The sequence below is a fragment of the Amphibalanus amphitrite genome, unplaced genomic scaffold (genome assembly GCF_019059575.1).
Source record: "Amphibalanus amphitrite isolate SeventyFive unplaced genomic scaffold, NRLGWU_Aamphi_draft 000007F_arrow, whole genome shotgun sequence".
NCBI classification, from domain to species: Eukaryota; Metazoa; Arthropoda; class Thecostraca; order Balanomorpha; family Balanidae; genus Amphibalanus; species Amphibalanus amphitrite.
In genome coordinates, this window is record NW_024881503.1 from 1559969 (window position 1) to 1838651 (window position 278683).

General features: G+C 51.1%; 19 protein-coding genes and 3 long non-coding RNA genes across 53 annotated transcripts in view; 10 read left to right on the top strand and 12 right to left on the bottom strand.

The window, feature by feature from the left end:
* The first annotated feature begins 3409 nt into the window (after positions 1-3409).
* Positions 3410-21198, top strand: LOC122378843 (gamma-glutamyl hydrolase A-like). The gene is made up of 10 exons (XM_043360389.1): positions 3410-3468; positions 15400-15551; positions 15771-15978; positions 16237-16432; positions 18862-18988; positions 19282-19426; positions 19663-19786; positions 20005-20209; positions 20550-20689; positions 20818-21198. The coding sequence occupies exons 1-10, from the start codon at positions 3466-3468 to the stop codon at positions 20940-20942; spliced, it is 1425 nt and encodes a 474-aa protein (XP_043216324.1). The 5' UTR covers positions 3410-3465; the 3' UTR covers positions 20943-21198.
* A 4011-nt stretch (positions 21199-25209) lies between these two features.
* On the top strand, positions 25210-59572 carry LOC122378846 (dystrophin-like). Of its 2 annotated transcripts, XM_043360404.1 has the most exons (16): positions 25210-25436; positions 46968-47680; positions 48271-48496; positions 48934-49042; positions 49429-49535; positions 52592-52770; positions 53171-53434; positions 53772-54017; positions 54687-54772; positions 55048-55372; positions 55656-55767; positions 56220-56339; positions 56575-56696; positions 57627-57969; positions 58330-58432; positions 58842-59572. In XM_043360404.1, exons 1-16 carry the CDS (start codon positions 25266-25268, stop codon positions 58916-58918), a joined length of 3303 nt encoding a protein of 1100 aa, XP_043216339.1. In that variant the 5' UTR covers positions 25210-25265; the 3' UTR covers positions 58919-59572. The 2 variants fall into 2 exon arrangements, with proteins under 2 accessions (XP_043216339.1, XP_043216349.1); XM_043360414.1 differs by lacking the exons at positions 25210-25436; positions 46968-47680; positions 48271-48496; positions 48934-49042; positions 49429-49535 and adding an exon at positions 51117-51300.
* LOC122378851 lies at positions 27588-31425 on the bottom strand. Its single transcript, XR_006256088.1, has 2 exons — positions 31274-31425; positions 27588-28921 (listed from the first exon to the last, which is right to left on the bottom strand). It is a non-coding gene; the product is annotated as an uncharacterized LOC122378851 (long non-coding RNA).
* Positions 59573-59845: 273 nt separating the features above from the next.
* Positions 59846-61414, top strand: LOC122378887. Of its 2 annotated transcripts, XR_006256099.1 has the most exons (3): positions 59846-60132; positions 60419-61224; positions 61294-61414. XR_006256099.1 is itself a non-coding variant. In XM_043360522.1 (2 exons), exons 1-2 carry the CDS (start codon positions 60094-60096, stop codon positions 61022-61024), a joined length of 645 nt encoding a protein of 214 aa, XP_043216457.1. In that variant the 5' UTR covers positions 59904-60093; the 3' UTR covers positions 61025-61414. The 2 variants fall into 2 exon arrangements, 1 of the variants encoding a protein (XP_043216457.1); XM_043360522.1 differs by having other exon boundaries at positions 59904-60132; positions 60419-61414.
* LOC122378853 (decapping and exoribonuclease protein-like) lies at positions 60246-76282 on the bottom strand. 9 transcript variants are annotated; one of them, XM_043360486.1, is made up of 9 exons: positions 76210-76282; positions 67378-67468; positions 66222-66773; positions 65602-65703; positions 65351-65472; positions 64977-65114; positions 63185-63272; positions 62698-62830; positions 60246-62190 (listed from the first exon to the last, which is right to left on the bottom strand). In XM_043360486.1, exons 3-9 carry the CDS (start codon positions 66548-66550, stop codon positions 61972-61974), a joined length of 1131 nt encoding a protein of 376 aa, XP_043216421.1. In that variant the 5' UTR covers positions 66551-66773; positions 67378-67468; positions 76210-76282; the 3' UTR covers positions 60246-61971. The 9 variants fall into 9 exon arrangements, with proteins under 9 accessions (XP_043216421.1, XP_043216394.1, XP_043216429.1 ...); XM_043360459.1 differs by lacking the exon at positions 76210-76282 and adding an exon at positions 71912-71928; XM_043360494.1 differs by lacking the exon at positions 76210-76282 and adding an exon at positions 71743-71785.
* Positions 76283-82043: 5761 nt separating this feature from the next.
* On the top strand, positions 82044-118110 carry LOC122378893 (ER membrane protein complex subunit 1-like). 4 transcript variants are annotated; one of them, XM_043360557.1, is made up of 15 exons: positions 82044-82087; positions 82851-82971; positions 90574-90680; positions 90881-91055; positions 91501-91644; positions 92264-92573; positions 95086-95269; positions 95442-95558; positions 97275-97447; positions 113436-113702; positions 114654-114797; positions 115186-115579; positions 115896-116021; positions 116414-116647; positions 117022-118110. In XM_043360557.1, the coding sequence occupies exons 2-15, from the start codon at positions 82886-82888 to the stop codon at positions 117180-117182; spliced, it is 2622 nt and encodes an 873-aa protein (XP_043216492.1). In that variant the 5' UTR covers positions 82044-82087; positions 82851-82885; the 3' UTR covers positions 117183-118110. The 4 variants fall into 4 exon arrangements, with proteins under 4 accessions (XP_043216492.1, XP_043216477.1, XP_043216485.1 ...); XM_043360542.1 differs by having other exon boundaries at positions 82079-82113; XM_043360550.1 differs by having other exon boundaries at positions 82082-82122.
* A 91-nt stretch (positions 118111-118201) lies between these two features.
* Positions 118202-136228, bottom strand: LOC122378918 (S1 RNA-binding domain-containing protein 1-like). 4 transcript variants are annotated; one of them, XM_043360570.1, is made up of 16 exons: positions 136171-136228; positions 131160-131364; positions 130331-130456; positions 129808-129954; positions 129440-129516; positions 128997-129207; positions 128393-128649; positions 127822-128059; positions 127405-127542; positions 126635-126865; positions 126130-126299; positions 120462-120612; positions 119907-120020; positions 119543-119697; positions 118992-119125; positions 118202-118582 (listed from the first exon to the last, which is right to left on the bottom strand). In XM_043360570.1, exons 1-16 carry the CDS (start codon positions 136203-136205, stop codon positions 118413-118415), a joined length of 2559 nt encoding a protein of 852 aa, XP_043216505.1. In that variant the 5' UTR covers positions 136206-136228; the 3' UTR covers positions 118202-118412. The 4 variants fall into 4 exon arrangements, with proteins under 4 accessions (XP_043216505.1, XP_043216515.1, XP_043216535.1 ...); XM_043360580.1 differs by lacking the exon at positions 136171-136228 and adding an exon at positions 135578-135597; XM_043360600.1 differs by lacking the exon at positions 136171-136228 and adding an exon at positions 135519-135524.
* Positions 136229-136604: 376 nt separating this feature from the next.
* On the top strand, positions 136605-146372 carry LOC122378929. Of its 4 annotated transcripts, none has more exons than XM_043360645.1 (5): positions 136605-136668; positions 142286-142864; positions 143642-143865; positions 144134-144328; positions 144654-146372. In XM_043360645.1, the coding sequence occupies exons 2-5, from the start codon at positions 142290-142292 to the stop codon at positions 146048-146050; spliced, it is 2391 nt and encodes a 796-aa protein (XP_043216580.1). In that variant the 5' UTR covers positions 136605-136668; positions 142286-142289; the 3' UTR covers positions 146051-146372. The 4 variants fall into 4 exon arrangements, with proteins under 4 accessions (XP_043216580.1, XP_043216550.1, XP_043216560.1 ...); XM_043360615.1 differs by lacking the exon at positions 136605-136668 and adding an exon at positions 136969-137073; XM_043360625.1 differs by lacking the exon at positions 136605-136668 and adding an exon at positions 138037-138088.
* Positions 146373-146869: 497 nt separating this feature from the next.
* On the bottom strand, positions 146870-148881 carry LOC122378941 (diphosphomevalonate decarboxylase-like). The gene has a single exon (XM_043360658.1). It carries the CDS (start codon positions 148664-148666, stop codon positions 147557-147559), a length of 1110 nt encoding a protein of 369 aa, XP_043216593.1. The 5' UTR covers positions 148667-148881; the 3' UTR covers positions 146870-147556.
* Positions 148882-149001: 120 nt separating this feature from the next.
* LOC122378947 (WD repeat-containing protein 13-like) lies at positions 149002-153317 on the top strand. Its single transcript, XM_043360670.1, has 5 exons — positions 149002-149315; positions 150282-151117; positions 151460-151638; positions 152037-152161; positions 152461-153317. Exons 1-5 carry the CDS (start codon positions 149240-149242, stop codon positions 152658-152660), a joined length of 1416 nt encoding a protein of 471 aa, XP_043216605.1. The 5' UTR covers positions 149002-149239; the 3' UTR covers positions 152661-153317.
* Positions 153318-154246: 929 nt separating this feature from the next.
* LOC122378958 (myosin heavy chain, non-muscle-like) lies at positions 154247-211119 on the bottom strand. Of its 9 annotated transcripts, none has more exons than XM_043360680.1 (36): positions 210564-211103; positions 197724-197880; positions 184727-184851; positions 181808-181828; positions 179851-179868; positions 178454-178546; positions 177964-178126; positions 177442-177585; positions 170669-170775; positions 170206-170313; positions 169670-169822; positions 169158-169328; positions 168498-168662; positions 167855-167969; positions 167377-167530; positions 166859-167043; positions 166276-166471; positions 165926-166052; positions 165476-165589; positions 164914-165180; positions 164355-164639; positions 163891-164052; positions 163318-163527; positions 162812-162959; positions 162311-162428; positions 161889-162010; positions 161223-161455; positions 160730-160915; positions 160227-160421; positions 159481-159855; positions 159043-159260; positions 158436-158649; positions 157881-158044; positions 157256-157492; positions 156092-156139; positions 154247-154944 (listed from the first exon to the last, which is right to left on the bottom strand). In XM_043360680.1, the coding sequence occupies exons 1-36, from the start codon at positions 210909-210911 to the stop codon at positions 154803-154805; spliced, it is 5988 nt and encodes a 1995-aa protein (XP_043216615.1). In that variant the 5' UTR covers positions 210912-211103; the 3' UTR covers positions 154247-154802. The 9 variants fall into 9 exon arrangements, with proteins under 9 accessions (XP_043216615.1, XP_043216663.1, XP_043216680.1 ...); XM_043360728.1 differs by lacking the exon at positions 156092-156139 and adding an exon at positions 156782-156832; XM_043360745.1 differs by lacking the exon at positions 179851-179868 and having other exon boundaries at positions 210564-211119.
* Positions 185870-186641, top strand: LOC122378988. Its single transcript, XM_043360768.1, has 2 exons — positions 185870-186541; positions 186614-186641. Exons 1-2 carry the CDS (start codon positions 185870-185872, stop codon positions 186626-186628), a joined length of 687 nt encoding a protein of 228 aa, XP_043216703.1. The 3' UTR covers positions 186629-186641.
* Positions 211120-218618: 7499 nt separating the features above from the next.
* Positions 218619-221070, bottom strand: LOC122378533 (glutamate receptor ionotropic, kainate 5-like). Its single transcript, XM_043359695.1, has 3 exons — positions 220689-221070; positions 219240-220394; positions 218619-218710 (listed from the first exon to the last, which is right to left on the bottom strand). The coding sequence occupies exons 1-3, from the start codon at positions 221068-221070 to the stop codon at positions 218619-218621; spliced, it is 1629 nt and encodes a 542-aa protein (XP_043215630.1).
* A 659-nt stretch (positions 221071-221729) lies between these two features.
* LOC122379000 lies at positions 221730-226369 on the bottom strand. Its single transcript, XR_006256114.1, has 2 exons — positions 226240-226369; positions 221730-222117 (listed from the first exon to the last, which is right to left on the bottom strand). It is a non-coding gene; the product is annotated as an uncharacterized LOC122379000 (long non-coding RNA).
* A 7841-nt stretch (positions 226370-234210) lies between these two features.
* LOC122378540 lies at positions 234211-236657 on the top strand. The gene is made up of 4 exons (XM_043359722.1): positions 234211-234220; positions 234693-234814; positions 235056-235607; positions 235990-236657. Exons 1-4 carry the CDS (start codon positions 234211-234213, stop codon positions 236155-236157), a joined length of 852 nt encoding a protein of 283 aa, XP_043215657.1. The 3' UTR covers positions 236158-236657.
* A 1072-nt stretch (positions 236658-237729) lies between these two features.
* Positions 237730-241015, top strand: LOC122378996 (rRNA methyltransferase 2, mitochondrial-like). The gene is made up of 2 exons (XM_043360790.1): positions 237730-237798; positions 240449-241015. The coding sequence occupies exon 2, from the start codon at positions 240607-240609 to the stop codon at positions 240913-240915; it is 309 nt and encodes a 102-aa protein (XP_043216725.1). The 5' UTR covers positions 237730-237798; positions 240449-240606; the 3' UTR covers positions 240916-241015.
* Positions 241016-241029: 14 nt separating this feature from the next.
* Positions 241030-245656, bottom strand: LOC122378990 (heparanase-like). The gene is made up of 8 exons (XM_043360781.1): positions 245307-245656; positions 244761-244927; positions 244154-244330; positions 243682-243925; positions 243063-243366; positions 242195-242315; positions 241793-241916; positions 241030-241591 (listed from the first exon to the last, which is right to left on the bottom strand). The coding sequence occupies exons 1-8, from the start codon at positions 245486-245488 to the stop codon at positions 241378-241380; spliced, it is 1533 nt and encodes a 510-aa protein (XP_043216716.1). The 5' UTR covers positions 245489-245656; the 3' UTR covers positions 241030-241377.
* A 323-nt stretch (positions 245657-245979) lies between these two features.
* LOC122379019 (serine hydroxymethyltransferase-like) lies at positions 245980-263087 on the bottom strand. 2 transcript variants are annotated; one of them, XM_043360870.1, is made up of 16 exons: positions 262070-262138; positions 256909-256961; positions 256595-256697; positions 256179-256328; positions 255606-255809; positions 254848-254971; positions 254172-254384; positions 253608-253780; positions 253073-253247; positions 251998-252114; positions 249437-251282; positions 249042-249126; positions 248311-248484; positions 247710-247874; positions 247177-247308; positions 245980-246796 (listed from the first exon to the last, which is right to left on the bottom strand). In XM_043360870.1, exons 3-11 carry the CDS (start codon positions 256691-256693, stop codon positions 251116-251118), a joined length of 1422 nt encoding a protein of 473 aa, XP_043216805.1. In that variant the 5' UTR covers positions 256694-256697; positions 256909-256961; positions 262070-262138; the 3' UTR covers positions 245980-246796; positions 247177-247308; positions 247710-247874; positions 248311-248484; positions 249042-249126; positions 249437-251115. The 2 variants fall into 2 exon arrangements, with proteins under 2 accessions (XP_043216805.1, XP_043216797.1); XM_043360862.1 differs by lacking the exons at positions 256909-256961; positions 262070-262138 and adding an exon at positions 262703-263087.
* On the bottom strand, positions 246641-249561 carry LOC122378542 (phytanoyl-CoA dioxygenase, peroxisomal-like). Its single transcript, XM_043359736.1, has 6 exons — positions 249437-249561; positions 249042-249126; positions 248311-248484; positions 247710-247874; positions 247156-247308; positions 246641-246796 (listed from the first exon to the last, which is right to left on the bottom strand). Exons 1-6 carry the CDS (start codon positions 249559-249561, stop codon positions 246641-246643), a joined length of 858 nt encoding a protein of 285 aa, XP_043215671.1.
* On the bottom strand, positions 257389-263566 carry LOC122379010 (phosphatidylcholine:ceramide cholinephosphotransferase 2-like). 4 transcript variants are annotated; one of them, XM_043360824.1, is made up of 2 exons: positions 263386-263566; positions 257389-260199 (listed from the first exon to the last, which is right to left on the bottom strand). In XM_043360824.1, exons 1-2 carry the CDS (start codon positions 263510-263512, stop codon positions 258884-258886), a joined length of 1443 nt encoding a protein of 480 aa, XP_043216759.1. In that variant the 5' UTR covers positions 263513-263566; the 3' UTR covers positions 257389-258883. The 4 variants fall into 4 exon arrangements, with proteins under 4 accessions (XP_043216759.1, XP_043216787.1, XP_043216770.1 ...); XM_043360852.1 differs by lacking the exon at positions 263386-263566 and adding an exon at positions 262218-262317; XM_043360835.1 differs by lacking the exon at positions 263386-263566 and adding an exon at positions 262138-262190.
* Positions 263365-277301, bottom strand: LOC122379006 (polycomb protein suz12-like). The gene is made up of 15 exons (XM_043360809.1): positions 276724-277301; positions 272419-272465; positions 272122-272217; positions 271714-271798; positions 269525-269616; positions 269036-269124; positions 268716-268801; positions 268102-268343; positions 267618-267822; positions 266955-267178; positions 266508-266696; positions 265999-266109; positions 265515-265636; positions 265016-265168; positions 263365-264605 (listed from the first exon to the last, which is right to left on the bottom strand). Exons 1-15 carry the CDS (start codon positions 276824-276826, stop codon positions 264518-264520), a joined length of 1932 nt encoding a protein of 643 aa, XP_043216744.1. The 5' UTR covers positions 276827-277301; the 3' UTR covers positions 263365-264517.
* A 490-nt stretch (positions 277302-277791) lies between these two features.
* LOC122379028 overlaps positions 277792-278683 on the top strand; it is a 2253-nt gene continuing 1361 nt past the window's right edge. The window contains exons 1-2 of the long non-coding RNA XR_006256117.1: positions 277792-278019; positions 278671-278683. The exon at positions 278671-278683 is cut by the window's right edge and continues 172 nt beyond it. This is a non-coding gene — a long non-coding RNA (uncharacterized LOC122379028). The remainder of the gene's footprint in view (positions 278020-278670) is intronic.

Genomic DNA, 278683 nt, shown 5'->3' on the forward strand with positions numbered 1-278683 from the left:
GTCATCGTAGCGTTAAGAATTTACCGGGGTGGGTGGGACGTATGTCTGTGTGTGGGGGGGGGGGACATTGAGAGGGATGTTCATTGTAGAATGCTGTCCTATCTTCATAGATCGATCATGTAAATATGCGCGCATAGGATAGGGGGTAGCATTCATCGTCTCGGGTTCTCCGGTGGGGAGGGAGGGATGGTATTGTAAAACACTGGCTGATAGACGCAGCTGGCGAGTCGCTGGCAGCGTGGGTTACCACCGGCTCTCGGTCTCCGGCCGCTGGCAGCGGCTGGTGAGCGCCATAAGATGTATGACTGAGCTGACGCATGATTGTGACCGTGTTTAGCGTGTACGCTACTTTTACCGGCTGGACCGCCGCCTAATCACGGCTCCTGGCCGGTGAGGGAGGGATGAACTGTGTGACTTGTGTGCGCTGCCCTACTAGGTTTACCGTTTCGTCTAATGGCGAGGCTGCTGCGGCGGGGCGCTGCTGCTCATCACTTCCCCAGCATTCGGTTCTCCTGGCCGGGTCTATGGGCTTGCTTCGCTGTTCCGTCTGCCGTTTGCAGGGGCCGGCAGAGCGTCTCGATGCCCGTCGTCAGTGTATTTACCCTCGGTCGCCGCCTCTGCCTGTGTGTGTATGTGTGTGGGTGTGAGCCGCCGTCTCTATGTATAGGTACCCGATGGGGCCGAGCCGGTCATCCTCTGCAGGTGACCCGCCGGCCGTCCTACAAAGGAGTGTGTATGTGTGCCCCGCCTGTCTGTCCCGCTGCACCTGTACATTGCTGGCCTTCTGCACAATTTACGTTGGAGAACCGAGACCGGTGTTTGAATGGGAGTGAGGAGGCTAGATGGGTGGGATCGGGGCGGATCGGGATCGTGTGCGATTGACTCCGAACAACACGATCGAACGCCTATGAGAAACCAGCAATATTGGCCGCAGATGAGCGAAACTAGCACACAGTTCTGCATGAACCAGGGCATATTTCAACACCATTTTTACTGCTTCCCGAAGTTGAGTAGAGCAGAGCATGCTGCGGCTAAGTCCGCAGGACAGGGCACGCAGCAGGGCATAGGACATTTTTAGAGGGAAGGGCACAGGACAGAGGGCAAAGAGCAGGACGATGCTCTTCGCTCAGGGTACGGAACAGGTCGGGACAGAGAGCAGGGCACAGGACAGGACAGGGACGCAGTAGGTCAAATCAGCAGGGGCTACGTCCCAAGAAGAGAAGACTGCGTCCCGGGAAATGGGAGGCAGTAAGTGCCTCGAAATATGCCCTGGCATGACCAGTGGTTAGAAAGCGTAGGCACAACGGAAGAAGGTAATGGTTGGCAGCTGCGAAGATCGACATCAGCGACGAGGCCAGCAAACGAACATTCACATATCCCAACGCTAGATGGCGGCACTCTACAACATCCAACGAAACTGGTTTCCGCTCGTACGATATTCCGCGCCCTGCTGGGAGGTGTTTGAAGTGTTTTTCGCGAACATCTCACGTTCCGCCCCGCCGTTTTTGACGTTCCTCATCATATATCTTTTCCACACATGCTGTGAAAATTTCAGACCAAGGTCACTGAGGATCAGGTCACCAGGTCACGTCAAGTGACATCACCTAAAAAAGTTTCAATGCCCGCCATAGCTACACCGAGTGACAAACCGTTTTGAAACCATCTGCAATCGATAAAAGGAACAATACACTAGGTAGGTACAAAATGCGTATCTCGGAATTTTGATATCGGTGACCCAAGGTCTGGTCAATTTTGCGACCTCTCCATTTTAGTCAATTGAAGAAAATTGAAAGCGCCTTTTTTGGACGAACGTCATTCTAAACATTTTCAAACACCGAATTATAAGTAAGCATGACACACTGAAACGGAAAATGGTACCGTGACCCCTCGTTACGTCCTCGAGGTCATCTCAGGTCACGAATGGTATCAAACAGTGTTTCGCTAATAGCTTCTGATTGAGGCATTCTAGAGCGACGAAAACGCCTTAGATGTGTTCAATTTGACGATACGGATCGACTGATATGCAATATGAGCTTTTCCGGCCAGGTCATGACCTTGACCTGAGGTCAAATTTTCAAGCTGACCTTTCAATTCAGAGTCAACCCTATAGTTTATTCGACGCGTCTCAGTAAGAGGAACATGATGCTGGCAAAAGTAATGTAACTCTCCTGAGTCAAAAGTTATTGAAGAAAAGCATTTTTCGTAAAAGCGGCTATTTTTCGAGTATTTGCCCTCTGGAGGCTACACCGTTGGCCTTGAGGTGAAATCTGAGGACACATCTCCGAAAGATGGCTATCGAAATTCGAATGCGTTTTTCCGCGGCGCTGTATTTCTATTGGTTCCCGAAATAAGTGCCGCTGTTTCGAGAAGAAGAAAAAATGTTGAAATAGGCAACATTTTACCTTTGATGGCCTCTGGTGACCTAACCATTGACTTTGACCTAAAAAATGACTGAAGTGTTTTCGTCCTTATTTTGGACGTTCCTTGGAATGCTGCTTATCGCATGTTGCTATACGAGACCCAGGAGCCGAGTTAGAGGGGAGGGGGTGTTCTAGCATCCCCCCGGCAGGGCGTGGAAATCCAGAACCCCAGCGAGGCGCGGGCCGCGGGATAATATAGGCGTAATTGCATGTAGATATCGGTATACGGACCGTAGGAGCTGGCCACAGCCGCCTCCTGCTCTCAGATGGGGTTCGCCCATGACAACATGGGCGAGGGAGGGTTGGCTCGGTTTGGCTCGAGCTCTTTTTGTTGTCCTGCATAATATTCGCGGCGTTATGCGATGTCACACAGTGATGAGTGAGGTACATAAACAAGACATTGGGTCATGTTCCAGTCGTACACACAAGTGTCCATCGGCCGTTATACCGAGCGACAGCAGACATAGCGCTATGAATGACTTTGTTAGGAAGTAGGCAACACTATCACGGCGATCTGTTTCCGTGATAAATATTAAATGTGATTCGTTTGCCCTAAAAGAGTACCTAACTGTCGCCACCGTATCCACACCTCTGCAAAATCTGGCAGTCTGTGCAGTGGACAGGACGGGGCGGGACTCTGACGGGGTGGGATGACGGAAGGGAGGGATCGTGCTGCCGTCCCTGCGATGTATCTAGAGCACAGACCTACCAAGTAGGTACCCATGTCTCCGCTGCCTCTGCAAGTCTCTGCAGCTCTGAGAAGTACCCATGTCTCCGCTGCCTCTGCAAGTCTCTGCAGATCCGTGCAGTGTCCAGTGCAGTCCTACCCGCGCGCTGCAGCGGTGAATGGCCGCAGCTGAGCGGGACCTGTCAGGGGGCTCAGTGGGCGTCTGGAGAGTCGCTCTGCCGCTGGCACTGTCGATTTGTTTGTGTTAGCGGACACGATGAGCGAACCGGAGCTGGACTGCTGGAGACGGTCCGCCAGTGTCCGGCCAGCGGTGACACAGTGCGACGGACCGCCCTCCACCGAGACAGACCGGCAGACATGGTGAGTAGCCGGGACAGACACATGGTGAGTAGCTGGGACAGACATGGTGAGTAGCTGGGGCAGACATGGTGAGTAGCTGGGACAGACACATGGTGAGTAGCTGGGACAGACACATGGTGAGTAGCTGGGACAGACATGGTGAGTAGGCATCACTGGGACAGTAGGACCAGCAGATAATGGTGGGTAACTGCGCTGGGACAGACGGACACTGGACACTGGACAGCCACCCGCACCCACAGAACGGTAGAATGCCGAGTGCGGAGTCATGGAAATTGGAACGGGAGACTAAGGAATTAACAGGCTGAAATCTGGTTAGCCGACACCGGAACGGTGCTTTGTAGGGTCAACAACCGCATGTCAGTCGACAGTCGGGTCGGGTCACTGACCTTTGTCCTTTGGGTTTTGACATGAGTTAACATCTGCACGCGGTCATAAAATGTCACAACCTCGCACGCCCTCCGTGACATATTTTGTCCGCAGGGAAATAAAGTTAGGCCGTAGTAGCCTCCCGAATGCACGGACCCTCTTTGTATTGCACTTTTTTATTCAAAGGAAAGGTCGCCTGAAGTCATGTCGGTCTCGTGACCTCGCTGCTGTCGGTCAACAGGGGAAATAGGGACATGTGTAGGCAGTTATGCAAGTCCGATAGTAGATAGTAAACTAGTGTATTTCTGACCCTGCTGATGCATAATACGGTGTGGGATGTCACTAGGTGATCGGGTTATTCGTCAACAACTCCCTATAAACTAAGCGAGTCGGGAATGTCACCGAAAGACTCGGAAAGACCCGCCAAATCGAATGATTTCCCTACAACTTGATCTTTGAGTAGCCTACAATTTAGGTCGAAACCCTACATAAATTGATTTTTTTCATACAAAAAGTATATTATTTGATGCGCATGATCATTACAAATACGATTAAGCCAAAGTTGCGGGCTGCGGCTCTGCAAACATTTTTTTATGTCTAAACTCTTCATCAAAATTGAACCAATACGATGGGACATTCGATGCCTATGTCCTGAGAGGTCACCGGTTAGCCTGAGATCATAAGATGGAGTAACAGCCGCTGCATTTCGTAACAGCGCATATGCTCGTTTTTTTCACGAAGCTGCTCAACAAGGGTGAAAACGGCGAGAGCTTAATCCGATATTTAGCATACCGTTTATGATAGCGCCTACATGGGAAGAAAGGGTCATACCCGAACACCGATTTCGGCGGTTGTCCTCCCCATCCCCTCCTTCAGTCCCGAGACCGCCACTCGCGACGCCAGTGCAGTCAGCAGTGAAGTTTCCATGCTTGCTGACTTTCACATTTAGGTACAGAAAAGCTGAGTCATCTTCAAAATACCGCTCACTGTCGGAACAAAATAATGACTAATTCATACCATAAGCTGCTGAGCGGTGAGCCAGCGTGCTGGCATGGTGCAGTGGCGGTCTTGTAGCGCAACTGGTACGCATAGGTGAAGGAGATCGCGCCACCGAATACCGATCACCGAAGATCGGTTGTCTATTTTTTTCATTCATTGTAGAGTAATTGTTTGTTATAAAACTCGTTTTCGAAAAGAAACTGTATGATTTAACCCTATTCCTGGCGGGCTCCGCCGGGACAAGAAACTGGCGGGGGGGCCGATTCGCCCCCCCCCCCCCTTCAGATCTCAAAAACTACACATCGCAGCGACAAACGGCAAACGGCGTTTGATAGGTCGTTTAAAGATCTACAACTTCAACATAAACATTTTCAGGTCAGGTCAATATTGAGGTCACCAGAGGTCATCAACGATAAAATGTTTTGGAATTAGTTACCTATATAACTTTTAAACTAAGAAACATAGAGACATAAAACCAATACATTTTTTGTTGCTCTCGCCGAGGCGATGCGAAATAAGTATGTGATGACCTTCACAGGTCAATTTGAAATTTGACCTGAGGTCAAGGTCAGGTCATTCATCAATGAGGTTGTGGGGTATGGTCATGCTGCATACCAAACGACGCGCCTTGACCAGGCGAGCAGTTTGGTACCTTTTACAAGTCTTTAGCACCATCATGTCGTGATTTATTGACAGAAAAACGATTTATGACGTCACATGACCTCAGATGACCTTTGCCGGTGCCCCTGTCAATTAGCGGCACCAGGATCATCACCGATGAGATAATCTTCCATAATACTAAAAGAATTGGGTGGTTTTGACTCGTTTACACGAAGCAGGAGGCGTTTCAATGTTTTCCCATAGGCTTGCAATGTAGAGGTCACGAGTCTGGCCTGACCTCAGGTCACAGATATGAAAATTCTGAGAGATACAAATTGCACATACTGGTACCCTAACTAAAACCTGAAGAGAAGAAATTGATCGGTCAAAAACTCTAGCTCTGGCGTGATTGCAAACTTTTCTGAGGTGGGGTCACCAAACCGCCTCTGGTGACCTGACCTGACCCTGACCCGGCAACTTTTTTTTTGTCAAAATGTGCGCAATGAATGTTTAGAAAAAGTCACCGAGTATGAGCTTTCAGTCTTGCGGCGTTTGGCAATGGCACAAGAAAAACCTGAAGGGGGCCTTAAAGGCCCCCCCCCCCCCCGCCAGGAATAGGGTTAAAAGGGATCGTTACCCCGTACCCTACCCCTCCCACTACGAGTGCCAGCAAACTAAGATAATAGCGTCACGCATTAGCAAATGCGTGACGCCCGTGCGGCCAAGCCTCGCCAAGCCTCGCCCGTGCGGCCAAGGCTGCAGTCTGTCCGGCGATGACGATCGCCCGACGCTGACCCATGTCAGGGGGAGGGGGTATTCCGCAGCCGTGTGTGGCGCGCTGACTTGAATTGCCCGTATGTATATAGAGAGAGTGAGTGTCCTGTGATTAAATCGTTATGTCTGTATTCTAACCCCTGCATGTTTTTGTCCCAACCCGACTCAGACTCTGGACTGTAATCGCCACGCCCCGTGTGGATTGTCCATGATTGTAATACGGGGAGAGCGGGGCAATGGCGGACGGTGGGTAATGCCGGCCACCCATCTCTAGTGAGTACTTTGTCCATCACTAATCAGCTGATGTTGCTTACATTTCAGTTGAGCAGTTGAGCGCCATTCTAGCACGTGGTGCAAGTTTGTCACGGTAGCTCAATTATTTTCATTTTTATAGCGTTCAATGTGTTTTTCGTATCTGATTTTTAATTTTGTTGCATCTATTTGCTGACTGTGAAATGTGTTAACGCATTTTCAGAAGTGCTGCTTTGCAATGACCTTCAATTAAGCCTTTCTTAGGCGACTGCTGGATGTGAGGCGTTTGCGGCGCAATGCCTTTGACTGCTGCCTGCTTTCTTAAAATAAAGCTGACCTCGGGGTAATACCGGACACGTGTCCGGAATGACTCCACGCGGTTTTGTTTGCGACTTCTGTCGTTAAAGCTCAACGTTTCGGGTTGCTGTGTTTACGGCTGTGTTAGTTTGCTTGCTGTGTTTACGGTTGTGTTAGTTTGCTGCTCTGTTGGCGCCGCGCTGTTGCGTTGCAGCGAGTGCAGTGTTGTGTTGCAGTGCAGTGTACTGTTAACTGCTGAATACAGTTGTCGTTTCTTAATTCTCACTTAAATTTCCATCGAAAGAACGGTTTAAGGATGAATGCCAGTGACGATATTTCGACTTTTTGTGCTATTGCACTTAGTGGCCGCAAGGGCTCCGCCACCGGGGGGGACGGGTGGGACATGTCCCCCCCAACCAAAATGTTGGGTGGGACATACTATCTTTTGCCCCCCCCCCCCCAATAATCGGCTCTCCCGCTGGTAGATAAATCGACTATTGTTCCTGACACCGAATACAGAACACAGGTTCAAAGAACCTCCGAAGAAAAAACTGTCGTCGATAACTATATTGTCGCTGTGCTTTTAGTCTTTTTCTGTTATGGGGGCCACGGATTTCAGTTTTTTTTTTGTAGACCATACGGGCGTTTTCGCGTTAGGTACCTATATCAACGTGAGTCTACTGACGAATGTTCGCAATCACACGTCCCATTCCGATGATGAATCCAATAGGTATATCCAGTAGGTAATCCAGTAGGTATATCAGATAAGGATCTCTCAATCAATTAAACGCTCAATACGGAGATTATTCTTTCGGGTAAACGCGTTCGTTCTTTTAGAGGAAACTTCCATCGGTCAAATAAGAATATCGCAGAACTGTAGGATGAGAGAGGCTGTTTGTTTCCAGTGTTTGGGAGGTTAACCCGCGCCCGGCTGGGGGTCCTGGATTTCCACGCCCTGCTGGGGGGGGGGGGGTGTTTGAACACCCCCCTTCTTACTCGGCTCCTGGGCCACGTAGCGATACGCGTATGGCGGCGTTCGAAAGAGCGCCAAAAATAGTGACGAAATCACTTCGGTCACTTTTTTGGTCAGGTCAAAGGTCAGGTCACCAGAGGTCATTGAAGGCAAAATTTCGCCGATTTCCAGGTCGAATGTCGACAATTTCCAGGAAGCCAACGCATAACTCGGGAACCAATAGAGCTACAGCGCCGCGGAAAAGCGCATTCGATAGCCCTATTAACGCCCTTTCTGGATAATTCTCTCAGATTTGACCTAACGTCAACGGTTTTGCCTGCAGGGGGCAAAAACTGCAAAAATAGCCGATTTTTTTTTTCGGAAACAGTTTTTTCTGCAATAACTTTGACCCAGGCCTTGTACGAGCTTACTTTTACCGGCATCGTGTTCCTCTCGTCAAGACGCATCGAATGAACTATAACTTGACCTTGAAAGGTCAACTTGAAAATTTGACCTCAGGTCAAGGTCACGACCTGACCGGAAAGGGTCACGTTGCATATCAGTCGATCCGTACCGTCGAGCTCAACCCGCGCGGGGCTGGGGGGTAAATTTTATCCCCCCTCGCGAATTTTTGCAATATCTCAAAAACGGCGGCGCGCAGCGCCGCCAAACTTTCAGTACCTTTTCTTACATCAATTTGACACGTTCCCTGAAAATTTGAGCGAAATCCGTCGAAATATTTTTGAGAAATTGAAGTTTTAGTGACGTCATGTTCGCCATTTCCGCCTCAAAAACGGCAAAATTTCAAACGCCGCTAACATCTTCATTTTTAAAGGAATCAAGACGTAACAAAAAAGGTTATATGTAATTCTACTTTGTCTATCAAATGGCTATCTCGGTTTTTTGAAAATGTTTGATTTTTGCCCAAATTTTTCCAAGAAACTGACTTTTTTGGGAAAACGATTATAAAATCCAAAATTTTGAGTGTATCAAAAAACCGGAATATATGTCTGAGAAGTGGTCTATGTGCACCTACATACCAATTTTTAGAAGAATCGGTTAAAAAATGTGGGAGTTATTACACATTTTATGACGTCACGACACACAAAAAATTTGAAAAATGATTTTTTTGGAAGTTCTAGACCTCGTACGGAAACAGAAATAGCACCATTCGATTTGCCGTGAAAAACTGCATCAGATAGACACCTTTTTAGGCCTTAACAACCAACTTCAAAATTTGACCTCACTTGACCTGACCTTGACCTGACCTCGACCTGAAATTCATCCAGAGGTGGTCCATATCACTTATTGAGTGTGCCTATTGAATTCTATGAGTAAAATGACCCATACAACATGCGTCGCACATGCCCTTTTCTATATTTTGTTTTTGGTGACCTGACCTGACCTGACCTGACCTTGACCTTGACCTCTGAATGATATTGTATGCAACGAATATTGTCTTGGTAGCCTAAGAACACGTTTTGGGCAATCAGTCTCAGTCCACGACTCCATTCTTCGGCAACTACGGTGCAAGGCCGATACTGTAGGAACTTGCAATTTGTACCCTTGACCTGACCTTGACCTTGACCTCAAACTTTAAATTAAGTACATGTTTTAAGTTGTTCGTGATGAGATCTTTCGATTGGCCTTTGAATTTTCCAAATCGGACCATTAGTTCGGGAGATAACAGGGGGGTAAAATTTACCCCCCCCCAGCCCCGCGCGCGTTCGGCTGGAGACCCCAGCCCCGCGCGGGTTAACACATCTAAGGCGTTTTCACCGCTCTAGCATGCCTCTATCAAAAGTTATTTGCGAAAAACTGTTAGACACCATTCGTGACCTGAGATGATCTCAGGGTCATAAACAGGGGTCACGTGGCCGGCATTACCCCTCGCTTTTTTGCACCTCCATTTTTCACCACATTTTCGCGTAGGCTCTGAATCTGTCATCAGTGATCTGAGATACTAAAACTGGGCGTTATCTGAAAGCCTATTCCTTTGGCTATAACCACAGTCAAAATCACCATAAAATAGCTTCAAATAGCTGAGCTATTGAGCAAAATGCTTATGGTGTCGCCATTGCCCCACTCTCCCCTACATACATACATACAATGCGGCGCTAGATTCTGCCTGTAAGGTAGGCAACCCGCAAGGCCGCAACTGCAGGGTAGGCAACCCGCAAGGCACCCAGCGTCCCACGCTGCTGGTGCGGCGCCGCGGGGCGGTCTTGCGAGACTGTGTCCTAATCCTTTCGGCGTCTGAGCGAGGAAAGGAGCAATGCACGGTCTAGATCAGCCTCTACATTCAGTGAATAGAAATATGATGAAAGGTATGTAAATAAAAACGGCCTCAATCCAGATTATCAGGTGCAAAAAGGCGTACATACGTATTGCTGACTTTAGTCTGACTCTGATCTGATCTGATTAGTTCAGTCGACCAAAAAGTAACCACAGTGTCCCAAAATTTGCCAGTTTGGGTGGGAAATGACATCCAAATGAAAATGGTTTTCCACTCTCACCTCCAATTTTCCAGAGCAATTTTTCACTCCCAATTTTACCAGTAACGAGCATCTGCATGTAATGTGTACCTTTGGTGGTTGGCTTTTAACTTCCTCCATATTTTTTTCAATCCTCTAGCAAAAACAACTCCCAGTTCCCACATCCTGTAGCACTCACATGCAAATTGATGATCCCTGTTTTTGACCCTTTTTCATGAATCTCGAATCTTCCACTCTCAGCCCGCTTTACTGTGAGGAATATCCCCCTCCGACACCCAAGCCAAAATATAATTTTGGGACACTGAGTAACCAGAGCCCCATCTTGGGCCTTCGGCTTCTTTGGGTAGGTATATCGTCAAGTGCAAATAACGAACAATATTCGTTATATAACACGTTCTTAGTTCTTTCGCAACAACCACTGTACTCGTAGCCGTTTCACGGCACTTCGCTACAATCTAGGTACAGTTGCTTTGGGTGGTTTGAAAAATCATTGGCTGTTCGATGTTCAATGCCTACTGCAAGATGGTCAAATGGATTAGCAATATCTACCTATATACCTATGCCTATTGAGGACAAGAGTCTGGTAAATGTTCACCGTTTACATTTATTGAGTAGCTACAAGTCGCGTACACATTAATTAGCCGTTAACGTAAGCCAATAGTGCAATAAATGACATTGAATATGAATAGCTTTGCAATAAATAACAGCGCATAGTGTTATTTAAATATTTATTACACCATGGTACACTTTGGCCGTTTATGTATACCTAGCTAAGTACCTAGGCTGGTCCTCGTCATTGAATGTAAGGTAGTAAGTCGTTAACGTTTATTGCGTATCGATGGGTGCGCACGCTTTAGTCAATTGTTTCATTCCACATCCGTTAACGCTTAGGGGAGAGCGGGGCCAGTTGAACCACTTTTTTGTATATTGACATGCACAGCGAGATCTAGTTGTCTAATCGACAAATGCACAATACCATGATAAAATATACTCTTTTGGCTTTATTTTAAGATATGTGAAGGTATGTTTCAAACATATTTTGCTGCCAAACGCATGCTTATAAAACAGCTCTACGCCCGTTTCAAATGACCCTGATGCAAGGGTCAACTGAACCAGGCCATGGGGTCAATTATCAATATTAAGGCACCTATCCGTAACAATGGGATGTTTTCATCTTTAAGGCCACTTTCTTAACCCTCGCCGGCAGAGGGGGGGGGGGTGATGCAACCCCCCCTAAGGTTTTTCGCGAATAACTCGCGTAAAAAGCGGCCGATCGCGACGAAACTTTCAGTACCCTCGCATTGATCAATTTTACACGTTCCCTGAAAATTTCATGACCCTGACCCCAATGACCTTTGACCTCTGACCTCTTTTCCGTGACCATGTTTGGCCGAAATCGCGATTCGGCGTAGGTCGGCTCGCATTAGCCGCGCGTTTGCAAGCTTTTCGTGGTTTCAAACGTTCAAACATGTGATTTGATGTTGCTCCCATACATAAGGGTGGGTGTCAAGGTCACCTGAAGGTCAGGTCAGGTCATTGACCTTTGGTGACCTTGGGTGACCTCGGTTCACTTTTTCGAGTTTTACATGTTTCTAGGCTAGTTTTTGGAGCTGAATTCGAATTTAGCAACCATTTGAACATTTACGAAGTAGTTTTGGTGCCTTCGTAACATGTTACGAAGCTGTCAGAGGCGGTTGACACGTATTACGAATACCCGTCACAACCCCTACCGGTTGACCTGACCTGACCTGACCCGACCTGGTCTAAATGCTTAAAAACATCATCTCTGATCAAAACTAACACGATATTCGTGATCAGCACCTCGGAAAACCACATAGCAGCCACACTTTACGACTTTCTAACAGGTCCCGATTTTCCCGGTTTTCGGGTCATTGACCTGACCTGGAAGGTCACCCGATGACCTAGGACTTTAAAATTGGGTATCATCGGCTTCCTCTCGTGACGAGCAACACGCTCGTTTTTCCGCGAAGCTCTAGCTCGATCAGGGGCCAAACGCGAGGGGGGGGGGTCTTACCAACCCCCCCCCCCCTTGTGCCGTCGAAGGACGCAAAATGGCCTGTGCCGGCGAGGGTTAAGGAGATATTTTGTACGGTTTACTTTTCCAAATGCTACATTCAATAGGTCGTTGGAAATTTCCAACTAAAAGTGCTAAGTTCCTCATAATAGGTGACATAAAGTAAATAGACTATGGTAAAATGGGCGGATGTGGAAAATGAAGAATATCTCAGGCTATAGTGTGCTTTCAAGCAAAAGGCTGGAGATGAAAGGGTCAAAAATTGAGCTCTATCAAACTGCTATTTCAGTTCAAACCCTCATTTTAAAGGTGGACTATTTCCTTTAATGTTTACAGCCCCTGAACATAACCATTAGGGGAGAGTGGGGCAAAGCGGCCACCCTAACACTTCTCACGATGCCAACGCTTGATTTTTAAACTTGGAAAGATTCTTTCTATACCAATGTGATCCCTATTAAGTTGCCTTTAATTTCAACTGCGTTTTATTTCCAAAGGCGTTCACATATGAAAGATATTGACAAAACTTTAAACCTATGCATATTGGCCACTTTGCCCCATACCCTGGGGCAAAGCGGCCACCGGCGTCTTCTCAAGTCCCGATATGAGAAACAAAATAGTTGCCTCGTGTACGACTAGGGTATTTGATGGTGACAAGGTTAAGCGAGGATGGATGTTTACTTTATCATCTTCCACCTGTAGGTAAACAAAGAAAGGATTTTCATGAAAATAAACATTTAATTGCATTATTTGGTAACTCATGCAACTGAAAAGTGGCAAAGATGAATGCATGACGACACATTTGAATATAAATAATGTTTTTTATCCAGATGGAAGCAACTTATGCCCAATTGGGGGGTGGCCACTTTGCCCCGGCCACTTTGCCCCGCGCATACCGTCCGAGACAAAAATATTCCAGCTTAGCTATTAGTGGGGTAAAAAACATTAAAATTGGTAGAATACATGTACAATACCCATGCAATGCATGGACAAGAACGCTTATAAAAATTCCAAACGGTTATGGAATAACATAACATTTAAAAATTGTAAACATAGTTGGTAACCTGGCAAGAAATGCTTTTCCGTATTTCACAGAACAATGGTGATGGGCCTGAAACCCCGGTCTGGCTCATTCGAACGACCGTGCAGAGAAGTATAATTGGAAACCATGAATTGGAACTGACGCCAGCTATGAAGGGCTAAAACGATGGGTGGCCGCTTTGCCCCGGGTGGCCGCTTTGCCCCACTCTCCCCTACAAAGGTCACTGGGGTCGGTTGAATCGGCCGGTGGCCCTGCTTCAACTGAACCGCAGAGAAGCGTTTCAATTGACCCCATCCGCTCCCGTTATCTCGCACGCGCCGTAAAGCACTTGTCAAACGAGCTGGAGGGACGGCATCATGCTGAATGAGATGCCAAATAAGGTGACATTCCGGAGCCAGGAGTTTTTCTCTCAGCAAACAAAGGTATATGAGATATCACAAAATGCTCACAAAAACGACTTCTCCCAAACGCCCCTCAAAAACACAAAAACAAGTGCCAAATCAAAATTACCGTCCGTTCGCCGCCCAAACGCCGTTGACAAACGAAGTGGTCGAGCGCGCATGCGCAGTGGTGTCGGCAACGCTATCTGTTGCATACTGTTAAAAGTAAAGGCATGTTTCATCTGACCCCGTGTTTCAACTGGCCCCGCTCTCCCCTACTGACGAGCGTATCAATGCATGGATTTTAATTAGCTGTGCTTGGCGCCTAGGGTCATGCTGATGGGTCGTTAACGTACCTAAATAAAGTAAATCGTTAACGGTTCACTGTTAACGGTTAGCATTCATCAAAGCGTCAGGGATAATCAACGCTAATAATTTGTAACGTTTATTGAGTAATATAGTCGCGTTTGCGTACGCGTAAAGCGTTCGTCACACAATGACAACAGTAAAGGTTGGACAAGGAGTCCTAAAAAATGGTGAAAACCTACGTCTAAATAATTTACTCAACCATTCAATGCATCCTTCATTTATCGGGTACGTATATGTGATGTGAAGCTTCTATAAATTCATGGACATTGGACATAAATGCTTAAATAAATACGTATATATTTGGACACTAAGTGCCGAATAACACGATAAGGGTATTACGGATTGGGACCTTTAATCTATTGACCCCCGATCTACTCGACCGCTGAATTTTATTTCAACACATTGATCCTTCTAAAATTTTCCGTACGTACGAATCATGTGGCGTGGACGTCCGTTATTTGTAACAGACTTTCGTTCGTTCAAACGATTCGTTAATAAATAAACGTTGAAGCGAGTAGAAGCTAGGTATGATATCGTTTTGAGTACCTATCCACAAATTCCTCGCAGACTGTGAATTTGTATAAACATAATAGCTGCTCTTATTTTGTAGATAAATATTCCCCAGATTCTATAGCTTTTCTAGTTTAAAGCTATGTCGATAGGGCGTTACAACCAATTGATGCAGTTTGTCCCAGCCGTAGGTTACGTCATCATTAGAGCTACGTTGCGGTAACCACTAGAGATGTCAATCGGATACCAACTTTTTGGTATACCGATACCAAACCGATACCAACTCGGTATTCGCTATTTCAATCCTAATGTGTTTGGTATTTTGTTGGTATCATGAACCCTCGCCAATGTTTAAGAGGCTAAGAAATCGGTAAAAAGTTGGTATTTTCCTCATGTTCCCAAGTTGGTTTGGTTTCGGTATTTCTCCACGGTTTTGGTTGGTATTTGGTTTGGTATCGGTATTCCGATTTTCCATCACTAGTAACCACTAGTGACCCTGCAGGCGGGTTGGACGGGGGTGACGGGGATGTCACGGTCTCTCTACTACATTCTCCGTATGAAGATAAAGGAGTGCGTCTATTTTTGGACCGAAAGTCTGCGGTCAGTCTCTGTAGTATACCTTATTAGTGTTTACATTAGCGTGATTATGTATACCTATGCGGTGTGCAATGTGCATGCAATATGCATGTGTAATGCTGTTTTGATGAGGCAGAAATCCGGACCAGCCCGGACCTCCGGTATCAAATCACACGCCTGATGACGACTGCCACAGCCAGCCCCGGTTCCTATGCGGTTATACACACTGCTCGGGTGTGCGTCTAATGACCATAGTATAAACACGGACCCGTGCCGTTACTCTGCAGGTCCGGCCGCCCGCAGCCACGCGGCTTCTGTTCCTGGCCGCGGCCCTGTTCACTGCCACAAGTGACGTCAGAGTGTCCGCTGACGTCACCAGCGAACTGCTGACGTCGGCTCTGAGGGAGGTCGACGACTTCACACTGCCCGACACTCTCAGGTAGACCAGGGGAGGACCTCGGACCTCGAGGTCTCTGAATGACTCGTGAGACCATCAGCATGCTGCGTTGTTCTGAGTTGTTTTGCTTGTTCGCTGTAAGTCGTAAAAAAGAGATCGTATCTAACAACGATAGAATATGGCTATGCCACAATAGTTTGGCGGGCACTGGTTAATAAACGCTCAAACATACACGTGACCAGCGGACGGCGGTGCCGGCAGGGACGGCGAGCAGAGCCGGCTGACACAGCTCCTGGCCGGGGCCGACTGGCGGTCGCTGGCCGATACCGCAGCACGCGCCAGTCGCAGCCCCCAGGAGGAACCCCCGCCCGAGAGACGGCGCAAGGGTCGCCGGCGCAAGGGAGGCCGGCGGCGCGGCGGCAGGCGGCGCGGCAGGAAGGGGCAGCGCCGCCGACGGCCCACCACGCCGGTAGGACTGCCGGGCGCGAAATTTGTATGGATAGCCTCGCCGGCACATCGACTTCGAACGGTCGCTGTTAACATATTTATATTGAACTAGGTATCGTATTTTATCGAGAGTTTAGATGGAAATGTATGGGATAGGCTCATCTTCCAAAATATTTAGCAACTTGATTTCAACGGCAATTCATAAAAAAGAGACATCTATCGCAACAGATTGAATTATGTAGTTGTAGTTATATCTGAGTACACGTGATTCTTCCCACAGGCCCCTGAGACGAGCACAACGGGACCAAGATACGCCGCCCCTGTCTCTACCACCGTTCCAACAACGACGACTACCACCACCACTACCACTACCACCACCCCCACCACGACAGCAACCACCCCGCCGCCTACGACGACGGCGAAGCCCAACTTCCACATCGCTCCTGCGGGCGCCGTCAACCAGAGACCCGTCGTCGGTGAGTATTGAATGGGTTTAGACATTAGCGTCGCCACGGGGGGGCAAGCGGGGCAGCTTGCCCCCCAACCTCGGACCGGGCACCCCCTGAGATCGATACAGATCCGATGAGATTTTGGAGTCGGGAAAAAATGGGGGTACCTTTCTGAGAATGCCTATGAGGTCAGACTCGGTTGAAGGGTGCAGTTCAGGCCAGAGTCGGAGTCGCAGTCGCCAAAATCTTCACGACGCCGATTCCAGACTCGGGAATGTCAATACTGTGATTCATTCCATGTTCCTAGTTGGTTCTTTATTACATTTTATAGCCGATTTTCATAAGCTTTGAAGTGCTGACACAAAATTTCCGTTCAAAGTGTGACACTAAAGGCCGCCGTCCACTGTGCGGAACGCGTGCGGTCCGTACGGAATTTAACACAGAACCCTATGGGCGCATCCGGTCCGTACGGAAATCGTGTGCGTTCCGTGCGGACCGCATCCGAACGGCAATCAGCTGTAACAAAGTCCAACATGTTGAACTTTTCTGCGGAGAACGCAGGCGGAACGGACGCGGTCAGGTGCAGTCTTCCGTCTTCGAGTTTTCAATTGCAAATTTAAGAAATAATTTCAACTCTTTCAAGATGAAATAAGTAAACAAATTTTCCTTGACATGGCAGCACTATGATATGCTAGTAAATTGCTATGTTTTCTTTTATAATAACTGGTAATTGCTCTTCACAAAGTGTCAGCAAGTGTCCGTGAGCTTTCCGTCTGCGGTCCGGATGCGGTCAGCGTGCGGCGACATTCCTGACGGACTCCGGACGGAATTCCGTCACAGTGGACGGCGGCCTTAAATCTTAACTCTCGTCAAATGTCTGCGACAGACTCAAGTACCGTTCAAGTGCCACAGGGCTCATGAGCTTGCTTTTCACTGTTCAACAGGCTCCGAAGAAGCTCCACTGAGCTCTAAGAAGCCTTCAGAGGGCCCAAACCGGCCTCTGAGAGTCCCACTGGTGTCCATATTCCCTGAGGGCCCCGGCCCATACAGGGATCTTTGAGGACCTTACACATGCGTAGACCTCTGAAGGGCCACACGGATCTTTGAGAATACTTTCGACAATTTCTGAGAACCTTAGGCCTCTGATAGCTCAGCCGAGCTTTTGAGGCGACATATTTTGCACAACTCACGTGTGCCTCTGAGGGTCCCAGCACATGTTTCTTATGTCCCATGTAGAGTCCTTAGGGATTCGACACAGACCTCCAGGGTTCACACTGCTATCTGAGGGCTCCCGGCTCACCCTGGGCCTGGTCTCTTAGCGCCCGCCGCCCACCCTGGCTTCTGGGGGTCCCACCTTGGGCTCGGAAAGCCCTAAAGCACCACATAGGTTTGGGATGACCAACGCCGATCTTCAGGATCCTAAGCAGGCTTCTGAGAGCCCACACTGACCCTGAGTGGCCTAAAATGGCCTGGAAGTCCCAAGCCTGTCGCTAAGGGATCCCTTGCCGCTATGCCGTGCGAAATTTTGGTTCCGTTATCTTTTCTTCGCATTTGCAGCGCTGCCCTACACACGAAAAACGAGAAACTTTTTGTTCACACTCCCGTGTGAACAAAATACCTCCTCTCACTGAAGCAAAGATGAATTAGGTAAGTACTTCCGATCCACACTTCCGACATTCAATCTCCGCCGGAAGCCCAACTTAGCTATCGGCGGCTGGGATGAGCCCTATGCATTTCACGTAGAACCTCTGCGACTGCATGCATGCGTGAATGAAGGTTTCAGCAAGGTGGTTCGATTACTGAGCGTTTTTAACCTTTTTCCTGGGTGATGATCATGAGCGACGAGCGTCTGAACGGGGGCTCTCTAGAGTGCGTCGGCAATCGCAGCTATTGTGATTCTACCGGTCGTGTTTTTGTCCAAAAATTTCAAAATTTTGAATTTTCTGTAAAAAATGACATGTCATAGCTAGAAGGAAAACCTTGTCACCATCGTATTCCTCACACCATTACGCGTGGAATGATATGTAAAATGAATGAGTAACAACTGGAGAAAGGCAAGATTTAACACAAAAGTTGATTTTGCCCCCCCCCCCCAACCGAAAATCTCTAGCGACGCCTATGGGTTTAGACATAAAAAAATGTCGAAGAATGCTTCTGAAAAGACGGCATCGGTAACGATGGGTGCAATCTAGTGTGTACATAAAATGAAAGGTTGTTTGCTGCCTTTCCGCATAGAATTTTGTTGACTGTTTAATTGCTCGGTAACGCATAATTCGTGCCTGATTATGAACGAGATAAACGTTGACGTAAACACCAGCTTAGAAAAAAGACTGATGAGTGCTGTGGCTTTCCTTTCGATTGTCATTCCTAAGTAAGCTGCCGTAGCGTGGCGGGCTCAAGATGATGCCATGACAGTCCTGCTTACCAAACCGCGCTGCTCTCTCTGCTGTCGGCAGGTCTGCTGACTCAGTCGCTGTCCAGGAAGCTGAACTCGCTGGTGGACGACCCTGACCTCAGTAGCTACATCGACTCGTCCTATGTGAAGTTCCTGGAGAGCTCCGGCGCCCGCGTGGTACCCGTCATGTAAGTAAACGCCAAATGTCCATATGAACCGCTTCAGCCGGTGAACTGACCCATCGGTTTAGTCGGCGCAAGGCCAGAGTGCAGACGGAGAATTTAGGTTAAGTATTAGAATTAAACGATTTGAGGGTTAAAGCTAAGCAGTAGAAGCAAATAATTCATTGACGACTTTTCAGCATTTTATTACACTCCCAACATTGTGTGCTTGGGTAAGCAGTCCACGAACAATTCGTACTGTTTATGGTGCCCGTCCATAAGTGAGGACCTTATCTGATGATCCGTTGGACCGCCGACAGGGCGGACCAGTCGAACCACTACTACCGCGAGATGTTCCGCTACCTGAACGGCCTCCTCATACCGGGCGGCGCCTCCAACCTGGAGGACAGCGGGTTCGCCGCCGCCGCCAAGGCCCTCTGGAAGATCACCAACGAATACTCGGACGTAAGAACGGCACGCAATAGCAAAATGACCTGTAGAAATGTCGAAATGCGAAATAGCCGTCACAGATTTCAATATGATGGAAAGAGAGTGAGCGAGCCGGAACAATATCCTTCAGTAACGGAAACATGGCCTTGCAAGAAAGCAAGGAGATTCAGCATTTAAAACTTTATAACTTATGTGTCTACTGGAGGAAACAATACGCTATTTTTCTGGTATCACTTGCTCGTCCTCCACAGGACCACTTCCCGATCCTGGGAATCGGCCAGGGGATGGAGCTGCTGGCCCGCCTGGCGGACCCGAGCGCTTCCTTCCGGGAGTGTCCAGCTACAAATGTGGCCTCTCGGCTGGACATAACGCCAGGTAAGGCGTCGGCAGCGCTGCTCTTTGGGTCCATTGAGGCACTGGAGTCTGGGTGAGTGCTTGCAGAGACGACTTACAAATGCATGCGATCATTTATAAAATGGAGCGTCACGTCGTAGCTTTGCCCCCTTTTCCGAGTGCAGAGTTCGCTCCAGTTCTATACGACTCACTCTCCCCCGATCCCGACCGCCGCGCTGATGTCACACTACCTGCCGCAGCCGGCCGCCGGAGTCGTCTGCTGGGCGGCTCGGAGGACCAGGTGCGGGCCATCCTCAGCTCCCAGCCGGCCACGGTCACCTTCCACGGACGCTGTCTCCGCCCGGGAGCGTTCCGGGCCGGCCAGCTGGGGAGGGAGTTTGATCTGGTGGCCACCAGTCGTGACAGCGCCGGAGCGCCCTTCGTCAGCGTCATCGAGCACGAACGGTGAGCGAAGGAGAGAGAGAGAGAGAGAGAGAGAGAGAGAGAGAGAGAGAGAGAGAGAGAGAGAAAGAGAGAGAGAGGGGGGAGAGAGAGAGGGAGGGAGGGAGAGACGGTCCCGGACGATCCCGAACCTGCATTCAATTGAGGTCCAATTTAATAAAGGTGGTGAAAAATTAAAATCATGCTTCTTTCCGTTCACATGCCAAATTTGTACGCAATAGGCGGGGACTTAAAAGAGATAACTTGAAAGCAGCGGTGCTAAGAGCACCTCTAAAGACCACTTAGTAGAAGTAAACTTAGATGAGTTAAACTGATGTGCTTGCACACCTTTGTTTGTCCGCAGTAAGCCGGTGTTTGGCGTGGCGTTCCAGCCGGAGAAGCCGCAGTTCGAGTGGTCGCGCGAGTCGTCCTCCAGCAGCATCCCGCACACGGCCGAAGCCATCCTCGCCGCTCAGCACATCGGAAACGCATTTATAGGGGAAGGTGAGAAGATTATATGTGGATATAGATATATGTATATAGTCACTAACGTTAGATTAATCGTCGTAATATAGAGCACTGATGATTTTTGTTCGTCGATTGACCTGGAACTTCTCTTTACTTTTCCCCAGTGAGAAAAAGTCGGCACCGTTTTCCGTCGCCGGAGCTGGAGGAGGACTATCTGATCTTCAACTACGAGCCAGAGTTTGTGGGTCGACGGGGAGCCGACTTCACATCCTACTACTTCTTCTTGTAGACGAGCGTCGGACCCTGCCGCCTCTCCAGATTGCAGTGTCATGTGGGCAATGCATCGGTTGCATTATATTTCGAGAAGTAAAGAAGTTTATCAGTCTGTTCAGCGCACTGCTCGCTAGTTTTTTCGTTCAGCACCAATTAACCCGCGCCCGGCTGGGGGTCATGGATTTCCACGCCCTGCTGGGGGGGGGGGGGTGTCTGAACAGTGAACACCCCCCTTCTAACTCGGCTCCTGGGCCACGTAGCGATACGTGGAAGGCGGCGTTCGAAAGAGAGCCAAAAATAATGACGAAATCACTTCTGTCATTTTTTTGGTCAGGTCAAAGGTCAGGTCACCAGAGGTCATTGAAGGCAAAATTTTGCCGATTTCCAGGTCGAATGTCGACAATTTCCAAGAAGCCAACGCATAACTCGGGAACCAATAGAGCTACAGCGCCGCGGAAAAGCGCATTCGATAGCCCTATTAACGTCCTTTCTGAATAATTCTTTCAGATTTGACCTAACGTCAACGGTTTTGCCTGCAGGGGGCAAAAACTGCAAAAATAGCCTATTTTTTTAACAGTTTTTCTGCAATAACTTTTGACCCAAGCCTTGTACGAGCTTACTTTTACCGGCATCGTGTTCCTCTCGTCAAGACGCATCGAATGAACTATAACTTGATCTTGAAAGGTCAACTTGAAAATTTGACCTCAGGTCAAGGTCATGACCTGACCGGAAAGGGTCATGTTGCATATCAGTCGATCCGTATCGTCAAGCTGAACACATCTAAGGCGTTTTCATCGCTCTAGCATGCCTCTATCAAAAGTTATTTGCGAAAAACTGTTAGATACCATTCGTGACCTAAGATGACCTCAGGGGCATAAACAGGGGTCACAGACACCATTTTCATGTTCAGTAAGTCTAAACAACTTGTAATTCAGTGTTTGGAATGTTAATAATGTCATTTGTCCAAAAGAGGCGCATTTCAATTTTCTCCCATTGACTTACCTATAATGGGGAGGTCGCAAAATTGACCTGACCTTAGGTCATCGATATCAAAATTCTGAGATATACATTTTGTACACGCTATTGCTCTTAGCAATCGCTAAAAGTTTCAAAGCGATCGGTCACTCGGTGTAGCTATGGCAGACATTGAAACTTTTTATGAGGTGAGGTCACTTCAAGTGACCTGGTGACCTGACCTTGAATGACCTTGGTCTGCAATTTTCACAACATGTGTAGAATTGATGTATGATAAGGTGTACCAAAAACGGCGGCGCGAAGCGCCGCCGTTTTTGAGATATTCGCGAAAAATCACAAGGGGGGTGTTCAAACACCCCCCAGCAGGGCGCGGGTTAAGCATCAAACATACATTTTATAACCCAAGCGAATGACATTTTATATCAACACTCGAACGTATACCGGATACTCGTATTTTAACCCGCGAGTTGCTGGGGGGGGGGGGCGTTAAACGCCCCCACTTTTTTCGCCGGGCCATAGCATAAAAACGGCGCGCCGCAGGCGCGCCAAATTTTGGTTACCCGTAGGGAATTGATTGGAGTTTATTGTGACAAAGTTTTAAAAAAATCGGTCGGAAAATTTTTGAGATATCGAGGTTTTATGACGTCATGATTTCTGAGTTTTCGACCAAAAACGGCATATGTTCAAAAAATCATATAAAATCACAAAATAGACATACAGACATGCCGTAAACGCCATTAGACTGCCAATACCTTGATCAATCAAATGTCTATCTTCGATTATTGATTATCGTTCCGCATTTTCCATAATCTTGAACTGAATCTTGGCCATTTCTCGTGACTACTTCACGACCATGATACATGCATTTCTTAAATTGAACTTTTTGAGCCAAACACGTACACATATGATAAAATGAATGTCACCATCGTGTTCTACGCCCCAACTTACCTATAAAACATGTGTCACAGGCTGCGAATATCAGTTTTGATTTTCGGGGATATGTGCCTACCCGGTTGACCTGACCTTGACCCTGACCTATGCTTGACTGACCCCTACATGGAGCTGACACTCTTGTAGGCCTTATATGATGGATTGTGCACCGTTTTGACAGAGTTTATGACGAGAGGCGCCCATTGCGAAGTCCTGAAGTCCATGCTACTGAAAGCCCGATTTCAGGTGTTTGACCTGACCTTGACCCGACCTGTGACCTCAAAATTCAACTTTTAAGTACTCATCTGAAGTGTCTCGTCGCGTTCTTTCGTTTGCCGCCTCGTGCGTTTCGCTGCGCCTATTGGTTCTCGAGTTATCGGCTGGGGGCGTTTAACGCCCCCCCCCCCCCCCCCCCAGCAAACGGTGGGTGGCGAAATACCCCAGCAACTGCCGGGTTAAGTACCTAAACTTCAAGATCATCATTTTAATCCTGACTAAAGTTGCTAATCGTTCCGTTGCTGCTATATCAAAATAGCTTGACTATTTTATACCCATCTTGAGTCTTGACTCTTGACCGACAGCGGCGAACTTCCTACCGCCAGCGTGGTGCTATTTGCGTACACAGATGTGCCGCGCTTTGGGATCGTGGCGATAGTTGTGCCAATGTACCATGCAGTGCAGTTGATTTTTTGTTTTTTTGATTGGGCCGAGGAACATCACTTTTTATTATACAGACAAATGCACTTATGCACTGCGTGCGTTACTCCTTATTTACCGATGGATGACAACAGTCCGCTGGATTAACATCGCCTGTTTTTATTGGTGTCGGACGGTTGAGACATGAATCTGCTGTGACACTGCCCGCTTACGTGCATTAGCGCGAATGCGCCGAGATCTGGCGACCTTTACCGTGGCTAGGTTACAGAGCTATGCATGTATGTAAGTTACCTACCTAAGGTAACTATGTCATATGTGCCTTTTGAAAAGGCTGGGCCTCGACTATTCTGCGTGGATTATATGGCACACAAGTCCGCTGTGCCCGCAGAGAGAAACGTTCCAAATGTTTGGGATCCATGCATGCGGTAACCGACGGGAGATGCCGAGCATCAAAATATACAGATATCTTATTACTGAAAGCAATATCTTTACATGCTACGTGCCTTTGTAAATGCGAATTTAAATGAGTTAAACACTGTCGGAGAATTGCTCATTAGAGGAGACGAGACTTCAATCCAGAACAAGTGAAGTCTCAGTCTCAGTCACTAAGCAGTCCTCAAAATAAGTCGCGCGTCCGTCTCTTTTCCACTTTATGGTAATTATCAACAATTCATCGATTTTTCATGCCAGCAATTAGCATCAATCCTGACTAACATATAAATAAATATAAACAATTAGGCTTAGTTACCTGACTCTACACCAACGATCCGAATGGGAACAACACAACTGGAGAGGAGGAGGAGGAGGAGGATGAGGAGGAGGAGGAGGAGGAGGAGGAGGAGGAGGAGGAGGAGCCCAGGAGGAGGAGGAGGAGGAGGAAAGAATGAGGACAGAGGTGGCCGTGGGCTCCACCTCAAGCTCTCAGCAACGAGATCGTCCGAGCAATCGGGTCGTAATCCCCAATGGACTTAAATCATGATTTATAAGGGCCCGTTTCCAAAATCCCGTTCAAATTGAGCATGTCTGCGTTGTCTAACGTCTATTCCTCGCGGAGGAGATGCCCAAAACACGGTAGAGTTGTAATGATATCGAACAAGGAACACCAAGGGCAAGCGTGACCTGCAGTAGTATGCACTATGCACTCAGCACTGTATGCTTAATAGCTAAGTACAGGTCTCGCGAGATTAAGCGGTAGGTTTTGCACTTTTACATTTCCGGTTATATCTCAGAAACTAATCGATCTACGATGAAGCCATTTTACACGATCATGGCCGGCTTGTTACCCAACAAGTCGATCGCATCTTCAACACTTAAAAGCTTAAGACGACGAAGATATAGCCTGAAGTACACTAAATTTTCTAGGTGCAAAACCTACCGCTAAAACCCGCGAGACCTGTACATATCTAGTGGCTGCACTGTACGCATTCTCCTGAAGAGGCGAAATAGCACTGGTCAGCAAGGACTGAGGCCTGAGGCAGCACCTCGACAAACGATGGGTGGGGTGGAATTAGGTGCGCCACCGGGACGGCTAGCGGCACAACGGGTTCTGTTACGGCTGCCATACTACCGTTCAGGGCCACGCCGCCAACAATTACCCGAAACGAGACCGGCGACGAGGCCGCGTGAGATGATTTCAGCCGTAGTTCTCCGTCTACCCGACAGTGGCGCCACCGTCGGCAGCCGTCGAGCCGGCCTTGGCTGTCGCGGGCCGCGGCGGCGCCGGCAGTGACGGACGGTCCGCGGCACGAGGGGCGGCGTGCGAAACGACGGAGCGACGATGCGTCTCGGCGACGACGATTCGAGTGGCGTGAGCTCGGCGTCGAGCGCGTGCGTGAGCGAGCCGACGGCGCGTCGGTCGGCTGCCGACCCGGACTCCGGTTTCAGCGTGTTCGGGGATCGGCTTGACCTGTTTACGGAGATCCTGCAAACGCAGCAGCAACTGCATCAGGTCAGTGATCTCTCTCTGTCTCTGGCTCATTCGCCGGCCGGCCGGTGCCAACCGTGTGGCGGCTTTGTAGGGCGCCTCTGTATTCAACGCCACTACGTACGCGCGTCGGCGTCGCATTCTGCCGTTTGATCGCTGGACTAAACCTGTCCTATTTTTGGGTTGCCCACTGTCCAGTGTTCACACTGGTGCATCCTTGACCCGTTGTATGGTGTGAGACCCGCCGCCGGCGCCGGCCGGCGCTGGATGGGGACCCGGCGCGGGGCGGACCGGGGTGTTTTTATCGCCGGTGACGGAGCGGCGACAAGTGCCGGCGGTGACGGGGTGACCCGCCGCCCTCCCCGGGGTGGCTGGGGAGGCCGCTGCACCACCGCGCCCCGCTCGGCAGGCCGCCCGCCCTTTGCACCGCTGCTGCAGCCGCCGGCTCCGCTCGCGCTGCCGTGTAACGAGCCCGTGCAGATGAGGCCCGAGCGGCGGGGTGCCCGCCGGCGGTCCATGTTGGACGAACGGCCTGACGGGCTGTCGACAGGCCAGGGCGGAGGCTGATGTTAGCAACCGTGTACCGAGTGAAGGCTGATGGAAGGCGAGGATGGCCTGACCTCAGTGACCCTCAGCAATCGGGTGGCGTGAGCCTACGTCTGACCTCGAGGGCTGGTTAGGGCAGACCTCACCAACTGGTCTCACTGAGTCACCCTACGGTCGGACGACGCGTGCTGACTTCACGACCTCACAGACTAGTCGGAAAGCCTGACTTTATGTTCTGACCTCATGAACTGCCCGTAAGGTCTGACCTCACCATATAACCTCACGGACTGATTTCACAACATGATCTCAAACACTGACATTAGTGAAACCATTATTTGGCACGGATCAATCCTCAATCGTGCACCACAGTTAACGGTTCCACGTATTCTCACCAACAAGCCTCACTCGCCCTTTTCTGGCGGCACCTCACGACTCACGAGTGTGGTCTCTTCCCACGGCGGTCCGTCGTGACGTCACGGGCCGTGGGGACGTGGCGTGACGGTGGTGTCACTGTCATACGACACGACTGTCATTGGTTGTCACTGTGACAGGGGTGGTGTACTGTCATTATCAAAGGACGTGTGAAATGGTGGAGTCTCTGTCATATGGTTACTGTATCGATGGGCGCTGCGGAATGATAGTATGTTATTACCAATGTTATACGGGTGTCATTATTTTGCGCCGCTTCACTCATGAAGGTCAATCGTTGTGTTCTCACCGAGCCAAGCGGTAGCGGTGCACGAATGATCCTTACTTTCTGTCGGAAATTAGCGCTTACTTGACATAACCGATGTTTCCTGTTCGGTCGTAGACTGTGGAAAGCCGAAAGCAGGATATATTTAGTAAAGAAGTTCTTTGTAGGGAAGTGTAAAGCTTGCTTCGGTTACCAGCGTAACAAAGGAGTCGTAATGCGCTCATGCTGGTAATGCATGTGTTAGGGCCAAGTAAAGCTGCATATACCACGACACGGTGTATTGTGCTTCCAGCGACCGAAGACCAAGCACGGACACGGCGACCCGCCGACCAGGGAGGCACCGGTTCTGACGTCACACGAAAATATCAGTCGGCTGGTTGTGGCACTGCCCCCTGCCGGCGCGACTGTGCTGCCACCTAGCTAAGCCTAGTCAGCCTAGGACGGGACGGTTTTACTTTTTCTCGTCGAGTGGGGCAGCTTGCGAAGACACTCGGTCGACATAGCTGTGCTGCAACATACCCCAGGTTCGGAGTCTCTCGGACAGCCAATCCTGTTCCATAACCACAGCTAAGTCCCCGCTGACCTTAACCAGGATTGGCCGGACGACGTTGAATCTTCGTAGTTCGAGAGACACCGAACCCGCGGATAGTCTGTCGAAGCCTTGGCGGCTGAAGAAATGCTAGACATATCTCACTTGATTTTGGCGTGGCCAGCCTCACTTCTGTAGTTTTGCTTCACAGCATTCCACGTCCTATTGAGTTTCCGGTTGCGTAGTACACGACCACGTTCAGAAACTTGATGTCTTTTAGATACATCACGCAATGACAAACTTTTGGCAGCATTTACATTTGTTGCCTGCATATTTTGGTGAGGAAAAATCACTATCGCAGTAGTACAATCAAGACATACCACAAAGGATCAGAGCTAAAGCAGCATTATTAATCAAAAGTGTATTGCATTGATCACCAGCATGTTCGTAAAATAAAATACATCACGAATAAAGATGACAACCAAGCCGGACCAGGACACTTATGACAAACATGAACGCTTAAGTGGCAACACAAATGAAAGAGAGAAGATGAATCTGCCCTTCGCAATCGTTAACCTAAAATAAAACTTCAAATATACAACAGACTTCTGTGCATTAAAAGAACATGAATATACTCGCTTTGTCGTCGACACATAATGGGAACATCCTGCCGGCCCAGCCAAACAGCACGCCCGCCTTCGAGTAGGAAATGGCAGCGGCCGCAGAAGTGGCCAACAGATACATTGTTCGTCACGCCACCTGCACTGAAACGTACCAGCTATTTAATCGTGAAATGTAGCTAGCCATCCAAAAATGTTGCACTACACCAGCACTACCGCACAGTTAGCAGATAGGTACGGACCGCAGGTCCTGGTCTCTGTCTCTTCCGAGTACGGTCTCCGGACCGGTCACCAGCGCCACCATCTCCGCGCGGTAGCTATAGCACAACTCTCCGGCCGGGGCCCGCAGTTCCTCGACCTCTTCGTCCAGCCAGACCAGCACGGCTCCCGCCCAGCGCCTGAAGACTCCGCCCTCCACAGATCCGTCCGTCCAAAGCCGGACAGCACACAGGGGCAGGAACGCGAGGTGCAGCGTAGCCACGCTTTCCCTTTCCGCCGCCGTGGCCCCAGCCCGGATCGGGCACACGTCCAACCGGAAGGTGACGCCAGCCGTCTGTTGCCACGGTGGGATTCTCGCTCTCGCCCAGGCCTGGCGGCCTCGCAATCTCCAGCCTCGGGCCGAAGGCAGGCGCGCCGGTGCCGAGGCCTCGGCGGTCGCGCGCAGGGGGTCCCCTGATGGCAGACCCAGCGCCCTCCCCAGCAGCCTGGCAGCCAGCGTCCAGCTTCTCTCCTCCATCGGAGAAAGTCGGGCTTCCGCCATTAGTGCGTGGCACGGTGTTGAGCGCGGACACAGGTGATGATGCGGCCGCCTCCCGCAGTCCTCGCTCCAGGAGATTCACGTGCGAGGGGGCGGCCGCCGGCAGCCACGCGACGGCAGCGTGTTCGAGCGTCCCTCGGACGTAACCGATTGACCACCGTACTAAGGGCACCCTCGTTCAGGCCCCAGCTATTCAACCAGGTCGACGGCGCCGTAGCCGTCAGAACCTGGTGATCACTCGAGCCACGCCACAGAGCTCACGCCTCAAAGCGGTTGGCTCTCCGGTCCTCGGCATCCGGCATCCGCAGTGATTTGGCGTAGCCAGGGCACGTGAGATGCTGGCCTCAGTCATAACCGGAAAGCCTGTAAAAAAAAAACAATATGTGATTGACAAATGGAAATATATTGTATGCATAGAGTTGAGAAATCATGACGCACACTGCATTGTGACAGTAGATAGTTTAGTGTGATTGGCAGAGGAGGGACTTATTGTAATAAAACAATAAACAATTGAGGCATTGATTTGATTTTGTAGGTAGCTACCTACCCTTCTCATATGAATCTGGATGATTTGTACCATTAAGAAAAAGAAAACATAGGCGGCCTAGGATCGGGAAGGGGATGTCCCCACTTTTCAGTTATGCTAAAAATAAAATATTTATTTTTCATTTAAATTCAAAACTAACAGCAAGAAATTGTTCGGCAAGGTGAGATAAGCACGAAACTGCAAAGAATTTGTTCATAGGGGTATTGGGGTTCCCACAAAGTGACATTGAAGTTCTCTGCCCCCCTCCCCCCCACACTTTACGTGAGGTTCCTGCGCCCATGGAAAAAAACACATTGCATTATGTGCATCAACACTTAACCCTTGCACTTAGAGAGAGCCACAAAGCCCACTATAAAGCCCACAAGACACCACCTGAAATCAAAGCATGACAAATGATAGCATGTAGGCACCTGACCTACTATAACCTACTGAACCAAACATACCCCATATATCAATATGTATGTGTAGATAAAGTATGAATGGTAGGTTAATACCAAGGCTGTTTAGTAGGTTGTAGGCATGCTGAAAGGATGAAAGATGGGTATTTGTTCAAAAAATGTCTGATCTACAGTTCATATGAATATGCAACATGGGGTCCAGACTGGAAAAAAATACACGTTAAGCCGAATATGTCCGGCGTAGTGGCGGGATTGCGCCGAAAATTTAAGCGCACGTCCGGCGTAACTTCGCATGCGCCGAATTCAGCGCATGGCGGCGGACGAATTTTTCGGTGCAGGGCGGTCGCATAATTTTTTGGCGAAAACAGTCACCGAATTTATGCGGTACGCTGGTCAATCTAGCAGCAGATTCGCCCCGTGGGCAGCTCTGGAGAGGTTGCGGGACGAGACGTCCCCGCCCCGGTCGTCGCGTGCTCGAACTGGCGAGCCGCCCTGAGTCTACTCAGCGGAGGAACGGCCGCCCAGGTGAGGCCTCAACCTTCGGCGTAGAGATAGGCATGGAAAACCTTGTTGAACGTCGCCAAGCGTCGTTAAGCAATAGCAGTGGGTTCCTGCCCACTGCAGTATCGAGGGGAATGAGAGCGTGGACGATCTGGCAAAACTAGCGGCCGCCCTGCCCTCAAACGCCCGATCGCTGACCAGGGCGGTTCATTGTGCGGCCTCGCATCAGTGGCGCGACAACTGCTCAGAATCACTATTCAAGCCACTCCTCGGGAGCACGCCGCCGCTCCCTCTCCCCGGAGAGGACCGAGAGGATGCCATTTCGGTGCACCAGATGAGGGCGGGCCACCGGGGCAGCTCGCTCCAATACGGCACCGAATCGGCTGTCTCCGCCCCACCGCGTGTCAGCAGTGCCCAGACAAGCGGTGCCCAGCGGCGCTCTGCACCGTGAGCCGAGAAGAGGCTGATGTGCCCGAGCACGTGCTGCTCCGCTGCCGGGCCCTCGCTGGCTCCCACCGAGGTATTGGGTTTACGTGGAAATAAAAACTAATTCGAACGCTCAAACATGGGATAGTGTACAAAGCCCCGAAACACTCTGCCTGGTTGATATAGCCTTGATCAGTATATGTGCACATGTGCTTTATATGAAAAGGGCTTAATTTTCGCACAAATAGGCACCTAATTTTTGGCGCAAATCACTCAGAAATTTCGGCGCAAAATCGCTTGCGCCGAATTTCGGCGCAAGATAGTCTCACGGGCATCCGGCATAGTGTACATCCGGCATAGTGTATGGATGTTTTCCAGTCTGGCATGGGGTTAGGTAAGGTTTGATTTTTGTTTTGTATTTGTATCACATGTAAATATCATATCTGGATTCAGGATGTCAAATAGTGCAAGAATGTACAAAATGTATGCCTGAAAAGTGAATCACTCTTTCTGAACATTTACTAAAAGTGGTAGTTTAGTACGCAAAGGTTAGGCTAGGGTAGATGATGTTTTTTATCTTCACCATAGTTTATCTACACAGTAACCGAGAAACCCTCGTCCAGACATAGCAATAGGTAGGCATGGCAAATCATCAAAAAGTTAATATTTTTCTGCTCATCAGCATTTGACCAAAATAAGGGTTCTAGCATGTCTGGTTATTTCAGGTTATGTTAGGTTATATGAAGGTGAGGTTAAAACTTAAACAAGCTCTAAGACATATATACGGGCTTCATCTGAGATTAATATTGAGCTAGGGGTCTGGGCAAGGGTCTGGGTACCCACCTTCCTGTCAGGCCATGATACTAAAAGTGAAACACCATCCTGCTATCTGAGGCGGCCCAGGAACCAGCTCAAGCAATTACAATGAAAGTCAACAGTCGTGCGGGCATTTTACTGTATGCCTGGCCTATTCAAATGCATTAGCCGGAGGGGTGTGGTAATAACTGGTGTAAGCAAATTGACCACGGTCAAAAATGCATTACCAGTTTGCACTTAAGCCAACATTTTGGGATGGTCTCGTTCCTAAGTCGGCTAAGAGCTTCGGTCCAGAACATAAATTTATCGTTGGCATACAGTAAAATACATACCAAACTCGGCCGGTGATAAATTTTCAAGACCTCAGTCCTTACTGATTTTTGAACTCGGCCTTCGGCCTCGTTCAAAAATCCAGTAAGGACCTCGGTCTTGAAAATTTATTTACACCGGCCTCGTTCAGCATTATATAACACCACTCCTCATTAAAATATATCAAGTAATTAGTTAATGACGATAATCCCGCCACCACAAATCTTATGAAGCGCATCAACATTGACCTTTGATATTCCGAAAAGAAATATCCATAACACTGAACTCTATAATGATCCATATGATTTCAAGCGAACGTGTTCTTACGCAGCTGTGACATAAGCTGCGCATACGAAAAACACCCGCTAGACCAATTGATGGCGAATAAACCTGTTGATGAAGAAATACTTGTCTCCCATTGGTCTGTGAACACAATCTGCAGGAAACGCAGCTTAAACTACAGCTAAATTTTGCAGGAAAATCTGCAGAAAGTAAGAAAAATGCAATTTAAACATATTTAGCCAATGAGTCTGGCCAATCTGTTGATATATTCCGATAGATATTGAGCACGATCAGTCATTTTGAAAGAATTACGGTCCGACTCTCTTTATTTTTAAAGCAATGACGCATAATATGATTATTGAAAAATTGACAAATATATTTTCTTGGAGGGAAAAGTGGGACTAGCGTTAAAGTAAAAATCAAAATTAATACACTGATCGAGACCTCGCTTTCAAAAGTATATATCAGTGCATTTTCGCATCGAATCTCTCTCAATCATGAACAAACTTGGGCAAAAACAGCAAGATTGCCTGTTTTGTCAATTCACACATTTTCATATTTGGGGGCAATTTTAAAGTCGATGGCCAATGTTTTCAAAGCCAACATTAACACAGGAAAAAATACAGCTATTTTTCTTCCAAATTCATTCATTTGTAGAGTCCGACTCTCTCTTGTTTTCTCGCAGTTTCCGTTGTGCTCTGAGAGAAACGATCATGTGTATCATAAGCGTTTGGCTCACTTCAAGACGGCAGAATTTGCACTTGCATTTTCTGCTGTGTGGAAGACCAGAGGGAGTCAGCTAATTTATGACAGAATGTGCTTAAAAAATGACTGGCGAATAATATCTTTTGTCAGTGCCTGACAAATATTTATATTTTAAATCACGCTCTTCAGCTGTCAAGTGAGCTCCAAATGGCCTAAATTGTCAGCTGTTTATCATCCTAGGTCAGCTCAAGGTCACAGACGTCAGCTGAAGAAAGTGGTGACCATTGGCCCTGTGTTGAGCGGACAAACCGGTGTTACCTAGTATTCTATGTACCGTGCCGCCGACTGACCACGCCCGGTCACGGTCGCGCCCTTATATAACCACGGCACAGAGCGCATGCGCGGTGACCGCGCGGCGGTCAGGCGGCTCGCCGGCCGGACGGCCGGGCCGCCGACCCATCCCGTTCCACGGCCCCACACGGCCGGTCCGCGGTCACAATATCCCAACACTCCTCCCCCCATAAAAGAAACGTTTCCACTTGGTCAAGTAACAAAGAAACGCGACACACTACGCGACCGGAATGCGACCGGAAATACAAACTGATTCAGACACTGGTGATGCACATCGAGAGCATCCGAGGCCTAGGATTGAAAACGATCTGGGGGGAGCGACACTCTGCCAGACCTGGTCACATACGCGCCCCGCACAGATGTACCCCCATTCCCCACCTGATCTCGGGCCCGCCGGCAGAGGTAGTACAACGCCAGTGGATCCGGTCCGGTCTCCTCGGACCCCGTCTGCTTCCTGGGACGCGTTTCTGTGGCTGTGTCCAATGCGTCGTCCCTCCGGGTGCTTCCAGACGTTTCCTGTTTGTGGGACTCCCGTTCCACAGCTGGCTTTAGCTGGTTGAAGTGCAGAGCCTTTTCCTTGCCCTTGTCGTCACGGACGAGGTACGTTACTCCTCTCTCTCCTCCGAGGCGGCCGATGATGGTGCCCGGGCCTTTGTAGTACAGTCCCAGTTTCGGCTTCCCGCCGACCGAGACCCTATTATCCCGAATCCATACCCGGTCACCAGCCTCGAACCCTTTTCCGCTCGCGAGCTGGTTGAATCGGGTCGCAGCCTCCGTAGCACTGGCCCGGGTTTTCCTGACAGTCGTCTGATAAGCCTCTGAAATGGCCTTTAGACGCTCTTCAAGGTAGCACCGGATATTTACCGCCCGATCCGGAGGGTTGATGACCGCATCGAGTGGCGTTTTCGGGTGGAATCCGTGCAGCAGAAAGAACGGGGAATATCCGGTGACGCTGTGCACAGAGGTGTTGTAAGCCATGCAGTACGCCTTGATGTCAGCGTCCCAGTTCGTTCCTTGAGGGTCAACGTATTTGGCGACCATGTCCTTGAGTGTTCTCATAAAACGCTCTACCATACCATCACTCTCAGGGTGATAGGGCGTTGTACGCGTTTTCTGGATGCCCAGTCGCTTGCACATGCACTGGAACAATGCAGACTCAAATTGGCCTCCTTGGTCCGAGTGAATCCTGTCTGGCACCCCCATGTCGTAAACCCAATCCAACAGCACCGTGGTTACGGTTTCGGCATCCTGCCGTCTGACTGGGTACACTCGGACGTATTTAGAAAAATAGTCCATGATGACCACTGCATATCGGTTGCCATTCTCCGACACCGGCATCTCAGTAATGTCAATCGCAATTCTGCGGAATGGTTGACTCGTGACCTCCGTCACCAGAGGAGCCCGTTTCTTCGGTGCAGGGCGATGGCGCCGTTGACAAAGGTCACACGTGCTGCAGTACCGACGGATGTCCGCGAACATGCCGGGCCAGAGGAAGCGCTGTCGCACTCTTTCCGTTGTTCGACTCCGTCCCAAGTGTGCGGACGTCGGATGGTCATGGGCGAGCGTCATGATTCTTGATCGCATCGAATCGGGGACCAGGGCCCGGAAGCCCCACTTCGTCCTCATGCCGAGAACGCCCTCCCGCACTTCGAGCTGCGTCCAGCTCCCACGCAGTAGCTCCCACTCGGCGAGAGGGTGATCGGGCGGTGGTTCCCGACTGCCCAGACAGGCGTTCCGCATGACACTGAGGACCTCGTCCTCTTGTTGCGCCGTCTGCAACTCCGATTGTCCTGGTGCTTCAGTGATTAGGTGTCCCGCCTGGTCACCCTTCGCACTAGGTGGCGCAGTAGGCAGTGCGCAGACTTGGTCAAGTTCTGCTGCGCCTCGAGTCTTCCCCACACATTCCTCCTCTCCACCAGAAGCAGGTTCTTGGGCTCTTGTAGCTGCGGTATGCACGGGTGCTTGACCGGCTTCGGCGGGACAAGACTTGCTGCGCTTGCCCGTCCAGATATTGCCGTTGACTGGTCGCTGCCGGGACATCGCATCGGCATTGCCGTGATCACGGCCCGGCCGGACAACCACCCGGAACTGGTAAGAGCTCAGCTCGATGGCCCACCGGCCACGTCTTCCCGTCCCGTCCCGTTCCACATTGATGGACTCCGGTACACCCGTGAGTGGTTTGTGATCGGTCACGACTTCGAATTCTGCTCCAACTGTGTACTGGTTGAATCGCCGGATGGCGTGAACGATGGCCCAGAGTTCTTTATCATATGTTGGCCATCTGCGCTGTTGCTTTGTCAGCACCTTACTGTCGTAGGCGATGACTCTCTCCGTGTCACCCACCCGCTCCGCGAGCACTGAACCGACTGCAGAGTCGGATGCATCCGTGTACAAGACGAATGTACCACGGAACGTAGGGAGGGCTAACACTGGAGGTGCAGTCAGCGCCTGCTTCAGACTCTCAAAAGCTGCTTCAGCTTCCGGCGTCCACGTCAGGTGGTCACCCACCACCTTAGCTTCCCTCAGCGGCTTCGTGAGATCCATGTATTGTGGGACAAAACGGCTGTAATACCCGCACAATCCGAGGAAGCTCTTCATGCCATCTTCCGTCTTCGGTGGAGCCCAGTCGAGTATCTTCTGGATGTTATGTGGGTCCGGTAGGAGTCCCTCCTTTGCGACCCGGTGACCGAGGAACGTAACTTCGCGCTTTGCGAAGCGGCACTTTTCTGGTTTGAGCTTCAGCTTCGCCGACCTCACTCGCTTGAAGACATCACGGAGCGTTGCGATGTGCTCGTCCTCGGATCTGCTTGATATTATGATGTCATCAAGGTAGACTAAACAGCGTTTCGAGTCCAGACCCGCAAGCACCAGTTCCATGAGTCGCTGGAATGTGGCTCCAGCATTTTTGAGACCCATGGCCATCACCCTGAACTGATGGAGTCCTTTGCCCGTGGAGAACGCCGTCTTTTCTCGGTCCTCTGTGGCCAGCGGGACCTGCCAGTAACCGGTCGCCATGTCGAGCGTCGTGTACCACGTCGCCCCCGCTAGGGTATCCAACGCCTCGTCGACCCTCGGCAGAGGATGCGCACATCCGCGAGTTCGGCTGTTGATCGCGCGGAGATCGACGCAGAAGCGGAAACTTCCATCTTTCTTTCTGGCCAGGACGACTGGGGAGCACCAAGGACTTGTACTCTCTTCAATTATTCCATCTTTCATCATCTGCGTCTTCTGCATCTCGACTTGCTCGCGGAGTTTAACTGGTACCCGCCGTGGTCTCTGCTTCACGGGAGCCTCCTCCCCTGTGTCGATGTGGTGTTCGAGCAAATCTGTCTTGCCGATATCACCCGCATACTGACTGAAGATGTCTGCATATTCGCTGAGAATGGTTCTGAGCTTCTCCTTTCCTTCCGCTGAGAAGTCAGATCCGTCCACATCAAGTACTTCTGTCACCGTCGTATTCTGACGCCTTTCTGTTCTGCAGCTCACATCATCAACGTCATCATCATCACTGTCCTCAACGCCTCCGTCTGCAGCCAGGCACAACTTGTACTCGCAGTCCTTCTCCTTTGTAGCATCATAAAATGTCCCTAGGTCACTGCCTCTGAGAACACGGACTTCTTCAGACCCAACATTTGTCAAAATGATCGAGACGCACCCGTCGTCGTCTGCAACGACCAGAGCCCTTGGAGTCAGGAGTCCCTCCCGCTCCGCTACGGTTGATGGCTCGAATATCCCGGCTGCACCCATTTCATCACTCTGCACGCCGTCCACTCTCTCCAGCTTACCAGCTACCACGCACTCTGACCGTGCTGGAATGACGACGTTCGACAGTAATCGCACTCGCGCACGTCTTGGTCGAACCTGCTCCCGGCTCGGCAGGGGAACGCTCATGGTTCCAATCTTGAATGAGCCAGTGTCGTCGTCAATGACCGTGCGATGCATGCACGTGAAGTCGCGACCTAGTATCACGTCGTACACGAGGTCGTCTGCCACGGTCACTACCGGGCATCGGAAGCTGACTCCATCAATGCATAATGAGAGGTTTTCCAACTCACCAACTATCTGGAGGGAGGTACCTCCCGCTCCGATAGCATTGCGCGCGCTCGGGCTGAGCCGGATTGTTCTTAGCGCTGGGTTCCCCTCATAAAATCCTGTTCGCATCATGGTGAAGTCGGCACCAGTGTCCACCAGCGCCCATGTCGGAGCGCCGTGAATGACGACCCGAACGGCCGGCGCCGTGAGTGGGGACGCTTTAGAGAGGACTGGGACCTGTCCCACGGCTCCAGTCCGGTTCAGTTTTCCTGATGCGCACCGGCGCCCCGCCGGGGATCAGCAGCTCTTGTCTCGGAGTGGCCTCCGCCAGTGCCGCCACCCTGGAAGTATTGGCACCCCGCCATCCAGTGGCCCTGCTGCCCACAACATAAGCAGAGCGGCAGCGCGCGCCCATCCCTTGTCGACGGCAATGAAATGGGGCAGTGTCGCTTGAGGTGACCCAATTCTCCACAGCCGAAGCATCTGACGCTAGGTGAACCACGGCTACGCTCGGGGCAGTCTCGCTGAAAATGACCCGGCTGCTCGCAGCGGTAGCACCGGGGAAGTCGGCGAGACTTACTCGCATCAGTTGTCGTCTTCGGCGCCATTGTGATGGCCGATATCGACTCGTGTAGCCCGCGAATATGATCTTCGATGGCTGTGAGCCGGTTGTTGTCCGTCACAGTCTTTTCTGCTTGACCCACGGTTGCTTCACCCTCGACCGGGCGGACCGCCCCGATGACGTCGATCTCATGATTTCGCACTGCCTTGATCGTCTTCCTCGTCTCCTCGAATTCTTTACTAACGCGTACCGCGTCAGTCAGTGTGGATACGTTTTGGCTGATTAACCTCTCTTGCAATTGCGTGTCGCGGAGGCCACAGATGAATCGGCCGCACTGGAATCCCTCCATAGCGCTGTGGTCGCTGGGCAGAGCCGGCTGGGCTAGCCCACTCAGCTCTCTGATCCTGGCTGAGAAGTCTTCAACAGACTCTGAAGGTGATTGGCAAACTCGGTTGAGTTCGGCATGAGCCTGCAACGTGCTTATTTGCCGACCGAACCGACTTTTCAGTGCTTCAACCACCCTGCCGTAGTCCTTCCGTGACTCTTCGGTGAGTGACGCGAATGTGTCCAGTGCGACTCCGTCCAAAAGACCCACCATAGCCGCCAGCCGGTCCCCGGCTTTCATGCTCGCCGTCTGAGCTTCGAATCGGCGGAACCATTTCTGCCACAGTTCCCCCGACTCTCCACTAAATTTCGAGGCTCTTGAAAGGAAAATGGTAGATAAATCCATAGTTTGTTATACTGAACTCTACTGGAGAGAACCTCTCATCACCCAAAGTCTCTACTCACCGGCTCCGTCCACCTTTTCCACCGTGAGCTTGCGTAGGCCGTCACAGAACTCTCAGAGCAATCTTCTTTCTTAAAAACTCATATGCAGCCCATTTACGTTATTGGTCCTACCGACCGCGCCAAAATATGTTAGGGCCCAGGGCTGTCTCATCCCTATCTCCGTAACGTGTCGTGTGCGACCAATGACGTCACGGCATTGCGGCGTTCTGATTGGGCGGCAGCTCTGAATCGCCCGACTGGTGGTCCCCGCTCGACAAGCGCACGTGCGCCGACTAGACATTTGTAGTGGCATTGACGGCAGAAAAAGTGAGGTAATGCAGAGCTCTGAATATACTTGAATAGAGTCTAAGCCGTTAGTAATACGTAAAAACGTCAGATAAGTTTCTTGTTCGTCTTGATTTGAGCTTTTATGTGATATAACTTTTACTTTAGTGTCGAGGTTGGCAGCTATGTGGGAGAGCCCTAAAGTTGGGTCATTTTCCATAGGATTGCATTACAGCCGTCCGACCCTTCGTACCAGTGACGTCACGGAAATCGCTGCTTCGGCCTAATGAGCATACCTTCTATATAGGGCCTTGGTTAGGGCCAAGTAAAGCTGCATATACCACGACACGGTGTATTGTGCTTCCAGCGACCGAAGACCAAGCACGGACACGGCGACCCGCCGACTGACCACGCCCGGTTTTTTTTTTTTTTTTTTTTTTGTTGGGTTAGGCCCTTTCGGTCGACAAGACCATTGCAGAGCCGGAAGGATGATAGGAATTAGGGGGAGACATTGGTCTGGGCAGGCACCCTAGAGAGTCGCCGGGGCTGAGCCCGTCCAAATGGACAGGCCGATCAGCCCCCCAAGCACTCTCTGCACCCGGCTACGGGGTGCAACTCCCTCGGGAGCAGCGGTGCCGCTCCAAGGGAGCAGCCCGCATGAGATAAAGTTGCCTGTCCAGCCCGGAGGGGGGTTGCGGCGTGGAGGAGAAGGATTTCTGATTCCTGAGGATAGAAGCACGGATAGGTGTGACACGCCCGGTCACGGTCGCGCCCTTATATACCTAACCACGGCACAGAGCGCATGCGCGGTGACCGCGCGGCGGTCAGGCGGCTCGCCGGCCGGACGGCCGGGCCGCCGACCCATCCCGTTCCACGGCCCCACACGGCCGGTCCGCGGTCACAATATCCCAACACATGTAAAGTGTGTTTTTTCGAATGATTTGCTGCCGTTTTTACTCTGTCACGGAAGGAACTTAATATGCACGATACGTTTTCCCAATCTCATCACTCCATTTTAGGATATAGTCTCCTTCCTCATTTACAATCGGATCATTTAAATAATTTTATAATTTTGTGGGGTGGTTGCCATGATCTACAATCTGTGCTGAATATGAAACTTGCAACAGCTCTACAAGGCCTTATTTAGCTTTCCGAACAGGCTCCAAGTCGTTCTTCATTGCACATTCCTTCCTCAAACCACAAAGGGGTGTTGACCTTTCTCGGAGTAGCCGGCGGTGCGCCGTCCGACTCCGCCCGCACCTGTTGTATGCTCAGCTCGGCAGCTGCCGTCCCGCCTCTCTCCTCCCTCCCCTCCCCTCCCCACTGACTGGTTCTGCTCCGGTGACCGTGCTTCCGTCCCCCCCCCTCCCCCCGCCCGGCCGGCCGGCGCAGTGGCCAGTCGGGCGGCGCCGCGGGTCACCAAAGCATGGGCAAATCTTGGCCGCTGGGCGCTGGTGTGATGCAATAAGGCGGTCGGTCTCTTGTCGTCCCGGTCCTCTAACATAGCGTGTCGGACAGGTCCCATTTCTCGGAACATACTACACAGCAGCCGCCACATGGGCTTTGCCGACTCGTGATGGAATTTCTCTTTCTCAGCATACGAAGAGAAAGAGACTCACTGTTTTTTTTCAAAATTGTTTCACTCAGATCTGGTAAAAATCAAAGACATTTTTCGCATTGTCATCGGTGAGTTCGTCTCCATCGAAAATGATTTTGGGATTGAATGACTTGCTCTGTTTCTGTTTATTGACCTTGCTAATTAATGTTTAGAAGATATTCAATTCCAACCACTGCAGTGACGGGCGCAGAGGGCTGTACCCAGTGTCCAGTCTCAGAGCCATGACTTCATAACATTACGCTGAAGTCAGATTCCTCTCCTGGCGCTCACTCTGCCCTGTTTTTGGTCAGCGGGTGGGCCGAGCCAGTTAGCAACCAGGCGCCGGGAGCTATGCGGCCTGCCGCCAGGAGCCGGTATAATGACCCGAATCAGAGTGAGGCCCGCCCGACGGCCGGCCGGCAGGGCCTGTCGCGGCCAGACGCGTGCCCAAGCTGTGAGTCAGCGCCGGCAGTCAGCGCTGGCGGTCAGCGGTCAGCGCCGGTGGTCAGCCCTGGCAGTCACCCCGGCGGCTCGCAGCAATGGCGGCCGGCGGTCACACAATGACCCCGAGACCCCGACACAACCGGCGATATGCAGCTGGCAACGTACCCGTGACCGGTGATTTGGTTATTTTGTAATCTCGGCAGACGTTTGAGAAAGTTTGTACGTGTTCGGAGACAAGCAGTCCTCGAAGGTATACATACCTACCTACCCCGCTAGGATGACATCCGCATGGCGCATGCCTAGACGACAGGGGGTCTAAATAGGCTTTTTACAGTTTATATACGGGCCCACGCTGAATGGTGTTAAATGACATGTCGGTTAACAATTTTCCCGTGCTTACCTGAATAAAAAGGTAAAATTTGTCTGAGCGGGATCGGTTCTTACATGAAATGTTATCAGAAAACGAGTGAGTTGCATGCATGCCTACATCGATTATAGCTTCATAACAAGTTTCGAGTCTTGTATCAAGGAAAAGCCGAATAGGAGCTTAATGAAAAGGCGGACGTTCAGCCTTTGGGGCAAGCCTGACGAGCCGAAAGCGGTACATCAAATGGTACTCGTAAAAACAGTGAACATTTTTTTTTTCGTCCAGATCTCATGCCTGATCAACCAGCTGCGGCTCGTAATATGTTTTCGAAGTCTGCAGGGCAGGTCGCTTAACGCTGTTTTATGATTTGTTTTCCCCATTTTTATACATGAAATTATGAATAGACCGTACAAGCATTCTAGACCAAAGTTGCATGCTATCAAGTATCAACCTGCTATCAACAACCATTATCTTAATCCAGCCACTATTATTTATAAACGGCGAGTTCTTATTTTGTGATTAAAAGCTAAACGAACAATTATCTAGGCATTTGTAACTTGCAAAATTTTATTTTATCGAATATCGTTCAATCTCATCATTAAGTTGAAAATTTAGCACTGGTTCGAGGACGTCTTGTTGGACACAAATCCAGTATTGAATAGGCATGCTACGATTTTTAAAATGTTTCCAACGTGGTGATTTATAATTTTATAAATAAAGTGCACAATTATTAATAAACAAACAATCTTCCTAATGGCACTCAACGACGAGAGGCATTTGTTCCTGCAGCAGCTTTGTATGTTTATGTATCTTACTCACACTCTAAATGATGCGACATATGACACAGAACAATATTTTCATTCAGCACCTTCGTCCGCGGTGAACTTCTGAGCATTGAATCATTTAGTTATTTGAACAACTCACGATGAATGTAATCAAATTTGAATGCACAAAGTGCGAAATGTTCCAGCACTAACCCTTTGTGAATGTGTAGTGAAGCCAGTCGGCAACGCCGTGCCTTTGTCATGACTTGAATAGTAACACTAGCAGAGACTTACATATTTACACGGGTAATAAATGTAGCGATGCGTATTCTTAACGAGCTTGGAATAGATAAATGCTTTTAAAATCTATAAGCGGCTCTTGTGGGGCTGGATTTTTGTGCCAACTTATTGAACCTCATTCAGTTCCAAAATTTGTAAAGCAGTTAGTCATTCGGGCAGCTTCGAGACTCACGATGGTCGTGGTGCGGCCAGTAGGGCCTACCTATCGAAGCAGGGTTAGACTATAGCCTAACACCGCAAATGAGTCTCTCTAATTTTCTGCGTGAACTTTAATACGTTTGGATGATGTTTAACATGAAAAATACGGCATTAGCCGTCTGATAATTTCCATAAAGTAAACTTACCCTAAAGCATTTTGAATACTTATACCTGCAATGTGCATAAATGCTAATACAATGTGCATCGACTCTGATTATATCTTATTACTTCATTGTACATACTACTGCTTGAATAACAAACCCCATATCCTGCAAGAGCCGTGCAACCCGTGCAACATTGTAGCTGCCGACTCAGAACAGTGCACTCGTGACCCAGCGACACGCGGAAGTCGCCCGTCATGCCCTTGCCGACATCGTCATGCACGCCGCCTATTTATTCCGAGTTAACTATGTCATCATACGTGACGATGTGGATATTACGGATAAAGACGTATGTTAGCCTTTTTCAGCCAAGGTGATCCGGCGGAGAGGGAGCAATCAGAAATAGGAACTACCGTGTATTGCGGCGCAGCATACAACAGGCGTTAGGTGTGCTGCGGCACAGCATGCATCAGGCGCTAATCGGGTGACATCTATCGATTGAAATCTGAAGTATCATGTGCTGCGGCACAGCATGCATCAGGCGTTAATTGAGTGACATCTATCGGCTGATATTTGCACTATGATGTATTGCGGCACAGCATGCTTCAGGCGTTAATTGAGTTATTATATCGGCTGATATATGCATTATGATGTATTGCGGCGCAGCATGCTTCAGGCGTTAGTTGAGTAATTCTATCGTTTGATATAGGCACAATGATGTATTGCGGCGCAGCACGCCTCAAGCGTTAATTGACTATTGAGCAGCATCTATTGGTTGAAATATGAACTACCATGTGTTGCGGCACATCATCATTCATACATCTGTCAGTTTGAATTGAATATGCGATAGTTTATTTCAATTGAACGAAATTTGTAGTAACATATTGATATTTGATGCGTGATTCCAGGAGATACTGTGGTTGGCTTGTAAAGTTTTTATTCGTCAACTTATCTATATCTATAGTGATCATCCATATCCTGCCCTTTCAAACCTATACCTATAGCCTAACTCAGCGGGATCGGTCACTGTGCCGGCCGGCGGCCGGTGTCACTGACCGCGCTGGCCGGCCGGTCCGGGGATCGAGTCAGACCGGGAATGGCACGTTCTCAGTCTGAGCACACACACACCCCGGCCCGATAGCAGCCGGCCGACACGGCACCTGCCAGTTATCTGTGGCAGGAAGCGGCGCGGAGTACGGCCACCGACCCGACCCGGCCCACCTCCCGACATGACCGCCTTATAGCGGACACGGCCGCATTCTTCCTTCCCCTTCCTGTTGCACGTTTGGTTAATGGTTTCACTCCTTTTATGCTGGTGTGCTCGGCATAGCCTGGTTGCAGTGTGGCTGGAGACGAGTCCAGACTGCCGTGTATATAGAGCTGCGCCATAGTTTGTGTTAATGTTAAATCAAGTGCGTTCAATTAAAATATGTTTGGTTCGGTTTAAAAATTGTGGTATTATTTATTGTGGAGTACCTAAATCAATTTTTCTTTGACTTCAACATACGCATTCATTCCTATCGTATGTTATGATAATCCACGCTGTCTTCACCATCGGCCTACATAAACCACCGCTTGAATTGGATAAACAGACCGACACCATGCTCGTTCACATAACACACACATCTCAAGCGCTCTTGCCTCCGTGATGTCCTAACCAGACCCGCCCCCAGCGAAGTCCCACCGAGCCCAGTGCGGTGGTATGGCGGCCTGCCGCGATCCCGACCCCAGTTCCCACACGGCTGACTCCCCTGCGTCCCCTCCCCTGCCATCGGCTGTGGCGCGCGGTGTGGCTCTGTAGGGCGACTGGGCGCGGCTCCCGTTACAGCCCCGCGCCGCCGCCACGCCGCCGCCACAGAACTGTTTGTTTACACACGGCACGGCTGCGACTGCTGAGGGAAGTGGGGGACCGAACTGAGGACTGAGGTCTCGTGAGGGCATGGAGGGAGTGTACTGAGGACTGGGGAGGGACACAGGGAACTGGGGGACTGGACTCGTGAGGGAGCCGAGGACTGAGGACTTGGGACTGCTGAGGGACTGGACTCGTGAGGAAACCGTGGGACTGGACCGGGCTCCTTAGGGAACCGAAGGACTGAACCATGGACGGACGACTCGTGAGGGAACCAAGGAACTGGACTGATGAGGGAACCAAGGAACTGGACTGATGAGGGAACCAAGGAACTGGACTGATCAGGGAGCCGAGGGACTGGACTGATGAGGGAGCCGAGGGACTGAACTGAGGACTCCTGAGGGTCAGATGGAACTGCGGATATCTGCTGAGGGAGAAGAGGGGAGTGAACGAGGGTAAGTCCAAGGGGAGGATGAAGTTGCAGATTGAATGCTACTGACAAGATTGAACGGTGGGTCGTTTGACAGTCAGCTGGGACAGAAGGGAAAACATCTGAATTTCAGGCTGTAAAGGAGATGACCGTATTCTAAGCGTCTGCGTTATGGCACTAGTAACGGGTGGCCGGCCCCGGCCGGAACGGGGCGGACGAGAGAACCGCCCCCTGTGTTTACCCAACCTTTCATCGTGATGTCATGTGACTAGCGCCATCATTCCACGGTGAGGAGGTGTAGTTACAGCCTCCGCAGCTCCAACAGAGCTCGAGCTGCACTCTGTGCACCCTACATATACAGCTCCATGGTGGGGCGACGTCATATGCAGTCAGCTCCGCAGCTCCAACAGAATCCGAGCTGCACACTGCACAGTGGACGGCCTAGGGACGGTCAGGGGCGCTGTGGGCCCTCGCTCATTGATTCACGATGATGATTGATTTGCGTAAACACTCGATTATTCCGAGTTCTTTTGAATGATTTTTCGCCGGTTAATGACAATACCGATAAACCACTATAGTGGATCAGTGGATGAATTTAAAATGTAAATATTTGAGAGGTGCACAAAAAAGACGTTATTGAAATGAAAATCTGAAATAGCGGGTTGCGGGTGAATGACATGCTTACGAACACTGATATGGAATTAAGATAAGGACTTAATTAATAAGATAAGGACCCTGTTGCATAAACCCGACTTTGGGACTGGATTTCTGGGTGACGCATGATGACCCCTCGCGGGGGCACGGGTGGGCCACACGTGTGCCTTCGCCAACCGCGGCCAATGCCGTATAAAATTAGCCCACTCTGCGGGCGGAGCGGTCGTGTCCCGATCCAAGTGCGGAAATTCCGCACGGAGTTGCGCGCTGCAATGACGAGCGAGAGCGCCGGGTACACGGCAGTTGGGCCACGTGTGCCTGCATATTTGAGAGGCGGGTCACGGTGCAAAGAGGGTGAGGGTGGGAGGGGGCGCAACGACCCAACGACAGGAGGTGCCTGGCGCAGAAGGGACAAACGAGAAGGGGTGCTAGCCAGAGACCTCAGATTGACGTCTGACCGGCGCTGTGCATTGGCCGTTACAGTTGACTGACCGATTATGGGCGTTTTCTTTGACTAGTAAAATAAACTGTATGTAATAGAACAGCTAATAATCCTGCCGATCAGGCTCTCTCTCTCTCTCTCTCTCTCTCTCTCTCTCTCTCTCCCTCTCCCTCTCTCTCTCTCTCTCTCTCTCTCTCTCTCTCTCTCTCTCTCTCTCTCTCTCTCTCTCTCTCTCTCTCTCTCTCTCTCTCTCTTACGCCTAGCTGTCAAGCGGAAGGTGCGCTTCTAATCATACAACCTGGCACCACAGAGCCATTTTCCTTTCAATTGCTAGAGGTAAATGGTGAGACAATGGCAATGAGGAAAGCTGCCGAGAATCCTAAGTGGAGCGATATAGCAGAAATGTGCGGTTCATCGAAATAAACCGTTTGTTATTTTTTAATATCGCCGGCGGTTAACGCTACTTTATTGACTTTTACTCGTATTAATAATGGTTTGCATATCAAAGAAGGTGAATAATAGAAGATGAATATCTAATAAATTGAGGCTAAATACCGTTTAATCCTTGAATTCACGCATCACTTCAAAAAATGCCTGAGCGATATACTCCTGCCCGTCTACTTGATCGCCTTTCGCTGAGACGTGCGTGCGGAATGATTTGTGCAATGGATAACGGTGCGAAATAGAGGTGGCAAAATTTGGACCCGAGGACCCGGTCCAAAGAACCAGTCTGGACCCATATGGGTCCAGACCGGTTCCTGGAAATTTTCTGACGGGTCCTACCATAAACTATACATCTTGCACACTACACATTATTGCAAAATATGAAGTGAATGAAGTGAATGTTTCTTTGCACACAGTAGCTCATGAGTATTATCAGTGGGAAATAGGCTGTTTTACATGATGCAACTAATGATTCCTACAAGCAGTTTGTATTAATTGACTTTTGGGGAACGGGTCCAACTGGTTCCGGTTCCAACTAAGACCGGGTCCGACTGGTTCCAGAAATGTCCAGCCGGGTCTGGTTCGAGTCTAGTTCCCAAAATTTTCATCATTTGCCACTTTTAGTGCGAAATAATTTCCCGCTTGTTGACATCCACAGTATTAGGTATTGGTTTTGGTAGCATCTAGCTTACTAAAACTCTGCAAACGTAAACCATATTGACATGATGTGCCGTGGTTGGATGAGACCCTAAATCGCATAAGTGGATTCATTCGAACCTTCAGTCAGTTGCAAGGAAGTTTCCGATTGTTCTAACATTGTTTTCATTTATGTTTCAGAATCAACAGACAAGCCTAACGACCTTCGAGGCGGAATCGACACAGTTCTTCGATCCCGTGCCTCCAGCTTCTGAAATCATCAGCACTGAACCTCCCCCATCGTCCACCGTTATAAAGCACACCACACCGGAGCCTGCTAAAGAACGCGCCGCCACCCCACCATCAGCTGAAGACCACGTCACCCCATCAGCTGACGAGCCTGTCACCCCGTCAGCTGGCCACCCGGAGCACGGCGTCCCCCACGGCGGCGGTCTCGGCTGGGTCTGGGGCGATGACGAGGAGGCCGCAGACTCGGAATGGGACCGACTGCGGGTGGAGAATTGCGACTCTGACTCGGACAGGGGACGGTCCGATGAGTCGCCCCGGCACCTACCCAGCGACCTGGACCAGCGGCTTCTCGATGACTCCGAGCGGCAGCTGCGTGAGGACTCGCAGAGGCAGCTGTCGAGAAACTCAGAGAGGCAGCTGCGTGATGACTCGGAGAGGCAGCTGTCGAGAGACTCAGAGAGGCAGCTGTCGAGAAACTCAGAGAGGCAGCTGTCGAGAAACTCAGAGAGGCAGCTGTCCAAAGACTCAGAGAGGCAGCTGTCCAAAGTCCCAGAAAGGCAGCTCTCGAGGGACTTGAAGCGGCGGTTGTCGAGGGACTCTGAGGAGCAGCAGGAGAGGGACGGACGGGCGGCGGAGAGTGGCTTCGTTGTGGACGGCAGCACCACGTAAGTGTATAGGGCGGAGGCGGACACAGGCTCTTCATCGATGCCAGGGCTGCGGAGTCGATGGATTTTCGGCGACTCCGACTCCGACTCCGACTCCGGCTTTCAAAAACCAGCTCCGACTCCGACTCCGACTCCGGGCAGAATTGTCGACTCCGACCGACTCCAACTCCCGACTCCGACTCCGCAGACCTAGCAGGGCTGCGGAGTCGACAGATTTTCGGTGACTCCGACTCCGACTCCGGCTCGGGTTTCTAAAATCGACTCCGACTCCGACTCCGACTCCGGTCATAACTGTCGACTCCGACCGACTCCGACTCCGACTCCGACTCCGACTCCGACTCCGCAGCCCTGAATTCGATGCAAAGTCCCAACCGTTTAAATTCATATGTTTCATAATTATTTTGTATCTACTTTTAGCATTGCTTAGCTTGTTATACTAAATTTATCGGTGTTAGCCTTAGAATAAAGGTTTATTCGCCAAATAAATATTCTATCATTTGACTTCAACACAATAATCTGCCGACAACTTCCAAGTTTGTTTTTGGGAACGTCATAATTGCCATGGGTCCTAACAAACTTTCTACCCTCAGGCTGCCAGTGGAGACGTCTACAGAGCTTTCAAACGGGTTCCCAAAGCCGATAAAATCGCCGCTGATCAGCGAACCCGATGGACCCCGAAAACAGCCAGCTGATGTAGGGAAGCCATCGAAAGAGCTGCAGGAGCTCCTGGAATGGATTGAAGAGAAAGAGTCGGAGCTGCGGCAGCTGGAACTGCAGCCGGTGACCGGCAACATACCGAGCCTTCAGAGACAACAGGTAAGATCTGGGAACATATCGTGCGTTCAGAGGTAGTAGGTGGGAACATAAACTATTACCGATCAGAGGCAATGGTTGGGAATATATTAAGCCGGTAGCAGATGGGAACGTACCGAATCTTCACAGGCGGCGGACTTGAGGTGGGTCTAAAGGTGGGATGGGAGTGCGGGGAACAACCCAACCTAAATAGCGGCTTTATTGTCACTTATCGTTTCTGCTTTGATTCTTACGGTTGATATCGGTCAGTGTGTATAAAGAGCACTCTCGTCTATCGCCGTCCTTGAGTGGGTCCTGCGGAGCCGAGGACGGTTTCAAGAAACGTCTGAGCAACCGTCCAGCTCACTAACTCCCCACTCAATAACTCAAGACTCGTCAACTCACGACTCCCCATCTCCTCCACTTACCCCCCCCCCCCCCTCCTCTCTGTGTTCCCTCAGGAGGCGGCCCAGTCGTTCCTGGACCTGGTGCGCAGTCGTGAGGACGCACTCCGGGACGTTGTGGCCGACCAGAGTCTGACCCCCGACCGGCAGGAGCACCGACCTGACGGTATGTATAGCTTTCTCCCATACAGTCCCAGACGGATATCATGCGCCGCATATGGCCCGCTCAATGTTTCTTTTTGCTGTCAAGTGGAGCTGCGCTCAGTTCACACTCGGTGTTTACATAGAGTGATAGTGCCTAACTGTGACTGTGCGTCTGGTCTGAGTGGTCGTTCTGCTAGAGATTCGTGCTGGCGCATTAGGTACGCTCCTCACGGCGGCAACTACTGAGCGATATGCGTCACGGTGCGTGGCGCCGTGCAGTACCTCCGACCGGGGGGCGTAGCCAGGAGTCTACCCGGTGTCACCCGACCCGTGTTACATACACCGACACCCACCGGAAGCAGGCGGTGTGCGGAGCGCACCCGCTGACCGTTCGTGTTGATCGGCCAGGGACGGAGGACGGGCCTGGTCCGACGACGGGAGAGGTGCTACGCCGGTGGCTGCAGCTGCTCGGGGACGCCAGCCGACGACACGCCGATCTCCAGTCCGCCCTGGCGGTGAGTTGGTGGTGAGATGGTGAGCCAATGGTGAGTGAATGAGCCTGCAGAGTCAGAGTGGTGAGATGGTGAGCAGATGAGCTTGTGGCGTAGATGCGGTGAGTTTATGGTCTTGCAGCGAGGCAACGGTGAGGAAACGAGCCTGCAGAGCCAGAGTGGTAGACATATAATGCGCCTGCGGTGCTTCAGTGTTGAGTTATGACTTATGAATCTGTGTTGTGTAAACAGCGACTTTGACTTTATGAGCGTGCAGTGCGCTCTGGCGGTGAAAAGTCAAATCTCTAGTACGCCGTCTTGCCACCAGTTGACGCTAGTTGGTGGTGGCTGCTGATGGCGGCCTCTGACGGCGACTTGTGCCTGGAGTGAGGACCTGAGGTGGGGTAGATTTGACTTTGTGTTCGTTAGCAGCACAGCTGTAGTCATGGAAACGGTCTTTCGACACCTATTGATACTGATTATTGAGTCCTTTCTGTCTCTGATGAGTGCAAATAATTTATATTTACATGGAAAGTTAATATTTTCATTTTATGTCGATAAATTTCATACAGGCGAATTTACCTCGATGGTGTGGGTGGTAAGTCAAAAGCTGGTGGATAGTGAATGGTGATACAATTTGTGATCGACTGTGAGCCGGTGCTCGAATTAGCCCAAAATCTGTCCGTCCTCCTTTCAACCTATAACCCTGAAATGGTCTCAATAGATCCGAGGCATTAGGTACCGAACGGAGACATGATGAGACAGTGGACACATGATGAGACAGCCAAGATAGGATGAGGTTATATAATATATACAAAGCTTGTAGGTTGTCAAGCAAGTTTGGGGGAATTGATGATGTCTGTGCCGTTCATTTGTCGATTGACTGAGGTTCTATTTTTTATGGGTAATGGCACGCTACCACGAGGATCACATATATCACGGTACAACGACTGACTGGATGGACACATATTCCTGACAGGGACTACGTAAAATCTATCGCCCATCCAATAGCAAACTGTGGAATATTCAGAACCATGGATGATTCAGAACGATGCGACCAGTATATTGCATTCGACCTTCACCAAGTCGCTGCCATATAAGGAAAACATGAACTCTGGTACGTAATCCCTTCATTGATGTGCCAGCGCCGGTCGTTCATCTCTCATGTGATTCTGCAGTAAACCCCTCCTCTGCCATGGTTGGAGGAGATCGGGGGGGGGGAGGGATAAGGGACGGAGGAGGTGACGGAGTGTGGCCGTCCCGCCACCCCGTCCCGTCAGTGTTTACATAGAACGACTCGTCTCCACCTTACATTCGTCCGTCAATCCGTGGTATAGCCTAATCGGGCCGTGCAGAGCGTGTTCCGACCGCTTATCCTCTGCCCTCTCGCTGGAACCGAGGCCGTGATTCAGTACAGACTGCAAGGACACGGGGGGGGGGGGGAGGAACCAGTGCACCAGGCTGTATCGGTTTCGCCCTCCCCTCTGCCAGGCCGCTCTCTCTCGGTGAGTTCAGGCCACTCTGTGGTCAGTTTATGAACCCTGGCGCCGCCGTCGCCGCCGCCGCGGGGGGCAGTCGCGGTGTGAGCTGCGAGCGGCTGCAGTCGCGCCGTCGTGTCGCTAGTGCCGCCATGTGGTGCCGCTCGGCGGAGCCGGCCGGTCACCGGCGCCGACTCTCGGTCCCCTGCGAGCCGAGCTGGACGGTGTCGAGGACCCAGCTGCCGCTGTACCGGCCCGCCTCGCCGCGGCTCCAGAGGAGGCGCAGTGTGGACGTGTTCTGGCTGACCGAGGTGGGTTAGATTAGCCAGGGCTGGTCAGGTCAGTAGCTGACCGGGGTGGAGTCAGGTCAGCGGGGCTGGGCCAGGCCAGCAGGGTTGTGTCAACTCAACAAGACTTGGTCAGATCATCAGGTTCGGATCAGGTCCGTGGGGGCTACTAGTAGGTCATTTTTGCGTTGCAGGGTCTGGCCAGCGGGACTGGGTCAGGTCAATGTGGTCAGGTCAGCGGGATTGGGTCAGGTCATCAAAGCCAGATCAGGTTGGCAGGGTTGGGTTAGATCAGCGGGGTCGGGTCAGGTCAGGTCAGCGGGGCTAGATCAGATAAGGAACTGAGCTGACATAGGTGGGCCAAGGTAGTACAGAGGAGTTTGGTCTGGTCGAGCGCATCTGCTTAAATTGTACCTGGATCGGGGCCAGCTGTATGGGGCTAGAGGTCAGATGCTGAAGCTGCATAAGGTCAGGTTAAGTTGTTGACCTGTATGAGGGTCAGCTCATTGGAGTCATGGGTCGGGGCCAGATGTTTGGCTCTCTGATCAGGATTCGGGACAGCTGTTTGAGTTACATATACCTACCTAATTAGTTCAGCATCAATGTGTTTCGTGTCACGGGTCAGCTGTTAAAACTGCTCTTAGGTCGGAGGTCAGCTGTTTTTGGGTCGGAGGTCAGCCTGTTGGGGTCAGCGATCACGCTGTTTGTGTTCTCTGGGAGACGCCCATATCAGAGGCCAGAACCTGTGTGTTGATTCGGGTGCAGTGGCCAGCTGTCTCTGTATAGATAACAGCGGTTACCGCTGCCCCCTGATCCTAGTCCAGAACTCCAGTCAACAGTTGGCCATTGAGTGCCCCTCCAGGCTACCTTTGCACCCATTTGCTGTTGATGCCGTCCAGCTGGCCTGGTCCGTCCACCGGTCTACCAGAACCACCCGTCCCGCACCAGGACCGCTCGTGGTCCAACTGCCCTGGTCCGGTATCAGGATGGTCCGTGAGTCGTGGTGTGTTCCGTAGCTATCGGTAGGCACTGCTGTTCGACATTCAGGCCTATGGTAGCTAATAAGCTGAATTTGTTTCATACAAACAGAAATAAGGCACGTATCATGCGTTAGTTTCACAGGTCATCTGCATCAGGAGTCCGCGATAACGTTGTACTGGATTAATGTTGAAGAACAGACCACGCCGTTGAAATGAGCGGAAAAAGAATCATCTTACATCTTCAGTCGAGAACGTTTGTTGTCCACGAATCGGAAGTTTCGAGCCCTGTCAACTATTTCAGATTTTCAATACCCCACCTTTCTCGTCTGTTGCAGAAGATGCACGTGCTGGAGCGGTGTATGCAGGACGTGGAGCGACGACTCACCGAGCTGGAGCAGGCGCCAAACTCCGGTGACGTCATCGATGACGTCACTGAGGGTACAGACCGCCTGCTGGCCGTTCAGCGCGGCCTGGATGACGTCAACGAACAGGTGGCGCGCCTCACCGAGAACGGGTGAGTGGGAGGGGCCTGGCAGTGATTGCACATTTAGTGCACTAATTTCTGCTGTCTGGTGATGTGTTCGCTATATTCAATTCATATGGTGACATGCCCTCGTCATTTGACCTTAACTCTGACAGTAGCTGAATAGTCACCCGCTCGTCGTCAATGCCCACTATACACTATACAGCGTGATCACTTGTCTTCTAGTGGCGTCGGTATAATTTCAGTGGACTGGTAGTCAGTTCAGAAGCCTGTATTCTGTAACAGCAGATCTGTTTAACAGTGTCAGTATCACTTCGGTGACTTGTGTCAATATCCGTCTGTCCAGTGTCCACTGCTCAGTTATCTGTGTTCGTCAGTACAGCAACCTTACACACTTAGTCCACTGACCGATTCCCCCGTCCTCCCACAGCGCACCCCTCTCCAGTGAACGCCTGGCTCGTCTGTCCACCCTGGCGACCCGCCTCCGTCAGCTGAGCTCCGCCTCGTGCGGCGCCCTGACCGGGTGCGAGCTCGGCCGGTCAGTGGAGCCGCCCTGGGAGAGAGCGGAGACGGCCGAACGGGTGCCCTACTACCTCCACCACGGCGAGAGGCGCACACAGTGGAGCCACCCGCGGCTGGCGCAGCTCACAGCCAGTCTGTCCCAGCTGGACTCGGTCCGGTTCTCTGCCTATAGGTGAGTGGATGTGTAGTGCATAGAGGGCAAGGTGACGCAGTATCGCTGTCGGTATAATCTAGACAATAGCGCTTCCTGTTGCCCCAGGACGACTCGGAAGCTGTGCTGTCTTCACTGGACCCGTCTGCTTCACCGATGCATGTTACTGCCAGTGTTCGTGTGTCATTTACCGTGTGTCAGTATCAGTGTGTTAGCGCCAGTATGTGACGTTGTTCTCAGAACTGCTCTGAAGTTGCGCCGCCTCCAGCGCACCCTCCTGCTCCACCGGCTGTCAGTGTCAGTGTCAGTATCGCTTTCTCAGTGTAGTATTTGTGACCCTGTGTCGGTGTTTCCCCAGGACTGCACTGAAGCTGCGCCGCCTGCAGCGGACCCTCCTGCTCCACCGGCTCCCGCTGGAGGAGGCGGCGCTCGCCTTCCAGACCGAGGCGTGGCGTCTGCCGTGCTCGGGCGTGGCCGCCGTGCCGGACGTACTGGCCGTGCTGACCGAGCTGTACGGCCGGCTACAGCCGCCGCTGTCCGGGGGACAGGCACTGGCGCTGCGCGTCGACCTCTGCCTCAACTGGCTCATCAGCGTCTACGACAGGTCAGTTAAAACACAGATACGACAGGTACGACAGGCCGGGCCAGCGTTTAGCAGTTGTGTATACGATCGTGCGCTCGCAGCAGCGTCTAAGACAGGTCAGCACAAAGTACAAACGCAGCAGTGTGCATTACGGAAGGTCAGCCCAAGCGTAACAGTGTGTGCGATAGATCAGTACGCTTGCGGCAGCGTCTACGACAGGTCAGTACGAACGCAGCACTGTGTACGACAGGTCAGTTCGGCGCTCACAGGAGTGTGTACGACAGGTCAGTTCGCTTTGACCTTCATCAATCCAATCAATCCAATAACCCCAATTCCGACCGCAGTCAGGTCAATACCGAGATGAGGGAAGAGCGTTTACGACTACGGGGACCGAGACGCCTCGTAACGGTGACACGATTTAAAATGTTGACTTGCACTGCACTGGATCTGTTTTTCGTCAATCAGGCATCTGGTGCAGAGCCTAATGCAGCATCTGATTGATGTCACTGTGTGTTTATGCCCACACAGGCGAATGACTAGCAGTATCCCGGTGTACTGAGCTAAGTAGGTTTCAATGTGTACGAATCGCTTGTATCTCTGTTTGTGTACTAAACTAACGTTGCATAGCAAGAGTCATGCACCCACGGACTGGCAATATCCCGTGTTCTGATCTTTCACACCGTCCCACAGTCGCCGGACGGGCAGTATTCCCGTGTACTGTCTGAAGCTGGCCATCATCACGCTGTGCCAGGCGAGACTCGAGGACAAATACCGTTGTACGTATCACAGGCCACAGCCGCACCATAATGCGTCTTAGACTCATTACCTAATGTAACGAAAGTACGTATATCAATCACTCATTACATAATGCGTCTCATGCTCATAAATGTAACGAAAGAAGTACGGGAAGTACGCGAATCTTTGATTATATAACAATTGTTATATAATGATTATGCAGTGCATTTTGTTGACTTATGTGCAAACAGAATCTGCCGTCGCCCACGCCAGCTGATCGTGTCGCCCCCCCCCCCCCCTTCCCTCCGCCGTGCAGACATGTTCCAGCTGTCTGCCGACGGCGGCGGCCAGCTGGACAGCCGGCGGCTGGCGCGGCTGCTGCGCCGGCTGCTGCAGCTGCCCGGCCAGCTGGCCGAGGCGGCTGCGTTCGGCCCGGACCAGGTGGCCGGCTCGGTCAGCAGCTGCCTGGAGTCAGCCGGCGGCGCGGCCGGGCTCACCGAGCTCCAGCTGCTCGACTGGCTGCGCGCCGAGCCGCAGAGCGTCGTCTGGCTGCCGGTGCTGCACCGCGTGGCCGGCGCAGAGACGGCGCGGCATCAGGCGCGCTGCAACGTCTGCAAGGAGTACCCCATCGTCGGCTTCAGGTGGGACCATCCGCTGACCGCCTCCGCTGCTTCCCCGCGTTTACAGCTACGCTGAACGCCACCTCATGCTGGACTGGGACCGGAACTGGGAAACCTGGGGCTAGGGGAAAGAGCGAAAATCCAGGGAAGCCAATCCACTGTCGGATTCGTTTACCGAGTCGCAGTTGACCTCAGCTACCGATCTGTTAGGTACGTGATTCGTTAATCGCTCTGTCACCCCCGGCTGACCTCCATTATCACCCCTGATCGGTTTTCTGACCTCTGGTGTCCGCCTGCGTCACAGGTACCGATGTCTCAAGTGTTTCAACTGGGACATGTGTCAGCAGTGCTTCTTTACCGGCCGGGTCAGCAAAGGTCACAAGCTGAGCCACCCCCTGCACGAGTATTGTACAGAGGTGAGCTCAGGCCATGTGTCCGTTCCGCACTCCGTGAGAAGGGAAGGGAGAATCATCATCATTTGGTCTGAGAAGGGAGGGTTGTGATCACTGATCGTCATTCTCTTGATTCCTCTATATGGATTTAGAGTCTCCCTGCGCTCTTTCTGTCTTGCATAATCTCGGGTGTTGTCTCCTGAAGATCGCAACTTGACTATGTTGCAATCCTCAGTAGCCAACAGATGTCCTGTCTAAACAAAACTTGATACCCACTGTCATTTTGCATGGTTATGTAAGGTTACGTAAGTTGATTTGCTACTACATTCATTCAGTCATATGCTGAACAAAGCCGTCAAGTCAGACCTTTTGCCTCTAACCAAGGGTATGTAAACCCCTCTAACTATTTTAGTAACAATAGTGCATCCCTGATCAGTGACGATCACCTACTGTCCCACGTTCGTTTTCTGTTCCAGAGCTCGTCCAGCGATGGCCTGCGTGACCTTGCTAAGTCGATTCGGAACCGGTTCAAGTCGAAACACCACTTCAGAAAGCACCAGAAGCTCGCCTACCTGCCCGTTCAGCCCAGCACAGAGGTGTGTAGCCCGAGAGAGGATACCATTCTCTGTCCATCTGGTAGCCACGTGTTTGGCCTTTAGGCGTTGTTTCCCATTTCTACCTGATGTGATGTATGATGTGTACTGTGTATGGCATAATGACCTAGGTCCTAGATGTTTGTGTTCGACGGTTTGCTGTGTTATTCAGCATGCCAAGCTGTTATTGACAGGTCCATATCCTGCGTTCCCTGCGCTAACCTCTGTCCCTCACCAGGCGGATACCGACGCTCCCGACTCGACCGACCTGGCTGATACTACCGACACTCTGTCCCCGGACGAGGGAGGCGACCACTCAGAGCTGGCCAATAACTCGAGCGTCTTCTCCAGTCCGGATAGGTCAGTGGTGGGTGACATGGGCGGGGACGGGGTCAGGTCGTTGTCAGGTCATACGGTCAGATGGGTCGGGGCAGGTCATTGTTAGTTCACACGAGTCTTGAGGGAACGGCGTCAGCTCATACGGATTGGGAGAGCCGGGGTCAGGTCGCACGGGTCAGGAGGGCTGGGGTCAGGTCACACAGGTCAGGACGGTCGGGGTTTGACAGGTCAGAGTCGGTCACATGGTTGTCAAATGTCAGGCGTTGGCTCGAGGAAGGTCAACGGGATGAGAGGTCCCACGAGGATGCCAGGTTGTATGAACGATCTTTGGCCAGATCACTTGAACCACATGGGAAACCACACGGGAGTTTGGGAAACCATAACACATGAAAGATGAAAGAACCTCGGCGTTGTCGCGATACTTTGGATCCCGGAATACGTTCTTTGCGAATCCTCACCATAGAAACCAACAACCCCTCCCTCTCTCGCTGTTAATGGTCCGGTACTCATTGAGCATAATCGATGGGCTTTCATGAAGACATTACAGACATCGCCACCACACCCGCGTGTGACCAGTGTGGTGTGATATTAGTCCTCTCCTGTCCGTCGGCCGTAATCGGAGCTCCTTCCCCACTCCAGTGTGGCTGGTGTGAAGTGACGCCTGGCCTGCCATCTGTTGGCCTCTATCTGTACTTGGTGACGCTCGTCCCGCCATCTGTTGGCGGCGATCATAACTCGAAGTTGCGCCGTCTAGCGGTTTACGTGTGAGTCGCGAAGCTTCTCTCTCTTGCCCCGCGGTCGCCGCCGCAGCCGGCCGACGAAGTGGCCGGCTGCCGCCATTTTATAATAAATCCGCTGTCGCTGTTAATGAACCTCTCTCCTTACTCCGGGGATAACTGGCGCATCACCTATTGAACCTATCTGTGACTCCGTGTTGGTGTGTCTCCGCAGTGAGGAGGAGCTACAGATGATCACCCAGTACTGCCTGGGCCTGTGGCCGGCCGGCTCCGACTGTACCGACACAGACGGCGAGTCAGCCGCTCCTGAGGAGCACCTACGAGCCGTGGTGCGCCACCTGGAGCAGGAGCGCAGCGCGCTCCAGGCCGAGTACCGCCGGCTGACGGCCGCCGCGCCGGTAGGAGTCAGCCTGGCCGCCGCCGAGGAGTCCCGGCCCAACACGCCCGATTGGTCCGAGGACGGGGATGATCAGCTGCGCGCGCAGGTGCAGCAGCTCGACAGAGACAACCGACAGCTGGGCCAGCAGCTCAGCCAGCTGCGCCGGCTCATCGAGGGGGTGAGCTCATTACAGGGAGGGGGGACGGAACGAATATAAGCAATCTTGGTTTGAGGTACTCCTCAGATCCTTGACGTCACTTATCTGTTGGGCATTGATGTAGATGTCGAGTTGTCTGTGGCTCATATCTAATTTTTGCCGCTGTCATGCACATTGCACATCTATAAGAATCTTGGTCATGCATAGGCGTTCTTTGTGTTGTAGTGTAGTTCGTAACTGTGTGCTGTGCCGGTCCCATGCACCATGTGATTGCTGTTTCGTGTGCCGTATTGGACTACAGCACATGCCTGTCTGTTGTGCTGTGATGCACATCCCCCTCGAGTGCCGGGACACCTAACACTCACCCTGTCTACCTCGCAGGGTGGCACGAACCTGGCACGCAGCAGCACGCTGCAGACGCGAGCCGTCACCGCCGCGTATCTGTCCAGTGAGGGACCCGAGCAGCAGCCCGCCAGCCCCGCAGGTCAGTGCTGAGCGGGTAGGAGCACATGACGGGGTTACGGGTGTCTGATACATTGGTAGCCACCTTGGAGATTTGAGCCGAGCAGCAGCCTGCCAGCCCGGCAGGTTAGTGATAGTGAGGCAAGGAGCTTTTGGGGCGGGTGTGTGATGTATTGGTGACCGTCAGATTTGACCCGAGCAGTAGCCTGCTATCCCAGCAGCTGCAGTTCAATGGGGGATAATGAGTGGTGAGCGGGCGGACGAGACAGGACAGGAGTGTGGCGGGAGGGTAGTAGTATATATTGCTAAGGAGGCCGATTGGATAGGACCAGTGTCTCCCGTGTTGTAAAGACTGCTAGAACGGGTTGGGCCAAGACGGTAGAGTCCAGGCCAGACTTTACCTCTAACCACTCCCCTCCCCCTGCTTACAGGGCGACTGAGCCGAGCCAAGCGTCTGGCCCTGTCCCTGGCCAGAAGGAACGGTCACACCGTGGAGATAGCGGCGTAACAGAGTCGCCCACCCGACCACATACGTCGCAAGAGCGTCAGTTGAGTGTCGCCGGACCGTCTCTAGACTGCGACTGACGCCGTAGGCTGAAGCGAGGCGGTACACTGTGGTTTTCTGTGTGGTGAGGCGGCCGAGCTGACAATTCTACTGAAGTGCTCCGTCGGGACAAACCAGACAGTGTGGTAACAGTGCTTCGAGTCTTGGCGAGACCCGGTTGGCTTGTGGAAGCAGTTGCATAATGGGCTTCACAGCAGGCCGCAGCCCAGCCAGCCCCCCGGACTAGGGAGAGTTTACCGTATATGCTTTCGGTCGCACGTGTAGTGATAGGAGCGCAATGCAAAGTGTGTTGTTGGGCTTAGACGATGTGCTGTGTAATAGCTGATATAATACCGACCTGGGTACGGGGTGACGCCGCCTGGGCCAACAGAGCTCCGATTAGGGGACCATGTGACTCGGGCGTCGGCGATCGCGGTAGTGGCGACCCAAGCCCCAGGACTCCAGATAGGCCAGCAAAATACCGTGAGTGGCTCTGTGCGTGATGTGCGAGGGACCGTGTGAAGCAAAATATCGTGATCAACGCTGTGCGAATCAATCCATAATGCTTTTCTAGTTACTAGGAATACCTTGATTAATAAATAGGTATTGGAACATTTACGTGCGACTTTTCGACCAGAGATGTTCATGTTTTTCTCACAGACAATGACAATACAAAAACAATGTAATTGTCATTGTCAGTGAGAAAAACAAAATGTCTGACTCTTCTAACAGATGTTCATGAAAGGGAAGGGTAAGAAGGAGTAAGGAGTAAAGACAGCCAGAGTTTTTCGAGATTATCCAGCGCCCAGCGTGGACACAGTAACGAACGAAGAATCTCTGTAACGGAGGAAGCCACGTTACGAAATGTGTGCATTCCAGAAACAAAGCAAACTCACATGATACAGTATTTGCCAACATTTCAACTCAACCCCAGCCAAGATTTCCTACATCAAAGGTGCCTCCGTTACACAAGGCAACATTTCCATTACAAATTTCAACAAACGTGTTGAACATTTTGGAATCAGAGTCAGAAAATTTTGGTCGTCAAAATTTTACATTCTGTAAATTTACAGAGTTGAATAAACGGTCAGAGTTAACGATACCTGCCTTGCATAAGTAAATATGCGAGTTCATTCAACATGACAGACAAATTGCGAAGTAACAGCGACACAAATTGCGTAAGTACAATCTATGGTCAGTGGGCACACTTTGGGAAAATTTGCCATCAGTGCCCCTTTTACCTCACAGGATTGTATGGCATGCTCTCAAGCACTTCCTGGAAAAATTAGGCGTTTTGCACGCATCACGGAAAATCGAATCCAACGATTGTCGCATAATTGTGGAACCCCTTTCCCGTTAACCACCCTGGAACCAGTTTCCTATGACCGTTTCCATTAGGGTACCGCCTCCATGACCGCTGATCACAGGCCATATGACGCTGTGTAATGGCCCGGTGTCTGACAGCACCGTCGTCTGGCCGGGACCGACTCGTGGGAGGACCTGAGCCGCGAGCTGCGCCACTCGCTCAACCGCTTCAGCTCGCCATCCTTCCTGCACTCGCCGCCCAGTCCGCCGGAGCAGGCGCCGCCGTCGCCGCCGCCGCCGCCGCGCCACCAGTCGGCTGTCGTGCTCGGCACGCCCTTCGGCCGAGACATCTGCGTCGGGCCCGACGACACGACCGCCGCGCCGCCGACGCCGCAGCTTCCCAACCCGCCGGCGGAGGCGCCCTGCGGCGGGCCGGAGTACGAGCACGACCGTCCCACCGCGCCGTACGACGCCTGGGACAAGGCGCTGCCCGCTCGGATCGAGGTGCGCTACATCCCCATGTCGCTGCAGTGGTTCCAGGGCCGCTTCCACGACCGGACGCAGATGGTGGGCAGCTTCAAGAAGGACTGCCGCTCGTGGCTGTGGAAGAACCGGCCGGCCGACTTCAAGGCGTTCACCGGCGATGTGGTCGAGTCGGCGACGGTGGTGGAGCTGACGCCGTCGGCCCATCTTCTGCCGTCCATCACCGAGCACCATCCCCCCAGCTATGTCTGTGACGCCGACCTCGATATACCCAGCGAGTGATAGAAAGGCGAGCTGGATATTACAGAGTGAGGAGGCAGGCGAGCTGGATAAAACGGCGAGTGCGATAGTTAGTGGTACCTCAGCAAGTGTCGAGTCGGCGGCCTGCATAGTGGATATCCTAGTGAGACAGCCAGTATCCCGGACAACCCCAGCGCGTCAGTCGGTGACCTGGACATCCTGCCCAGTGAGACACTGAGACAGGTGACTTGGACGTCCACTGCACGCTCATATGCGAGATCCATGTCAGAGGCACGCTAGCTGCTTTTCCTTCTGTCGCATAGAACTTGCTATTCATATTCTTTGTGACTTGTCTGATAACCAATGTATTTCAATCTTGTTATCGTACATCAACGTTGCATTCTTATTTCTTAATGAAGGTTGACTCAATCAGTTTGTAGTTTCATCCCATACATCCGTTATTAAAAAAGCCTACATAGGGTGACCCGAAATTGTTGGCACCCCATCTCCAAATCACAGCCAGTTCAGCCTGAACTGCCGCACTAAACATAGCTAATCCTTCACACGTTTATTACGCCGCTCCGTGATACATTACTCAAACGTAGAAAGCACAAACAGGCGCCCAAGTCAACACGGGCACAGCAACGGAATGGGCACGCCACGGTCTCGACAAACACCGTTGCGCAAGTGATGACACATTGATGGAGTGACGATGATATGATGCACACCCAGTGATGAATGGTAATGATCATGATGATGATGCTGCATATGAAATGGAACGATAACATCGGCAGTAGAAATCACGAAACGCTTCCGTGACAGCCCTTTTCATGTGGATCGATGGACAGAACGCTGAGGCTAACCCCGCCACATACCGTCGAAACATACCGTCAGTTGGGAAGGGCCCGGGACCCCAGTTAGATGCCGCTTGGAACGTGTTCTCAGAGCGCTAGCCATGGTTTCAGCACAAGAACTCAGTCTCAGCGTCCTCAGGTGTCGGGCCCCGGTCTAAACACGTTCTCTGTGTACCAGTCAGGCAGTATTCGGTAGCGCTCTGAGCGTCCCAGCGACTGGCAGGTGACGCGGCGCCGTCTCGGCTCGAACTCAAACCTCCACACCGCCCGCGGGTCGTCCCCAGTCACCTGTTCGGCGGCCCAGGCCAGGAAGGCGGCGGCGAAATTCATACACACCGACGGGGACCAAAAGTCCTGGGGACAGAGCCAGAGGTGGTGCAGCGTTAGAGAAGGACGAGATCGAGGCCGAACGATGAGACCGAAAAGCAGGCCGAGATATACAATATGCGTATGAGAAAGATCCCCCCCCCCCCCTCTGAATCTGTCAATCTCTCAAGAGCAGCACACAAAAATACATATGAACATAAATGGATGCCTAAGCTAGCATCACACGCAAAAAAAAAAACTTGCACGGTAACTACAAAACGACAAACGCGCATATAGCTTTTATCAAACTCCGCCTAGATAGACAAGAGATTTCACCTAGTCGACCACCCAACCACCACCCGTGTCGGCCTACCCACCATATGAACCACCCAAACAAGGCCGTATAAGAGCACGTCCCGACGACTCTGCCGAATGCAGCGGGACTGGGCCCGTTCTGACGGGACCTACGAGTCCCCTCACCTGCTGTTTGGGCAGCTGCTTGGTGAAAGGATCCTCACCTGTTCTTTGGGCAGCTGCTTGGTGCTGGTTCCTCACCTGTTCTTTGGGCAGCTGTTTGGTGGCGTAGGCGTGCAGCCGGTGGACCGTCCCGTCGTCGTCTCTGAATCCGACCACCACCCTCTCGATGCCGACCAGGAACGACTGCGCCCACCACTTGAGCATCTTGAACCTGGCGAACGGACGGTGCAGGGGCAAGGGACGTTAAAAAGGTTACGTCGACCTGATTAGTCTATGCATGACTCGAAAAGCTCAAATGACTCACATGACTCTCGAATAAACGTTTCACGAGCATTGTTGCTCATAGGACCTAATTCTTCTCTCGCGATAAAAGTGTTCGAGTCACCCCTTGAGTTGAATATTCTCTGAACAACACACACGTCGGCTTCAAAACCATTTAAACACGTGACAAACACGTGAAACACGTGAAAGACATCGTCCCTAGCAGCTCTGAACACTACAAAAAAGTGAACGACATAGCCTCTTCCTCTGTCAGCACTCAGTGTGACACATTTGGAGGCCTCACCTCTGGAGTGAGTTGCGCTGCCGGGGAGTCTCCACCTCCCGGGAGGTCTTCAGTTCGACAAACTGAGCCATCGACAGACCGTCACCAGCTGGGGACGGACGGTCGGCATCGTCAGATACACACTGTCAGATAGAAGCTGCATTGTTGCATGCATTACCTCCCCTCGCCCTCGTAACGCACAGACAGGCACAAGTCGCAGCGGACAGACTTTTTATACAGGGTTGGGCAGATAAATTGGGACAAAATACATATTTGCATTTAGAACGCCGTAGCTTAGAAATTTGTAAACATAGGCATTTCAAATTTGGATCACATATTGTCACACCAATTTTACACATTTATCACCAAATATGGTCACCGTGGTCCACCTGCATCAGTCCTTATTGGTGCCTGGACTGGCCGCACGCGCGGCGAGATCTTCCGTCTGAAATGGCTCGTAATTGTAGCCAACTGGCACTGCTGAGGCCCACTACAGTCACATGGAGACGTTCGTTAGACTCACCCGCAAAAACGCCCCAGCAACCGGAACTTGTGTGGGCTGAGGTTTAATGAGGAAGGGGGCATTTTCCCTTGGGTACAGTTTGCGGGATCCTCCGTTTCAGGAGATTTTGTATTTAATTTACTGTATGCCGGGGAGCTGACTCCTCGAAGAGCATCAATCCATGCAGGATGTTGCCTTCTTCCATCTTGTTGATTCAAACTGCCGGAATAATGGTTAGGTACTCTGTAATGGCGAACCCCCTCCCGATTCCGTAAAATAAGGGCGCCCCACGTGACCGTCAGAAGTCACCGAGTGGAATGCCATCACCGATGTCTGCTGCATGCTTTTTGAAACTAAGATCACGTCTTCGGGGCTGGTTGCGATGTTACATGGTGTTTGCGGTTGTTCATATGTTCGGTAATGGGGATACCATCGTCGAAAAAGACCTGCACGTGCTTGCTGGCTTCTCCAAGCCCTTCAAGAGGAAACAATCTTTTTAACGTCACAGCTGCTTCAATATCTATGTTAACAGGTTAATATGCATCAATGCACAAGAGTACATGTTTGAGGTGCTGGTATATCGCTTTCTCATGGCGCGGCTACCTTCGTTGTAAGCTCGCGCCCCTGTTTTCGCAAGGATCCTCTGATTTAACTAAGTTTTGCCTTTTAGCCCCCCTGGAAAACCGGGGGAGCGGCCGGTGTCAATGCAATAGGTATGTAAGGATGAGTGAATATCATCTCTTCCTCCAACGTTTACGTCTGTTCGATACACACCACTTTCAGCCATTTGATGGAGCATAGTTAGAGTATTGGCATGCATGTGCGCGCGGACTAAGGTGATAGTGGCTTGCTTAAGCCCACGTTCTGTGACCAGCCGACTCAAAATTACAACGCAGCCTGCATAACATGGAAAAGTATTCATTAGCCTATATTTATGTTCAAAAATTATCTTAATCGCTAAAAAAATAGTCGTTTTACAGGAAGTTGAAATTTGTCCCAATTTATCTGCCCAACCCTGTAGTCACTGTCAACACCGTTCATAAAGGTAGTCACGACTGACAACATTCATAGACGTTACAAAAAATTGCTTATACTGTGATCTAGGGCATTAGTGATAATGGGCCAGCAAAATCATGAGGCGTTTGACCGAGTGGACTTTCCCTTAGTTGGAACAGCCATGGTGTCTACTAATCCCACGCTCAGGCCACTGTCAGTGACTAAATTCTTATCATCGTCGGAACCCGAACCACGATGTGGACTGCCACCAGTCTACCATCAGTTCAGTCAGCTCACCGCTGTTCAGTCACCCACCTTCCCGGTGTGGGTCCACGCCGTCCACCTCCGCTCCGTACACCACCGAGTGGCGTCCCAGTCGTGAGCGCAGCACGCAGCAGAACTCGGCGCTCTCTACCGCCGGCGTGTGCGGGTCGGGCGCCGCACCGGGGCTGTCTGCCGGAACGGGGGCGAAGCAGTGCACACGGTCCGATCGGGTGGATGAATAGCAACAAAATAATCACGAAAGACTAGAATGATCGGGTGTGGTCGGACACATAGGCCGAATAATAGCTGAAATCGGTAAAATAACAACAAACTAATTTATCAGACAGACTAGAATGACCAGCTCAGGTCGGACACATAGGTCGCTTAGTAGCAAAATTCGGTAAATCGGTGTTGTACTGACTCACCTGACATCATGTACTGCTCAAACTTGTAGCCCCAACTGGACATGGCTTTTTGTCGCGGCGTCTCTCGCTGTCTGTCGGCGATCTTCTGCTCCGTGTCGAACGCACACAGGTAGATGGTGCCCCTGTGGGTGGCCAGAGTGGCGCACAGGTTACACAGCAGGTAACACTATCAGAGATACCGGGGCAGGACAGGGCTATATGTCAACTGCCGGGCGCTGCATTCACACACTGTTGGCCGAGTCACGACTCACCTCCATTTGGTAGCGCAGATGATCCACGGCTCTCGGTTCTCGTACGGAGTCGCCATCAGCTTGGTGATGAGGCCCCGGTAGCAGACAAAGTCGGTCGACAGGCTGAAACATCCAGTGTGTTATGGAGACTGGCACAGACCACCGTAACTTGGGTAACGACAGACGACGGAGGCGGGCGACGGGTGCAAAAAAAAACAGACGTCCGACATTTCAGGAAGGCTAGCGACCTGTGGTCGTATTCACAATCACGGGTTAAGGGCAGGGTTAAGGGCAGGAGTAACGGGCAACGGGTTATTTTTATGGCTGTATTCACAATTGAAGTTTACCTCTGATGGTCGCCCGGCGCCACGCAGACGGCGCCACGCAGGCCAGGTGCCGTCTGCGTGGCGCCGGGCGACCATCAGGGGTAAACCTCGACTGTGAATATGTAGGGCCACAAAAATAACCCGTTACCCGTTACTCCTATCCCTACCCTTAGCCTGTGGTTGTGAATACGGCCACTGAGGTCACGCGCACCTCTAATTGTCATACTGGCCGGAACGTCTTACAACGACTGTCCCTGGTCTGTACACTGGCATTGGCAACAAACGCTTTACGAGGCTAGTAATAATATGGCCCACCTGCTAAATGACGCTTTTCTGTCTTGCAACTTGAATTTTTCTTGATTTTTCAAAATCCACTTCAAAAGATTATCTAATCTTTCATCCAGCTGTGAGTCATCTTTTCTAACTGCTCGGTCCAATAGTAAGTTTAGATCAAAGTGAACATCGACGCTTTGGCCATCATCCAAAGGTCTTTTCAAAGGCCAACTAATATACTTCTTTTGACAGCTGCTGTGGTGAAAGTCTCGCTTCTCATCCAAAGAAAACTCACCAACTTTTGTTGGTTGGCGGAAAAAAGGAAAGTGGCCATCATATTTTTCTCCCGATGTCGGTAGACAGGATTCCATCGCTGTCAATGCGTAACAACTTTCACTATTGAACTTGAATTATTTTCCACACGACAAACTACAAAGAAGCGTTCCTCGCAAAAAATATTCTTGAATAGTAGGTGGCATAACAATGCGATATCATCAATTAATTTACGTTAGATCAACTGTATCTTTTTGTCTTCCACAAATGATTGGCCACTTTCAAGCACCGTTCACATTTCTATCACATTCTATCACACTTCTGAAACACAGAAGAATAAAAGAAATCAAACATCGTTACATCAGATGCACAGCTTCAAGACGCGAATTTGGGCTTCAAAAGGAATAGGGGCTTGACGCCTTTCACTTCAATTAGGAAAAATGAGAGTCAAAATGGTCAACGCTCTCACTACCCTCAGCATTTTTCGAAACATCGAAATCTCTATCATTAACCCTCGCCTGTATGCAGCGCTTCCCAGCGTCTAATTTAGGGGGGGGGGGGGTCGGTTGAACCTCCTGCCGTTCGGCCCCTGATCGAGCTAGAGCTTCGCGGAAAAAAACGAGCGTGTTGCTCGTGACTAGAGATGGCCGATGGTACCCAACTTTTACGTCATAGGTCATTGGTGGACCTTCCAGGTCAGGTCAATGACGCAAAAGTCGGGAAAATCGGGACCTGTTAGAACATCGTAAAGTGAGGTTGCGTTAGAGGTTTTCGGGGTGCTGATCACGAATTTCATTAATCACAGATGATGTCTTCATGCTTTTGGGCCAGGTCGTGTCAGGTCGTGTCAGGTCAATTAGTAGGCGTCCTGCCGGCTATTCATAGTAGGTGTCAACCACCATGCTAGCCTAGGCTACTGACTCACCTAGAGGCGATGCTGGCGTCTGACGGCATCCAAGAAGGCGGCCCAGGCGTCCTCCTTGTGGCGTTCTCGCCACATGAACTCGTCCAGAAAGCTGGGGATCAAGTTGGCGTTAGTGACGTGTCGGTAGCGAAGAAACGCCTTCAGCCGACTGAAGTACCCAGCGATGTGGTTGGCATGGACTCCCTGCTCGGCTCCCAGTTTCTGCGACAGTTTCTGACTGTGCAGTGGTCGAGAACCCCTGGCTGGTGAGACACGTGTAGGTCTCCAGCTTGTCGGTGATGACCGTTGATCCAGGCTGTACGTGTTTAGTGATCTTTGGTATGATGGCTTTGTGCTCACGGTTCGCGATCGAGCACACCAACCCGATCTTTTGCTCCATATCATAGATGCCGAGTATCCAGATCTTCACACTGGACTCGCTCTTGCCTATGGTCAAGGCGGTTTCGTCCACAGCGACGATTTGGCCAGGGCCGCCAAATTTCACATTGTGTGAAATGTGAAATTGTGTGAAGTGTTATCCATGGATGTGCCTCTGAGCACATCCATGGATAACACTTCTCGGCAAGATTGGATCCAGTCAACCATAGTGACGATGGAAGGTGTGTGCATCAGCATTGTGATCGCCTTTAGATTCGCTTCAGCGGCAACGTACAAAAAGGCAAGCTTGAGTATCGTCATTGGATGCAGACGGCTATTCAGGAAGAAACTTGCTGATGTAATGCTGTTCGTTTTTCTGCATCGTCTGCAGCGCCAAGCCTTACAAAATAACGAATCTCTTCCGAAAGGCGATTCCACCATCGGTGTTCTGCAGCATCTCCTCTCCTACCTTTCCTTAGCAACAGGCGGTTATTTCTCAAAAGTTGGAGAAGGTCATCCCCTGTGCAATCCATCCTCACAAGATCTTCAGATGTGGTAATTTGATCCAACTCCATTTCAGCATCACCTGAGGTATCAATGAGGCAGGTGTCACTAACAGTGTTCTGTTGCCTTCACGCAAGTGAAGTGTACTACTGGATTAGGCTCATATGCATTAGGCATTTGTATGACATTAGCCACAATGCTCTGACATGTTGAATACACCACTGATTTTTTTCTCAAAACTTATCTTATCTAACCTAACCAAACCTGACCTTACCCTACTAAAATAGCTGACCTGGCCTGACCTACCTACCTAATTACCTAACTTAGTTTAAAGGGACTATCCCACCTTCTAAAATGTTGTTAAAACCAGTTAAATTGTGCCCGACTTTATTCGCCTCGTGACTCAGAAGTGGCTGACATCTGGTGGCCGTTTCCTGAACTACTATAGGTAGGATCCGGCGGCCGCTCCGCACGCAGACCGGCCGGTCTAATCTTACGAGACCTCGGATTTCGAATACTTTTTCTTTCAAAATTGGAATGCAATGCACATAATTCGACGACAAATTCCTCATAGATCACGAATAATGATTCTCATAGCCCATCATACATCCTTTCACAGTCAAAAGTGCCCTGAACAAAGCGTCCCGTGGCACTTCGTAAGCAGTATTGGTGATCACAACCAATGTTAGGGCGGTAAGGGCGGCCGATAAGGATATTGCAATCCGCCGAAAGAGCAAGGTTCCGGGCACATTGTCTGAACCCTCGCCGTAACGGTTTTCTACGTAGGTAGGTACCGCCCGATGATTTGGAACCGCCCTGAGATCTTAAGAGCATTCATATGCCGGCATAAGACATTCACCTTTTATAGCCCGTCACAGGCCGACGTCGGGCCCTCAGAAATAGGCATGGAGTTCTCGGAAACCTGCATAAGGTCCTCATTGACTACCGTCGGAACTTAAGGATCTGCGATGGGCCCCAAAACGCCACCGTGGAGCCCTCAAAGACCTGTAGATTGTAGCCTTCAGAAACCAGCGTGGACGCTCGGGTGCCGATGTAGAATGATCAGGGATTGGTGCGAGCCAACGGTGAGTTCAGTGCGGGTTCGCTCAACCTTTCAAATGACCTGCTGACCAGTGGGATGGAATGGAACAGACTTACAAAACCAGCTGCTCGAACGGCGCCCCAGAAGGCGAAGGGACATGTTCATTTCACATTGCTTTTTGCTAATGATATCTGCATGTCAGGGCCAAAAGGCAGTAGCTACTAGCCTGAGCACTGAGCAGGGAATGAGGGATGTATTCGGTTCAGAAGGGGCTGATTCTGCTCCCAATGATAGGGGGTTGGATATGTTATCTGTGTAATTCAAACTCAGTTCTGAGTTATCACTTCAGATTCATAAGGCTTCAGAGGGCGGAGCCTTATGACCACTGACACCAAAAATTTGTGACTTTTACCTTCTTCCATTCAGTTATCAGTTACATATGTGAAAGATAAATGGCCCTGGCAATGAAAATAACTTTAAGGGTACCCCATAAGGGTACCCCAGGCTTGTTGAAGGGAAGGTATGAATGAACACCCGAGGACATCAGATTGCTTCCCTCTCCCAGGTAGTATTCTCACACCATTGATCATATGAATTATGATGTTGATATAGTTCAGGAAACAAAAGAGATATATGTGCAAATTCAGGCCACCTGTGAACGTATCATTGATTACAATGCCTCTAATGCCACCAACACTGCACCAACTTCTAAAGCACTGAGCAGAGGTTGTAACTAATAAAGCAGACCATTTGTCAATTCAATGCTGAGCAAGGGGGTGACTGAGGTGAGGTGCAATGAGCTAAATATGTTCTGTGCTCTGCTGGACACATGTGCAGAACACATGTAGCAGAACACATGTAGCATATTGTGCTGCACCACACATGCCAGCAACAGACTTAATTTTAGGTCTAATCTCTTCAGCTACCTCCTTGAAACAAGCAGCCCTCTCAGCAGTGAGCAGCAAGTGGGTTTTGAGGGTTGGCAGCAAGACTCCTCAGTTCCTTCCTCCCAGGGCTGCAGCCTGCTGCTGGAAGCTGCCTCAGAAACCCTAGCATAGTGGAACAGCTGCTGTTAGCAGTGGAATCGGGTTGGCAGCCATCACTTCTGACTTCCGATTTCGGTCAAATGCCACTAGGTTGTAGTCTGAGTCCTGTCTTTTGTACTTGTGTGGTCATGTCATTGTCATACCATGCTATTTCTACAACATGAAAGATTGCATATGCACCTTATTGCCTGAAATATATCCATTCTAATAATGGAAACAAGATCATTTAACGAATTGCCATGCGCCTTTGTAAGCTGCTTCAGACTGAGACTCAAAGTCAAAGGTCATGGCGATTTCTGCAGCCAAATGCTGTATGATATTCACTAGCGATAGCAGGGTAATTTACTCCAAAGGTCAAAAACCCAAAACGTTACATAAAAGGAATCAAAATCGATAATAATCAGCTTCCCCCAACCCCAATTTCCTCTGAAGCTGATACAGAAATACACGTTTACCGGTATTCGTAACTCGTGCGCCACATTCGCTATCCTATCTATATGGTTCTACGGTGCTGCCACCTAGCGAGGTGTCACGAGGCGAATAGATTGGATGACCAGGAACACGGTTCTGGCATTTATTTTTCATTAAACATCTTAGGCTTCCCATATTCCAAACACAAACTTTCAAATATGTGACGTCACAGCCCAAAATTACCTCCTTCCCCAGGCAGTGTCCTGAAATTGATTTTTCGGAGAGTGTGATTGAAGCCGCGAGGACGTCGCTATTTCAAATGGACGTCGATATCGGTGCGGAGCCTAAGCCACTGAAGATCCCTTACCTAAATCTCTTAAAATTAGCGATTTTAACTGGCAATATTGATTAATACCACCTCAAGGCACCTCAATTGATCATATATAGACACAAAGTAATGCCAGTTTACCCCTAGTAAAATACAAAATTCAAGCATTCACCACAAACACCAAAGCAACACTTTGAAGATGTCTAGTTCTTGTCCATGATCATACACAACAGTCAACAACAAATATGCTTCAACAAAAATCAGCCCAAGAGCCAGCGGCTATCACTAAATATTGACGTCATAAGAGGGATATCATATCGAGCAAGAGGACTGATGTAAAAAACAGACGTCCAAACAAAGAGGTGGAAAACAGTTCGGAAAATTAATTTCCATAGCATCCTGTTATGAAATTCAATTAAGAAAACTCCAAGGTGTACGCTGAATTTTTCTTGGCTGGAAAAAAATGTGAAATCATTGTGCACTTTTCAGTTTTTTACCGACGTCGATTAAATGGGAATAACAAGGTCAATCGACGTCCCCAACATTGCGTGCATTTTTAAGCCAAGGACGACATACTTGAATTAATACTGTTGAAATTCAGTAACTTTATTTTAATTCAAACAGATGAACATTAAACTTTTTCCCCAAACACTATCAACATATGCAAAATTAACTACATTTGAAGGGCATGTTCAAGGGGCAGCGCTAGCCCGTTACTGTGACCTTCTGAGGGGAAAAAATAATTAAATATGTTACAGTAATATGATACAAAAGGTATGTTGCGTGCTTATAGATAAATGTCCAAGTAATATATTCGCATAATTAATATTTATCTATACACTGCACAGTTACTAAAACTGAAAAGTGGAAAACGACGTCCTCAGATCCCTCTATTCCGACATCTTTTCTCCTTCATATGGCAGCATTACCTTCACATGGTAAAGGAAAAAACCTATCCATATCCGACGCACAGAAAACGAAAATAAAATAAAACCGCGTTGTTTACTGTTGCGGCAGTTGGCCAGGAAAGGGGAGTTGAGTGTAAGAGTGGGTTTGTGAGGACTTAGGATATATTTATTGTCATTTTGCATAGCCGTGTTTTTAGGCTACAGAGGTGATATTTCTTTTCGATAGTTTGCTTTTGGTGTTCGATATACCTATCGACTTTTATCTCTCAGGGACGTCGTTTGGCTTTCCGGGACGTCACAAAGAGAATCTGTTAGGTGTGGGTTTCCACCCAAATTCACGAAAATCAGGACACTGTCCCCAGGCCACATTACTGTCATCAAGGCCCTAAATACAGGTTGCACGGGACTAATTTCTACTAAACCTACCAGAATATAGTTTCACGGTTGGATATTTAAATAAGTAATCAATCAAAACTTCTTCATTATTATCTCGTAATCATTTACAATCAATTTTATAAATATACTTTTAATTTTCTTACCATTTACGGGCAAAATAACTTTCTAGTATTGGGTCAACATAGTGGTGTAGCAGTAGGAACCATATCTGGCAAAACCCCAATGCCTACATACAGCAGAAAAGCAGCCACCAGGTGTCGCCACAGTCGCCCCACAGATGTCGCGCGCGTCGCTTATCGCCGCACTACCGATTTCCATAAGGACGCATATGTACGGATATGTAAGGGAAAGTCGCCCTTAAGGATTACGCTTACATCCTTTGCTTATAAGGTCGATGTTTGGAAATTGGGAGGGGCTCGGCTATTTTCGACCACGGATATGGCTTTATCACATGATGAGGAACATGCTGATAAGCGTTTAATGTGTCATAACAGCACCCAAGTATTTTTTATCATTTTTCAAAAATAGCCGTTCTGCCGTATCTTTCAGTGCAAGGTGCCGTCGGTCATCCCCGACGTTACGTCACTCCGGGGATTGCCAGATTTTCCTACTAGACTTCGACGCCCCCTGACTGTCATAAAGCTGATTCTTTTTACTCTGTAGGCACCACAACAAAGTTCAGACCAAGTTTTAAGCGACTTTTCAACGAACAAACCCATTTAAATCAGAATGACTAAACGAGGTGACGTCACACTAACGGTCGCTCCATGTTGAAGATATGGCCTTGCGCAAGGCCCATTTTCAAATGAAGGGAACGAATTTCTTCAACACCAAGAGGCCGCGGGGGTTGCAACCTAGATAGATAGTGGTTTCTGAACCTCGCCGCAAACTTGGCTATCTCAACTCAAACCCCATGTTAAAGGTGGGATAGTCCCTTTAATATCGAATTTGCGGTGGCCGACACGAAAATAACACGAGTAGCGAAGTTCGGGATTTTTAGGAGTCGATTGGAGTTCTTTTTAGTTCCATTTCCGTATACGGACTACGGAGAGTCAGTAATTTTGACTCGGAAGATGACGAGTCCCGCCACAATACTCTTGATGTCCGATGACCCCATCGGGAAGGTAGTGAGTAGTGACGCACATGGGAGAGACCGATGACTGATGAGCAAACCCATACTCCTGCGGCGAGCTCCGATACATGGGCTTCCTGGTCAGTGGTCAACCACCCGTAGGGGGGGGGGGCGTTTCGGCCCCCCTAAGATCTCGGAAATTTACCGACCTATTTCCAAAATTCAAACGGCGTTCGATAGCCTCACCGAGAAACCACCTTGTGACCAAATTTCATTGACCTAGGTCAAACTGATGACGTCACAGGTCAGGTCAAAGGTCGGATTTTCACCGTTCACAGGCATTTCAAGAAATGTGTTGTGAAATCGAGTAAATTGGTAAGTTATTGAAAACCATCGATGGTACATTGTTCGTCAAACACATACTTTGCTATCTATGTAGGGTAGCCTGGGGCAAGACGCCCCAGATAATTTATTTTGCTACATAACTTTAGTCCTACATCACCTGCAAGGCCAAATTTGTGCTCAATGCGTTCTTTGGACATTTTACTTTAAATTCCACCCCTCAAATTCATTCACTTATGATCGAACTCCCAGCTATGAAGTGATTTGTGAAGCAACTGCAAATGGGGCATTTTGCCCCAACCCCAGGGCAAAGCGCCCCACGGCCCGGGGCAAGAAGCCCCAGACTCTAGATTAAAGATTAAACATGCTAGTTGACCAAATCTTATATGAGAGGTCCGTTAGACCTTGGGAGGCACGGCACTGAAGTTAGCACCTTCCATCCTATCAGGTGTTCAGCTATGACACTATTGTATGAGCAGGTTTTTCACCTGCCTCATAAGGCCAAATAATAAATTATTGCCATGCAACTGTCAACGAAATACTTTCTTTGCCATCCGGTTGCTGAGAAAACTACACATAAATGCATAGAAACTTACTGTTTGCCAGCTACCGAACATTAGGAAGTAGGTAGTACGAACAACACATGAGGCAAAACGCCCCATGGGGCTTTTTGCCCCGCGACCTACTGGGGCGTTTTACCCCATCACGTAGTTCAGTCAGAAAACAACGCCTTGCACTCAAGCAAGACATAATTTAACACGAACCAACCCGGCATTATAAGCGTTAGATAATAGTTGTTCAAAATACATAAAAGTCGTTAACCTGATGTGGACCATAAAAGAACGCCATGATGCATAACCTGACAACAAAACATAAAAATCACTCCAAAAACACATTTTTGGCTATATCTCCCTAAGGAGTCATCACAATTTCTTTCCAGTCTGGTCATATAATGATCATATAGTGCACGTTTTATAGAAGAGAGAATATTTCCCCAGATCCTTGCCAGTTCAGAGAAACATCGGTGAGGCGTGTTACCTCGGCGGGGCGACTTGCCCCGGTCTACCCTACTATTGCATTATCAAACACTTACTATTGCTATATGTCACAATATGAAAGTGTCGTGTGATAAATGTTTATGGTCCATTTTACATGACAAATGCGATTATGTGGGTCAGGCAGCCTTTGAGGCCAGCTTAGGTCACGTTTTGGAGGTCAGGTCAAGGTTGGGTCAAATTAGGTCAAATTTCAAAGTTGATATTTTTGCATAAAAGGGCTATCGATTCGATGCAGCTCGTCACGGGGAGTCTAATGGTGGTCTTTGTTTTGCCCTAGGTGGTCTAGAATTGCGAAAAATTAAGTTTGAAAATTTGACGTCACCATTTTTGAAGTTTTTTTTTCGCTATAACTTGGCCAAAAAACGAGATATCGATCTGAAATTTGGTATGTAAATAGAAGACGGTGGGTACTATCACATATATTCCGGTTTTTTTCGAAATGCCAAAAACTTTTTGTATTTTTTGGCTAATATATCAAAAAAATGTTTTTTTTTATTTTTTGGGGTCAAAAATCAAAAAATTCAAAAATCCGAGATAGCAGTTTTGTAGCCCTGGCAATTCTACACCTTTTATGTCTTGATCATTTTTCTGTATCTTCAACGCTGTACGCCTGACAGCTCTTCTCGCGAAGGTCTTTTTTCGGTCGAAATTGGCAGAACATGACGTGATTCTGACGTCATTTGTGGCCATCCTATCAAAGCCTCTGGAAAAATTTTGGTCACAATGTGTAAAATTGATGCCCAGAGGGGTCCTCAAAGTTTGGTGGCGATATCTCCAGCCATTTAAGAGATATCGACGGAAAAGGACGGGGGGCCATTTCGCCCCCCCTATGGGGTGCGGGTTAAAGTGACCATCCATCATTTTCATCAAATTGATACCGGCCAGCTCAATCTCGATCTAAAGGGGTGTCCCTCATGTGCCCAAGGTTATGGTGCCCTTATCAAATGCCCTTAGGGAAGTCGCAGAAAGACTACTTATACTTAAACTTATACTTATAAATCACAGAATTTAGAAAGGCCACTTGGCCTCTGGGATCCAGACTTGTCGAGCTGTTTGTCTGTATTGTGTGATGCTTCAGTTGTATGGGTGAGTCATGTGCATGAAGCGTGCCTGGTGACTGTCGAGCCTGGCCTTGAATGAGTCGACTGAAGGCGCATCAACAACAGTCAATGGCAGCAAATTCCAGTCGTGCACGACTCTCACGCCGAACGCGTTTCATCTGACTCTGGAGTTGGTCCTGGACTTGGAAAGCTTGGTAAAACTTCAGTTTTTTACATTAAAGAAACACAATTTTGATGATCATTTCTCCTTCTCGATGGCCAATTACATCAAAAACAGTTTCAAAACACTTAACTTCGCACCACTTACCGAAATATAATAAAGAAATCACCCCACCTTTGATGCGCTAGCCGCTACGCACACACTGCAGAGAGCATATTTACGTCTGGACAACGAGTTGCGTTGGAGAGGCCGGAAATAGTGGCGATTTCAGGACCGCAAGAATGGACCGTCATTGGAATGATTCTTTTTTAAACCGTGCAGTGTTTTCGGCCGAAATTTAATAGTTACTACAAAATATTTTGTAATTACGTTTCCACCAAGAATGAATGCCATCAGGGCTAAATTGTTTCTACTTCTGCATTTTGTCAAAAAGCATATAGTGCTGTTATATTGCAGTTTTAGCGCGTTTGTTACAAAATATGAAGCGAATAAGCGTCAGTGTAATTCATCAGTGCCAGAAGTTAACTTGAGGGGAAGCTATGCTAATTGCTCTTGTCCATCCACTAGAAGTTATTAAATATTTTGCTTTGTGTATTCCAAAAGGAGAGGGAATTTTTTTATTTGTGCCTTCATGTCAGAATTGAAGGTGGATCATTAAATTTTCAAGGCAGTTTACAAACAAGTATTTGGTCTTTCTCGTATGTAAGCAGTGGCTAAGAAGAAAAGGTTGATCAATCCTGAAGTTCAGTCATCGTACATCAACTTCGCAGCAAGATTCCCAAGGACAGAGGATACCTATATTGTATACCTGTCCTGTAAATCAAAGCATTTTTGTGCCTGCAAAGGCCTAAGTTCTTTGTGGTGTGTTCGGAGTGAGGCTATATGGCCGTTTTTGTTGTATGTTTATGTGTAGATTGAATATAACTGTGACCCTGTGCTTGTTTGTATACTTATTATGGTCAAACAGGGAACAGCACATTCACATAAGATACTCACCTAGCACCTAACTCATAGCTGTACCCTGCAGGATCGTACTTGTTCATGTCTCGAGCATTAACAAAGCACTTAAGTAGCTTAGTTATCATTTCCCACATTTTCTGAGCATCTAACATGACATACAGCAGTGCAGAGCAGCTTCAGAGAAGAAACACTTTAAATGCACAGACTCACACCAGCCACCCAATGAGCCAGTTCCTCAGTTGACTGTTTCCCTGGATGCAGCTTGGCAAGGTGAGCTAACTATTGGCAAGTTGAAGGTTAGCAGGTAAAATTGAGTTAGGGTGAGTACCTACCTATAACTGGGTGCTACTGCTATGCAGGTCTTGGGTAGGCTGCAAATATGTGTGATGATTGAGGTTAGGTCAGCTGTCAGGTTATTCAGGTATGCTCATTGCTCAGGTCACATTTTTATGGACACTTGGCAAATTAAAAAACTAACATAGCCTAATCTAAGCTAACCCGACTAAACCTACACAACTGCTGACTATAGGAACTAAGCACCTACCTACTTGTGCCTACATCTCATACCATGTGAAAGTAGAGTTCCTTGGTGGAAGATTACCCTCAGTACTTTTTATCCCAGCCCTGTGAAGAAAACTAATACTTCTAAGCTCTGAGTCACTGCTGGCCATCCACAGGAAGAAACGCTGAGACTGAGAGCTTTGCCATTGTATATTGGACCAACAATCACTATCACGAATGACTATGAACACATTATATGATCACATCGTTGCATGGATTGTCACATTGACAATTTTATAACAATCCATTTTTCAAGAAATACAGTAATGATTAACATCAAAATCAACATAAAGGGATTTAGTGATCCAAGCTTTCTCCTCCAGTAGCAATGGAATGATCGGATGTTTCATTTGCCAGACACTGAGTAGCTGATGCACATTACAATCTGCATAGCATCTAAGCATAGTAAAGCTGCCGAAGTCCATTCATTCTAGATTTTTAACTTGATAGTACTAATTTATCTTGCTGTTGTAAGTTATCATTCAATATTCATACCAATACATCAATATGCGCAGTGCGCTCATCAGTCAGCTCAGCGCGCTCTTCAGTATTGCTCCAAGATCTGCAATAATATAGCTTGTTTTCAGCCAATAAGCTCTTTTAATTTTACTTTTTCTTGCTGATATATGAGCCCGTTTAACTTGCGTTTATCAACCAAAATTTCATAACTTCCAGTTCAACTTGATATTGATATTGCTCAGGAGTCAGGACCTCTGTCAGCCTCCTGGATACTTTGGATTGTATTCAGTCACATGCTTCTTAAATATGATAAGTTATCATTCAATATTCATACCAATACATCAATATGCGCAGTGCGCTCATCAGTCAACATTTTCTGGCATGATCCTGCTCAGCGCGCTCTTCAGTATTGCTCCAAGATCTGCAATATTATAGCTTGTTTCCAGCCAATAAGCTCTTTTAATTTTACTTTTTCTTGCTGATATATGAGCCCGTTTAACTTGCGTTTATCAACCAAAATTTCATAACTTCAAGTTCAACTTGATATTGATATTGCTCAGGAGTCAGGACCTCTGTCAGCCTCCTGGATACTTCGGATTGTATTCAGTCACATGCTTCTTAAATATGATATAAGTCAATCTTAAGGGATTCAAAACATCCAACAAAACGACGTACAAGAGTACGGGAACCGCCAGATAAACTTAAAAAGCGCCTTGGAACAGAGCCAAGTGGTGCTCCTCCATTTGTTTGTTTACAATGATTGTAGTGCTGATGTATTATTAGGACTCTGAAGGTCGGCTTATAAAAAAATGAAACGTTTTTACAAAACTTGTAAGGCAAATAATATTTATCTGAAAGAACTAAAATATTCAAAAGCCAAACACTATGAAATACATGAATCGGAACGAAAAAGTAACCCAAAAATCCAGCCTAATCACCGGCTCCTAAAACTGCAACAAAATCAGCACTTTTCCCCGCAACTCGTTGTCCAGACGTAAATGTGCCTGCAGAGACGCAAAATGGCGACATTGTTTTGCCTCTGATGCGCCAGATATGTAATTTAAAAGAATTGGATGCGACTACTAAATACAATAAGAACTATTTTCATCCTAGGGGACACTGGGAAATCGGGGTTTTTGGGTGGGGGAGGGGGGTTTTAGATTCAAACCAAATCTAACCTAACCTAACCTAACCTAACCTAACCTAACCTAACCTAACCTAACCTAACCTAACCTAACCTAACCTAACCTACCACGTTTCCAGGGGTTTGTGCGCTAGGGACGAAAAGGAGTATATCTTAGGTAAGGGTAAATGGAAAAATGTTAGGTTAAAGAGTTCTGGAATAGGCTCCAGGCCGGCCTTCGGCCGGCCTGGAGACAATTCCAGAACTCTTTAACCTAACATTTTTCCATTTACCCTTACCTAAGATATCCCCTATTTGTGGCCAAGGCCACATCATTGGTTCGCGTCGCTAGCAAACACGTTTCTCAATCACCTTCACCCTAAAACCCCGATTTCCCAGTGTCCCCTAGGAGGAAAATAGTCTATTATCGGCATATTGTATTTAGTAGTCGTATCCTTTTTTTTTTTTTTTTTTTTTGCTCGGTCGGCTTAGTGCCATTCCCGAGCAGGGGGCAGTTACTCCGGCAATTTTCGCCGGGCAGCAAGTGTTACGTTAAACCGGTTTATGTGAACCCGGTAGCAAAAACAACGTGGGATCCTATCTTAATGTGGAACCAAAGCTAAGGGAGGTACTTACGTGTACAGCCAAAGAGCCGAGATGTCTGGAGTCGCAAACACAACAGTGGGAATGACTTTTATTAACAATACATGATAGACATGAACACTTGTGAGCTGGTGTCAGTGTAATGGAGCCGGGAAGCTTTCATCGCACTGACAGAAGGTATAAGACCTTCTAGGCTCCAGCCCCCCGGCGGGGCCTTGTTGTGGGGTGTAATGGTCGGGAGAAAAAGTCCTAAATAATAAAAAACCCGACGCCTAACGCAAAGGGCAAAAACCTCGCACCTAAGCCAAAACGGCGCGAGGGAAAAAGCCCTGTAACCGCGATTAATTAATGTGTGAGTTTGGGGGTGAGCCGGGAGACGAGGGCTCTGGTTAGCGTTTTAGGGGCGGCAGCCGCGGCCCAATTATCCAATTAATTATCCAATTATTTAAGGTTACATATCTGGCGCATCAGAGGCAAAACAGCGTCGCCATTTTGCGTCCTGGCAGTTGACGTAGCGTGCTGACGATAGGGTGGTTTCTTTATTATATTTCGGTAAATGGTGCGAATCAAAGTGTTTTGAAGCTGTTTTTTTATGTAATTGACCAAGGAGAAACAGTGAAACATCATCAAAATTGTGCTACTTCAATGTAAAAAACTGAAGTATCGCCGAAAGCTTCCCATGTGTGTAGCAGGGAAGCGGATCGAAAGGGTCTAAAGCAGAGCCACAAAGCTGAAGCTCGTCGAAGCTAAACACATGGAAGCTTTCCAGGTCCAAGACTAACACATAAAATCTTGAAAACATAATTCTACCGAAAAGGCCCCAATCACAACACGTCGACAGTTCTATAAACCACAAGCAGCGCGTGGTCTCTTTTCCCTCAAATAAAAAAAAAACAAAAACAAAATCGGACGACGGTGAAAACGTGAAAACAGAGCTCTGTTCGCAACCCGTTTATTTATCAGCAGGCTGCGACCATGCTGCGGCTTCTTGGCTCCTCATTGGTCGAATTCAAGTGGTCTATTCGTTAGACCAATGAGAGGCCAAGCCGCGCCAGCAAAAACTTCCTTATATGGGGAAAACCGACAGCACGCTGATATAAAAACAGCGACCGAACAGGGCCTGGGTCACCTATCCATGCTTCTATCCTCAGGATACTGAAATCCTTCTCCTCCACGCCGCAACTCCCCTCCGGGCTGGACAGGCAACTTTATCTCATGCGGGCTGCTCCCTTGGAGCGGCACCGCTGCTCCCGAGGGAGCGCACCCCGTAGCCGGGTGCAGTGAGTGCCTTGGGGCTGGGTGGCCTGTCCTCTGGACGGGCTCAGCCCCGGCGACTCACTAGGGTGCCTGCCCAGACCAATGTCTCCCCCTAATTCCTATCATCCTTCCGGCTCTGCAATGGTCTTGTCGACCGAAGGGGCCTAACCCAATAAAACAAACAAACAAAGGGCCTGGGCCACCGTTCCGTGTTTCTATCCTCAGGATACTGAAATCCTTCTCCTCCACGCCGCAACCCCCTTCCGGGCTGGACAGGCAACTTTATCTCATGCGGGCTGCTCCCTTGGAGCGGCACCGCTGCTCCCGAGGGAGCGCACCCCGTAGCCGGGTGCAGTGAGTGCCTTGGGGCTGGGTGGCCTGTCCTCTGGACGGGCTCAGCCCCGGCGACTCACTAGGGTGCCTGCCCAGACCAATGTCTCCCCCTAATTCCTATCATCCTTCCGGCTCTGCAATGGTCTTGACGACCGAAAGGGCCTAACCCAACAAAACAAACAAACAAACAAACAAAGGGCCTGGGCACCTATCCGTGCTTCTATCCTCAGGAATCAGAAATCCTTCTCCTCCACGCCGCAACCCCCCTCCGGGCTGGACAGGCAACTTTATCTCATGCGGGCTGCTCCCTTGGAGCGGCACCGCTGCTCCCGAGGGAGCTGCACCCCGTAGCCGGGTGCAGAGAGTGCTTGGGGGGCTGATCGGCCTGTCCATTTGAACGGGCTCAGCCCCGGCGACTCTCTAGGGTGCCTGCCCAGACCAATGTCTCCCCCTAATTCCTATCATCCTTCCGGCTCTGCAATGGTCTTGTCGACCGAAAGGGCCTAACCCAACAAAACAAAACAAACAAGGGCCTGGGCACATGTGGTGATTTGATCAAGGCTCTATAAATTCACTCGCATAAACCACGTGACAATCACTGTGTAAAAGGCAGCGAGAGGGGGAGAACTTTTCAATAGTCACGTGACCAAATATGCCCTCCGGCGACGTGTTTTCACCGGCGATCCTTGCACGGGCGTGAGGTGTCCTTCACCAATCCTTAACCTTGATGTAGGGCATCGGTGTTCCTTTCCGGGGTTTATTTGGTTTTTGTCATGTTTATGCTGAATTCAACTGTGTGCTGTTTCAATTGAATGATATATTCAAACTCATACAGGACTAGTTTACTATTCAAATATGAATTATCATTTGTCATTGCAATTTGAATTTGAATTAGATAAGGCCAATGCCTTGGTTTTACTAATAAAAATGCCAGCTGCGGTTATTCTTATTTATAATACACTGTGACCTGATCCTCTTGTGCCATTCTTGAATCTGAATATTGCGCGCATTGTGGACAAGAATGGCTAACATAAAACTCATACCAATCGATGAATGTAACATTTGAGTCCCAATGTCCTGTATAGGTGGGTAGGTACAGGCCTTGCAGGTTTTAGCGGTAGGTTTTGCACCCAGAAAATTAAGTGTACTTCAGGCTTTATATTCGTCGTCTTAAGCTTTTAAGTGTTGAAGATGCAATCAACTTGTTGGTTCATAATTGCCGGCCATGATCATGTAAAATGGCTTCATTGCAGATCGATTAGTTTCTGGGATATAACCAGAAATGTAAAAGTTCAAAACCTACCTCTTAATCTTGCGAGAGTTGTACATACTCTGGCGTGCCCACTGCAGTCTTCAGGTACGCGTCAAATGTTTGATGAAGCTCAGTCAGCTCATTATTTGACAGCTCTTGGAAACTGTATCATGCACATATGACTTAAGATTACTCCTAACCTCTCCTGACAAGTTTAATTGACCAACCTGCTCTTTTCAGCTGTCTTTGTTCTAGTCAGCTGACATACAGACACCATGGTTGTCTTGAAATATTTAGTGTGTCTGTATTTGATGATACAAGTCCAAGCATTGTATGAAGATCAAGCGGGGAAGTTTGACTGGTAAGTCTTGATTTAGGGGACTTACATATTTATACAATAACCTGCTCAATGCTCAGGATCAGTTCTGTTGCCGTGCAAAGGCAAAAACGCATATCTAACATTTTTATGTCAGCACAAAATTTTACACAGGGGCGAATTTTGTGTTTTTCGGTCATTGTGGTCTTCCATTGACCAGAAGCGCAGCAATGTATATATCATTCGAAACAGAATAACGCGCTCTACCTATGTACATGCGTATCATCGTCAAAAAATAATAAATATTCATATAATTACTTAAAAGTTTTTCTGCCATTGCAATATTTTCTTTGCTGGGGTGAGCCATGCCAACAACAAACGCGTATCTGGGCAAATCCACACAACGGTAGATATGCGCATTTGCCACTCGGCACAAGGCGGTAGCACTATAGGCAAATACGCGTATTGGGAGATATGCGCACGTGCCATTGGACACAGACGCCACCAGCTAGCTGGAAAAGAGACGTATATTCAGGTGTGCATAATTGCCACAATCGTCCTATCCAACTAGACAACTAACATATTGGATGATACGCTTGTTGTTCCGTGCATGCAAAACGTATGCCCGTAAATGCATATGCACACGTAACTGACCACACCCTGTGATCAATACGGGAGATGCAGATTCACATAGCTGGCAAGACGTTTGTGCGGTGGTATACCTAAATGCTGTGACGCTGTCGTGGATCCTCACGCAAGTGCCTCGTTCCGTAAAAAGGTAAAAAGGTTCCGTAAAAGGCCTTTTAACCCTCGCACTTGTAGAGCGGGGGAGGGGTCATATGGAGTATGGACCCCTCGGTTTTTCGAGAATAACTCGCGCAAAAAGCGGCTGATCGCAACAAAACTTTACTCACCATTGAGTTTAGAAATTTTACACCTACTCGAAACAATTTGATGACCTTGACCCAAATGACCTTTGAGCTGTGACTTATTTCTCAAGACCGTGTTTGGCCGAAATCGCGATTCGGCGTATATCAACTCACATTATCCGCGCGTTTCCAGACTTCCGGGGGGGGGGGGGGTGTTTAAGGTCAAATGAGTTCCTTCAAACAGGGGTAAATTTTGGCACAGGGCCTACTTTGTTTTTACATGCCGAAGTTGGCGGCCAATTTTCTTATTTCTTTCACTGTATGATAGCAAATACGTTTTTAAGTACCTACATATTGATAAAATCTAGTTAATACAACCATAAGATGGCTGTTGGAACTGTGCTAAGAGTAAGACGTGTTCCGGGTACGGCGGGATCAGCCGACGCGGAAAGAGTTTCAGCCACAATTTTGTGTAGGGGAGAGAGGTCATATTGCGCCATGTTCTTAAATGCGCCACACCTTCCTCCTGCCCAAAATTCGATTCGAACGAATACTCGAATGTGTGCATTTACTTCACCACCAATAACTCGCTCTTATTCCGGTCCACGGGGGCAGGTGAGGTGTCTCAGCTTTCTCGCAGACCATTTTTTGTGATTTCCTCTATTTTCTTACGCGAAACAGTCTATTTCGACCTTTGCTAGTGTCATGGTTTATCTTAGAGATAGTGATTCAACTAATAATCATTGTTAATTGCTCGTTTAATGGTAGTTTTGAAAGTTTATCACCACCGTGGCTTCGCTGTCGTCGCCATATTTGAAGCTCATGAAAAATGTGTTCCATTCGTAATTGCGCCCACCCTATTTGCGCCCTATTCTTCAACCCAGAGAAACAGCATCTGGTGGTTGGGACACATTTCATTGAACACTTTGATTATTAGAGCGCTCACCTTACCATTACCTTAGCCTTCACAGCATGAATGGCTAATGGGCTGACACTTTCAAATAGGCTACTTAGTTAGGTGGCAAACCGTTGTTTTAATAGGGCGCTTTTACATGAGAGGCATGGGCGCTTTTTGATGGGGTAGTCCGTAAATGCGCCCTTTGCAGGTGTGTCGGAAAACTTTTCTCTTGTTAATTTTTCTGGGTGTGATACAAATTAGGAGTTGTTATTTGATGCCAAAATAACTGAGGTACAATTTGAGATATCATCAAGCATGACAGCTGGTCATCTTTAGCCGCAATAGGCCGATATCCTTAAGGTGGCGCAATATGACATCTCTCCCCTATAGGGAAACCCTCGTAACTCAACATTTTACCGGCCGATTTTCGTATTTCTTTGACCATTAAATTGCCAGTACATTTGCAAGGCTTCATTGGAGTTTAGACGAGAATCGATTATTATCAGCGGTTACAGCACATTGCAAAGACGGAAATGTCCGGCGCCGGCTCAGTCTATAATTTAGGCGGCTAATAACGGCCAAGGCCGTATATTAGGATAACGGCCGCCGCAGCACCAGGCGGCGGGATGTTTCGAGTTTACACGGTACACTTTTGTTATTAGCAAAGTTTTGGGCCAATTGACTTAATGCTTACACGGCAACATGCGCCACTATTATTATTTTTTCTGAAAGAAATCATGCACTGAAGTCTGAACATTCCACGCTAATAAAGTAATTGCGGGATGAATTATTTGCGTTGAAGCTTCAGCTTTTGTGAAGGCATGTAAAACAATTATTTCGGTACCTACCAGCTTAATTTTCAAAATATTCATAATATTTGTTTTACGCTGGCATGTTTTTTCAACGGGGACTCAGTCTCAGAGTCGGTACATATACCTAATCATCTAAGTCATTACGTAAAACATTCAATTAATAAGCGTTTTTGGAAGTCCCTCAGAAATCAGCCCCGGGCAGCGACTGACTGCCGGCCGGCCGACCGGCCCCGGGTGGCTGGAAGCAGGGGCCGGATTTGTAGGAGCGGGAGCAGCACTCTTTTTCACGTATATTCGCTTATTTATTTAGGCACATCGACATGCAATGTCATTATAACTGATACGATGCGAGATCACAGACCAGAGAATAGAGATCCAGCTTATAACTTATATTAAATGTTTAACCGATGAATCAAATCAAAAGGACGATGTACGTCAGACACGTACCCAGGATTTCGCCCAAGAAGGGGTCACCCGCTCTTGAAGGGGCCCGCGAGTCATCCGGGGGCCCGGGGTCAGCCCAGGCAAGGAATATCCAGGACCTTCGATGGGAAGGGGGAGGGTGGCACGGTGGGTCTAGTCCCACTGGCAGACGGGCCTCTTTAAAACGGTCTTTGTCCTGAGAAAATGTGGAAAATTGGCAAGTAAAGATATCATTCATACCCGAGGAGTGTCCCTAATGTACACTCATGCCCAATGTGCATAGTATTTTACGAGCGAGAGAAGCGAGCGAGCTCCTCTGAGTCACCGGTGTGTGGCGCGCTCAGAGGTGCCAGTGAAAGGCCGTCAGATGCGTTGGTGTTGGGTCCTCACAGGCGCCGTTGTGGGGTCTTAGGGCTTAGAGACACTGGTGGGGCCATCATTGACATGTGTGTGGCCGTGCAAAGTGGCCTGCAAGTGGAAAGTGACCCTTCATAGGCTGGCAAGGACACTCAGAGGGTGGTAAGAGGCCCTCAGAGGCACTGGTACGTTGCCCTCAGAGGCGCCGGTGTGGGGACTCTCAGAGCCGCCGATGTAGGCCCTTAAAATGCGCTGGTGTGGTTCCCTTGGAGGTGGCGTGAGGAGCTTCGCAGGTGCCGTTGTGGTGGCTTTTAGAAACACTGTTGTGGGCCGTGGGGCTATCACAGACTGGTGTGCAGCCATTGCAGCTGATCCCTCATTGGCCGTTACTAGGGCCCTCAGGGGCCGGCAAGGTCTCTCAGAAACCGGCATTGGGCCTTTATGGAGATGATTGTGGCTACATAGGAGCCAATTACATACGTGCTCTCACAAGCGCTGTGGTGTCTTTCCGAGTTGAAGCGCGGCCAGCGCGAACCCTCTGCCACCAACTGGCGCCGCAGGGCCGCTCGGGTTCGAAGGAACCCTAAACCCGAGGACGGGCACGAACCCCCTCGCTCCCTGGCTATGCCACTGAACCCAAGTAATCAGGGACCCTTCAGGTAATCAGGGGCCTCTCAGATGACCAGGGGTTTTCAATTGATCAGGGGCCCACCAGGTGACAAGGGGGCCCTCTGGTACCCAGGGGCCCCTCAAGTAACCAGGAACACCTTATATAGCCAGGGCCCCCTCAGTAAACGGAGGCCTAGGTAACTGTAGGAGTCCCTCAGATAACCAGGGCCCGGCAAGGTCTCTCAGGTCTGTTTTTGAAAAGGCTGTTATTGACGTCAGGTGCGAGCCCTTTGCCACCAGCAGAGGGCCCTTTCAAGCTTTTTGACTTTTGAGGGCCGTTTAACGTCTCTTGAGTTCTCTTTGAAGCCTTCTAAGGGCCCTTTGAGCAGCCGAGGGGCCTTTGCGGCCTTTTGAGGGCCTCTTGACGTCAGCTGAGGACCGTTTGGGGCCTTCTGATGACCATTAGACGCCAATTGAGGACCCTCTGACACCAACTGGAGGCCCTCTGACACCAGCTAAGGGCTCTTTAAGTTTGACGCCAGCTCAGAGCCCTCTGACATCAGCTGGCCCTGGGGGCCCTCTGATGCTAGCTCAGGGCCCTTTGACGCCCTTTAAGGCCTTCTGAGGGCCCCTTGAGACCTTCTGAGGGCCCATTGAGGCTTTTTGAGGGCCGCTTGACACCAGCTGAGGACCGTTGGACTCCAGCTGAGGACCGTTTGAGGCCTTCTGATGGCCATTTGGCGCCAGCTGAGGGCCCTCTGACACCAGCTGGGGGCCCTCTGACATCAGCTAAAGACCCTTTAAGGCCTTCGGAGAGCCGTTTGACGCGAGCTCAGGGCCCTCTGGCGCCAGCTCAGGGCCCTTTGACGCCCTTGAAGGCCTTCTGAGGTCCGTTTGACGTTGGTGAGGGCCCTTTGAGGCCATCTGAGAGCCATATGAGGTCATCTGAAGGCCCCTGGACACCATCTGAGGGCCCTTTGACACCAGATGAGGGCCCCTTGACGGTAACTGAGGGCCGCCCTTTCAGGCCATCTGAGGGCCCTTTGAGGCCATCTGAGGGCCCTTTAACACCAGATGAGGGCCATTTGACGCTAACTGATGGCCCTCAAGACCATCCGAGGACCCTGTCAAGTGTCACGCCATCCGAGGGCCCTTTGAGGCCTTTTGAGGGCCATTGCAATTTCACCACAATCACCCTGGCTGCGCTACTGGGCATTTTATGGACTCATATGAGACTGCTGGCGAACGAGATGGGCCCTCCCGGTCTTTTCAATCTTTATTTCATCTCATTTTTACACGGTCTTCGGCGGTCTAACTAAGGATTAGGGACCCCAAACTCGAATGGAATGGTGGGGGGCACGGGCCCGTGTGCCCCCTCCCCCCTCCTTGTGTGCGCCCTTGGGAGTGAAAACATGATAATGATAAAGAAATGTTATCATCTCATTGTCCTCATTATCATATAGTGAAATCCAAAGAGCAGTGTTGCCGTTGGGAATTTTCGACACGTACCAGATTCTGAGTGAAAACGTACCAAAACGAACCCATTTCGTACCATATGGGGTATGCCTATGTACCAAGTTATGTACCATTGTATAAAATACACCAAAACGTCATAGATCACCAAAATTCTACATCAATTCCGGTCAATTCCTGTGTTTGGTGCTCATATTTGGATATATGCGACATCTGCTGTCCGTATCCACTTCATAATATGATTTGCTTTAACCGCATTGATGTTACGTAATACGTCATCAATGCGGCTAGTCAGGCTAACAATAATTGTAACTTGTCATACCTTGCTAAGGTATAGTTATAGTTCGTTTTTTTTTCAACACCGGTTTGGCTCCAAGCTCATTATCGAAGCTCTCACGTTAGTTTTGGCAACTTCGGCGTCTGGCCAATAATTTATAACCGGTAAAATATTCAATTTCAAATTATGCTCGTTGAATACAAGCAAATTGTATCTTCAAAAATTATCATGCTATGATGACGTCACTGGTGGCAGCTGGCAGCTAATATTCCTACGGTGGCTTAATGTGTCGACGAATTTAAGGAAAATTTCAGTTTCATTGTTTCCGAGGTCAGAACGGAGTTAACAATTCCGTCCATGACCTAATAGGTACTGGTTATACATTGCATTGCAATGCAAGTTCGACAGCATCGACAGCATGACATCATCACTGTTCCAATGTTAAGTTCTAAAAAGTACGCATGGAATTTATCGGGAATAAATCACATGTTAAAATAAGGCGACGTCACGGACGTATAAATTAACGTTTATTTTACGTCCGTTTATTTATAGACGTTTATTTATACGTCCGTGGGCGACGTTCGATTTTCTCAAGCTCAGTTTTTGGTCGTTTCGCTAGGTAAAACGCGTGCTTAGTCGAAAAATGTACTTGGATTCAAACCGGTTTTGAAAAAAAAAACTGTAAGAATATGCTTAGGAAGATGCTTATTTAAGTGGTCTTTCTGTTACAGCAAAATCGTTTAAATATTGATTCTGATTGATTTTTGGAGGCAGAAATAAATATAAATTTCACGTAAAAAAGAAATGCTTGCGCGAAACCGTGAAATGTACCAGATTTGGGCCTCAGTGTACCAGCGTACCAGAAAGTGTTGAAATGTACCAGATCTGGTACAATCGTACCATAGCGGCAACACTGCCAATGAGCAAGAACTTAAATTCGCAGATAATGCTGGTTACGAGCATTTCCCTCTTCACGGCAGATTCACTCATCGAAAAAAGAATCACGTGTTTCACTTCGATACCTCCGCTCAGGAGAAGCGGTCAAAAACGCATATCTGGGCAAAGTTCGTCGAATGAACATAATTGAGAACCGTTCCACCACGACAAAAACGCACATCTACGTTGCTCGTTCACTGTTTACCAAGCCAAAAACGCGTATCTACACAGATATGCGTTTTTGTCTGGGAATGCAAAGACATTATTGCACACGGAGACCAACAATACGCATATCTGCAACAGATATGCGTTTTTGTTTTGGGAGGAGGATTATTTAATCCAGACGATTACCAGCAGGGAGTAGATATGTAAAAGTTATGTGTTTTTACCTCTGTGGATGCCGGTCTAATTGTGGTGTGTGTGCTTTTTCCAAACTTATATATGAAATATTTAGTTATTAAATGACGTATAGACTTTAATATTGATATGAACATGTGTAGCTCATAGAGAGGAATCGAATGGTATAAAAAAACAAATTTTGCCAAAATTGTTAGTTATGCGTTTTTGCCTTTGCACGGCAGAACTGTTCCCTTCATGCTAGTGAAGTGTTCTTGCTCTCATATAACTTCACATTTGACACATGCTAATGGTGCTGCAACTTCTCTTGCTTTCTTTTAATGAAGTAGAACTAATGTGCAGTGAACTTTAGTAGGTCCTACTTAACTTGTAAAAGTGTGAAACAATGTATCTTATGAACCTCTGCATTGTTTTTTTTCTTTTACATGGTATTTAACTTAAGATGTTTCTAATATGGGTATTTAAGCAACATTACCAGGAAAATGATTTATCATACTAGGTATAGGCTAAAGCTGTTAAATTGTACCATGCTGATTCACCCCATGCTGCTCTGCTGTGCTGTCAGTTGTACTGTGCTGTCATTCTGAACTGTGTCATGCTGTGCTGTGCTGACCCAATGCCGCCGTCTCCGTGCAGGCACCAGCAGCTGATGGGTCGGCCGCAGCTCGTGCTCTCCAGTGAGTCACAACCGCTGGTGGTGGCCACAGAACAGAACGTGCTGGCCGCGCTCAACCATCAGACAGGTGCGCTCAGCAGAGAGGTCGGGAATTACGTCGCCGGGGCGCAGTGGCCGCAACTGGCTGACTGATAGCCTGTATTGTCTGTATCGTCTGCCTGAGACTGTTTTATGTATTCGAGCGTGTTAACGTTTTCCTCTGCGCCGAGCTTATGACGTGTGTACGTCTTTGCTGTCCCTCTGACGTGTTTGTCTCTCTGCGGCCAGGCGCTCTGCTGTGGCGCCGCGTTCTGGAGCGGGGTGCCGCCGGCCAGCTGCGGCTGCTGCTCAACTCGGACGGCGAGGTGGTGACCTTCTCTGGACCGAACCTGGTCCGGGTCTGGAGCGCCCCAACCGGCCAGCTGGTCTCCGAGACCGCGCTCGACCTCCCTGAGACTACCGGGTAAGACGTTTGTTTGACGGAGCGAGAGGGGGGGGGGGGGATCGACCTCCCCGATAGTGCTGAGTAAGACTTACGGATGACGGGGAGGTGGGAGAGACCGCTGTTGGCCTCCCAGGTGGTGAGACCAACGGGTGACGGGGCTGGAGGGAAGGGAGGCCGCCCAACACGGTCTAGCTGTCAGAGACACCCTTTGATTTCTTCGTATCGCTTTTCAAACTCTGTCATATTTTTGACTTGAATTGATAAAAGCAAGGCATATTAAATGTAGCTGATGCCATTTTAGCCCCCTGCCCTGATGAGCCTCAAATGGTGACTGGCAATGCCACAAAGTTGCGAGTGACGTCGCAACTAATGCACCGGAGCAACGCAAACCTCCAAATGATATGCTTTTCGTTGGGGGTATTATGCAGACTCTTACCGTTCCCAACCGGTCGGACGTCCCCAGACAAACCTTCGTGCTGTCGTCGGGCGCCCGCGAGCTGGCGGTGGTCCACCTCTCCTCGCCCCGGTCCGAGCTGCACCGAATGTCAGTGGGCTCCGACCAGCACACCACGGAGAGCCTGGACACGCCATGGGCCGACGGCGCCAGGTCAGTGGCGTACGGGTGATGCTGGGTCTTTGAGGACTGTGTGCGGAAGTTTGTGTAGAGTTGTTTGTTTTTATTTGATGTAGTGTGGTGTAAAATCTCGCAGTTAATGCGGCTCTGCGATGACTGCGTACGGTGATAAGGCTGTAGCAGGCTGCGGGCTGGTTGAATGCGTATTTTTTCTGTTTATCGGATGCAGGAAGCATTATATGACAGTGAAGCTGTTTTCATACATCACGAGCTACTAATAACAAGCTTAAATAATGTGTCCGTCTGTCCTTTTGGCCTCATTTGTTTGTTTGTCCGGGAAACCGCTGCTGTGTCCGACTCTACTGACCTGTTTGTCTGTCTGTCAGTTGTGTGTGATCTGTGTGTCAGTCTATTTCAGACAGCTGCTGTACTATTCCCTGTCTGTCAGCTGTTTGTCCGGCCAGGAGACGCTGCTGTGTCTGACTCTACTGACCTGTTTGTCTGTCTGTCAGTTGTGTGTGATCTGTGTGTCAGTCTATCTCAGACAGCTGCTGTACTGACAACTGGCCTATTCCCTGTCTATCAGCTGTGTGTCCGGCCGGGAGACGCTGCTGTAACTGACTACTCACCTGTCTGTCTGTCTGTCCCTCAGCTGTGTGTCCGGCCGGGAGACGCTGCTCTGCCGCCACTCCTCCCAGCTGTACGTCCTATCGGTCGGCTCGGCTCGCTCAGAGATCACCGCGGTACCGCTACCGCCGGCCGCCGCCGCGCCGGCCCAGCTCCGCCACCTCGGCTCTGACCTGTACTCGGCCACCGGCGCCGGTCGGCTGACGGTGCTCCGCGCCGCCGCGGGAGGCGTTACCACGGTCCGGGAGGGCGCCGGGGATATGGCCTGTCTGAGCGGGCCCGACGGACGACAGACGATCTATGTGGGAAACAACAAACAGGATAAGGTGGTGCCGGTGAGTGGATTGGACACTGGACAGCCGGCGGGCACGGGCTCTGTCCAAGTCGGTAATCTGTAGCGTCTGGCTGAAATGTAGTGACTCTGTTTACGTATGTTTTTCCCCCAATTCGATATATTGCATCCATCTGTCTATATTCTATGCATTATCTTCCTTTCCTCGAGCGACGCATTTTGAGACTGGCTCGATGGGATGCGTGTTTTAAATGTTGCACCCCCCCCCCCCCCCCCCTATTCCGTGCGATAGTCTTAGGTGGGTGTGTCTTGCCAGTCCTCGTAGATTGTGCGGGTATATTATTTCCTTTAACCCGCGCCCCGTGGGGGGGGGGGGCCGAAACGGCCCCTCCCTGTCCTTTTCCGTCAATATCTCCTAAACGGCTGACGGTCAATACCAATTAACGTTCAGGACCCCTCCGGTCATCAATTTTACACATTGTGACTAAAAATTTTTCCAGAGGCTATGATAGGTTGACCACAAATGACGTCAGAGTGACGTCATGTTCTGTCATTTTCGACCGAAAAAAGACCTTCGCGAGAAGACCTGTCAGGCCTACAGCTTTGAAGATACAGAAAAATGATCTAACATAAAAGGTGTTGAATTGACAGGGCTACAAAACTGCTATCTCGGATTTTTGAGATTTTTGAGTTTTGACCCCCAAAAATAAAAAAGCATTTTTTTGGATATATTAGCCAAAAAATCAAAAAAGTTTTTTGAGTTTCGAGAAAACCGGAATATATGTGATAGTACCTACCGTCTTCTATCTTCATACCAAATTTCAGATCGATACCTCCTTTTTTGGCCAAGTTATAGCGAAAAAACTGTTCAAAAATGATGACGTCAAATTTTCAAACTCAATTTTTGGCAATTCTAGACCTCGTAGAGCAGAACAAAGACCACCATTAGACTCCCCGTGACGAGCTGCATCGAATCGATACCCATTTTATGCAAAAATATGAACTTTGAAATTTGACCTAATTTGACCTGACCTTGACCTGACCTTCACCAAAATGTGACCCAGGCTGGCCACAAAGGCTGCCTAACCCACATAATCGCATTTGTCATGTAAAATGGACCATAAAACATGTATATTCACACGTCACTTTCATATTGTGACCCCCGGTGACCTGACCTCGCTGTGACCTGACATGGTATCAGTGACCTCAGATAGTAAAGTATGTGTTTGACGAACAATGTACCATCGATGGTTTTCAATAAATTACCAATTTACTCGATTTCACAACACATTTCTTGAAATGCCTGTGAACGGTGAAAATCCGACCTTTGACGTGACCTGTGACGTCATCAGTTTGATCTAGGTCAATGAAATTTGGTCACAAGGTAGTTCCCCGGTGGGCCTATCGAACACCGTTTGAATTTTGAAAATCGGCCGGTAAATTTCCGAGATCTTAGGGGGGGGGGGGGGGGGCGAAACGGCCCCTCCCCTACGGGTGGTAGGGTCCGCCGATAGCCCTACGGGGCGCGGGTTAAAGGTAGTGTGCCAGCTTTCCTGGACCATATGGAGTTAATGACCCGGATAAGAAGAACCGGACTTTTAGAACTTATTCATACCTTCAAAACTCATGGAAACGTCTTAAATTCTTCAAATTTTGAGTACCCCAGTGCGAAATTCGCCCCGACGGGTTGTCGGTCGTACCCCAACCACATTTCACACCACTATGAGCAATAAATGCACACACTAAAATCGCTATTACCGATAGGCTCATCCAATCAAGTTTCGATAAACCCGTTCATCATCATCTCCTGCGGTTTCGATCACGCCTGTTAGGTGGCTTCTGCTCATACTTTGTGGTGCGGTGGTGGTGCGTCGGGCCGCGCGCTCTGATTTCGGCCAAGAAAATGCGTCAGCTGATCATTGTCATTTCTGCCACTTTCGTGTGGTGAGATGGGGTCATAACTTAAGAGACGGCTGTTTCATATCAATTATTTTACATAAAATCACATTTCAAACCATAAATTAATGTTCGACAGCCAAATTAAAGAAACAATACCAATACAGGCTTACAGTTTAAGTTCGACATTGTGTTGTCTACGATTAGACAGCTGATAACTCATTCCCGTACGTCATAACTCTATAATGACCTTTGCTTATTTTCACATGTGCGCCGCATTCGCGATTGTTGCCGACGCCTGTTTGCAGGTCAGCCCACTACAGTTGTTATACATATCGAAAAACCGATAAACTTTTAGGCGAAAAAAGGACTATTCCAGGCCCATTTTTGATTTTTTATTGCGATATTAGGTAAAAACAGAAGCTTCTTATCCTAGGAAAAATAAAATGGGAAATCATTGGAAGGTGGCACACTACCTTTAAGTGGTGCAGTACTTACAATTACATATCGTCTCTGTGTCTGTGTGCCGGTGTGCCTGCTGCTTTCTCCAGTCGCGACAAGCCGGCTTTCCCTGCAGTTCTAAATCGATTTAGATTTAAACCTGTCATGGATACGTAGCTATTAGGTATTAACGCTGTCTCGGTACTACCCGCCTCCAGGCGGTGCAGTTCGAGTCGGTCTCCCTGTCTGGCGGACCGACGTCGGCTCCCACCGGCCGACTGCAGCTCTCCACCCGTCACGGCCCGGTGGACGCCTGTCACGTGCTGACTGCGCCCGGCTCAGCCGCGCCGCGGATCCTGCTCGTCGGGTCGGATGATGCCGTCACCATGATCCAGCTCGGAGGTGAGGCTACTGAGAGGGCCGGATTATAACGGAGGCGGGTGGTGTGGTACGCTGCCGCACGGCTTTTGGCTGGGCTCATTGGTGGCGAAAGCTTTGTGTTCCTTGGGTCTTTGTCGGCATGCTAATGTCTCACTTAAGACGCTGACCCCCGTTCTGCACGCTCTGCCGTCAGATGGCGTTCTGTGGACCCGCGAGGAGTCGCTGGCCTCCATCCTGGCCGTGGAGGTGGTGGACCTGCCCATGTCGGCCAACCAAGTCAGCATTGAGGAGGAGTTCGGCGACCAGGCCGGTGAGGGGACGCAGCGCGCGGTCGGCGGGGTCCTACTTTAGGCGTACTCGGCAGCTGATTCTGAGACTTACCCGGCTGAGACGGTTTTCAGTCGAAGCGTACCCAGCTGGGACGCACTTAGTCGAGTCGTACTTAGTCGAGCCTCACTCACTGCTCACTGCTCATTACACTATGCAACAGTCAATTTGTTCCTGAGTAACGACCGATTTTTTTAACTTATTGGGTGTCATTATAACCGAAATGGGTATTTGTTTTGATCTGACAATGCTTTTCCGGTTTTCAAAGACGATTTTCGATTTTTGGCCCCGAAATTCGGTTTTTGGCCCACCGTGTCCGGTGTAATTGAGTAATCGACTCGTGGTAACTTTCATCGCCTTTTTTATGCCACAAGCTTTCGAATGATATCCGGTTTTGCATATTTGCGTGTAAAAATAACGTCATAAATCTATGTTAAAGTACGAAAATGTTGAAATTTTGTAAAAATTTGACTTTTTTCAATTTCATTTCAAAATAGAGAAAAAAAAACTAAAGACCCTATCCAAATTCTGAGCCCAGTTCCTTGAAGAGCATTCAATTTCCGTTCGGAAGGTACTATTTTATTGCATTTTATCGGTTTACTGTGGCCGGTGGCGTCCAGATTGAGTCACTGGAAAAACGGGCCCCCAGCCATTTCCATGACAATATGTGTTCAGTGCATGAAGAACCATTCTAACAAATGGAGGTACAGATCAAGATTCTGAGCGACAGGACTGCTCAAAAGTAAGTTCCTGCGTGTGACCCGAGGTCACAAGGGGTCAACAACATGACCTCAGTTGACCCCTCGTTGACCCTATGGCGTTAACATACGTTATCAGTTTAATGCTATGTTATATGACCTAGGATATATGTTTAGGTTAACTCAATCTGGACGCCACAGGAATCCGATAAAATGCACTAAAAAAGTACCTTCCGAACGGAAATTGAATGCTCTTCAAGGAACTGGGCTCAGAATTTGGATAGGGTCCTTAGTTCTTTTCTCTATTTTGAAATGAAATCGAAAAAAATGTCAATTTTTTACAAAATTTCAACATTTTCTTACTTTAACATAGATTTATGACGTTATTTTTACACGCAAATATGCAAAACCGGATATCATTCGAAAGCTTGTGGCATAGGAAAGGCGATGAAAGTTACCACGAGTCGATTACTCAATTACACCGGACACGGTGGGCCAAAAACCGAATTTCGGGGCCAAAAATCGAAACTGTCTCTGAAAACCGGAAAAGCATTTTCAGATGAAAACAAATGCCCATTTCGGTTATGATAGGACCCAATGAATAAGAAAAATTCGGTCGCTTTCCAGGAACAGAAAATCTTTCATTTTTTGTTGCATAGTGTTACTCAGCTGTGCAGTCAGCCGGCTGCACTCAGCCGGTCTAAAAACTCAGCAATGCTGGATTGGACAGTGGACAGCACACATCCCATCATTACCGATTGGGACAGCTGGGATGCACCGTGCACTTTCCAGTCTTTCACTGAGACAGCGTTTTTTCTTGCTTGACTGTTTATAAGCTAACGATAAATCGTTCGTCAAGTCACCTGACGTGAATTAACGAGTATGATGTATGGGAATTTTTTTACTACCTGTGTTTCATTTTTTTTTTAGTGTAACTACACCTAGCTGTTGAGTGAAAGGTATCTAACCCCGTCCTTCTGTGTTCCATGTCCATTGTCCAGCGGACCCGATCTCTGCTCTGCTGCTCCGGATGAGCTCCCAGTGGGGCCAGCTGGCCGCCCTGGCCGCTGGCGTGGTACGGCCCACCCGGGACCGAGCCGCCGACGTCAACCACCTCACACGGGACAGCTTCAACACGCACAAAATGGTGGTGCTGGTCACCGCGGCGGGAAAGGTGGGTCCTGGGACGGGGTTACGGGGTATGGAACTGGATAGGGATGAAAGAATGGAGAGATGGGGATATGGGGAGCTGGCGTCTGTAGTACATGGGATCCGACGTATGTGCGACATAGGGCAAGTATCCATGGGAAATAAGAACGAAGCATGGACTGGTGTATATGAGACATGGAATCGAGGTCTGAAATGACGGGACCAGGACTTGGGACTGGTGTCCGTTTGGTAAATCACCTTTGATTTGCGAAGAGTTAAAGTATTTTCGAGTAAACTCCGCAAATTGGAGAGTTGAAATGCTTCAGTTTGCGATCTACTGGACACGAAATATGAGACCAGCATGTGTGGTATCCTATCCCGACGTGCGTGGGAACCGATACTGGAGCCAGGAACGGACGTCTCGGTGACCTAAGCGAAGGACATGCATTACGCAGCGTTTTCCCACGCGCGCTACGCAGCTGACGAGTCGCGACATCCCTGCAGCGCTAGAAGTGCGCACGCTCGAAGGCGCCAATTGCCTCCTATTGACCGTTACAATGACGGAAATCGATAGTACGTATTGACGATTCTGCGACTGACTATGCATTATGCAAAGACATCGTAGGAGGGCTAACAATGATAGCGTAAAGCGGATTTAACACTTGTCACTAGCCTATATTCCTGATATTATGCAATTGTATATTGCTGCTTAAGATGTTTTACAGTGAATTAATGCGTTTTCTGATACACCGATCGAACATTCTGGTGCATCCCTTTCTTGTGTACAATTGAACAGGTCGATTGTGTGTTCGGTTTTCGTGAAAATATCAACACATCCGCCTGATTTTTCCGCTTCTAAACGTTTGTTTATCGTTTTCTATATTGTATTATTCAAGGAAAAGTTTATTAACTGTAAACAATATTTCTCTTTCTCAATAAAGATATATCTATACCAGAATCAAGTTATGATTTAATACTTGAAAAAAGGTTTACAGTGATATTTCTTACAATGCTGATCTTGGAAAGTAAAGCTCTCACTTAAGGCTGCAGCTGACAATAGTTTTCGCGTTTTCGGACGATGCATTACAATAAAATGTAGCGAGAATAAAAGCATTGCCGGAATGGTTTCAAAGATTTGGTTCGACGACTCTTTTGCCATCTAAACAAACATTGCTCACACTAACACTTAACAGTAAACACAACTGCACAGACATATTCTGTCAATTGCTCTACACATAATTCAAGGCTATCACAAGGCCGATATATGCTAGCATGATTCTTGAGTCTGGAATGGATATTACCATCGCATCGCTGACTCATGGTTATAATGCTATTTATACTGAGCATCTTATTGTTTTGCGAGTTGGTCTAGGCATGGACATTTGTTTGAACTTATTTTCTACATTATTTTCCTTTGATCAGAAATATGAAGTTTCCAATGATGTTGGGATTTCCTGGAACGTAAAAGCCAGTCTGCACCTCACCAGCTCATTAATTGAAAACAAATCTGCCTATTTATGGCGCATTGTTTTGTGCCGTTTCGCCAGCGTTCTTTCGCGCGTTTTCCATTCTTTCCGTCCTTTTCACGGCCTTTTTGTCACCCGTATTCGCCATTCGGTAACAATGGACGGAGACCGCATGGACTGATATTAGGCAGGGCGTAAATGCCGGTGTTGCCGCCACGTCGAATGGCATTTGTGAGCTCGTCACTCCCAAAGAGAGCGATGGCAGGACCTCGCATATCTCTCTCTCTCTCTCTCTCCCTCTCTCTCTCTCTCTCTCTCTCTCTCTCTCTCTCTCTCTCTCTCTCTCTCTCTCTCTCTCTCTCTCTCTCTCCCTCTCCCTCCCTCGCTCTCCCCCGCTCTCCCGCTCCCCGCTCTCCCGCTCTCCCTCCCCTCCGTCTCTTTCTCTCTTTTTCACTCTTCCAGTCTTTTTCTATGTCTCTCTCTGTTTTTTTTTCTCTCCCTCTCCCTCCCACTCTCTCTCCCTTCCCCACTACTCATTCCTATCCGCCCGTGCCCGCGTCGGTTTTCCTCGTTTCATAGATCCTGTTCAATCATGTAACCCACGGGGAAAATCGGCACGGGTATCGCGGCAGGGTCGCTGGTGTCAAAGGCAGCTACAGCGACGCACTGGAGTCGGGGGACAATTCTGGACAAGTCGACGGCGTAATCCTCCCCGCACCGGGCTGCAGGGTGACTTCAAGGGTACAATTTACGTTATGCTTATGTAAGTAAATCGCTACATATACGTTCTACTTGAACGTCAATCAATGGGGTGACATTCAGCCGTTTCACGAAGGGGCGTTGAAATGTTTACAGGGCCTGCCCGATTAAAACCGACCTCTAGCGGTGAGGTCTGAGCTGTGTTTGTTTGCTTGTTTGTTTGTTTGTTTGTTTGTTTGTTTGTTTGTTTGTTTGTTTGTTTGTTTGTTTTGTTGGGCTAGGTTCTTTCGGTCTAACGAGGCCATTTCAGAGCCGGGAGGATGATAGGAATTAGGGGGGGGGGGGGAGGTGGCATTGGTCTGGGCGGGCACCCTGGTGACTCCTCAGGGTTGAGCCCATCCAGTGCACAAAAGGCGGGCGGCCGCATTTAGCGCGACAAAAATCATGTTAGTGACCTCCGACAACAATATACAATAACGATGCTTTTTAACTAAGAAATGACTGGGGCATTCAGAAATACAAAAATTAGCTTGCTGGCACTATGCCATTAACGCTAAAATTAGCCAAACTTTGGAAAATGTTTACCATCTATCACATGCCGGCCAATCTGCTAAGTTCAACGCGCTGTGTTCGTCGCTTTATCAAATAGAAACTATCCGACAGTAAGCCTATGTTTTGAAGTTTTACGATGACCAAGGACATAATCAACACAGAGATAGGTATTTCACTTTGCATAATTCCTCTGCACAATATCTTCATGCATTTTTTGTCAGAGGTTACGAACGATGCTTTATAAAATCCCGCCTTTCTTTTCAAGCAGCCCTGTCCCACGGAATCCCACGCCGTAGTTCTGTTTTTTAGTTGATATGAGTGTTTACCTTAAAGTTGCGAATAAATTTAGCTGCTTTGCCCTGCGATCTTCGGGATTATAACCATTTTTGTACGGCGCGTATATGCCCAACCCGGCCGCCCGCGCACCGAGGCACGCGGGCGGGCGGGCGCCTTGGGCGATACGAGTCATGTCGCTGACCCTACGAGGTATTAAACAGCATGGCAAACAAAATAGCTATCTAAAAATTTCGAAAATATAAAAATCCCTAGATCTAGGGACTTTCTAACTCAAAATTTAGATTTCTTGGGATATTTTTGAAATTAGGAGAAATTTTCAAAAAAAAACAATGTATGTCAGAGAACTCCTTACGGGCCTTACACATGCCAAAAAATCAAAAAAATATCGCTAAAACTGCCAAAGATATAGCAATTTGAATGACTGAAAAAGTAGCGACTGTTCTCACGAGTTACGACGTCACAATATTTTCAATATTTGTGCTTGAAATCAGTCAGGAGTAATATTTATGACACTTATTAACTTCTTCCTGTCTGAATATGATCCTTTAAGTGACTGAAGTCACTTTTACGTAAACAATTGTTTTTCGTTGTAAACCGGTACAATTTGACCTTATTTGACCTTCCTGTGACGTCATAGGTCCAGGAAAAATGGCCAAGGAGGTTTCTATGGCTGCATATATATGACATGTCTTCAGAAAGACTCGAATATTCACAATTTAACATACCTTTCCTTACGATTCACAAAAGTGTTTTCTGATTGGTCGAGGCTGACCTCTGTTGTGAAGTCATAGGTCATCATCCATTCAGGTAACTATCCACACGCCAGATCTAGGTATCATATACATCATATCCAGACTCATTTTGGAAACACAGATTTCATTTTATGACCGACTTTCCGTCATTGTAAATTGAACTGATTTGACCTTGTTTGACCTTCCTGTGACGTGAAAGGTGAAATATCAAGGCCATCAATATCATATCTTGTGCATCTCGATAAGCTCTTTCGAATGCCGTTTGAATTGTTCCGATCCGGCTATTGGTTACGGAGATACGACGGGGGGCCCTTTGCCCCCCCCCCCCCCCAACAGGACGTGGAACCTGCCAGACCTCAACGGGGCGTGGGTTGAAGCATAAACATTTCACGTATTTCATTAGTAACTGTACTGCTTTACTGCTCATACCTGTACTGCTGACAATGCATCAGATGAAATCCGCGACCTCACACTTCACAGTATTTTCAATGAATATTGTACCACAGGACTGCTATTTTAAGCATACAATTTACTTCGTGTGTCCCGAAAACGTTTTTACAACATCCAAAGACTTTTCATGTGAATATTATTCGCTTTCAATCACCCAAAGGCTCTAACAGGTGAAAATGTGTTTTTGTCGCGCTAAATGCGTCCGCCGGCCCATTGTGCAATGGACAGGTCATCCAGCTCCCCGACACTCAACATAGTCCATACCCGACTACGCGCATGCTCCAAGGGGAGCTTCCCGCATGGGATAAGCCCGGAACATAGGTTTGAGGCGTGGAAAAGAAGGATTTGAGTATCCTGAGGATGGAATCGACGGAACGGAGCGTATCTGATCTTTGGTGAATAACGGAACCTGCTCACGGCTAGTGCAGCGTTTGGTTCTAGCAAACACTGACGAACCTGACAACTTTCTGGCCATTGCAAAACACAGCTGCTCTGCGCCGGCAGGAAAACGAGCAGAGCATGGTTGCAGACGAACAGCTCTCCATTTGCGGTCGTTTCTAGTATCTGTTAGCCGTGGCGAGCAGCAGCGGTGTGCGTGTTGACCGTTTCGACCCCGCACCGCGCCGCCGACCGAACCCCGCCGTATGATACGATCTACCACCGCCGTACACGTTCCTTTACATACGGCCGGTCTCTATGGAGGGCGGGGCACGCCGCGCCAGATCGGGGCGGCTGTATTGTCTGCGTCGATAGCGACACACACGGCTTTGTGTGTTCTCTATACAGTGGGCTGACCCGGTGGGGTGTAACCGGTCGTCCCGTCACAGCGGGGGGCTGAATGAAAGGCCGGTTGCAGCACCTCTGTCGTAGCCGTTCGGACTACCTTAGCTGCTATGTTACACCAACAAGAGCAGTGGTGTTACTAGCTCAGATATACAACATATCAAACAATCTCAGACAACCAACGCTGTGTTGCGCTGTGTCTCGTATGTCTCGCTGTGTCTCTACTGCTAGAAACAATGGGCGCTAGAAGTGTCCCCCTAACAACACCAGCAGCTCAGTTGCCGCCTCATGGGAATATTTCCAACGCTACAATCCATGCCGCGCTTAGCTCCGACCGTCAGTCGCGCTTTGAAGTGCGCCGCCATCACCAGATCTGTCAAGTCACTTCCATGTGAACTCTTTCATGGTCGTTGTTTTACCGGTCTCATACCGGAAAAGGTGTTGTGTCTTTTTCAGTGATGAGACGATTTGCCTACTGTACCGGGAAGGTACTCCAACTGTTGACTGTGATGACGTGCGAGCGTGTTTTATTTTAATTGATTTCTCTCAGGCCTTTATCTTGATGTCTATCTGCAATGGAATGGAACCTAATTAACGTTTGATGCTAAATTTAGATGTTCGATGTTCCTTTGTCATTTTTCCAGTTGACAACTATTTGGCAGCAGGCATACAAACCAAGCGTCATGGTTTGGTTAAAAGTAGACGTCTACAAGTAGCATTTCTGAGCCTACCTCAAGATACTTTTACGCTGGTTTGGCGAAAACAAGCGCTTTTGAGCGCATGACTCGATGTCGAGTCTGATTTGGTCTAAAGCCCACGCCCCACATAACCGATGCAGATTAATGTGCCGCTGCTATGGGCGCTCGGCGCTAAACGCTAGGACAAGTCGCATTGCATTTCCTAACCTGACAACGACTGGCGATATGCACATGGCGATATTAGAGCTTGCTCTTGAATAGTACGGTTCTTTATCGTATTCTCAATATTCTCAATACTCGTAATATGGTGTCAATATTCTCTTCGAAAGGCCCATGGCTCGCTTTTCCACCGTTATAATAAGGTGAGACGCTCCCTCCGACGGTACCCGTCCTGTGGCCCTGATAATGGGAATTGGGCATCATGCAACGACAGGTTCCAGGGATATATTTGGTGCCCGGCGGGGCCGGCTGCCTGGCTGCTGGTAAGATGATTCCAAGACATCTCGCATATGCATACCTAAGTCACCAGAAATAATAAGTGCAAAGTGACGGCGCATCCTATGGACCTGAGACCACCCACACTCAAAAGTTCTTAGCACAGACGATAGGCTGCTGCTTCCGCTGTATTTTCGAACGTCTGATGGACATGTCTGAGAATGTGTCCTCTCTTTCTCTAAGTAGGTAAATGGAGCATGTCCAAGGCCTCCTCAAGGTGGCTATCGATCGGCTTTCTTTTTCGGTGAACCGCCTAAATGGCTCCGGAAATACCCTTCCACCAAGCCCATGGTGAACACCTGTGCTGATTGCTGCCTTTCGCCTCTCTCAAGGCTAGGAAAGTCTGCTGAAGAAATGCCAGCGCTGATCTGGCGTTAAGAATTGGCCAATGCCGGAAGGGCACATTGTTTGTACACGCTAAGGAACTTACCTACCTACAGGCTTTGATTCGGTAAAAACAATATTTTTGGCGTGTTTTCTCAAAGGGATTATTTGAAGCCACAGACTTATGGTCAGTCATTTTGAAATGCCTGCCTGACTAAGCACAACTGAAGTGGGTTTTCCATGCAAGCTGTAGACTCGTAACACATCTATTGTGCTCGTCGTGATTGGGATAGGCTCCTGCTGCAGCTGTTTGCTGTTCCTGCGCTTTCGTCGTGGACAGCTGGATCGTTATCTCTCGTTGATTCACTGTGCCATTTCTGGGTATGGCTGCTCCGATTGCTGCGGCTGAGGGGCCCCGTCCTCTCCGTTGCTCCGTTTTCCACGAGCGCCGTTATGATCGGTACGTCACGGACAGGCCGGGAGGCTCAGCAGCATGTGACTCGGGTGAACTACCGAACTCCTCACCGGGCCTCCTGACCGCTCTGAGCTGTCGCCAGTCACCATTGCAGTGCAGGAGCGCGGAGAGCAGCAGGACGTGACCACGTCACCTCCGGTCGGACGTGACAATCCGACTTTGAATATCCCAACCACTTTGAACGCTCAACTTCCGATCTCTCTGCAGTCAGTCCGGAATTGCCAACAGTCATCGGGAGATGCTCTGCCTCGTTCGTTACGTCTAATATTCACTGGAGATGCAGTGTATCTCAGCGTCCATCGTGTGAAGTGTCGGGCTCGGGGTGTGCTAGGTCTACCAAGCTCGGGGTAATTAAATCTGGGAGTGGCCAATACCGAGCTTTAGCACAGTGGCGGCGGAACATCTTCAATTAAGGGGGGGGGAGGGTACTGTCGACTTTTGGTCCCATTCTTTCCATGCAACGCTCATAGGGCTAATGTTAAAATGCCAAAATCAAAGGGGGGCACGGTGCCCCGGTGCCCACCCCGTTCCCCCGCCTATGCTTTCGCAATCTTTTGGCTGTTTTCCTCTCTCGGCAAGTGTTCTGGTCTGGGTGGCTCGGTCTCATCTGCGAGCTGTGCCGCACCTCGCCGGAGTTCTCCCTTATGGCGGTGCCTGGCACCACTGTTTGTGTCAGTTTACCTGAGCCGGTACGGAATAGCAGACAACAAACGACATGAAAATCTCCGGGTAAATCTGTGTAACCAACCGACTCGAGCAACGCCGGACGGAAATGTTAGCGTGTTCCATGTTAAGCTACTTCATTCAGGAAGCCAGTGGTCAAGTGAGTCACGTCTTTTACTTAGAAAAACCGCCCTCAGAAAAGTGTATATTCGATGTCAATATAGTTTTGCATCATCATCTTTCATATTCTCTTGAAGCTTTCCTTTGTTGTGGCTTATTTTTTCCTGATAATTGTGTACCCCGTACACAATCATGCTTTGTCTGCGAATGCTGAACTTCGGGTGCGTACGTTTGTAAACATTTAGCAAGCTCGGCGATGCGTGATACTATACCTCAGCCAGCGCTTGACTGAGATGAAGTTATTCCACACAGCGGTGGACGAGACAGAGGGGGCGGAGGCTGTACGTAGTCTCATGCCATCTCTGGAACTACTGTTCCGATTTTCAAAGTTCCAGTGGCGTTTAACAGTCTCGAATAAAAAGACTGGCGAGCGGAACATAGTTTTGATTAATTCCGAGGTTACTGATTAATGATTATGTTATATGTTAGTCATGTCAAAGTGACCGTCAATTCGGGCGCTGCTGGCGATGCAATGCTTCAATACCCCCTTAGATCTGCTAGTGGTCTTTTCATACTTACACACACATTTTTCTATGCAGTTCCTGGCTGAGCCCTGATGTCGGATTAGCAGCTGTGTTAATTATACCTACCTAATATAAATAGATAGTCCCTCCTATGCTCCAACTCGGTTTAGAATTCACATGTTCCTAGATTTGAACGAAACGCTCAACACTCTGCTTGCAACACCTTCGCTATAACTGCATTTTCTGATCGTCTTAATTGCTTTTTACTTTGGTGTTCTCTTGTCTATTCCTAAATCTATTCCTGAATTCCCAGTTCAGATGTCGGTCCTTTCATCGGTTTCCTTATCGGCGTGGGCAGCCTTGCATACGTAAGCAGCTAAATTTGTCCGAAAATGACTTAAGCCCTAATATATCGGCGTCAATCGTCGATCCGCTTACGTCGCCCTATCCTGTTGGGGCGGAAAGTGGCCGCCGGCGGAGCGGCTGTTCCCGGTCCCCCGGAGCGGCGCGGGCCAGTACCGGCGGCCGGGGGGCGGCGCCTGCGGCTCCGACCGACTAAAACCAGCCGCCCGACCGGCCAGAGCAGAGTCGAGCGTCGACACTGGCACGGGCAGCTACCGACGGACAGTAGGAGAGACTTGAACAATCGCTGGACAGTAGGAGAGACAGCAGCGACCGGTGGATACTTGAAGATACTCCAGCACACGACAGAGAGACAGAGGACTGAACAGTGAGAGGGACAGCGACGAAAACTTCGCTCGAAGAGAATCTCGCCTTCCTAGCCTGAACGCTGAGCAAGGCAGCAGTGATTATTTTGAAGAGGGATATAAGTGGTTGCACGTCGAACCAGCCGAGTGACAGAGAAGAAACAACAACCTGGCTGATCATTAAGTGAGACAGCCGGCAGCGACGGCCACTACGTGTCCTCGCCCTTCGGAGCTACGTCAGAAACCGTCACCATGTCGGACACCAAGCCGCGCGGCTGTGGCTGCTTCAACCCCCGCCAGGCCAGCCTGGTGGTGAGCCTGACACTGGTGCTGCTGTACGGCCTGGCCGCCCTGGCGCTGCTGGTCGACCTCAGTAGCGCGGTGCTGCACGAGGCCGGCGGCCGGGCGCTGCAGGTCGGCGAGGCGGTGGCGCTGGGCGCGCTGCTGGCCAGCCTGGCGGGCGCCGCGCTGCTGGGCCGAGCGGTCACAAATGGCTCGCCGCGCCTGCTGTTGGGCTGGCTGGCCTGGCACGGCACCTGCTGGGTGCTGGCCGCGCTCACTGCCATCGCCGTGGCTGTGACGGGCGCGCTGAGAGCCACCGCCTCGCCGCTGATCCTGGGTATCGGCTCGGCGGTGCACGCGCTGGCTCTGGTACTCCTGGCGTACTGCGGCCTGGTGGTGCTGCGGTACTATCGGCTGCTGGCCGAGAGTCAGCTACTGGCAGCCGCCGCCGACCAGAAGGAAAAGGACATGGAGAAGAAAGAGAAGGAGATGGAAAAGGAGAAGAAGGAGATGGAGAAGAAGGAAAAGGAGCTGGAGAAGGAGAGGAAGGAGAAGCTCCCGCCGGTGTGACGGGCTGTGGCGGCGGTCGCGGCTGGCGGTCCTTCTCGGCGGGCCGTGGCCGCTCGCTGACCGGCCGGGGAGAGGGGCACAGGACCACGGCGTAGGTGCGCCGGTGGCCTCGGACAGTATTATACGCACACCGTGTGTGCCAGTCACGAGCTGTTCTTGTTTTATCGTGGATGTCGTATCCTATTGGCTGTTCAACATGTAATGGCGTGTGGTATGTATTATATACAATACATGGAAGGTCTGATTGCATATTGGTTTTGCTGCTACAACCTACCAACTGTAACACGTCGAAGACGCCCGAACTTATCAACATGCCTACAGTTCATCCTACAATAACAACTATTCGATTTGCTTTTTACATAGGAAATTATTGGGTTTGAATGTGGTATCCAGGTTTAGGTGCGTAAGTGAGTTGATCAAAACGCGAATCAGCATCAATTTACTTAGGGGATCGTAGTTAGCTAAAGCTCGTATGTCAGTTGATACGAGTTTTACACTGCCGATGGTGAGAACCCGGATTCCTTTTGAGTGTCTCACTTCTCGTTACCTGGGGTTTCTGCAGGGAAATGCATCCGGCGGGGCCTCAGTGGCTGCAGTTGGAGCCACTTGTAGGCAGAGAAAGAGGAAAGTGATGACTTTCCTGGCTGAAAAAAAACGCCCAGTTATTGCTGATTGCGGCTTAGGGATGACCTAATAACCTGCACTGCGCTTTGTTCTAGTTTTTATTTTCAGGCTGTTGATCGGTTAATTAAAATACAAATCACAAAATGATTTTATTAGATAAAGCCCGATCATGAGGCCCATTTCTCAAAATAAAAGTATTTTATTGTGATGCGCTGCGGACAAATCCACGACACCGTACGTGTCGTAGTTTTGCCCGTAGCACATCGCCAGCTTCGCCAACTGTGTCACACAGTTTCTTCTAGAACTTAGTCCGGGAGAGGATCATAGGGATCGTTACTGTTCTGGGATGTTAGTACTTAGATGCCATTTCAGTCTTTATAACTTGATTTGGTAAAACGATGTTTGAAACCGTATTTAGCTCGTCTTTGGTGGAACCTAAGAAGAAGCAGATAAACACAAATGTTTTGTAATCTCATATTGACTGAACCCGATAATTTCTTTAGCAGCACGGGTTACTATCACTTCAGTCTTGATATGGCCTTGGTCACAGCGTGACATTGCGGTCAGTTGTGGACCCCATTGCGTTCCGCATTGTGTGCCGATACATTGGCCACATTGCGTGCCAATTCGGTCCCCAGATAGCATCACACGCCATCTCTTGTGCCACAATGTATTGTTTCCTTATTGCAGAAAACGATGGGGTTTGTTTTCGAGATGTTTGACGACCTTGAATCTTCAGAGGACTCTGGAGTCTGGAGGACACAGTTGCCAGCAGCTGCTCTCCCCCAACTCCATTATATGTGGCGTTGTTACCAATTCTTTCGTTGGCAGATACGGTTTGATGCGGATAATGGCGGCCATACCGATATCATGTTCCGATCAATATGGAGCTCTGTGGCGACACAGGCTGTCTGCCAGCCCACAAGACGCCGCAGCGACGCTAGGGAGCTCCGTTCGCCACTATTACTATCTTAGATACTCGCAAAGACACCGAACTTCGTAATCTTTCTCGACTATCTCCTATTGGCGTCTCCTGTTGGACTCTCCAGGCTTACCGTATTGAGGACTGATCGGTCAGTGCACTGACCGATCAGTCCCCAATATGGATAAGCGGATACGGATAAGAAGGACATTACCATGGTCATGTCCTGCTCTGTCACCTTTTATCTGCTTTTAAATTGAGTGATACATATGAGTCGGTTAGGAATTTGGAACTAATGAGGGAAGGGAGTGAATAGTGACTCAGTCAAAACCCGTTAGACTCATGGGGACACCTGTTGCGGTGCTTGCGGCTGGTTGCATTGGGCAGCGAGCGTTAGGGGGTGGCCGGGGGTATTGAGCGGTGTGCCGAACAAGATCGTATCGTTTGGGAGTTTCCACTCAACCAGTTTAATATCCACGCGGTTCAAATTCCCTGCGTGTTCCTGACCAATTATGTAATCGATGCTAGTAGGTATAGATGATCCCCTGTGATATTTGCCATCGGACAGTTATACTAGAAATGCCCCAATGCAACGGGCTGGTCCAAGAAAGTCCATGCCTAGCGTGTTCGTGCGCCCGCTCGAACAATGTCGTCTTGGAGTAGACTCGACATGCCTAACGAGTCTCCAGAAGAAGGCATGGAGCGATGGGGAATTCAACGCTGTCGCTAGAGTAAAAACCACAGTCACAGTCCAAAACTGGAGTCACAAACCAGAGGTTTTTGACCACCTGAGGCCCTGTTAAGCCATGCCCGATTCTTTTGACGTGCAACTGTATGTTCTTGCGCTGTGCGTGCGTGCTAGCCAATTAGGAGCTGATGGTTAACTTTTTTAAAACATTTTTAACATGCTTTTTGAAGCCCTCAATTAAAGTTGGACGTTAGCGTGCTTATCAGCAATGAGCGGTGTTTTCTATCCCTGCTGCGATCGTGTGCCATCACCAGACCGTGTCCCTGTGGGCTCCGTCCAACGTGGCCCCGGATCGTGTTCCCCTGGACCGGGTTTTCCAGACGGTTCCCCGCCGGACAGTGTCCCTCGGGCCGGCTCTAGACACCTGCCCGGATATTATACCCAGAACAATTACAAGTTCAGAGCAGAGTAGTTCATGCGTCCCCGCCATCAGGTATTTATCGCTGGGTGCATTTGTGTTACATGCGACGCCCGACGGTCGTGGTGTGCTGGTAGCATAGCCGTAGGTAAATGGAAATGTGTGAAACATTTATGCCAACTTTGGGAGGAACCGGATTCGCCACCAATTATTCGTAGTATACGGTGTTTCTGGATTTATTTTGTTCAGTTTGTCTGAAGATGTATTTATCCAGCAAAACGGTTCACAGTGGCTGCCCTACATATAAGGGTATTTCATCATGGTTAATTTGATTTAGGCCCTCTCATTGCTAAATGGACCAAAACCAAAACAGTCGTACTCACAGCGAGTCAATTCTGAAAAATCTGAGCACATCGGCAGGGTGCTTCTCCGATAGGTCTCAAACTGAAGTTGGTGGGGCACAGGGCTACGATACCCCAATAGGAGTCTCATGCCACGCGCTAGCGTGAAGAACCAAATTCCTCATGTGACTATGAGCTCTGCTAACTCTTTCTAGACGACATTTTTAAGATGTATTTTTATTAATTTACAGTGATTGCACTTCTCACTTGCAGTGCACGCAATATGCATGCTGATAAACAAGACATGTTATGTACACACAACATCTTATAATGCCATAAAATAATACGTTAGTGCATTTACTCTTCACACATCAACATATAACGTCTGGCTGGTCTAGCTGACATTAAATTCAGGAGTGCACCGGGGTTTGACTATTTACCCCTAAATGGACGGCTGGAAACTGATACGCTGTACAGTATCTAAACTTTTATCGTCGAAATACAAGACACGCTTTGCAAAATGTGTTCTGTAGTAACGTAGTTACAACTCAAAAACATGCGGAAAGCACGGGGACGCTCGTGAATTGTGGCCAATTTTTCAGTTCAGTGCTATTGTCTGTCAGGTTCAGGGGACTTTGGTTCTGGCATTGTTCTCGTGCCTTGCGGTCGAAGCATGCACCGAAAGGCGGTCATGAATTCCCGGCGCGGTCGGTCCGGCTGGCTGGCGGCGGGAGTTTCCTGAAGCTCGAGCTCGGAGCTGCAGTTGCGGGGAGCTACCTGAAGAGCCCGGGCTGCCTGGAGAGCCCGGGCTACCTGGATGATCAGTGAGATCTGCCGCCTCACGTGTCGAACCGCAGGCCGGCTGTCGACGGTGCTCAGACCGGCGGCAGTCCGGTCAGACTTCAGACCGATGGCGGGCTTCTCAGACTGGCGGCAGGTGTTTTCAAACCGATGACATTTGGCTCAGATCTGGGACAATCTGTTCAGACCGGCGGACTGACGGTGATGGGCGGTTTCACCTGGCCCGCCTCCGCCTCCTTCTCCTTCTGCGCGTCAGCGTTGGCGGTCAGCAGTCGGTAGTACCGCAGCACCACGACCCCGCAGTAGGCCAGCAGGGCCAGCGACACCGCGTGGACCGCCGCGCTGATGCCGATCACCATCGGCGAGGCGGTTTCTCTCAGCGCGCCCGTCACGGCCACGGCGATGGCAGTGAGCGCGGCCAGCACCCAGCAGGTGCCGTGCCAGGCCAGCCAGCAGAGCAGCAGCCGCGGCGCGTCGGAGGTGACGGCTCGAGCCAGCAGCGCGGCGCCGGCCAGGCTGGCCAGCAGCGCGCCCAGCGCCACCACCTCGCTAGCCTCCATGTCGCTGCGTCCGCCGACCAGCTGCAGCTGGTTGGTGCCGAGGTCGACCAGCAGCGCCAGGGCGGCCAGCCCGTACAACAGCAGCAGTGTCAAGCTGATCACCAGACTCGCCTGGCGAGAGTTGAAGCAGCCGCAGCCGCCCGGCGTCTTGGAGTCCGACATGGCTGGCGAGGGAGGGAGAATCACTCAAGAGTGCTGCTGGTGTCTGTCCTGTCCTTTTCTGACGGCCGAACGGTCGTCCGAGACTCTTGGACGATGTTCTGTAGCAGCGCACTCCTCTCCTCGACTCAGCTCTTTGTCGTTTCTCCTCGCCTCGCTCCGCCCCGTCCTGTCTGTCCTCTCTGCCGCCTCAGGTGTCACTGGCCCGTCAGCGGCGGGCGGGCGGCTTTAATGGTGCGGCGCCGTGAGGTGAGTTGTGTCAGCGGACACCCACCCTGACGCATACCGGCGCGGTGGCGTGCTGCGGTCCCGCTGACGCCGGGCCCAACTGATGTCATGGTCCGGAAGGATGGCGTGACCGCCACCCGCCGCCGCCCTCTGACGGTCACTCGCCGCCTGTTCGGCGGGCGATAGTGGACGAGTTATGGATTGCACGAGATAAGTTTGGCTAGGAGCATTGGCGTAGTTCGATCTGCACTCTGAACCATGTCCGGCTTTAATGTAGGAAGGTTAGAGGAGTTTTCGACATGATTTGTTAGAGGTTTTCTCTACTACCTTTCTTTTATCAAACTTTGACATGTTCTCACGTAAAGCGCACGTGGCCTCAGAAAACTACCCCTGCTATTTTGCTCGCAATGTAATTAGCAATACAGGAAGAACGGCTTGTTATATCATTATCACGCTTGACACTGCGACCAATGCCGTATTTTTTAGTCACCCCGGATTGGGCAGGCCCGCTGGGGGATGGCCCACAGCCATCACACAATAGCCGCTGGCGTCTGGCTGTCACGACTTCGGCGTTTTTGAGCCGTCAGTATTTCCTGTTCCGAGCTCGGAGTCGACCGGTGGTAATGTTGTAATGTCGTGCACTGAATCGCGTGCGGGTTTAACCAGAAGGGCTGGCCGGCGGCGCTTGACAACGACGCCGATCACGTAATGTGGGCGACTTTTCTATGAAATCAGCACCATCCGGTCTGAGCGGGACCGGCGTCACCCATGTGTGCGCGCGGGTCTGCAATGTCAGTTTCTGTGGGCTGCAAGGTGAGGGGTCGGACCGTGTATGATCTCTGATTTGCATTCATGTGAGTTGTCTGTTACTAGGCATCCCCTGTGTGTCCTAAGGTGGAGCTTTAGTTTCCGTATTCGTGTTTTCCGCAGCTGGATCTGACCGAATTCCACGTCACATATTTCAGCATAAGGACCACACGGTCTCTGCTTTCAAGTGCTAGTTCTTGGGACCATTTTTGTTAGCTGTTGGATCTAACTGTCTTCGTGTCCTCAACTGCCGTGTATCGCCGTGCTTGTGTGTCTTTACCTTTCTCAGCTGGTGGATCTCACGATCTGGCGTTGTGCCATCACGTAGTGTCTATGCGAACTATGTCCTGATATATATGTCTCTATCTCTCGTTCTCAGGTGCTGGGGTACACAGTGAGACGGGCTCGGTGCTGTGTTCTATGTCTGAGAGACTGATGTCTCTCTGTCTCTGTCTATTCTCAGGTGCGGGGGTACACAGTGAGACGGGCTCGGTGCTGTGTTCTATGTCTGACGTCTCCCTGTCTATTCTCAGGTGCTGGGGGGTACACAGTGAGACGGGCTCGGTTCTGTGTTCTATGTCTGATGTCTGTCTGTCTCTCGTTCTCAGGTGCTGGGGGTGCACAGTGAGACGGGCTCGGTGCTTTGGGCGGTGCCGGTGGCCGGTCTCTCGCCGCCGCCCGCCGCCGACTCGGTGGTGCTCGGCTTACAGCGCGGCACGGCCCACTTCCCCCACCCGCCGGTGGCGGTGCTGCTCAGTGGCCGGCTGCTGGTCACCTTCAACCCCATCACCGGCGGAGACCTGCAGGCGCACCAGCTGCCCTACGAGCCGACCCAGGCCAGCCTGCTGCCGCACGCCGACAACACCCATCTCAAGGTGAGGGGAAACGCCGACAGTACACACCTCAAGGTAGGAGGAAGAACACGTATCTCAAGGTAGGAGAAACACCAACAACACTCATCTCAAGGTAATTGTAACGAGGAGTATGATGCCCGGGAGAAACCCCTTTAAAGATGGAAGTTACGGATATTATCGAAATATCAATTTATCGGCATTATACAAGTGCATGGAGCGTTTTATCTAGATACTCTGTACCAAATCACTGTATTATATTCTTTTACTCTGCAGTACCAGCTCATGTGATTTTTATCCGTCTTTAATGTGTCAGTGCAGTGTATGATGCGCTCTGTTTCTGGTTTGTCCCAGTTCATTGTAGTCTCTCCGACTGGTTTATCCGAGTTCACTGTGTGTGTTCTCCCCACCCTCTGTGCCATATGCTGAGCCCGCTGGTCAAATGACGAGGAAACCTGCGAGCTGCCGCCACCGTCACCCGTTGGCTGCTGATGTGATCATCAGCCAAAGCTGCCCGATCAGCACTCTTCCGGGAAAATTTACATATCTTTTCGGGAAGTTTCCTGTATCGTATACATGTGCCGCTGGTGTCGGCGGATTTCTCCGGCCGTCACAATGTGATAATAATGTTGTTACGTTGCACCTGCTATTTCCTGTGTGTGCGGGCGGTGGACTTGTGTTCTTACCACTGCGCCTGGAGACTGGAGTGGGCTTGTGTCCTGGGTGACAAGCCGTAGGTGGTATTGTGTTCTGATCATTCTGTCGCTGAGCTGAGGCTGGGATGGCGTCCTGAGTGATGGACAAGGGGGCTGACTTTTGCTCTGATCGCTAGATTTAGGATAGGTTTGTATTCAAAGTGATGGACCGAGACTAGGTTTATGTCTTTACCGTCGGTCAGGGGTTAGATTCATGTTCCGACCGCTGAGCCTCAGATGTGTTTCTGTCCTGACCGCCCGTCTCTCTCGCTGCCGCCAGCCTCTGCTGATCCTGGACTCGGCCGGCGCCGTGCACGTGTGGCCCGAGAGCGCCGAGTCGCTGGCCAAGTCCCTCCACAGCAAACTATTCTTCTACACCGTGGATGTGAAGAGCAGTACCGCTCAGGGATCCGCCGTCAACCAGGTGGGGAGAGTGGGAGGGAGTGGAAGGAGAGGTGGTGGTTCACCGGCCTTATTACGACAGAGACATCAGCTGAACAGCTGATGCCAGTGTCTGAATGCGTGTTAAGCTGAGCTTCTGGTTTGATTGCTGTCACTTAGTAAAGCTGTCTAAATGGCTCTTGAGTTACTGAAGACATTGATAACAGCTCTCAGCTGATTCATTTGTGTCCGAGTACGGCCCTCGCATTAACTTCTCAGGCCAACACCAAACGTTGTGTACCTAATTCTTACATGACCTCGTTGTGGTGTGGAATGATCCCGCCAGACTGTGATGTGACCATGATGTGACCTATCTGACCACCATTTCATCCCATTCTACCTCCGTCTGACTTCCTCCCCCGCCCCGGCAGGCTCTGGAGACGGTTCCCAGCTGGCGGCTGGACCTCGGCTCCCAGGGACAGACCATCCGCCGGGTGCTGGCCAAATCACCCCACGAGCGGGTGCATAGCCAGGGCCGAGTGCTGGCGGACCGGAGCGTTCTCTACAAGTACAGCAACCCGAACCTGGTGCTGGTGCTCGCCGACGCTCCGGACCCCGTGCACAAACACAGCACCACTGCCTACCTGGTGGACGCCGTCACCGGTCACCTGATCTACAGTCACGTGCAGCGCCGCGTGCGCTGTCCGTGCCACGCCGTGCACTCGGAGAACTGGCTCGTCTACTCGGTGTACAACGAGAAGGCGAGGCGCACAGAGCTTACCAGTATAGAGCTTTTCGAGGGCAAGGTGCAGGCCAACGCGTCAGGTGAGTGAGACCGGCAGGACTGCACATAGTATCAATGGTGTTGCAAATGTAAGTTTGCGTCTGTCTACGTAATGTGAAACATTGTTTTATACGCATTCAATTCTTGATCGAATCTATCTGCTCGTTGGATTAGTTCTAGGGATGCGCCTATGTTCTTCCATAACTTTAATTGCCTGTTTCCACAAGCTGCCCAAAATAAGACGTCTCGCTGGTTCACCACAGTGCTGTTGCCACTGCCATTCCTACCCTGGTGGTGGTTGCGTTCCGCTGGCCCGTCTGTCCCAGCCTACCACTGACCCCGTGATATCTATTACAGCCTTCTCGTCGCTGGAGGCGCCGCCGCAGCCGATGGTGGAGAAACAGACGTTCATCTTCCCCACGCAGATCGAGGCCATGAGGGAGACCATCACCGAGAAGGGCATCACCACCAAATTCATCATGTGTAAGCATTGCGGCGGGGCGCTGTCTATATTTGTTTTCGCTGAAAAGCGATAGTCACCGCAGGGATAGGCAGGCCGATGGCGACCCCCGGGTCTTCCAATCGCCTTTCTGCCGGGAAAATTGGTTTATTGGAAATAATATTCAAATAACTTTAAGTCAGATATCGCACTCTTAGAAGAAACAACGTTCTGTGCTATCATTCTAATCCACCGCTTATAATGCGTTGTAAGTTATTTCGACAAAAATCGTCGGCAACTCTCATGGGTTTAGCTTGAATTTCGCGACAGCGTGTTCTGTCCCAGATCCTTTGGAAGGTACCTATATGCTCAGCTGTCTCTGTGCGATACACACCACTCCCCGCGCCTGTGACCTCTCCCCTCCCCTGCCTTTCAGTCGCGCTCACCTCGGGCAGCCTGGTGACGCTGAACCGCGCGCTGCTGGACCCGCGCCGGCCGCTGACGCCTGGTCGGGCCAGCATGGAGGAGGGTCTGCCGCCGTACACTCCCGAGCTTCCGCTGCCCACGGTGAACGTGGTCAACTATAACCGGACCCTGCAGCACGTCAGCGGCATCGTCAGCTCGCCGTCGGGACTGGAGTCCACCTGTCTGGTGTTTGTGCACGGACTGGGTGAGTGCGCCGACTGAACGGGGTCAGCTCAGCCGTGTAGCTGAGCTTGAGTGTGAGGTATCCACGAGTTGAGCAAGCTCATCCTTCTGGGGTGTAGATATAGAGAGACGGCTCATTATGTTTCATAAGCCGGAAAGTTCGTGATAAAACGGTTGAGGAGCTGTGCATCAAGGAAGTCTGGCTTACTGTTCACCCCGACATCAATTCATGCATTATTTCATTATTCATAATCAGCCCGTCAGCCGTCAGAAGGACGTCAGCCCAGCTAGTGTCATGTCGTGATAGCCCTGTTGATATTTAGTGGAAGCTGCCCTACCAACCCCACTGTTTCTCAAGGCCTACCATTAAGCCTCCCTCTCCGCCATTCTCGACAGACCTGTACCACACGCGGGTGTTCCCGTCCAACATGTTCGACCAGCTGAAGGACGACTTTGACTCCACCTTCATCGTGCTGGTGCTGGTCGGCCTGATAGCCGCCTCCGCCGTCACCCGGCGACTGTCGCAGCGACGGGCGCTCCAACTCGCCTGGAAGTAGTCCGGACCTTCTTTTAGCTAGTCTAGAAGTAGTCGGGCTCGCACTCTTGGCTCAAGCGGCGTTTAGGAGTGCTGTTCCAGCGACGCTTGGAAATGGACTGGATATCTCTCCAGCGACATCTGGAAGTCGTCAGTGCCGCCCTCCAAATTTGAGGCTCCAAGTCGCCTGGAAGAAATCTGAACTCTCCGAAGTTCTCCAGGTGCCTGAACATTTCTGGTCCACAGGAGTACGCCGGCGCCGTGAGGCTGTTGGTCGCGGCCGGACTGTGATACAGTCAGGACGTGTGAGCAGTGCAGTCGTAGGCCCATAATTGGCATCACTGGGAGCCGATTCCCAGTCAGCAGTAATGAGTGTGTGTAGGAGTATGATTTGCACGGGGTTTGTGATGTAAATGTTCAATTTGTTGTCATTCGAGTCGGTATTTCAAGATATATCGATATGTGCAGCTGGTTTATGTCTGTGTGTGTCATCTGCTGGTTCGCTAATTGTCACGTCAGGATGGTTGGTCGAACCGGTCGGCGGGCTCGGCCATCAGCGAGCCAGACTGGCAGTGACGGCGGGCGATTCGATCCTCCCGAACAAATATACCCGCCAGATCGGTGGACACTGGACTGGCAGAGGAGCGATTATTGAGCCCGAACCGAGACTGAAGCGATGGAGACGAGAGAACAGGTGGAATGAGTCTGGCACCTCGAGTGTGAGAGGCACGTTATGATTATGGCATGATTGTGTTTGTCATTATATTATGTGCGTATGCTATTGTGATGTCCTGTCTTGGGGATGGGTGCGGTGCATGTGATCCTTGTAGGTAGAAAATTACGATAGGAACCGTGTGTGGGCAATTATTCTTATTGTTAATTTGGCTCCCGTATTTTGTTGATTATGTATCGTGATTTGATTTCTGTATGAATACAATTACTCAGATTAAATCAACTGGTCCTCCTTGTATTGGCTGGTGTGCTGTTGCAAGAGTGCCATTTTATTCAGAAATCCCTCGTCTGGGAGTTACACAAAAAAGCTTAACAGCATGTCTCTATATTCTGGACACATTTTGAGTGCAAAAATAACGGCGGAACAAAAATCGCCCACTGGTCGAGAAATCGCAACAGCTTCATAATCCGCACCCCACTGCGGAAAACTCACAATTCACACGTCACAACTGTAAACAGCAGACAAACACTCCCCCTCACTGCCTGAGAATCACAGTTTGCCTGAGAATCACAGCCTAAGTCAGCCCCGCTTCAGCTGCTTCCCCTCGATCTTGTGCAGCAGTCTGAGGCCGATGTCGGTCTTTTTGGGCTTTTGCTCGACTTTGATAACCTCCACCTCCACGTGGTCGTTGACTCGCAGCTCGACGGAGCGCATCTGGGAGTGGTGGATCAGGCCCGACTCGCCAATACCTGTGTGGGTGTCACGCGGTCACTGGTCAGTCAGAGCACCGACGCGCACTCCAGGGGGTGCCAGGGGGTGGATCGGTGCAGAAATAAATAGGGACCAGCGCGGTGCAGGCAGTACGCAAACAGCGCAGATATGCACGAAGAAAGCGGCATTCATTTTTGAAAACGGTGGCAGCCGCCGTGGTGACAATCATCATGACGGGCACGGCTGTGAAATCGGAAAAAGAATAGCAGTAGCAATACACTAAAACAAGGCGCACCACTTCAGTGGTAAGAATTATTTGTTGTTTATTGGGGCTTTAGGGTGCCTCGACTACCACGGTCATTTTGCGCTCTCAAAGCCAAGTGACTTGCTCATTTTCCTGTACTATTCGCCTAGACCGTCTTCTTACTATACCCTCCGCAATCTCACCGAGGTCGACGAAGGCGCCGAACTCAGTGGGGTTCCGCACCACGCCGCGGAGCCGGGCGCCGGGCCGCAGGTCGCCCGCGCGCATGGCCGCCTTCCAGAACATGGGCGCCGCCAGCTCCTGACGCTCGTCGTACCTGAATAAAGGACAGAGGAGGGTGCTATGGTCAGAAGAGCAAGACAGCGACGGGAGGACGTGGCGTGGGGTTAAACGTAGGTACGTTACGATGCATGCAGCACTGGACAATGGCAATAGCGCATCCATCGGGTCAAAAAGATGTCAGCTGCGTCAGGTCTAACAGATGACATAATAATGCTCGGCCAGATTAACACCGGGTTTGTTAGATCACACGACTTCTTTATGACACCATAGACCACGACTATATACCATAGATATATAGTGGTCTATGATGACACATATCGCAAATGCCAGAACATTTGGTAACGGGAACTATCACAGATCTTGAGATGGGCTGCACCTGACCTGGCAGCCGGCAGTAGTGAAAGCTGGACAGCTGATCAGCTGCCAGCTACCTATCATGATTCTCACTGACCCTGGCTCTGACAGTGCCCTGATGATCAGCTCCAGTGTGTGTATATCGGTCTCCAGCTGCTCGGCCAGCTGAGGCCGACTCCGGGCGGCGCAGAACTCCGTCAGGCGGCTCACCAGATCCGGGCTGCCCACCGCCGACGACGGACAGCCAATCAGCTGCCGGCATTGGATAAAGTACTTAGTTATAGTGGACCAATCAGAGATCAGAACAGAGAACCAATCAGCTACCAAGAGCGCAAGTTGGTAACCATTCACACCAGCAGTTCACACACTGGACACACTCATTACGATTAGCGTGCCATCTTTTTTGCCGGCATGATATTTTATCCGTTTTCACCGTAGGTACACGTAAAATAATCCCGTACCTGGAGCAGCCGGTTGGCCACCGGGTAACTCTCCGGGTGGATGACCGTCTGGTCCAGCGGCTCCGGCGCCGTGGAGGCCGCCTTGCTGCCCTTTTTCGGGGTGATGCCACTCTTCTGCGACAGAGGTGGGTGGGGGTCTGTCAGATGCGTATTAGTCAAAACCAGACTAACCATGCTTTCCAGGTCTTACAACTAATGGCCTCCAGACTCTTACAGAATATATGACGTCCAGACTTCGCCACAATATCCCTGACATTCATTTCCGGTCCAGAAGCATATAGGTACTGAAATACTCCACATCAGATGAGAGTGAGACTAAACAACATTGCGTCATTCGAGAACGGTAGCAAGAAACCAAATCCATTCGTTCCACGATTGCCAGCTCTCTTCCCCATCCCTTCATCTAGTTCCCTTCCCACATCTTTTCCTTTCCCATCTCCCTGGTCCCCTTCCTCCCTTTCTATCTATCCAACCTTACTTCCCATGTCTCCGTCCCATTTCCTTCCCCATCCTTCCGCCTATCCTTTACCATCCCCTCGTCTCCTTCCTTCCCACCTTTCCGGCCTTGGCAGCTGTGGCGGGCAGCACTCGGACGAATCCGGCGCACTGCTCGAAGCTCTTCGGTCCGATGCCTTTCACTGAGAGCAGCTGCTGGCGGTTCACGAACAGCTTCTGCGCTCGCCGCTTGGCCATAATGTTCTCGGCGCTGGGGAGACGAGAATATATCATTCTTGAACAATGAACAATAAACTTCTTAAAACGTGCACATGAACAACACAGAAAACCAAAAGAAAAAGGTGGGCACACAGCATGAATATTTACCGCTTGCTCCCAGTGTTATTTATAGAGCGCCAACTTTCATAAAACATTGACTACGACAAATTATTAGTGCAGCATACAGTCTCGTCTCGTCTCGTCTCGTCTCGCCTCCTTATTTAAATCGTAAACATATTTGACTTCTGCGCTCCGTAAGGCATTTCTGTTAAATGAATTGTTCGTTTTATTCGATTTTGTAATGTCATTTTCTTTATCTGTGCTTTTGGTTATTGTGTATTTAAAATGCAGCCCTACTAGCTACAGCTGATCAACAATGGCATCGCAAATCTCGTGCTCCATTGTTGATCAGCTGGTTTTTCGAATGTGATGAAAACAGAAACTGGAACTTTGGAGCTTGGGCTGAGGCTGGCTGTTTTGTGTCTCTCTTCTGTAATTTCCTACGTTCTCGCGATTCTCGCTATTATCACCTATCAGGCCGGACTGTTTCCATCCGGCAGTGTCTGTATCACGCTACTACTCTTAATCTTTCATTGTCTTCTGATTTCTGAACTGAACTTGATCGATCTCGCTGGATACCGACGGTTATTGAAATTTGGAACTTGAACTTGGAATTGAATATTATTATCAATATGATCAAGGAACCTTCTTTTGTTTTTTATTGCTGAGCAAATCAAGAATCTGAATGGCTGCGGAACGACCGGAGAAAGAACAAAAGATGAGTATCACAGACCCGATAAAAGGTCTACATCTCACGGGCTAGCAGTCCTTGTGGAGGGACTGCTAGCCCGTGAGGGCCCACAGCCACGCCGGCCAGTCACCCCTGGATTACAGGTGCAGCCGGGGCGACATGACAGCGATGCGAGGCCCGCTGCTAATGATGCTACTGCTGCAACTGAAGAGGCTCACTCTGACCGCACCGCCGCCCGCGAGATTGCCGCCAACTTGGATCTGCGTGCCCTGGGTGAGGCGATCGCTGGTGCCCTGCATTGGCGGGTCGGCGATTCAGACAGTGAGCCAGAGCAGCAGAACACGCATACCGTGTCTGAGCGTAGGACAGTGCAGCCCGCGAACCACAGTCAAGCAGCAGTGCCGACTGCGGCACCGACCAGCGACACGCCTGCCGCGGCTCCAGGCGGCCCGACGCGGCGACAGGGCATGGTGACCGGCTCTGGTCCCCCATCGGCTCTGATTCAGGAGCCGCCTCGTCAAGAATCTCGGAAGGAGAAGTTCATCCTGGAGGGCTTCCGTGTGGATGTTGCTGACAGTGACGTGCGGAATCTGGTCTGGACGGTTGTTCGCAATCTCCATGATTTCCAAAGGGTGTCACGCCGCGGTCCTGCTGCCTCTGTAAGCAAGGCGTTCAAGATTGAGGTTGATGCTGAGGACACCGATCGTATATTGGACCCGTCCAGCTGGCCGACTGGCCTGGTTGTGCGCCTTCTACCTCGCCCTGTGAACACTGGGCGCCGAGGACAGCGTTTTCGCCGTCCTGCGGCCTCATCTGGAAGATCACAGACGACCCGGAGTGCTGCAAAAAGAACTGAACATGGCAATGCTAACTGGCAGGCGACGGCCCCGCGCCGTTACAGTGATGTGGTCAGAGGCATTGAACACTGTGACTCTGCCTGGACGGCGGCCGCCCAACGCCGGGACGAAGATGAGACCCGCCGGGAAGCAGTCACCTCACAGCGCTCCAGCGCCCCGAACAGAGACTGCACTCACGGCGTCGGTACATCTAGCGCGGTCGACGCTGTCGGCGGCGACGGAAGTAACGCCACACATGGTGACGGTGGCTGGGAAGAGGAAATGCCGCGCCGTTACGGACCATTCGTGCCAGGTAGATACCATGGACACCAAGATGACAATGCATGGGTGTCAACCTATCAGCGCCGTGATGGAGACGGACACTGGACAACAGCCGCCTCACACCGCCCAGGCGCCCCTAGTCGAGGCAGCGAACAGGACGCCAGCGCTCCCTGGGTGCCAGCTGCCTCCCGTCACGTCAGAGGAGGCGCCACACACGGTGGCAACGGCTGGAGGGCGGCTGCTTCGCAACGTGACGGATCCGAATACCGTGGGTGGCATAATCAGCACGCACGAGAGGCCACCTACTGGGAATAGTGTCCAGATGGCTACTCCTGGGGACCATCCCTGTCCTGCTGCCACCGCTGTGAAGCATGACAGAGCGGAGTGTCGTAATTCTGTGGACGCAAAAGTAACTCTGAACATGAGCCTGACTCTGGGCACTTATAACTGCGAAGGATTTCTCGCAGGAGCGCAGTATATCGCCGACTGTCTAATACCTGAATGTGATATCTTATTTCTATGCGAAACCTGGCTAGCCCGTGCCCAGGGTGCTTATCTGGAGCATGCACTCTCCTCTCTAAGTTCCGAAGAATTTCAGGTATTTCAAGAATTCGCCATGGAACTACCACCAGGGGCTGGAGATGGCAGACCCCACGGTGGCGTGGCTTTTGTTTGCCGCCGTCAAGCGGGGCGCACATTTCGCGCTGTAGAGTGTAATGATTCTCGTATTTGTGGAGTTACGATTGTGGAGCTGAGCCGTCCTCTTATAACGATAATTGGCTGCTACATGCCGTACTGGAATTCATCTGCCGTAAACTTTGAAGAGTACACAATCCTGACTGGGAAGCTTGATGCATTATTCTCTTCGCTAAGACCCTCAGCTCCAGTGGTGCTTGTAGGCGATTTTAACTGTGCTCTGCCACCACTGTCACCAGAACTGCGCCCACCGGGCTGGCACCGTCTTCGGGGTTTCTCTCCGCTGAGTCTTCTAATGCAAGACTTATTGGACGACCACGGACTGACAATCGCCGAGTTCCGGTTCCCGCAACCAGTGGCGTACACCTATGCTCGAGCTGACGGCCAATCGCACATCGATCACATCGCTGTACCGCAATGTCTGGTGCCTCAATTTCATGATTGTCGCATCGTAGCCCCCTGTGTGGACAACCTGAGCCCACACCTTCCGGTCCTTTGCAGCGTGGTCCTGCAGTCTGCCTCAGCTGGCACCAGCCTCTATGTCTCCAGCCCTCCACTGAATATGGGTTGCATCCATTCAGAAGTACTGGATTGGAGTTGTCCAGAAAAACTGCAGATATATCTGTCTTCTCTGGACGAGCTTATTGGTGCCTGTCAGCTCACCAACGGTGCCACCCCGGATGAGATTGACGAAGCAATTACACGATGCATACATACCGCTGCGCGAATCGCCGGATGCTCCAAGCCGCGACGTCCCCCGAAGCCCTGGTGGTCGCCTGATGTGGCAGCAGCGCGGGATCGCACTCGCTTCTGGCATCAGATATGGGTTAGCTGTGGCCGTCCCACCCTCTCTGCGGTGACACGGTGCTATCAGACTGCGAGATCCACGTACCGTCACGCCCGCAGACGTGCAGCAGTGGCGCGGATTGAGAGCGAGGCCCACGCTCTCCGACGGCTTCGCCGTGACAAAAATCTGACAGCCTTCTGGCGACGTGTGCAACAGATACGGCGTAATGGACTCAAGTCGGCCTCTGATCTATCCGCCGCCGACTTCCGCACCCACTTCCAGACTGTGCACCAAGATAGTCACAGGCAACTGACTCTGGACCAGCTCCAAATTGCTGAACATGTAGATTCTCGACTAAGGAGAATCCGTAACGATGCATCCGAAAGAACGGTTTCAGCTGGACAAGTAGCAGGCCTCATTCACCGGTTACAGCGTGGGAAGGCACCTGGTATAGACGGCATCACGGCGGAGCACCTTCTCTATGGTCAGTCGCCTTGTCTCCTGTCAGCGTTGGCGCACCTTCTCTCTGTCTGCCTGTCCACGTGTAGCGTGCCAGCTACCTTCGCTGACAGCGTTATTGTACCCGTGTTGAAGAAATCTCAATCGGACCCTAACTGCTTGGACAACTATCGACCGATTTCAATCACAACCTGCGCATCTAAGCTGCTCGAGCTGTTAGTGCTAGACGAACTGAACGCCTCATTTGAACCGCATCATCTGCAGTTTGGTTTTATCTCCAATCGGGGCACCATGCAAGCGTCTCTGTTGGCTGGAGAGACCATACAGCAGAATCGAGCCAGGGGTCTTTCTGTTTTTGTCGCAAACCTTGACGCGAGGAAATGTTTTGACCGAATATGGCATGACGGTCTGTTCTTCCGTCTGAAGGATTATCTGAGTGCCTACTGCTGGCGCCTCATGGTCACCTGGTACCGCCACCTCTCTGCAAGGGTGACTTTTGGTGGCGCCACATCTGAAGCGTTCCGGGTCTGCAGGGGCACCAGACAAGGGGCCATCTTATCGCCAACGCTTGCAAACATCTTCCTCTTACCTCTTATTGAGGTCCTAGATCGCAGCGGTCGTGGAGCATATCTACACAGCCAGCACGTACCCGCTATCTGCTATGCTGACGATATTCTCCTTATATCTGCGAACGCGCGTGACCTCGGTGCAATGCTGCAGATGGTGGGAGAATTCGCGGCTACTTGGCGCCTCGACTTCGTTCACCCTGAACCGGGAAAAACCAAGAGCCATTGTATTATATTTGGACAGGAACTATTCACGAGCACACCGAGGTGGGCACTGTCAGGACAGCAGCTGCAGATCCGGCAGACGACCGAGCACCTCGGTACGGTGCTTGATGACAGCCTCAGCACAGATAGCCACGTGGCTCAGCGCATCAGGCGTGCTTGTGCATCGTTCTATGGCCTCACACCCCTGGGCAATTTCACCAATCGCCTGACTGCTGCTGACAAAATCTTCCTCTGGAAGACAGTAGTGCTGCCGGCACTGATCTTCGGCTGTGAGACGGCTCCCCTCAGCTCCGCCGACATTGAGCGTCTAGACTCGCGACAGGCTTCGCTGATCAAGGCAGCGCTGGGTCTGCCGCGTTCTGCGCACCATACGGGTCTTTTGATTGCTGCTGGGGTGCCTCGCATCGGTGAGGTGCTGCGAGGTGATGCCCTCCGCGCATTCCGTAATGCTTTCCGCGCTGACCACCGTCTTCGCCAAGCCTACGTCACTGGACTAGCCAGACTTGCTACGTTTCCCGAGCAGTTGGATGGGTCATTTATTGGCCACGTGTATAAACTGTGTGGTGGAAATTTCGGCGCTGTCATGCACATCGCTGCTGGGTACGTCGATCGCGACATAGTCCGGGCACCACTCCAAGAAGGCGGTCTTATAGACAGTCTGAAGATGGTTTTGGCAAGCAACTGTCAGGCCTCGCGGCGCCTGTTAAGACTACTAACCTCATGAGTGCTGATTAACTGTGTATGTGTGTGTGTGGGGGGGGGGGTATGTATCTTTTTGTCGCATGGCGATGCTGAATAAACAATGATGATGATGATGATGACAGTAGTGATCACGCTGATAAACAATGAGCAATGACCAGCGGTAGACAAAGCCCTATAACTGACCCGGCCGATGCCGGTGACTGACCTGGCGGCGTTGAGTCCAGGCACCTTCTTCAGCAGCTGCACCGAGGCCGTGTTGAGGTCCACACCGACAGCTGCCACACAGTCCGAGAGCACGTCACCGAGCACCTGGCTGACCCGGCCAGCCGGCATGTCCTTCTGGTACATACCGACGCCGAGACAGGTGACATCCACCTGGGGAAGAAAACGGTCAGGTCACATTAACCCACACCCAGACAGGCAACATCCACCTGGATACCGGAAAGGTCAGGTCACGTAAGGTCAGGTCACATACCCACATACGGACAGGGTCACATCTACCTGCACACAGCCAACACATGGTCTCAATGCAGTCGGGCAAACTTTTAAATGGCCGTCAAGACGTATGGATGATCCACTAAAAGATTCCTCACAAAATATGAGTCGATTATCTGTAATTCGCCGTATGTGACGGGTAACTACCTAGGCAACGGTGCGCAATTACGTGACCAGTTACTTCCTGTGTAGAACTAATCAAATAGTCCTCTTACCTTGACCAGCTCCGATATGGGGTCCTGGAGCCGCCGCGCCAGTGACACCGCACTCCTGACCGTGCAGTCGAGCTCGGCCATCTCGGCGGCCGCCGCCGGCGAGGTCGAGTACTCACTGGCGCCGCCCTCGTCCACGAGTGTGACGTCTAGGGGTGCGGCGGCCAGCGCGCCGGCGCCGTTCAGCTCCGAGACGTACTGCCACGTCTCGCGGCAGGCCGTGCCATTACCCACCTGAGAGAGGGGGAAGGGAATTACAGACCTGTCAAAGAGGAGGGGAGTCGTATGCCTGACAAAGGGAAAAAGTTGTCCACCTAACAAACGGGAAGTTACAGGCTCAGCAAACCGGAGCTGGGAACTGCCCAATGCCCACCTGTCAAAGGGAGGAGAATTACTTCTGTCAGGGGAGTTACTCGCCTGATAAACGGGACTCAAAAGTGGAGTTATCTATCCAGTCAAAGGGGGAGGGGAGTTACAGGCCTGACAAATGATGAGGGTTTACAGGTCTGGCTGGTCACTCAGGGAAGGCAGTTACTTACCTGACAAGCAAAATGCTTAATTGATTACTCGCTTGACCAGCCAAATAGATGTTAGGCCATTACCTATGTTGGAGCGGGTGCCATTACCCACGGTCATACTGCATAGCGGAAAGTCATACTGCCATGCATGACGCCGTGACACCACAGCAACTTCCCTAGCCTGACGCCGTGACACCAAGGTAATCCAGACGAGCGTGACGCCCCCTAGCAGCGTCACCCCAGAGCGCCGCTTACCCCAAGCAGCGTGACGCCGTGCTGGGCGATGATGCGTCTCAGCTGCTCGGCCGCCGGGTCCCTTCCGACCTCCGGCCAGCGGGAGGACAGGCGGGGGTTCAGCACGGCCGTCTCCAGAATGGCGCCCTGCGCTGATACCTGCAAGCATGGTGGAGCGGGTTACACACTGACATAAACGCGGCACCGATATTACCAATGAAAGACGGCATAACACGCAACAACTGATGTTCAGACAATTACAACAAATCAAACGCAAAAAAAAAACAAGGCAGGCGCAAAAAAACTCTTCCAAAGTGAGACTCATTTCACCAAACTGCCATTCTGAACACAACCCTCACAACATTCGGCTCCCTAGCTGGCTGATCTGACTGGTCTCCCGAAGAACATCTGCATCTCTCCCCCGGCGTCCCCACTCACCACGGCGACTTTACAGGCCCGGTAGCCGGGGTCCAGAGCGAGAATCACCCGGCCCCTGATCGGCGGCGTCAGCAGCTTGGCCTTCAGGTTCCTCGACATGACGGCCAGCGCCTCGCGCTCGGCGGCCTCCTTCAGCGAGTGGCGCACCTGACGCTCCAGCTGACGCGTCACGCTCTTGCTGAAGAGGGTGCCGACCGCCTGACGTATGGAGGACTCTCGATAGTTGTCTGACATCCCTCTGGGATGGGTAAGGGTCGGCAGTTAATGGGTGGGGAAGGCAGGACGTATAATTTTATTACAGCCAGGTAAAATGAATGCTTGATTGGCTAAGTCGTCACGGTTAACCATTTGGGCAGGTTTACGGAGCATCCGATCGTTCATTCACTCATTCATACATTCATTCAATCGTTCATTCATTAAAACGATTCGTTTGACTGGCCGGTCGATGCTTTGTGTTCAACAAAACATTCAAATATCACGTGAACGTTACCTATCGATTGGAGCACAGGCAAAGACTGAACCAAGACGCATCTCTCCTCCTGTCCTTCCATCCATCTCCAAGGAGGCCCACCTGCTGAGGAAGCGGTGGAGGCAGAAGTTGGTGAACTGATGTCGCAGCGCGTCTGGCAGGTCCAGCCTCACGCTGACCAGCTTCAGGTCCTCGGCGCGGCACATGGCCAGGTACTCGAAGCTCCGCACCCGACCCACCGGCTTGCGGAAGTTGAAGTAGTTGCGGTATTTGTAGCTCTGATCGTTGGGCGGAGCGTTCTTGGAGGTTTTCTGTTTGGATTCGAGGTGGATTCCCGGGTGTGAGGCCATTTGTACCACCTGTAAAAGGACGAGAACGCACAATGAAAAAGGGCCAAGAAAATGAGAATTACAGTACCAGGCAGCAGAAAAATGCGAGGGCAACTATCGTATATCATGACCGACCAGAAGCGGCATGATTCTATGTGCACCATCCGCCAGCGTCGAAAGAACACTAATATTTGCGGGCTGCGGCTAACTCTGGCGCCTAGAGTAACTCCTGACGCTGCAAACGCTAACTGCACCATTCAGTATCAACGACGTAGCCACCAAACACGCCGGATCGAGAACACTAAATACCAGCCCACCGGCGACACCCGGGTCCTTCCACCCGAACACCGCAGACCACTCGGCCAGATCGTACCCACCTGCTGCTGAACCGCCACGTCCTTTCCGATCATGTCACAGAGCAGGTTGGAGAGGCTGGCCTGCACCTGGTCCAGAGACTGGCGACCCTCAGTGCCGGGGTGGATCAGAGCCGTGGGTACACAGCGGTCCGAGCCGTGCAGCAGACAGAGGGCTGCCGGCTCCAGACCGGCCGCGCGCGCCCGCGCCGCCAGCGTGGTCCGAGGGCCCTTCCTGGAGAGGGAGGAGGACTCAGCCCGTCAGCCGTCAGGACACCGAGCTGACGCCACAGGCCAGGAGGGACGAGTACGTCCCGCTCATCACTCACTGACAAATATCCTGTAAGAACTGATGACCTCTCTCACCTTAAGCCAGCTCTTCCATTTGAACGTAACATGTTTCATAGGACCACACAAACGGGATGTTTCGTACAATCGAGGGCTAAATGATGGTGAAGCATGCTTACTTGTGAGGCTCCATCAGTGTCTCCAGTTCGGATTTCTTCGTCACCGAGACGAGAGCCCGGCGGAGCTCCGGCGTCACCTGAATCAGAGATAGACCTGTCAGAGCCCTAACTCCCTGGGACACATGCCTACAGAGTCACAGACCCTATCTCATTATGACAACCCTTATCCCCACCTCCCCTTGAAGCTATCCCCATGGCTTTCCCTACGTCTTATATACTCAATTTTTCAGATGTCCAGGGCAGCCTTTACTTCTGTTCGGCAAGTCCTCAGACCTCATGACAGCCCTTCTCTCTTGAGCGCTTATGTCCTCTTACAACTCCACACGTCTTTCACTTCCCTTTGGCGCTTTGACTCCCCCAGCACTCACCTTTTGCTCGGAGCTCAGCTGTTTGTAGGCCTTGCTCACGGCCGTCTGTAGGCCGTGCAGGTAGCTGTGGGAGGCGGCCACCTCGTGCAGAACCTCCGGGTCAATGTCGTTTGTCTGTGCCTTCCTGTACCTCGCAATGAAGGACACCTGTCACAGAGGAGCCAGTCACCAGATGGTGTCAGATGTCAAGTGGTGTCAGGTATAAGGCAGCGTGCGCGTGCGCGTTTGAGTCTTAAATAGTGTATCTAAATATATTTTAAGCAAACGTGAGCAATTATTCACGCAGAGAAGTGCAGAGTACTGGTATTGTTTGTTGGGATTTGGGGGCGCCTCGGCAGTCTGCATCATTAAAGGCTGCTGCGAGGCACCAACTTCCCCCTTGTAGACCCTGAGCGTGTCCCTAGCATGTGACCCAGCGACCTCGACCCGACTAGCAGAGGGGACACGGCCGAGAGCGGGTGTTCCCGATCGGAGCGAGAAGCCAGCGAGGTACCAGACAAGCCACCCTTTCGAGGTATCTCACCTTGTGGTCATCGTCCAGCAGCTGGCTGATGTTGAAGGAGACGTTGAGATCCAGGTGGTGCTGTTGAGATAGCAGTAGGGGAATATCCAGCTGAATGTCCTCCGCATCGCCCGAGGCCGGCTCCCGCTGTCAGAGAATGAACAACCTCGTGAGGATTCGCTAAAATCGCGAACTAACAGGCATTTAGAGAAGGTTCAAATGGCTTGAGCTGCACGGACAACGCATCATATTGAAAACGGTAATTTAACATCATTTACCACCAGCAGCCATTAAAATTTATTTCACCAATAAGAAGCAAAACATTACGTTTTGAGTTGTCTTCGTGGGAATTGAAACTATTCAAATACAATTTAGACATTGGCCAGTACATACATAAACATAGGAAAGACATACCTACCTAATTTGTAGTTAAATATTATTTATTGCATGTCTTAGTGGGATCCAACAATGTTGGCTTTTACCGCCACAGTGTCAAAGTACATAAAGGACACGTATATCACACAGTCGTTGAAGCAGATTTCAGAGAACATGAGATAAAAATAGGTATGCCCACGCGAGTGTGATAAAACGTATAAAATTATATAAAAGTACGCACATGGCACAGCTTGGCTAAAAATCACAGACAAAAAAAACGGATGATAGGTGGCGCATCTATGACTGGCTCGCGTATGCTGCTCTTACGCTGGCTCGGAAAGTGGTCGGGTTGATGTTTTGTCGCTGCTCGTTGGGCAGACGGTTCCATGTCCGTAAAGCACGAACTGGCACGGTACTATACTAAATATTATATACTATATACTATATACTAAATAAATACTAAACTAAATATTACCTTTAGTTTCTTCAAGCTGGGTTTCTCATCCTTCACATCAAGCTTCCTCTTGTTTTTCGGTTTGGTGTCACCACTCGGCTCAGCATCCTTTTCTGTTTTCACTGCCTTTTTTGGAGATTTCCCTTTCGGTTTGGCCGTTTTCCGTGTGGAGCTACTCGTAGACGGCAGAGATTCCATGTAGTCATAGTCACTCATGATCGCAACTCTGTAGGAACACAAGAACACGTCAAGGTGTTGTGCCCAGGGGTGTCGATTTTTCAAAATGGTTGGGGGTGCTCAACCCCTGCACCGGGTGAAAGATTGCAGCTTTGCCATGGGGCACAACCGTACAAGGCATGGTTGGGTATCACCATAAGGTACTGATAATCCCGGGATTTCCACTAATATTTCCCAAAGGTTAAACGTTCTTCAAAATCATTCTGCTCGTCCTAGCACTTGGCTACCTCATTAGGTACAATAAACATCTTTCCGAAAAAAGTCGTACATTTGCCGGCAGCTCGGCAGCAGCCCCGGCACCCCTGTAATAAGGTGACAGAAACCGATGATCGCGATTAGCACCGGTGCAGCAGCCCCTGCGGTCCACAGGGGCGGATATTGCGCGGGAGGCAACGGTATAGCTACGAGGCTCTGGCGTTAATCAGACGATCACAATAATCGTTGAAAAAATGACAGGTGGTCGCATTTCGATATTTATGGGTTTACGATTTTCCTCAGTGGCGTAGCCAGGTGGGCCCGTGAGGCACATGCCCCCCCCCCCCCATCAGGTTCAGGGGCCCATCGGGTTATTCGGGCCTGAGGGGCCCTACGGCGCCAATTGGACGCTGAGGTGCCACGTTGGCTATATTTGGACTCAGAAGGGCCCCACAGGGCTCGTAAGAACACCTCATGGGCCTACAAGTACCAACATTATCTCCATAAGGGCCCCAAGCCAGCCTCTGAGGGCCACTTGCCGGCCTATGGGGGTCTTAACCGGCGTATAGGGGGCCAGCTCTAGGAGCTGCACACCCGCCTGTAATGGCCCCACACCCATTTCTCTGAGGGCCCCTATAACGGCGACTGTGAGGGCCCTCACCGGCGCCCCTGAGCGCCACACCGGCGTCTCTGAGGGCCCCACACCCCTAACTCTGAGGCCCTACACCAATGCCTTTAAAAACCCTACATGGGCGGTTCTGAGGGCCCTTTTCAGTTACCAGCGACCCTGACGGCCCCACACAGGTGACTCGGAGGGTCCCAGCGGCGTCTGAGCGCACCATGCCAGTCTCTGAGAACCCCACAAGGCTCCTGAAGGCACCGGTGACCTCTTGATATCTTCTTGTCGGCCTATGAAGGGTCCGTTCCGTAACAGCAGTTCTGAGGGCCCCACGCGCGCCTGTGATGGCCCTAAAGCAGTATCTCAGAGAGCCCCCACAACGGCGCCTGTGAAGTGTGAGGGCCGTCACCGGCGACTGTGAAGCCCCCACACCGGCGTCTCCAGTCCGAGGGCCCCACATTGCCATATCTGAGGGCCCCACCACTAGTGCCTCTTAAGGCCCTATATCGGTGGCTCTGAGGGCCCAACATCGTAGCTTCTGAAGGCCCCACAAGTGCGTATGTGACGGCCACCCTGCCACCGGTGACATTTGAAGGCCCCACACCGGCGACTCTGAGGGCCCCATCGGCGTCTGAGTCCGTTCCGGTCTCTAAAGACGACCCCACAGGGTTTCTGAAGGTACCACCGGCCTCTGATGGCCCTTTGCTGGCCTCTGAGGGCCCGTCGCCGGTCTCTGGAGCCCCCTGCCGGCTTGTAAAGAGTACGCGCCAGCAGCTCTAAGGGTCCGACACACGTGTACGACGGACCCACACCAGTGTCTTTGCAACTTAACGTCTTTTTTCGCCCTTCTTCTTAAAACTAACTTTTCTTTTCTTTACATCTTTATTTCATGCCTTGTAAATTGCGTAATTGTTTTATTTTTAGTAGTGAAATACTGCAGAACAATTATTTTCCTCAAGCAGAGTTAGTGGGAGTTATTGAGGGACAAAATCATTAAGGGGGCCCGGAAAACCATTGGGGGTGCTCATTTGAGCATTGGGGGTGCTGCAGCACCCCCAAAGGTATACAAATCGACACCCATGGTTGTGCCTTATTGCACTTTGCTGAAATAACCCAATGCAAGATCCATTATGAAAACATTAACAAACCGCAATTTCCCATTTAATGCAATTTGTGCCAAAATTAAGCCACTTTTATACAAAGCACATGAGCGTTCCGGGGCATTGGATGCTCTCCCATGTTTTAGCGTTCGAATAATTATTTTAACGGAAATCCCAATAACTCAATACCCTTTGCGGACTGTATCGTCGTGCCGTGAAACAAGGCCGGAGACAGAAGTTCCGGACCACGAAAATCGGTAGAGCAGTGTGTTCGAGACTGGCGGGAGCCAGCGAGGGCCGGGCAGAGGAGCAGCACGTGCTCCGGCACATCAGCCTCTTCTCGGCACACAGCGCAGAGTGCTGTGGGGCACCGCTTGTCTGGGCACTGCTGGCACGCCGTGGAGTGGAGACAGCCGATTCGGTGCACGTACTGGAGCGAACGGGCCTAGTAGCCCGCCCTCAGCTGGTGCACCGAGACGGCGTCCTCTCGGTCCTCTCTGGGGATAGGGCGCGGTGGCGTGCTCCCGAGGAGTGGCTTGAATAGTGACTCGGACCAGCTGTCGCGCCATTGATGCAAGACCGCAAAATGAACCACCTTGATCAGTGGCCAGTGAGCAAGCGTTTGAGGGCAGGGCGGCCGCTTGTTTCGCCAGGTCGTCCGCGCTCTCATTCCCTCGATACCACAGTGGGCAGGAACCCACGGCAGGATTACCCTTTATGATGCTTGGCAATGTTCAACAAGGTCTTCCATACCTATCTCCGTACAAAGGGTTGAGGCCTCATCCGGGCGGCAGCTCCCCCTCTGAGTAGACTCAGGGCAGCTCACTAGTCCGAGCACACGACGATCGGGGCCGGGGCGGGGACGTGTCATCCTGAAACTTCTCCAGAGCCGCACGCAGGGCGAGTCTGCTGCTAGATTGACCAGCGTGCCGACTAAATTCAGTGACCGCCTTTCGCCAAAAAATTATGCCTCTGTCATGCGCCCAGTTCAGCGCATGCAAAGTTACACTGGATGTGCACTGAAACTTTCGGTGCAATCCAAATCCTGCCTCCACGCTGGACATATTCAGCATAAAATGAATTTTTGGTGCCTGATTAATCGAATTAAATTCAATAAGATCAAGATCCTGAAACTTTGATAGAATGAGTCTCAAGCCCTCAAGAACGAGGAGGCAGGAAGTGGCACCTTATTTGAATTACAATTTTACGAGCATCTTTGCTTTTTTCTCATAGGCGTAGGAACAGGGGGAGGATGCAGTCCCCCACTTTTCAGCCATTAAAAAAATGTTTTATTTAAATACAAAACTAAGGGTCATACAGGCCACCGACCCTTAGTGCAAATATTTTTTCGTAGGGGTATCAGTCGGGCGCACTGTGGTATCTCCGATTCATTTATGGAGACGTTTCTATTATTGGAAACGTTTCCAATTTAGACTACTCTTCTGTTCCAAAAATGGAAACGCTCGTTCCATAAATAGAAACGCTAACATCTCCGCACATATTTTCTTGCCAAGGGTGGCTGGATTCGATGTATAACAACTGTTTCGCGTAAAACAAGCTCAGATACACCAAAAGCACTTGTCTTCTTGCATGGAAAGCTGTCGTATGCATTAAAATTCACGTCTTTAAAATGCTCCTGAATCGTATCCATTTATGGAGACTTAGTTTCCAAAAATGGAAACGCCGATGTTCCAAAAATAGAAACGCTGAATTTCAAATGTGTGCAAACTTAGCTTAAATGTGTTTTTAAAATTCACATGCAACTAAAAATTTGATGTTTTGGGACTGGTTTAGCATCTCGGCTCTCGGCAGTTACCTTGGACGTCGGGTTCGATAATAATACCTTACGCGCCGCAACTTGAGCACATTCAAAAGTCAACTAAAACTAAGATTTCCCAGAAACTACTGGACAGATGTGGTCCAAAGTGGGCAATACATAAAGCGTAGATATCATTTCAATATATAAAATTAATATCAATGTTACACATGAGCTAGAATGAATAAATTCATCGTCAGAATACAACGGTATTTGGTGTGACGACGGTGCAGACCTTATTTCCATCCTGCTTTTTACGTATTTGCACGGAGATTTACGTTGATCCGAGCCTACGATCATATTCAGCACATTTGAAATATCATAAAATGCCCACTTAAGTCTCCAAATAGGGCTTTGCAACAACTTTCATGCGATTTAATCAAAGATTGACGACCACCAGGCCGCTGGTACACCGGAAAACGCAGCGTGAAAATGAATGAAAAACTGAAGTTCCCGGTGATGTGGTTGTTCCAATCAATGGGTCAGTCTTTCAGTAGTCTGTTAAAAACGTTATTTTTTGTTCAAAACATTCATAAATGTTATTATTTTCGATTAGAAAAACGTGTGAATTTTTTTATCACGTCAACATGTTATAAGCATCGCCTCGTTCGTCAACTTTCGGTTTTCTGATCGGAAAGTCGGAGAACAGGAACATAAACTAGAATGCTGGCTGTCGATTGGTGGCATCCTGCGCATGCCAAATTGCACCAATCAATGCCCAGTTTGCTTTAAAGGTAGCGATGCACAGAGCGTCTCCATTTATGGAACAGATCGTTTCTATTTTTGGAAACGGCGTATCCATTTTTGGAACATTGTTCCAAAAATGGAAACGTTTCCATAAATGGATCGGAAATACCACAGTGTGCCCGACTGGTATTCATATTGGGCTCCCACAAAGGGACATTGAAGTTTCGCTGGCCCCCACCACCTTTCGTGACATTCCTACGTCCGTTTTTCTCTTAAAAATATTAATAACCTCCGTCCCTAGCGCAGACCCATGCAAAAATATGGCACAAGACAGATACCTATTCACCCTATTTTGATTTGATTAGAAACGCCTCATACCCTGTCGCATACAACGTCCCATACAACGCGTTCATTTAGCGCGCTCCACTTATGTGACGTTCACTGTAGTTTATGTAGCTACCAAATCTATTTTTTTTTATAGATTCTCCTTCATGCCTTCAATTATGAACTTATAATAGAATACTTTCATGTAGAATTACATAATTACAGTTATTAAATGATCGGAAAATGAAAAAAATAATTTCTGTTTAAACAAACAATACTTTAAATTTGATTTGTACACATTAAAAAAAAAATCACCACCAACAAATGTTAAAAGGTTTTAGGTATTTTGAGAAAATACTTTTGATATGCCACTTTTACCAATCTGACGCAGAAAATAAATGCCGCGTTCGATGTCTCTCGGACGGCGAAGAATTTATGTCGTCCGGCCAATCACGTTCCATAACCGCAGCCGAGCCCCCGCTGACCTTGGACGGGATTGGCCGGACGGCGGAGGATCTTTGTCGTCCGAGAGACATCGAACGCGGGGAAAATGTTGCGGCCACTGAAAAAAAATGCTTATTTGAAAAAAAAATCATCAAATGACTCATAACCACACTCTGAGGACCCTGAGTCATAAAGGAAAGGGACCGTGTATATCACACCACGGTGAGATTTACACAATACCGGCCATTTGTGTAAATCACACCCACCCCGGTGTGATATACACAAAATCTACTACGTAGTGTAAATCACACCCGGGTGAGGAATACACAGAGAGGGCAGCTGTGTGTATATCTCACCGCGATGTGACGTCATAGCAACGCTGAACGTCCATTGGTCAGAGCAGTGACTCTGCTCGCCCATTGGTCAGATCAGACTAAGCACTACGAATATTCCGGCGGGATTCCGGGCGTCCTCTCTCACGGAATCAGCAGATCGCCTGGCCTAGTGGTGAAGGTGCTTGCACGATGATACGAATGTTGCGGGTTCGAGTCCCGTCGGTGCGGGCGCTTTTTCCCGCATTTTCGCTTTTCCTTGGTAGCGGTGGGTTCGCTGCCGACCGACAAGTTTAAAAGCACCAATACAATATGGAAAGCGACGTCTGAATGCTCGTGGCGAAGCGGTGCAGTGCCGAAGGCAATGCCTTAGGAGAGATTACAGGCAATGGTAAGTCAAATATTTTTAGGTTAAGTGGTTGTGTATCTGGCTTCAGGCCGAAGGCCTGAAGCCTGATGCACAACCACTTAACCTAAAAATATTTGACTTACCATTGCTTGCAATCTCTTCATGCGAGTACCTTCTTCCTCATCCACGGGTAGGCAAAAATCAGTAGGTCAGGTTAGGTTAGGTTAGGTTAGGTTAGGTTAGGTTAGGTTAGGTTAGGTTAGGTTAGGTTAGGTCAGGTCAGGTCTAAGGTTTGGTTAAGTGTCTTGTTACCGTGCCTACTGTGTAAATCTCACCCAGGTGCTGCGTGGTTTGACACCCAGGTGTGATTTACCCACTACCGAGCACACAGTGTATATCACACCCTGGTGAGATTTACACATTGGCTAGGCCTACTGTGTAAATCACACCCAGGTGCTGCGTGGTTTGACACCCAGGTGTGATTTACACACTAGGAGCACATTGTGTATATCACACCACGGTGTGATTTACGCATTTGCCGGGCCTACTGTGTAAATCACACCCAGGTGCTGCGTGGTCTGACACCCGGGTGTGATTTACACACTAGGAGCACATTGTGTATATCACACCCCGGTGTGATTTACGCATTGCCGGCCCACTGTGTAAATCACACTCCGCGTGGTGTGATATACACAGGAGTAGTGTATTGTGTAAATCACACCCGGGTGAGGTTTACACTACAGTGCGATGCATTATGTAAATCTCACCGTGGTGTGATATACACGCGTCCTAAAGGAAATTCCAAGAAAATTCGCAGTTCTCGCCCGTTTGCTAAAGTGCTTGCTTGGTAAGAGGGGCCAGGGCAAGGGTTGTGGAGTCATAAGTCAGTCAATGGACTTTTTGGTGACTCCGAGTGTCTCAGACTTCAAAAATTGACCGCAACTCCAGAGGGCTGTTCACGGGCCCTGTGTGCAGTAGGACCATACACAGGCTCCAAGCTCTGCCCAGTGCCCACTGCGCCCCTACGCCAGTCTTCCAACACCGCACACAGCCCGCAGCGTGTGACGTCATACTGACTACCCACCCCCTACCCCATGCCTGCCGCACTCACCGCATTCAGCAGATCACAGTGCCTTTGAACAGCCCTTGGGTATCATGGCATTGGTCCTATAGGTCATATAATATAAGTAAGGCTCATGACTGAGATCTTTTGTCTTTTTTTAAAGTAGCTTTTGTCTGAACATGACTTAAATACCCTAAGACGAACACGAGACAAGATAAGTGATATTTAAGATGTTTAACTCCAGAAGACATTAAATCCTCGCAGGCCGAGGGGGGGGGGGGTTGGTGCCACCCCTCTGACGGTTTTTTTCGCGATTTACGCCGAAGTACGCCGAAAATTTCGGCGCAAGCCGTCGATTTACGCCGAAGTACGCCAAAAATTTTCGGCGCAAACGCCCAACTACGCTCGAGTTCTCGACGAAAGCGTGCATTTTTTCCAGTCGAGGCTTTTGTGTGTTTCAAGGGCCAAGGCTTTGCACTACAAATATAAGTACAGACACTTAGGTACCTACCTACGCATAAGCGTAGGAACCATGGGTGCAGTGGGTGCAGCTGCACCCACAATAATTCTCCAGTGGGTGCAGACAATGTATTCTGCACCCACAATAATCTGAACCAAAAACCCCTTTTCTCATCAACACTACTTCCCATGCAGCACGGCAAATTCAGGATATGTTGCCCACTATTCATCTTTCGAAACATTTGCTAAGGTTAAGGTTAAGGTTAAGGTTGATGAGCTAGGTTAGACTTGGTCTATTTGGTGCTCATGTCCGGTAGGATGGTACATAGAAGGATCAACAGTAGACATATGTAGGATTGATGACTAGGAATGACACTGTGATGGTCATTACTTACATTTGTGCTGAAGAAAAAAAAGGAAATGGAGCATGTGATTGAACACATACTGATGACCCACTATCAAAATGTTTAGCCCGATATCTTCGAAAATGGCTAAGTTGGCCGCTTTTACTTTTTGCGGTAGTCAATTTTGACAATCTTAACCCTCGCATCGCATGTGTGCGGCGCTTTCCAGCTTCTTATGTGTAGGGGGAGGGTAGGGGAGGGGGTCGATCGGACCCCCTGCCGTTCGGCACCTGATCGAGCTAGAGCTTCGCAAAAAAAAAACGAGGGTGTTGCCCGTGGCTAGAGGAAGCCGATGATACCCAATTTTAAGGTTCTAGGTCATTAGGTGACCTTCCAGGTCAGGTAAATGTTCCAAAAGTCGGGAAAATCGGGACCTGCTAGAAATGCGTAAAGTGAAGCTGTTGTCGGGTTTTTCGGGGTGCTGATCACGAATATCATGTTAGTTTTGATCACAGATGATGTCTTCATGCATTTAGGCCAGCTGTCGGGTCAGGTCAGGTCAGGTCAACCATTAGGCGTCCTACCAGTACCGGCTATCCAGAGTAGATGTCAATTGTCAACTACCACTGACGGCGTCGTAGCATGTTACGAAGGCACTAAAACTACTTCGTAAATGTTCAAATGGGTGCTAAATTCGAAATCAGCCCGAAAAACTACCCTAGAAACATGTAAAACTCGAAAAAGTGAACCGAGGTCATCAAAAGTCAATGACCTGACCTGAACTTCAGGTGACCTTCACACCCTCCGTGATGCATGGGACGAACATCATTTCACATGTTTGGACGTCTACAATCACAAAAAGACTGGAAACGCGCAGATAATGTGAGCTGACATACGCCAAATCGGATTCCGGCCGAACATGGTCTCGAGAATCAGGTCACAGGTCAAAGGTCTTTTGGGTTAGGGTCATGAAATTTTCAGAGTAGGTGTAAAACTGATCAACTCTCGAGGGCACTTAAAATTTCTTCGCGATCGGCCGCTGTTTGCGCGAATTATTTGCGAAAAAACATGGGAGGTCCATCCGACCACCCCCCCCCCCCACGCGAGGGTTAATGCTTCCAAATGCACTTTCAGACTTCAGTAGGGGAGAGTGGGGTAAGATGCCCAGGGTGGGAAAGACGCCCCACCCCCTCTAGCGGCGAAACAAAGAATCGAACCTGGAAATTTATGCTCTTAGTGTAAAGCGGAAGCCTGCCTTGTTAACTGCACAAAAATTTGCGAAGCTCAGTTGGGCAACGGCTGACTGGTGATTGCTTGTTTTTTATTTGCTGCTTTCAAAAAATATTTTGGTGTCAAAACATTGTAAATATCAAAGAAAGTAGATAGTTTTTGCGTCCCTTGCTATAGTCGTAATACATTAGCATGCGTATACTGTGCCCCAAACAGTTTGTTTCAGGGTGTAGTTTTATGGCTATCAAATTGTACTGATTTAATGTTACTTCGGTACCTCGGGGTAAGATGCCCCCTGTCCTGATGGGGAAAGACGCCCCCCTAAATCCGTAGGTTGTCCTTCAAGCAGTCCGTCAAATCATTTATTACATACTTGTGATGAGAGACAAAAGCCGATCTGGGACTATTGAGAGTCCAGTACGGTCGGGTGCTCCCCATGCCGGTCTCTCGGCACACACAGCGACTTTTTGGGCGGCATCTGACTCTGAGAGCCCTCACGACGGCCTCTGTGGGCCCTATTATTGGCTCCAGGGCCCCTCACGACATCCTTTGAGGGCTCCCACGTTGGCTTCACGGGCCGCGCTGGCATTTGAGGTCCCCACGATGGGCTCGAGGGCCCTCAAGCATCATGAAGATCTATAAGGGCCCCACAGTGGTCTCCGAACGCCACCATGGAGGCTTGTTTGGCCGCGCTGGACTATGATGGCCCTAACGATGACCTCTGAAGCCCCTTACGACTTCTTTTGAGGGCCCTTACGATGACGTTTGGTGTCTACTGCAGGCTCGAAGGGACTACTGATTCGTTCAGGCGATTCACGTGCCCATTTATGTCACTTATAGTGCAGGGGGCATCTTCCCCAACGCCAGGGGGCGTCTTTCCCACCATGTGGGGTAAGATGCCCCCTTTCACTTCTTCAGGAAAATGCTTAATAGCAAAAAGAGCTATCATATTTCAGGCACGAAAGAGTGATATTTTTGGAGAAAAATGATGTCGGCTTCCGTTGAAACTCCAAGTTTTTGCTTTCCGATCGTCATTTTCGAATAATATATGACATAGTAAAACCCTGGGCATCTTTCCCCACTCTCCCCTACCTTTTCGACATGGTACACCCTCAAAGCTCGTAATGAGCCTTCGCTCGGCTGTCGCTCCCTACCCCCCCCCCCCCCCCCCCCCGCCTCACCGGTCATGGCTGGATTTCTGCCCCATGCACCCACAATGTTCCAGCCGTTCCTACGCCCATAGCGCTGTTCGGCGGCCGGCTAGTACTCTTGCCGGCGCTCACATACGTGCTGGTTGCCCCGGCAACGGGCTATTGACCAATGAGAAGCCAGGAAAGTGCAACGTCACTGCGATTTTTCATATACCTGTGCCCCCCGTAGCGCGCTTCTCATTGGTCAATAGCCCGTTGCCGGGGCAACGTGCACGTATGTGTGCGCGGGCTAGCGCGCTAGCCGGCCGCCGAACAGCGCTCATGACTGCTTGCCTATGATGTTACATGTGCCATCTGCTAGATGGGCTTAATGGTGGTCTGGATGTTTCTGGTCAATGTGTCATCTGTCAAGCCTTTGCAATGTAGTGACAAGGTGCACCTGTATTAAGAAGTGGGGATAGAATACTGCCCTGGGGCCAGTATGCCCTGAATGCGAGTAGTTTTCTGCCGTGAGTCTTATTGAAATATTGACATCCAATTCTATTTGCCAGTCTCTCCTAATCTGCTGTATATTTTGGGTGATACAGCATAATGGATTACCCACCAGATTTGCAATGTCACCTGAGGTGTCAGCTTGTCATATTCTTGCAGGGCCTGGCACAAGGGAACCATGACTTGTTCAATTCACAGGAAATAGCCTGTGGAGCTGCGTGTGCTGTCCAAAGTTCATCCAAGAAATGTAGATAAGAGCTTGTCAAAGCAACAGAAACTTATATCAATGTTTTCCTTTCCCTCAGAGCAATGCCTTCATGTCTGGGCGTGCCAACGCTGCAGGATGTCTGCCTGCAGCAGTTCTGTCGGCTGCTCTCCGAGCTGGCCATCAGCTCTCCCAAGATACTGGCTGAGCAGGCACCCCAGCAGGAGAGCAGTGTCACTGCTGGATGTGGGACCAGCACCACAGCGATTAGTCAGAAGGCTGGCCAGCAAACAGTGCAGAATGAGGCCGACCAAGCTGTACCATCAGAGGACACTGAGGACGCTGTGAAATTGCTGGAGGATGCCGCTGAAACTGAGGAAATGAAGTCAGAAAATAGATCAAGTGAAACTACTGCAAGTGAAAATGAAGTGGCGACAGCTGGTCCTGAGGATACACATGAGAAGGCCAATGCAGCAGCTGTGGACCCAGGAACGAGTCTGAAGCAAAGTGTGGCAGATGAGCAAAATACATCAGGACACAGTCTAAGGAAGGCAGACAGTTTTCAGGAGCAGCAGAAAGAGGCTCGATCTTATCTCATTTACAACGTGCCTCCGTGCTTCTTCGAGCAGCTGGTGCACAGAACACTCACTCAGATCAACAAACATTTTTATGACCCTAAGTGAGTATGAACATTCAAAATGTATGTTTAATGCTGTTGTTTAAAGGGACTATCCCACCTTTAACATGGGGTTTGAGTTGAGATAGCCAAGTTTGCGGCGAGGTTCAGAAACCACTATCTATCTAGGTTGCAACCCCCGCGGCCTCTTGGTGTTGAAGAAATTCGTTCCCTTCATTTGAAAATGGGCCTTGTACAAGGCCCTATCTTCAACATGGAGCGACCGTTAGTGTGACGTCACCTCGTTTAGTCATTCTGATTTAAATGGGTTTGTTCGTTGAAAAATCGCTTAAAACTTGGTCTGAACTTTGTTGTGGTGCCTACAGAGTAAAAAGAATCAGCTTTATGACAGTAATGTGGCCTGGGGAAGGAGGTAATTTTGGGCTGTGACGTCACATATTTGAAAGTTTGTGTTTGGAATATGGGAAGCCTAAGATGTTTAATGAAAAATAAATGCCAGAACCGTGTTCCTGGTCATCCAATCTATAAAGTCGGGCACAATTTAACTGGTTTTAACAACATTTTAGAAGCTGGGATAGTCCCTTTAATTGAAGTAGCCCTGCGCTCGCAATTGGCATATTAAAACTTTGGAAGCCACTGATCAGATATATTACCACTTCAGGTTTTATTAGCCCTCCCATTGTTTCTAGAAAGTCCCGAATTCAACAGCATTCAATTTAACGTAAGACCGAACACATGCCTAGTGCCTACCTTGTTCAAAGCCCCTGCCTATATCGCGTCTCTTCCACCGCTGTCCTACCTGCCTGCCGTGTTTGTCAGGTACAAGAGCCGCCGGCCCGCGATGGTGGCCGTCACGTGCTGGCTGCTCGGGGACCACATCCGACACCTCAGTCTGGACCAGTGCCGGATGCTGTGTGACCGCGCTGCCGTGGCGCACGTGTTCCGCTGTCTGGCGCACATGCCGCGTCTGCAGACACTGGCCATCGGGCGGCTCAACTTCTGGAAAATACCCGAGCTGAGCCTGCTGCCCGACCTGCTGTCAGGTGAGGCAGTACAAGTAGCGCCCCTTTGGGTTGTATTTTTGTCGCAGTGTACCATTACCGTTCAGTATCTCGACGTGATCACATTCCGAGATCCGGTTATCAGTTACGAGCAGTTTCTCTGTGTGGCTATCCATGACAGACAAGGACCGAATAGCCGTCCTGATTCGCCGTGTTCTTATACATATGTCGACATTCGTCTTTACGCGACCAGTGCGGCGCCGACACCGTCCATGGTCCACTCATCTCCCAATATCCCCTTGTCGCCCAGGTCTACCTCAGCTCACCACCCTGCGCCTCGAGTACATCTGCCTTCCGGAGATGCTAGTCGGACTCGACGAAAAGTGTCCGCAGCTACAGGAGCTCAGTCTCAAGGACTCGGAGAAGGTGACCGACCGCGAGGTAGCCCAGATCCGGCGCTGCCTTCTGCTGCGGCGACTCAACATCAGTGGAACTTCCATCACAGGTGATACCTCCATTACGGAGCCGACCCTATCTTATTTGACAGTGGTGGCAGCGCCCATATCACACTTGCATCTTGACATAAATGATCGATCCTTACCTATAATATGACGAGACTGTCATGAGACTCCGGTCCCGATATGCTTACTGCTTAGGTATAGCGTAGAACAAAACAATATAGCTAAATGTAATGGGATAAGTTCAAATCTAACTGTATGTTTTCATTGCTAAGTTATATTGCAGCATCAGCATTGCTTTAGGATTTTTTTTTGCGATCAATTGAATCAGTCACGGTAGTGAGCTGACCTACCTGTCTTTCTCCCCGCCAGGTGCCGGCTCGTGGCAGATTCTCTGCTCCCTGCCGTCCCTCACCTGGTTCGAGCACTGCCCGTTCAACTGCAACTCGGGCCCGTTCCTGTTCGACTCCCGAGAGGCCATGCTGAGCTACATCTGGGAGTTCCTCAGTCCGGAGGGTCGCGCTCATAGTGCCCAGCTGCCCAGTGTCACCGGTGAAATGGCGCTACCGGCGTCCCGCGGTCGCGGCAGGGCTCCAGAGGGTGGAGCGGAGGGGAGCCGTGGTGGTGCTCCTAGGGATGGTGCAGCCAACAGCCAAGAAAGAGCCCCAACTGTCGGCGCAGCGAACGACCAAGATAACGCCCCAAGTGCTGATACAGTAAACGGTCAAGACAGCGCCTCAGTTGCAAGCGCAGCGGATGACGATGCTAGTGTCCCACCTGACGGACAAGACAGCGCCCCGGCAGATGGACCAGAAGACGCGGGTCAACAGCGACCAGAATCGGGGGCCGCAGCCAACCCCGTTCCTTCCCGAGAATCATCTATCGGTGCCGACGGCAGCGCGGCGTCGGCCTCCGGCCGCCATGTGTCCCCGCTACCCCTGTCTCGCTCCGGCTCTGGGTCTGGCTGCGGCTCACCGCGCCGTCTGCGTATTGAAAACTTCTGGCTGTTCAACCCAAAGACGGAGGAAGTAGCACTGTCACGACTTTGTCCGGTGGTCAGCCTGCTGAAGCTGGATTTTGTGTTTCAAGACATGGGAAGATCCCCTGATTTGGCCGGTCTAGCGCACCTAAAGCACGTGACGCGGCTCGAGATCAACAGTTTCGACGCGCCCCGGTTTTCGGTGATGTCTGAGGTACTTCGTCAGTTGGGTGGCCAGCTGACTGAGCTCGCGCTGCATGTCTGTGATGACTACACGGCCACCGCCGCGCTGGAGAACGCAGTGGCACGCTGGTGTCCGCGCCTGGAGCGCTACTCATTCACCGGGGATTACTCAGTGCGTCTGCCGGCCGAGCGGGGCGACGACGAGCTACAGTTCGGTGAGCTGCACCGGCGGCACACGCAGCTCCGCGAACTCACTCTCGGCGGCTTCGTCACAGGCCGGCGACTTCTCTTCGTGCTAGCTCACGCGGACGGGCTGCGCCGACTCAAACTAGACGGCGAGCTGCGGTATCTGGATGACACCGGTTTTAACCAGCTGCTGGCTGCCAACCGACTGCACCAGCTGGAGGAGCTATGGATAAACTGCAGCGCCGCGCTGACCGTGCAGCCACTGCTGCCGCTCATGTTCGACTCACAGTCCGCTCTGTGCAGGCTCGGTCGTCTGAGCAGTCTGCAGGGACTCGACCGAGCCGGGTTTATCGAGCTGAGAAGGCAGGTGCGCAGTCTCAACCTGGCACTGGAGCTGGTCTGGGTGACACCCGGTGTGTAACGCTGCCTGAGAGCGAGAGCTTCGGTTTTTGGTGACACCGTGCTGTCCCCGCTCAAACCTACGACTCTATATAGAGCTGCCTGAATATCAAGCAGAATCGTCCGACCACCGCCTACGCCTACTGGTGGTGAGCAACAGAGATTACACCGGTTTTGCTCCCGTGATTGTGGATAACCCGGGTTGTGATAATGAGCTTTAGCTTAGAGACATTAGATCTGCGATCTGTGCAGCCAATCCTTCCCATTATTTTGCTAACAAGGATATAATATGCGGCAAGAGGAATATTGGCGTTGAGGATAGCGTGTCTTTGTTGATTGTGGGGGCGAGTTCGAACCGAATCGCGAAACGCTGAAGCGATGTACGCCCGTCGATAACTTGTTTGTTAACCGTTCTAAGTTTTTTTTATCCAATTGTGTTATTTGATATTCTATCGTGTTTCTACTAATTTACCTCTAGAGTCCGATCAGACTAGTCCGTAGATGATTTCCTTCTAGTCACGAGGATGGGACGGTGGTTTGCAGGACACGTTTTGTCCGAGTCTTTCCATACGTAGCTCCTACTTACTATCGGTTGTGATCAACGCGTGCCTTACTTGTGATCGAGCAAATTTGGCCAGCCGGTTCGCTCTGAACACTGATAACTAATCGTTTGTGTGGCTCGGACGCGTCTGTCTTCAGGTCATTTGCGGTATCATGTGTAACGGGAGGCTGTATCGTTACCCAGCGCGGTGGTAGCCGATCCAATGGCACTAATAGAAATGTGGTCAGTGGCGAGCAACCGCTGTCAATCGGAGTGCCTTCGCGTGATGTAATACCAGTGTGAGCGTTCAGTTTATTTATTACACGAACTGGAACTGTCTATTTAAAAATCAACAGTCAGCACGATAGGAAGCTTTGTTCGTGTGGCAAGGAAAGCGCGCATGAGTCAGCCACCACCAATCGTCCGCGTACATCGGACCGCCATGTCATGCAACAATACCCGGCAAGTGAGTCGGTGTTCACACCCGAGGTCCGCCCAGCCCGGGACCTCAATAATACTCCGCGTAACAACGATACTCATTAGGGCGTAACGATTAACGACACAGCTAACGCCATAGGTTCGGCACGAGCGAAAAACGTAAAAACAACGATATAAATCGATTGCGGTCGCGCAAAAATAGCCTCTTAGAAAACGTAACAAAGCGCACAGCGGGACAGTTGGCTGACAATACACCGTACACTGTTTACCTGACGGGAGCGCCAAGCTAGGTTCGGGTAAAGGTCAAACAAAGCTGCAGCTATTTGTCACGGTTTGTTCTACAGCTGGGAACGATGCCGGGCTCAGTCCGATACAACTTTCAAAAATTGTTTGATCTTAAAGTTGCGACGACGAGGCTGGCAACTCGGTGTCTGCTTGCCGGGTCGCCCGCTGTCTGCCGCCCAGCCGTGTGCCGCGGTGCAGCCGACCGGCCGTACCGGACATCCGTTCGCCCGGCCCTCTCTCCTCCCTCCCGCCGCCGTTAGCGCGTCACTCTGTCTGCTCCAACAGCCTGGGCCCGTCACCGACCGCTGTGTGGATGACTCCCTGCACCCCGCCGGGAATACGGGGCTGCAGCTCAGCAGCCAGCTCCTCCGGCAGCTGGGGCAGCTCGACAGACCGGCCCGTCACCCAGCAGGCCGGGTCCGGCGGCGGAAACACGCGAGCCACCGCCGCCAGGAACGGCCCCACTTCGGCCGCCGGGAGGTAGATGCACGCGTTCGGGCCGGCGTCAAACGTGTAGCAGGCGCGCATGCCGCCGAGGAGTCGGTTGTAGGTGTGCACCGTCTCGACGACGGCGTGTGAGACGTCGGTCATGTATCGGATCGGTGGGTAGGTGTCCTGGCAGACGGCGTGAAGCTGGTTACTGTCTCGCATCGTCAGCTCGGCGAATGCCGGGAAGTCGCGCTGCTCGATTGCGGTAGTGATGGCAGTCAGGCGAGCTGGAAGTCCCTCCAGACGCGCGCGCATCAGCTCGGAGGTCTCCGCGGTGCGGCTCATACCGGATGTGCTGGCCACCTTCTTACGGTCATGACAGGCGATCAGAATGAGGCAGTGCAGATCCGGCCAGTGACTGGCCGGCGCGACCTGCTCGGCCAAGGAGTCAGTGCCGTCAGGCCGCTCACCGGCTCGCCAGCGCACAAAGCCGCCCAGCACACTGCGACAGGCAGAGCCGGAGCCTTGACGTGCCACCGCGCTGATATCACCGCTCACGTCATACAGACGCGACAGGGCGAACACGAGGCACGCATATCCGGCGGCCGACGACGCCAGCCCGGCGGCAGTCGGAAAGTTGTTCTCGGAGACGATCTGCACGCAGCCGGCCGGGATCGAGCCGTGCTGAGTCTGCGCGCGAGCACGGATCTCACGCAGGCAGGCCTGCAGACGCGGGTTGCTGATGGGCTCCTCAATGCCATTCAGCCAAATTTTATCCTCCGCGTAGGTCTCGCTCAGTGTCACGGTGGTCTTGGCACGTAGCTCGTCCTGGCTTAGCGTTACACTAATCGAGTCGTTCAATGGAGTTATCAGCTTTTCATCCTTCTTGCCCCAATATTTAATCACCGCGATATTTACCGGACCCGAACAAGTCACCGATTTCATGATGAGGCTTCACCACACAACTCCAACTGCAGCGACTTGGACTAGGCCTTCCTGAGTCTTCGCCCTGCCGCAGTCGGACCCAGCGACGAATGGATCCGCTTGCTTAGCTATTTAGGTCCTAATAGCTGACAGGTGAATTTTGAATCACGGCCAACACCGGTCGAGTTCACGAGGGACAGAACACCCCCTCTCCGCGCGACCTCACCGGAAGAAATGAAATGAGCCAATAAACAGTTTCTGGCGTGACATGTCAGCATTAGTTTGTCGCACAAGCGTCGTATTTGAAGACGTTCTAGCCATCAGAGCCAATCTGGGCAAATAGATGGAAAACTATCAATGAGAAATATTCGAGGAGGCAAAAAATGATAGTTGATAAAAATATGCGAAAAGTTGTAAAGCAAAACAAAATTATTTTGTATCACGATTACGGTGCAAACTGGTTTTTAAAGCTCTTGGAACAGCCAGCATCAACAACAAAGTTCAAGGTCACACAGTCACCGTCATCTGAGATATGAGCGTTTGGTGATATTTTAATTGCAATAACACGTTGATTCGCGCCGAAGGTTATGAGTTATGACGGTGTGGCAGCAAATTCTTGCACTAGATGCAAGGTTCAATGCCCATAGGGTTCCGGCTGACCCAGGATTCAGTAAGTCAGATTCATATTGATGTCATGATAATGATAAGTCCACAGCAGGGCGGTTTGGTGAGCCACCAGTATTTGATTATTATTGAAGTTATTTGGCTTACAGGATAGGTGGCATTGGTGCCTTATTTAATGCCTTCATACTTCGCTTATTGATGTAATGATAAAGGCACCAACAGTTATTTATTGATGAAATATTAGTTGTTTTGGCAGATTTCCGAGGGTGGAACTTATGCTTCACATATCTTTACAGTTCCTGCTGCACAGGTTGAGGTCTATTCCAGAACTTGGGATTTGAAAGGAACTCTCATTGGTGCACCCATAAATGTAGTCTTGGAGGCTATGGGGGACAGGGGTGCACTTGTCAAATTATTCCAAACATTGTCCCAAATTTGATAACTGCAATTTCAAGTTGTTTTTGCATGGCACTGTGGTTAACAACTGGCATTTTCTTATTAAAATGCTAAGGTTTTTCCTTGCAATGAAAATACCAACCTGCTGTTGAAAGAATGAAAAATACAAACATAAAAGGGCGCAACTTTTATCAATTCTGGTTGCTGTGTGAGGGGCTCTTGCTATATCCCCTATAGATCTGCCAGTGTCAGCACAGCAACTATGAGAGGCTGATGTTTGATCTGTCAACATAAAATGTCATCAATCAATACTGCTTGAACTTTGAACACTCACACGGGTGCCTACATCACTGATATTACCATGTGATGTTTTTGATGTAGTTACCATTTACCTAGTGCTATGGCTTTTGATTGAGGTGGGAAAGATTTGGTCAAAGTAAGTTTCTTTATATTTTATTTTTTCTATTTGTGACAATTGATTTACTCATGTCCATTAAAGTATCCCCTCAAAGTTTGTGGATGGTGTAGATCAAAGTGAGACTGTACCTCTGAGCTCTGTTATCTGGTTGCGCTGATGCGGTCTTGCATTGCTCATTGCCCGTTCTCCCTGCGGCAGGGACGCTGTACATCCGCCGCCGGAGCCAGCTGCTGCGGGAGGGTGTGCGGGAGGAGGCGGGCGCCGACCCGGCGCTGCGCCGCCAGTACCTGCGCCAGCGGGCGGCGCTGCTGAGCCGGCGCTACGGCGTGCCGGCCGACCAGGTATCGGTCCGTTCACACAGCGCCAGCACGCAGAGCCACAGCCGCCAGAGTCACAGCCGGCACCACTCGGACGTCGGAGTGGCGCGGCGCGGCGGGGAATCCCCGGCCACCCCCGGCGGAGGGGGCACCCTGGTACCCTCCGCCCGAGCCACCGCCTCGCAGGCCATCGTCGGCGGCGGGTCGCTCGGAGAGAATTACGCCTTCGCCGGGTTCCTGCACGTGTTTGACCAGCATACGGGTCCGGTGACCTGTGTGCAGTTCGCACACGATGAGCTCTGGCTGCTAGCTCTCGGCTCTCTGGACGGCCGGGTGTCTGTCTGTGAGCTAGAGGGGGAGCCGCGCGTCCGTCACCTCCTCTCGGGTCACACTGACGGCGTCACCGCTCTGGCCTGGTCCACCTCCAACGAACTGCTGGTGACGTGCGCGCGGGACGGCACAGCGCGCCTCTGGCAGCCGGGCAGCGGTCACTGCCTGCGCGCCGTGGCCGATCCGCACGGCTCGCCGCTCTCCTGCGTGGTGTTCCACCCGGAGAACAACAACCTGGTGCTGCTGGGGAACCGGCACGGCCTGGTGCAGGCGGTGAACGTGTCGTCGGGCAGGTTCCCGGCGGGAGGCAGCAGCCAGCTGGCGTCCGCGGTGACCGCACTGGCCGCCCCGCCCACCGGAGCGCTCATTTGGGCCGGCTGTCAGAAGGTGAGGAGGCGACCGACGCGACCCTTCCCCTTCAGGGAGTCTTTGAATCATACTTTCAGAAACTGACTAAGTAAAAGTAAATTAAATAAAAGAGAATCAGCTTGTAAGACATGGTAAGTTTACAAATCAGCGGCATCGTGGAAGAAGACTGACAGTAGAAAGTTGATGAAGTTGTTTGCAGACCTCCTCCTCCTCCCCCCAAATACTCTGGTGAATACAGTTTAGTCTGTCCCTTACACCGCAGTTCGCATTGTCCTCAGTTGAGTGTCCCTACCGCGGTTGTTCATTCATAATTTGTCCCAAACCACAGTGTATGCTGACCCGACCCCGTCCTCTCCACAGGGCATGGTGGTATCGTTCCAGTGTGACCAGGCGTCAGGTCGTCTGGTCAAGTGTCGCCGGGTTACCGTGTCAGACGGGGTACCCGTCACCTGTATCTCTGCACGCTCCTGGGCCAGTCGGGAGGCGGCCGATATGTCGCTGCTCGTGAACGCCGCCTGTAACTCGCTCCTGCTCTTTCGGTGGGTAATGGGCACTGGACGGCGTTGTTAGAGTGTCTGCTTGATAGGTTTTGTCCCCGAAAGTTATTTTTAGGGGGAAGCGATCCGTGTGTGCGTTAAGCGATTCACATTACTAGATTTCATCGATGACTTGCACGATCAGGTGTTTGTCGTTCCGACTTTCTGAATAAGCTAAGACGTTCCGACGGCTTTGTGAGGGATGTTAAGCTGCAGCCTCTGACCAGTTACACAGCTGGAAAACTCTTGAATACGCAGCTGACATAACAGCTAGAATTGCAATCGGTGGTAGGATTGGTCCAGGGCTGGTCCATAGCGTGCCTGTCCACCAGTGACTGCGCCGTGCGGTGACGTGCCACGGCAGTGTTTCTGACGTGTGAACCCGCCCGCTTCTGACGCAGAGTGGTGGACCAGGAGGGCGGTCTCCAGCTGAAACGCCGCTTCTCCGTGCGCCACAGCTCGGCCGAACACGTCATCAAGTCGTCCTTCTGCCCCATCATGTCGTTCCGCCAGGGCGCCTGTGTCGGTAAGATGAACGGACATGAGACCATCCGATATTCATTCTACACCCTTTTGTAATTTGTTTTCAGAAGCTTAGTTGACATTTCAATGATTTTTTTTTTCAGCGATCACGCGATGTAATGACGACGTGAGGATGTTACGATTTGAATTCAATGCCAAACAAAACCAAACACACTTGCCCCGCTTCAGTCTGGCAAGAGCCCACTTCTGATCTATCGTCGTATCTGACACGAGGAATGAATCCGTCCCTGATTCGTACACCAGTGTGACCGTGTGACCTGACCCGTCCCCCTTTCCTTTCAGTGTCTGGCAGCGAGGACTGCACGGTGTACCTATTTGACGTCGAGCGTGACCTCAAACCGTGCGTCAACAAACTGCAGGGCCACTCCGCCGCTGTGCTGGACGTGAGTTTTAACCGGGACGAGTCCCTGCTGGCCACCGGGGACGCCAGCGGTATCGTTATCGTATGGAAACGACAGCTCTCGACCACTGAGTCGGCGTGAGGGAACATTGAAGGAACATGGGGAGAACGGGATTACGGACGCACCTATAATTAAGGGACAGGATGGGACAGAATATAGGGCACTTCATCAATGGGAGTAGGCGTGAGGGAGGGGCGGTAAGCTGGGTGGAAGAAGAGGAAGAAGATGAGCGTACCGGAGCTGCGGACTTGAGCTGCGTAGGTACTGACGGAGAAGCAAGTGGGGGTGAAATGAATGTAGGGGCGGGAACGTTCAGAGACGACCGCGGCCCCATGAGGTAAGCCCCGAGGAGTCGGCTAATGGTGCCATGGATGCTCCATAGCTGCATAGTGCATATTAAAGACATTTAAATATAAACATTCCTGAACTGGCCGCTGGCAGCTGTACCCGTAGTCTGTGTGTGTGGACGGGCCGATTGCCCGGGGTTATTGTACTGCTGTGTTTGTGCGTCTGTGTGCGTGGGGAGTGTTCTCTGCAGTGCTATTGCGCAGAGAAACCGTCTTACCCATTGAACGGCGCCGGGCAGCCAGGCGATGGATTTGTCAACGTGACGCGCGGCGGTGCGTGAAATTATTTTGTGTGACGGTTATTTGCAATGCAATGTGATATGACGAATCTTTATCGCAGATGTATATGGAGCTTTACGCGCCGTTACAAAATATACGAATATTTTATGCACGCTAGCAATCTTTGTGTGCCACGTCACCTGTTTTTGAGCTGGTGGATGAAAACCGGCAGCCCGGCTTCGGGCCTATCCTTATTTTCAAAACATTTAGAGTCGCCGTTAGGCAGGGGCGGATCCAGAAAATCTCCAAGGGAGGGGCCATTAGAAACCAGGAGGCCCCCCCCCATAATCCCACCTGTTGGAGGCCCCATCTTCCCACTTGTTGGGCCCCCCCCCAAAAAAACTGCGTCTATTGAGCTTATCTAGCTGTTCAGGCAACATCTCAACATCTGTGCAGGCTTGGAGGCCCTCTGTGCAGGTTAGGAGGCCCTGTAAAAGTGGTCATCTCTGTGAGTATAAGAGACCTCCAAGTTATGAAAAGCTTTACCAATCTTCTAACAAAGAAGTCTTCTCAGCTAGTCTTCTAAGAAATAACTAAGTGGGTAGGTTAAAAAAAAACTCATCGGATTTCGGCCACTTTATTTTCAGGAGGCCCCCTTTTCAGCTTTTTAACTTTTTAAATTTTTATTTTATTTTTGAAAAAAATCGGCCAAGGGGGGGGGGGCCATGGCCCCCATGGCCCCCCCTTGTATCCGCGCCTGCCGTTAGGTAATTCGTTCCACGAATGCCCGGCGCTGAGCATCCATTTCGGGTTTCCTGGGCAGCACGAATACAATACCGAACCCGCTAAAACTGCTCTCGGGTCTGCTACTCATGTGAATTCTTGAATTCATTTCGGGGCTCGTCGGCAATCACATTGCCCCCACATACTCATGGCCGGTCACATCAGCATGCTACAGCCCGGATCTCTTCCCGGTAACGCAGCTCAAGGGGAGTTTACGAAAAATGAAGGTCAAACTAGCCCGAGCTTATTGATTGCTCGTAAGTTGGTTGACCCCGGAATACCACCGAACTATCAACTGAGACGGAATTACACCACCGATTTCCTCTTTCATTTATTCAACTATTTAAGTATTCAATTTCTACACGAATTATTCACGCACCGAAAAGCGTGTCTCAGAAAGGAGCAATAACAATGATCTCTGGCGTCCGGCCGCACTCAGGCGGGGGACAAGCACGCCTTAGCCTACGTGTGCCGGCACCTGCCGGCCGCCGCGGCGCCGCCCGGCGACAAATATGGCAAACACTGCGGCAGGCGGCGGCGCAGCTACAGCTCACAAATTAGTCTCTCCAACCGTCACGGCGGAAGCGGATTAGTGCAGCCAAGACCTGCCCAACGGACGGCGCTGGCCGCCGGCACTCGGAATCACTCGGATAGAACGCCGCGACGCGCCGCAGCGCGCGCGCGCTCTCATTCGCTCTCGCTCTCACTTATAAAAGTACGCGTCTATATGAAAATATATCGGGCCGCGGTGAGCGCGGGACACGCGTGCACTGCAGTTCTCACAAGACTCGGCGACCGGGCTATCTGATCATCACATCGGGTCGCGCGTCCCGGCGCCGCGGGCCGGGCCGGAATGTGTGTGTGGGCGCGGCGCTCAGGCGTCGGCCTCGCCGTCGTCGTCGATGCTGTCATCGGGCAGCGACGAGGCCGAGTCGTCGCCGGACGGCTGCATGCTGGACCGTTTGATGCCGCTCAGCAGCCGGTTGGTGGACATGCCCAGGCCGGCACCACCGCGCCTGTCGGGGCGAGCAGAGATCAGTCAGTGGGGAGACGGGCTGGGGTCACTCGGGGAAAGAAGGGAGCACATCACACTCAGTAACCAATCCTATACGGTTATACGGTATACGACCGGCTCTCTATACGGTAAACGGGTTTTATACTCTTATGGTCACAATAAGGGACAGACTGAGGCACAGATGGGATTGCTGTCATCACCACAGCACTGCATGAGTGCAGTCACGCGAAGCCAAGCCTCAAAAGTCGCATGTCCACAGCCCTTTCAATGACGGACCTCAAGGTATGTCCGATTAGGGAATATTGTGCCGAAGGATTTGGCTTAGTCTCGTTTTAGTGTGAACATTTCACATCCATGGAAATAGGGAAACACGGCTATTTCGCCGATTCACTATAAAACAGCATTGCAGAACATTTCATTAAAATCAACAGCCACTCCATGCTTCTACATGACATACAAATACGCACGCATATAATCAAACTAAGTACAACTAATGCGACGAGATTTCAAGCAAAGGACAGGGTAACATCCAATCCAAAAACAAACCAAGCTAAATGAAAACTCGAAGTTCTCTGTGACAAGTGCCGAGCTTGACTTGGTTAGTGGGATGGGTTCGATTGGCCCTGGAGGTCAGCCTAGACTTTATATCCCATCCTGGCTTTTCCAACCAACAGTACGATAAATCAACAGAAAAACATACACAGTGCACACGGCTTTGTCTATCGATTTCTCGATCGTGTCTATGTAATGAAACCAGCACATTGCGAACATTGCTTGTGTTAGTTTACATACAGGATAGGTGAAAGCACACATACAGGGATGGTTCACTCGCGTGCAAAGGGGGAAAAGGAGGGGACCTCATCGAACCAGCATCCCGAGTATGGCTACACTCAATTCCAAAGAACACCCCGCGTGCTGAGATTGCTAGGGATAAGGGAGAAAACTAATAATTGACCTTCGATCTTCTCGATCCTAGAGGAATGGATGAAGGCACTGACGATGGGAAATGCACATACATTCGGGGGAACACTCAGCACACTGCGCGGCACAACCGGGCACACACGCGCGCGCACGCACAGGCACACACAGGGACACACAGAACAGGCACACACGGGGTTCCACAAACGGAGCGGCCAAAGGCCTACAACCTGTTGTGCTGTTTAACCTCGAGCAGTACGGCCTCGGCCTCAGCAATGCTGCGGCAGTCGGGCCAGGCTGGTTAGGGGACATCCCTGATATAATCCGTACCCCACACTGACCCAGGAGTACGGGGACGTAAAGGTAGAACCATATTCGATGCATCAGTGGTGTACACTTATGCCAACCAACCCCATCAGTCATGTAACCAATAGTCGCGTGTGCTATGCCTTATCCCAAGGGTATGCCCAAAGGTGGGCCTACAGGCGACGGCCCCACACCTCATGATGATGTAATGTATCTGGCTTGTCCCATCCCACGAGATTCACCCACGTCGGGATATATTGCGGAATGGACAGGAAAGAGGGCACACAGAGCAAAACAATAGCAATCAGAGAGAAGCAATAGATGACCAGAAGAGTCCACATAAAGTAACATTTAAACGTCATGCATAATATAAGATAAATTAAATTAAACTTGTGCTACACAGTTGTGTCGGGTGCAAGCGCCAGTGCTGTAAAAAGAACAGAGCCCGCTAGCCGCTCAAAGCTAGCAAAGCTGGTAAAAAAGTCCGAAGCCACCATCCAATATCAGCGGCGCCCATGGCTAACATCCAGCCACCAGCTGCTAGCAGGCCAGCAGGCTGCTAACATCTAGCGTTCAGCGGTAGCCCAGGCAGCCGGAGCGCGGGCCTGACTGACCGTGACACCTCCGTCCTCCACTGTGCGCCGATCCCGTGCTAGTGCACCCGGCTGCACCCGCCGCACGGACACACAGCACGGTTAGTGACGGAGGACAGTCTACGGCCCACTACGGTAGCTGGCGGGATATAACGCATATACAGCGACGGCGCCTAGATGACTACCAGCCACGACACGGACAGGCCAGGGCCGGGCATTTTCAGTCATCAACCTCAGACTATCTTAGAGCGCTTAGTACATAATATAATGCAAGCCGAGCCCTACAGCCTACAGCCAGCTGCCAAGCAGGCGACCACATTATACACAGCCGGACTTCGGGGGCCACTGGCAGCAAACTTAGATATCAGCTGCAGTCTAACAACACATGTTATCCTAAGCAGACTTCGCGGCGGCTACACCAGGCGCTGGACGAACAAGGGGGCGAATCTAAATCACCTGTTACCCCAACAGTCACCGCGCCGGTGCCAGTCTCACCTGAGCTTGTTGCGTAGTGTGGCCAGCTCCCGGTTGGTGGTCTCCTGGCTCTCCATCATATCCTCGAGCTCGCGCTGCGCCTTGCGCTTCTGGCTCTTCTCGCGCGACAGTTCCTCCTCCGTCTCGTCGAGCTGGCGTTTGAGCGCCTTGACACGCGAGTTGACCTTCTCGACCTGTTCCTTGTACTGGTCGGCGTGCCGCCGCTCATCCTCCAGTTGCATAATCAGCTCCTTCATACTGTAAGGGCAAAGGCGGGAAACACACGGTCACTGGGATGGCCTCGAAACGATGTCATCAATGCCGACCTGGACAAACATCCAGAAAATAATGAATCGCTATAATCGATTAACTGATTGCTAATCACACACCGTCGTAGCAAGAGTCGAGTTGGGTGTCCATATTCAACCGCAGCTAATTAGCATGAAAGTTTGAAAGCAATCATACAAATAAGGACACACCATTTAGGCTACTTCACCACATTCACAGCATATAACAGAAAACGTAATAAATCAAGGCCCTGTAACTGTCGCAGCCCTTTCTAATTACTCTAAAATCATCATAAAGGACGGTTCAGACGTCCTTTATGACTCTCGCATGCAGCGAGCCCGATCCTCGCGTCACTGACCGTTTCTCGAGTTTGCGGTTGGCCTTGGCCTGCAGCAGGCGCTCCTTGGCCTCGCCCTCGAGCTGTTCATCCAGGTTGCGCAGCTTGGACTCGAGCGCGGCGATGGTGGCCTTTGTGCGCGAGCGCTGGTCGCCTTCGAGCTCCTGAAGCTTCGCCTTCAGCTCCTGTGGGGCCGAGTCAGCGGGGTTACTGGGGTGTTCAACACAGTGTCGGCTCAGACAAATCTCACGTCAAACGAGCAATATTATGCATTGTCATCCAACTAATCACAACTAATTGAAGAAAAAGCAATAGACAGAACATCCTGGTTATTCAACATCCAAAAATAACTTTGCAGGCGGCATGTAGTAAGCACATCATCCTGCAATCTTGCTGCCGGATCGTTTGACAATCAAATCCCGTTCTGCAAATTCACGATTACGTATAAACACCACCGCTCTAACGCCCAGTGACCAATCAAACGGCCGGGCTGCCCCACCCCAAGTCCCAACGGGCCTCTCTCAGACCCCATCCCATCGCCCTCCGACCTCGTCTCACCATCCGCCTCTAACTGACCTTGTTCTGACGCTCAAGCATCATGCGGCTGCTCTCGAGTTTCTGCGTGGTGGACCGCTCGGCGGCCAGCTCGGTGGTCGTCTGCTCGAGCTGCAGCTGTCCCTTGCGGGCGCGGTCCATCAGGATCTCAGAGTTGGACTGCTCCTCCTCCAGCTCGTCCTCCAGGGCGGAGATGCGCGCCTCCAGACGCCGCTTCTCGTCAGCCAGCAGGTTACTGTCGGGGGAGCCACGGGACAAATTAACAACGGCGTTAAATGCAAAACACATCCTGGCTACCAGTGTTTATCATCCTGTGTCATATTAACTCCTGACAAGGTACAATCTAACAGGCCGAGGTCGATATAGCAAAATTGTTCCACATGCACCAATCGTGTTTATGAAACATTCATAGCCTAAATCACATATACAACACAACGTTTACAATCATATCAATAATGCATGCGGTTATCCATGTGATTTAACATTTACGTCAAACATCATGTCGAGTATAGCGTTTGCGCCGCGCTCCCTCATCTAGCCCAACTGACACCCGTCAGCTCCCGTGACTGACCCCTTGTTAGCGTTGTTACCCCCTGCCCCCATGGGCCCGTCAGCTCCCGCGACTGACCCCTTGTTAGCGTTGTTGGCGATCTCCTCGTGCAGCTCGTCGCGCTCCTGTTCAGCGTTCTTGCGCTGCCGCTCGGCCGAGCTGAGGTCCTCCTGCAGCTGGATCAGTTCTGCCTCCAGCGCCTTGCTCTTCTTCTCAGCCTCCTTGCACTGGGCGGCCATATCCTCTCGGCCCAGACGGGCCTCCTCCGCCTGCTGCTGGCTGTCCTTGAGCAGCATCTGTGTAGAAAGGGTCAGTGTTACAGGTCAGATCAGGTGGTCAGGGCAGAGCCAGGGAGGTCATAGATAAGTCAGATCCAGTCCCCGTCCGCTGTTCTACCATCTCGACGGTGCATGCTGATATATGATTTGGTTACAATCCGGATATGACGCCAACTTTCTCCCCCACAGCACAAATTAACTCAAACAAAATCCATGTCATTTTACGTCGATTACTGACCTGCATTTTCTTCAGCTGCTTGAGCGCGTCGTCCTTGAGTTTGTTGTTCATCTCCATCTGCTGCTCGAGGTCCTTGTAGTCGGCCTCCAGCTTCTTGCGCAGTGCCGAGCTGGAGCTGCGCTGTTTGCGCTCGTCATCCAGCTCCATCTCGAGGTCGCGCAGCTGTTTGAGGAGCGCGCGCCGCTTCTCCTCTGCCTGCTCCTCCCTGGCGGACATCTCGCGCTCCATCTGCGTCTTCATCGCCTGCATGTTGACCTCCAGGCGGAGTTTGACGTCCTCGGTCATCTGCAGGTCGCCCTCGAGCTCCTCCATCTGGGTCTTCATGTCCTCCATGCGGCTCTCCAGGATACGCTTCTCCTTCTCCAGCTCGTGGAACTGTCGAACAATAAGTATGGTGCGTCAGAGGGAGAGGGAATTCGGCCAGGTTGGACTAATAATAGTCGCCACGGTTCAGTGGCAGATTAACGAGCAGCACTCTAACCACGCAATCAGGCTCGATACTGCCTTACTGCACTGCCACACGATGCAAATACATCTCATAACCGCGCGCATGCCTGCGGTGTAATCGTTCTCACACGGGTACTACGTCACGAATGAACGAATACCACATGTCCTGCGCGATCTACATATCGCATCATTCCCCCTTCATTAATCCCCAGTAGTGCTACAGGAATCGCTACTTCTTCTTTCCAATCGCATTCTTCCAACGTCAAAGTAATCAGAAAAGAAATATTGGCCATACTCACGTTCTTATCGGCGGTGCCCTGCGAGTTGACCAGCTCGTCGAGCTCGTTCTGCAGCTGACGGCGCGCCTTCTCCAGTTCCTCGCGCACCACCTGGGCCTCGTCGAGCTCGCGCGTCAGCGACAGCACCTTGGTCTCCTTCTCACGGGCCTCGCGCTCGGCGTTGTCCCGCTCCAGAGAGATTTGCTCACAGAGCGCCTGGGAAAGAAACGAGCAGACACCGGTGAGAGGAGCGGGCGACATACGCGCCGAACAGGGTCGAATCGATCAAGTACCTAGTCAAAAGCAATACTAAAACTGATATACTTGTGCTCAAAAGCTGGGCCTCTAACTGAATCTGACCTTGAATTTCGGTAATTAGTTCAACTTATCATGCGTAGATCTAATCATTTGTTTAGTTGATCATGGAATAAACTATTGAGTTATGTAAGAAAAGTTATTTGAGCTTAAATACAGGCATTTGCTGCAGTCCCTGTCAATGAAAACATCCTTTTATGCCGACTTACCTTCTCCTCGTTCATGGCCTTGTCGAAGTTGCGCTGTTTCTTCTCGAGCTCGACGAGTTTGGCGCGCTGCGCGTCCAGGTCGATGGTGACGTCCTCGAGCTCCGCCTGCAGCTTCTTCTTGGAGCGGTCCAGCTTGTCGTTGGCCGCCTGCATCTCCTCCACCTGGTGGCGCAGCTCCTCGATCTCCTGCAGGGTAAATGGAGGGAGGGGAATGGGTTAGGGACAGAGCGACACTACAAGAGGTAAACTGGCACGGCTCTATGACTACAGGGCCGAGTCAAGTGTCCCACTGGCCCATAGGCCGAGCCCAGAGCTTTGTAGCGGCCATCGGATACAAGGCTTTACGAATAGAAACCACCGGACACACACAAATATTTAAAACTATCCCACTTCACTGGACACGACTCTATATCTAGCAATTAGAGCGATCCAACATGAGACTCCACAATGACTTCTGGATCGGTCCCAACACCAAATTTCCGTCCTAGTTTACCTTGCTCTGGCGTTTGCGGGCCTCCTCGAGCTGCTGCACCGTCTCGGCCTCCTCCGCTTCACGTTTCTTGATCTCGGCCAGCTGGGTCTGCGCCTGGCCCAGCTGCTTCTCGAGCTGCTGCTTGGCCTCCTCCTCCTCCTCGAGCTGGTCCTGCAGCTGTCCGCGCTGCTCCTCGGCCGTCCTCAGGCGCGAGTTAAGCGCCAGCTTCTGTCGGGTCTCCTCCTCCAGAAGAGCTGTGAGACGGGAGGGGAGGGGAGACGTCAGACGGGCTTAGCAGGATGAAAGGAGGCCGCAGCCTCCGCAACATCGGCAGGGTGCCGACAGGGCTACATACGCTAACAGAATACGCTAATAGACACAAAACAACTGCGAACGCTCCTTGATATGGAAGAGTCACAAAAGTATAAGTACACTCACAGGCTATCAGTGTCTGCTAAATACACACCGAATAAATAACACCAACATTCTAAACCCAACGATACGGCTAAATCACTGACAGATCACACAGGAAAGTATCAGTGATATCCGCACAAGTATTCTTAAACTCTAGATCAAACTTGAGACAGGAGTCACTGAAAGACGGTATCAGCAGTCCTTCATAATCCCAGCCCGGGGGAGGCAATCTGCACCCAATTCCCAATTCTCCGGCACCGTCGCAGAACTCACCCTGCGCCTCGGCTAGGTTAGCCTCCAGCGTGGTGCTCGACTTGGCCGACTGAGTCGCCTTGGTCTCGATCTGTTCCAACTGAGTGGAGAGCGACTCCACCTCGTTCTGGGAGCGGGCCACCCTGCGAAATGGACGGGAGGGCAGAGTGAGACACACGGGAAACTACATAGTACAGAGAGGGCAAACATATATGGCAGTCTCGGCGTGAATCGGACTATAATACAACTCTAAATGCAAAGCGTGACTCTCGTTACGCTTTGATTTGAACCATGTAAAATGCAAAAACCGTTTTTGAATAGAAAAATAATCAACCAAGATTTATTGTCCAGCCGGATCCCTCAACAAAAATCATGTTCAGGTCCGTAGTACCAGCGGATCTACCAAGAAGCGTGCATGAATGAGAGTGAATGCCATCCCGTACTTCTCCTGGAGCTCCTGTCGCGTGCGGTCCGACTCCTGCAGTTTGACGGTAAGCTCGCTCAGTTGAGACTCTTGCTGTTTGCGCTTCCGCTCCGACTCTGTGCGAGACGTGGTGACGGCTGCCGAGGGGGAGGGGGGAGGTCAGTGGGCGGTTCAGTCAGATAGCCTCAGACCGAATACCGGGCGCCGCAACAGAGGGGGCGAAAGAACGTAGCGGTTCGTATGTTACTGTAAATAGACATTACAACAGCGGGCTTTAGATACTAGCGAGAGTTACGTCAAGATGTGACGTACTGAATTTTATATATGTAGCTGCCGAGCAAAAGTCGAATAAGGGGAAATACAAATATAAGTGAATAAACGAATGTATGTAACTATATAAATGAAATAAAGAATAAATGAAATAGAGAAGGGAACGAAACTGAGCGAGAAAAATGAGAACGAAAAATGAAATAGACAGAGAAGGGAACGAAACTGAGCGAGAATAGGGTCACGTCTTTACCCTTGATGTCGTGCGCGAGGTCGGCGTTCTCGGCCTCGAGCTGCTGTTTGGTCTTCTCCAGTTGCTGCTTGGTCTTCTTCAGCGAGTCCAGCTGCTCGTTGAGCGTCTCCATGGCCGCGTTATGCTTGTGTCGCAGCTCGACAATGACCTGAGGAGGGGAAGGGACAGTGAGTGAGGGAGGGTGAGAGGAGACTTAACAGCAATTATGCGGCACATGAAAGCCTTTTCATTTTCCACAGTTTGTGCTAAGTTGACTGCGAAGATCAAGCCCACTTTGTTAGTATTCCTTGATATACATTGGAAAGACCGAATTCTTAAGGCTAACTTTGAAATCCTTCACACCTCTAAATATATTTAGCTTTGGTGAAATCGATGGTTAGCTCGCTGAGAGAGCCTTCCCCAAGACCAGCGTCCACTAATGCCCGATCAGCGGCCACCAACACCGGCCAAAGTCATGTAACGCCACGTCAACGTCAACGTCACCAGCCTCGTCGCCGTCCACCTACCTGATCGTGGTGGGCCTGCTGTTCCTCCACGGCCTTCTGCATCTTGGTCAGCTCCTCCTCGCGCTTGGTGCGGAGCTCCTGCTGGGCAGCCGTGGTGTCCAGAGAGTCCAGCAGCTCGTTCTTCAGCGCCTCCAACTCCTCGTTCAGGTCACGCTTCTGCTTCTCGGCCTTGTTGCGCGCCTCGCGCTCCGACTCGAGGTCCTCTTGCAGCTGCGGGGAGGACGGGGGGGGGGGGGTGTTAGAGTCTAAGATGTCCTCAGTACAGATACCCAACAACAACACCATTCGAACTTATCGAAGAATCATAATGCGAAAATTGAACAGAGTTGCTTACAAAACTGACAACAAGAGGCAGAACGAGATTAAAATTAGTGGAGTCACCTTTTTAACGTTCATATAAAAATATCCACATTTTATATAGCAAGGAGGACAGCAATCGGGAACTATGAGGATTGAGGACGGTCTGATGTCCTCAGCCCGTGAGAACATTTACAACCCTGAGTGTCGACCTGCTTTATATATACATTCTCTGACCGTCGCGTCGGCAGCATGTCATCATGTCGTCATCCTCACCTCGGTCAGCTGGCTCTCGACCTCTCGGATGGCCTTCTGCGCCTGGGCCTTTCCGGCCGCCTCCTCGTCCACCTTCATCATGGCCTGGGTGAGCTCCTCCTCGCGCTTGGCCAGCTGCAGCTGCAGGTCCTCCACCTGCGCCTTCTTCTCGGCCAGTTGCTCCTGAAAGACGGGAAAGAGACGGGGACGGTTAGAAAGTTCACATGATGAACAGGACAAATGATAGACCATTGGCAAAATGGATGTAATCATTTCGATACAAACTGGCGTTGAAAGGCCAGTGCTCCCAAAAAGATCTGATCTTATCTGATTTGAGCAACGGCAAATCAGTATGCTTCTCTGACAGACATTTCTTCAGGTGACTGGACAGGCTGTCCAGCAAGAGGACTACAACTGAACGCTCGGTACCTTGCTGCTTTCCCTCCCCTCCCGTCCGCGGTGCCGTCCGTCCACCAGTTTCCCACCTTCAGGTCGTTGATCTCGGTCTCGAGGCGGCGTTTGACGCGCTCCAGCTCCTGGCGCAGCTGCTGCTCCTTGCGAAGCCGCTCCTCAAGGTCGGCGATGGTCGACTCATGCTTGGTCTTCAGCTTGGTGAGGTGCTTGGAGCGCTCCTCCTCTTCTGCCACCGTCTGCGCCAGGTCGCTGGCGCGCTCCTCCAGCATCTTCTTCTCCTTCTGCAGCTTCTGGTTCATGTCCTCGGAGACGGCCATCTCCTCTTCCAGCTTCTTGACGCGCGCGTCACACTGCACCTGAGGACGGGCGGCGGGCGCGGGTCAGACCAGTCTCTAAAAATAAAGATAAGTTTCGATAGTTCCATTGTAGAAGCAATGCAAGAAATTGCATAAAATGATTACTAAAAATAGCATGACGATCCAATCCATGGCAAAAGCAGTAACCTTGTGCAGAGAAAGCAAACTGGTGAATTAGCATGATGACTCGTTAGCAAAACGGGCCAGACAGACGTCAAGGACGGATTCTTTGACCTCACAACCCCCACCACGCATTCCCTCCCACCCGGGGTACCTTCTCGAGCTGGATCTTCTGCCGTGCGGCCTCCTCCTCCTCGAGCTGCTCCTCCAGGTCCTGGATGTTGATCTGCAGCTTCTTCTTCTCGGCGTTCATGCCGTTGACGCGCTCCTCCTCCTCCTCGAGGCGGGACTCCATGTCGTGCAGGATCTCCTCGAGCTCCTGTTTGCGCGCGGCCAGCCGGGCGCGCATTTCCTCGGCCTCTGCGCACAGCTCCGTCTCGGCCTGCAGCTGCTCCGCCAGGATGTTCTTCTCCTCCAGCGCCTGTTGGAAGACGGGGGGGGGGGGGGGAGTCAGCACTTGTTTGCAGTGGAGAGATGTGTCATCGGTCGGTGGTGGGGGATGACAGAGAAAATGGTGATGTGGTTGGATCAGGTCACGCCAAAGCATTTTCAAAAACGTGGGAGGATATTCTAGGCCTTGCTCGAAGTGGGAGAGTATTGTTTCTGTCGAAAACCCTCACAATTCAGTCAGGGAAAAATGGCTCGATCCAACTTGGAAAAAAACCTTTGTCTTTTACTTGTTTGGCTACCAGCACGGCCCTCCAGCTAGTACTGACCTGTCTGAACTTTTTCTCGACCTCCTGGCACTCCTTGGTCTGGACGTCCAGCTTTTCGACGACGCTGCGCAGCTCATCCTCCTTCTGGGTCAGCTTCTCCTCCTGCTTGGTCACCTGTAGGGGAGAGAACTCAGTGGGTCAGTGACCGGCCACGGGCGGATGAGGGGTGGTAACCGAAACTGAGTCCGTAGCGGCCAACCGATTGTGCTCTCATCCTCATCAGGAAGGGTAATAGCACGCAGGCTACGAGTAAAATATGCTAGCTTGCTAGGCATGCCGCGGTAATAGTGCTTAAGGAAACGTGGGCGCTGCGACATAAAGCACTGATTTACACGAAAGCAGAAAGTCAGCCGATCTATTTATTCCCCGAGTAACAGACATGAGCTGACTTCGGAGGACCACCTAATAGCGCTAGCTGCCCACCCAGTCCGAAACAACGATGGCACATACCTGCAGCAGCGGCTTGACCTTGGTGTACAGGCGCCACCACTGCCAGTTCCGCAGTTTCAGGTAGGCGGCGCAGTTGCGCTGGATGATGCGGATGGCGTTCAGCTGCTGCAGCCGCTTCTGGAACATCCTGAGGGAGGGAAAGACGAGAGCATTACGCCAGGGAGTTCATTAGGGTACTGAAGAGACAGCATCGAACCTCAGTGAAAGTTGGATAGGTACTTAGCGCTCCTTCGACTGGGCAATGTCCTGTAAGACCTTTATATTTTCATCGATACCCAGCTGCAGGCTAAACTCTGGATGAAAATGTTCACCTACTCTAAACATTCGCTTATTATGCTCTTGGCACCCACCTCCTGGCGAGCATGCCGCGGCAGTAGCTCTGGAAGTTGATGATCAGGTCCGAGATCTTGAAGTCACGCTCCTCCTCGAGATGAGCCAGCACGCCGGCGCGGAAGAAGATCTTGCTCTGGCCGACCCTGAACAGGTTCGGGTCCAGCTCCAGCGCCGTGATCATCTTCTCACAGGCCTTCTTACCGTCCATGAAGCCTGGAGGCGGGCGAGGGATGAGCGTGAGTACGTGGAGGAACACACTCTCCGACAAGTGGCCAATTAATTTTAGGACGAAAAGTACGTATTCGTGGCCACCGGCGGGCCTTGCCACGACCCATTGCAGCGACTAGGCCGGCCTAAGGAGACTACCAAAACAAAGTGGGCATATCGACAGTCCCGATTACACCGACGCTTAGTATTGCTTACAAATGACAAACGTGGAAGTTACTGGCTGAGATTGAGGATTCAATGGGCGAACGATGACTGAGCACTCTCCAGCATTAAAACAGCTCTCAAAGACAACTTTCAAGTAAAAAAAGTACCCTCCCCTACCAATCACCCTTGGGGATCACTCCAGCCCCCTCTCCTGTCCTCTACACTCACCCTTGGGGATGACACCGGGCGTGAGCAGCTCGTAGCGCTGCCGGAACTCCTGGAACGGGATCCGATTGGGGAAGCCCTGGCGACAGATGCGGATGCCCTCCAGCACACCGTTGCACCGCAGCTGGTCCAGCACCAGCGAGGCGTCGATCCGGTTCGACTTCTTCTCGTGGTTCGGGATGATGCACCTGGGGACGGGAGAGACGGGGGGTGGGGGGTCAGAGGTAGTGGTCGGTGGTCGTGGACACGCGGCATTTGTTTCGACATGATGGAGAACTGATGCCTGTCTGAGTGAGCCTTACCACAATCATAAATAACATAAATGTAATTTATGGCGACATGTAAAATAGAATCGCTGTTATTGCTTACGCAGTTTAGATTAAATTAGGGTTCAGATTGACTAACAACATAACAACATCATCAAGAGCGCATAATACTGACATGACCCAAATACCTGAAACTTTACGCAGCAGCTGCACCCACTAGGTAAGAACTAATATCCCGCACGCGTCGGCACCCACCTGACAAAGTTGGGGTTGGTGTTTCGCAGAGTGACCATCAGCTTGGAGAGCTGCTCCTTGTACAGCTGGCTGACCGTACGGAACATACCCTTACGGGTGCGCGAGCCGAACTGGGTGTCCGAGAGCGCCTGCTGCGCCATACCCACGATCTCGGCTGGTGGAATTGAGAGGGAGGGCGTTACTAGCGGGAAGTTATCAGTGAGAAATTATCAGGGAGAAATTACCAGGGGGAGTTACCCGGGAGGGAGTTACGATGATATTACCAGTAGCACAACCCAGGAATAAAGAAAATATACGTTTATATGAATTACTACAATAAATTATAGTCACGTAAGGTTACTCGCCTCAAAGCAAGACTGGGATGAGTACATGCTTGCGTACGCCAAATGCTCAACAGAGGTCTGATCAAGCCACAGCCTGTGGGCAGGGAGTCGCCACAGCCCTACGTCTCCACCCCGCCGTCTCCGTTATATCTTACCGTCCTTCCAGATGTTGACGACGAACTGGTCCTGCGAGGCCTGCAGCAGCGACACCACGTTCTCGTTCAGCGGGTCCATGTTCTTCATCAGCCACTGGTCGGCCAGGTAGTCCACCTGTGGGGAAGTGAGAGGGGGAGTGTCAGTTGAGCAGAGTAATGGTAGGGTGAAGATGATGGACATTGGACAGAGTGGCAAGGGATGACAGCTGTAAGCAATATCCCAAATGACGCTAACATCATACGACAGCTAAGCAGAACACCACAGCTGCAGCTGACTTAAGGGATATTATATCACAATATCATCACTGATCCATGAACCATCATAATTTACCCCCCCCCCCCACACACACACACACACGTACAGGTCTCGCGGGTTTTAGCGGTAGGTTTTGCACCTAGAAAAATTAGTGTACTTCAGGCTATATCTTCGTCGTCTTAAGCTTTAAAGTGTTGAAGATGCGATCGACTTGTTGGGTAACAAGCCGGCCATGATCTTGTAAAATGGCTTCATCGTAGATCGATTAGTTTCTGAGATATAACCGGAAATGTAAAAGTGCAACCCCTACCGCTTAATCTCGCGAGACCTGTACAACACAACCCCTATAGACGGATGAGTCGCTTCTCCACGCGCCGCCGGCCGTACCTTTCCGGCGTAGTGGATGACGGAGAAGTCGGCCTTCTCGCGGAAGTCGGACTTGAGGAACTTGGGGTGCGTGGTGTGCGCCTGGACCAGTTTCTCGACGTAAGACTTGTCGGTGGCCTTGGGGAACCAGCACTCCTCGTCCACCAGAGCCATGATACCCATCGGCTGCCGGACGCGGGCAGAACACCGTTAGAGAGTCACACAGTCAACCACAGTCGACAGCTTCAGCACTCCTCGTCCACCAGAGCCATGATACCCATCGGCTGCCGGACGGACACAGTCAGTCAGTCAGAAACACAGCCAGATAGAGTATCAGGTACCGCAGTTCGATACTCGGTCAGAGACATCGTATGAGTCAAGACGAGAGCAGACACGACAAAAAGACGCAAAATTATTGTTCCTGGTTATAACAGACTAAGCTGCCTATACAAGTCGCCAGCTCGGAAGATTGGACTAAGAAATAGGGATGAAGAGAACTGGACGAATTGAAGTGGGAGGAATGGAAAAAAGGAAAGGAAAGATGGATCGATGATGGAAGTGGAGAGATAAAAGAAAGTCAATACAAGTAAAAATATAGTGATCGAGAAAAAAAACTACCAAAAACCAAATTGCTACACAGCGCCCCCTCCCCAATCTTCCACTCTGCGCGCCGTCGGGCACCTTTTCGATGAGGTCAATGGTGGGCTGCAGGTCGAGTCCGAAGTCGATGAACTTCCACTCGATGCCCTCGCGCTGGTACTCCTCCTGCTCCAGCACGAACATGGTGTGGTTGAACAGCTGCTGCAGCTTCTCGTTGGTGTAGTTGATGCACAGCTGCTCGAACGAGTTCAGCTGTGGAGAGGAAACAGGGGAGGTCAGCGGCTGTTAGGGAGCGGAGAGATGGCACGTCGGCGATCAGAGATGTTGAAGTATTGAGAAACTCCATGACATACATGTTGAAGTACTGCTGCATTTTAGTATCAAAGTACAGACAAATTCCATGTCAAACGTGTCAATGCACAGACAAATACTATATCGTGTGTGTCAAAGTACAAACAGTACACGGATCAAGCTTGTCAAAATACACACATGTGACTGGCATGTCAGCTGTGTCACATTTCAGTCATACCAGTCATATTGTTAGATGTGTCCAAAACAGCCCCCAGCCCCGACCCATCCCTAACATCACTCACGTCGAAGATCTCGAACCCGGCGATATCGAGGATGCCGAGGAAGCTGGCGCCCTGCCGCTTAGTGCGGTCCAGCGAGCGGTTGATGCGCGTCACCAGCCACTTGAACAGGCGCTCGTAGCACGCCTTCGAGATGGCCTCGATGGCAAACTCCACCTGTGGGGCAGCGCGGGTCGTCACTGTCAGGAGCTGGTCATCAAAGGGCGGACAGTGGGCATCAAAGACGGGACAATGGTTATTATTAAAGGCCAAAGCGATCATCTAAGGTCAGACAATGGTTATCACAACGCAAACGCTGATCTAGAAAGGTCAGATATGGGCCATATTACGAATCGGCTATCGGCAATTACAGACAAGATACCTATTGACCATCAAAGGCTCATGAGCCTTTGATCACCGACCTTCATGACCACAGTGAGCCAATCATTGAAAAGCACGGCAAATATCTTACATTCACCTCAGACATGATGGAATCTAGCACAACCACAGCAGCTACAGTCCCATCCAACCGACGCCGGCGCGGCGTCACTGTACCGTACCTGTTCCTTGGTCTGCGCCTTAGTGACGTGGTCGCGTCCCACTTTGATCTTGGGCTTGAGGAAGGCCTTGGTCATCTCGGTGACGTTCAGGCCCAGCAGGTGGGACACCTGGCGAAGAGGGAAGTCAGTCAGACGTCACATAGAAGCAGTGGGCAGGGACAGAAAGAACACGAGCATACCAAGCGGAGTTTTCAGTGGTGACCACAGCACCACAAACACCAATGCATTTTCCACTCTGTGAGCAAAGTTCCTGACAGACGCTAGCTGTCTTTATTATGTTTCACATCTCTAAATACGAGTATGCAGTAAACAATCTAGCCGCTAATACCTTGTCCAAAAACACAAATCCCGACAGCCCAGAGACTGAGCCCGGTGCCGATCCCCAATGTCTTCCCGTAACCACGACCGGCGACCTTCATTTGTAAGCAGCCACAGACAGCAGTCAGCTGAGTGCATCACGTACCTTCTGCGCCACCGTGTTATCGGGCAGGGTGGCCTGGTCCGAGTTCCGCTCCTGCTTGAACTTCATGTTGCCGAACTGCAGCACGGCCGAGATGACACGGAAGATGGCTGCCGGGTCAGAGAAAACACGGTCAGGAAGATGGAAGGGCAGGGTAAGATGGATCAGGTGGAATACAAGTGTGTGTCAGTTGGGTAAGCTGTAAATTGTAGAGGAATAGGCCACTGTCAGGCGGGGTGACATGGGTTACAGACAGAAAGGTTGGTAAGGCAGATCAGACGGACAGAAGAGAGTAAAATGGGTTAGACGGGGCAAGGTAAGTCGAACAAGAGGACCGAAAGACGCGGTAAGGCGGGTGAGATGAGTGAACAGGAGAGAAGACAGGTCCATCGAAGATAGGTGGGGTAACTAGGCAGATCAGACGGATAGTCGGATTTATCGGACAGACGGAAATGCACGGTCAGATGGATGAATACTGACAATAAGTCTGTCAGGATGATGATGAATTGGGGTTTTTGGGCGCCCGGACTACAGTGGTCATCGGCGCCAATAGTTTCTCACGATACTGCCGCCTAACAGTAAACATCATCATCCCTGATCCATAAAGCGGTGCGACCGTTCGCCCATGCATTCTCGTTGAACTCAGAGCCCGACGGTGGCCCGTGGGGACCCTGGTTACTCTGAGACCCACTCGGCAGCTGATGTCACCGCCCCAACTCGGTACATCGACCCGACAGTGAGTCACGGACCAAAGTCCACCGGTGGACGCCACTCCGCTCGACGAGTCACGAAATCAGCTGGGCACGGCCCTCAAGTGGAACCAAAGAGGTTGGGAAGTGGAGATACATTAACAAAAGTTCCCCAAGAGAAGGCTCGCTTTGTATGTTCTGGGCATGATAGTCAAGCCAGAAAAATTATTACTTTTAACGTTCAGCCACCCCCAAACATCCAAGTTGAGCCCACCATTGATAGTTGATACGGCCATCGACCGCTAAGGAAGCAGCGACGGAGTACCGGCCATATACCAGACACGAGTTAAGATACCGATAGCGGACACTTCAGTCTAACCCGACCGTCTCAAGTAGAGGGCGGAGCCGCCGGAGCGGAAGGGGAGCTATGCCCGGTCCCATCTATAACAAATCCCACCCAAACCGAGGGGGAGGGAGGGGAGGGGGAGGAGGAAAGCCCTTATCGGCCAGCGTCGTGTCCACCGATAGCGCCCCCCCCCCCTGCTCGACACCTGCCCCCCCCCCTGACCCAACCATAAACGCCCACCACGACCACGCCAGCCGGCCGGTCGGGGCTGGGAGGCGATAAATTAGTCAAACAACACCATCGCACTTCTTATTGCTTGCTGTCCTGTGTGTATATATCGGGCCCCATACGACCTTTTAGCCATGATATCGAGTGGGCCTGGCAGATTCGAGCGTTTGTCCGATTATGGGGCAATGGCATAGACATAAGGAGGGGGAGGGGAGTGGTCACGGAGGGATTTAGTCGGATTAGGGTATCAGAAGTCAGTTACGATAGCGAGTCAGGGGATCAGGAAGTGAGAGAGCGAATTTAGTGAGAGTCGGTGAGCGAAGTCTACCTTGTCAGATATTTTAGTGCAAAAGGCTTCAGGTAAGATGTATTAGAATCTTGTGGCCGCCGTGCCACTGCGGCGCCGCCGCCGCCCCGTCCAGGCTCGGGATGAGTTATATGGCATTGTGCGGGGCGGGGCCGGGAGGAGACGGCCGGCGGCACGCGCAGCGCAATTGTAAATTTAAGATATGTCATTTAAGGCACGTAGGCCGCCAAGCTGGCGCCTTCCGTCACCTCGTCGCTGCTGTGCAAGTTAGCACTCGTTTTGGGCGTGTTCTAGACGTTTCGTAACCTGTTGAATAAAAGGTGGGTCACGTACGACCCCCGGCCAGTCTGGGCCGGCGCGCGACGGAGGCAGCTGGCAATACTACGGCAATGTGGACATAAGGCGTTTACTACAAGCTATTTCGGCCTTGCAAGACTGCCGTGATGGGGAACGAGAAGGAGACCTGTGATGGTTCGGACGCTGCGGCTGATCTCCGCTTAATCCCGGAGTTTGACGGTGTGTCGCAGCCCGTGTGCGAGTGGCTGGACAAGGTCGAACTTGTGTGTCAGCTGCGCGGCATCAAGGGACTGCACGTCGTCGTCCCGCTGAGACTCACTGGTGGTGCCTTTGCGGTATATCAACAGCTCGGAGAAGATGAGAAGAAGAAGTACGAGGACATCAAAAGGGCCCTGACATCGGCGTTTGCTTCGGATCGGTTTGAAGCCTACGACCAATTTGAACGTAGAAGGCTGCGTCCAGGTGAGACGGTGGACGTGTTCGTCTCTGAACTGCGCCGGCTGGCTGGCTTGTTCGGAGGTATGCCGGACGACAGCCTGGCCTGTGCCTTCGTGGCCAAACTGCCAGATTCAGCACGCCGCGCGCTCCGGGCTGGATCGCGGATGGAGGACATGCCGTTTAGCCAGCTAATCGGTCGCGCTCGGGCCGTGCTGGCCGACGAGGAAACAAACACCGCGGCCGCCGCCGCTGGCACAAGGACTGGAGCACTCCCGGCCACAATGAAATGCTACTCGTGCGGGCAACCGAACCATATCGCCCGCGACTGCACGGCAGGCCGCGGACAGCGGGACCGTGGAGGCCCCCGTGGTGGACGGAGCCTCGTGAGGTGCTACAACTGCAACCGGCAGGGGCACATCGCCTCTGCGTGTCCGGAAAACGACGCGGGAGGGGAGAGATCAGCGCCAGCCTCCTCTCCTGTCGCCCAGTGAACGGGGCGCTGCCAGTCGCGCAGCTGTCGGTGGACGGAGCCAGCTGCGAAGCGCTGGTTGATACAGGATGCAGCCAGTGTGTAGCTCACGTGTCAGTTTGTCGGAGGTGGAACCGACGCCCGGTGAGCGTGATGACAGTGAGTGGAGGGCGTTATTGGTGTGAGGGGTCAGGCGTGGCACGCGTGCAGCTGCGGTCCGGTGAATCAGTGTCCGTAGATGTGCTCGTCGTAGCACGTAAGCCACTGGGGTTTGAGTTCATCCTTGGGATGAATGGTATCAGAGCACTGGGTGGCGCTACAGTGAGTTCGGATGACCGAGTCAGATTCGGAGTTGAGGCAGCGGTGTCTCATATAGCGGCGTCAGTGGCCTCACCCGGTGACCGGGTCAGCTGTGATGGTGAGAGGACTGGGGTTTCGCGTGCAGTGGCAGCGACTGCACGGGTGAGTCATGATCAGGCGAGCAGTGAGGCGGCCCCAGCGTCAGGTGCAGCGGCGGCAGCTGCAGCAGTGAATCGAGCTTACAGCAGTAAGGGGGATCCGGTGTTGGGTGCGGCGGCGGCCGCCGCACCGGCTAATCGAGCCGACGAGAAGGACTTTGTGGTGAGCTTTGACGAGACAGAAAAGAAGTGGTTGGTGGAGTGGAAATGGTGTGGAGGAAAGGAGCCCGAGCAGCTGCACAATACAGCAGAAGAGTACGCGATTCCAACAGAAGCCCGACACGAATACGAGCGAGAACTCTCCAAGTGGGTGGCGAATCAATGGCTCGTCCCTTATGATGAGAGCGTGCACGGGAGGGTCAAAGGCACGATCCCGCTCATGGCGGTCATCCAACCGAAGAAGGACAAAGTGCGTCCCGTCATGGATTTCAGGGAGTTAAATACGCACCTGGACCCGCATACAGCTGACGCGGATGTTTGCAGTGAAAAAATCCGTGAGTGGCGTCGGTGTGGACGAAACGTGTCTCTCCTAGATCTGCGAGACGCTTACCTGCAGATCCACGTGCACGCATCGCTGTGGCCGTATCAGACTGTAGTGTTCCAGGGCAGACGGTGGTGTCTCAGCAGACTTGGCTTTGGGCTCAGTCTCGCACCGATGGTGATGAGAAAGGTGCTGGAAATGGCCCTGAAACGTGACCCGAGGGTGCACACCGCTACATCACCTTACGTGGACGACATACTCGTAAATGAAAACATCGCTACTGCATTGGAGGTGAAGGGTCATCTGGAGGCGCTCGGTCTGACCTGCAAATCCCCGGAGAAGGTGTCAGAAGGTGCTCGTGTCCTGGGCATTCGAGTCTGGGGGGAGCGGCAAGGACTGTTCTGGAAGCGGGACAACCAGGATCTACAGCCGCCGCCACAGCTGACGAGGAGAAAGGTCTTCTCGCTGTGTGGACGTCTGACAAGTCAGGTCCCGGTGTGTGGCTGGTTGCGTGTCTCCGCATCCTACCTGAAAAGACGCGCCACTGCAGCGACAGACGGCTGGGATGACGAGATCACCGATCCAGAACTCCAGAAAATGGTCATGGAAACGCTGCAGCGCGTGAAAACGGCCGATCCCGCACGAGGTCGCTGGGATGTCACCGGCGATGAGGGAGTCGTGTGGGTGGATGCCAGCTCCCTCGCCATAGGAGCCGTGCTGGAGATGGAAGGCAGCATCGTTGAGGACGCCTGCTGGCTTCGGAAAAATCCCGAGACACACGTGAACCTTGCAGAACTGGACTCCGTTGTGCGTGGCATCAATCTGTCCCTGGCATGGAACCTGAAGAAAGTGACTGTCGTGACGGACTCGAAAACGGTCTATCACTGGCTAACAGATGCGCTCTCCGGCAGAGCTCGGATAAAGACGAAGGCGGCGAGTGAAATGCTGATTAGAAGGCGCCTGGAGACCGTGAAGAGTCTGAGAGATGAGTACGGCCTCCAGCTGACCGTGAAGTGCGTTCCGTCAGTGGACAACAGGGCTGACGCACTGACGAGAGTGCCGAAGAAGTGGCTGAACCAACAAAGCGATCCTGAGGTCTGCGGCGCTGCCTTCTCGGCGCCGGATGTGGTCAGGATCCATGAAACAAGCGGACACCCAGGCATCGGGAGAACGCTGCGCCTGTGTAGGGAGCACGACCCGGCTGTGAGCAGGCACCAGGTGCGCAGTGTCGTAAGCCAGTGCGAAAGGTGCCAGTCCATCGATCCAGCGCCCCAGCGGTGGACACATGGTTCGCTGAGCGTGACTAAATGCTGGGACAGGATCAGCATGGACGTCTGTCACGTAAGCGATCAGCTGTACCTGACTCTGATTGACTGCGGTCCGTCTCGGTACGCGATCTGGCGGCGGATAAAGCGACAGGACACCGACAGCATCATCACGGCTCTGGAGTCGGTATTCCTGGAGCGCGGCGCTCCGAGGGAGCTGCTGACGGACAACTTCACCTCATTCCGCAGTGCCGCATTCCACGAGTTCGTCAGCCGGTGGGGTGTCAGCGTCCGGTACCGAGCTGCCCATGCGCCGTTCGGCAATGGTGTCTCTGAGAGAAACCATAGGTCGGTCAAAACAATCGTAGCGCGCAAAGGCTGCTCAGTGGCGGAAGCAGTCTACCGCTATAATGTGATGCCGCGCAGTGATGACCTGAACTCTAGTCCTGCCAACGTACTGTTCAACTACAAACTGAGAGTGCCGGACGTGGAGAGTGAGGAAAAGTGCGAAGAGAGTGAGTGTGCTATGTTCAGTGTAGGCGATAAGGTATGGATCAGAGACCCTAGTCGCCGGTGTGATGTGCCAAGTTCCATAGGAACAGTCACCCGACAAGTGTCGGCGCAGTGTGTGGAAGTAGACAATGTCCCCCGTCACGTGAGAGATCTGAGACTGGCTTTCGTTCCCAGTCCGGAGAGTGGCCAGACTGAGCCGCCGAACAATGACAATGACGACTCTGGCCCAATTATCTTGCGAGAGTGTGCGCACGAAAGCCACGGGGAAAATGTGCCCCCTGTGACGTACGCTGAAGTTCTACGCCGCGGCATGCGGGAGAGACGCCCTGCCGTTCTGACCCAGTACGATGATTTGTAGATCAGGGGGGAGTGTATTAGAATCTTGTGGCCGCCGTGCCACTGCGGCGCCGCCGCCGCCCCGTCCAGGCTCGGGATGAGTTATATGGCAATGTGCCGGGCGGGGCCGGGAGGAGACGGCCGGCGGCACGCGCAGCGCAATTATAAATTTAAGATATGTCATTTAAGGCACGTAGGCCGCCAAGCTGGCGCCTTCCGTCACCTCGTCGCTGCTGTGCAAGTTAGCACTCGTTTTGGGCGTGTTCTAGACGTTTCGTAACCTGTTGAATAAAAGGTGGGTCACGTACGACCCCCGGCCAGTCTGGGCCGGCGCGCGACGGAGGCAGCTGGCAATACTACGGCAATGTGGACATAAGGCGTTTACTACATAAGATTTGTTCAGCAGGAATAAAGTAGAACGCAAGGCAAGGCGCAAGGGCCATAGAGGAGTTCAGCGCGGTGAACCAATCTCTCCCACTATCAACAGCTGGGGTTTTGAGTTTTGACACATTATCGCCAGCAGTGACGATATACAATCGGACGGCGTCAGTGCCAAAACAGCCCGACTGTACGCCGATACGTAATCCATACCAGAATGGCAACAGTTGACTAACGTGCCACGGCTTTAGTGTCAGCTCACATTGCCGTAGCTTACCGGAGCCTGCTAACCCAATCATGACTGGTGACATAGCGGCACTGAACAGTACAGATTTTCCCATTCAATGGCGTATTTATGCTATCCTTACATTGCCCATTCTACAGAGCATACCACCAGGCCCCCAAGCTCGCTCCGTCAGCTATCGATTCATACCCAGCCACTGCTACTAACCCACAGAACAAACAGCTCTTCTTCCCATATAGGGTGGGATAGGGGAAAGGGTGGAATAGGTACGATAGGGTGAGACTTTCTCGATCCACATTTTAGTTCCTCCCCACTCCATAAACTCACACTGCAGGTCGTCCTGGTTCATGCCCATGATATGCATGGCGTCCACGGTGGCCTTGAACTCGTGCGCGTCGTCCACACCGCTGACCGAGACGTTGCCGAAGGTGAGGAACGAGTAGTTCTTGGGCTGCTCCAGCAGAAACTCCTCTGTGGGCGAGAACAGACGTCCGACGGTCAGTTATTGTAGCACATTAATCACAAGACTACATCACTAATAAAGCTCAAGGGACGACGGGAAGGCAGCTAAAAAAGCCGTCACGTTTTTAGCTAAAACAAACCTGACAGCCTGCAATCACTTCTCTCTATATTCCACCCACAAACATCTATCAGCTTGCCTTCTGCTCCTTTCAAGCCCGACACTCTCCTTTCACTCTTCAACCCGATCAACCCATTCCCCCTCCCCAAACTCAATCAGTCCACTTCCCCTTCCTCCAACTCAATCAGCCCATTCCCCTTCCTCCAACTCAATCAGCCCATTCCCCTTCCCCAGCTCAAACACTCCGACGATCCCTCCATCCGACTGACTTTTCTGGGCCTCCGAGGCGCCGGCCAGCAGCTGGTAGAAGATGTGGAACGTGCGCTCATCGTTAGCTTGCCGGATGGCGCGCGACTTCTCCAGCAGGTACGTCTCGATGTTGGCGCCCGCGATGAAGCCGGATGCGTCGAAGTTGATCCGGATGAATTTACCCTGCGCGAGGGGGAGGGGATCACAGTCATGGCACGCCCAACGTCAGAAATATCAGGCGGCTAGGAAACTAATAAAATAAGCTCTCTGACATCAAGCAACGTGAAAATACCTGCCTCCACCAATCATGCTAACTTCAAACAGAAATAAGTTATTGAATCAATGCTAAGCTTTGATGATAAGCTTTCAACTACACAGACACAGTCTGATGTAAGCGGGCTATACATGGATAATCTAGCCTGGGGACGCCCAGAATGGTCTGATATAGGAGACACACGGTACGTATCGTATGAATCTGCCGTCTAGCACAGACTGATCCAGACCACTCACAAAACGGGACGAATTGTCGTTCTTGACGGTCTTGGCATTTCCGAAGGCCTCGAGAATGGGGTTGGCCTGCAGCAGCTGCTGCTCCAGCTCGCCCTGTTGGTCGAGGTCATAGACAGAGGTCAGAGAACGACACCAGTGACACGCAACACACAGTAATGAATAGCGATAGGGCGGGATTCTCAAAGACGCTAAGACGCTAGTCATTTTCACGGATTAAATAACGACTCTCCCAAGGACAGTCGGATCACAGATGCTGGTCATTTTGAATAATCATTTTGACGAAAACAACAAATGGCGGATACCTTTGACCATTCGAGGACAGAATTTGAGGGCTTACGTAACCGCAAATAAGAAATGTAAGCACAAGTTGCTGCATGATTTACTATTCGCTAGCTGATCCTTCGCCCCCGGTGCATAGGGACCCGGGGGAGGGGACTCGCTCAGGGAGTCATTCAGCAAGGCACAAACGTGCAGTCTGGCATGCAGCGGGCGACGAGACGGCGCCAGGGTCAGACATTGGACGTCACTGGCGGCAGTCCACAGTCTACAATACGGATCATAGGCAGCGAACAGCCATCACAGTCTAAAGGCGGCCAGCATAAGGCTGAGGTTCGTCACAACTCCGGATCCGCGGAAATATAAAACAACGGGTTCGCCGACGTTATCACACCGAGAACCATCACAACGTGGGGAGAAGATACACAACGCAGGCCACAGGTCAAGGCCATATATAGACCACAGGTACTAAACCAGTCATGCCACGGCTCTAAAACTGACAGCAAACACAGGGTTGCACTTATAAGGTACCACCCAAAAGGGAAACAATGTTGGATCTGCTCTTCTTACTGTCGGCGTCAAGATGCCGGAGCGGTGGCACAGGCAAGTCTACAACCACAAACACCATGCCACGACACTGCAGCGACGGCCCCGGTCAGTTGGAGTTGCTGCAGATCACACTGCATACATCGGCACCATGCACTCGGTAAGTCTGTCACGGCATTCTTCACACCATGTTGCATACTCCATGCTTTCAGTCTGTCATGACATGCCCCTCCCCCCACACACACACACCTACACTGCATATCCTGCCGAGTACAATGCATCTTCGCGATAAAGCCTCTCTAAAACCCCAAATATGTATCGGCAGTCGGCACCATGCAGCTTATCAATTTCATCGTCCACTCTACACATTACCCCACAATGCAGTCAGTCTCACGGTTACTCCACACGTCGCCATGACCGTCTCTAGGCCTGGGGATCCATGCGGTCAATCTCACATCAATTCCACGACATCCAGTAGCATCCATCACTAGTAGCATGCACAAACACACGCACACACAGACACACAAACGATGCTCCCATCACCCGTATGGTCGCGTCGTCTCACAGTAACGTACCGACAGTATCCGCGTGTCCTGCAACAATCAGTGCACCGCCGACAGGCACAGAGCGTCACTGGGCGAATTACAACGGCCGGGAGAGCGCAGGAACTCATAGGGTGGCGTCACTGAGCGAACGAGAGCGCAGGAACTCATAGGTGTCACTGAGCGAATAACAGCGGCCGAGAGAGCGCAGGAGCTCATAAGGCGTCGCTGAGCGAAACAACAGTAGCTGGGAGCACAGGAACTCAAGCGGGGGCATCACTGAGTGAAGATGGTAACCGTTAATGCTCACAGGGACTCACAGGGTGTGGTGACAATACTAATTGACAGCTGGGACGACGGACAGTTGAGACGGGATACGATGACTTAGGGTGGGGTTTGAGTAAACTTTGGGGTATCCTGGAGCAGTTGTATAGCCTTGAGACCGTTTCTACAGATGCTTTTGGGGTCTGTATCTAGGAGAAGCTTCCTTGGGCGGCGGCTTAAAAAAAAAATCGCCCAGGAGCAGGATGCGGATCAATTACGAACGCGGGAGCAGAGCTACATAACTGGCTTGAAGAAAAAGAAAGCAATTGTGTACCTGAATTGAAATTGCACCACAGGACAGCTCAGTCTCTTCTAAGATACAATATTGTTAGTGCATTTCAGTCACACCGCCGTGTAATGAATAACTTAAGCTGTTATTTATTACAATATTGTCACACCTTTTGTTGGTTAAAACAGTGCAATTCTATTAGTTTCTACTCGCGTTTTGCAAAGTGCACAGTCAAGGTTTTGGTGTCAATCAAAGTGGCTAAACTAAAGTGGCTAAAGCTCGTTAGGTGCAAACAATGCTACAGGTTTTTAGTTAATCGGCCAAAGACCTATCTACTTGAGCGTTACAGGTCAGAGTGGTAATGTCAACAAAACGGGAAAATAAAACCACAAAAGTTGCACAAAGCATGCAGAGTTGTGGAGGTGGAGGAAGTGTTGTTCCCCAACATTTATGTCGGCAACAATATGTATGATTGGACTGATAGAGCGTTGTGCTGTCTATGAAATGGTGTCTGTAATGGCATGGTGTGTTGTGCTGCGTTGTGGCCCAATAAGGCTTTTCATGATTTATTGTGGCAATGTATGATAAAGAAGTGTTACGGTATGTGGAATATAATGATATCAGCACTACTATTGTTGTTCACAAATACCATAAACATAAGTAGGAAGAATAAAACCATCACAAAGTGACAGAAAGATACACCGAGAGGAGAGGGTGGTGAGAAGATCACCTCACACGGCTTCTATCGAGACCCAAAACCGATGGGACAAACGAGAGATCCGCGCACGACAGAAAAAAGGGCGTCACAAGACAGAGCTACGCAGATTGGGGAGGGATGAAAAGGGGGAGAAAGAGTAGGTATGAAGACGCAAGGCGAATGCATTTACAAGCAGAGTTGAGAGAAAAAGCTGATGTGGGAACTAGCAAGCACATTCGCATTCGTGTCATTTCTTGGAGTTTGAAGAAAGAAAGAAAGAAAGAAAGAAAGAAAGAAAGAAAGAAAGAAAGAAAGAAAGAAAGAAAGAAAGAAAGAAAGAAAGAAAGAAAGAAAGAAAGAAAGAAAGAAAGAAAGAAAGAAGGAAGGAAAGAAAGCAAGAAAGAAGAAGCTAGAACAGACAAGAGAGAGAGAGAGAGAGAGAGAGAGAGAGAGAGAGAGAGAGAGAGAGAGAGAGAGAGAGAGAGAGAGAGAGAGAGAGGAGAGAGAGAGAGAGAGAGAGAGGGAGAGAGAGAGAGAGAGAGAGAGAGAGAGAGAGAGAGAGAGAGAGAGAGAGAGAGAGAGAGAGAGAGAGAGAGAGAGAGAGAGAGAGAGAGAGAGAGAGAGAGAGGCAGAGTGAAGTTGTGACAGAACAGCCAAGACAGACAGAGAGATGGGAGGCGGCGGCGGTGGCGGGCCGTCGGCCGGCAGACAGGCACGAGCCGCGCGTCGTCTCTACTTACTATGACCAGCTCAGCATTGCCCTAAAATGAGACAGAAAAGAGCCCGTTAGTCTCATGCGGTGGATCATCATCAGACCGCCGGACCGTGTGCCCAGACCATTGCGGTCTGATCCCGGGTCCGGGACCAGTACGGCATGGTCCTGGGTTTGGGACCGGTAGCATGGTCGCAGGAACAGAACCATTCCAAAGCGGTCCTGGGAGGAAACCACGGTTCCTCCCAGGACCGCCAGAATATGGTCCTGCACCGGGGACCATACCAGCACGGTCCAGGACCGCCACGGCACAGACCACGGTCCGGGACCAGTACAGCAATGGTCCTTGACATGCACATGTCGCAGCCGGACCGCCCGAGTCACACAGGGCTCAGGGCGGGCCCGCACATTCCGGTGAGGCTAGATTGAGTCGTGCTCGCTTGCTCCCCAGTGCAGGCGGAGACGGGTGGGGCACACGGGGGTGAAATCGGGGGCAAACATGCGTCGGTTGCGGCCACCCGACGGATAAAGCATGCCCGAGACTGGCGTCCTAACTATGGAAATAACAGGCACTGTGGTGGACAGGGGCAGAGCTGAAGAATTGTTCGGCACGCAGCATAATTCGGGCAGTTGTGCTACGTTCAGAGGCTAAAGGCGAAGTTGACTTTCAGACATCCGACTAGCGTTGCTTTAAGTTCGCTACTAACTGATTGATCTACGAATAACCCAAAACAGACGAAGAAGAATGCATATTTTTGAGACAGTAACCTACTAAAACAATTTTTTCGTCCATTCCGGTCCATAGCAAAGGTTAACGGTCCGTGAAGATCGGCTATAATAGATCCAGTTTGGCGATGTCCGGTTGAACTCGAGATTAAATTCAGTCTGTCAGGGACAGGGTCAAGTCGATCCTCGAATCGTCCTGGTGGGGCGACGCCCTTCCGGGCCACGGCAAAAATAGACCGCCCGCTACATAACACCCCTGCAGAGGCGTCCTACTGGATCTGCCGTCCATCTTCCCCGCTCGAGCCCCGGACGTAACGAAGGTGATGGTGAGCCGCAGTCACCACCAACTGCGCCACTGGGCCCGCAGTGCGGCCGGCCCGAAATAGCCACGGCAGATCGGCCCCGCCGGCCCCGCATCGGCTCCGTCCCCGCGGAGAGGCCTCCCCGTGTCTATCTTATCTGGCTGCAGCTCCGGCTGTCTGTCTGTCCCATCCTTCAATTCTCTCTTCCGCATTTGTCTCTCTGCCTCTGTAGCCATAAAACTCGTCGGTCTATCCCATTTTAGCAAGCAGACAGCCTCTGCCTCATCTTTCTATATCCCTGCCCGTCTAACACACTTCCTCTGATTTCACGTTTCCTGGACGAGAGGACCGTAGATCCACTCATTGTCAATGGGAAGCATTGCACCTGGGAAGACTTTTGTCCTAGATCCAGAAAAAAAATCAGCAATAAAAAGGCACGGGTAGCCTGCGGATAATTACGAGTAAGTCGCGGAGGCGCGGCGGTTAGGAGCATCTGCCCAGCGCTGCTGGCCCCAGCGGCAGTTAGTTGGATATATCGCTCCTTGCGATGCTAACGCGGTATGTTAGTTCCCAGCGCGAATCAGCGGGATGTTCCCCTTAGCGGTAGTTACGAGAGGGATGTCTGTTCACATGGTGGTTCTAGGTGGGCGATGAGGGGCTACATCATCTTACACATTCAAGCATACAAAATTTATGTGTGATCCATCTTTGAGCCGGTTCTCGGTTTAACGGATGGTCGTGACGGTTTAGGGCTGAACTGGACTCCCTCAGAGCCGAATCCATATGAGACCATACTGACAGACCAGGCTGAACGACTTCAGAACAAACGTACAAACTCGACCCAGCCAGAGCCATGAGCCAGCTTAGCTGTGCTTGGCCGTGGCCATCTCCGCTCAGCCCCTAGCCTAACTATATCGGCATGACCCAAACCAAGTTAGCTAAGCTCAGCTCAGCTACACTCAACAAGATCTAGGGCCCAGGCGAGCTTAGCTCATCCCAGATCGGCTTAACTTAGCCTTGTTCATGTCAGCCAGACCAATAGATTTGGTAGATAAGAAAGGCCAGCCTATCCAAGCTCAGCCGCTGCCCAGACGGAACCCCGTCGCCAAGCACCAAATATGGCCGGTCGACGGCACGATCCGGACAGAGGGCCACAAAACGCCGCAGAAAAACGGAGCTCGGCCCGGCACAGACGACCTGCCAGCCAGGACAGGCCGGGTCACGAGCCGACGGCATCCGGCGAATAAACGACCCACCCACGGGCCCGGGAGAAGAATCGATCCAGAACCAGGCGTGAAACCTTAGCGCCAGTGTGGGTGGAAGCGTGTGGGAGTGACACGACGCTCTTATAAATGGCCTCGGGCCTTGGAGAGATGAAATATCTCAGGCTTGACATTCCCGAGTGCATTGGGAGTCATGAGACTACCCAAATCACGTTTTAGATTATATCAATGCTGATATGATGGAACGTGGCATGAGCAGGATGTGACAGCCTAAATAAGAACAATTTATTTTCATGACATTTGCCATTTATTTAAATTTTGCATCCCGAGGAAATCTTTAGGGGTAATGCTCTTCTGATGTAAAAAAAAGAATTTTGTTTATATATCACCGGTATTTTGTCAAGTGCCGAGATCTTCAGATGTGCTTACCAAGAAATGCATATCACAAGCCATACGGGCAGATATATTGCTTTTTATTATTTGTCTAAGTCGGAGTCACAAAGGAGAAGATTGAAGGAAAGAATGGTTCGACAAACGAGGTTTGTGGGCTGCGGCCGATTTAAAATAAAGTACCATGTAAAGTAAAAGGCCTGCCCAGCCCAGCTGACCTACCTACACCGACTATAAGAGTCCCACTAACCCCTCCATACTCTCCAGGCTGAATCAGGAACCCCTTCCTCCAGACACCCTACTCACCGAGACGTGCGACGACTTGGGCTTTGAGGCGGCCACGTGCGCCAGGTACTGGATGACCTTCTTGGTGTTCTCGGTCTTACCGGCGCCCGACTCTCCCGTGCAGAGGATCGACTGGTCCTCACGGTCTGAAATAGAAGAGAGAAAACGGTCAGGGACTCTGGTATGCAACATGCGATGTATATTTAGAGTGGGGTCAGTCTTCAGGGTCTTTAACTGAGAGGTAAATGGCAATTATTAGTTGTTAGAGAGGATGAAAAATATAGGAGCAAATCACAATCCCGTTACACGAATGAATAATGATGGCACGCTATGATTAACTGTCACTGCTATTGGTGCAGCATACGGAATAAGTCAAATATAAACACACGGAAACTGGCGAGGTTTTCGTAAGAGCGTTGGGGCGATTAGCGGTCGCGTTCTGACGCGAACCGGACCCTCAGCGACGGGACAACACGCGAAAAGACGGGTCATTCAGTGGCACTGAACAGTTATATGAAATGAAAACAAACAAGGCTAAGTGCAAGCGCCAGGCAGCGAACAGATGACCCCCGCCCTCATCCCTGTCTGAACCAAGCCCCTAAGCTCAGTTAGCCTGTGACCGGATCACATCCCACACCCGGCCGGCAAAGTCTGATCGGCCGGCGGCCGCAGCCTTTCCCAGAAGCAGCCCCGCCGGCCGCGTCAGCCGACAGAACTCGAAGGCGAGAGCGACCGACTGGCCGGCGCCGGACGAACAAAGGACAGAGCGCCGGAGCGGCGGGCAGAGCGCGGAGCAGTCCGAGGGCGGACAATGTGGCGGCCCACGGAGCTCACGACCGCTGCACATCTCATGAGCCGGTGAAATCAGCCGAGAGTTTGTAGTCTGTGTCTTAGTCATTGCGTGGTTCGAGCGATGATGGTGCGCGTCGTATTGCGAGCCAGGGTCTTATGGCGACGGTGAGTCGGCGGAGGGAGAAATTGATCAGCCTTTGTCTAGGGTTCAGAATGACGTGATATGACGTGATATGACGTGTACAGAGGTATGATCTAGGCTAATGTGGTGAAGCCGGGCAGTGCGCTCCGGGACACGAGCGGGTACGGGTGTGAATAGAGGCATCTGAGTGTACTGGACTTTTTGCATTACTACAAGCTATTTCGGCAACCATGTCACAGGAAAGCGCTGTGGCAAGTTCGGCGCTGGACATGCGGCTAATCCCCGAGTTCGATGGCGGTAACGCCTCTGTGGAAGAGTGGCTGGATAAGACGGAGCTCGTCTGTCAGCTGCGCGGAGTGTCCGACATTCAAACCGTCGTCCCCCTGCGGTTGACCGGCGGAGCCTTCAGCGTCTACCAGCAGCTGAAGCCCGAGGAGAAGCTGCAGTACTCTGCCGTCAAAGCTGCCCTGCTGCGGGCGTTCGCTGTGGATAAGTTCCAGGCGTACGAGGAGTTCACGGCGAGAAGACTTCGTGTCGGCGAGAGCGTCGACGTCTACCTGGCAGACCTGCGGCGGCTGGCCTCCCTGTTCGGCGGGCTCGGCGACACGGCGCTGATGTGCGGCTTCGTGGCCGGTCTCCCGGATGCGGCGAGGCATACCTTGAGGGCCGGCTGCCGCATGGAGAGCCTGACGCTGGCCGAGCTGGTGGAGCGGGCTCGGGCGCTGATGGCAGAGAATGCCGTCGCTGCAGCCGCTGCCGCCGCTGCGCCGGCCCGTTCCCGCCACACGCCGGCGTCATCACGGTGTTACCGCTGCGGTCGAGCCGGTCACTTCGCTCGTGACTGCCGGGCGGAGAGGAGAGCGGACATCATCTGTTTCCGGTGCGAGCAGCCAGGACACGCCGCGGCACGCTGCCCGGAACGGATGCCGGGAAACGCGTCAGGAGAGGCGGTGTCTGCGCCAACCTCCTCTCGGGCAGCCCAAGAGTAAGAGGCGCGCTACCGACGGTGCAGCTGCTGGTGAATGGGCAGCGCAGAGTGGCTGTTATCGACTCGGGCTGCAGCTGCACCATCATCCACGAGTCGTGCTGCGCGAGCTGGAGACGGTGCGGCGTGACTGTAATGGCCGTCAACGGGTCCCGGCTGCCAAGCAGCGGAGTAACGGAGGTGGCGGTTCAGCTGAAGAGCGGCGGGCCCGCGGTGACGCTCAGCGCCGTGGTAGTGCCGGACAAACCACTGGGCGTGGATATGCTGGTGGGGATGACCGGCATCGCGGCGCTGGGCGGGGTGACAGTGCGGGCGGCGGACGATGTGGTGTTCGGTGCCAGCGAGAGGCCCGACGTGGCCGTGCCGGGCCCGGGAGGGGTGCCGCCGCGATGCAGCGCCGTGACGCCCCCGGCGTTGACCGTGGAAGAGCGAGACTTCACGGTCACTTATGACGCGAAAAGTCAACACTGGACGGTGGCGTGGAAGTGGCGGAACGGGGCGGAGCCAGGGTGCCTGAGGAACGGTGTCCCCCAGTACGGCGTGCCGGCCGAGGCACGGCAGGAGTTTGATGCTGAACTCCGTACATGGATCGACAACGGCTGGCTGGAGCCGTACGACGAGACGGTGGACGGGCCGCCGCGCGGGCTGATCCCTCTCATGGCTGTTGAACAGCAGAACAAGACTAAAGTACGACCAGTCTTAGACTGCCGCGAGCTCAACAGCCATGTGGAGGCACACACGGCCGACGCTGACGTATGTGCCGACACGCTGAGGAAATGGCGGCGGCACGGGGCCAACGTCGCCGTCGTCGACCTGAAGAGGGCGTACTTGCAGCTCAGGACCGATCGTCGGCTGTGGCCGTTTCAGACAGTCGTGATTGATGGCCAAAGGTACGCTCTTACCCGTGTCGGATTCGGGCTCAACGTCGCGCCTCTCATCATGAAGGCGGTGGTGCGGACGGTGCTGCAACAGGACCCAGTGATGCAGGGCGCCGTCATACCGTACGTCGACGATCTGTGCGTCAATGAGGACGTGGTGAGCGCGGAGCGCGTGATCGCCCACTTCGCGAGCTATGGGCTCCAGTGTAAGCCGCCGGAGCGGGCTGCGGACGGAGCGCGGCTGCTGGGACTGCGTGTGGAGCCAGTCGGGGGTGGGCTGGCCTGGAGGCGTGACAACCCAGTCGGCTCACCGCCCGCGGCAATGACGCGGCGCTCCGTGTTTTCATGGTGTGGTCGTATCGTGGCGCACCTGCCGGTCTGCGGTTGGCTGAGACCAGCGACAGCGTGGCTGAAGCGTCGTGTCAACTCTCTCACACGCGGGTGGGATGACGTCACACACGACGCGGCCCTGCGGGAACAGCTGAAGCACGTGGCTGAGCGACTGGCGAGCGAGGACCCGGCCCGTGGGCAGTGGTGCGTGACTGGACACCGCGCCGTACTGTGGACGGACGCCAGCTCGATAGCCGCCGGCGTCGTGCTGGAGAGCGAGGGAGGTGACGTCATCGAGGACGCGTGCTGGCTCCGCCGGGACGAGGCCACCCACATCAACATGGCGGAGCTCGACGCCGCCGTGCGGGGCATCAACCTGGCCCTGGCGTGGGACATGAAGACCATCGAGCTGAAGACGGACTCCGCCACTGTTCACCGGTGGGTCAGCGACGCTCTGAGCGGGCGCGCGAGACTGCGAACCAAGGCACATGGAGAGATGCTTATCCGCCGGCGGGTCGACGTCATCAGGCAGCTGGTCGCAGAGCTGGGCATTTCTCTCACCGTGTCTCTAGTCCGCTCGTCTCAGAACCGTTCGGACACGCTGACCCGAGTGCCGTCCCTGTGGTTGCGTCAGGACTCGCAGCCAGCGGACCAGCGGCCGAGCGATGGACAGCCAGTGGCAGCAGCGGCAGTGGTTGGATCGGAAGTGGGAGACGGCGGCGGCGCCGTTACCGTGGACTTCCGACAGGCCGTCACTGACGTACATGTCAGGGCGGGTCACCCGGGTGTCCGACGAACGCTGTATTTCGCGCGTCGGGATGTGTCATCGTCGATTTCCCGGAAAGTGGTCAGGGAAGTGGTGACGGCCTGTGACGTCTGCCGCGCGGTTGACCCGGCGCCGGTGACCTGGAGGCACGGGTCGCTGGCTGTGGAGGGGACGTGGGACCGGCTGGCCATCGATGTCACGCACTACGGTGGTCAGTCCTACTTGTCGGTGATAGACTGTGGCCCGTCACGGTTTTGTGTGTGGAGGCTGCTGCGGCGGTCGGACGCGGCGACAGTCACGAGTGAACTCGAACAAGTGTTCGCGGAGCGAGGCGCACCGGCTGAGCTTCTGGCGGACAACGACACCGCTTTCCGCAGTCGTCAGTTCGCCGCTTTCGCTGCCCGCTGGGGAGTGCTGCTGCGTTTCCGCGCAGTGCATCGCCCCAGCGGGAACTCCATCGTGGAGCGGAACCACCGCAGTGTCAAAGTGATCGCGGCGCGGAAGAAGTGTGGCATCGGAGAGGCCGTGCACCTGTACAATATCACGCCCCGTGACGGCGGGACGGCGGCTGAGGCGCCCGCCAACGGCATCTACCGCTACCCTGTGAGGGACGCCGTGAGACAAAGAGCTACCGCCGGAGCGTCCGAGGAGGCCGTGATAGGACGGCCGCCAGCCCGGCGGGAGGGCGACTTCCAGGTGGGGGACGCCGTGTGGGTGAGGCGGCCGGGCACCCGCTGCACCGAGCGGTCGGTTCGAGGAACGGTGTCTGGCGTGGTGTCGCCGCAGGTGGTTGAAGTGGGCGGCGTGCCTTGGCACATCAGAGACCTCCGCCACTGCGGTGACACCGGGGGACCAGCAGCAGGCCCTCGGACCCCCGACCGGGGCAGCGGGGGCCCACAGGAAGCGGAGGAGGACCGTGCCGGGTCCCCGATCGTCATGACATTCGGTTATGAGGGCGATGGCGCGCCGGGGCGCCCGGTGGAGGAGGCTGATGATGCGGGTGGTGAATGCGGCCGGTCTGAGAGCGACAGCGGCGAAAGGGTGGTGCGCCGAGGTCAGCGTAATCGGCGGCCGCCTGACTTCTTCGGCCACGTGGTGCCGATTGATGCGTTAAACAGCAGCAGCGGAAGTGATGATCTTGAGGATCAGGGTGAGGTGTAGTCTGTGTCTTAGTCATTGCGTGGTTCGAGCGATGATGGTGCGCGTCGTATTGCGAGCCAGGGTCTTATGGCGACGGTGAGTCGGCGGAGGGAGAAATTGATCAGCCTTTGTCTAGGGTTCAGAATGACGTGATATGACGTGATATGACGTGTACAGAGGTATGATCTAGGCTAATGTGGTGAAGCCGGGCAGTGCGCTCCGGGACACGAGCGGGTACGGGTGTGAATAGAGGCATCTGAGTGTACTGGACTTTTTGCATTACTACAGAGTTAAACAAACATATCATCATACCAGTACGTCATTCTGTATCTTTTCCACTATTGTGTAGGTCAGCTGTTCAGAAGCGAGGTGAGTAACACGTTAGCTGTCAGTAGTCTGTCACCTGTTCTCGGAAGGCGGAAACATGACAAACTGTCCGTGTCGTCTACGTCACCGTCGTGCCGGAGTCGGCGGAGAACGGCCACAAGCCGGCGCCTGTGACCGCTCTCACCGCACACAGGCGGGGGACAAGGGCGCTGGGGAGGAGCGGGGCAGTGGGTGAGGGACAACGGTGACGGGCGAGCAGGGTTACGAACAAGGACACAAGAGCCAGGGAAGAGTGATGGAAGTAGGGGTCAAGAACAGGAAATGTCGAGTCTCTGCCATTGCATGCTACTGACTTTGCAATGTTAAGATCGTCTTGTTGGGTCAATGAGAGTTGGCCTTCAAAGGTAAAACTGACGAATATCGCACCTAATCGCCGTATATACCTACTGGTTTCCCAGCATTGCTTTCCCAGAAAGCTCCAGCCTTCCGCAACGAAGCTAAGATCAGGATTCCAATCAGAGCTCAGCATAGCTCCACCCTGCGTCACAACTGCATCACGCCCAATATCCAATACCTGTCAGCAACGGGTTACTACAAACACCCTCTCATTTACCCTCTCCCTCTCCCTCTCCCACATAAACAAGGACGACCTCTGACTCGTCCGCAACGGTCCGCGTCTCTCCTCCCCGCGCATCCCACTGTCCCAGATTGCAGCGAAGAAAAAGGCCAGCACCGCCGGCGGCAGTCGGCCGGCCGACCGCGCCCCTCGGGACGGAGCAGCTGCCCTGAGGCACCCGCGCAGAGGCTATGACGTCATAGTACTGAGCGAGGTGCTGACGCAGCGTTCACACAGCCGGCAACCAGCGAAACATTCGCCGGATACAGCCGTTACGCAATCCACATATGCGCGACCGCCAAACGAACGGAAAAGCTGGCGTGTTCCTTTTACACAAAGGAGCAGCGCGGGATGACAAAGAACCCGACTGCCCACCAGAGTCGAGCCAGAGCTACCAACTCGGCCCAACTCGCGTCAATCCATCGCGAGAACAAATATGTTATTCCGCTGTCCAGATTCTCGGAAAAACTGAGACTTTCGGTGATGTTTTGGAGCGTCCGGGCACGGCGCCAGAGCTCAGTTGCCCCTGCTAGATTTGGACTGCATCTTCGGCCGTCCGGCCTCGGACCCACACCAAAAACAGTCGCTATATCAGCACAACATCCTCAGAGGACCGATACCACGGAGTCCGGCTCGAACAGAACAGTGCCGAGGCGAGGCGACCCGCGCGGCGACTCTCACCATTAGCGTACGCAAATAGCGTCGATTGAGCTCATCATTCATACGGAGACACGACGCGAGTTTCCTAACCGCACCGCGGCTGACCCCGCGCCGACACGTAACAAGTGCCAATCACGCTGCGATCTATTCCCGATTAGGGGTCCGGCCGGCGGCGACCACAAACTGCCATAAGAAGCAAAACGCGTCCAGTAACAATGGATCGCGCTGGTCGAGTCGATCGACATACGACCAGCGCCATGTAAGGAGGGCAACCGGAGGTTACCCGCGCGAGGTCAGCACGGGGCAGCCGGTCCGGCCAGGCGGGCGTTCCGTCCCCTGCCGACTGGGTCCCTCATGTAGCCGCACAGATCGTCAGTGGAACAGGGCCTTTCAGGGAACTCGGCGGTAGTTTGGCGTCGGTATGAGAGGCAGACACTGCGCTCAATCAGCATTCGGTGTCAGAGGGCAGCAGCGCCAGGAAGATTGAGCTTCTTCCCTTCTCCCAGTACCAGTCGGCTGTCAGCCTTGTATGGGAGAGGGAGATGGAACGGAGGAGAGAGAGAGAGAGAGAGAGAGAGAGAGAGAGAGAGGGAGAGAGAGGGGAGAGGGAGACCCTAAGTACCCTGTGAGGCTGTGACACCAACCTTGAACATGTACTAGCACTTCTAACGACGCTTTTAAAGGGCATATCATTCCGTAAGGTCACCTGTTACGGGATTGCCCTATAAGGACACTACGTAAGGTCACCTCATAAGTCCACTAGGTCAGCCGAGACTACCCTGTCAGGCCATTGTAAGACCATTGTAAGGCCACATATCAGGCCACCGGGTCGGACCACAGAATGGCCAGACGACCCCAGCAGACGAGTCCGGTCTGCCGTTCTCACAAACAGCGATCGATGCTGGCGGGTCTGCCCGGCACCCGGCCACGCCCTGACCCAGTGTCCGCCGGCGCCCACAGCACCAGGAACCCCACTGTGTCCCGTCGCGTCCCGGGACGACCCGCCCATCTCCTCTGCTGCGCGGGCACCCGTCAGGTCACGAAGTCGCCACCTTGCGTCACCACACCATTCCCCAAGAGGCAGAGGTCAACTGCCCCGAGATTGCCCAAGATGAACCGCTGCCTGTCATCGCCACGACACACTGCGGTCAGCGAGCGGTACGGCGCTGAGGTCCGGGCGACGGGCGCAAAACATCAGCCATGTTTCACTGGTGAATGCCTGCGCTGATTAGTGAAGTATTTCTGGCCTGCATCCACTGAGATAACTCAAGGTTTTTGTTCCCTTCCCTAACAAATAGAAGACCACCGCCCCAAGCAAAGTGGGTCAGTCCCCACTTTGTACCAACTTTAGTAACAAATGTGGGCTATTGTCGGGTACTAGCATATATAGTGTCAGAGACTTTAAACCAGAAACGACAGATGCGATTTTCATTAGTTAGGACCTACACTACAGTCTACACGCAAGAGTTTGTTGCCAGGCGTTGTCAGTGCCAGCAAGTGGAGGTTCCTCCACCTATCTAGGAAAGAGATCGACAGACGCCAGGGAGGGGAGTGGGGATCAGACAGCTCGGGCGTTCGCTCATGTCAGCACCTCCAGCCGACGCTATCGTCTGCCGGCTCTCGATAGCACCTGTCGATAACGCCAGACCGTGCAGCACCCGGCGCGCGGGCCCTGCCACGCCCTGGCACGTGCCGTGCGGACCGCACCGTCAGACAATAGACAACAGGCTGACAGCCAAGCCGGACACTACCGCTAACCATTCACCGGAATTCTGGGTCGATGCTCGAGAACTTTGGGAAGTGTTGTGACAGCCCCTTGTTGCTGTGGTGACCCCAAGTGAGTAATCACTGATGAAGACATCGCGCTCCCCGTGGCGACCCCAGGTCACAGGAAAGTGACGGAGCCAGCCACCGGATGTGTCCGTTGACATGTCAGGACCGCCCCCTGAGTCACAGGCTGTCTGCCTCGAGGCACCGTACGGCGACGTCCGGCCGTCACCTCTCACCGCGTGACGTGACGCAACAGACACCTCGTATGAACGCAGCACACATCCGCCGCTTCCAACAGGCTCCATGAATCACGTAATTAGCCAGCTTCTAATATCTAATGGAATGCGACTGAGCTTTGTGTCGCCTGTCAGAATGAATGATCTGCTGCTCCGACAGGGGACAGCGCCTCGCGTGCTCCTTCCGTCGCCGGCCGCGGCCACGCCCTAGCACATGGCTGTGCGCTGAGCAGTGAGCCGGGCCGCGGTGGTCCGTCACAGTAGTGAGTCACGGCGGCTACCCGCCGCCGCGCGGCACCTGCGGTCCGCCTCAGACGCGCGCGGCAACTCCCGGCTCTCCGGACATACAGGAGACGGATTCGGGACGGAGCTCCTACCCGCCTCGGCTGATGAAAGGACCCAACAGCCTGGAAGAAATCACCTCGACGGCCCAATACACGCTAGTTAGCCAATCATGCATAATCTATGCACGGTTGCTTTTCTACACGATCATTACATCCAACCTTCAAGTGTGACGGAGCTCCCTCTGCCCCCGACTGAGGACTGTCTGCCACCGCCTCTGCGCAGCGATACACGTCACTCTGACAACAGCACAGCGGCAGCGCGGCGGCTGACTCACCGGTCGTCCGCCCCACCCCCCACGCCGGCCGCGGGCGCGCTCACTTTTGAAAAAAGAGCGCGCCGCCCGAGCCACCTTGAAGGACGCGGACGCGCGGGACGTGGATTGGGGTGCGGTGGGACGGCGCAGGAAAGTGCGGACAGGGGACGGCAGGACACGGCAAGGAATGGACATAAGGCATGGGCACTGGGCAGGCGCAGGATGCCGGCTGGTAAGTATCGGACAAAGCCCGGGCAGCTGGAGGGCAAGGGCCAAGGACAAGTTGCGGACAGCGGCTGGGGCCTGGGGAGAAGACGACGCGGGCAGAGATAACTGGGGCGGACAAGGATCGGAAAACATATCCCCAGAACGACCTAGGGCGCGACAGCAAACGGTTCATCTCCCGAGGGTGGCGACCCGAGCAACATCTTCGCGCGAACCACGATTCAAACAACACCCCAGAGAATGCCTGAAAATCAGCGAAGCACCAGTCGACCCCGTCCCAGTGCACTCTAGACGAGCTACGCCCGTTTGAATCCAAACAACCCTCCAATCGGTAACAAACAAGCGAAAACCGTAACCGTGACAGTGCCTCGCGCTCCGACACTCTAAGCTTCACTATGACGGATAAACGGCCTGCGAAGCTTTTAGCCTGGTGAGGTCGGCCATTGCGGAGCCAGTGATGTAGCACGTGGACGAGCGGGCGGGGCGGGGCGGGCGGAGCGGCAGACTGCGTGGCGTTCCTTACAGGGCGATTTGAGCCGACACCGCCGGCGCCGCCGGCGCCGCAGGGCCAGTAATTGGTGGTGTGTGGTCCACTGCAGACCGGCGGGCAGTGAGGCGGGGCGGACCGAGCCTGGGAGCGAGCGCAGCCAAGCGACCTCCCACCCTCGCAACGGGGGTGGGGTGTGAGCATCGGCACAACGGCAGCCCGAAACGGGTGCATGTCCGTGCCAGCATTTTGGACAGGTGCAAACAGTTGTTCTCAGGCTTCCAGTGTCTTCATCGCTGACTAAATAGTTACATATTCGGTGGCCATCTTTGGATCCTAGCTCAAGGAGCCTTATAACATCCAGCCTACTGACAGAGTCGACCCAATACGAGACACTGCCAACCGGACCACTGACAGAGCTTCCAGACCTGCACTGTGGATAATTAGAGATGCCGATAGCGCTGATTGTCTCTGTCGGCGCGCTGATTGTCTCCGTCGATAAGTCGATTGTCTATGCTCAGTGGTGGGCGGTCGGCAGTGAGGACATCATCGCTCCGAGCCGGGCCCGTCACCGCGGACGACAAACCGGTCCGGCCAGCGCGCCCGGCCGAGCGGAAGCGGGAGCGCCGTCTCGCTTTAAAAGGCCGCGTCTCGGCCGCTCGGGTCGGCCGCCGGCACCGACCGCACTCACGCCATGAACTGCATACAGAGCGACCGGGCCGGGCGACCAGCGCCGAAAAAGGCGGCCGCGCGGCCCCGCCGGACCCGGCGACTCAGTTCGCCCGAGAGATCTCCACCGGGACGCAGCCAAACGTGGCCAGAGTCTCTTCAGGCGAAACCGCAGATACTGTCGGCCATCAATAAGCCACCATTTCTGGAGAGATTCACGCTTTTTGTTGCATGACGTGGGCCGTACCGGGGTTGGTAGCGTGCCATCGATGCCGCCTGGCCCCACTAGTCACAGCAGTGTCTCATCGGGTACTCAAAAAGCACACATCTATGCATCGCACATCAAAGGCCTGACAAAAAGGGCGGCCTGATCAAAGCTGCCACAGGAAGCTTTTTCTGGATTTATTTGTGCAAATTCTTGAACGGTTGATTAAACGAGGCGACATAAAAAGAACATAATTCACAGCGTTTTCACAGAGCAAAAATCCACAAGGTCACAAGGTAGATGGATACATTTAGAAGAATTTTCATTGAACAGAAACATGCCATCGGCATTAAGCGACCGATAGGATTGTCCACTAGGTCTGTCCCACTCTAGTCGGCCAAGCTGCCACTGCAGCTGCCGGACCACTCTAGTCGGCCAAGCTGCCACTGCAGCTGCCGGAAACTGTCTGTCGCCTCGGCTGCTGCGAATGGTCACTGGTCAGCCTATCGAGCTGTCTGTCGTCTATTCTCCAGTCGCCGGAAGGACTGACTGCACTCGCCCTCCTACCGAGGCCGCCGTCCCGCTGGCGGAAATGCCCGCCATGACCCGGCGAGCTGCAGTCTCGGCAAGCTGCAGTCTCGGCAAGCTGCAGTCTCGGCGAGCACGGCCGGTCTGAGCTGGCGCACCCACTGGGCAGCCGGAGCCCACACCTCAGCACCCCGACCCTCCGACCGGGCGGCCGGCCCGTCACCGCCGTACAGGCGGCCGTCTGACCAAATTTGGTCACGGCCAGCGGTCAGTAGTGAGCCGGTCGGTCAGTAGTGAGCCCCGATCAGACGTCGACAAGCAGACAGACAGGCAGACAGACTGACTGACAGACAGACGCCCCAGGGAATCCACTACCAGAGTGGATTACTAGAGGTCGATGTCGAAGACGGCCACCGCCCATCCCCGCCCCGCCCATCACCGCGGGACGTCTCTCCCCTCTGAGCTGGCAGACGTGTCTGTAATTCCTCGATGGCACGAACCACGCCCGACACACTAACACGATTATTAACGTCCGGCTCACATGCAGAGTTCTGCTCCTTGTGATGATGTGCAAAATGTCTATCAGATAAAGCTCAACCTCTTGCCCTAATGAACGTGGGATACTATGAGCTAGTGAGTAGGCTGAGTAAACAAATTAACCATTAACCGGGATTCATACTGAGGGTGACAACACACAAAACCTTGCAAAACGGTAAATCAAAAATTAATACCTGGGCTCGTCTGAAAAAGGTTGCGTGATACGAGTAAGCCCGACAATGAACGCTTCCTCCACGCCCCCGAGGTTCGTGATAGAGGTTCGTGTCTTCACACACTAAGTCATCGTGCGGGGCAATTCACGTAATCCAAATAAACAGATATGCACTGCATAAGACAGTGAATAAATAATAAAAGTGGCGCTATTCTCCACAATGTATCTCAATTCTAGCCTCAAAACACTTGTTTTGTTTTCTCGCTGTCACTCAAATGAGTGCAAAGTTGACACTTGACGGGCAGCAACAGAAAATCGATAAACGTCCCTGGCAACACGTAGCCTCGACAGAGTTTTCCCCGCTACCCACTCACAATCCCGGAACATTGCAATGAGAAAAGTTTGAGGTCGCTGATCAGACAGAGAAACTAGCGGCGGCGTCGTGCCCGGGGCCGAAGCCTCTCTACCGATCGGCGGCTTCGGCCCGATTACCATATAAGGCAGCCGAGAGTCGGCCGGCCGTGCCTTGTGCCAGGGACCAGCCGCGCCGCGGTACCGCGCCGGGCCGGCAGCGTCTATCACTGAGCTCACGGATGTTCTAAGGAAGGGGGAGGGGCAGGGCGAGCCTTCAAACAGCCCGAATGTTTATACGATCCCACACACCCGTCAATGATTAACGGTGGGAGGGGGAGGGGCTTCAAACACCCATAAAGTAACCAGAGCGCACTTAACCGGCAATGATTACCTAATTAGCAGCAACGTTATGTCAAAACGGGAGGAATCCACTGCTCGTATATTAAGTGATAATCATTTTTTAACATGGCAGGAACCTCTCAATCTTCTGAAGACATGGGAGTAGTCACGGTAAGGAATTCAATGATCCCTTGACTCGACATTCGTTCAGTTCGCACAGGTCCGTATTTGTGTAAAACAAAGTTGTGAATTCGGTACTCACCCTGCAGCATGCTGCGGTAGGCATTGTCGGTGACTGCGAACACGTGCGGCGGCACCTCGTGGCGCTTCTTGCCCTTGTAGAGCTCGACCACCTTCTCCGAGTAGATGGGCAGCCGGCGGTAGGGGTTCACCACCACGCAGAACAGGCCAGAGTAGGTCTGTCGAACGGACACATGGGCGGTCAGGGGTATGCTGTGTACTCAATCAAAGCGGGCGGCGTGCGGTAGCTAGTGCAGCGTGCATGAGGCATATTCTCAACAAGTTCAAGCTCCAAGAGACAAGAGTACAAAAATCAGGAGTTTTGAGTGTTAACAGGCAACTAAAAACGTCCAGCTAGAATTCAGCTAAACAATTGCCTACAACGAATGCAATTCCATATAAAGGCTGGTAGACATGTTAGGAATTTCAGAAAACCAGCTCTTCGCCTCTATTCAAGCTATTCGTCTCCTAGAATACATACACCAACGCGTTACCGTTAGCTGAGGTATCCTAACACCAGTTTGTTGAGGCTTTAGCCATGGTACCGGCTTATTACCGTTATTCTGACAACTTCACAAACCGTGCCGACTTTCCCGTTACCGGCATAACGCGCAGACACGAATACTACGTTTACTGCATATTCACAGCTGATACTGAAGTTCCGCCAACGCAACGGTTGTATGGCTGAGCTGCCATCGCAGAACTAGCAAGACTAGGAAATGTAGCAAAGTTTGATATCTGGAACTATTTTCGCAACACAATAATCATCTACTTTTGAACTGCACTTTTTATCCACTTAACTTCTTCAACTTATGTCTGATTTTTTGTCTGACTTCCCAAAAAACGCTGAGTGTCAATAAAAATCATATCGCAAGAAAAAAAATATACACAGGTCACAGTATTTACACCTCCCAGCCACCCATCTAGCACAGATCTGGCAGTGACTTCGTCCCAGGGGGCGGATCTGACGTCAGGTGCGCCTTTCAGGCCGCCGAGGGACGCCAAACCATGACTAATGACACGATCAAGGCACAACTGACGGCCAGCTTGTTTGGAAAGGTCGGCGCAGAGGCTGGCCCGCTCCGATCAGCCGAAAATGACTGCACGTGACGGCAACAACAAACGGATGTCCCATAATTTTTAATGCAATCAACCTGTGGTGACGTCGCGAGCTTCGCATACAGCTGCTGAGCTGCAAAGCCATATGACGGAGCGTACCAATGGCAATGGTGACGTGCATCAATAGGTATGTAATGATTGCAAAGGTATGGTAACATCATCATTCCACAACATCTAACTTGGCAATCTAATACTAGGTACTTGGATAAACATATCTCTATCAACTAAATGCAGCTAAATAAAAATAATGAGTGAATGGGTAGCTATCATTGAGCTCATGTCTAAAGACAAAAAAGGCGAAAGGCACATTGAGACGATAAACGTTCACCAGGCGCCCTTAATGTATTCCGACCAGACATTCGATATTTAATCTGAATAATCAGCTCTCCGGCCGACTGCACAGCATTCTCTCGAGCAGGGCTCGCGTGCTATACGTTGACGAAATCGAATCCACCTGTGGCGCTGTTTTGCAGCGTTTCGCCACTACACCTGAATATCGTAGCAGATTGTGAAACCCGCGGCTGCGAACAGGGCCGCGGCACACAGCCTGATATGGAGATGACGAGAGCTGCTTTCGGCGCCGCCGTTCGTCAAAACCGCCGTCGATATCATGCGGGGGAATCTACTGTCTATTCCGAGACTGGAGTCTGGTCAAGTCGCAGTCGTGAGACGTGACCACGACGGCAGAGTCTGTACTCTGTGACCCCGAGACCGGATCGATGATCCCTTCCATCGGGGCAGGGCGGGTCATCACGGACCCCGCCGGGGTTCAAACTCTGGTCAGTGGCTACTCGGAAACCAAACTCGGGCGGCGGGATGCTATACGATCGGACCAGCACACAGTACCACAACACAATCCCCATAGGATGCTGCAGCCAGCGCTGACCTGTCTAACACTCTCTGTTTGTGTTTATCAGGCAGCTCGACGCTGGGCTCTCTAATGGTGTTGAGACTGACGTTTGGATCGGTCAGCGTTTCCGTCTCCAGCTCCCGCGCCCGATATGGTCATAACACGACAGGTGGGAGGGGACGGTCGGGCATACCTACCCAGTGACCGGGTATCGAACCGGGGGGGGGGGGGGATTCGACCTGTCGGTACTGACGCTACTGACACGGAGCGACACCTGAGTCACAGACTGCCGTGACACCTGGCTGAGTCACATCGACACGGGATGACTCACCACGCCAGACGGCAACGTGCATACATAACCAGCCTCTCAAATGCACACGGAATGCAAATAAAACCCGTCTGAATTGAGCATGGAATACACACCAACATCGGCGAAGCCCGATGTTGATAGAGGATTTATGCCGCGGTTGAACAACCTTCAATAGAAGTTGCAGTGCGGCGTCACCACTCACCATATTACCTTATTTGGTGACTGAGTGGTGTCAACTCAGCGCCGGGGAGGAAGTGCCGCTCAAACCATTCCACCGTCAGCACCATTCCATCATTCCCCGACCCACCGCAGGAAGCAGAGTAACAGCACCAGTCTGACGCCATATACGGCTATACGCTGACACGGCGGCACAGGCCGACTGAAAAGAAAAGCCGGGCACCTGCAGCCGGCAGGTGACACGCACTACTGCGTGCCATCCGCCTGAATGTTTGGTGACAATCTGGGGTAGAGCTTCAGGTCGACGATGCGAAGCAGAGTGTTGGGGTGACACTCATAACCGGAGTGTTAGCCTCCGACACTCAGCGTTGAGTGCCAGAAAGACACCTTGTCGAGTAATTTTGTCGCTCTGCCATAGGTTGTCAGACAGCCGCACCATAGCAAAATACAGAATCGACACGGCTCCACCCTGCCTTGGTATCATCTCAGGCATCGACCTGCATCGGCACGGTCCCGGTCCTGACACCAAGACAAGATAACCAAGAGGTCCAAGTGGACATCGGGTCAGCTCAGGCCATAAAATTAGAAGAGACGGCTCGACTGGGCCCCTGGCACCCATTGGGTTGATGGGTTGAGAGGAGCGCTCTCGTTCCGCAGGCCCAGCCGGTGCATAAGACCTGATAGACTGACACCGATAACAGTAGCGCCTATCGACACACGGAAAACGAGACGCTCCAAACGGAAACACTATGAACTCTTGTTTGAGACGGTGCCGAGGACGATAGTCTAGCCACTTCACCCCCTCTCCACATCATCACATCACACACGGACACCCCACGTCACCCCTGACACCACATCACAGCTCCCCCTGACGACAGTCAGCCCTCACCGCGTGCCGTATTCCATCCATGCAGTGGCTAAACGGCCCATCTGTATACAGCGGTGCGTCGCGGCCCGGCGCCGCTACGGCGTCCTGTCCTGTGTGCCATTGTTTATTCTGTGTTATGTGCCTACTTTCACCGGTACAGTGCACGAATCGTTAGTGCGGACGTGACCTGACGGGAGATGCTTGAAGGTTGGTCTCTCTTACAGAAGAGGCCCAGGGGGTGGACGACAAGTAGTCATCAAAGTGTCGGAGATAACTCGGAGTTAACAATATACTGATTATATCGCACGAAGAGTTCTGCGGATCTGAGATCAAACCGTGTTTAGAGCTCTGCTTAATCAGCTAGAATAAGAGATAATGTGACAAAGTGAAGAAAGCAATGTACGGAAGGTAGTAAATAAGACTTGTTGAACGAAACAGGCAGAGTTCTTTCACCAACCTCTTTTCGTTTGCAATCAAAGTACGCATGGTAGAACCGTGAGTAGTTAATCCATAGGCCCAGTATTAGCAGGATATTACACACCATCCAATATGTAAGCGGAATTCCAGACAGCACAAATGCATCCGTTTTCCGGCGTTGTAGGAAGCAAGCTCATTGTTACTTTCACACATCCACAATGAGATTATCGTGAGTGGCACAAACATTTCCTGAATAACAGGGAATAATGGTGTCTGTTTACAACTGTCAATCACCACAGAAGCCCAGCTGACTTGCGTCTGTCATTACGCAACAACGAGAGGCAGGTCGTTTAAATCCCATCTAGAGTTAATTAGAGCACCGTCAGGCACCCCGCTGGGGGTGTCGGATCACCACTGTGCTGCTGGAGCAGAGCTGAGGGGAGAGTCGGCCGCTCCTCCGACCGGGCCGGGCCGGGGCACCATAAGACACGGCGCGCCGGCCATCTCCAAATAAGGCAGTGCTGGGTCCGAGCCGTGACCTACGGTGACCCGACGGGCGGCGAGCGGGCCGAGCGGGCCGATCGCTGTCTCCGGCAGGCATTGTCTGGCCGGTGGGCTGTGAGGAAACCGAGCCGTCGAAAGCCGTGTATCGGCCAGCTCTGTCGACACAGGGATCATGGGAGCTGCGACCCGAGGAGACTCCGCTGCTTCAGTCAGGACTAGAAACGCTGGACCCGACGCACTGAACCAGTAAACAGGAGGAGCAAGATGGACTATTTCTCAGTTGTTAAACTCGCCCTGTAGCTCCACCCCCGTGGCGGCACAGTTCATCAGTCTTGATTCCATCGCCCCCAACCCTGCCTCAATCCCAGTTGTCTCGTCAATCACGAGTCGCTGCAGCCCCAGAAGTTGTCGGTGCTCGCCTAATGGCCTCTCTGCACCCCCTTCATGCTCGCTGGAACCATGCAGCGGCCGGCGACGAGTGACGGGTTCGTGCGAGCCCCGCCGCCCCCTGTGGACGGAGTCCTGCCGGCCGCGGCGGAGCCCGTCACGGCGCCGTGCGGAGCCCGGAGCCTGGCCGACCCGGAGCTCACTCCACATCGGGTCACCGCACTATCGCTGCCGTCTTTTTATCGGCGCCCAGCGCCGCTCGCTGCCTCGACCCGGCTGAGCGACGCGCGGTGCGAAGAGCTCACATAAAAACGCCCCGGCAAATGACGTAAAAAGAGACTGTGGGCGTCGTAAAAAGAGTGACGTTCTGACACGGAGGCAGTGCGGGACGCGGCGCACCACCCGCACTGGACTTTCTCCGCGCGCGCCGGGGCAGAGGGCGGCCGATTCCAGCGCGGCCACGGAAGTGACGAGCAGACGTATCCTGTGCCGGCGCGCGCGGCGAGCGGCCGGCGCACTCCCGCAGCTTGGTGCCTTTCTCCGAACCTTGGCGCTCCGTCCGGCCGGTCCATGGGCGCCGCACCCGGGTCCGGGCCGCGGTATCGGCCCAGCCCGGCCGGCATAACGGGGCCTCCGGGCGGCACAGCAGGCACGGCCCGAGCAGACTGGCAATGAGGAGCTCGATGAAGACACGACCTAACCGGGAGCCAAGCGCGCTAACAAGGCATTCATGATCATCTTTATTCCTAGCAAGATGCTAAATCATGAAGACAAAATCTTAGCATCTTACAATCCAAACATATGTAGCTGATTGTACTGGGAAACAGACTGTTCGACGCGATGGGTGATGCTTCGTCTCTTTTCAGTTAGACGTACAGATATAGTGTCCAGTGCACACTGAATGCAGCCTCCACCAGCGCTGGTCTCCACCGCGGCGCCGCGGCACTCACGTCCAGCGCCCGGGGCTGTCCGAGGCTGTCAGCGCACCTGTGACGGCCTCTCACGTCCGGCCCTGTCCGCCGAGGCACGCGCTCCCGCTGCACACAGAGGCACCCCTCCCCTCGCTGACTGAGCGTGCCGGTCCGCCGCGGGGGCCACTGGTCAACGTGACTGGCCACTAACGGTCCCCCGTGACAGACCCGTGAAAGGCCGTGACAGATACGTGACAGATAAGTGATGGAGCTATGACGGAGCTGGCAACCCTCCGTGACTGATTTGACGGATTCGAATGGGCTTCTGACGGTCCTCCGTGACAAATCTGACAGTCCCGTAAAGGGTTAAGGCAGAGGTAAAAAAGGGAGGGTTGGGTTGGTAAAAAAAAAACGACGTTAAGTGATGATAAAAGAAGTGGGTGAAGGGAGCGGAGTGACGGATGGGAAGAAGATGGAAGAGAGAAAAGAGGAATGAGACAAAAAGAGCGATAACGCCTCTTCGTCCTAATGCCACAGCCACAGCGCAAAAGAACCATAACAAAACGGTACGATCGACTGGCATACCCGCGGGTCTTCAGAGAACTGTGACCCAGCACCCGGAGACCGGTGGGCCTTCAAAGCCCGGCGCCCGCTGACCCGGCTGTGTGCGCCAGGCTGCCGGCCGGGCCTCGCCAGCCACCAGGTCAAGGCTGTCTTCACTGCGCACAAGCTCGCGCTGGCTGCTTGGAGCTGCACGTTACGAAACGGCCACAAAACAGGGCGGTGGCGCACCTCGCCAGCCGGCCGGCAGCCAGCGGCCGTCGCAGCCCCCTCGCACGGTAGGAGCTAATCACCAGTGACGGGAGCGACGGCGACGGGATATATAAAGACACATTGGTCACCATGGTTATCTGGTGCGGCGTGGCAAATGGTGTTTCAGAAAGGAGATAAAGCGGAACGGAAAACTAGCTACTACAAGTCGGATACGTCTATTGCGGGTTCCATGACGTCTTACAAGCGATTCTCCAAGAGAAAGGTCTCGTAACTGGAAACAAAACGAACAAAAGCTGTTAGTTTACTGAGCTGAGTTGGTAGAATCAACTCCGCTTCGCCGTCCTACTGAGCTAACGGAGCGTGAATCACATGCACGGGACTGCTGGTTTACACCAGCAGCGCCACTTTAGAGAGTCGATGTCTCTGGTCAAACACACATCGGACCCGGAATGACGCTGATCCGAGCCACTGTTTATCATCAGACCGCCAACTGTAAATCGCCGCTCTATTTTGATGCCGCCCCCTCCGTCCGGCACCGTCTCCTAGACTCCTTTTCGCCGAAAGGACAACTAAGACAGCCGTCACAATGATGGAATATTTTAGAGCCGTCCGCGGGGAAATATGCCGGCGGTTTTCTTCAATCCAGTTTGTGGTTTTGTGGAACGCCAGCTCCGGTGATGCGGAGCGCCCGGCTCGGTTTGCTGGACCGGCCTGGCCGGCTCGCTCGCTGACCAGTTGCCGGGGCGTGTAGCGCCTGGAATGGCATGAGGACGGACAGGTTCCGGCGCTGTGCACACGGCCTTCGGCGGGCGGCGCCGGTCCCCGCACGCGGGCGCACACGGGGGCGGCCAGCGAGTCACACATAATAGAAAAAATGCCCTACACGCAGGGAGATAACGTCAGACACGTGCACAAACCACCAAATACAGAGGCAGGAAACGTCTCAGCCGCCTCTGTCCCGATAAGGCGCCTGAAATAGGCCCAAAGCTAGCTGGGCTGGCTAGAGAAGACCAGACTCAAAATAGCATTTTAGAAGACAAAAAAGAAAAAGAATAGCGACATTCAAGCAGAAATACTGCATCCAACGTAAGTTCGATTTCGTTTAAACACCGCCTCCGACTAAACAGAACCGCCTGCAGCGAATCATTGGAAAACCGTTGAATCAGAGGCGCCGGCGGTCGGCGGCGGCGGCGGCGGCGGCCCTGACCGCCGCGCCGGTCCCGAGAGGAGGCGATCGGTCAGCTGGCTGCCTCTCCAGGCAGAGGGACGGGCGTCGGGCGCGAGAGAGAGGCGCCGCCGCCGCCGCCGGCCGCCCAGCCATATATGGCGATACGGGGCCGACTGCGCTCCGGTATGCGGGCCACGGCGCGGCGGCACCGGCCGATTGTGCAACGCGCCGCACGGCGGGCCGGCCGCGCGCCGCCGGGTCGCGCTCAGGTACCGTCGTGGCCGGCGCCCCGCCCACCCGACGACGGAGGTAGCTCAGACCGACGCAACGGTTATCTAAGACGCAAACAGAGTAGGTACGAATCCGCGGCGCCACCGATCAAACTCAAGGACATATCGACGCCATCCGGATATGCTCTCGAGAATGTGTGATAAAGTCGGATAATATCACCTCCGCTGACAAGTTTTCAGCTAAGACGATTCAGAGTATTAGAGTCAACGTTGTGGGTCGTTCCACGGTGGACTGCACTTGCGCCATTGCCGTGGCAAAGCCAAGGAGGGCCAGGGCCCAGCAAACAAAACGCTGAGTTTCTCGGTCAGAGGGCAGTTTCAACAAATGCCGGCGACTCTGGTCCAAGACAATCGCAATAGTTCTCTTGAACCAGGGAACCAGAACTTGTGCGCGGGGGACAGCAAAACAGGGACAAACAACACACCCCGGCCAGATTCAGGTCGGCCGAAAAACCGACGGCCCACATCGTCGTAGCGGTGCCCGTTCTCCGGCCAATATCCGTCACCTAGGGGTGAGTCGTGGACGGAACATAGACGATGGGCCTGCGCCAACGACAGAACTGACATATTCAGAAGACTGGTTCAGCCAACAGTCAAACGATTTACCGAGCACTATGATCAAATGGCAAACAAGACCAGAGTGGTTGAACTATCAAAAAATTCAAGAATACCGAAACAAGATGGTCCCAGGGCCGGTTGAACCAGAATGGCTAAACGGTCGGTTAGACCCAAGATGGCCAAATGGACGGTCGAATGAGCCCAGACACTGCTGAGTGCACAGAGACAGCAGTGAGCAGGTCTGGCGGCCTTGAAACACGAGCTGCTGCCATAATAGCGCTGGAGCGGCCTTGTACTTGAACTAGAGACGCTCCCCCAGCAGCGGCCCGTATGGCCGGGCGACGTGGGAATTTGGAGCGGTAATTGGTGTCAGAGGCATCGTATTTCTAAAAGACATCAGTGCCAGAATTGAGTGCTTAAAACAGAAGCCACGCATTTCCTTTCCGCTCAATGTGGTAGGCGCAAGCATCTATTGCAACATCTATCTGCATCTGTTTGTGCAGGAGCACGCGCACGTGCGTACGCCAGTGTCAAGTCTGCCGTCAGGTGAGATGAAGCAAGGGGATCATCAGTGCGGGCGCCCCACGCGGCGCGGTGGAGCACGCTCCTACGCCGTCGGCCGCTGCACAAATAAACCGGGCCGCACCGGCACTGGCAATGGCCGACGAGGCTAGCCGCCGCGCAGAGACGCTACCGAGAGAGGGTTACGGACGCTACCCGGGGCCGCTACATGGAGCGTAAGGGCTGCCCGAGGCAGGCGACTGGCGAACCCAGCACCGACACTGAATACAAGTGGGTGCTCGCCGTTCCCAGTATGAGTGATGAGCCGCTGAAATGACTGAGAGCATGCCGTGGGTAGCGCTGCACTAATGTTAGTTTCGGCCGTAAAATGTACACGAGCATCATAGCGAGAACTCACAAACTTGCGTTTCACGCGAGGGACGTGCGCCGGTGTGAAATGCCTATGAAAACCCGACACAAAACTAGTTTGATACACTCGCGGGGTCGTTGAGTCCATACCTACGTATACATTATGGGAATGAGAACTCGTTCCCATAGTATCGCTTGAAGCCCTAGTATCGCTTGAAGAAAACAGGAAAAGATTCATTCACCGTCTATCAATTTGTGAACAGAAAGGGATATCCTACACAGACTTTCTCAGCCATCCTCAGCCATACCGAAAGATTAGCCGACCATTCATCATTGAAATCGACACTCATTGTAGGTGAACGGGGGCTGGAGGCCGACAGGGGTAAAAACCGGCACCCAGCACCGGCTGGCTGGCGTGCCTAGCCTACCACTGAGTTCGGGGACAGGCCGGGTCGCACCACGGGTCACTTCAGTGGCCCGAGGCACGCTACAGCGGCCACCCGCACAGCCCGCTGCTCGGCGCTCGTCTGACCGGGTTGCCTGGCGGTGCCGAAGCGCTGACCCTCCGTGACCCGCCGTGACCCACCGCGACCCAGCGGTGACCTGTCGTGACCTCGCGGGGACCCCGCCGCGGGTCACGGCTGCCGACTCCCGGCGTGGGACACCACCACCCGCGCCCGCTGAGCTCTGGCGAAAGGCAATTAGTACGGCACCCTAATTGAGGTGCGGGTGGCGGTGGCGGGCTGGCAGGCGCGGGCTGGCATACCGCACGCTGCAAAGGCACCGCCGCAGCGCGCAGGTCGACAAAAGCCTAACGATCGGCATACTGATCGACGGCACATAGCAGCACAATCAGTGCCTGTGAGAATGACAGACGAGCCCTTCATCGCGGGGCAGATTTTCACTTTGGGAAGTTGACGGCGAAAACGTGTGCGACCCTCCACAAAGAAAGGAAACAAAACATTTGAATGGCATCTTTGACACAAACTTTTATGATGTGGATAACTTTTAATTCGCTTTTATCTCAGTTTGGCGCCGGTGCCGTTGCCGACGAGGCAGGCGGTCCGTGTAGTGGCACCCCAGCCTGTCTATCGCTCTCCCTGGACTCGCGCCGGGCCGGGCCAGGCCGGCGAGCGGCGAAAGTGGCGGCGCCGGCCGGACAGTGAGCGAAAGGTCGGCACCCACCCGGATACAGAGCAGGCGGCCGGTCAGCGCGGCCGACAAACTGGGCTGACCTGGGCTGGACCATACAGAGCAGGCGACCGACCCAGCGAACACAGGAACCGACCTGGGTTAAACAGTGCAGGGTAGGACAGGGGACAGAACCATAGGACACCAGGCAAGTCGGCGCGGCCAGCGACTGGGCGCATGACCTGGGCTGGGCGCAACAGAGCGCAGGGTAGGTCATGACAACTCGTGACCAAGGCACTGGACGTACGAAATAACCTGAGCCGAGCCCTACAGAGCACATTACAGGTCATGAAACGAGGTCACTAACAGGTCAACGCGACCGGCAACTGAGTCACTAAGCAAATGACCTGAGTTGGCTCCTTCAGAGCGCAGGAATGTCGGGAAAACGACCGAACCTACTCCTAGGGCACCAGACAGGTCATGGGAGTCGGCCCAGTACCCAATATGCAGACGATCACAGGAGCAGTACAACAGCTACCCAGGAATACGACCGATTTCTTATTTCTCCCCCTGTTATTGCCCCCACGGTGACAGTGGCCTGACCCGATAACTTAAGTTCTCGCCCCCGCCACCACCCATATCTTCTACCCACCGAGTTCCGGGCAGACAGTGATACGGGCGTGGTCACACACCCGGCCCGAACGTCCGTCCTTCGCGAAAGTCGCGTAAGCACATAAGGGTCTTGTTTGTCTCCATGACAGCGAGCATCATCGGGGAGCCGGGAGCCTTGGGTGCGGGCCGTCGGTGGGCGTCGATGCGGGTCGGCGGTTTGCCCCGTGCCGACGACGTTGTTGCCACGCCCCCTCCCACAATACCAGTGGTGGGTGTGCACTGTGCAGTGTACAGATCTGTTGATACAATGCACGTCCCTGCATATCTGCAGAGGTTCTCCCCACTCAACTCTCTTAAACAATGTCATTTAAGAATATCCAATATTTCATGTAAAGGAAGTCAGCAACTAACTACAAAAATGTTAAAAACTGTCAGCTGTCCTTCAGCCTATGATCTGGAGTTCAGAATCCAAGAGAGGCAATAAGTTGCACCATCAATCATATATTGATATGAAACACTCATTATTTATCACAATAAGATAAACTTGACTTAGGCACATCAAGAGCAGCTTGTCTATATCTAAACATTAAGTTTTAGGTAGGTACAGCAACAGGTGAAGACCCTGAGGCCCTGACATTGAAATCTTAACAATGCATTACATGCAATTTCTTCAATCACACTTTATTTTAACCTCCTAACTCATTGATATCTATTCCATGTAATGCATGACATGATCTGGGTCCTACAGAATGGAAGGAAGATACCTGCCTACAACAAGCTGGACCTTTTATAGGGTATTACAAAATCTAGAGAGAAAAATTGTTCACCAGCTTTATACCATTGAAAATTTCTAAGCTACTTGCCAGTGTCAGTGTGTATAAAGTATAAGCATTGAAAACAATACCAAGAATGCAGTTCAAATATTAAGCAAGACACTGATTCAGGGTTGAGTACCTACTTGGTAATGTCACACAGGGCACATATTGCAAAGACAATATCTAATAAAGCCTCTTCAATCTAGCACAACCTGAATTGTGCACCACCTAATATAACATGACTTAGGAAGCCAGCTTCACAGATTGAAGAGTGAGGACACATGACGTCTGCATTCTGCAATGCCATCCTCTTTAGTTGTCCCCTATTATAATAATTTTTCTCCAGATCAAAACTGATTGAGGTTGCAAGATAAATTTTCAATGAAATCAAGCTTTAATGGCAGGGGCGCGGGAACTACTTTCCGACTGGGGGGGCACACCATAATAGAGATTAACCTAGGGTACCCCCAAATCTAGTTTTCTCACCGGTTTTAGGCCACTTATTTTTCACCCCTCGGCTTTTTCAACAAAAAAGAAAACATTTGCAAAAAAAAGTGTGGTATTCCGTCTCAAAGCTGTGGGGGCACCGCCCCCACGGCCCCAGAGTTGGGGGGCAAGCTGCCCCCACTGCCCCCCCGGCTCCCGCGCCTATGTTTAATGGTGAAATAAGCTGCACACCTTTTCAACTTGCAGAGCAGTCTATCTAAAATGCTGATTTCATCATAAGTGTTTATCAGAAGAATGAACTGTGAGTTGTGATATGCTCAAATATCTATCAAATATGACAAAATCACTGAGGTGGATCAAAAGCTGATTTATGCATTCCTGTCAGGTATCTGCCCCTTACCCTTCACTTCTATTACAATTTACTTCATGAAGCAAATATCATATTCTCGGAACCGACCACTACGATCCAAGCTGTCACTTTGTCCCATATTCATTATACTCCTATTGGGATTTTTTAGACCCATATGGCCACACTCATTCATGAAACCCCAGATGCAAATGCAGGACCCTGACACCCTGTCCTGAAAATGAGATCAAATATCTTTCACGATCATGCATGTAGGCGCGCCATATTTGTCACAGCATGATACTCACATAAATGAGGCCAGAAAAGTATCTGTCCTTCAAGTTGTGCAGTACAGACGCCTCATTGAGGCAGGTCAGCTCCGCCATATCCTCAACTTTGTTGAATTTTGGGGGATTCATCTTTTGAATGTCATCTTTGTTGACGAGAACCATCTTCCCGGTGTCGGCGATTTCCACCTCCACCTCATCGCCGGAATCTCGCTTGATCCCGGCAGCAACGAATCCATGAGTTTCATGCGGTATCCATACGAGCCGCTTCGTCGTCCATTCCGCTTGGGCAGCCGGATCATTGAACGATTTTCGATCAACGGTGAGATATTTCAAATCAGGGTCGTTCAGGTCAAGGTCTGTCGCCATTTTGCCGCAGTTCGTTATTTCACTCTGTAACAACTTGAGGGTCACTCCAACAACGAATAAATAAAATAAAAACGATTTAAAACTATCAACGTCACCTTATCACTATCACTCCAACCACACAATATTCAGGCGAATCTGCACCGGCCGACCGGCACCGCCTCGCCCCTCCGAGAGCAACGACGCGCGAGTGAACTGCCGTGTCCCGCCCAAGGCAAAGTCCCGCCCCGCCTCGCCCTCCCTTTCTTACATGACATCACACATTTTCTAAAATGCAATGATCCTTTTGTATCGTTTATTGATTAAGTGTTTGGAACACACACGATGCTAAATAAGACAAATCCAATTAATTTTATGGTCATTTACTGCCATCGCAACATACATTCATTACTATCATGTATTGAACTGTCGTCATAATGACGTCATTTTCACTTCGAAAAGAAGTCATTGCTACCAAATATATTTTCAATCACGATCCCCTAGCTCATTGCGCCAGGTAATGTGTAGTGCAAACAGGTATCAGTATTGAACTGGCTGGAAAAGGCCATTTCGCTATAGCTTCTCATAAATTAAGTGTTTTATCATAATATCAAACCGGACCAAAGACAACTCTTTCTGAAAAACTCCAAATTAATGACTAAGTGTTTGCTGTCTTAAAAACATCCTAAAAAATTAGTACCTTTTCTAGTAGCAAGTTAGTGGCTTCTAGTTGAAATCTGGAAGCAATCATTTCAGACATCGATTGCGCAGACGTTTCAAAATATTGTGCCTGTTCAGCGATGCTAGCGATGGCTGCTGACAGCCCTATACAATGCGATGATTGGGTAAGAGATGCATTTCATCGAGCTCCAAGTTTTTCTAAACACTGATCATATATGCACATTGCACATGTTGATGTGATGGATGCGGGTGCGATGGTTGAATTTTAAATTACTTTTATGCAATGGCAGGGTGAGTGGGTTTTCCCTTTTATCATTTTTCCAGAATCCCCAGTTGCAGTACCTTCATTGTAAGGTAGGTAGGTAGGTAGGTAAGGTAGGCATTGACAGGCCAAGATCAGTCCCACGCACAAGGGGGAAAAGCTCAAAAAATTGAGCGCTCAAAAAATTGAGGGGGCCCCATTATGAAGGAATAGGCGAAACGATGGTATTTTAAAATGCCTTTAGCGTCACACTACGGCAAATATCGTATCCAAATAAGGCATCAATGGCAAGAGAGAGCAACAAGGTTTCTTCTCGAACACTCGCCGTGATAATTTATATCGGTGTTTTTGGAAAGAAAATGCCCTAAAGACGCTCAACTTTTTGAGCGCCACTTGTCGTTCGGGACCGCGATACTCAATAAATTGAGCGCCACGACAGACGACAGTCAGCTGGCGCTCAAAAAATTGAGTGCCGGCCAGCATCTACACTCAATTTTTTGAGCGTTCTCCGTGACAGGTGAAGCCGGTACTGGCTGCCATTTTTGATGTTATGTTCGTTGAAATACGTTAAACTGAGTTGAAACAGAAATGCAGGAAGTTGAATGCTACGTGGTACCTAAACTTTTCACAAACCCATGGCATCATGTCACATTTTCCGCTAGTAGTTTTATCGGTCGCCTTTCGGATTCGGCACACCTCAAATAATTATACAGGGCTTGAATAATCCGTATGAATACTGTATTGATATTCTCTGACTGTACTGGGAGAAGGGAATACGTGAATACAGAAAGATATCCACTCACGCTTGAATATTGGAGAATTATAGCAGGAAAAACTGTATTGCCACGGTTACAACTTACAAGGCCATCGGCCGCAAACAAGCAAAAATACTATACAATGTGGGTTAGATTCACAAACATCATCAAGTGTGGAACACAGAGACGAGCAAAACAACATCACATTATCGCATGCCAGCCCGACCACATTGGAACCGGGTGACCTGCGACCGGAACCTGCGTCTTGCCAGCATACATCACAAAAGCAGGAGGCAGTGTCGTACTGCTTTGATCCAAAATATGCCATATAACAAATGATATAAACGACCTAAGCTCGGACTAAGCTTATCATTATCAAATCCTTAACATGTAAGGGACGAATGGAAACATCGAGTCTCAGACCAGCAGTAGCAACCATCATAGTAGCAACATCACAAAGAACACGCGGCATTATCAGACAGCCGTTTTGTTATTGGGCTACAGGCGGCGACGGCGTGGTTGCAGACCAGCTGCGAGGTAGCCGCGTGCGGGCAAAAGGCGCGGGCACACCTCCATGTGGCCGTACGGACAGTGCGCGGTCGGCGTCGCATAGTGGGCGGCATCGGGCTGTCCCGGGGCCGTCGAAGCCGCACAGGTTGTCGGCGCTTGTGGGCGCGCGCGGTCACCACGGCCAGCTGCTCACCGCCAGCACAGACTGCGCAGCGTCGCCGCTCCGCCGGCCAGAACACGCAGACAACCCTTCTTGCAGTCGCACAACACGTCGCCAAACTCATTCACCTGCTCCACCATGTTGTTGATGTCACCGAGTCGTTCAAGTTGTGGCTCGTGCCGTCGAGCATGACCTGCCCGATCGGACACGGGTCAGCGGCTTCTGCTCCAGCGAAGTCTTCATCTTGGTGACGTCTTGCTGATCTCCACAAAGGCTGAGCAGATAACCTTACCCACAGGGACGGCCGACGTCCTCGCCAGCGACCGCTTGGTTGTGCAGACCTGCCAGAAAAAGAAAAGCTGTTTGGTGATCTCAAACGATTTTTTCTTTATGCAGTGGAACAAAATGGAAAATATGTCATACAACAGGAACTAAAAAAAGATGCAGCCTACTGTTAACGCCAGACCCCTTGAGACCCTAATTTTTCGCGATTACTTTTAAATGCGTGAAGGAATTTCAACCAAGCTCAGGACATGGCCGTTTCAAGACAGGCCGAAACTTTTACAATTTAGATATTTTATCGCCATTTCAATATTTCAGGCACTTGTCATTGACTCGTAATGTTAAATTTCGAGCAAGATTTTCATCCGGTGTGTAGAGGCTATCACCAGTCAGTCTGTGATACGTTATGACGTCACAGCTAAGCCCCGCCTCTGTGGTCTTGGCCTGCGGCGGTTTCGGGCCGGCGCGCGGTCACTCTCGCTGTGGCGGGGAGCGGGGACGGGCGACGGTCGAGCGGTGCCGAAAGCCGGCGGAGTTGTGCGTAGCGTCTTGGCTGACAGTGCCCAGAGAGCGACATGATGACTAAGGAGTCATAAATGCTCAATGCGCATTGCTTCTACAATGCGGATATGTTCGCTGATATATTTTTTTTATAAGCTGCAAATGACGGGCAGATGGCATATAACTGACATAAGGTTAGGAAATATTCACCTGTATTTAAAGCCTATGGCGTTGCAGATAATGCGATAATGGGATGTCGGATGTCACCAAGTAGCTGCCGATTTGTACATCGCTATGCAACCATCGAACAACGCAATAATAAGTTAATTGCCTGAGCTTCACATCATACGGCTCGCTCGTATTTCAAACAGATACCCTACATCGAAAATCGTATTTGTTAGGAATCGTTAACGTTTGTTCGAAGCACGACTGAGTAGTAGGTTGAGGAGTGATGGTCCTCTTGGTCCTATATACAAGAGTCAACAAGAGCCTAACATTTACTTGACCGTCTGCTGCAATTGACTCATAGCACGTGAAGCGTCAGCGAAATTCATAGTCCTTCACAGATGGCAGGGGTGTCGTTTGTACAGAGGTCGCTGATGGGCACGGGTCGATGCCGCAGTCGTGGGCGGAGCCTAATGTCATATGACGTAGAAAGCCTCTATCCAGGATGGAAAAACAGTTAACATTACGAGTCAATGACAAGTGCCTGAAATATTGAAATGGCGATAAAATATCTAAATTGTAAAAGTTTCGGCCTGTCTTGAAACGGCCATGTCCTGAGCTTGGTTGAAATTCCTCCACGCATTTAAAAATAATCGCGAAAAATTAGGGTCTCAAGGGGTCTGGCGTTAACAGTAGGTCGTCTAAGAAATGGGTGCAACATTGATAAAATTCTTCATTGAATGAATTCTGCAAATGCTTTTGAGTTTTGATAAAATGTGTGGTGATTATAACTTATAAGGAGGCCACTTTACTATAAAATTGCTCAGGATTCCTTATCTGGACCTGTCAAAAAAATCCTGACTGCACACCAACAATGAGCATTAAATCCGAAACCTCTACCAGGTACCAAGGGATAATTAAATTCTGATTCAGGAAAATATTTCACATCATACAAATAAAAACCTTTACTATATTGAAACTGAAAATGTGATGCCGATCCAGTGACCTAAGGGTCTCAAAGTATAATAATGAATTAATCTATTATAAATTTGGTGGTGACTGTCGACTGGCGTCTGGCGGCCTAGACCTTGAGGCTTGAAAGTGGCCTTCCTTTTCCGTTGACTCTGATCCTCCAGATGGAAATGATATAAAGGATCATTTTTATCTTATTTCATATGAGCCAGTCAGCAAAGTGGCTATCCTGTTTCAGCATTCACACACACAATAGTCGACTGTCAGTCTCTCATGCTGTCAGTGTTGTGAAGTAACGAAGGAGTTGAGTTTTGTTGATTATAAATTGTGATGTTATGTAAAGGACTGGAAAATGAATGTGAAAACTATGGAAACATATTGGCAGAGTATTGTCACTTACTATCAGGACATATGGATAGAGAATACATTCAAATTAATAAGAAATGCCAAATATCAAGGTACTCAATCACTGATAGGAGTGGACTATCATATGTTTTAATGTCAATTATATGAAAGTTAAGACTGAAACTACCTTTTACCTCATCATACCTAATGAAAAATTGTGTGAAGAAAACATTCACAGCCTCTTTGAAGCACTTATACCACTAAAAAACAAAAATTTTCACGTAAATATGTTGTGTCTCCTTCCTTCAAAACATCATATCGGATGGCGCCACTTTCGTCGACAGTTACTTATCTGCACGCAAATCGAGGAAAACGTGAATTGATTGACGTTTACGTGTTTCCAAATTTAAAATCACAGCATATTCAAACTTTTCAGTGTACCATTTAACATCTAAATATAACTGAAACGATAAAAACTTACCTTCAACACGAGGACGACGACAACCACGCGACCGGAGACGTCGCGACGAAATAAACAAACGGCGCCGCCAAATGAAAAATATTCTCCGATATGAGTAATGTGAAATTGAGTCGCAATCATTTTGGGTAGTATGAAAAATGCTCTTTCCAACAGAACCCTAGTAAAAAACGTGAATGGGCAAAAAATAACTTTTATTTCGACATAAATATTGGCCTGTTTTTAAGTCATTCTGGTATGCCGTAAGATTTCGACCTATAAATTGGTGTTCCCCCAATCATTGAAGCTTGAGCAGTGAAAAATATGAAAGCCTAATCGGTTTTGCATCATTAGTGATTCTCCTAGGGTGTTGCCATTTCTCCCTAGGTGTTGCGAGTTGCTTTTGCAAAACGTGTTCCTGAAACGGCTCAATTTTTTGAGCCCTCAACATTACGCCTATGGGAGCCTCTGACGTCACACGCTCAATATTTTGAGCGCTCAATAAATTGAGCTTTTCCCCCTTATGCGTGGGACTGAGATGGAGCCTGTCGGGCCAGCAGCTCTCCACCCGCCAGCAGTCCGAGCACCTCGGTGTCGTACTGGATGGGAGTTTATCTGCGGCGCCACACGTCCAGCACCGCGCGTCTCGAGCTCGTGCCAGCCTGTACGGTCTCGCGCCTGCTGGTATGCTGACGTCCGGCCTCTGCCCAGCCGACAAGTGCTTCTTGTGGAAGACTATCATTCAACCGGCGCTCACATATGGCTGCGTGGCCGCCCCGCTCAATGCAAGGGACATGACGATCCTCTGTTCCGCTCAAGCGACTTCCATCAAGGTGGTTCTTGGCCTGCCTCGCTCCGCCCACCATTCGGCGCTTCTCGCTGCTGCCGACATCCAACCAGCACATGAACTGCTGCGGGCAGCGTGTTTCCGCGCTTTGAAAGATGCGATGCGCTCAGAGCACCGGCTGCAGCAGGCGCTGCTGTCAGGAATCACCAAGCTGGCTATGTGCCCGACTGAGCTAGTGGGCTCATTACTGATACAGCTTCATGAGATGTGTGACTGCAACCTTTCTGCACTCCTCGGGGTGGCAGCAGGGCGGCCGTGCAGCGACCGTATCTACCCCCAACGGGCTCCCGATGGCCTAGCTGACTCGCTTGCCTTCCTGATGAGTCGCCGGGACCAAGTATCTCGCCGCCTGCTCCGGCTATTGACATGCCCGGAGCGGGAGTGAGTGTCGCCTGCGACATCAATGTGTGGCCCCTGCTCACCCACTGTCATGCTTTGTGTGATGTTTTGTGTGTGCCTTTTTTTTCTTACTTTCTTGCCAACTTTGGTGCCTAATAAACTATGATGATGATGATGATGATTGTACGGTCGGACCCCACACACAGGGCCCGTGAACACTTAAACAGTCCTCCGGGCTCTCTGTGCAGCAGGTTCGCATTGGCGCACTAAGGCCCTAGTGACACTTAATTTCAAGTGTCCTTAGGCGATTTCGGTTCGCGTTGAGCCACTAGCCGATTCAGATTGGTTAAAATACAGCTTAGTGTCACTTGGCCGCCTAGTCTTGCTAGCTTCCCAGTGTCCCTCCGAGTGTCTGAATATTGATGTAGGTAGTAGGTACAAGATACGATGAATATTGTGGTGTCAGTGTCAAACTGTAAAGGTAGCAAAAGCCCAGTTGACCCCAAATCTGTCTCCAACTCCTGGCTCATCAGTTTGAGGAGGACAAGACAAGGAGGAGAGCAACTGTGACTAAGATTCTGGTTCTTACCCTGAAACACTGCTGTTAACATTATTTTACCTTTGATCAAATCTTTGTGGGCAAGGTGTAAGGAGTGATTTCAGTCTACTTGGTGATTAATAATGACTACCTAACTATTTATGTTATGCTTCTTTTCAGATACTCTTGTGTCTCATTTTGCAATCACAATATAATGTTTGTCTAGGGCAGTAATTTGTTATCATGGTAACAGCTTAAACCAGCCCTTGAATTTGTTTATCTATGATGAAACGTGCAATATTCAACGTCAGCTATAGGCAATTCACATTATCATGTTGTCGACTCAAGCAACTTCCCAAAAATCTGAAAGGAAAAGGGAAAAGTTCTCAAGAATGGCTAATAAGACAAATGAATGATCCATATGTAAAGAAAGCCAAGATTGAAAACTACAGGTATGTACATAATAGCCATTCTATTCTATATTTGATAGTTCACATGGGGTGTAATGTAAAGGCATTAAATGAAGCGTATCTGTTCTGTTGCATTTTTTTGTAAGGATCTCTGTTCCCCTTCTTTGTTAGGCTGTGTTTGTGCATCTTTCAACTCTTTGACAATTATGTCACCTTCCTGTGCATTAAGATGGTTCTATCTCATTGCAAGAAGCAGCATTGTCTACACTGCTCTGAACCAGATTCGTTGCAGGCTGTAGCACCTGTGACAGAAACGCTGTTGTCTCCCCTCTGCCCTGCGCCAGATCTCCCGCAGATGTCACTGTGACAGTGCCACAGTGACACTGTGAGCTCTGGCAGCTTCTGACGTCTCCCTGCTTTTCTGCCAGGGCGCGGTCGGCGTACAAGCTCCCGGAGCTGACCGAGCAGCTGTGACAGCTCTCCCCTCTGTATTCTCTCAGAGCTCGATCAGCGTACAAGCTGCTGGAGCTGGCCGAGCGGCTGCCGCGTCTGATGGAGCCCGGTGACGTGGTTCTGGAGTGCGGCGCCGCGCCCGGAGCCTGGTCACAGGTGGCGCTGCGAGCCGTCAACGGCGACGGACGCGGTCAGTGGCCAGACATGGACGATTGGGCTTACTCCCTTCGCTTCCTATCGCCTTTATCGTTAACCTCTATCGTTATTTCACCTTTTATCGTTGTCATTTTCGTTTTTTTTTTTTCGTTAATCGCTTGCTACATATCTGCATGGGTAAAGCAGGGGTGGCATAAGCTGAGCGACTACTTAAACGTGTCGTATAGTTTTAGGAAATTATTAGGGTATTTAATGGCCTACTTAGACAGAAGACAGGTTTGTCCTTACGAACCTGGTTATGTGTATTGCAACGAAAAGGAGCATAAAGAATCGACTGCTGTTGTACGACTGCTGTTGTAACAGCAGTCGATGTGAATTACCGCGATGGATCTACAAACTCGGCATAAGATGGTTCCGTTCCGACTTCCTCCGAGTCAGCATGGTCATGAACTAGCGTTTTCTACACGATAAACACCAGTCACGGGCCAGTTCTGCATAGGAATTACATTTTTCCCTTACACAACCCCAGCCTCCTCCACCTTCCCATTTGCGTCTCGATCACAAACACCACCATTGCCACACCGTACCCCGTCAGCAGCAGCAGAAACGGGCCCTCCATGTGCTTCAGACCGATCTGCCGGGCTCGGTTCTTGTCACGGCAGTTTTCCTGACTGACTTTGCACGCCTCGATGTTAGCCCGTATTGCCCGTAGGCGTATTCCGTGGAGGGCGTCCTCGAGCCACTTCTGGACGAGTCCGGCGGCCGAGAGTCGCAGGATGGCGTGGCTCAGGGCGTGTCGATAGGGCGCGTTCCGCTGCACCGGGATGGCCAGCGAGGTGGGCATGAAGACGTCCCGGCTCGGCACCAGGTCCTCCCTCCACAGAGAGCCGTTCGTGTTCAGCGCTATCCAGCTCAGAGCGTACTCGAAGTAGGCGTCCTCGATCACGTGTGCGCGATTGTAGGCGGTCAGAGAGCTTAGGGAATTCATGAACTGGGTCTCCATCACCACCTTTTCCCGAAGTCGGGAGAAGACGGCGCCCTGTCGCGTGTTCAGCCATTCGGTGAACAGGCCGTTGGTGTGGGACACCACGAGCTGGTAGTTGCTGTCGGCGAGCTGTTCCGTGGTCTCCACGGGCCTTCCGGGCGCGCCGTTCACCAGGAACGACGTCAGGCTGCTGGTGTAGCTGCAGCCGATGGTGAAGGCGGTCAACAACCACACTCCGATGAGGAGCATGACTGGAGAAGCCAAGAAGGTCCTTGGCAGACTCTGGGCTAGGAGGATCTTATACGTGTCACTCAGCGCGTGGTGAAAGCTGCATTTTCTCAGTACCATCAGCGCCAAACTGACTGCCAGTAACGTTCCGATCACGGTGGCCCAGAGGGAGGGCGTGAAGGGCGCCAGGACGGTCAGGTAGGCGGGCAGCGGCGGCGGCCGGCGAGACACGAACATGGAGCGCACGATGGTGAACTCCTGCAGGAAGTGGACCGCTTCGGCACGCTCGGCCGTCACTGATATACCTCCGAGGGCCAGGTCTGCCTCGGCGCGCACCACGCTCGCCAGGAGACCGTGCCACGTGCCGTTTTCGTCTAAACTGCCCCAGACGCGGCGCGAGTGGTGGCGCAGCTCCGTCGAGAAGTTTAGGTGTTTTCCCAAAGTGGATAGGATGTTAGTCTCTGGGCGAGATAGAGGCGTTGTGCAGGTGCCGTTGACCGTGAACTTCGAACAGTAAACAAATGGGTAGTAATTCAAAAATCGCACTTGAAAAGTGACGCCACTTAAGTTCTTAGTTTGAGTGAGTAGTGGGTTGATAACCGTGAAGTTTTCTGCCGAAAATTGCGCTACTTCCCTTATATCCACGCCTCGTTTGGTGAAAGTGACGCGACGCCAAACTTGCCAAACTTCGTTGTGGAGCTCCACGCACAAAGGAAACGGGGTCTTGGTGAAAAGAGACATCGCTAGCGCTTCACTGCAGGCCATCCCGTCCGGTGGAAGGAGGAGCACTGCTGCGCTGGCCCAGTGCCGAGGAACGCTCTCCTCGGGCGGCTGCAGACAGTCTGCGGAGCCGGCCCAGAGCAGCACGGTGCCGCCGGACGGCCGGTACAGACCGGCGCCCAGCTGCTGGTGGCACGGCCGGCACAGCTCGGCCACGGTGCAGCCGCGCGAACACGGCAGCCGGCGCAGCAGGCCCGTCAGCGCCCGCTCCGAGACGGCGCCGCAGGGCAGCACGTGCAGCGTAGCGGCCGGCAGCTCCCCGGCGGCGGTCAGGTGGGAGGTGAGCTCGGAGAGGCTGCTGGTCCACGCCAGATCAGCGGCTGATGGTTGAGCGACGGCTACTCCCCTACAACACATCACAACCAATAGGCTGCGGGTGATCCTGGCGCAATATGTCCAACACTGTCGATCTTGAACTGCAACTCTTCTCTTCATATTCATTCTGATTTATGGATTATTATTACTGTCTGGAATATACCTTACATGCTCAATTATTCGCGACCTCTTCATTAACGCATATCAGCTACCATTACAAATTGCAGCGATGTTGGAGATTTTTATGGGCAACCCAGTAAAAAATACCATTAGAAATTACCAAATGGTTCCAAATGGGAAAAACCATTTGACTTATTGAACACTTTTCCAAATGGTTCCAAAGAGGTTCCATTTGAAATGTGTCCAATTGGCCACCAATTGGTACCAATTGGCACCATTTCATGACCATTTGAAATGTATCCAATTGGTCACCAATTGGTACCAATCGGACCAATTGGTACCAATCGGACACATTTCAAATGGTCATGAAATGGTTCGAATTGGTACCAATTGGTGGCCAATTGGACACATTTCAAATGGAACCTCTTTGGAACCATTTGGAAAAGTGTTCAATAAGTCAAATGGTTTTTCCCATTTGGAACCATTTGGTAATTTCTAATGGTATTTTTTACTGGGCAGCTGGATTACCATTTGAAGATCCTTTTGAAGTCCATGCATTTCATCCACAAAATAACAAACTGAACCGTGAATTATTTTTATTGTTTTACTCTGCAAGCATATACATTTTCATCAGTACGTATCTACCAACATTAGACATTAACTACACATGGACATTGTTGTTTGGTCAACACCACATCGATGAGGCGATTGCTATCAGAATCAAGAACAGAATTACAATGTAGTTATACACTGGGCCATACGTACGCTATTCCACATAGGCACAATGAACGACGTGATACAATATCATTCCGATCGGTGATACTGTCTGTTGTTCTGACAGATAGATTTCTTAATCTTCCGTGGCGATCAGAATTTTCAGAAGTCAGAACGTAGCTATAATGCGGGCACGCAGCCCATCTGGACCCGTGTAGAGCCGGTAGACGGCATCTGTCCGGTGCAAGTTCGTGCCTGCAACAGTACAAGACAGCACGGGTTAATTGGGCGATGGGATCAAATTAATTACCCAGTAAACATGCCGACGTCGGCCCAACGTCGGTTCAACCTCGGCCCGACATCGGCTGGACGTCGGATATGCCCGCATGTTCCGACGTCCAGCCGAAGTCCAGCCGACGTCGAGCCGACGTCGGGCCGAGGTCGTTTGCCGAGGTTGACGAGATCGTTTGTCGTTGGACCGACGGGGCCGACGTCGGCATGTTTATTGGGACAACGCGCCAAAAATGTCAACCGGCGGCGGGATTCGAGCCCCCCAGTCGCCGACGTCGGCATGTTTACTGGGACAACACGCCAAAAACATCATCCGGCGATGGGATTCGAACCCCGTGTCATTTGAACGCGAGGTTAGTGCGCTAACCACTACACCACGCAGCCAGATAGCGAATATAGTTTGTTTTGTTGGGTTATGCCCTTTTGGTCTGACAAGACCATTTCAGAGCCGGAAGAATGATAGGATGGTGACATTGGTCTTCTTGGCGAGCACCCTGGGTCCAGTTCATATAGTCCCTGGTCCCATTGCTGTTACGTGACACTTAAAGGAAAGGGCGACCCCACAATGGATTCATATAGCCACTCTTACACACCTGCACCAACGTTTCCCAAAGTGTCCCTTTGATAAGTGGCACTTTGGCAAAGTGACACTTGCCGACTGGCCTTTCTATATGAACTGGGCCCGGCCCTGGTGAGTTGCCGGGGCTGAGCCTGACCAAAGGATAGGCCGAGCACTGAGCAGCCCCCAAACACTCACCGCACCCGGCTACGGGCGAGCTCGGCTTGCGGGCAATCCCAAATGGGATAAAATTTCCCGTCCAGTCCGGATCAGGGGGTTGCGGCGTGGAGGAAGATTTGAGCTTCCTGAGGATATTTTGAATACAGAAGCTCTTTATGAAACATGAAGCATGTATTTTATATTATTTTAACGGTCAAAACAGCGGCCGATGTCGGTCCGACGTCGCCCCGACGTCGGCTGGACCTCAGCAATTGATCTCGGTCCGACGTCAGTGGCGGCGGAAGCAGGGGGGCAAGGGGGGCAGCTGCACCCTAAAGCTATGGAAAGGGGCGCCTCGAAAATCTGTAGAGGAGGCAGGAAGTTAAGAGGTGCGGCAGCCATAAAGCTGAGCAGTGCGACACCGCAACTGATAAAGGAACTTGTGACACGAAGAGGGTGGCAATGACGTGGGAAAAGTATCTTTTGATATGCTGAAGAGTGGAGGGCATCCTTATCTGAAACAAAGGCAGATGCTGCCGAGTGCCGACCCTGTCGAATATAATCTTGCCAGGCGATAAAGGCTAGGAGGGCGCAGCCACTCGAGAAGCGCGCCATGCGGAAGAGGGGCGCCTGTGTGTGGGACGAAAAAGAAACATTTATGGAGACGTCTTTGAAGGCGATAGCCTCCGAACGCCAACACGAACATATGAGGGCTTATAGCGTTGCAGGCTCCATGCGACAAAAAGGGGCGCCTGATGGCCGATATGCGAGAGGAAATTAGTTTGTGTAACATTTATCGGGGGCGGTTTGCCGTTTACAAATTACAACATATGAATGTTAAGGGAGGTCCGAGATTGGGGCCTGTAAAATTGCACTGTCCGTATGGGCGTTTACACCCCCAGTGCTAGGGCGTATTTTGCGTTTTTTTTTTTTTACTGGGGAGATGATTATGACCAGGAATAGCACTCTGCAAACTTCTATGGGCGCCTGTATAGGGGCGAAACTGATTTTCCAGTGCAGGGACGGCCATCGGCATTGTGGGGCGGCATTCATTCCACTGGGGCGTCTGCCAGTGTTGAAGGGCGGTATTCATTTCAATGGGGCGCCCGTTGGTGTTGATGGGCGACATGTATCACCTGGGGCGCCTATCGGAGATTGGGGCGGCATTAATTTCACTGAGGCGCCTATCGGCGTTGACGGGTGGTATTTATTCATCCGGGGCGCTTATCGGTGGTATAGGCCGGCATTCGCTTCACTGAGGTGCCTATCGGTGTTTTAAAGGAAGGGTGCCACCTTCCGAAATTTTTGTTCTATGAATCTATTTTACTTATTTGAATTTTTAGACGTGGTTAGCGCGTCCACAATATACAAAATACCGAAACATTGCATTTAATACATTGGCCAAAAAAAAAGATCGTTGTTTATATCACCACTACAACTCAAGGTCGTTTGATGTGGCAGCTAGGACGGCTGGCATATCCTGTTGTCATGGCAACATATCATTCTGCCATTTGCATTGATGGCGCAACTGAGACAAAAAGATGAACAAATAAAAAGGAAGAAGATAACATGATTTGAACTAAGTTGTAGGTAACCAAGTAGGTAACTGTTGGCCATATTTGCCACCTAATTGGTTATTCAAAAGAACATCAAATAAGTCGAGTAAAGGTTTTTCCTTTACAATGCTTAAGAGATCTATGGAACCCTTCACCCTTCATGCAACTTACTAGAAAAACTTCCCAATTAAAATTTTAAAACTTAAGTGTATACCATAAAGAAAAAATATACCCTTTCAAAATGATAAAACATGCTTCAAAAGTATAACTTTTATACATACCTTTGCTGATTTCATGTTTTATAAAATACCCTTAACACGACGAGGAAATAGTGCTGAAGATTTTTGCCTGCCCGAATGCTGGCAGCAAAACTCGCAAATGATAACTTCACGTGCGGATTCAATGCTGACCGTCTCGAGCATAGGTAAGTGAAGCCGGTTTTTAGGTTCATGTGAGGCTAATCTTGTAAAAACTGCGTTGTGTCCAAAAGGTGGCACCCTTCCTTTAAGGCGGCAGTAAATCCACTGGTGTCTGGGGCGCCTACCGGCGTCGAAAGGCGACATTCATAATTCATTTCACTGGGAGGCATATTGGTGTTGAAGTATAACATTCATTCTCCTGGGGCGCCCGGCAATGAGGGGGCGGCATTTATTCCGTTCCCCTGGGATGGGCCCCTATCAGTGTGGAGGCGTCGCCGTCGTATGTTTGAAATGGGGGCACCTCTGGGTGGTAATAGATGCATTCATTTCGCTGGGACACCTACCAGCGTTGATTGCCTGTATTCATTCATTTCGGGCTCCTATCGGTGTTGAAAGGCGGCATTTATTTCACTGGGGCGTCACAAACCTGCTACTCCCACCATAAACCTCAGCCTATTCACTTCACGTTAGCAGTAACTAGAAGTCTCTTAGGCGGCGTTCGATGTCTCCCGGACGGCAAAGATTCTTTGCCGTCCGGCCAATAACGTCCAAGGTCAGCGGGGGCTCGGCTGCGGTATGAAACGTGATTGGCCGGACGGCGTAGAATCTTCGCCGTCCGAGACATCGAACGCGGGGTTAGTCTCGGCATAGAGTCTCGGGTATCATTGCGTCGCGTCGGAGCGATTAGAAACCGGGTTCTAACGATCGAAATTTCGCAGCTCAACCAACTTGCCGGGAGGACGGATGCAACTTAAACGCAATTTAAATGAGTGTTTTTTTTTTTAGCGCCGAATGATGTTTCATTAAGAAATAGTCTCTTCACTGTTTGTGTTACTACAACCGTGTATATGGTAAGGGGCGCCCAGCGGGAAGGGGCGCTTCAATATCGTTTGCACCCCTATCCTAGAATACCTTCCGCCGCCACTGTCCGACGTCGTCCCGACGTCGGCTGGACCTCGGCTGGACGTCGGAACATGCGGGCATATCCGACATCCAGCCGACGTCGTGCCGAGGTTGGACCGACGTCGGGCCGACGTCGGCATGCCGATGCCGAGTTGCCGACGTCACCCCGACGTCGGCCGACGTCGGGCCGACGTCGGCATGTTTACTGGGTACCACACAGGGTCATTTGTCAAATATCACAATATAATAACTTTAAGCTCATGCAACTTGCATTGTCATTTAGGCAGCCTGACCAAAACAAATATGGCACTGACAATTTTCTGCTGGCAAAATAAATTGTGATCACAAATTTTAAGCCTCTTTCTCACCTCTGTTAAACTCAGTACTTACAAAGATGCCAAATGCAACCAAATTTATTCAAATAACTATTTTCAGTATTTGCAGTCGTAAAACGAATATCGCATACAGAGGCACAAGAAAAGTCACTCACCAGCCGCGTGATTCTGCTCAGCTTCCTCTTTTACAGCAGGACTGGGTCCCGGTCGACCGCGGGCGCCGGGCAGTCCCAGGCCCAGCGAACGCGAAACACGGTGGCGCGCCGGCCGGCCGGCCGACGTCGACGCCCGATTTGAACACAGGCATATTTACGTCTGGACAACGAGTTGCGGGGAAAAGTGCTGATTGTGTTGCAGTTTTAGGAGCCGGTAATTAGGCTGGATTTTTGGGTTACTTTTTCGTACCGATTCATGTATTTCATAGTGTTTGGCTTTTGAATATTTTAGTTCTTTCAGATAAATATTACTTGCCTTACAACTTTTGTAAAAACGTTTCATTTTTTTATAAGCCGACGTTCAGAGTCCTAAAAATACATCAGCACTACAATCATTGTAAACAAACAAATGGAGCACCACTTGGCTCTGTTCCAAGGCCATTTTTTAGTTTATCTGGTGGTTTTCTTGCCAGAAAACCACCAGATAAAATCTGGTGGTTTCTTGTCGTTTTGTTGGATGTTTTGAATCCCTTAAGATTGACTTATATCATATTTAAGAAGCATGTTGACTGAAAACAATCTGAAGTATCCAGGAGGCTGACAGAGAGAGGTCCTGACTACTGAGCAATATAAATATCAAGTTGAACAAGTTATGAAATTTTGGTTGATAAACGCAAGTTGATCGGGCTCATATATCACTCAGCAAGAAAAGGTAAAATTAAAAGAGCTTATTGTCCAAAAACAAGCTATAATATTGCAGACCTTGGAGCAATACTGAAGAGCACGCTGAGCAGGATCATGCCAGAAATGTTGACTGATGAGCGCATATTGATGTATTGGTATGAATATTGAATAATAACTTACAACAGCAAGATAAATTAGTGCTAACTATCAAGTTAAAATCTAGAATGAATGGACTTGGGCAGTTTTACTATGCTTAGATGCTATGCAGATTGTAATGTGCATCAGGTACTCAGTGTCTGGCAAATCAGTAGGCGGAACTATGGTCAAGCGTACCCATTTTCGGGAACGCATTTTCGTTCCCATATTTGGGAACGATAAACCCAAATATGGGAACGCCATGTAGGCATTATTTAAAACAAGAAAAAGAACCGTTAAATGACGTCCAAAAAATATAAAACGATCGTGAACCGCCTGATCGTTGTCTCAATATTGTTGGGAAAGAGTTTGATATTGTAAGGCCCATCGTAGTTTCAAATCGTTCCCCTATTTCTAAAGCAGTCCATCACCCGGGCCGCGAGCCCAAATTTGGGAACGCTCTCGTACACTGGCGCTGCAAGCGTTCCTTATTATGGGAACGGCGTACCCAAAATTGGGAACGATTTCACCGACGCCTTTCAGGAGCTCTTTTCATTAACAAGCATCACTTCCAACGCCGCAAATTATTCTTAACGCAACAATCATCAGATGACCTTTCCGGCAAGACCGTTGCATGTTTCGCCCGGTCTTCTGCGCTTTTATTCCCGTCGATCTCGCAGCGGGCACGCCCCCCTCTGCAGGATTACGTAATCCACAACGCTCAGCGATGTTCAACAAGGTCTTCCATACCTATATCCACCGTCCGCGCCGAGGGTGGAGACATGTCAAGCACCTGTCTGCTAATCACCGAGAGTTGACGAGCACAAGAAGTATCCAAAAATGGGAACGCTGAATATGTTACACCCTCAAAACACCTAGTCCCAATGAAAATCTAGTTTTTTCCTTTCTTAATGAGTGTAAGTGGCAAAAGGCCTGGTAGGATGGGCACGAGGAATGATCGAAATCAGCATAAAAATTATAAATAAGCCACACAGAGCGACCTATATCAGAGAAATTCCCCCCAAACGATCATGCTTAGAAACGCCGAAGACAAAAACCACGCTCATGACGCTGCTTATAAAACAACGCTAAACAGCTAGCATCCAAATAAAATATGTCTTTCAGGGCTGATAAAATACAGCTGAATGATTTTAAACCACTGAAACTGAGTTTACAACAGTAGTTCGGTAAAATCACTGACGTTCCACGCGGTCGATCGCCCCGACACCAAAAGTCAACAACATTACCTCGGGACTGTCCGCGTGTTCGCTTGCATATGTCAGCATCTGGTGTCGCTAGAATGAAACTTCATAACCAGGCGAAAATTATTATACTTGACCTCAAAATGTAAAAAATGCTTCATTTTCCTTAAAATTGCATGTTAAATGTCGTATAACCCATATTTCCACCATTCTGTCATTTTTAAAAATCATTAAAAATATCATTCCACGGTCAATTTCCTTGTTCCACGGTCAGATTAAAGATAACTTTATGGAGATTTAGTAGATGCTTAAATCAGCGTGCACTTTTTTGAGACGTGATGCACTTTTGAGTTTTAGTGGGCGAACGGCCGAAAAATTGCCTTCCGTTCTCATAAATGGGAACGCCCGTTCCCATATTTGGGAACTCCGTTCCCAAAAATGGGAACGTTCCTATATTTGGGTACTCATGACCATAGTTCCGCCTACTGAAATGAAACATGTGATCATTCCATTGCTACTGGAGGAGAAAGCTTGGATCACTAAATCCACTTTATGTTGATTTTGATGTTAATCATCATCACTGTATTTCTTGAAAAAGGATTGTCGTAAAATTGTCAATGTGACAATCCATGCAGCGATGTGATCATATTATGTGTTCATAGTCATTCGTGATAGTCATTATTGGTCCAATATACAATGGCAAAGCTCTCAGTTTCAGCATTTCTTCCTGTGGATGGCCAGCAGTGACTCCGAGCTTAGAAGCATTAGTTTTCTTCACAGGGCTGGGATAAAAAGTACTGAGGGTAATCTTCCACCAAGGAACTCTACTTTGACATGGTATGAGATGTAGGCACAATTAGGTAGGTGCTCAGTTCCTATAGTCAGTAGTTGTGTATGTTTAGTCGGGTTAGCTTAGATCAGATTGTTAGTTTTTTAATTTGCCAAATGTCCATAAAAATGTGACCTGAGCAATGAGCATACCTGAACCTGACTAACCTGACAGCTGACCTAACCTCAATCATCACACATATTTGCAGCCTACCCAAGACCTGCATGGCAGTAGCACCCAGTTATAGGTAGGTACTCACCCTAACTCAATCTTACCTGCTAACCTTCACCTTGCCAAAAGTTAGCTCAAATTGCCAAGCTGTGTCCAGGGAAACAGTCAACTGAGGAACTGGCTCATTGGGTGGCTGGTGTGAGTCTGTGCATTTTAAGTGTTTCTTCTCTGAAGCTGCTCTGCACTGCTGTATGTCATGTTAGATGCTCAGAAAATGTGGGAAATGATTACTAAGCTACTTTAGTGCTTTATTAATGCTCGAGACATGAACAAGTACAGATCCTGCAGGGTACAGCTATGAGTTAGGTGCTAGGTGAGTATGTTATGTGAATGTGCTGTTCCCTGTTTGACCGTAAGTATACAAACAAGCACAGGGTCATAGTTATATTCAATCTCCACATAAACATACAACAAAAACGGCCATATAGCCTAACTCCGATCACACCACAGATAACTTAAGCCTTTGAAGGCACAAAATGTTTTGATTGACAGGACAGGTTTACAATATATCCTCTGTCCTTGGGGGATCTTGCTGCCAAGTTGAGGTATGATGACTGAACTTCAGGATTGATCAACCTTTTCTTAGCCACTGCTTATACATATACGAGAAAGACCAAATGCTTGTTTGTTTTGATTTACAGGACATGTATACAATATATCCTCTGTCCTTGGGGGATCTTGCTGCCAAGTTGAGGTACGATGACTGAACTTCAGGATTGATCAACCTTTTCTTAGCCACTGCTTATAAACGAGAAAGACCAAATGCTTGTTTGTAAACTGCGTTGAAAATTTAATGATCCACCTTCAATTCTGACATGAAGGCACAAATGAAATAGTTCCCTCTCCTTTTGGAATACACAAAGCAAAATATTTAATAAATTTTAGTGGATGGACAAGAGCAATTAGCACAGCTTTCCCTCAAGTTAACTTCTGGCACTGTTGTACATACACTGACGCTTATTCGCTTCATATTTTGTAACAAACGCGCTAAAACTGCAATATAACAGCACTATATGCTTCTTGACAAAATGCAAAAGTATTAAAGATTTAGCCCTGATGGCATTCATTCTTGGTGGAAACGTAATTAAAAAATATTTTGTAGTAACTATTAAATTCCGGCCGAAAACAGTGCACGGTTTAAAAAAGAATCATTCCAATGACGGTCCATTCTTGCGGTCCTGAAATCGCCACTATTTCCGGCCTCTCCAACGCAACTCGTTGTCCAGACGTAAATATGCTGAACACAGGGGGGTGTCGTGCTTGTGTTACTCCATAGGCAAAAATGTGACTAATGACGTCACAATATCGACAGCTTCTGCGCAATTGTTACGTTTAGTGGCGCGTTCCGCCGCCATTTTTAAAATTGTTTACTTTGCGCGTGCTCTCTCTTGTTGCAGCCGTTCTTCTTCTCTGGATTTTGATCGGTGTCGGCTCAACAGTTGTGAAATACCTATATTTGTTAGATCGTTATTACTTTGCTTGGTTTAAGCGAGTGTTTTAAGTGTTTGTGAGTCAGCATGCCACACTGCGCCGTTTCAAAGTGTTTCAACAACTCTAGGAATAGGACTCACATTATTTTCATTCCCCAAAATCAGTAGGTAACTTGAAATAAGAATGGATGCATCAGCATAGGTGCGCCAGAAAGGACAAAATCAATGTCAAGACTGCCCGAGTGTGTGGGAAACATTTTTTGGATGATGACCTGGATGATTCCTTCAAAGTTCAGCGATCTATCATGCCATCAAATGTGAAGTTGAAGCCCAAGCTGAAGCCTGGAGCAGTACCTACCGTCCATCAAATTGCCGTCATCAACCTTCAGGCAAGCTGCATGGAATATCATTTAATTTACAGTTTTGCATAGGTATATTTCAATGATTTCATTATTTTTGTCAGTCATCTTGTCTCAGATGCTCTGCCCATGCGTGTTTCATTTGTCCAACAAAGGACAGGCGCTATCTTATAATCTTACCTAACATAACCCAACATAACCTACAAACCAACAAAAATACAACAGCTCCTTCCTTGTGGGTTCCCTCCCTCACGCTCATTCCATCCTGAACTCTCCCATATGGCTGCGCTCGGCAAGTAGTAGGGAACCCCAACAGGTGAGTTGAACAGTTACACAATCTGCAAACCAAAAACATACAATAGGTCAAAAATATGGGTAATCATGGATATGATCATTTGCTGGATATGTTTGTTTGGATGTTTTCTTCTCTATATTCCACTCAAAATTTCCCATTTTTATTATCATTTACATTGGTATACAATCCTCCTTAGTTACCAGAGACTGTACGAACGTGTAGGTCACTTTTTAGAATAAACTTAGTCACTTTTTCTGAGGAGTTTGCCAGAAAGTTGCTAGCGTCGACAGATCTCGCATCTCATGAGATGCCTCAAAAAAGCTATAATACCAAAACATGTGTGTATGGCCGGCTATGAAACCTTGAACCTATGATTATCAACTCAAGGCGGGTATAGCTGATAACTGATAGCTGATAGTTGATAGCTGAGCCAGCTTATAAGAAGGCTGTGTAAGCGATGCACCAATGACGCAATAAGGTATTCTCCAGAGTCCAGGTGGTACTTATCCTTTGTTGGAAAACAAAATAGGCGAGTCTAACAACTTTTCACAAATAACTGGCAGTAGGTACCTGAAATGTCCGCTATGCGATTAGGATATTTCACGTTTTATTATTGTTCATAGTTCACAAATTTGGCACTTAATTGTTTATAGCAGGTACTGAGTAGGTAATTAGTATTATCTTTGACTTTTTAATGCAAATTTTCAGGCTGCATCAGCATCATTACGCTTTGCACTGATATTTTTATGTATGAATTGATAAGTACTTTTTTAAATGTTATGCTTTTGAAATGACCTCACAAGAACATTTGTTGCCCAATTTTCCTTATGAATTCAGTTTTTGCTCAGATCTGTCTTATGACACTTATGACCTAAATGTAACTTAAGATATCTTGCGATCATACAGAACTCAGTTAACATATCTATTTCTCTGCTAGATCTGCTGACAGAATGAAGTGTTCTTTACATTTTTATTTGTTTTGCTTCATTAAATCATTATTTCCTTGCAGGAGACAAGAGGTGACATATGCACAGCGAGATGGGCGTTTGCAGCAGCGGTCCCTCAAGAAGCTGAGTGACGAGCTGACCACTGCAGGGTCTGGTCAAGAGCTGTCGAGGTATGCTATTTGTTTTGACATGATGTGAGATTGGGTTGTAGCACAAACTTGTCAGCTTGACTAAACTGACAATACAGTTTTATGATTTTCACAGTCAAGCTTTAGGCAATGTTTTGTAAATTCCTATGGTGCTCAAGGAATTCAAAAATTACCTACCTAGAGCCTGTCATTGGAAACATATCTGGCAGAGGTAAATCTTGTGAAGTGCTTTTAAAAGTAAGTTTTCAAAAATAGGGGTTGTTTTCTTTTCCTGGAATAAACATAAGTGCGCCTATTTGTTGTATCATTGGTGTATCATTTTGCTGTAAGTATCATTGTTGTATCATATAGCTTTTTACCACTATATTCCCTCAAGATATGCCTGTTTGACCTTTTGAACATTGAATAGGTATCGATGATAGGTAGCTATGCGTTCAGTGTCCAATTCTCGGGTGTCCAGCCAGTGGTAGGTACACTCGGGGGCAGATTGATGTTCCGCCACTCCCTACCCATCGGGCTCCCATGGCTCCCGCGCTGGCTGCTGTCAGTGGCAGGACTGGCAGCACTGGCATTGGCAGGCAGTGCTGAGCAGTGCTGAGGGCAGGCAACATTGGCAGCAGCCACTACTGATCCATGGGAGCCCGATGGGTAGGGAGTGGTGGAACATCAATCTGCCCCCGAGTGTACCTCTCAAATATTTTGGGTGTCCAATTCTAGTATATTGAGCTGGTGCTAATGCTAGGCAGAGCTTGTTGCGTACACCCCGACCCCTACCATCCAATCGCGCAATGCCGGGTAACGGGAGAATTTATAAATTTAAATATTACATAGCAGTTTTGACATTCACTGTTTTCTGTCGCCTCCAGGGACAGCGACGGCGGCAGTCCGACCGGCGATCCTGGACCTGCTCCGGAACGGCCTGGATCAGATCCTGGACCTGATTGTCCACTGATCGTCTTCGAGGAAACCACTCCTCTTGAGCAAGTAGTGCGCCTGGAAGGGGAGGTGAATGACATGCAACAGCGCCTATGGAAGCTCAGCAGGAAGTGTCGGAACGAGAAGAGGTCGCGCCTTCAGCGCCGCCTGCGTATCGCCACCGAAAAAGGATGACAGCTGGACCGTCTTCTAGAGTCCGGGGTTCTGTCCCGTGGTCAAGTGCGCCAGGCGGCGACAGGGCGCCGGATCCGCTGGTCTCCTGGAGACGTGTCCAAGGCGCTCGGTCTGCGGTGCCTCACGCGCAAGGGATACAAGTACGCCCAAAGTGTGCTGAAGATTCCGCTGCCCTCCGCGAGCACCCTGTCTCGCTGGACCCGCGCGTTCCGCGTCACACCCGGTGTGATGGACGCCGCTGCTTCCGTCCTTGAGGCTGTCACGACTGACATGAGCGACATGGACCGTCTGTGCGTCATCAGCTTCAATGAGATGTCGCTCGACAGCCGCTACTGTTACGACAGCACAGCCGACCAAGTATTGCGCGGTCCGAAGCTGCAGCTACTGATGGTGCGGGGACTTTGCTCGCCGTGGAAACAGACCCTGTACTACCAGCTGGACTCAGCCATGACGCCAGGCGAGCTGGTGCACGTCATCGTCCGCCTCGAGAGCATCGGTCTGTCGGTGGTGGCAGCAACGAGTGACATGCACTCCTCCAACGAAAAGCTGTGGGAGCAGATGGGAGTCACGCCAACCAAAACCTGATCAAGAACCTACACGATGACAGCAGGTTAGTGGAATGTTGGCACACTCTTGTGTTAGATGAAATTCGCATTAAAAGTAATTCTAATATCCTCATTTCTGAGCTTTTACACAGATTTGACCCGATTCGATCGAGCGATAAGCTGCGCAGAGCAAAGACGGAACCGTCCGGCGCTGTCATAGTCAAACTGCTTGATTTTAAACCCCTGATGGTAGAAAAGTTGTAGTCTGATTTACTTATTGCTTTCACAGCAAGATGCGTATCTAAATTCGAGGCAGGTACTGAAGATGTTATGTTAACATAATGATTGCGGCGTGAGTCAGTTGCGAAAAACAGGATGCGTGGGCAGTATTCGCCCCCCCCCCCTCCTTGCACTGTGCGTGTTTAATAATAATCATGCGAAGACAAACGACTCTCCCCGTCACCGCAGAACCAAGAAAATAAGAATAAGTGCCGCTAAAAGTTAAATAAACTTTCCTTTTTCAGATCTAATGCCCAGCGGAGCTGACGGCAGCGGTGGAGGAGGAGTTTCGGGCCGTCACCCTGCAGCCGAAAGTGCCGCCGGTCATCAGTATCACAGAGGAGGCTGAAGACGGCGGTGCGGCGACCAACACTGTGCAGGCGAGGGCTAGAGCTGCTGAGGACGCCTGCGACAAAAGTAACCGGGCCTGGACCTCCGGATCGCCAGGAAGCTGGTTCGTACCAGGCTGCACATCCGGCTACGATTCCTCAATCAAGCTTAGGCTGAGGCTGCCGCCGCGAGGAGAGCAGCCAAACAGGTCCGCCAGCATGCCCAGAGCTCTGTTAGTTGAGGAAGGTGCTGAAGCAGGATGTCGGGCTTGAGCGGCTGCTGCTCACATAGCTGGCTCCGCTTCTGCTCATCTGGCCACTCATCTGGTCCTCTGCCGCTCGCCAGGATGACTCATCTACTGCTCATCTACCCCTCGCCTGGCTGACTTATCTGCCGCTCACCTGGCCGGGTTGTCTGCCGCTCGCCTGGCCGCCCACCGCGCGCCTGGCTGGCCCGTCTGCCGCTCGCCTGGCTGGCCTGTCTGTCGCTGATCTGGCGGACTTGTTCACTGTTCACGTACCGCTCACCTGGCTAGCCTGCCTGCCGCTCGCCTGTCCGTCTGCTGCTCGCCTGGTTGGCTCGTCTGCCGCTCATCGTGCAGGCTTGTCTGCCGCTCATCTGGCTGGCTTATCTACCGCTGATCTGACCGTCTTCCGCTCACCGCTTAAAGGCTACAAGTACGCCCAAGCTGGTGTGCTGAAGATTCCGCTGCCTTCTGCGAGCACCTTGTCCTGCTGGACCCGCGCAGTGCGCCTAGAGACTGACACGGCGTTTGTCAGCACTGGTCAGCGGCTGGAGCGTGACAACCTCGGCAACGAAACGTTGGAGGTTCTGCAGATACAGGTGAGTCTGCTTAGCGGCCATGACAGTACGCCGTACGGTAGGTATAACTTGTAATAATAACATAACTCATCGATAAAATTCGAAAACGTAGACCCATATAAAGCTTTTCGATGAAGTTGCATGCCTTTAATAAGCCTTTCGTATTCCATTATTGTATTATGATGTTTTAGAACACTTTATGACCACGGCATAAAAATAGTCTCATGGTCAGGGCTTGAAAATATAAAAAATACATGGATATATGTTTCGTATTACCTTAGATAATGGTGATGTGCATGCGGACATGCCTGCGCGCACATAAACGGCTCCCTCAGTTGACTGCTGAACTGAGAAAATTAAATGCCCCTAAAGGCTAAAAGCTATGCAAACGTTCCCTTTCCAGATCCAGTTCCAGCGTCCAGTGGAGCTGACGGCAGCGGTGGAGGAGGCGTACCGGGCGGTCACCTTGCAGCCGACAGTACCGCCGGTCATCGGAGAGTATGCTGGAGACGGCGGTGCAGCGACCGACACCTGTAAGGCGGTGCCGAAGCTACTGAGGACGTCTGGCTAAAGTGGGAGGGAATGACAGTGATCGAGGCGTTCGAGGTGCTCTTCTGCATCATCGTGGACGTGGACCGTCTGTGATCCTGGATCCCGGCATTGTTCGGCGGCTCCTGGAGCTGGTTCGCACCGGGCTGCATATCCGACTCAGATCCCATGAATCAAGCGCAAGCTGCTGAAACTGTCGCCGCCTGGGAGCAGCCAAACAGGTCCGTCAGCGTGTCTGGAGTTCTGTGGTAGAAGAAGCTGAGACATCTGAATGTCATTTTTGACCGGCGTGTGATAGCCAGACTCATTGCTGCCCTCCTATCGACGCGCCGTGAGGTGTGACTAGCGACCATTGGGCGGCTGTGCGGGTGACGTGTCCGCCGGAGCCGAGTGCCTGGCCTAGTCGGGAGATTCAAGTGTGATTGCCAGGCTTAGTGCTGTCCTATGAATGTGTAGGTAGTAGGTACTGATGTGCAGTGTTGATTATGCTATATTATTGATTTATATAATGACTGTTACCATTTTATTGTGTACATCAACTGCTGCGGAAAACACGTGGGACGAGACGATATGCCTACAACACATGGGCCTACAACACACTGTTGCTGTTGATGGGCTGCGCCACAGTCTACTCAATTAGGTGCATAATATATTATATTATTAGATAATAGATACTATATTAGATATAGTAATACGGCAGCTCCCATGACTTTTCTGAAAATTTAAATCATGTTGATTAAACATGGACATGATGTTGGAGCTTATGAACTAGGGGCCAGATTCAAATGGGAAATCGCGTATGAAGAACGTCGTTCGCCGCTTCCCTCAGATGCTGGGTTAAATCCCTTACTAAGGTACGCTGAACTTAGTAATAAGAGTACAATAGGGCAATAAATTAGGTTTGAAACGGACTGAAATAAAAAAAGGCGCACAAATTAGTCTCGTAAACGTAGGTTGTACATACCGCTACGTAATAAAGTTTCGCCACGTACTAGAATCGAACCCGCATCGCCCGGGTAGGAAGCGAAGATCATACCACTGAGCTACTGCGGCCGCCGCCGACGGCGCCGGAACGAATATTCGAAAGCAGGGCCGAGGATATCACCTTATAGCAAGAAATGTGAAAGAGATAGAGAAAAAATGTATTTAGATAAAAGATAGAGCTTGAAACGACCTATTCGCTGGCATAAACAGAATACTGCAAGCACCCCTAAATTTTATGTACCAGCCGTCGGAAAGTGACCCGTTTCTACGGTTTTGATACGGGGCAACGCGATCTGAGGACGTGTGACGTCACAGCTTTTCGTGAAATCCCCGGATGACTCTACCTAGTATTTGAACTGTGGCGCCGGCGCGGCCCTGCGCGGCCGGCCGGCGCCAACGGTCGGGCGCCGCCAGCGTAGGCACACAGAGAAAAAGTAGTGCTGTTTAAATGAGCGGAAACGGCGTGGATTTTGCGAATCATTTTTTTTTTTAATGAAAAACCAAAGCCTTGTAGTGATGCTTATCAAGTATAACCAGTCAAAGGTCATCCCATTACCTCTAAGTCTATTATTTAAGTATATGTTTAAAAACCATTAGAAACCATTAGGGTACCAATTGGGAACTAATAGATACCCAGTCCGTATTCAAAACACACTTGAAACCATTAGAGACCATCAAGGTAGAAACACTTTTGACATACTTGTTTTTTTTTGTTTTGTTTTGTTTTGTTTGACATACTTGTTTTTGTTTGTTTTTTGACATACTTGTCACACATCTGGAAACAGGGCTGCAAAGTGGTGGATTTATGACTCTAACTCCGACTCTGACTCAAAAATTGACTCCAGCTCCGACTACGGTTCGGACTTTGCTTTTATTCATCTCATGGAATAAAAGTTATTGCCATATAAGTATGTTTTTCTTGCCTAAAACGACCCTTGAATGTTTTTCAAATGCATTTTTCATTTCTACACCAGTTGAAATAGAATGAGAGACACCATTTCAAAACAGATTTGCTTTTCCATTTAAGAACCATTTCGACACCAATTGGGATGAAATGGGACAACCATTTGGGATGAAATGGTTTTCTTCCATTTGGAGACCAATTGGACACCAATTGGGATCAAATGGGAAAAACCATATGAGATCAAATGGGAAAAACCATTTGAGATCAAATGGGAGTTTCTTTCAAATGGAAACCATTAGATACCAATTGGGATCAAATGGGACACACCATTTGGGATGAAATGGTTTATTCCATTTGGAACCAATTGGTATCAAATGGAAAGCACCATTCCAGACCAATTGGGAAGTTACCAATTGGAAACCATCTCGATACCAATTGGGGACATACCATTTTGTATCAAATGGAAAACACCATTTCAGACCAATTGGGAAATTACCAACTGGAAACCATTTCGATACCAATTGGGACCAAATGGGACACACCATTTGGAATGAAATGGTTTTATTCCATTTGGAACCAATTGGTATCAAATGGAAAGCACCATTTCAGACCAATTGGGAAGTTACCAATTGGAAACCATCTCGATACCAATTGGGGACATACCATTTGGGATCAAATAGAAAACACCATTTCGGACCCATTGGGAAATTACCAATTGGAAACCATTTCGATGCCAATTGGGACCAAATGGGACACACCATTTGGAATGAAATGGTTTTATTCCATTTGGAACCAATTGGGATCAAATGGAAAACACCATTTGAAATCAAATGGGATTTATTTTCCATTAGGAAACCATTTCAAAACCAATTGGGACCAAATGGAAAACACCATTTCAGACCAATTGGGAAATTACCAATTGGAAACCATTTCAAATGGTCATAAAAACCATTAGAACCTATTTCAAACCATTTGACACATTTGAAACCAATTGGTAAATCCTAATGGTTTCAAATGGTATTTTTTACTGGGAAGTAACCCGATTTGCTTGTTTATTCGCAAAGCCGACACGCGAGATCCAGCTCACTTATTCAGTTCCTCTTGTCACTGGCACTCGACTGTAGATAGGAAATGTTCGCCAACCTCTACCACCTAGCCGCGCTACCATCGGAAGGTCGCCGTTTGATTGGTGCCCGACTTACACCAATGCTGCCGTTATGGACAGATGTCATAATGGACCCTCGCAAAGATGTCACGGTTGGAACTTGGAGGTCCTAATGGACCACGCGCCACTTGGTGCGAAATGCTCTTACTTTATGCATAAGTCGTGGCTTTGAGCGTTAATGTGAATACGTGAAAATAATAGTCGCATTAGTAGCGGTTGATGAGCGCGAGAAGTCCTTTACGAACCGCGGAAGCCGGAAAGCAATACAGACTAGCGGCTTCGAAGGGAATGACGTTTTATTTCCGCGATGGATTGGTGTTCTTTTGCAGTGGCCGTGCGACTTGAAACCACTCACGGTTTAACGGCAGTTGCTGGGGTATTTCGCCACCCACCGTTTGCTGGGGGGAGGTGGGCGTGAAGCGCCCCCAGCCGATAACTCGAAAACCAATAGGCGCAGCGCAAAGCGCGAGGCGGCAATCGTCACAATACACTTCGATCAATTCCCTACAGTCGTTTAACGCCTACCACTCTCCCCTAGCCACTCTACCAGTACCTATGATACCCATCGCGGCATTGATATTTGCTGATGTCATATTTAGGTGAAGGGCTTTGTTGGACATTAACTGTGAGTTGGTTTACTGGCCTCACCAATCGTTATCCGATTATTAAAAATGTGTGGCTCTAATTTTGTATCCAATATACCCAGTGACCTGGTTTTGTACGGATACCTTGCTGGCAAATATGGGATATCAGATCTGCGCAAATGTACAGCCCTCTGCAAACTGCGTGGTAACTGGAAGGCATTCTTTTTTTTTTTGACAAAAACGAGAATAACGCGAAGACTATGCTATTGGTCATTCGGAAATCGTAACAGCAAGACGCGCGAGACTCCGCACAAGGCGTATACTTTGTTTAGTGATAGACCTAATCGAAGGAGTGGAGCATGGCGCATCTATTTGCAGTGAGTTCCGACCGACTGATGACATAGCCTTTGAGTTATTATCGGTTTTGTCGAAAAAAGAATACTTACCAGTTACCACGCAGTCTGCTGAGGGCTGTACTTAGACTTATTCTTATTTATTGTGAACTCATTCTTGCGAACCTCTGTATGTACTATGTAGTGTCATCTGGCATCCACTGTTCTCTTGTCTCCGTACAGCTGAGTAATTTATGTTGCGTTTCCGTTCTGTCGAGTAGTGTGACCGCTGCTTTATTCTCGTCTGTGACCTTAGTTTCGCTCCCCTCTCCTCTCCTCCACAGACGCTGGCCTGCCTGTGGGCCACGTTGTGGGTGTGGACCTGGTCTCCGTCCGACCCCTACCGCCGGCTGTGCATATACAGGGCGACTTCACCGTCCTGGAGACCCAGCAGCGACTGGCGGCGCTGCTACCAGCACCTCCCAGACTCGTGCTCAGTGATATGGCGCCGGCCGCGTCCGGGGTGCGGGCTCTCGACCAGCAGAAGATCCTATCTCTGGCGTACGATGTGGCCCGGTTTGCCCTCCGCCACCTGGCGGCCGACGGGGCGATGGTGGTGAAACTGTGGGCGGGAGGAGGGGAGCCGGAGCTGCGACAGCGGCTGACGCCCTTCTTTGAGAGGGTGGTGACGCTGAAACCGGCGGCCAGTCGCAGCGACTCGGCGGAACTGTATGTGGCGGCCACGGGGTTCAGGGGCGCCTCGCGCGCCGACCCGTCGCCAACTCCGCCGCCGTCTGCTGTCGGTTACTAGGTAAGGACGGTGGCCGCTGTGCCGCTCTTTTTATTGTTTTGCAGGGTATTGTGATACTAGTATGAATTGTTTTGTTAAATATAGATGTGAATGGCACACAATTGTAATTTTCGATTAGCTTTGCTATCATTTATTTTTCTCTTCATCACATCCTGGGAATAAGCCATGGCATATTCGTACATTAGACATAACACATTGCAGTAGAGGAAATGCTCAGTCACTGTCTTACGGTCCAGTCTTGAAAGTGTGATTTGTAAGCTTATTTGACGGTCTGGGTCGGTGTACAGCCACAGCCATCAATCTCAGCCCTTCGCCCACGTCATCAGTCCCAGTCCTCAATTCCCAGTCCAGTCCTCAATTCTCGGTCCAGTCCTCAATTCTCAGTCCAGTCCTCAATTATCAGTCACAATCCTCATTCCCAGCCTCAGCCCCAGTCCTCCGTCCCAGTTTTGCCCCTAGTAATCAGTCCCAGTCCACGGGTCCAGTCCTTGTTCCAGTCCTCAGCCCTACTTTGGCGTCATTCAGGCAGGCGGCCGGTGCCGCTCTTCTGAACACGTAGAAGCCGATGCCGTAGGGCGGCAGGCTGAGGGTGGGTCCCGGTGCGAACAGTGCTGTGGGGACTGTCGGCAGGCGGTCTCCGTTGAGCTCCAGCAGTTTGCCGTTACACATAATCCCCCTAGTGGTGGAAGGAGGAAACAGGGTCAGTGAACGCCGAAATGATGCATTGGGAATACTACTTAGTTGATAGTTCGCGATAAATTTCGCCAGCGCAGGGACAAATGAACATGCTACACCTTCCCAATCGCATATAGCCACCAAAACTACCGAATGCTTGTAAGAAAGCCAAGAAGGGTACCATGGTGTCAGGTATACTAACTTTGCCGTGAGATTGCCTTCGGGCGGCGTCATCTCGTACTTGATGCCGCCCTGACGCAGGTTTTCGTCCAGCTTTACCTTCTGGGCCATCTCAGATAGGTTCAATGTGAAACACGTCACAGAATCTGCCGGGTACACTGAACATCAGTAAGGCATCGACAGTCGACATTCAACACTCATGTTTTGCTTTGTCATTTCCCAGCAGACGACCCGTTAGACGGGACTCTAGATGATTGTTGAGCTACTTCAGTGCAATTACGATGAATCGATCCCGATACGGTTAATTGTATCGTAGTAGGTACATGCCGAGACAAAGTGTTGCACGGAAATAAAGGATGACCCATAGAGCTATGACTGACACAGACACCGACAAGAAAGCCAAGCGCGACGCTCGTCCACTAACCATCTGGGAGGAACTGGTGGCCGCAGTGGCAGTACATGCGCACCGTGTCGGGGCCCGACACCCTAGTCTGCAGCACGTGGCGTCCCACCACCAGTTTGTAGATGTAGGACAGCCAGTAGTCCTGCCGGGCGCAGGGTCAGCTGCCTTAGTTGGGCTGTGCAAACCCGACGCACAAGGGCCACGCATCCTTCCAGTTCATAAAAGTGAACCAGGCGACTATTTTCAAAGGATTAATGACGATCGTGAACAACCAGCACCCGTCGCATGCTCTCTCTCTCTCTCTCTCTCTCTCTCTCTCTCTCTCTCTCTCTCTCTCTCTCTCTCTCTCTCTCTCTCTCTCTCTCCTCTCTCTCTCTCTCTCTCTCTCTCTCTCTCTCTCTCTCTCTCTCTCTCTCTCTCTCTCTGTCCCTTTCCCTTTCCCTTTCCCTTTCCCTTTCCCTTTCCCTTTCCCTTTCCCTTTCCCTTTCCCTTTCCCTTTCCCTTTCCCTTTCCCTTTCCCTTTCCCTTTCCCTTTCCCTTTCCCTTTCCCTTTCCCTTTCCCTTTCCCTTTCTCTTTCTCTTTCTCTTTCTCTTTCTCTTTCTCTTTCTCTTTCTCTTTCTCTTTCTCTTTCTCTTTCTCTTTCTCTTTCTCTTTCTCTTTCTCTTTCTCTTTCTCTTTCTCTTTCTCTTTCTCTTTCTCTTTCTCTTTCTCTTTCTCTTTCTCTTTCTCTCTCTCTCTCTCTCTCTCTCTCTCTCTCTCTCTCTCTCTCTCTCTCTCTCTCTCTCTCTCTCTCTCTCTCTCTCTCTCTCTCTCTCTCTCTCTCCCCCCCTCTCTCCCTCCCTCCCTCCCTCCCTCCCTCTCCCTCCCTCCCTCCCTCCCTCTACCTACCGGGTTGGGCGTCATGTCGTCGCTCAGCAGTCCGTAGTGTCCTCCATAGAGCGCCTGACGCACCACCAGGCTAACCCCGTGCCGCGCCGCGACCCCTAGCTTATCCATCCACAGAAACCCGGCCAGGTACCGGTCACTGAGGCCCGGCGCCCCTCCGCCCCACGCGCTGGCCGATTCTGTGATCCAGAGGGGCGCAGAGGGCCCGGCGGCCCGCCGCGCGGCCCCGATCTGCCGGCTCAGCAGGTCCATGTGTGTGGTGTTCGTGAAATCGGCAGGAGTCGCCGTGCGACCGTTGAAGTAGTACCTGTCGGACGAGAAGAGAGGGAGCCATCAGTAACAGTTCACTGAAACATATACCGATATTGTCAAGCATCGCTATTCACAATAAGCTCATAGCCAATAAGCGCTGATCTGGTACCCACGAGCTCCAACCCAAGCCAGTGGTCCAAGACCCCGACTACCCTATGTGGTGTCTGTCCCTTGCCCAATAATGAAGGACCACTATCCGCTATATGCAGCCTCTACCCATCACTGCGGGGCCCTCGCCCACTATTGAAGTGTTCCATACCCATATCCCACCACTTGCCACCCTTTCCCACCAGTTGCCACCCTTACTCACTGGTGGAACGTTACAGCATCCACAGCTCCACGGCCCGTCTCGAGGAATCTCCTCAGAAACTTCTGGGCGGGCAGATGGAAGGGCCGCTCCTCTAGTCCCGCGGGCCGGGACAGGGCGGGACGGGTGACATCTGGCCCCACCAGCCGACCGGACGGACCCAGGAGACTGCGCAGGCGCACAAAATCGGTACCGAGAGTCTCTGGGTCGACGGTGTAGTTGAACTTGTGACGGTAACTGTTGGGCTCTGCGGAATGCACACGGGGATATTAGTGTCAGGAATGTAGTTACTAGTTAGGTACTGAGCGGGCCGCTAACCCATCGCCCTTGAGGCCGATCAACGTCGCCGCTCTGCCGTCTAACCGAGCATTTTAAGGTGTGCCGTTTCACATGTAACGTAGCTGAAGGCTGCTAATTTTACTATTCCAAATCGCACTTATCCACGAGCGGCTGCTCTCACCCCAGCGTCTCTTACCGTTCCCCAGTTGCCACAGTAACGACACATTCAGCTCGGCCTGCAGTGTGCTGATGACCTCCCTGGCGTTGGTGTCAATCCATTGACCGCTGGCGTCCCTCAGCAGTGAGTTCAGGTCAAACAGCAGTGGTAGGCGCAGTGCCGAGACAAACTCCCTCAAAGCTGACCAGGAGGACTCTGAAAACGGCGATAGCAATGTGGTGAGGTGCGGGCATGCACACTTTTTCGGCTCCGCTCACCCCATCTTACTGTCTCTGCCTTGGACTCATTCTCACTTATAACACTAAAACATGTTAACCTCTCACCCGCCTCCTCTCACTCTTCACAGCCTCACCGGCATCTAACCCCGTTCACATCTCCGTCCCACCTATTCCCGGTCTCCTCTCCCTTACTTCGGTCTGCTCTTCACTTACTTCGGTCTGCTCTTATCACCTAGCCTAGCTAGCCCCGATATTGGTTTCACCAGCTAGCGCTGGTGAGAAGTCTTCCTCTCACGTTCACGTTTCCTCTCACTCTCGCGTTCTTCGCTCTCCCCCTCACTTCCACTTCTCCCTCCCTCCCTTACATTCTCTCCCTCTTGGTCTTACTCCACAAATAAAGTTATCACCTGTAAACTCAAACGGTGTCGTCTTCTTCTTTTGGAAGGGGCTGCAGCGGCTCACGTCTCGGAACTCCTCCACCGGGTGTCGAAAGATGAGGCAGTCCGCGTTCGTACCGCCCACACGTAACACGGCCGGACGCAGCGCTCCGGCCAGCGTGCGGAGACGCTCGGATCTGCGAGAAATAATGCGATGCGATGAGCGATGAGCACTCGAATGATGCTGGGCACGGATTAGTCTGAGGACCCCAGAAGGGTTTACACATGATCAATCTCTGAACGTTTTCGAAACAATGTCGGACGATTGAAGATTACGGCCCACGGCACCTATCGTTTGTGTGCACTCATCGTTGCTGACCGACACTGACAAAAACAAACAAAAAAAATGCGAAAGACGTCATATGATGCAAGCGGATGCTCCATGTGACAATATCTTGTTAAGAAATAAGAAACTGTGGACTCTTGTAAGGTGGGTCCATCCCCATGTCATTAAGTCCTGGAGGTTTTCTGATATAGGACAGGGGCACAGTGTATAGTAAAAACCACAGTTCTCACCCGAGATCGAGCCGGCTCCAGTTCTTCTTGGCAAGTCCGTCATCGAGGGCGAAGCTGAGAAACTCCCTCTCCACCGTGTTCACGAGCTTAGGACCCAGTGTCACCTTCGCTGCACTGCCGGCTCTGGACGAAACGGAGCTAACCGTAGCCAACAGCGCTGCTGCGATCAACAGGAGCCTCATGGTCGACTAGTGGCGTGCTGATCCGACAGGACGAGGACACCCTCCTCTCGTCAGATCTTCGTTCCCTCAGACAAGCCTCCCTCCTTCCCTCCGACCGGTATCAGCGGTCCTGTGACGGCGCTCCCCCGACCACGCTCCCCTCACTGACACGCAGCGGCCGACTGGTCCCGACCGGTGCGCAGTCCGGCAGTGTTTGGGGGGAGGGGAGGGGGAATAAACAATCGTCGGTGTCGCGAGCGGTGACCCGACGGGCCCGGCTCGTGCAGGGCTGGAAGTGCGGGCAGTGTCGAGAGGAGGGCGGGATGTGGCAGAGAGCGATTACATGAACGATGCCGATTAGCTGTAGTAAAATGGATATCGTACTCTGCTAAGGCCTTGAGTCAAAGAAGTTCATAAATCATATCACACATAGCAATCTTGTAGCGTACATTTTGACATGAGACAGTCGGTCTCTTCAATAGACAATACCTACAGCTAAAGCAAAACAGTGATGAAGTGTATTGTATTTATTGCATTAAGTAACGACAAACGTGCTTGTGTAGAGCACGCACAGCCACGTAAGTCACGAGCAACCTCAGTGTCACTAACACCGTGAAAACCCCGTAATCCAAGTAATCGTCGCTTATTACAGGCAGTGTCACTGAAGCAAACGGTGAGACGCTGATCACTAATAGCAGTGTTCCTCCGGTTACCTATATCTCGTCAAAGTGAGTAATACTGGTGATTCAGCGTAAATGATCGATCAGAAGGCACTGATTCAAGCACTGGGCCAGGTACCCAACGTCGTGCTCCCGTTTGCGAACCGCCGTAGGCATATTTCAGATCTTCGATGAATCCTTATTCTTGCTTCTCTCAGAATCTCCCTTGGTTACACTGTGCGCTGTTAGGACCCCTACTTGGAGCCCTTCTCGAGCTCATATCTCGTTTACTGCCCAGGTTGCGCCCTGTTCGGTGTCCTCTTCAATCCTCTCTTTCCCGCAGTTGTCTGAACGATGCTACCTACTGTCCGTTCCGGCTAAATGTCTCGCGTCATTTTCAGACTGCTGTTCCTGTCCTTCCCTGGCTCCTGTTCCACGCCGCTGTGCTGATCTTTGTCCCGGCTATGTAGAGTTATTCCGCGTCCTTTTCAGGCTCCTGCAGCTCCCTGTCTCCCTACTGCGCGTCCTTTTCGTACTCCTGCACCTGGCTGCTCTGCAGGTGCCTGCGCCTGATGTCGGTCTCCGCTCGTCGGTTTGCCCCGCGCAGACAGAGTCCCTGGCTGGGCGAGACGTGCATCGCCTTCAGAGGCTCGTCCTCGGCCGCCATTAGCTGCAACATGTGCACAGACACGCTGTTATGACGTCATTACGACTTGTTGATCACATCAGTCGTCACGTCGATAGCAAGCAGACACACTTGCCGTCCAGTTTGCCCGATACTGGCACATCGGACTATCGTGAGACGAGACACAGACCGTGGACATACAGAAACTGTCCGCCTTCTCAAACGGAAAAAAACAGCAACGCCAGGCTCTCGTCTCATACAAACTTACACACCAGGAATAAATGCTAAACAAAGTACTTAACCGAAATCCACAATTTAGCCAGAGTCCACACAGTACCATGCGATCTGTTGAACACGAGGGTCCCCCAAATGTCACCCGGGCCTTATCATTCCCCGTTTACTACCGGATCCACACAGAAGCGCACCTGTATGAGCAGCATGCGTCGGGCTCTCTCCGAGAGATTGGCGTAGCTGCCGTGTACCAACAGGTAGGAGAAGATGAGCACCTGACCGCGGCGGGCCTGCAGCGGGGAGGCCGACGCCAGGGGGAACTTGGTCTGTAACAGAGCCAACAACTGTTAGACAGGGTCGTCTAAAGGGGGAACTTGGTCTGTAACGCACAGGGGTTCGGGCGGACGGACGAAGGAGCGGTCATGGGGACGGAAAGAGGGCGCATAGCGGGCAGGGGAGGCATAGGAGGGGTCGGACCATGTAACCCCGCATGACTCAGTCACTGGGCAACGGGCATAGTACGCCTTCAATGGCATTTCTCGGAGAGGCGTCCAACAGCAAACCTTATATTCACGTTTATCGTTTATCGAGCGTTTATCGTTACATTTATCGAACGGCGTGAACCAGAGACAGCACGAAGAGGCTGTCCGGCTCAGTCTGACCCGACCCGTCCCGTCCCGCTCCGACTCCTGACCCGACCCAGCCGGTTCCGCTCAGTCCATCTGACCTGATCCACGTGGTGATAGCCGGGGTCGGAGCTGCAGTCAGTCTGCGGTCCCTGCCGGTGGGAGCCCGGATACACCGCCAGGCAGCCATTGGATATGTCCGAGTCGTCCAGGTGGATGAACACCGCCACCATCGAGTCGTGGCGGAACGGGAAGTAGTGGTAGTCCTGCCGGTCGACAGAGGGCAGGGTGTGTCAGCAGCGAGCGAGATCGTGAGGCTCAACGATGGGAAAGCCCTCCACAGCATATGCGGGCCAAAAAGTAACAACCCCACCAGAAGGGAGCCAGAAAAAAAACTGAAGAGCAAATACAGGTTAAGAGGCATAAGGTGGATGCAGCCGCAGGGCGTAGGCTATCCTCGTCACGAGCCTAGTGGGTCTGACCGAGTTCAGGCACGTCAATATGTCTGATTCCGGTCTCCGATTACCTAGATTGCTCACCCTTCCGACTGGGACACTTGAGAGCCTAGGTGCATGGGCGGGTCACATAAGCGCACATCCGGGGACATAGGTACTCGACAGAAGTGTGCCTTAGGGGCCCGGTTGGTCTGAGGACGTCCGTCTGGCGTCTGCCAGGTGTCGATTATCTCCAGTCCCCACCCACCTGATGCATGGGATAGGGTGAGCCCCGACCGGGCGGCTTGACGTGCGCCTTGGTGTGGTGCAGCAGGATGTTCTCCGTGTTCATGACGTCACTGCAGGCGTCCAGTAGTTTCCGGTGGGTCAGCAGTCGCAGGAACACCGCGTCGTGGTACTGCAGGTTGTGGATCGAGTGCACCTGGGGGGACAAACATAACAGCACTGAGCACACATTTAAAGTTATGACGCATTGCCGTTTGCTCCCTCCATGCTACGCGCCGAAATAAACGACACGCTCGTTCATGGTCCTTCCAGACCACGTAATTAAGCAGCAGCTGACGATACGGCGGTCCAGCCACGATGCTAGATGCTGTTTGACTGTTCATCATTTTCACTCTAGAACAACAATAACAAAGTCATCGTGGATGGATCATGACACCATGGAGTATTATTTACTCCCCGATGGCACTGTGACTAGTCAGCTGACTGTCTGGTGGAGCGAGGGGCGACCAGTTTCAGCAGCCATGCCTGCTCTTATCCCATCTCTGAGAAGACGATAAGCTTATAGCGTAGACAGATAGGGATTTTATGCGAGAATGGCCGTAACTCAAGAGTTTTACGGACCGTATGCCCCACCCTCATACGGAATAGTTATACCGTGTGAGGATGATGAATTCTCTCAGCTACACCCACTACGAGTAGGGTAAGATCCGCCCCTGTCGCCTTTCGATTATTTATTCTTACGACGATTCTTACCGTAAACCCGCGTCCCTGGGGCATCCCTTTTCTCTGCCAGTCGCCCGACCACGTGCCTTCCATCTGACTGTTAGCCTCCAGCGCCCTGCCGAGGGGGTGACAAAGTCCGATTAGCAGCAGCAACGGACGGTTATCACCGACTGGGGCGGAGAGCGAACAATTACAAAATTACGGCTGTGAGATAGACAAGGTAACCAGCCGAAGTTGATAAAGTAAATAAACCGAGAGGTGGATGAATGCCATGTACGGGTGTCGTGTGCCCTTCTAGAGCACCACATACAACCTGTGGCGCCGTGCATTACCCAGGAACTCCGTAACAGTTTGTGCACCCACCTGAACCCGCCCAGTACACACCGGGTGCGCTGTACGCTTTAGTACCAGTCCCTGTGACCCACCTGGCGAACACGGAGTCATAGGCGGCGCTAATCTCATCCACCTCCTCCGTTGTGAAGACGTTGTCCAGCAGGACGAAGCCGTCGGCGTCGTAGGAGCGTTTCTGCTCCTCGGTTAGCAGCAACATAGCGATGGTGACAATTCGTCTGACGACGATTCGTCTGAGGATAGGTATGGAGCGGCAGCAGCGTACGGTCAACGGGATTCGGTCTACATATATTCAGTTCACTGTTCAACATATGGGTTACATTGGCGCAGTGAACATAACTGAGGATATTTGACGGTACAATATCAGATAAATCAATAAAACTGAAAAGAAATATAGGTAATGAATTAACTTGCTCGTACCTGCAATGATCCTCAGCTACCAACACCCGTTGCCCCCGCGGTCGTCGCACGCTGAGCTCCCTACGCGTCAACTGAATGAGGACTGAGGCCCACCACCCTCCCCCTCCCCTCCCCCACCGAGTCGTTATGTCGTCGTCGGCTGGCGTGCGGCGAGGTGCAAGTTTGACGCCTCGGTGTCCCCCACTGCACGATAGACAGTTGTGCTGACGGGATCAGAACGCGACTTGCGCCAGGGTTCGGTGTTATACCTAAGCTCTACAGAGTGTGGTGGTTAACGTCATGTCAGTTTGTTTACAGCCCTTCAGTTCGCCAGCCGAGGGAGCGAGCATTCCCGTGTCGCTTTACATTTCGGCCGTAGTTCGATCTGGCCCGGCTCAGCTTCGCTGTGACGCAGCAGTGTAAACTGAGCAGGTTGCTAGGCAACAGAGGCGCGGCAATGGGCGTGGCGTCGTAGACATTGTCGGTAGAGGGTATTGCAGGCAGCGCTTTGAGGGGTCAGCTGTAGGTACCAAACAATGGGAAAACAAGGCTAAGGTCTCAGTGTTAGTGTGTGGAGGCGGTAGGGCTACTATGAGAACAGCCACACAAGGATGCCTTTTGCGCGCAATTGAACTGGCAACGATAAAAATAGGATAATTGAGTATCGTGATATAAAAAAGACCCGATAGACTTTCCGGATTTGCGCAAATTTGCACATACAAAGGACTTTCAAACAATATTTGTAAGCAAAGACTATGTATTCCCAATACAAACTGCAGGGTGCACGCAATGAACCGATTTCACAAACCCAGATCACCGCTACAAAATACTGGCGCTGACTCGAGGTCGAATCAAATTCAGTAGGAGACTGAAAATGCCTCCCCGGTTTGGCACTTAAGTATGAAAACCATATTGCTGAGTACGTGGTACCCCAAAGTAATATCAAGAACGGTGGTTGAGTAAGTTAAATGGGCAGACATTATATGTCGTACCCGCAGAGAGCATTTTACGAGATTCTGAGTATCTTGTCTTTCAGACTGGGAATGCCCAACAATCGAAAACGTTTCTCTGAACGCAAAAACACATGCAAACCACATTAACCGAAAATCGCCAAAAACGCAAAACATCAAAAAGGCGCCAGAACAACGCAACGCACGTCATGTAACGAGCCCCGTTTTAACCCCTAACAGCCGTTTTTCCCAAAACTGTGACGGCAGCGACACTACCCGTGTCAGATCACCTGATATCCGCTCGGCAGTCGACTTTGCCGCAGGTATCTGAGACCCTAGTATCCCCCGGGGCTTGGTTAGAAGCTACCCTCGGGGGTCGGGAGACTGGCATCTAAGCGCGGCTCTCAGATCTCTCCGAGGCCCGGCAGCGGGAACTGGTCGGCAAACTGCTCGACCTGCTGACGCAGCTCGGCTGCCGGCGCAGAGAACTGCTCGTCCTCGGCCAACACGCGACGGAAGTCGACCATCTTCACACCCGAGACGGTCACCACCCGTTTGGCCAGCTGCAAGGCTGGGAACACAGATGGGAGGGGCGTCACTACACGCTTGGCCAGCTGTAGGGCTGGGGACACGGAGGGACGGGATGTGTTAGGGCGGGGCGTCACCACTACGCGCTTGGCCAGCTGCGGACCTGGGGACACGAGATGGCGTGACAGGATGACGGACTGGGGCGTAACACGGCAGCATGGTGCGTCACAGGGCAGGGGGCGTAATATGGCGTGATGGAGCGTCACGGGGGGGGGGGGGGGCGGCGTCACAAGGCGAGGGAGTGCGTCACAGGAGGGGGGGTCACAGAGTGCGTCGGGGCAGCTCAAGGCCGAACAGGACAAGGCACGGCGGGACGCGGGCGGCAAATGACGGGCCGAGATGTCACAGAGCGAAGCACTAAGCAGATGCCTAACAGCATGTTTTTATATGGCGGAAAACCTAACCCTACAGTGTCAATACCGGCCCGGAGAGGTAACGGGTCCAAACCTGGCTTGTGTCAAGGAACACCCGCACCAATCTGATAAACACAGGTTATACGTACTGTTTGGTCAGTATCGCGTGATCTCCATTCGGGTAATGGCATCCATTACCCGATAAAAGCCAGTCTAGATAGTCTGCCCATTCCCGACTTAACTACACGACTCATCCGCAAACACATTTGGATATGGAACTGCATGGAAGGGAGAGGCCAGAGGGGGGTAATGAAGGGGTAATGAAGCGCAGGGGATGTTACTAACCTCGGTCGATGAAGTCCACCACCGTATCGATGTGCTGTTCGGTCAGACCGCGAGTGGTGAGCGCCGGGGTGCCCAGACGCAGTCCACTCGGATTCAGCGCCGACTTATCGCCCGGAACTGCACGCACAGCAACAGAGGAGGCCATGAGAAACACGCACACTGGTACACGAGCACTGATCGCCTTCCTGGCCATGACACTTGAGGTGGTTTAGGTTTGCGCGTACCGGTCATGTCACACTGAGGCGTGTTACTGTTTGTTATGATTAAGCATGGTTGACAGTGGCTTCGAAAGTTGGAAACTGGAATTAAAGACTAAATCATAGACGTAGAAACCTGCTAACTCTGATCTGTATGTCTCAAGCCACTGTAGGTAGCCAGGCAAATAATATCTTATATCGCAAATAATACGTCTGTTGGTACGTCCAAGAATCCCGACTGTTGGAGAGATAACGAAACGGCACGACGAGGAGAGCTCATTCCGAGCCTGTTTGTAGCAAGGAGAGTTGCGTGTAACCAGTAACACAGGTGTCGCTCATGCGCTTCGCGTAGGTGTCGCACACACCTGTGTTTTTGTGTGAAGGTACTACCGTGCCGTTCCGGTTTTTTTGTGTGGAGGTTTTACGGTGCCGTACCGGTGTTTTTGTTGAGGTGTTGCCGTGCCGTACCGGCGTTTTGTGGAGGTTTTACCGTGCCGTACCGGTGTTTTTGTTGCGTTTTACCGTGCCGTACCGATGTTTTTGTGGAGGTTTTACCGTGCCGTACCGATGTTTTTGTGGAGGTTTTACCGTGCCGTACCGGTGTTTTGTAGAGGTTTTACCGTGCCATTGCGGTGTTTTTGTTGAGGGTTTACCGGTGTTTTTTGCGGAGGTTTTACCGTGCCGTTCCGGTGTTTTGTTGCGTTTTACCGTGCCGTGCCTGTGTTTTATTGAGGTTTTGGCGTGTCGTACCGGCGTTTTGTAGAGGTTTTACCGAGCCGTAACGGTGTTTTTGTCGAGGTTTTACCGTGCCGTACCGGTGTTTTGTTGCGTTTTACCGTGCCGTACCGGTGTTTTGTCCAGGTGTTACCGTGCCGTACCGGTGTTTTTGTTGCAGGCGATGGCCGCCGTCTCCAGCAGCAGCTCTCCTTTGGCTCCGGTCAGTCCGGTGCCGCGCAGGTCCACCCACACCATGTGGTTGTCAGTACCACCCGTCACCAGACGGTAGCCGCGCTCTGTCAGACCGGCGGCCAGACGGCGCGCGTTGGCCACCACCTGGGGGATGGAGAGAGGGAGTTAGCACCTCAGTGAGCGGTCGGGCAGCTCATGAGGGAGGGCCGTGGCAGGAACTGAGCAGGGAACACAACCTAAGGGTAGAGAAGGGATCGAACTTAAGGACAGAGGTATGGCCATTACCTGAGATAGCCAGTGGCAGTCAGATTCAGGACAAGCTATCAGCTCAGCTAGGACAGATAAATGGAGACCAAGGACAAACCACGATGAAATCATCACTATTGAAGAAGAAAAGGAGCGGGAAAGTCGGTTAAAAGTAACTAAGTAAATCAACGTTTTCTGCGAATCGGACAGTGAAAAACTGGTCATGTTCTTTCAACGCGATCGAACTCCCTGCATCACCTGTTTCTGGTACTCCTTGAAGTAGGGTGTCTGGGCCTGCAGCAGGGCGCAGGCCACGCCGGCGATGGCGTGGTTGTGCGGACCGCCCTGTAGGCCCGGGAACACCGCCTGGTTGATCTTGTCCTCGAGGTCGTACATGATCTCTTTGCCGGCCTTATCCACCGAGCGAACACCTGTAAACGTACAGTGCAGTGTTGAGAAAACGGGTGAAATGTGCCAGTTGCTGGGGATACATCCATCCGAGGAACACAAAACACATTTCATGGAAATGCCGCTTATGTGCTTAAGTAACGCACTAAATAAGTAACACACTAAGCGGCTTTCGTTCCGACTTCAGATGTCCGACGATGTCGTCGCCTGATAAAAAGTGAATGAAGTTTGCATTTGAAGCTACCATGTTACAATCAGTAAATCAATATATCGTGACAACATGTGAACTCAAAGTTCATCACCGTATTTTATTTACCGAAAATGTAAGCGAAGACGACAAGGAAAACTGATATGTGATAAATCTTCGGAGCCACCCTGTCTAATTGCGTCACCCACGAAGAGACGCCTTCTCACCCTTCCTGAAGAAGATCAGCCCGGCTCGCGGTCCGCGCAGCGTCTTGTGCGTGGTGGTGGTGACGATATCACAGTGTTCGAACGGCGATGGCGCCTGTTCTGCGGCCACCAGTCCGGACACGTGAGCCATATCGGCGAGGAGCAGAGCGCCCACCTCATCGGCGATACGCCGGAACCGGGCGTAGTCCAGGTGCCGGGGGTAGCACGAGATGCCTGCCGGGCGACGGAAGGGTTAGACGTCTCAGGAAGTTACCGACAGGCTTTGATGACACTGGAGTTCGACCTTCAATCGCTGTCCTTAGATCACCCCGCCCCACTCACTCGCTCAAGGTTTTGTGTAAATTAGCTCTTGGCTGGTCTCAACATTTCCTGACCCGTCTTGTTCCCACAGACAACTACCACCCGGCTCCTGTCCCCCGTTCGCTTCAACACAATGCCCGAGGGACTAGCGGAGTCCATCCAACAGGACATTCCCACAATTGGTGTGAATCATTCCTTCGTTCAATAGCCACCCATTCGCCGTTCTTTATCGAGTCGAGTCTCATCGTGGCAATCACTTCATCGGCTTGATAATCAATGTGGTGTTTCCCGCAGCGCCCCCCTAGACCTCGTGCCCCATCAGGTCCACTTTCGACCTCCCCCTCTTCCCCTCGGTTTCTCCCCTTCCCCCACTTACCAGCTATGATGAGCCGCGGCTTGAACAGACGGGCGTTCTCAAGGAGCCGGTCGTAGTCAATCTCTCCCGTCTCCGGGTTCAGCTTGTATGGCATCGACTCGAAGAAGATGGACGTGGCGGACACCTGTTGAAGTCGATAGAGTCCGTCAGTACATTGATAGCCCACGACAACTTGAGATAGACGGCACGTCATAAAACTGATAGTCTCTGACCGTCGCCGGCTGTCATGATGCTAGTCAAGTGCGCGACAATCATAAAACTGATACGTACCGCGTACCTTTGACCGGCACTTCATTCAAGACCGTGTACAAGACCGTGGGCGACACATAAAACTGATACCTTTGGAGTGCCACCGCCCGTCAGCACATGCGTACCAAGGTGGTCATGGGCGGCATGTAAAACAATACACCATATTTTGTTAGGGAACAGCATAGATATGGGGACAGTCATGGGTGGGCCGTACGCAAAACGGAAGACAGCCATTCTACACACTACAGGTCAGGTAACGTTCATTTCACTCAATCTTCTACTGGGACCGGTACACTCCAGTAGTTGACGTAAGTTCTGTTAATCTGATTAGCTTTCGCCCCTCACTGATGACTGATATGATCTACATCCGTTCTACAGATTCATTTTCTATCGTTCCACACACATCGACAACTTTCGTCGTCAACTTTGCAGCAAAGGATGTCTAAGTGCAGTACTTATGTCGCCCATGCACACAGTATGCAGTTATGCACCGTCTACGCAGTACGCACCTTTTTATTTTGCGTGAAGAAGCCGTGCGAGAGGTGGCCTCCATCGGGCAGGTCCAGGCCCATGATACGACCGTGGGGCTCCACGACTGCCGTGTACACGGCGAAGTTAGCCGGGGAGCCCGAGTAGGGCTGGACGTTGACGCCCCAGCGGTCCGGGGTGATACCGTACGCATCCAGGGCGCGACGCTGGCACAGACGCTCCACCTGGGGAGGTTAGGGGGGGAGTTAGGGGGGACGGGCGGGAACAGTCGGTTGAGCGGACGGGCGGGGGGGGGGGTGTTTAGTCGGTTCAGTAAAGCAGATAGACGGAGGCAGTCGGTGAGGGGGCATGGCAGTGGGTGAGGGGGAGGGGCGGGACAGTCGGCGAGGGGAGGGGCGGGGGAGTCGGTGAGGGGAGGGGCAGCGCAGTGGCTGAGGAGGGACAGAAAGCTAATGGAGGGAGCGGTCGTACAGACGTGAGCGCGATCGAAGGCTCCGAACCACTTAGTCTCTGCTATCAACAGAACCTCAATATATTGATTAATCGCCTAATCTCCGCTATCAATAGAAGCTCAATATATTGACTCGGCCCACCTCGTCGATGTGCTCGTTGCCGCCGTAGTAGCGGGCGCCGGGCAGACCCTCGGAGTACTTGTTGTGCAGGCAGCTGGCCAGTGACTCCAGCACCGCCGTGGTGGTAAAGTTTTCAGAGGCGATCATTTCCAGGCCACGGCGCTGACGATTCTGGGGCAGCCGAACAATGGTGGTGTAATTAACGGATTGCATGTCGCATCAGCATCATCGCAGCATCGTATCATAGAGTCGTCAAAGTCCCTACGAATGTCTTGTAAATGTCACAGAATCGTTGGCAGTCACAGCTTGTCACGAACAATGATTCCTTATCAAGAAGCCCTCGCTCCCAATGACCGCAAAAACTTATCAAGCGAGTGCAAAAGCCTGAAGCACTGATAAGCGGCCTTGTGAAATGATGATGAATTGGCGTTCCCTACCTTCTCCTTCAGAATGATGGCGTGCAGCTCCGGGTCAGTAGTCTTGAGCGGCATCACCAGAGGGCTCTGCGCCCCGTCTCCTTTCTCGTTCGAAGCCATGATACTGGTAAAAGGAGAATGGTAACCTGTTAGGATTGTACGCTGGCTGTACTGAGTTCAGGCGAACGTTTTACGGTTTCGATTTTGTTTGCACTGGCATTCTTTCTGCGTCTCAATCTCGGATCCCGGGGGAGGGGAGAGGAGGTGGAGGAGGCGGGGGAGGGCAGCCCGCTATTCCCGAAATAGATAGCGTTCCGTAACTATGCAGTACGCACCTTGAGTCTTTCTAGGAGAGACGGCGTCCACGTTTGTGCTTACTGAGCTGGAACTAGAATCATATTGAAGCAAACTAACGGAAAAGCACTTATAACGCTTGGTGAGCAATATTCCCGCCCCAATCTCAGCCCTTTCCTTCAGACCCGAGCCCTGACCAGTGACCACATCCAAGCTGATAATACTAATTTGCTATCAGGGAATCTTCCGGCCTAATTCACGTATCGCATTCATCGCCCACCAGGAAAGACTGTACCCGACAAACTATGGTTCAGTTGAATGACATCACTGTTGTAAAGTCTACCCCCGCCCGGAATGTCTGTTCCTTTTCCAGTCCGTTGTATATCCCCCACTCTCACCTAAACAATTTAGTCGGCTGAACGCTCTGTCTGAAGGCTGGGATAAACATTGAAAACATAACCCATGACTTCTCTGATATGAATACGCTACGCGTCGAAATCCAGACAAACACACATTCCGGCTTTTTGATTATAACATGTGTATTTGATTCAGGCGTTTTATCGCTGTACAAAATTATACAAAATAGAACGTCAACGGCGGCTGACCGGCGGTATACGGGCGGGCTGGCCGTCCAACACTGACCGGGCTGCTGCTCGGGACACCACGCACTGCACAGGACGCCCTGCAGAGCACGTGGCGCCCGGGATACATTCCAGGCACTGAGCGGGTCGGTTTCAGCCCGTCGGGTCACCGCCCGGCCCTATCCGCCGTCCATACAGCCATAAACAACCCCGGCGTACCCCGCACACAGAGCAGCAGGCACGCGTTTACAAACGGTCAGGCGTCCCCGCACACAGCGCATGGGACATGCGTTCAGAAACGGCCCGGAGTCCCCGCACACACAGCAGAAGACAAGCGTTCATAAACGAGCGTTCATAAACGGCCCCGACGTGCCCCGCACACAGCAGCAGGCACGCGTTTATAAACGACCCGGCGCCCCGCACACAGATCAGAAGACACGCGTTTGTGAACAGGCAACAGCCCCAGCGTCAAATGCACGCAGGACAGGGGTAATATGTTTATGAACGGTTTCGTCGTCCCTCGCAAACAGAGCTCATGAACAGCCCGGTGTCCCTCAACACAGGGCATACGGTACATGCTAACGAGCAGCTCTGGCGTCCTTCAGACACATAGCAGGAGGTACACGTTTATAAACAGTTCCGGCGCCCCCGGCACACAGGGCGGAGGGTATATGTTTGTGAACGCCTCAGCGTCCCCCGCACACAACAGAGGGTACAGGTTAATCAACTGCATCGGCTAGCACATAGATCAGCGGGTAAGCGTTCATAAACAGCTCTGGCGTCACTCGACCACAGAGCACAAAATACGCGTTTACAAACAGCCCCGACGACCCTTGCACATTATACGGCAGAGAATACGTGTTTGTGTTTATAACGTCCCACGCATGCATCGTTCATAAACAGCTTCAGCGTATTTCGTAAATAGGACAGAGGGCATCGTTTACAAACAGTCCCGATGTCCCTCGCATGCAGATTCGTGTTCCTGAACAGTGCGGCGTCTCTCGCTCACAGATCATAACGTGTTCGTTTAAAAACAGTCCCAATGTCCCTTACATACAGGTCAGAGGGTATGTGTTGACGTACAGCCCAACAGACAACATCATGCGGACACAGGCACAGCAGGCGTTTGGAGAGCGGCGGCACAGACCCAGTAGAACAGAGCGGACCAAAATAGTGTCCTGGTCCGGTATGGTTTGTATAGTGTTTCCCCGTCTCGACCCGCCGACCGACAAGTGAATGGATAACACTGGGTTATGGAAGTACACTGGGAGAGAGGGGACAGAGCGCAGAGTAGGTACTGTGACAGACTGCAGCGACACAGGCGCAGCACCGCGGCCGCCCGTTGGGGCGGTCCGGGCGTCTTCAGACGGCCGTCTGAGCAGTTTCAGACAGCCGTCGGCGGCCCGACCCACGAGAGGCGAGCACATACCAGCCGCTAGGAGGAGCGATCGGTCCGCTTCCTGATCAGACAGCGCGGCCACGGCAGCGGCCACTCGTAGTGACGCGGCACCGGCGCGCGCACGTTGCGCTCGAAGTAGCGGAACGCCGGGAACCACCAGAGGCGGCTGAGGTAGTTGTGGGTGCCGCCCTCCTTGAGCGCGGCGTTGTTGGCCAGCGTGTGGTAGATCCAGAAGAGGCGGGTGGTCACGTAGTAGGCAATCAGCACGTCCACGGTGTAGTGTCCGCGCGCCACCAGCACCATGACCACGCCGTTAGCGGCGGCCAGCAGGGCGGCCCAGTGGAGCGGCCACCAGTGGCGCGGTGAGTACTCGCGCAGTACCAGGTACGCCATCGTCAGAGTCACCGTGTGGCCAGAGTAGATGTAGTCACCGCAAAACACGTGCTGGCCGTTTATGCTCAGACCGAAGCCGCCGAGCAGTTTCAGCACCCGACTGGCGACCAGCGCCGCAGACAGGTAGCCCGCCTTGGGATCACACTTGTAGTCGGGGTCCGGCTTAGGCAGCGCCGTCACAAAGTACAGCACTGAGCGCATCATGTAGAGCAGACCCATGAGGAGGAATATCCTCCTGAACACGATGAACCGGTGCCGGTGCAGCAGCACCACTAGGAACGCAGAGTTCACCAGCACCATGATGGTGATCTCCGACACTTTGAGCGCCCACGCTCCGGTCGGCACAGTGTCCAGCACCGCGTCCGGCAGCGGCGCCGTGTCCGGCACCCGCTCATGAGTGATGGCCAGTGAGGTCAGCGTCAGCACAAAATTGAACACCATCCACAGCAGCGCCAGCAGCGTTTTGAGCCGCTCTTTGGGGAAGCGCGGCGGCGCCGGTGTGCCGATGTTGACGCGGGTGGTGCCGTCTGCCGCGCCGCCGCCGCCGCCGCCGCCCGCCGTCGTCTGGTAGCCGTACCCGCCACTGGCCGTCTGGTCGGCCGCGCCGTGCTCCACGTCCGCCGAGCCGGGCCGCCAGTGGTCGCCACTGTGCTCATGGTCGTGTAGCAGCGGCCGGCTCGACAGGAACGCCTCGCTCTCGTCCATGTCGCCCTGTCTGCCGTTCACATTGGAAGAGGGGCTCGGGAAGCTGCCGTATCCTTGGTGAGGCTCCACGACCATTCCCTCCTGCTGGTGCTGTAGTCGCTCGGCGCCCTCGGCTCGCTCTGCCGGCTGTAGTCGCTCGGCGCCCTCGGCTCGCTCTGCCGGCTGTAGTCGCTCGGTGGCCTCGGCTCGCTCTGCCGGCTCCTGTTGCTCTGTCTCGAGCCGGTCAGTCCTCTCCGGCGGCGGGCCGGTGTCAACTGGCGACACATACAGACTTTGAACCCAGTGTAAACACTTACCGCAGTGGCCGAGATCGGAGTCTCACGCCACCCGTCTATTTAAACTCAGATATTTCCTTATCATAGGTAAGTGACCGATCCAGGGGAGAGGGCTTCTGAGCATTTGTCTCTCCCGCAGCGCCCGAGACTGACGATATTTCGTAGTTTTTTTTCTAACAGAAAACGAAAACTAAGAAAAAGAAAAGTCTGTTTCAAACTCTACAGCAAAGTATAAGGAAGTGAAACTTAAAGCTTGATACTACTGTCACACTTCCCACATGTTGTATATGATTGCTGTGCGGTTAAATGGAACTGTTACCCCACATCATGTTGGAGGTAATGCAGTGGTCCTCTTCCTCCAATAAAGACTAAAAATGCCATGAACACCAAAGTTGGGGGCACCAAATTTTGGTACCCACCTCAGCCACCAAATTGGGAGAGAAAGGGGCAGATTCTGCCTTTGCGTGACTGTGGCTTAAACTTCCCAATATTCACAGAAAACATCAGCAATCTTAAAGCTTGCATCATAATAGAGCTAGTTAAATTTTTCTGTTTGAGTAGAGTCCGGTTTCTCAGGTCAGTTTGATATAAGGTCGAACGTCAAAAGCACATGTGTCTAGTTTATCATTGGCTTAGGAATCTAGCTGGTGAAGGGCTGACAAGGTCAAGATAAAAATAAACCAGCTATTGAAGGTAAGGTATATGCTAAAGGTTTTGTAATATTACTCAAAAATGTGACCAGGATATTTTACTAGTGATTGGAGTGAAGCTAGGCAAAGTTTCTGTTAGGGTCAGGTCAAGTCAAGATCAGGTCAAACTAAGTCTAACTTTAAGGTCTACCTGTTAAGAACAAAAAGGTGTTAACCTGATGCAGTTTTTCATGGTGAATTCATTGGTGCTATTCCCATCTATATCAGTAGTTTATAACTCAATTTTTTTCCATTCTTGTCAAAATCAGTGTGACACACTGAAAAAACAGAATCTAAAAAATATCAGGATGAAATACAAATTCAAAGAAAAAATGATAGGAAAAATTGAAGCAGAATATTTAAGTTATATTGGCACCTAGCTAGTTTCAACTAGCACTCAAAAACTTAAAAAGTAATAGAAATATTAGTGGAAAAATAGTAGAAAACACAGAAACACAAAACACAGTATCCCTCCCTCCCTGTAGCCTAGTGGATAAGGCGTCTGTCTCCTAACTCGGTGGCGAGTTTGCGCCCAGGAAAGCTCCATTTCGTTTGACCCATCATGTTCCTATAACCAGCCAGCTGGCAACTGGCAAGAGATAGCCACACTAGATCCGGGAGGATCATGCAGCCATCCACCTGCAGTACGTTAAACTTTTGATTAAAATTATCACTGGTGAAATGGGCGCAGGTAAGGTTGGGTGGTGGGTCCGTGGTTGGTGCCATTCGCGAAAAGCACTGCTTGGCATGGCACCCGGGTCCGCAGCCACCCATTCAACCACTTGGAGAGTTGTTTTAAAAATGAGCTTAGCCCAAAAACTGAAGGAATCTGGAAGTGGCCCTCTGGAGTAGGCATTAGGTAGCCTCAAATCTGACCATTAACACTACAATATTACAATATTCTTAGGTATTTTAAAATTGACTTAATATTGGCTTGGATCTTATCAACCTGTTACCCTTACTTCAACCTCACTCTTTCAGCACAGACCTGAATCAGCCTGCAGGGGAAACCATCTGACTCATTTCGCCTTCCACGTAAAGGTTCTGGCTGGCTACGCCCTACGCCCCCGAATTCATGTTCAGGCTGAGAAGAACTTCTAATGATAAAGTCAACTGATACAGAACATGCTAAGAATTGACAGCACTGCAAAACTTTGTACACTCAACTAATCAGCCAACATAATGGCGGAAATGCGAGCCATCTGATAATAATTAATGAGAAACTAACCGCCACTCGTCATGGAATCCTCGCAAGGTCACATATAATTCGTTGGGAAATACTTCTGCGCTGTTCGTTCGCGATCATACCGATGCTTGGAGGCTGACGTCATAGTAAGGTGAGCACCAATCAACGGTCACTGTGGCTACTATTCCGTGAAAGTAGAGCTAGCGTAAACACCACCCACGGAAATCTTGTAGCAGCAAACAGAATAACCGCAACATTTCCGCCACTTATGACTCACATTCAAGAGTCGAGACCCCAAAATTAAAGCAACCAGTATAATGAAAAGGAAGCGCCTCCGACGAGTGGTATCGCATTGACAGATACCTACCAGTTCTCAACAATTAAGCTCGTCGATATTTGAGGCTGGATGCCACTCACACTTCTCACGTCTCACTACTTTGATTTACTAATTATCTCACAAATACTATGTCAGAAAAGAAGGGACAACCTGGAGGGGGGGGGGGGGGGGGGTAACAACCAAGTTACCAAAGCCACCAGTTACAATGGATTAGTAGTTATTTTCCACAATAATTTAGGAACAGTCACTTGTAGTTGTAGCGCTACTGACCTGCAGTGCGCTCGTCAGCCGTCACACAGTGTAGTTCTATAATTCCAGCGTTGACCTCCACGGCACTTGACTGGCTCCGCACCACTGTCCGCACCACACACTCCACACGAGTTGACCTTGGCTGACTGCCAGTCCACCCCAGTCGCAGGCGAGTCACTCCCTCAACTGAGCGCGCCAGATGGCGCCCGTGCTCGAAGGGGCAGTTTTATGACCCCACCGGACGTAGACGTCAGACATCCAATGCCCAGACACCCCACTCGGAACATGTGGCCCCCGGCACCCTCCCGAGCCGAGCCGAGGGCGAGTTACGTAATCGGAAGGCCACTGTCCGCCCTTGTTCCGTGCATACACGTGCTACCGGCGAAACTGAGGAGAATCATCGTGGTTGATAATATATCACTTGTCGTGAAGGACTGTTTGTATACTCTGAGTAAACAACTGTGTCGTCCTACTAATCAAGCACACACAATACCGCGACGTGGACCACACTTGATGTCATATGCCCGCACCAGGCGACCGATGACTGAGAGCAGTTTCGCATTCTGAGCATGACATATGTCCTAAGGCACCATTCCAGTTCTTTCAGCAAAATGGGTGAGCAATGCGTGCAATGTGAATACAACCAGGAAACCAGCAACACACCTATTGATACACAACAAATATTTCAAGTAAGATGCACTCACCATTTTTTGCACTGATGGACTCGTGTCGTGTATTTCTACCGATCATTTGACACATGCGAGCGAAACGCGGTGACAATGGTAATGCCAGTTTGTTGAAATATTGAAGTGAGCAGGACACCACGAGCATGACAACTAGGCGAACATACGTTCTGCTCTCTGCCGGCCTCACTGCTATCGATGGCGACGTATCGGAGCAGAGGTTTTACCAGAGCCACCTTCAAGTGTGCCCTAAAGGCGCTGCTGTTATCGTATCGCCATATGGGTACGATAAGCCTCCGAGTCGCGATTCGCGAACATCCCGGACGCGGTCGGTTTATCAAACCAACCACGAGACAGCACACCGAACAGTTATCTCTGCCGCGCTACAGTTCTCACACAGGCTCTGCGGATCGGAGCGACCGGCGCACCATCTACCGTCGTGATATGGAGACTGAAGTTCGAGGTCTTTCCACCGCCCATTCCCGGAGTCTCTAGTTCCAGGAGACATAACCTCCACACGTTCAGTCCGCCGACAAAACATCGCATCGTTTGATTGGTTCTTGATGAGTACCCGATAAGGGTGTCTGGGTGCGCGCGCGGAGGAACGGGCTACATCACGCCTACCTTTCATTCGCTAAGATAAAATACCAGCGTTCGCTCGAAAACGAACGCGAACACGCACACATACACACGCACGCTATCGTATCACATCCAGAGACTGCGAAGGGTACGCGATTAGCGGTGAAACATCGCAACCGGCACACGCACACATACACATACAGCCAAGACTGCCGCGGTCGAGTCTTGGGATAGAGGTAAAACGGGGCCATTTCGCTACACACAAACGGACAGGGCCACCCAGCGTCGGTAACGACTGGAGGGCTTCACTCTCGACCTATCGCCGGATTTTTGCCTTCGACGATACCTGTCATCCAGCCACGTTGGCTACAAGCGCCCGACGGAACGAAAATCGGTTTGTCGCTGGGTCATCCAGCGCAACACATTAGTGCTACATCGACTTAAGTGGGACGCCCGGAAAAGAGGTCACGTCACTCAGGTCGGGTGAGGACGTCCTGCTGTGGTCTAACGAAGACTGGGGTGAGGTCAGAGGAGGTCTGGGCGAGGTCACAGGAGGTCGGGGTGGGGTCGCAGGTCAGGAGGCGGCGCCCAGTAAGTTGTTGACCAGCGTGGATGTCAGGTCTCCGTCGCCCTCAACCAGCTCCTGAAACTGCTGGATCGCCCTGGAGAACACAGAAGACGTTTTAAGCATCTGTGTCCGCCTTCGAAGGCGGGGGAAAGAAGCTAAACGAAGCTAAACGAACGAAGCTAACGAAGCTTCGTTCCCCCGAAGGCGGGGGAACGAAGCTAAAAGCGACATTCTTTGCGTTGTTGAACAACAATACAAAGGGGCAACAACTCCATTGTAAGACCGGTCATACGTTAATTCGAAACATACAGAATCAGAATAAAAAATATGCAAAGCTTGTCCGGAGGTATACACCGACTTGCCATATGTCTACGTAAGTTACTAACAGATGTTATCCGAAAAGTTAACGGCAGTCACCCGTCAAATAAAACATCATCGTTAGTTTCTAGGCTTTCGGTGGTTACGTCCAGGGGACTGCAGCAGGCAGCTGCGGCTGATGTTTACCTGTGAATGTGTCCCGGCGATATGACGCCGAAGTCGTACAGCGACGCCAGGTGGAGCACGAAGTTGCGGTAGAGGTTGCGGTTGACGATGGTGGCTCCGTGCTGTTCGATGAACATGGCTAGCGCCTGCGGCATCTGCAGGTCGCCCACGAAACTGAGGGACAAGGGGGCATCATCAGAGGGTCTGCAGCTGGGGAGCGAGCTTCATCTACGGAGCCGTCGATACTGTATGGCATAGGTACACAATGTAATTAACATAGCAACTATCCAGCAGACTAGAGCTCTTCAGAGTTATTGGACTGTCGGTAACTATTCGCTTTACAAACACTAGTGCGTACGAGCCGAACGTCTGTCGAACCCAGGTAGCATCTGTATTACATTTGTCATAATGATGCAATCAAGCCATTCAAATTACGCCATTCAAACTGAAGACTGCGACGACGCCAGCATCATCGCCCCCATACGTCGACAGCCCACGGCACAGCCCGGTGTCAGCTTACTTGTACTTCATGACGTGCAGGTTCCACATGACCATGAGAGCCTTCTCGCCCTCGTTCACGTCGCTGAACTCGTAGATCATGCGACGAGTCTTGGTGCGCAGCCACGGGTGGTCGTGCTCGCCCTGAGAACGAAGACATATAAATAATATGATTGTCATTGTTACCAAGATAGTTACTTGTATGCCTCAGTGGAGAACACGTCAAACAAATTATTTTGCGTCACAACGATCACAAAATATGATAACAGTCTGATACATTCAGCAGCCATTAAACACAACCAATTAGGACGTTGTAGGGAACGCTTGATCATTGGTTACTGCTCACATCACATCCGGCTCGCTCACAGTCAGTGTAACGCATTGAACGCTCATTGCTCACCCTTGCGTACATAACACGCCCCTCCATCAGGGGAGCACTCCCACCCCCCAATACACCATGAGTACGTCATCCCTGAGCACATCCCTCCCGCTAGAGCGTTTCTTACCTCTGAGTCGTAGCCCAGCTCGGCAGGCGGGATGGCCAGGTTGGTGGCCGTCCGGTGGTACATCCGGTTGTGACCCGTCACGAATGGACGCATCCGCTCCTCAGTCTCCGTCTGTTAGGGGATAAACGGGGAGGGAACAATGTCACAGCGGGACGGGTCACATGGGTAAAACAGATAACAGCGGATCACAGGAACGTTGACTAAGGGGTCCCAGACTGTCAAGTCCTGCTATTTCACTGGTGACAATGTTGCGCTTTCATCGCATTTTCAATGATAACGCGTGCCAATGATCTAAATGAATGAAATCATGCCCCAAACACTTTGAAACCAACCAATCATACCCCCAGGCTACACTCAAAAGACACTGTGACCCACGACACTCAAAATCAGACTCAGGCAAACTAGAACAGCCCTGCCTGCTCCCAAGACTGCCAAGAAGGCTGGCACTACTATACTACTACGAATCGTTGACGCAAATCCGTGACAGCCGGGCTGTCAATATCACCCACCTGCTGGAACTCCGCCAGACTGGGTTTCTGCCTCCTGGGACGGCACACCAGCACTGAAGTGGAGGGTGTGCGCCTCCCGGGGCCGCAGCGGGCGCCCGGTGGACGCGTCAGGTCCAGAGGGTTCCCGGCGTACGAGCTGTCGTATGACTCGTTCAGAGATACGTCGATCCGGGCCCCCCGGGCGAACGGCTGGAGGAAACAGCGAGCGGTCAGTAATTGGCTGGTCATACACTACAGAGATACACGCTGTAGAAAAGAGAGAATGGGCGATTGCATGCCTAACAGAAAGCCGGGACTTGTCATGCCATTTTGTAAACATAAATAGACACCGGGCTTTGAGAACAGTACAATGGTATCCCAATGACAAGAAGTAATTTTCAGTGATGTTCAATGAAATCACATAACCTGACCGCCAGGTCATAGCATATCCATCAGCACTGCACCCACCGTATAGCAGAAGGTGAACCGTGCGTGGCACAGCTGGAGGTGTTTGAGCAGCGGATACAGCTTGCCGCAGTCCAGGCAGCACCAGGGACAGAGCAGGTCCTGACGCGCCTCTGTCTGCTGGCGCGCCGCCGGCCCATAGATGAACTGGTAGAGGATGAGCGGAGGGGTGGGCGGGGAGCCGGCGCCGGCCGGAGGGCGATCCTTGTCCACCGACCAGCTCTCGCCTGCACAGACACGGGAGAAGGTAGCGGTAACACCAGGCACACACAATGACCAATTTGCTTACAGACAGCGAAGATGGAGACAGCCAAGACATTTTCGGAGTCTGATCTAAGCTCACAATAACACCCAGTAGCATAATCATCAGCAGTCCAACTATTCTGGCCAGCTATCAAAAAGACAAACAGCAGAATTAGGCCCTGCTACGTACAGATGCAGAAATGCTCTCAGGAGCACATACACCACGTAGAAAATATTGCCAAGGCTTAACAGAAAATCACCTGCGATGCTCCTCCACCCGCAGCCGGCATCGCTTCCCCACGCGTGCCTCCACATGATTGCAGTGTCCCGCTTCCGACATCTCAGTATCATACCCAGCCAGTCCCAGATTCCACCCTCTGTCCCCATAACACAGCACGTCCCCCGTCTCGTCTCACAACTCACGGCTGTTGGCGCTACTGCTCGACTCCTCCTTTTTCACGGTGCCGCGGCCGCAGCGTTTGGCCACGGCCGACGCCGGCTGGTTCGTGTCGCGCGGCTGCAGCGGTCGCGGACGCTCCACAGTCGGCTGTGGAGGCTGGTTGGTCCAGGCCAGGCGCAGTTTGAGGGTGGGTGCCGTGCTGAATGCATCCAGGGGCACTGGTACCGGCTGTAAATGAATACAAGACGGACGATTTGTCAATATTTTGGCCCCTCAGCACAAGCGAACTTACAAGAGCGCCGATGATCAACGAGACTTCTCGGCGCGAATAGAAATATGGAACCGGCAGCTGTGTCGCGACAGCCGATCAACAAAATGGGACAAAAAAAAAAAACAGCCATGACTATCCGCCTGTTGATTCGTTTGATACCACAATACGTGCCCTACTAAACCCTCGTCTCTCTCTCAGTGCAGCTAGCTCCTCCTAACGTCCTTCCCGTCCCTAACCTTTCCATCGTCGAAGCTCTCCCAGCTGGTTTTGCGCGGACTGTTGGCTCCGGGCCGGCCCGGGGTGGCAGAGGCGGCGGCGGACGGCTGGCTGGCCGGCTCGGCGGTTAGGAGCACGTCGTACTCCCCATCGGTGAGTAAACAGCGGCCGGCGCGGTCCGTGACAGGCAGCTCCGCCCGCAGGGGTTCCGAGCTGGCCGCTGATGACGAGCGGGACACCTTGCGGCGCTTGTTGTTGGGCTCTGCGGGAGGCGGGGTGGTGTTATAGACGTATGGGATGCAGAGACAGAGTCACACAGTCCGCAGCTTGGAAGGCAGAAAGGCTAGCCTTCGCAATTTCACATTTCATTTCATTTCATGCACATTTCAAGCCTCGAGGTGCTTCCACTGACTGCACTGGTGCTGCCTTTTGCTGTGTAGTGGCTCCAGTGGGACAAGCAGCATGAAGTGTTGTGAGCGGCGACAATCAACCCATGACAGGCATACGACGTTCGCATTCTATAGGTTCAGCATCGAACGCTCATACCTCTCATACTCTGGAAAGACGATCGTGCTGTCCGCCCCCTAAGCTGACACCGTCACTATCTATTCGTCTGCGGAATCTGGACACTCACCTTCGTTTTCTCGATTGCCCTGCTGGGGAGAGACTCGCACCACCAGCACAAAGGTCTTTGGTCCGCTACCGTTCTGTGTGGAGAAACTGCAACACGGGGTGCACAAAAGGAGGCCAGTTAATATGAGTAAGAAAAACACCAATCAGTGAGTTTCAGAAGTTCATGAAATAAATAAAAGCAGGCCAGTAAAATTACGTAATATCGCGTTTCTACATATTACAGTGACGGATTCAGGCATACTAGTTATCATCGTCATAAGCCGGTAAACCCCTGACTAGCTCAGCCATGGATAACGGATGGACAGGGTGGCGTCTCCTCACCTTTCAGCCGGCACACACGATGTGGGTACTGTGGGAGGCGCTGAGGCGTCGCTGGGGTTCACCACTACCTCCGTCCAGCCGAACGAGGTCTGTGGGAGAGAGACACGGACTGGTCAGAACACATACGGAAAAGGGCTGATCGGGGCAAACGGTGGCAAGGTTGGATGCATGGAGGCATGGGACCCAGTAAGCCATCATTTGTGGAGCAGATAACAGCACATCGGCATTGATTGGTGTGTCGAGCCCGACACCGCAGTCCCATGAGTGGTAGCGGCTGGAGCGACCGGAAACTAGATAGCCTCCATCCCGGCAAAGGAAGCCCACATCCCCTCTACACAGTGCTAATCATGACTGCCGAAACACCACCCTCCCTCCATAACCACGATATACCAAACTGTGACCATAACTGAGATAAATACTTCAACCCTGCCCCTGGCATGACGGTGCCTGCACAGCGAAGGCAGCCTCTCTCTCCCCTCCCAGACTAACCGTGACGGCGGGAGCGGCGCCCTCCTTCCGTCGTTTGTGACAGAGCTTCTTCAGGGAGACCTCCACTCGGACTGATGAAGGAGGTGAGTCGTCTGTCGGTAAAGACATGGAGTGTCAGCTACTCGGGTAAAGACCGTAACTTTAACTGTAACTTAACTCGGGTTAAGTTCCAGCAATCGACAGTGAGTAGCCTGGCTTATAGTTTATACAGCGATGAATCGCTAATATTAGTTTGACAGCTAAAGCGATGAACAAAAACAAAAGTGAGCCGCTGATTAATGGCATATCTAAACCGTAAACATGATCAGTGATTGCCTGGTATGGTTAAAAAAGAAGAAGAAACAGGCAGTTGTATACGATTGCAGACAGTGCACATTGTATAACACCGACATTTCTGCACAGTCGAGCATCGACCCACATACTGACTGTCGCACTGCTCAAACTTATCAGGGTCGTCGACAGAATTAGCGGTCAGTTTCCACTTCTCACCCGCAGTGCGCTCATTTCGTGGCTTTTCCAAGCCAATAGGAGTTTGTCAGAGGGGCGAGACAGGGTCACCTGATCCAAAGATCTCATTGAATCCGAAGATTTACGACATGTAATTCAGCCTCTAGACCCTAGGTAGCTTATTTATATCGCCCCAATTAGCTCTCGAATTCTGTCGGCCAGCCGCCGGAGTTGCGCAATGTGACACCCTTCAAAGGCCGACGCACGGTCCGCGGCCGACAACCAGTTACGTAACCGGTCTTCGACCGCTAACTATCCAACGCACAAACACGGAAAAACGGGTCGGCCTCAGTTCACATCGACCGGGCGCCCAGGGACGCGTAGTCCGTTACGGAACGTGGACAGACAACTGGTGGAACTGGGCATCGGCCGGGCGCAGCGAGAGTTACAGGAAGGACCGCTCTGATAACGCCTTGACCGGGCCTCACTGGAGCAGTTACCGATCGTAGATGCTATTTGCGTAAAATGAAAGCCAATAACATAAGAATAACCAGTAACCTCATAATATAAGTCAGAAATAGGAGGCAAAAAGTAATATTTAATCTCGTCGAATATTTCGCTCCTGGAGCTTTATCAGCGATAAATACAGAAAAAACGAAAAAAGTTTTTTCTGTAATTATTTAGGAGCGAAATATTCGACCATTTTAAACATAACTTTTTGGCTCCTTTTTCTGATTTATATTACCAGTATAACGCCTTTTGGGGCGACTAACGGAGCGAACGACAGGGTGGGCCTTGCACGTGCGAAATTGCGAGGGGTACCTCCAACTGACTTGTGCACGGCACCCTACTAACCGGTCTCTAGCGATGTGCCAAATTTGGGCACAATCGGTCCAGCCGTTCTCGAGATCTGAAAGCGGCACCCTGCACGTGCGCACGTGCAGAGTGGGTCCCAACTGACTTGTGCACGGCACCCTACTAGCCGGTCCCTAACTGTGTACCAAATTTGAGCGCAATCAGTCGAGCCGTTCTCGAGATCTGGAAACGACCCCTGCACGTGCGCATGTGCAGCAGAGCCCCAATTCTGGCACATGGATATGCATTATGCAGTGCCTAGTGGGTGCCTACCTACATGCCAACTTTCAGCGCAATCGGCCAAGTAGTTACCGAGATATTGCAACAATTACAAAACGGACATCCCTTCGTTTTGCACGTGGCACGTGCATAAGGGGTCACCCACATGCATCAGGAATAGTCCAATACTTGGTAGAAGGAATGAAGCTACCCTACAAAAATTACCGCGTGTAAATCGGTCAAGTGGTTGCTGAGATATAAGCCTCGCAAAAGCGTGACCACGGCAGGCCGGCCGGCCGGCCGCTCATACTCAGAAATTTCCGTTAATCTAAGGAAAGACTACGCTCGCTTCGCTCGCTCCGTAATGAGGTTCCTGGTTATTATTATACCTATTATTAATTTTCATGAGCCTCAAGCAGAGTTTCATCAGATACGAGACGCAGCGCATCAAGGTGCTAGAGCCTATCCAACGATCGTCGTCATGTGAAATCCCGAGGGTTTCTTCCCGAGGACTCGACTGCTTCCCTATCAAGACCCGGAAGACCTTTACAGATGACAAAATGCGGACGTAAACAGATTTTCTATTTGAACACGAGCGTGTCTTTGCTGACGTATTATCTGATGTGAGAAATGTCTCGATACTGTGCGGGTAGAATATAAAAACGTACCTTTGCTGACGTAGTATCCGATGTGAGAAATGGTCAGGTACTGTCCTGGGGTGCAGTTTGTCAGGTCGCTCTGCTTTTTCTCAGCCTGAGGATGGCACGGCGGTGGTCAATCATCGCTGGGGAAACTACTTGTTTTCAGGCCCAAACAAACGCTCATAGACGAAAACATAACCAGACTGCCAAAAACACGGACATTCAGAAGCGAAATAGAGACATCCTTCTGAATCAGCTAAACCGACCCAATAAGCTACACCAGCCTATCCCACCGGCAAATAAAATGACGCGGAAACATCAGCGACTAGCATCCCAACAAACATCCATTTTCCATCTCAACACAGAGGCAATGGATTAATGACGAAACACAAAACCTCCCATCAGTGATATGTGGACGCGCAGACTGGATCTCACCATGGCCAGAAGAGCATTGACTCGGGTCACCTTTGGCTTGACCCTTCTGGCTGAGGCGCGCCGCATATACAGCAGATTGCGGTGCAGAAACAGAGGCTGAAAAGCGAGAGACGGCGTGAAAAAAATGGTCCAATCGATAAGCAAAATTTCGAAGCAATATTTTTACTATTACATCAGATTTGTGTAATGCAGGTATGTAGTGATGAGAATTGGTACTCAGCATTTTCGTGAAACAACACTAACGACTAAGATAAGTTGCTGAACTGATGCAAGTTGCAACTTCATAGCATTACTTACTGAGACGAGGCTCCTTGCTCTCAGGTACCTGTAGATCTGAGTTGGTTCTGAAACGATGAAAATTCACAGTTCAGTCTAGTTATTAAATGGCATAAGCTGTATGGTGCATGGGCTTAAGTGTAGATGAAGTTCGAATGGTAGGTTGGTAGGTTTTAGGTTGGTAGGCTGTAGGTTTGAAGCTGGTAAGCTGTAGGTTTGTAGGTTGTAGGTTGGTAGGTTGAAAGTTGTAGGCTAGTGGGTACAAGGCTGCAAAACGTGGCAGGTTTTGACAAGATCTCGGAAGTGCACGGGGCCTCCGCTAGCCTTACACAGGCGTGCATTACAAATCTCAGGCATGCAAGGCATGGCCCAGGCATGCAGGTGCAGGCGTACATGTCTGGAGAGCTCTCATTCGAAACTTGCTAATGAAACAGACGCGAAATACGCAGACGGACGTCTACGTAACTACCGCACATTTTTCGAGCGCCCAGCGCTGTTCATTGGGATCAAATGTGCTAGTATGACAGATCACTAGTCACCAATTCTGACGTTTTTACTGCAGCTGGCATATACGCGGGACAGGCGTGGAGGAACCTCTGTCGGACGACGGACGATCGGTCGGACCCCTCCCGACCGCTCGAAATTGGACCGAGCTAGAGCCTCGCGGAAAAAAAAAACGAGCCACTGCTCGTGACAAGAGGGAGCAAATGCTAGCCGATTTTGATATCTTAGGTCATTGGCTGACCTTCTGGGTCAGGTCAATGACCTATTTGTTAGGAAAATCAGGACTTACTAGATTTTTTTTAAGTGAAGCAAATTGGTCTTATCTGGGGTATTTTTGGTGTCCTGATTCTGAATTGCATGCTAGTTTTGATTGATAATGCATGTGTGCATTTGGGTTAGGTTGGGTGTGGGTCAGTTCAGGTCAACCAGCATTTGTCCCACAAGTTGTTCTTGACAGCTATTTACCAATGGTGCCTCTGTCCATGCTAAATAGTCTCTTAAAGTAGTTCCCAAATCCTCAATGAATGCTTAATTCATTATCGACTCTGAAAACTACTCAAATAAATATTAAAAATAAAAGCGAACCGGGATCACCAAGGTATGAACTGACTCTGAGTCAGTCAGGCGCATTGGAACTCTACCCCAAAATAAAAATGATGGTTAGGTGATCTACGAAAGACATCACTGACTGACTTTAGGATTAGAAGTGTTGCTTGCTGAGGCATTTTCAATGCTGTCTGGTAAGTTTCTCTACAGTGATCAAGATCGTGCTTGTGCAGGGCTTGTAAGCTTGAACTTGAAATGCTGTGTGCCAGGCGTGCAAATAACAGACACGTGCAATCCTACTTGCCAGGCATGCATACCCAACAAACTGGGCGCACCTCAAACATCCACGTGCCATGCATTGCAGTCTCAGTCTGGAGTACCTAGGTAAGGTTAGGCCAGGTTAATTAGGTTTTTATCTTCCTAGTTGCAGTACTTCATCTACACCTATACTGTATGCTCCTTCAGCATCAGGTCTGCATCAAACTCATTGGTACCGTAAACCGGGGTGACTTTGTATCACTTTTGACCAGTTTGGTACAATTATCAATACGTGTATTACCAACTCCGATATCCCCGATTCCTGGAAACATTCCACAGTCCACCCCATCTTCAAATCAGGCAGCCCCTCGGATCCCACCAACTTTCGACCAATCTCATTAGTCCCCGTGATTATGAAGGTTGTGGAACGCCTCGTACATCAACAGCTTTACCAATACCTCTCAAATAACCATCTCCTTGCCTCCTCGCAGCATGGTTTTCGCCCCCGACACTCCACAGAGACCGCTCTGCTGTCCGTCACAGACCAAATCCTCGCAGCCTCTGATAGGGGAGAACTTTCACTGCTGTGTCTCCTTGACTTAAGCAAATGCTTTGATGTCATCGACCACGAACTTTTACTTCAAAAACTGGCCATGCACGGGATCGAGACCTCTTGGTTTTCTGCTTTTCTCACGGGACACACCCAGAGCGTGTCCCTATCTAATGGCGCCGGAGGTAGAGTACTGTCTCGGCCGCTTCCAAATAATATGGGTGTCTTCCAAGGATCTGCCCTAGGACCGTTACTCTTCACCATATTTTCGAACAACCTCTCGCTATACGCAGGTGACGCCACCGTTTTCCAATATGCGGACGACACCCAGGTTCTAGTGAGCGGCCGTGCCGACGACCTCAGATCGCTTATCTCTCGCATGGAAGCTTCACTCGCATCAATCAGTGACTGGTTCTGTCTTCACGCCCTCAAGCTAAACGCAAACAAAACACAACTCATGGTTTTTGGCAGCAGACAAAATTTACGGAAGGTACCCGACTTCAGCGTCTCTCTTCGTGACTCTGTGTTGCAGCCAAGCGAGCAGGTGGGGAATCTGGGTGTTGTCTTTGACAGCGCCCTGTCCTGGGAAGCACATGTGTCCGAGCTTAGTCGTCGGTGTACTGGCTTGTTGATCGGACTGTCTCACGCACGAAATTGTCTCCCTGACGGTGTCATTAAAGTTCTCGTGACATCTCTGGTCATATCACGAATCAACTACTGCCTCACTGTGTACGGTAACGGGACTCAGAAAAATTTTGACCGACTCCAGAAAATTTTGAACTTTGCCGCTAGAGTGATCTTCGGACGGCGTAAGTTTGACCACGTCTCGGACCTGCGCGACAGACTTGGCTGGCTATCACCAAAATCCATGTCAGATTACCTGACACTCACGATCGCGCAAAAGGTCATTAAGCATGAAGAGCCCGAGAACCTCGCTGCACTGTTCGTCCCTAATCAAAATTTTCGAGACAGGCACACACGGCAGGATCATCTCCTTCATCTTCCCCGACCGAGGCTTGAAACCGGAAAACGGCGTTTTGAGTACCGCGCCGCGGCGCTGTTAAATAGCCTCCCACCCCAGGTAGTGCAGCTGCCACCTGCCAGCTTCGCCCGGTCTGCCAGGGCCGCGCTGATTAACAAATCCCCGCTACGCCGCTGACGAGTCTGTTTAGTAGTAGACGAGGCATGCCGCCAATAGGTGGACGATCTGTTTGTGCTTATGTATATATATATATTGTTTGTCTTATGTACATATGTAGATGATTATTGTCGCGGCCCCATCGATGGATGACTGTCGTCTAGTGCTGAGTGTTCTTCCCCCTGCCCGCATGACTGTTACCCATTATACTCGGATCTAAGCCGTAATCGCCACGCCATATGTGGAAGGCTTTTGGTGTCAATACATACATACATACATACATACATACATATCTTGTATATCACTTGAGATTTCACTCTGGAAACTGTTTCATCATACCAATTGGACAATTCTCTATCTAACTGAGTACAATAAATGCCTTGAAATTTATCATAAATATTTTATTTTTTTACCAAAAAATTGATCATTCTCACCCAGACGTCGGGGTGACTATGATCACTACATTAAAATCACCTTATGTGTGCCATAGGAGCCCTCAGAAGGGGCTTGTGTGATAAAATTACATGTTTTGAATAAAATCAAAGGCTTTGCTTGACAAAAACTCACACATTTTACAGTAAAACTATGAATCATTGAGGTATTAAAATAAAGTTGCATGCTCTGGGTCTAAACTGACATTACAGAGCTATAAGCAGCAAAATTAGCTACTTTAACCTCTGACTTCAAGATTAAGTAACAGTCACAGATGTCCTAAGCCACAGGCTACCTGTTCTACATCACACTTTGTCTGCTGGTGGCTGTGGGACCACTTGCCACACTGTTCATGCCCCTCCCAGCTGATTGTCTTTTTCACTTCCCATTGACGCTCCAATTACCACTGAGATAGAGCAGCTCAATGCTCATCCTCCATCATCAGTATCTAAGCCTTTCCTTTCTCTTTCTTTATCTGGGTCTTTGTCATCTTTACCATTATTTTTGCTGGAGATGCTAGCGAATTTATACTTCATGCCAATGACAACAAAAAAAACAAGCTGTGACATGAACATGATTATTCTAACTGGGACCCAAAGTGTCTGATATAATGCTTCATTGCTTTATTTAACTATTGGCATAGAAAATACAGTTCACAGCAGCTAATTGCTCATTTGAGGCCCAAAATTGGTCTATGATCAAAGTCACCCCGGGTATCATTGTCACCCCGGTTTACGGTAGTTAACAGCCTTGCACAAACATTTTCAAAGATGCACATCACATAGGTAGTTTAGCAGGTATATATTAGGTTATTAGGATTTAGCAGGTATATTCAACTATACCTACTAACTACCTACCTACATAACAAAGACATTGCGCCGAAAACGTCAATACTCACTTTCAAAGGCTTGTAAGAACATTTCGTGATCATGATCTTGTTTTACCAGGTCAGTAGACGTTCGTGAGTTCTCATCCTCTCTTTCACGCTTCTTTGGGGCCATTTTATTGAATAATTTTTAAAAATGAAGGGTACCGCCGACCGCCGACCGCTGCGACGCCCACACGGCGCGCGAAGCAAGCGCGAAGACAACAAAGGTCAACAATGCGTAATATTTGTCAAACCTTCATTACGAAATTATTGACAATTTTGTATCAATGACGTCATTTTTTTCTAAGCTGTCATGTTGGTCATTATGTAGGGTGTCAGCGATTGGAAAATGTTTAAAATATTTATCCATTTATGTTGCTGTTATGTTGTATGTTGCTACTTTATGTTGCTGTTTATGGTTGACTTGAATAACACTGCTGAACACGCATCATATTTGCATATTTTTTGCAAAAACCGCAAAAAAAAATTGTACAAAATTATTTTCGCTTCAAAGTCTGATGACGTCATTTTGAGAGCAAATCTTTTGAAAACTTATAGCATCAACAAAGTTAAAAAGTGCATGCATGCGCCCACGGTCATAGAATACTAAGGTAACACGGAGCCGAAGCTTCAAGCCAGGGGACACGGGAGGCATGCCGTCAGCTGTCCATTTATAAATAATCGGTTTCTTTGACTTAATTTCTAATGTTTTTCTGATGTTTTGCATCAATGAGGTACATCAAAAATTAAGTTTTATTTTTTTTGAGGTCGAAAATATTTTTTTGTCCAAACTATCCCCGTTTAAAGAAAATAGACAAGGGGAGAGTTTACCCAGGACCCTATGGAGAGAGTCAACCCAGGGCCCTATGGGAGAGAGTTAACACGTGCTTCTATGGGGCGAATTCGATGCAACAATGGCGCAGTAGCGACATTACTCTTGTTCGATGTTTTTCGGACGGCAAAGATTCTACGCCATTCGGCCAATCACATTCCATAATTGCAGCCGAGCCCCCGTTGATCTAGAACGGGATTGGCCGGACGACGTACAATCTTCGTCGTCTGAGAGACATCGAACGAGGGGTACATCGACTGAACATACATTGCGATTCAATATTCAGTATTTTATGACCGTGATTGCAATCCAAATTTGCATTTGAGCTCAGCAGTCGAGTGTGGTGCCAAAAATACCAGAAGCGATGTCCTATATACGGCCTTGACCAGAAGTGTTGCATGCCCTGGATGCAGAACAAAAAGATTGAGATGAGTGGATCAAGATGTATCTTTCGTGCAGATGTATCAAGATCCTTTCACTTAAGATCCATGCAGGTGAGGTTCCAGTGAAATTTGAATTCGATAGGTAGCTATTTTTGATTTTGCTTTGATACTTGTGGTAAGGAAACATGATTATGGTTGCATGAACCGCCCACTGCTCATTGCTGTCTTGTCTCACGTTCGATATCCGATCACCATTCTTAAATAGCTCACCCCATATGGAAATCAGGTTTCAGGAGGCCACTAGGCTTGTGGGGCCTGGTCTCAATGAGCTCCCAGTGCTAAGGACAGTCAGGCTCATATGCTGGGTAAGGTCAGGTTCAGGTAGGCCAGTATGCACTCTGCAAAGCATGGCAATTTCGACAAGATCTCGTCTGTGCTGGCTTGTCCGGCTGGTGAGGCTTTGGGGTGTGGCGTGGATTTTGTGTAGCGCGGTGCAGATTTGGTCTGGTGTGGTCAGGTGGTGGGGGATGTAGTGTAGTGCATTTTAAATGTGGCTGATAGGTGTGCGGTGGTCAGAACGGACTGTGCCAGTGCTGGTGCCTGGTGGTCCCACCAATCACGGGGGTCATCTCCTGTTGTGACCCAGGGCCCAGGGGGTCTAGTCAAAACCTTACCTATTTCTGCTAACCTAAACCTATTTCTTACAAATTAGGCATAAATGTGATTATGGTATAATGATAATTAAACCTGGCCCTTTTTCAGGCGCAAGCTTTGG

Excerpts from the sequence above, each read along its gene's own strand:
- LOC122378843 (XM_043360389.1), top strand. Across the intron at positions 16,433-18,861 it reads CAACCAGAGACCCGTCGTCG|GTCTGCTGACTCAGTCGCTG; the intron begins GTGAGTATTGAA and ends TGCTGTCGGCAG. Across the intron at positions 19,427-19,662 it reads TCACCAACGAATACTCGGAC|GACCACTTCCCGATCCTGGG; the intron begins GTAAGAACGGCA and ends CGTCCTCCACAG.
- LOC122378846 (XM_043360404.1), top strand. The coding sequence starts at position 25,266 with ATGCGTCTCGGCGACGACGATTCGAGTGGCGTGAGCTCGGCGTCGAGC. Across the intron at positions 54,773-55,047 it reads ACTCGAGGACAAATACCGTT|ACATGTTCCAGCTGTCTGCC; the intron begins GTACGTATCACA and ends TCCGCCGTGCAG. Across the intron at positions 56,697-57,626 it reads GTCTTCTCCAGTCCGGATAG|TGAGGAGGAGCTACAGATGA; the intron begins GTCAGTGGTGGG and ends GTGTCTCCGCAG.
- LOC122378887 (XM_043360522.1), top strand. The coding sequence starts at position 60,094 with ATGACAGACAAATTGCGAAGTAACAGCGACACAAATTGC. Across the intron at positions 60,133-60,418 it reads GTAACAGCGACACAAATTGC|CACCGTCGTCTGGCCGGGAC; the intron begins GTAAGTACAATC and ends GGTGTCTGACAG.
- LOC122378853 (XM_043360486.1), bottom strand. The coding sequence starts at position 66,550 with ATGGAATCCTGTCTACCGACATCGGGAGAAAAATATGATGGCCACTTT. Across the intron at positions 65,704-66,221 it reads AGAAAAGCGTCATTTAGCAG|CCTGTCGACCGACTTTGTCT; the intron begins GTGGGCCATATT and ends TGGATGTTTCAG. Across the intron at positions 62,191-62,697 it reads AACAGCTGCCCAAAGAACAG|GACTTTTGGTCCCCGTCGGT; the intron begins GTGAGGAACCAG and ends CTCTGTCCCCAG.
- LOC122378893 (XM_043360557.1), top strand. The coding sequence starts at position 82,886 with ATGGTTGTCTTGAAATATTTAGTGTGTCTGTATTTGATGATACAAGTC. Across the intron at positions 91,056-91,500 it reads GACCTCCCTGAGACTACCGG|ACAAACCTTCGTGCTGTCGT; the intron begins GTAAGACGTTTG and ends GGACGTCCCCAG. Across the intron at positions 92,574-95,085 it reads AACAGGATAAGGTGGTGCCG|GCGGTGCAGTTCGAGTCGGT; the intron begins GTGAGTGGATTG and ends ACCCGCCTCCAG.
- LOC122378918 (XM_043360570.1), bottom strand. The coding sequence starts at position 136,205 with ATGAACGCGTTGTATGGGACGTTGTATGCGACAGG. Across the intron at positions 126,866-127,404 it reads ACGGCGTCACGCTGCTTGGG|GTGGGTAATGGCACGGCCTG; the intron begins GTAAGCGGCGCT and ends CCCCTCTCTCAG. Across the intron at positions 119,698-119,906 it reads TGGCCAACCGGCTGCTCCAG|CTGATTGGCTGTCCGTCGTC; the intron begins GTACGGGATTAT and ends CAATGCCGGCAG.
- LOC122378929 (XM_043360645.1), top strand. The coding sequence starts at position 142,290 with ATGCCTTCATGTCTGGGCGTGCCAACGCTGCAGGATGTCTGCCTGCAG. Across the intron at positions 142,865-143,641 it reads AAACATTTTTATGACCCTAA|GTACAAGAGCCGCCGGCCCG; the intron begins GTGAGTATGAAC and ends CGTGTTTGTCAG. Across the intron at positions 144,329-144,653 it reads CAGTGGAACTTCCATCACAG|GTGCCGGCTCGTGGCAGATT; the intron begins GTGATACCTCCA and ends TCTCCCCGCCAG.
- LOC122378941 (XM_043360658.1), bottom strand. The coding sequence starts at position 148,666 with ATGAAATCGGTGACTTGTTCGGGTCCGGTAAATATCGCGGTGATTAAA.
- LOC122378947 (XM_043360670.1), top strand. The coding sequence starts at position 149,240 with ATGACGGTGTGGCAGCAAATTCTTGCACTAGATGCAAGGTTCAATGCC. Across the intron at positions 149,316-150,281 it reads TCCGGCTGACCCAGGATTCA|GGACGCTGTACATCCGCCGC; the intron begins GTAAGTCAGATT and ends TCCCTGCGGCAG. Across the intron at positions 151,118-151,459 it reads TTTGGGCCGGCTGTCAGAAG|GGCATGGTGGTATCGTTCCA; the intron begins GTGAGGAGGCGA and ends TCCTCTCCACAG.
- LOC122378988 (XM_043360768.1), top strand. The coding sequence starts at position 185,870 with ATGTCACAGGAAAGCGCTGTGGCAAGTTCGGCGCTGGACATGCGGCTA.
- LOC122378958 (XM_043360680.1), bottom strand. The coding sequence starts at position 210,911 with ATGGCGACAGACCTTGACCTGAACGACCCTGATTTGAAATATCTCACC. Across the intron at positions 181,829-184,726 it reads CCAAGTCGTCGCACGTCTCG|GGCAATGCTGAGCTGGTCAT; the intron begins GTGAGTAGGGTG and ends GTCTCATTTTAG. Across the intron at positions 165,181-165,475 it reads TCGAGAAAAAGTTCAGACAG|GCGCTGGAGGAGAAGAACAT; the intron begins GTCAGTACTAGC and ends GTCTTCCAACAG.
- LOC122378533 (XM_043359695.1), bottom strand. The coding sequence starts at position 221,070 with ATGTGTTGTAGGGGAGTAGCCGTCGCTCAACCATCAGCCGCTGATCTG. Across the intron at positions 220,395-220,688 it reads ACCGGACGGGATGGCCTGCA|AGACTAACATCCTATCCACT; the intron begins GTGAAGCGCTAG and ends TATCTCGCCCAG. Across the intron at positions 218,711-219,239 it reads GTGGAGGAGGCTGGGGTTGT|GCTCCGGGCGCGGCGCCGCA; the intron begins GTAAGGGAAAAA and ends ACCTGTGACCAG.
- LOC122378540 (XM_043359722.1), top strand. Across the intron at positions 234,815-235,055 it reads CGGCGACCAACACTGTGCAG|CTGGCTCCGCTTCTGCTCAT; the intron begins GCGAGGGCTAGA and ends CTGCTCACATAG. Across the intron at positions 235,608-235,989 it reads TGGAGGTTCTGCAGATACAG|ATCCAGTTCCAGCGTCCAGT; the intron begins GTGAGTCTGCTT and ends TTCCCTTTCCAG.
- LOC122378996 (XM_043360790.1), top strand. The coding sequence starts at position 240,607 with ATGGCGCCGGCCGCGTCCGGGGTGCGGGCTCTCGACCAGCAGAAGATC.
- LOC122378990 (XM_043360781.1), bottom strand. The coding sequence starts at position 245,488 with ATGAGGCTCCTGTTGATCGCAGCAGCGCTGTTGGCTACGGTTAGCTCC. Across the intron at positions 244,331-244,760 it reads GACACCGTTTGAGTTTACAG|AGTCCTCCTGGTCAGCTTTG; the intron begins GTGATAACTTTA and ends CGCCGTTTTCAG. Across the intron at positions 241,917-242,194 it reads CCACCAGTTCCTCCCAGATG|ATTCTGTGACGTGTTTCACA; the intron begins GTTAGTGGACGA and ends TGTACCCGGCAG.
- LOC122378542 (XM_043359736.1), bottom strand. The coding sequence starts at position 249,561 with ATGTTGCTGCTAACCGAGGAGCAGAAACGCTCCTACGACGCCGACGGC. Across the intron at positions 247,875-248,310 it reads CACCCTATCCCATGCATCAG|GACTACCACTACTTCCCGTT; the intron begins GTGGGTGGGGAC and ends GTCGACCGGCAG. Across the intron at positions 247,309-247,709 it reads GCTATCACCACGTGGATCAG|ACCAAGTTCCCCCTGGCGTC; the intron begins GTCAGATGGACT and ends GCTCTGTTACAG.
- LOC122379019 (XM_043360862.1), bottom strand. The coding sequence starts at position 256,693 with ATGGCTTCGAACGAGAAAGGAGACGGGGCGCAGAGCCCTCTGGTGATG. Across the intron at positions 256,329-256,594 it reads CCATCATTCTGAAGGAGAAG|AATCGTCAGCGCCGTGGCCT; the intron begins GTAGGGAACGCC and ends CGGCTGCCCCAG. Across the intron at positions 252,115-253,072 it reads CGCCTGCAACAAAAACACCG|TTCCGGGCGATAAGTCGGCG; the intron begins GTACGGCACGGT and ends CTGTGCGTGCAG.
- LOC122379010 (XM_043360824.1), bottom strand. The coding sequence starts at position 263,512 with ATGCTCGTGGTGTCCTGCTCACTTCAATATTTCAACAAACTGGCATTA. Across the intron at positions 260,200-263,385 it reads GTCCATCAGTGCAAAAAATG|TTGACACCGGCCCGCCGCCG; the intron begins GTGAGTGCATCT and ends ATGTGTCGCCAG.
- LOC122379006 (XM_043360809.1), bottom strand. The coding sequence starts at position 276,826 with ATGGCCCCAAAGAAGCGTGAAAGAGAGGATGAGAACTCACGAACGTCT. Across the intron at positions 272,218-272,418 it reads GAGCAAGGAGCCTCGTCTCA|CCTCTGTTTCTGCACCGCAA; the intron begins GTAAGTAATGCT and ends CTCGCTTTTCAG. Across the intron at positions 264,606-265,015 it reads TCGCCGGGACACATTCACAG|GGCGATCCAGCAGTTTCAGG; the intron begins GTAAACATCAGC and ends TGTGTTCTCCAG.